The sequence below is a fragment of the Notamacropus eugenii genome, chromosome X (genome assembly GCF_028372415.1).
Source record: "Notamacropus eugenii isolate mMacEug1 chromosome X, mMacEug1.pri_v2, whole genome shotgun sequence".
Classification (NCBI taxonomy): Eukaryota; Metazoa; Chordata; class Mammalia; order Diprotodontia; family Macropodidae; genus Notamacropus; species Notamacropus eugenii.
Window position 1 is genome coordinate 74,027,641 of NC_092879.1, and position 246,252 is coordinate 74,273,892.

Sequence of the window (246,252 nt, forward strand, 5' to 3'; positions counted from 1 at the left end):
GGTCTGGGGGGGGGAGGGGAAAAAAGGGGAGAAAATTTGTAACCCAAAATTGTGTGAAAATAAATGTTAAAAGTTTAATAAAAAAAATAATAATAAATAATATATATCTAAAACCAAGAACTCCCATTATTTGTGCTGGAGATAAACTAGAATCCTCTCAAATAAATTCAGAGATGAAACAAGAATGTCTATCATTACCACTCTATTTGACATAATACTAGAAATACTGGCTATAGCAGTAAGATGAGAAAAAGAAACTGAGGGAATAACCATAGGTAAAGGAGCAAAAGCTGTATGATGATGTACTTAAAGAACTCTAAACAGTCAACTATAAATTCACTTGAAACAGTTAACAACTTCAACAGACTTGAAGTATATAAAATAAATTCATACAAATCATCAGCATTTCTATATAATAGCAATAGAATCCAGCAGGAAGAGATAGAAAGAGAAATTCCATTTAAAATTTCTACAGAACATATATAATACTTGGGAGTCTACCTTCCAGGATACACAAAAGAACTATATAGATACAACTACAAACATCTGTTTACAAAAATAAAGTCAGAACTAATTGGAAAATATTACTCATGGGGAAGATGAGCCAATATAACAAAAATAACAACACTATCTAAACTGATTTGCTTATTTAATGCTATAGCAATCAAGCCATCAAAGTGTTACTTTATGAAACTAGGAAAATAATTAAAAAAAATTCATATGGAGGAAAAAAGGTTAAAAATCTCAAGAGACATAACGAAAAGAAATAGAAACAAAGGGAGACAAGTACTGCCTGATCTCAGACTATGCTACAAAGTAGTAATTATTAAAAACAATCTGGTACTGATTAAAAAATAGAGAGACTTACCAGTGGAACAGATTATTAGGTACACAGCACACAGAAGCAGAATCACCTAGTACTATACTATCAGATAAAGCCAAAGACTGCCACTACTGGGATAAGGACTCACTATTTGACAAAAACTATTGGGAAAATGGACAGCAATATGAAAGAAATCAAGTTTAACCCAACACTTCACACCTTATACAAAGATAAACTCCAAGTGGGTATGTGACTTAGATATCAAAGGTCACATAATTAAAGAACTAGAGAAACATGAAAAAATTACCTATGAGATCTATGTATAGGAAAAAAAGTCATGACCAGAAAAGGAATATAAAGGATCACAAAAAGTACAACAAATACTTTTAATTACATAAAATTTAAATGTTTTTGTACAAATGTAATAAAGCTAAGATTAAAGGGAAACAATTTACTAGAAAAAAATCTTTGAAGCAAGTTTCCCTGATAAAAGTCTCATTTTCAAGGTATATAAGGAAAGGATTCAAATTCATAAGCATAAGATACATTCCCCAGTTGATAATGGTCTAAGGACATGAACAGACAGTTCTCAGGCTATCTATAGTCATATGAAAACAAGAACAAACTGCTCCAAATTAGTTCATATGAGAGAAATACAATTTCCACAGTAAAGATGGCAAAAAAGGAAAATTGTACATTTTGGAGGGGCTGTGAGAAAACATGCACATTGATACACTGTTGGCAAACCTGTCAATGGGTACAAATAACATTCTGTAAAACCATTTGGAAGAATACACAAAATATTACTATATATTATATGTTACTAAAAATTACTGAATTCTATGGAAAACAATCTGATATAGGTTATACTTGAGCAAACATGTGAAACATTTCCATATTAGTCATTTTGTACAGGAAGACAAAAAAGAAAGAAAGGAAGAAAGAAAAGAAACAAAGCAAAAAATAGTATGCTTCAATCTGTATTCGGATAATGTCAGTTCTTTCTCTGGAAGTGTATAGCACTCATTCATCATGAGTCCTTTGGGATTGTCTTGAATCATTGAATTGCTGAGTTATTCACAGTTCTTCATTGTTGTTACTGTGTACAATGTTCTGGTATATATACATTACTAAATATTATTATGTATGTGCCCTTTAGCACATCTATACCAGTGCTAGGCCAATACCCAGAAGAGATCAAAGAAAGAGGAAAAATATTAAAATATTTATAGAAGCTCTTTTTGTGGTGCAAAAAACTGGAAACTAAGGGAATTCCCATCAATTAAGGAATGGCTGAATAAGTTATAGTCCAGCAAAGTGATTGAATATGAAATGAGGAAATAGATGGTTTCAAAAAGATGAAAAGACTTATCTGAACTGATACACAGGGAAATGACCACAACCAGAAGAAACATTTATAAAAATGACCAGTTTTGAAGATTTTTATACATCGATGAAGAATGAAATGGATGTATACAACCAGAACAATTTATACAATAACAATATAAAAACATCTTTGAAAGCTTGTGTGATCTATGATCAATACAATGACCATTCATTATTCCAGAGTACTGATAATGAAACATGCTCTGCATTGCAGAGAGGATGCATATGTGTGTGTATGTGTGTGTTTCCTTATTTTCCTTCACTTTAGGTAATTGACTTATTATTTTTAAAATTATCTATATAAGTGGATTGTTTATCCCAAATTTATTTTTTATTTAAAAATTTAAAAACACATGCATAGACCAGCACAATAAATTCTTGCATTGACTATATCTAAAAACTTATGTTACTTTCTGCATTTTTAGTTCATAGCTTCTGTCAGAGTGAGTGGTATATTTGATTCTCAGTTTATTGGATTCATGGTTCAGACATATATACACATATATATGTATATACACATTTTATATTTTTATGTATTTGTATGTAGTCATTGAGGGAATTTGTTTTACTCAACTATGCATATTTATTATAATAAATTGGTTTTTTCCCCAGTGGGGTGGGGTGAGAAGAAGAAAAACTAAATTTCTGTTAATTTTTTAAATGAGAGGTGGGTAGGGAGGAATTACAAATATAAAATGTTGAATGTACTTTCAAACAAGATCATTGTCTTATCAATTTTACTTAATCTTTTTACTTTGTTACAAGAGACCTCTCACAAAGTGGGAATAAACTGGAAATATTTGTAGTGGAAAAACTAAACACCTAAATAAGACTTTTGAAATCATTTTTAAAAGAGGAAAAGAACTTTTAAATATTTCAGAACTATGATCAATGCAATGATAATCCAATAAATTGAAGATGAAACATGAAAAAAACCCCAAATGACATATATGGTAAGTGGCAGAGTTAGATTAAATGGAATGAGAATTCAGTTCTTACAGCTCCAAAATCCAGTGTTTTTACCATTGTACTACATTGCTTTCAACATAATGACATAGTTGGACCAGTTCACTACTCCACCAACAGTTCATTAGTGTACTTATTTTTTCTTCATTTATCATTTCTGATAGGTGTGAAGTGGCACCTCAGAGTTGTTTTAATTTGTCTTTTTCTAATCAAGTGATTTAGAGCATTTTTATGACTATAGATAGCTTTGATTTCTTCTTCTGAAAGTTGCCTGTTTATATCCTTTGACCATTTATCATTTAGGGAATGGCTCTTACTTTTACAAATTTGACTCAGTTCTATACTGAGTGTATATTTAAGAAATGAGGCCCTTATCAGAGAAACTTGCTGTAAAAATTTCTGATATTACTTCATTATCTATGGTACCTTTTATCAAAATGTAGTTTCCCTGGTTATCCCTTTTAATTAGGGTTATTTTTGCTTTTGTTTTGTCTGAGATCATGATTGCCACCTTTGCCCTTTTTTTAAGTTTAACTAAAGCATATTAGATTCTGCTCCAGCTCTTTAATTTACCTCTGTGTATGTCTTTCTCTTTCAAGTGCGTCTCTTGTAAATAACATATTGTTGGATTCTGGTTTCTATTCCATTCTGCTCTCTGGTTCCATTTTATAGATGAACTGATCCCATTTACTTCCACAATTATGATTACTGTGTTTTCCCTTCCATACCATTTTCTTTCATTTCTTCTTCTTTCTCTCTTTTTCAATCCTGTCCCTCCTCAAAAGTCTATTTTGCTTCTAATCAATGCCTCCTTTAATCTGTCCTCTCTTTTATCATGCTCCCACTTTCTCTTCACCCCTTCCCCTCCTATTTTCCTATTGGATGAGTTACATTTCTATATACACCTGATTATGTATGTACATATATATATTATATATATTATTCCTTCTTTGAACCAATTCTTATGAGAGTGAGGTTTACATATTGCCTATTACCCTCCCATTTTGCCCTCCACTGTAAAAAGCTCTTCCTTGTGTGCCTCTTTTATGTGAGAAACTTCTCCTCATTCTTCTTCTTCCCTCCCCCTTCTCCCAGTACATTCCTCTTTCTTACCCCTTCATTATTTTGAGAGATCATTCCAACATAATCAACTTACACCCATACCCTCTGTCTATGTAATCTCCTTTTAACTGTCCTAATAATGATAAAGTTCGTAGGAATTACATGTATCATCTTCCTATATATGAATGTAAACAATTTAATTTAATTTTTCAATTTAATTTTATTTTTGTTGCATTTTAAGTTTTGAACTGTTTCCCTCCTTTCACACCCTGCACTAGAGAAGGTCATCATTTGACATCGATATACAGATATAGGTATAGAGACAGAGATAGAGATAGATATGTGTAAATCATACTCTTCATATTTCTATTTATCAGTTCTTTCTCTGGATATGGATAGCACATCTGCCTTTGTGGGTGATTTGAATAGTTATAATACTCAGAATAGCTTAGTTGTTCACAGTTATTCTTCAAACAATATTGCTGTTACTATATACAATGTTCTCTTATTTCTGCTCATTTCACTCTTTATTGTTTTATGCAAGTCTTTCCAATGTTTTTCTAAAATCAACTTGCTCACTATTTCTTATGGAACAATAATATTCCATTATATTCATATACCACAACTTGCTCAGCCATTCCCAAATTGATGGGCATTCCCTCAATTTACAGTTCTTTGCCTCCACAAAAAGAACTGCTATAAGTATTTTAGAACATATAGGGATTTTTTTTCTTTTTCCTTGATCCCCTTGGGAAACAGAACTAATAGTGGTATTGCTGGGTCAAAGGGTATATACCAGAGATGGGGGACCCACAGCTTTGAAGCCACATGTGGCTCTCTAGGTCCTCAAGTGCGGCCCTTTGACTGAATCCAAACTTCAAGGAACAAATCCCCTTAATAAAAGGATTTGTTCTGTGAAAGTTGGACTCAGTCAAAAGGCTGTACCCGAGGACCTAGAAGGCCTCCAGGCCATAGACTCCACCTTTGGATACAGTTTTATAACTCTTTGTGCATAATTCCATATTGATCTTCCAATGGTTGAATCAGTTCACAGTTCTACCAACAGTATATTAGTCCTAATTTTCCTCCATCCCCTCCAACATTTGTTATTTTCCCCTTCTGTCATTTTAGCCAATCTGATAGGTATGACATACTATCTCAAAGTTGTTTTAATTAGCATTTCTCTAATCAATCATGATTTAGAGCATTTCATATGACTATATATAGCTTTGATTTCTTCATTCAAAAACTGACTGTTCATATCCTTTGACCATCAATTGGGAAATGATTAATATTTTTAGAAATTTTACAAAGTTCTCTATATATTTGAGATATGGCACCTTTATCCAAGAAACTGTCTATAAAATTTTCCCCCAATTTTCTGCTTTCCTTCTTATCTTGTCTACATTAGTTTTAGTTGTACAAAATCTTTTAATTCAATGTAGTCACAATTATCTATTTTACATCTCACAATGCTTTCTATCTGTTTTATTCATGAATTCTCTCATCTATAAATCTGATAGGTAATAAGTTCCATATTCTTCTAATTTACGTATGATATCTCACTTTACGTCTAGGTCATGTATCCATTTTGACCTTATCTTGGTAAAGGGTGTAAGATATTGGTCTACACCTAGTTTCTGCCTGACTCCTTTCTAGTTTTCCCAACAATTTTTATCAACTAGTGAATTCTTATACCAAAAACTTAACACTTTATATTTGTCAAAAACAAGGTTACTATAATCATTTACTGCTGGGTATTGTCTGTCTGCTCTGTTCCACTGATCCATCTTTCTATTTCTCAGCCATTACCAGATAGTTTTGAAAATTATTGCCTTGTAATATAGTTTAAGGTTTGGTATTACTAAACCTCCTTCTTTTTACAATTTTTCATTAATACTTTTGATATTCTTGACTTTTTGTTCTTCCAAATGAATTTGGTTATTATTTTTCTAGCTCAATAAAATAATTTTTTTGGCAGTTTAATTAGGATGGCATTGAATAAGTAGATTAGGTAGGATTATCATTTTTATTATATTGGCTCTGCCCACCCATGAACAATGAATATTTATCCAATTATTTAAATCTGACTTTATTCATATAAAAAGTGTTTGATAATTATGTTAATTTGGTTCCTGGGTTTGTCTTGGCAGGCATACTCCAAGGTATGTTATGCTGTCTACAATTATTTTAAGTGGAGCATCTCTTATTATCTCCTCTTGCAGGGTTTTGTTGGTAACATATAGAAACACTGATGACTTATTTTATATGCTGCTATTTTGCTAAAATTATTCATTTTAACTAAATTTTTAGTTGAATTTCCAGGATTTTCCAAGTATATTATCTGCAAAAAGAGATAGCTTTATTACCTCATTGCCCATTCATTCTGATTCTTTCAATTTCTTTTTCTTCTCTTATCGCTATTGCAAACATTTCTAATACAATATTGAATAACATTGGTGATAATGGGCATCTGTGTTTCATTTCTGATCTTATGGGAAGGCTTCTAGCTTATCCCCATTACAAATAATGTTTGTTGACAGGAAAGGAAGATGCTTATCAATTTAAGGAAAAATCCATTTAAACTTATGCTTTAAAGTGTTTTTAATAGGAATGAGCGTTGTATTTTGTCCAAAGCTTTTTCTTTACTGATATGATTTTTGTTACTTTTGTTATTGATATAATCAATTATGTTAATGGTTTTCCTTATGTTAAACCATCTCTGTGTTCCTGGCATAAATTCCACTTGGTCCCAAAGTAAAATCTTTGTGATATATTGCTGTAATCTCCTAGCTAGTATTTTATTTAGGATTTTTGTGTCCATTTTCATTAGTGAAATTTGTTTATAATTTTCTTTCTCTGTTTTTGTTCTTCCTCTTTTAGGTATTAGCACTGTATTTCTTTCATAAAAGGAATTTAGTAGGACTCCCTTTGCCTATTATTCCATATAACTTATATGATACTGGATTTAGGTGATTTTTAAATGTTTGGTAGAATTCACTCATAAATACATCTGATCCTGATTTTTTTTTCCTTAGGAAGTTTATTTGAGTCCTATTCAATTTCCTTTTCTGTAATAGGTTCATTTAAATATTCTATTTCCTCTTCTTTTAATCTAGGCAGTTTACATATTTTGTAAGCATTCTTCCATTTTACTTAAATTGCTAAATTTATTGGCATATAATTAGGCAAAATAACTCCTGATAATTGCTTTGATTTCATCTTCATTAGTCATATAGTCACCCTTTTCAATTTTAATACTAGTGATTTGGTTTTCTCTCTCTTTTTAAATCATGTTTACCATTTGTTTATATATTTTATTTTTTTCATAAACCAACTTCTAGTTTTATTTATTAATTCAATAGTTTTCTGAAATTCAATTTTATTAATCTTATTTTTATTTTTTAGAATTTCAATTTGTTGTTTAGTTGGTGATTTAAAATTTGTTATTTTTATATTTTTTAAATTGCATACCCGATTTGTTCATTTGTTCTTTCTCTATTGATATAAGCACTTAAAGTGTAAATTTTCCTCTGATTACTGCTTTTGCTGTGTCCCATAGGTTTTGACATGTTGTTTCATTATTATCATTCTCTTTAATAAAATTATTTGTTTCTATGACTTGTTCTTTAACCAACTCATTCTTTAAGATTAGGTTATTTAGTTTCCAATTAATTTTTAATCTGCTTCCATGGTTCTTTATTAAATATAATTTTATTGCATTATGACATGAAAAGAATACATTTAATATTTATTCTTTTCTGCATTTAACTATAAAGTTTTTGTGCACTAATATCATATCAACTTTTGTAAAGGAACCATGAGAAAAAGGTATATTCCTTTCTATTCCCATTCAATTCTCTCCACATATCTATCATATCTAGCTTATCTAAGATTCTATTCATCTCTTTGACTTCTTTCTTATTTCTATTTTGGTTAATTTATCTATTTCTGACAGGGGAAGATTGAGGTACCCCCATTATAGTTTTGCTACCCATTTCCACCTATAATTCATTTAGCTTTTCCTTTAAAAATTTGGATGCTATAGCATTTGGTGTATATTGGTTTAGTACTGCGATTACTTCATTATCTATGGTACCTTTTAACATAATGTAGTTGCCCTGCTTATCTCTTTTAATTAAATGTATTTTAGCTTTAACTTTGTCTGAGATCATGATTGCTATCCCTGCTTTTTTTTGCATCAGCTGAAGAATAATAAATTCTACTCTATTACTTTATTCTTACTCTATATTTATCTCATATTTTTAAATGGGTTTCTTGTAAACAACATATTGTTGGATTCTGGTTTTTAATCCATTCTGCTATCCATTTCCATGTTATGGGTGAGGACATCCCATTCACATTCAAAGTTATAATTATTAGTTGTATATTTCCTTCCATCCTATTTTTCCTCACTGTTTGTCCTTCTCTTCTTCTCTTTTTACCCTATCCCTCCTCAGATGTCTAATTTACTTCTGACCACTGCCTCCTTAATCTGCACCCCTTCTAAGAATCCTTCCCTTATCTGCTCCCCTTGCCCTCCTATTCCTTAATCTACCCACCCTATCCTATGCCCTGGTCCTCTTATTTCTTAATCTTCATGCCCTTCTAAGAGTCCCTCCCTCATCCTATCCCCTCATCCGCCTATTTTTCTTTAACTTAAGAAAACTTTTATACCTTTCTAGATGTATGTTATTCCCTCCTTAACTCAGTTCTGATAAGAATAAGGTTCTAGCACTACCAGTCCTCCACCCTCTACTGCCCTCCGCTGTAACAGTTCTTCCATTCATGTCTCATTTGTAGGAGATAATTGTTCCATTTTTACCTCTCCCTACCACATTTTATTTTTTAGGATCATCCCATCATACTCAACTCAATTCCAAGCCTTCTATGGATGTATTCTCTTTCAAACTACACTAGCAATGATAATATTCCTAACAGCTACAGATAACATTTTCCCATATAAAAAGTAAGCAATTTGGTCTTATTAAATCCCTTATAATTGACCTTGCATGTTTACCTTGTTATGTTCCTCCTGATTCTTGAAGGTCAAATTTTCTGTCCAGTTCTAGTCTTTTCCTCAAGAATACCTGAAATTCCTTAATCCACTTAATATCCATATTTTTCCTTACACAATTATACTCAACTTTGCTAGGTAAGTTACTCTTGGTGGCAAATGAAGTTCCTTTGCTCTTCGAAATAGTATGTTCCATGCCCTTTAGTCTTTTAATGTAGAAGCTGCTAAATCTTATGTTATCCTGACTGTAGCTCCACAATATTTAAATTCTAGTTGCTTATAGTATTTCCTCCTTGACCTAAGAGCTTTGAAACATAGCTATAATGTTACTGTGAGTTTTCATCTTAGTGTCTCTTGCAGGTGGTGATCGGTGGATTTTTTCAATTTCTATTTTACCCTCTAGTTCTAAAATTTCAGGGCAATTTTCCTTAATTTTTTGCAATATAGTGTCTAGACTTTTTTTTATATCATAACTCTTAGATAGTCCAGTAAGTCTTATATTGTCTCTCCTTAATCTATTTTCTAGGTCAATTGTTTTTTGTAATGAAATATTTCACATTCTCTTTCATTTTTTCATTCTTTTGATTTGTTCTATTATTTCTTGGCCACATCACCTCAAAGGCCCATAGCTGGTATCTCTCATCTACTGCACTGAGCTCCCAGCCAACCCCTGCATCAGTGTCGGAAAACACTCTTTCTGTCTTCAAGTATAATGGTGGAGACAACTTGCAAACAAATATATAAAAAGCAAGTTATAAACAGAATAAACAAGAAATAATGGAGGAAAGGCATCCGAATTGAGAGGTTGGAGAAGGCTTCCTGTAGAAGGTAGGACTTTAGCTGGCACTTAAAGGGAGCCAGGGAAGTCAGTGGTCAGAGAGGACAAGGGAGAGTATTCCAGGTATGAGGGACAGCCAGAGAGAATGCTCAGAGTCGAGAGATGGAATATCTTGTTTGTGGAACAACCAGGAGGCCAGTGGCACTGGATCGAAGGGTATGCGTAGGGAAGTAAGATAATAAGAAGACTGAAAAGGTAGGAAGGAGTTGGGTTATCAAGGGCTTTGAGTGTCAAATAGAGCATTTTGTATTTGCTTCTGTTGTTTGCCCGTGGGGATATTTTCTGTCTCCTCTTTGTTAATGTTTATGCTTTCATGATAATACCTAATATTTATAAAGCATTTTAAGGTTTGCAAAGCACTTGACATGTTACTTATTTGATTCTCACAATAACCCTGTGAGGTAGGTATTATTATTATCCTCATTTTATAGATGAGGAAAATGAGACCAGAGAGGTTAAGTGATTTGCCCAGAACTACACAATTACAAGCATCTGAGGTAGGATATAAACTCAGGTCTCCCTGACTCCAAGTGCTTTATCCACTGTGTGACCTAGCTACTTGCTTTCACTTATCTTACTGTTATCCCCAACAATTCTAATTTTGTTAAATAGTAGAAAAAGGAAATATTTTTGCTTCCTCCCCCATATTTATTTGTAAAGTTTCCAGTGTTTCTCCCTTGCAAATAATGCCAACTTTTGGATTTACTTATGTACTTTTTATCATATTAAAAATGGTCCTTTGAGGCTTCTTATGGTTTTTAGCATAAATCAGTGCTGTACTTTTTCAAAGATTTTTTTAAGTATCTACATTTTTTAAAATTTTTAATGATTAATGGTTTCCCCAAAGATTATATTTTTTAAAGTTTCATTGGAAATAACATTGCCCATTGCATTTAATCTGAATCTTTCCATCCTTTTGTACTTGTTTGCCAGTGGGGCAATCCTCTCTCATTCTGCTAAATCCCCAGATCTCACATAGGGTCCACTTCAGTCTCTCCCAGATATATAGTTTCCCCTGGTTTGGACCTTCCTGGAAGGCAAATTACACTATGGGGCTGCTGATACAGAAACCTTCTTCTCAAACTTGTATGATCTAAATAACTCATAGGCATCAGGTGTTGGTAGTACAAAACTGTAGTTCCAGCTGTGGGACCTTCTGAAGCTAGTGCATTGTTTGGATTAAGTTCTGAGCTGCAGTAGGGCTAAAGCCAATCTTATGTCTGCCCTAAGTCTGGCATTAATATGGTGAGCCCCCAAAATGATGGGGCACCAGACTACCTCAGGAGAATCACTCCCAGCCTGGGTAAGATAGGGAGACCTAAGCTCAAAAAAAAAAAGTGGGTGGGGCAAGAGAGAGAGAGACCAGAGATAGAGAGACAGAAAGTTATGTACTGGAGAATGGTTCGTTGTCTCATATATTTGCATCATTTTTTCATTTATCTTGGATATATTTTTGTCAGATATGTTTGAGGTAAGGATGTTTCCCTACTCGTCTCTTATTCTAGCTGCATTGATCTTGTTCAGGTCACAACTTCACAGTCATATAATTGAAAAATGCAGAAGGCACAATAACCTGTTGCTTACTTTTTGTTGACTATAATAAAACATTTTAACTTGGCATAGTAAAACTCCACCTCAAAAACTCTCCTTCAACAAATCATCTCCCATGTATCTATCAAAATCATCCAAGATTCCTTGAAGGATATAACAGAAATAACTGTTTTTGATGATCTCCTGATTGTTAGTGAAACTGCAGAACCTCCTATCTATGGAGATAGGAGAAAAACAAAAGTCTCTCTGCCTTCGAGGACCTTTCACTCTATTGAGGGTGAATATGTATACAAACATAGATATGATTGATTTATACGTATTTACATGAATTCATTTATATTTCCATATTTATATGACTCACTCATTTATCATATACATGTAGAGTTAATAAAAGATAACTGTTAGGCAAAGGCAATTGTAGCTGGAGTGGAGAATCATCATGTAGGGATGGTGTGAGTTAAGTTTTAAAGGAAGCTGGGGATTTTAAGAGATGGAGAAGAGGGAGTGCATTCCATACCTGAGGGACACCCTATGTGAAGGAATTAATAGAGAAGATAGAATGTTATGTATGGAGGATAACAAGGTGGCCAAATTGATAGAAACAAAGAGTATGAGAAAAGGAGTAAAGTATAAACCTAGAAAGGTCTGTTGTAGTCAGGTTTTGCAGGACTTATGTTAAACATGGAAATTTGTACTTGATTGGAGAAGGAATAAGGAGCCAAAAACATTTCTTGGGCAGAGAAGTGATCACTTTGGCAGCTGAATGAGGATGGCTTAGTGAGGGGGGAAAAGCTTAAGTCAAGCAAATTAGGTCATTTCAGTAGTCCAGGAAAGAGTTAATAAGGATCTGAACTAGGGAAATGGACATGGGAGTGGAGAGGAGAAATATTGTGATGGTAGAATTCATTCATTTTAGTAAGTGGATATGGAAGGAGAGGGAGAAGAAAGACTTCTATGCTTGTGAATGTGCAAAACTGGCAGGAGGCTGGTGCCATCTTCAAAGATTTTAAGAGCTGACATTTGCAAGAGAGATTCAACTTGTTCTGCTGGGCTCAATTTGCTCTGTTTGGGTATAGATTGGATTAAGTGAACTCTGAAGTCCTTTCCAACTGACTTTATTCAACCAAGTTTATACATACATTTCAAAAAACCAAGGCAATAAAACCTTATATGTAGCTTGAAGAGAGATGTAAAGGGGGACACAGAATTATTATTTTGTTAAAGTTTCTATTATTTTAAAAATGTATTCAGATTTTCTGGTTTTACCTGGGGTTCAATTCCATATGGTTTGTATTTATTGAGAGTTTTAAGTTTCTAAGTTGGTTTTTTTAATCACGTCTTAGGGTTTGATTCCCAGGAAGTATCTTGCTCTTCTCCATCTCTCTTGCTGCAGACCCCCTTTCATACATGGGTGGTAAACTTGGGAGTTCTCTGAGTGGGGACCCACAAGAGTAGCTCCTATCTTGCTGCAAATAGGATGGGTCACTGTGGGGTGACTGAAGTAAGGCACGTGAAGGCAGAACTCACCCAGTTGTGTCTGTATCTGATGAGACTAGCCTGGACTAGAAAAACAACAGGGGTTCTAACATTGAGACAATGGAGTCAGCTGGGGAAGATGAAATAGTTTAATTAGCTGGCTGCTGGATAGCTCTTCATTTTATACCAAGTGCTTTCCTCACAAAACCCATGGGAGTTAAGCAGCACAAATGATATTATCCACATTTTATGGATGAGAAAATTAAAGGTCAGAGAAGTGAGGTGTGTTGGTCAAGGTCCCTTAGGTAGCATATGGCAGAGCTGAGATAAAAGCAGGGATGGGGGGTGGCTGGGAGGTGAAGGGAGACGGGACTGGGGGAACTGTATGCAATTGAATGGCCCTTCTGTAACCTTAAAGTGCCAAAGAAATTAGAAGTAAAATATTTGGTAGAGATTTCTTAGAAGATCGCAATTTTAAACCTCTTGTAAATCAGCATCATAAGGAAATCAATAAACCAATCAACAAGTATTTATTAAGCACCTACTACGTGCCAGGCACCGGGGACACAAATACAAAGAACAAAACATTCCTTACTCACAAGAAGCAACAGCTTAGGTGCTTTTGAGGATGAGAGCTGTGCAGGTGAAGGAACTGGAACCCATGTGGACCATCAGACAAGAATTCCACTTGTTCATCTACCAGCCCAAATCCACCAGAATGTGGCAAAATCATCCCCTCTTCCCTACACAGTACTCTGAACAATGAAGTTCTTTACATTCAGGAGATAGAATTTAATGAATTAGAAATGGTTTGATCTCTTCATATATGATCTTAAAACAATATTTTAAACTGTTTTTATTTATTCCATAAACAATATAACAAAACTCAGTAAGTTAACAATATGACATTTTCACCATACAGTCACAAATATTGAAAACCTTTGCAACAAGAACAAGAGAACCAAAATATTACAAGAATAATTTACAAGGAGGTTCTATAAAACAGCAAGTTCACCACTGTTCCAGTTTTCTTTACACAAGTTCACTACACTCGTTCACAACATGTCTCTTATTACAAAATTCCCAACAAAAAGTTTCATTGTTTTTCTTTATAGTTTGGTTTTTAAAACCAGGAACTTTTAAGTATATGTCCTTTTATTCACACCCAGGGGTGTGGAAAAAGGAAACCTCGCACATACAGACACTTCACAGCACTTTCCTAAGAAAAATATACACTTACAAAATATTTTACAAATTGGCACACTTAAAAATATACAAGATTTTGTAGGCGTCTTAGAATGATCCTTAAGAATTATACTTCAATCGACTCTACAGAATATTTATAAAGCTTATTCTAAAAGAAAAAAGGCAAATAATTTTCAGACATGGTAAAATTGCAGTGTCATATGTCAAACAGAAATGTTTATGTTACATTCATAAAAAGGGCCATTAAAGGTTTTTTGTTTTATTTTTTAATTCCTTGAATGCTTAGGGGGTCAGAGCAGGGCTGAAAATCATCGTTTCCTTTCCTTTAGCACCATAAGACATTAACAACTCACTCCAGAGGTGCATTAAGTTCTATGGAAGGAAGTGAACAGCAGGGTGGGTACATTCACAACTGCACAACCAGTGTGCTATAGGCAATTCAAAGAGAGCATCTACCTCCTTCCACCTCCACCCTACTTCCTTCCCTTTATCTTTCCTTCCCACTATGTGACAAAGACCAAAGTGGTTTCCCTCTCTGGGCTGATCTTTCTTATTGGCCTTTCCATTGTGCTTTAGAACTTGACATTTTTCTAGCTATCCAGGGGGAGGGTCATTCAAACAAGACACATTTCTCTTCTCTTTTTAAGCAGAGCATCATTTAAAGCCTAAAGAAAGTCTGACAGCCTCCACTCCATCATCCTGGCCCCCCAGGAGCCATCCTCACCTTCTAGATAGACTTTCTTCCATGGCTGTTTTTTCCATCGCCATTAATGTCACTTGTTTACCTGAGATCCCAATTTTGAAAGCCTTGCCGATACCACAAACTTGGTACGATTTTTGTCCTCCCATGGGCTTTTTCACATCCTCTTACCTCCCCAGTCTTACTCTGTGGACCCCATGCATCTCAAGGGTGAGCGTGTGGTCCCAATGTCAACCCAGGCTCAAGCCAGCCAGTTCCCTTTAGTGATGTCAGGAGCTGCCCAGCTCAGCCAGGAAAGTGCTGTAAAGGGTTTGTGCTTTGGTACTAGGCAGACTGAGCATCATCCCCCAAATGACACCATCCCAGCTAGGGATGAGGTGCCTCCCAAACTGAAGTCAGCTGAAGCCAATGCAAGTTCTTTCTCTTGCCCTTATTTCAGGTCCCTGTTTGAGAAACTCTTCTAAAAGGCCTGGTCTGCTTGTTTGGGGTCCCCATTAATAATTTTTTTCTTTGGGTACCTCTAGGGGTAAGCCACTTTTAATGATGGGATTTATCAAGAAAAACAAAAGAAACAAAACACAGTTCAAACACCTTTTCTTTCTTAAAAAAAAGAAAATAATACTTGCAGTGGAGTATAGCCTTCCCTGCCTCAATGAAGCAATGAATCCAAACCAAAACCAACCCTAACCCTTAAATTGGAGAATTTCTCAAGAAAATGCAGAAGAGCACAAATGTTTCCGCTAGAGCTAGGTGGTACACCATTCTCCTCATGGTGGGCTGGAAAGAGTGCTGATTCTAAAGTCAGAGGACCTAGGTTCAGATCACCGCGGTCCGTTACTACATGATCTCAAAAGCAATTTCCAGCTTGAAATAAATGACCCTATGATCTAAGTAATACAATCGATACTTTTATTTCTGTCTCTCTGCTGAACTGACATTGAAGTCACTGAACACATTCTCCACCCTTGGATTCATCTACACTTTATGCTGTGGGCAACTTCTTAGGAGGAATTCCAAGATATGTCTGTCTTCAAGGACCTAGATGAGAGAACCTAAGACTATTCTAGATTATTGGTGGCTCAAAGCTGCACATACCATGCATATACATGCTACACACACAGAATTACAGGATTGAGAGCTAGGAGCTCTGAGACCATAGGATCATAGATTTGGAGCTGGATGAGCTCGTCCATCCCTCTCACGTTTTATAAATGGGGAACCTGCAGCCCAGAGAGGAAAGAAATTTAGTCAAGGGAATGTAACTGCTAATCAGCAGGGCTAGGATTCTAATCCAGGTCCTTTGACTCCAAACCCAGTGCTTATCCTAATTGGGCTGCACCGCATAGAAAGAGCACTAGATTTCAGATCCAGTCCTGACTGCCACTTACTAGCTGTGTGACTTCTCTGGGCTTCAGCTACCCTCTCTGTAACAATAATGATGACACTTTGAATTCATCTAGCAGGGTACTTTACATGAATTACCTCATCTGATCCTCACAACAACCCTGTGAGGTAGGTGCTATGATTACCCCCATTTTACAGATCAGTTAACTGAGGCTGAGAGAGGGTAAGTGACTTGCCCAGGGTCACGCAGCTAGGAAGTGTCAGAAGCAGGATTTGAACTCAAGTCTTCCCTGACTTCATGTCCAGCACTCTATCCACTATGCCACCTAGCCAGCTGTGCAATAAAGGGGTTGTATTATTACATTATCTCTAAGATCCCTTCCAGCTCTACAGTCTTGTTATCCTCATTTTGTGTTAAATACAGTGTCTTTCCTTAGCAGTCTGAGTCACGGTAATACCTTTGAACATGCAATGGTTTGCAGGCCAATAGAAAGGTGCTTTCAAATGTCAGTGGTTTTGAGAGAGAAAGAGGTATGTTATTCCCTAGACCAAGTCCTTCATTGGTTCCCAGTAGATACCATCGAAATACCCCTTTTCCAAAGGAGTTGGTAACAGCAAGTTGAGACGTGGAAATGTTCTCATCATTTATTGATTTCTTGCTACCCTGGACCCCTACCTTCATCCTCCCCACTTCAAAGTAGAACTGGCAATAACTCTCTGATAATCCCCTCCAACCATCCGCTTTTCTTTTTATCTAACCTTTTCTACTTATGGAACAATTTCCAACACTGTCTCTGGATCCGGCTCAGAATCATGTCAAACCCTCTCCTCCCACCACCCTCCCCTCCCAGATTCCCATCACATCGGACCTCTCTGATCTCCGTGACTCTGTTCGTGCTTTTTGGCTTGGAATATCCTCCCTGCCTCTCTCCACCTGACTACTTCCTACCTATCCTTTGAAGCTCAGTGAAAATGCAGTCTCTTCCAAGAAGCCTCCTTGCTAACCTCCATAGGTCATGATTCCTCTAGCAAAGCTCATACAGCCCCTCGATTATTCTTAACATCCATAACATTGTGCATTTTAGTTATCAGGCTTTGTGTCTATCTTCCTCCCAGATTGTGAGCTCCATGGCGGAAGAGACCGTATCTTAGTGAAACTCTGCGCTCTTCCCTGGGGGAGATACAATGTTCAGAACACAGCAGGTAATTAAAAAAAGTTTGCTAAACCAACCTGAATTGGTCAGCTCTAGGAACCAGCCCCATGCATCCAGCACAGTCAGCACACACTGTGCCTAACAGTGGCAGAATGAGTGTATTCCAGTTTGGTTTTTTCCCTTCTGGACAGCAGTTGTGGAGCAAGGCACCTGCTTCGCTTGGTGTCAAGATTCCATTGTTACCAAGTTACACAGCAGAGTCGTGGTTGGTTGACTGTCAAAGCCTAAATTCTGCCATTGGCCTTTCAAATAGCTCCTTGCCCACTCATCCAGGAAAAGTCAGGTTTGACGTTGAAGGCATGGCTGGCTTTGTTCATTTTGCTACCTGTGTGTTTCCTGGCTGTAGAGCTGTCAACAGAGCAGACTGTAGAAATGAATCATGAACCCAGATCAGGAGTCAGGAAGCTTGGGGTTGAGTCTTGGCCCTGCCAGTTACTCATGGTAACTTTGCTCTGGACCTCAGTTTTTTCACTTGTAAAACGAGGGAGGCATATTCAGCTATCTCTAAGGTTCCTTCCAGTTCTGACATTCTATGCTTCTGAATGACTCTCCTTCCCTATCTATTCTAGAGCCTTTCCAAAGCTCCATGTGAACATGTTAGAAAGCCAACACCTAACTAGTCCCTATCTATAGGTACCCTTGCTCATTCTCCCTTTCAAAATGTAGATTGTCCCTTTCTTGTCTCCTAAGCTTTCTCTCCCCCCAACTTGACCTCTTTCTCACCACCCCCAGCCTTCGGATAAGCAATAATGAGGAAGATAAGAATAATAATAACAATCCCTGTACAGTGCTCAGTAATTTTCATAGTGTTTTTACCCCCAGGATCTCATTTTGGATCTGAATGCATCAGACATGGAGGCTCTCCACTGCAAGTAAGAGAAATAAGCAGTTTTAAACTAGGGCCATGGGTAAGGTGGAGGGGCAAAAAGGGCTGATAGTAGTGGATGTGTGAACTGTGGCACTAAGCAAAGAGACTTTGTTTCTTTTGGGACAGGATTGAGTGGGCAGCATGTGATGCTTGTCCCCCAATTAAGGTTGTTCAGCCCTAATTGGCTCAACACCCCAAGACTCTTCTGTGTTCTGTGACATAAACTCAAAGGGAAATAAATGATAAAACTAAAATACTGAATAAAATCCCAAACACAGGTCACATGACATTAGCATTATGAAATTAAATACTCCAAGAACAGAGAAGCCAGAGAAAACACAAATCAGGATGAAATGTTTTAAGCAACAATCAACGCACTTGGTTCATCATCAGCATGGATTTGATGCTGATATTTAGAATTTTCCCCAGGTTCTTAGAAAAGATATAAAACGGAGATACAAAGGATCAGCAATATAACTTTGCACTTTAAATAATCTTCAGCTACAGAGTTTGCTTTTAGAAAACAGAAACTTTCAAAGCAGCTGTTTCATTTCCTTGAAAAATGTTCTTTTAATGTGTACACTCAAGTTCCTATACTGGACTTACCTGGTGTGTTTTTCTGTATCCTTATAATATAACTCTACTCTTCGGCAAGGAGAGAGTGAACAAAAAGATCTCATCGCCTTGTCGATCTGGTCCCGCTTCTACACGAGACTTTAGTGTTTGTTTAGCAGTTTAGTGTGTGAGTGTGTGTGTGTGTGTGTGTGTGTGTGTGTGTGTGTGTGTGTGTGTAACAGAGAATCCTTTTGATCTGTAAACTGTGGGGGTGCATCTGTGAAAATGAGGTCAGTCAATTTGGCACATTGTTAAACCTTGTCCATAAGTTTTGGTAAATTGGTGTAAATGAACAACCCAGTTTTTCCCTAGAGCTAGAACTATTACTCAAGGAAGTAGGGTTGGTTAATAGCAGACCACTGGAATGTTTCTTGTTAAATCAAAGGGGCGAAATTCCCCAAACACTCATAACCCAATGCTGAGAAAGAAGAAAAAATGTTTCCAGTCCAGTCACTCGTTCATCAGTTTGGCACAATAGTTTTGTGTTTTTGCTGTTGTTTTCCTTTTGGACCATAGTGCATCAACTACTGTACAACTGTCTAACTCATTAAAAGTTTTTCAGAGAGAATTCCAGGTTAGAAGTATTCCCACAAGGTCAAACTCAATTTCAGCACTTACATGTCAACATACCACAAGGCAGATTTGGAAAGAAACAGAAAACAAACATCAAATGTCTTTTTAGAGAAGGATAAGTCTTGTCTTTCAGCACAGGGAAATCCTCAAAACACTGTTTCTGCTTTAAGAAGACCATAGTCTGAATTCCCTGCAGAAAAATCAAACTTTTTATGCTATCCTTGTTAGCTTTCATGGATGCCCCACCACAGGATTATCTATTAACATTAACTCAGCTGTGGTGGGTGCTGAAGGATGCAGGCAAAGGTATAAACAGCAGAGGGGGCCACATGCAGCTCGGTGAGGGATGAGCTTTCAAATGTCCGACTAAAGAGTCTTTCCACTGAAGCCATTTTGGCTTTTGTGTGTGTTCATAAATTTTGAGTTTTTTACAAAAGGTGGTTCCCCCTGAAGTCTTTCCCTTTTCTGAATCATTAATAAGAACACATCTGATTACTGTGGGGTGTTTTCCCCTCACGAAATAAAAAATAAAAACTGAAGCCAAAACTGGAGAGGGAAAAAAAAGGAGCCTTGTTGATGTTTAACACCAGCTGAGTCAAGAAAAAAGAATGTTTTTTGTTTGGTTTTTTAAATTTTTTATTTTTTTTTTGTTGTTTTTTTTTTTGTTGTTTTTTTCCCCATTCTTTCTAGGTAGCTTGCAAGTATGAGTACTTCTGGTGCCCTTTTTCCCTTTCTTTTCCTTTTTAATTTTGCAAAATGTGGGAGGGGGAAAGGGAATGGTCTCTTTCATGCAAACTTGTTTTTGAGGAAGGAAAAAATGTGGGACTGCAGGCTTAGCAGGTAGTAGGAAAGGTAAGGGTGTGTTTGAGCCATTTTGGTGCAGTATTACCTCAGTTTTTCTAAAGCAGATGTCCCAGCTGAATCCTTGAGGGCTGCTTCCCGCTCCTGACGTTTTCCCTTACAATTTTCATCCCTCAGGGTTTTTGAGCTGGATTTGTGACGGTATAACTTTTTGTGTGTTGGTCCGTTATTTCCTAAAGTGCTCAGATTACTATAGTTCTTATCCAAGAAGGGAGAATGAATGTCTGAGTTGTACCCTGCTGTGTTTGCCCGGCCAGGATCACCTCCAACTGCTTTCCCACTGCTTCTGCTTGAGCCCTTGGGTGACCTGTGGTTCTTACTGGTTCCTGGTGAGCCACCACTGGCCTTTTTCTTGGACTCTTGTGGTGTACCAGCTAAGATTTTTAGGGTTTTTAATTTCAGGCTATTAGACTCAGGAGAGCGGTATATATTTGGAACCCCATGATGACCCACTGGACCCCAAAGGGGCTCCATGGAGGCCATCATGAATCTCTGCACATCAGCCATGCCAGAAGCAATGTTGGATAAAATGTTAGAAGGTTCTTCAAATTCTCTCTGGTCATCATCCAGGAGGTTGTTGGCATTGCCCATGCCTACATCAGTCCAGCCTGTGCCATTGTCCTTTCCCATTGCCCACTCCCCAGAGAACTCCTTGTGGCCTGTCATCTTCACAGGGGCTGTGGAGCTTCCATGGTGTACACATCCTGCCAACAACTTTCCTGTGGCAGCACTGTTGAGTTGACCACCTCCTCGCATGATACCAACTTGAATTTTCTCACCATTAGCCACAGCCGCTGCATATTTTCCTTTCCTTGTTGACTTGGGGGTCTGGCGGGAGGCTTTGCTGGGTGACTTTTCTATCCCTTTATTGTTGGCTTTAGAAGTCTTTTTCCTGGTGCCTTTTGGGGAAGAGCTTTGGTTTGTAGCCCCACTCTTGCTGGGTGAACTTTTCTTTTTCGATTTTGACACTTTGCTACTGGTGCTAATTTGACCAGATGGCTCATTAAATGTTGACAGGCAAGGGTTTTTTTGGAGTAGGCCGACAGAGTCCTCATCATTGAACATATGGAACTGAAACTGATGGTTACATAAAGTAAATCCATCACCTGTCTCATCTTGGTGTGGAAGGCTGCCACAGTCCCACTTGACCTTCTCTCCACTGACCAAAGGGCCTGGGGTGCCCTCTGGGAACACTTTAAGCACCCCTAGTGTCTTGCCATTCTCTGAGCCTGTGATTTGTGGGGAAAGGCTAGGAGTGTCTGGTGGGGACATCTCCGAGAGAGATGAGTGGCGGAATTTGTCTGGTGTGAAGTTGGAGATGTCCAGGAGGTCAGTGGACTCTTTCAGGGGGGTGATCTCATCAATGCTCTGCTGGATCACCAGCTTGGGGCTGCAGTGAGCCAAGAAGTCATCACTGATATCCTCGTCACCCTCCTTTTCACAAGACTTCAAGCTCAAGGAGCTGTAATTGCTTGAGCTGACTGACAGCGAGCCCACAGAATCAAAGCTAATGAGCCGACCATTGTCTGTGTTGAGTGTGCCCCGATGGAAAGGAAAGCAGCCCTCTGCATTATTGAAATGGCATGGCTGATAGGCATCATCGGATGGCAGCTGGTTGTCCTGCATATATTTAGTGTGGTATGGGTGCTTGCTGCTCCCCATTGGACTATACATAGCAGCCGAGAGGTTATCCCCTGCTGGAATTGCTTCAGAGCCACCAAACTTGCCTGAGAGGACCCCAGTTGCCTCTCCTGGGGCATCAGTCACAAAATCCTGAGGGCCAGTCATAGCCTTGTTGGGCCACACACTTCCAAAGGGATTTGCATCCATTTTGAGGGGATGGGGTGAGTGCTGCAGCTCAGACTCAGAAGGTGGGGAGAGCACACAGCTCTGGCCAGTTTGGAGAGATGTGAATGCTTTTTCTGGTTGGGCAAGGGCAGCAGAATGCTGTCCTGGGGGATGGTGGGTGAAGTAGGAGATGGCAGTAGCATTTGATAAATCTGATGCATCTAACAATGTCTGCAGATACCCTCCAGGGATAACGGGTACATTCGTGGCAATATTAGCAGATGGCAGAGGCGTGTCAGGCGAGCAGGTGGCTGGTAAGAAGAGAGAATTTTTAGCATTGTTATTTTCCTGACAATCGGATCGATGGGAGCTATCTGGGGCTCTCCGAATGTTCTCATTCTTTAGACTGGAGCTTGCTTCTTGGCTTTCCAGGGCTGGATGAGTGGCTGCCTTACTGCTTTCTTGCACCGCTTTGTTCTTCTTGCATTTTAACCTGGCTTCACTTTTAAATTTGATTCTGTGCAGCACTTTCCTCTCTGGCCCTTTCCGGAACTCTCGGTCTTGTGATCGGCTCTTCACTGAGTCAGGACCAGCTGTGTCATTTAAATGCAGTTCACTGGCACAGCCAGAGGTGGCTCTAGCCCCTGTGTGAGGTGTGCCTTTTGGGCCAGCATCTTCTTTACTGCCACTGGCTTGCTTCTGATCACAGGAGAAGGAGCCCTGTTTGTTCGCTGACTGTTCAATGGCTTGGATTCTCTGGATCCTGTGCCGGTTGGCCAGTTTGCACTTTCTTTTTCGAGGAGGAGGTGGAAATGGGGCCTCGAGGCCATTCAGGTGGAAACTTTGCTTGTGGCAGAGGGTGGATCTAAGGGAATCAAGGCGATTCTGCTGCTTCTCTTGCCAGAAGCCCTTCAGTGGAGCCAGCCTAGCATACTTGTGAAGTAGGTCCTCACTCAATGTTACTGTCATCTCACTGGCATCCACCTTACTCAGCTTCACCAGCATGTGCTTCTCACCCTTGAACCGATTGATAATAATATATTTGATAATGACTGGAGGCTCCTTGCGGGGTACTTTCCGCCTCTTCTTGGGACACCACTCATCATCATCCTCCTCCTTCTGCCCATCTGGCTGCCACTCCTTCTTTTCACACATCCTCTCACTTTCTATGGAGTCAACGTCATATAGGTAGTCTTCACTGTACCGGACTTTCCTTTTAGCCCTCAGTCCATAGTTCTGCTGAATGGTGGTGGAGGAAGAAGAGGAGCCAGAATGAGAATCACGGGTAAGATAGCGGCTACAATCCTTAATCTCCTTCAAGGCATCATAAGAGGATTCAGTGCAGGAGCTGTCATCACTGAACTCCCCAGAGTCCTCTGCAGAGTTGGTAGTGTCAAGAAAGGGATTTCGCTTGGAATTCACATACTTGACCACATCAGTCCCCTTGCATGGTTTACTTAAGGTGGATACCCCTCCCAACTCCTTTTCTTCTTCCTCTACCCCCTTGTTCTCCTGGACTTCAGCTTCCTGGTCTCTCCTTTTCTTCTCCTCTTCCTCCTCATCCTCCTCCCCCCAGATGATGCTCTCTGCAGGGACTTTGAACTGGGAGGAGTCCCCACTCCGCTTCAGGCCCCCACCCTTTGTATCCCGCTTGGAGCAGCTGGTGAAAACACTGGGGAAAAAGTTGAACTGGGCATCATCCTGCAGGACATTGGTCTTGTCTCGCACATTGTCTTGGAAGGATTCATATCGGATCTTCAGGGAGCAGACATCACTGCCCAGAGTTGAGTCATCATCGTCAAACATATAATTGTCTACATCCTCTTCTGAAAACAGGTTGACTGATAGCTCATTTTTTGAGCAGAGGTCAAGGAGCTCAATTTTGCTCTCACTAATGAAAGATTCAAAGTAACCCCATTCCTGATTAGTATTTGAAAGCAGAGTTTCCTCACCATTGCATTTATCTAGTAGCAATCCCTCATAATAATTTTTCTGAGTAGGGTCCTCTGAGTCACTGTCAGATTTCTCTGGGTCTCTTTTGTCTCCTGCCCTAGACTTGTGCAGAGGGAAGCTAAGGAGCTGGTCAGAAAGCAGCTCATCCCCGTATCTCATGGTTTCTCCTGTGTTCATACAATGAATTCCTATATCAGAGACGGAACAGGCATCATAATCCCTATTTATATCACTCGCTTTCAAGCTGATACCTGGTTCTGCATCAATTCCATCCTTGGACTCAATAAAACAGCCCAGGCAAGTCCGACTTGGCTGCATGAGGCAGTCACCAGTAAGGGCCGACATACCTCCAGGTTCCATGATGGTGAGTGGAGCTTTCTCACAGTCTCCTGGCAGGGACCATGTGTTCAGGCCCTTGGTTATACCAGATGTCAGGGCGATGGCGTGAACAGAAGAGTCGTTAGAAGAATGTTCAGGTGCATCGGTCAACCTCAGGGGAGATGGAGGACTGGGTAGGCAGGGCTTCTTAGAAGTTAGAGGCAGAAGGCCCCGGGTAGATGCCAGAGTCTCTTTGGGCGTCAGGGTCAGGGTCTGCAATGTTGTCGCTGCCAGCTTCACCATCAGATCCTGGTCATTTGAGCCTGGGAAGGGGGGGCATAGGAGAATGGAAACAGAAAACAGACACAGTTAATGATTTCAGCTCCTTTTCTTCCCTCTAGAAGATTATCTACTTTTCTATTCCTTGACCTGCAGAAATCCAGTCATTCTCAGCATTTTCATCCCTCAAAGCAGAAACCATAGTCCTAAAGAACAGCTATTCAAATTAGCTTTGAAAACTCCTAATAGTCAAATATGGCCTTTATTGAAGCTCAACTTCATTATCTTCTAGGGGCAGCTAGATGTTCTTGAAAAATTATAATTACAAGTTTCAGGACAGGGAGAGTCAGATGGGCTTCCTTGTTCTTTTGAAATGTCAGCCTCTGTCCCATCAAATTCCCTCCTATGGTATCAGGCTAGTGCATTTCCAAATGTGCTGGACATCATTCCTTTCACGTCCCACCAGCACCTCAATTTTAATGTGTCAAGTAATGGAAACAGTCATCTTTTCCCCAAACCATTTGCCCTCACCCCCTCAAAACTTCTCTACTTCAGTTAAGTACAGGACCTCACAATTGCCTAGGCTCCTGACCACAGAGCCATCTTTGATATTCCCATATTCTCCTTCTCTCTCTCCCCCTCTTTCCCTCCCTTCCCCCATTCCATAGTGGCCAAGTCATGTTGAATTTTATCGCTGTGATACCTCTAATCTCTGTCCTCTTCTTTCTCTTCCTACTGCAACCATCCTAGTTTAGTTCCTTGCTATCTTTGCCCTGGATTATTCTAATGGCCTCTTGACTGGTCTCCCTGACTCCAGTCTCTCCCCTCTCTAATCTGTCCTCTACACACTTGCCAAAAGAATCTTCTCCATGTATAGGCTGGATCAAGCTACTTCCTAGCTCAAAATCCTTAAGTGGTTCCCCATTATCTACTTAATAAAATATAAACTCCTAATTTGTTGAAATCCCTCCCTTCCTTCAAGACCCAGTTCAGGTACCACCACCTCATGGCATAGTAGGCCACCAAATTTGTTCTAGATTGTCAAGTATTAAATATGTGACTGAAGGCAATAATTCAGTTTGACAAGTTCATTAGACATTAAGTATCTTGTACTTGGTACTAGGGATAGAAAGGCAATAAAACAGCTTCTTCCCTCTAACAGGGGTGGCCACATGTGGCCCTCTAGGTCCTCAAGTGGAGCTCTTTGACTGAATCCAAACTTCACAGAACAAATCTTGTTAATAAAAGGATTTGTTCTGTAAAACGTGGACTCAGTCAAAAGGCCGCACCCAAGGACCTAGAAGCCACATGTGGCTTGAGGCTGTAGGTTTCCCACCCCTGCAGGAGCTTCCATTCCATCTGAATAAGAATAGGGGACACAGAGTAGTCCAATCTGACCATTCTGGACAACTGCCATCATTGGAGTTTAGAAGAACAATATCCCTTCTACCAAGAATGGTCTGAGGAGGCAGGGGACAGGACTGAATGACTTTTCCAGCCTGGCTTCTTCAATACTTTTTATCCTTCTAAGAAGAAAGATAGAGTCATAGTTGGAGAAAAATCCAAAGACTACATTTGGCCTCTTTTATTAGAGTCAGAGTAATGCCTAATGAACTAGCCTCAGAAGCACAAAGCCCTGGATTCAAGTCTTGCTTCAGACACCCAGAGGCCCTGTGGCTCTGGACAAGTCACTTCACTTTGAGCAAGCGCTGCCCCTCATTGGTAGGGGAGAAGGGTTTGCCTCATCCAGGAGTTCCTTATACCAATGAAATTCCAGGTCCAATCCCTGTACCTATCTTTATGAATAAACGTGGATTGGTCATTGGCTTAAAATAGATGGCAACTATGAGTAAAAGAAAAGGATGAAAAATGATACCTGTGACATAGTGGAAAAATGACTAGATTTAGAGTCAGAAGAGCAGGTGTGAGTATTTGCTCTGCCACCTAGCTTTTATCTGGGGTCAAGTCGCTGCTTCTCCCATGTCCCTAAGGCATTTCTCAAAAACATTTAGTGACTCTGTGTTGCAAACTCTGATTTTTAGCTTTCAATAACCTCCATAATTTGACTCTAATTTATATGTCTAGACTTATCTTAGACTGCTCTACTTAATGTATTGTATATTCTAGTCAAACTGAGCCACTTTCTCCCCATGCCAAACTCCTGTTTCTCTCTCTTTGCTCGTCTTGCCTCTCCTAGATCATTTCTGACTCCTGAAGTCTTTCCCTCTCTCCAAGGCCTAATTCAGAAACTTGCTTCTTCATATAGCCTTCTCTGCCCCCCTAGATCTCTCAAACAGCACTTTACCTATACTTTTCCTTTGCATTTATCAGACTCACCCTTTTATCAGAGTTATTTGTGTACTTGCCCTCCCAGACAGACTAGAAGTTCCCTCAAAGCAGGGTCTATGTCATATCTATCTTTGAATCTCTAACATCTAGCATTGAGTCTTGCACATATATGTTTGTTGAACTGAACTGGAGTAAGACTTGAAATAGTCCCTGAAGGTTATGGAAGACTTGAATAAATGCAGAGGAGCTAAGAGGGTATCTCAGGTAATGAGAGGTGAATGGAAGGAGAGGGGTGATTTTGCCACTTAGTGGCTATGATCTTGACCTCTTCTAGGCCTTAGATCCCTCATCTGTAAAACAAGGAGGTGGGACTAGATGGTTTCTAAAGTCCATATAGATCTGTGTATCTCTGAATTATAATCATACCTAGACAATTCAATAGGTAGAGTAAGTACACTAGTGAAATGGGAGTCAAGAGACTTGACTTATGTGACCTTGGGCAAATCACTAAACCTATTTGAGTCTTTTCTCTGCAAAAGAGAAAACAAAACCAGCCTCCTAGAGCCTAGAGAGATTAAAGACAGAGATACATATACATGTATTGATATGCATGAAAAGATCTATAGTAGCACTTTTTGTAATAGCAAAATACTGGAAAAACCAAATGCGTGCCCATTGATTGGGGAACTGCTGAAAAAATTGTGGCATATGATTACAACATAAGATCATTGTACTGTAAGAAACAACAACTATGAAGAGCTCAAAGAAACTTGAGAAGACTTGTGTGAACTGATGCAGAGTAAAAGGAGAACTAAGAGAATGATATACATATAACATCACAGTATCGTCTCAAGAAGGAAAATGACACTAAAAATATTAAAACACATATCAAAGCAATGATTATTTTGACTCCAGAATGCTGATAAAACAAACTTTCCTCCTCTTAGCAGGGAGGTAGTGGATTATAAGTGTGTAATGAAGTATGTACTATGAGCTATGGTCAACATATTGGTCTGCTTTGCAAACAAAACCAACACAGCAAACTTGCTTTGCTGGCTGAAACATATTTCCCAGCAACTACACGAAATTCTCAAGGAAAAATTAGCCCTGTTGACAAGGTGGCTATCAATTCTCTTTGAGTACAGTAAATTAGCAAAGGGCAGGACCATCAGGAGATCTTCTGCTACATTACAAATTCTCCTCTATCTCCCACCCCCCAATTACTGAATCCAACTGTCTGCAATGGATCACATGCCAGAATTGGCCACAATTGATGGGGCTGATCCAAATATGTGTTTCTTCCCCTTGTGGCACACCTTTCTCTATGTCTTCTGAGATGCCACTGCTAAGGACTACAGGGACAATGAATAAAAGAAAATTGAGCTGAACCCTACCAATAGGCTGGGCAAATTATGTCAATAGGAAACTTAATGAGGAAGCTCAGCAGGTGGTCACATAGCCTCTGCTTCTCCAAGAAACTGGGGATGCACAAATAGGTTGGGAAGCAGCACATAAGAGATCAGACAACCACAGAAGTGGTTTGGGGTTTTTTTAAGTTAGAAGGGATTTCAAAGCATATCTAGTCCATTTAGGCAAGTAATTTGCCTAAGATCACACAGGTAGTAAGTAAAAGAGTGATTTGGATCAATGAAAATGTGCGAGAAGATACTATCTTCATTTGGGACCAATAAATACCCTTTAGAGGAACCATAATAAACCTTTATTTGAAAGTTGCCTGAGAATGGAGTACAAATAAGGGGATTATCTGCAAATTAGATGTAAATTTACCCATGTTTCTCTCTTCTTGGGAAAATTTTAAGTAAGAGCTCTGTACTACCAAGATGGACCTAGAAGCTCCATGAATTTAGAGAAAAAGAAGTTACAGGGAAGGGGTGACACCATCAGCCTAATAACTACTCACATTTATCTCCATTTTTCAGCTGGGGACACTTAAGCTCAGAGAGACAAGTGATGACTTGCCCATGGTCATACAACTAGTAAATACCAAATCTGGGATTCAAATCCAGCTCCAATGGCTAAATCCCGTTCTCACCATCCTTCCACAAAGCTATCTTGGCTTTCTAGTTCAACTAGCAGTATTGGCCTATCCCCTCTCTCAGTTCTGCAGCCTTACATGATGACAAAAAACCCCTGGAGAATTAAAAGGTGAGAAGTGAAAAAAAAATTTGTCTAGGGAGTGATAGGGATGGGTGGTTCAGAAGGTTCCCTTACCATTTTCTTTCATCCCATTAATCAGCCTGGTTCCTCCGTCCTCTGAGGCAGATTCCTTATCTTGCTGGTCATCCATCAATTTAACCTTTTATTGTTTCAATCCATACCCTGCTGCTTCTGTCCAACCTGCATGTTTCCAAACAAGTAATTAGAGTCATTCAAATTGGCTCTAAGAAGCTCACAAAGCTGAAAAGAAAACATAAGGTTCTATATAAAACCTGGAATTCAACTGGCCTCCAGATCAGGCCTCATTATCACTGTGCTTTCAGATTCCTATACCATGGTGGGTACATCAAATCAAGCTGGTGATTCAATGTCCTTTCCTTCCCACACTCCAGGGCCTGATGCAACCTGCCCAAGTGTGGGCTAGGGCTCAAACTTCTCTCTCATGTTATAGTTGACAAAATGCTTTCTCTCTACCTCTCTCACAGTCCTTGTAAGAGAGGTAGAGAAGGTGTTATTCTCTCTATGAAATGGAGGGGAAGGGACTCATCCAAGGTCAGACACTGAGTTAGTGGCAGAGCCTAGACCCAAAAGGTCCAGTCCATTGGTCTTTCCACCATATCATACCATCTTTCAACTTGTCTCTCTGAATCTAATTCTGCAAAGCTCAATCCTGTGGAGACACTATGCCCTAATCAATGACAACCCCAAGCTCTGATGGGTGTCTACAGAGAGGAAACTTCTTGGGCATGGTTTCTAATGGTCAGGTCTTCACCCTAACCTTGGAGAAACTTCCCAGTTCACCAGGTTCCTAATCAGGAAGGAAGGGATAAGCACTAAGCAGGATCCAGGACAGCCTTTTAACTTTATTGGTTTGAGGTCTTTCCTGAGGGAGAATTAATCAGCTCAAAGGACTTTGGGGCTGAAACACACTGGCCTTACATGTACTTGTTCAATCTCTATCCAATTCAGATGGTCAGAGGTTCAATTAAATGAACTCAACCTCAACAAATATTTAAGTACCTACTGTGTTTTGAGCACTGTTACATATGGGGGAGATACAAAATTTAGGTAAGACATGGTTCCCTGCCCCCATGGATCTAATAGTGTAGGGGAGGAGAGTATAACATCCAAACACAGATAACTAGAATATACAATGCATGGTAAATGCAGCAGAGAGGTGCAAAGCAAGGTCCTATGTCAGGTAGAATGATGGGATTGGAGTGGGAGGTGAAATCGAAGGAGGCTTCCTGGAAAGGATGGCATCTGAGTTAGGTTTGAGAGGATGGGCAGGAATTTAGGGAGTGAAGGGAGGATATCCAAGGCAGAGAAAATAGTATGAGCAAAGGGAAAGAAACTGTGAGAGTTCAGAGAATGCTGGTGTTGGGACAGGCAGAGAACAGCTCAGAATTTTACTGAAGAGTAGAGTGTACGGAAGGGAATAATATCAAAGAAGGCTAGAAAGGTGGGGCACTGTCAAACCAGGGAGAGTCTGTAACAAGTTAAGGAGGGTACACTTTACTTGAGAGGAAATGGGAAGCCACTGAAGGTTTTTGACCCTATGTTTAAGAAAGCAGTGGTGTGAAGTGCAGATTAGAAGTGGGAGAGAGTGAAGATGGGAAGACTTGTGTGGAGACTCTAGAACAGTCAAGGCAGATAGGAATAAGAACAAAGAGAAAGAAATGGCTATATGATAGAATGGACAGGACATGGTAACTTGCATATGATTTTCCAGAATTTGTGGACCAATTCATAGCTCCACCAACAATGCTTTACTGTACCTGTCTTTCCACAGCCCAGCCAACATTGTCTCTATCAGTCTTGTCATCTTTGCCAATTTACTGGGTGTGAGGTGAAACCTCAGAGTTGTTTTAATTTGCTTTTATTTTATAAGTGATTTTGAACAGTCTTTAATGTGGTTATTTTATAGTTTACAATTCTTTTGAAAATTTCATATCCTCTACTTTACCTACTTTGGCTAATTTATCTGTATATCTTGCATATCAGACTTTTTCCAGCAATATTTGATGCAAAGATTTTTACTCAGCTGATAATTTTCCTTCTTATGCTACCTGCAGTTATTTTGTACATACAATAGCTTTTAAACTTTCTGTGGTTGAAATTTCCCCTTTTCTCTGTTATGATCACTATTATCTCTCGTTTGATTAAGAATTCTCCTCCTAGCCATAGTTGGGAAAGGCACCTGCTTCTTTTCCCTGGTTTTGTGTGTGTGTGTGTGTGTGTGTGTGTGTGTGTGTGTGTGTGTGTGATGTGACTTCTTATATTTAGATTACATAATCCATTTAGAATTCATTATGATATATAGTATAAGATGCATTTCTGCTAAGCTGTTTTCCAGTTTCCCTAGAAGTGACTGTCAAATAGGGGAGTCTTTCCCTAAGTCATTTATGTTCATAGGTTAATTAAACATTGGGTGATAGTATTTTTTAGGAATTTTTATCAATGCAGTGGGAGGTTGGAACATTTTCTTTCATTCTTTCACTTTGGTAATTGGAGGAAATGAGGTATGTTACAAGGTCTATATGGTTATGGGTGTAGCTGGCAAAGGGAAGAGAGAGAGAGAGAGAGAGATACTCCCTTAAAGCAACACAGAGCAGGGAGATAAGATAGCACTTTTGGTGGTATCTTTGGTAAAGGACCCCGAATATTTGGGACTTGGTTTCCAAGGAGCGACAGGCATTTGGGGGGGCTGAATCTCTTTTGATTTCCTCTTCTCAGTAAAACTTTCTTTTGGAATACTGTGAACTATGTGTTTACAAATGAATATGGAAGGCCGAATGCCTGGATTGTTCCAGTTTTTTAGGGGGTGGGGGCAGGCCCACAAGCCAATAGAGTTACAAAGGACTCTGCCACATACCTAGGTCCTTTGTGTCATGAAACAATCTCTGATATAAGGATTATGTGATGATTTTTCAAAGAAAGTAATAATGAAGTCAGGAGGAGGAGCAGAATGGGAATAAGGTTCAAAGAAAAAAGGCTCAAGGCACTCTGAGGAGATTCACAGACACTTGCAGAACCAGAATGCTAAGAATGTAAGTGGGAGGCAGAAGCTCCTTTGCTTCTTAGCTTCTCCGTTAGGAATTCTATCTGTGTCCTTGCAAACCCACACTGAGATGGTCAAATCAGTCTTTGGACTTGCCCGATAGCTCCAGCCTTAGTGAGATCTCAAGGCAATAAGAGCTTACTTCTACTCCATAGGCCACAGGCCACTGCACCTGTGGAAGGAGCTGGATTCTGCTGCCTGATGCCTCCGACCATGACACTCAACCAGAGTGGGCCATGGAGACTGGTGGAAGGATGTGGGAGGGAGTAAAGCAGATGACAAGATGACTCAGAGCTGGCCTGCAGCGTGAGAAGGACCATAAGACATAGGGAGAAACAGGAAATGAATGACTAAGCAAGGCAAGAAGGTGGCAATAGTAATGATTCCCACTGATTTAGTGGCTTAAAGCTTACAAAGCATTTTCTTCTCAACAATCCAACAATTATGTGGAAGTAGATTATCTAAGTATTATCCCAATTTTATAGATTAATTTACTCCCAAAACATCATGTTGCAGAGGCAGAATTGAGTTGGAGGTAGGCTAAGAGGTGACCCCAAAGATACATACTTTGTGACCATGGCAGGATTTGAACCTGGGATCTCTGAATCCAATCCAGTACTCTTTCCACTGTACCATGTCACAGGGATTGGGATGGAGGGGAAGGATATGGAGACCTGTCAGAGTCACAACTTGGCATCTGTGCCAAGTCCTTTACAAGTGCCCCTCTGTTCCTAGAAAACAGGTGGGGGTCAGGCCTAAGAGCCTATCCTGCTCTGCCTAGTCATCCAGTGACATCTTCTCTATAAGCCTCCCCTCAAAGAAGCACAGATCTCATCACAGTCAGGCAGCTGGGCTTTAGAGGATCTAATCAGTTAAGTATTTATTATGTACAGTATCCTTAGATAACACATGCTTCCTGCCCTAACAGTCTAGTGTGGGACAGGGAACATATAGAACTCTAACTTTACACGATAGATTAGAGAGGTTCAAACCAAGTACTATACAAAGTCTGAGGGAAAATTTCCAAGTGACTTCTGTAGAACTGTGGGGCGAAGAAGCTACAGTCCTTAAGTCTGAGAAGCCCTTCAGTGACAGGAAACTATTCATCAGGTCATGTTTATGAATTGCTAATTTACTCTGTCAACCTTGGGACAGTACCTCTCTTGGGGCCTCTGTTCTCCTCTACAGAAGGCAGAGATTGGATTAGGTGATCTTTATACCCTATGTATCATCTACCCTTTGCTCCCCAACCTCCTCTACTCCTTTTCTAACCTGGAGAGGTCAAAGATAATAGGATTTAAAGATAGAAGACACCTCAAAGATCATTTTCTCTGACCTGACCAGATTAAAAAACTGAGGTGCAAATAAGTTAAATATTAAATGGTCACACAGATATTAAGATATAGAGCCTGAATTTGAACCTAGAAATTCAACATTCTTTCCATAATACTATGAGGCCTCTGGTCATTGGGTAAATGAAGGACATAAAAATACAGGTTGAAATGAGGAGTTCAGATCATGTGTGGAAATCTGTGATTTTGGTTCTATTATTGGAAGTTGGGTGGATTTCATTTGCCAAAGGGAGAAACTAAGGCATGGAAAGATTGTGAATAATAACAATAAGTCAGATTTATCTATGATCCTAATGAAACTGGGATTTCTGGATCAGGGTTTTGGATTGAGAAACGATGGGCTCTGAACCAAAGATCTGGTAAATTTTGATAGAGAACTGAGAACAAGGGAAGTATTACAAGACAGATGTCTACATTTTTCCAAAAATAGAAAAGAGCAGAATCAGCAACTTTAATTCTTAGGGGAGAAAATCTAAAAGCATAGTGAACATTAAGAAAGGAGAACAGTAAACACTAAAACCCAGCATGACTTCATATAAAACTACCAGAGATCTAGCTTTGGTCTCATCCTCCTCAACATTTTTATCAATGGAGTTGAGGCACAGTGCGGGTAGAATGCCTTTCCACTGAAAGGTAAGCTCCCTGAGGGCAGCAACTGAACAGATTAGACTTTACCTTGGATCATGCCGCTAGCTCCCAGTGTTTTGTACATACTAGAGGCTGAACAAATATCTGACTGACAATTAGAAGAATAGTATGTATGGACTAAATTTCTCCCTCTTCCTCTTCAAGGAGGCAAAATGTACTCTTAGGAGTTATAAAGGAAGAAAACTGCTACCCTCCATCTATGTAATCAATCATTCCACAAGCAGGAGAGGTCTGGTGATCTCTCTACAGAACATAGTCTAGAAGCTTGGGCTCCTCCTCGCCCCCTTCCTCTCTTAGGAAAAGACAAACATGGAAGAAGGCCCCACTTCAGAAAACAAAGGATCCCCTATTAGTGAAAGCGTGGTGCAGTCTGAGCTTGTCCATCAATTTGGGACTGCCAATAGTGGGAAGTCGGCCCGGAGGACAGTACCAGCAGGGTCAACTTCACCTCGGCTGATGGTGAGTATATACAGTTGGGTGTTCTCTGAAATAAGCCACAGAAGAAGACTATTTAAGTAAAATGTGAAGCTTCTGAGCTACACTGAACCATCATTGTAACAGGGGAAAGAGTGCAATAATGCCCTTTCTGAGTCACATATCTTATCTCAACCACAAAAGGCATTTCCCTCTGAAATATATTCACCTTGTTGGAAATATGCTTGGCCTTCTCCCCAGCTCACCAATTGGCTTCTAAATAGAATCTCACAAAATCACAGAATTTCAGAGCTGGAAGGGACATCTGAGGCATTTAGTCCAAACCTTGCCTGAAATGGAAATCTTCACTTATATCCTGTGTGACCTTGTGAAAATCACTTAACTTCTCTGGGACTCAGTTTCCCCATTTCTAAAATGAGAAGGGTTGTACTAGAAGACATTTAAGGGTCATCTATGAGTCTAGTCTTAAATCTCTAAGTCTACGATTCTATGACCCCCCAAAAAGTACAAATCCAACTTCTGCTTGAACACTTCCAATGCTAAGGAACTCACCTTTCTCAATGCCCATAGAGCCTTATATTCCTATGCATTTATCACACATTTCATTAAAATTGAGTAATTTATGGTCACATGGCCACCCCCCAGCTGAGGATTTTATCATCATTCACCTGGACTATTGCAATCGCTTCCTAATGGATTGCCCCCTTTTCCAGGATATCATCGAGACAGATACTACTCCCCTGTTCAAAAAGTGTCAGTGGTTCTCACTGCCTCTAAAATAAAATATGAACTCCCTAGTTGACATTTAGAGCCCTTATCTTACTCCAGCTTATTTTTCCAGACTGATTTAACATTACTCCCCTTCACTCTGGCCAAACTGGCCTATTTACTGTTTTCTACATACACCATCCTATCTCACCTCCATGACTTTGCATAGGCTTGTTCTCCTCTGCCTAGGGTGCACTCCCTTCTCATCTCTACCTCTTGGAATCCTTAGCTCAAGTGGCCCCTTCTAAAAGAAACTTTTTCGGATACTTTTAACTGTTAGAGCTCTCTCAGAAACTATTAGCAGTAGCTTGGTATGGAGGGCAGAGTGCTGAACTTGGAGTCAGAAAGACCTGAATTGGAATCATGCCTCAGACACTAATGAAATATGTGACTCTAAGTAAATCATTGAACCTGTTTGCCACAATTTCCCCATCTATAAAATGAGGATAATAAAAGCACCCAGCTTGGAGTTGTTGTGAGGATCAAATGAAAATAATACACGTAAAGCACTTAGCAAAGTACCATATAATGTTAGCTATCATTGTTTACTTGTATATATTTTTCATTTAATCATCTTTATACATGTTGTTCCTCCCTCTGAGTCAAATGTAAGCTCTTTGAGGGCAGAGCCTATTTTCACTTTTGTCTCTGTATCCCTACCCATGCATAGTGCCTGTAGACACTGTAACAACAACAGTAATAGTAATAGCCAACATTTATATAGTGCTTACTATGTGCCAAACACTGTGTTAAGTGCTTTCTAATTATCACCTCATTTAATCCTCACAACAACCTTGGTAGAGGTAGGTGCTATTATTATCTCCATTTTACAGATGAAGAAACTGAGGTAGACAGAGGTTAAGTGATTTACCTAGGGTCACACAGTGAGTAAGTATCTGAGGCTGCATTTGAACTTCGACCTTCTTGACTCCAAGCCTGATGCCTTATCTACTTCTCCACCTAGCTGCCACATAGTAGGCACTTAATATATGCTTAATGAATTGAATATGTGCCTAGCTCTTAAGCTTTATGTGCTCAGGGGATATGCCTTCTTTAGCTGGGTAATTCACTCAATGTTTAGAATACTAGTTGGCATACAGCTCCCTCTGTCTAACCTTCCCTGAATAGAGACACCTAAAGATACTAAAATCTCCATTTTGCAGATGAGAAAAATGAGGTGAAGGGACTTTCCTAGTGTTATATACAGCCAGGAAGTTTTGGCTTGAACCCAGGTTTTCTGGTTCCAAATCCAGGGTTTTTCAGACTATACCACATGGTGGCAGAATGAGCTCTAGCTGAGGGGTGGCTACCAGCCTGGGAGTTCTAATGTGGTTCTTCCATGGAGACCTGGAGAAGTTCATCACCTCCTCATAGGCATGTTAGGAAACCAGAGCTATGTCACCCCAAGAGAGCAACACTGCCTTTTCATAATCTACTGGGGTCCAGAGAAAACAGGCATGGTTGATTCTACCTCATCTAAAATACTCCTTTGAGTCAGGGGACAGGACCTCTCAGTGCCTCAGTTTCTCCATCAGTGAAATGGGGACAACTGTATCCATTCCTACCTACCTTCCTAGCAAGATAAACTTCAAACTGACTTACTGTTAGCTTCTTAAGGGCATGGACTGTTTTCATGTTTTGTACCCAACACAAATACCAGCTGGAGCAGATCAGAATCTCTGCTGTTGGACTCCAATCTCCCTTTCCGGTCTTATTTCACATTGCTTCTCCCTTCTAGCCACTTTTATCTCCCAGCTGTTCCCTGAACTCCTCTTGGTTTCTCCTGCTTCTGTATACTGACTGAAACAGGCTGCCCCCCATTCTAAGAACAGACTCTCTCCTCATCTCCCCCTGCCTGCTAGAATTCTCCAGGAAACTTTTTTGATACTTGAGAGAATTCTGGCTGGATCTCTTTGCTTCATCAATATTCTGTTTTATATCATACTTATGTGTGTATATGTTGTCCATTTTCCAGGGCAGGGAATTTTTGTTTAAGTCTTAGTATCTTGGTGCCTAGCAGGGGCGCTGGATGTTTGTTTGAAAATGTTTGCTGAATTGAGCTAAATTAATGTGAAACCCTATACCAAAAATATCTGTCCTACAGAAAGCCAATGGGTTAATCCATACCTCCTGAATTCCACTGATAAAGAGTGCTGAGCTATGTACCTCCAAGCTAACATCACTGATTTCATGAGTACAATTAATCATCACATTGTTAATGCCCAAACCAGTAATGTCATCGTCAGGTCATAACTGATAGAATACACTTGCAAAATGGATTTCCTGTCCCACATTAATAAAATGTTAGATAATGAATCCCACACAGGCACAAGAGACTTGCTCAGTGAAGGCCAAGGATCAGGCTGCCTACTCCATATTTTCCCTCTTGTCCATCTCCTGCCATTAGCGAGAGGTGGGATGGTTTCCCTCCTATGGGGCAGGCCATACTGCCTGGGAAGCAGAAGGCAAGGCTCCAGAGACAGAAGGGATATATAAACAGACTATGGAATTGTACCCCAAATAAATTAATAAAACCAAGATATTTACAAAATATTTATATATTTTAGCAAAATAGGAGCAGTAACTAAGGATCCATTGGGCCCCACTGTGATCTCTATGACTTCATGAACTGGCAATTTTTATAAGGCCATAATCAATGCCCAGGCTGGCTTTTTAAGCATCATTTGGTATACATCTTTCTGGGGTTCTCTGCAGCCTTTATATTTCTCCCTTTTAGGAGCACAATTGAATTGCCAGTTTCCTGGCTATCTTCTTGTGTCTCTTACCCATCTCTCTTATTTGCAAAGTTTTCAGACCTGAGAGGTTGGGTACATGGTTCAATATCCTCCCCTCTATGACATTCCTGACAGCTGGCCATTCAGCTTTCCTCTGCCTTCATACCTCCCGGGATGAGAGCTTACTACTTTCTGAGGAAGGATGTTGTCTTTCTAATTTGGGTATTTAAAAAGTTCTTCATACTGAGCTGAAATCTGCATCCTTGTAACCTCCCCTCCATCCATTGATTATAACTCTGCCTTTTGGAACTAGACAGAAAAAGTCTAATGCCAGTCTAAGCATCCCATCCTGTGGTTTGGCATGGCAGCATCTCCCAACATTCCAGTCTTACCTCTCCACTATTCTTTTTCAACCAGACATTACTATTTACTGATTCCTAAATATACCTCATGGTTCCTCACCTCTGGGTCTTTTCTCATACCATACCCTTTTTCTGAAATGCCCTCCCTGTACTTCCTATCTGCCTCTCAAAAATCCTACCCACTCTTCAAAGCCCAACTTAAAGGCTACTTCCCTCATGCAGGCTTCCCAGGTTACCCCAAATGGAAGCAATTTCTCTCTGTCTGTGTCACCCATGTGGCATCATCTCCCCTGCTAGACTAGAAATTTCTACAGGACAGGACCTATAGCTTATTCATTTAAGGGACCCCCCACCCAAGTACACAAGTAGGGGTTTAGATTTGTCCAATGAATGTTTAGTTTTTATACACAGTTTACGGAAATGACTCGTTTATTCTCCTGAATCAGGCAATTTAGCTGCATCCTTTTCAGCCTCTTAACCTGTTCATTTCTGTTCTGCCTAACTTATGGGTAATACGAGACTTAAGGCTGGAAGAGATCTTGGAGATCTCCAACTCTAGCTCCCTCCTTTTAGAGACAAGAAGACTGAGAGTCAGAGAGGGCTAGGAACCTGTCCATGGTCACACACTGATAGACTTCAAAGGGCTTGGAAGCTGTGCCCCAAGGACTCACAGCTGGGCACAGTGATACATTTTCTCTGTGACTCCAAAGTGTCAGTGTAGGTCTCATGATACCATGAAGTCATCTGTGGAGGGCAGAGGCCTGGCTGGGAATAGTCCTTGGGTGTTACTGACAGGGTATGCTAAGAGAGGTTTAAAGTGTATGGAGAATGGGACTTGGAAGGATTTGTGATGGGAGCTAGGGAGAGAGATTAGGTGGTTAGCTCATCACATCTGTGCAAACTGTGCATCTGTGCAAGGGTGAGGAGGGAAGCTGGTGGGGGAAAAGTCCCTAGAAGAAGGCTCTTGTGTCCCAGGATCTTGGAAAGAGTTAGGTCTGAAACTGCTGCCCTCTCTCCACTTTGAACCCTCTAGGAACACTGTGTGCTGCGCTGGGGCCTATGACAACAAGGCCAGACAGGCTTGCTGCCTCAGGTGCCTCAAGCCCCCAGGGTCACATAGCCTATACATATGTGGGGCAAGATTCATCCAATGTGCTAAGCTGCTTTGTGAAGTGCCTACTAGGTACAAAGCACCATGGCTCAGCCAGGTAGGAATGGGAAGAAGCTCAGAAGTTGCCTGGAAGTGCCATCCTAGTACAGAAGCTTAGGGCCTACTTTAGATTTCTCCTGAGCCATGAGCATTTTGGAAAGTAGTGACAGAGTCTTTATCTATTTTGAGCTGAAAGTGATTAGCACTTTTGGAAGAGGGTGCTCTAAATTGCTTTGCTAATCATGGTAAATCTAGCCAGGAATGGCATTAAAATAACATTATCTCAGACATAGGTATGAAGTTATCCATTCAATCAGCAGACACTAATTAAGCACCTACTGTGTGCCAGCTGGGGGTGAAGTGCCCCCTCACTCTAGGGCTCCCAGTCTAGTTAGTGGATCAGCTCCAAACAGCAGACAGCTCCAGTATACACAAGACTAGACTAGACTATAACAGAGACAAACCAAGTACTAAGAGAGCTTAGTTGGGGAAGATGGTGAGCTAAGCAATGAAATGCTCAGTTGTCCCCTGTCCAAGGTGGCCCTGGGGCCCAGCGAGCTGACAGGCAGCTAGCTTTGGTGTTCTGACAGCTTGAAGTTAATGGTGGACTAGAAATGGAGAGAGTCAGAAGAACTGGGGTCTAAGACCTGGCTTTATTATTTCTTAGCTGACTTGCCTTAGATGAATCATGCCAGTTTTCTAGGCCTCAGTTTCCTTATGTGCAAAACAGCCAAAATATTACTCATTGACAGTGGCATGGACAGAGCACTGGGCTGAAGTCTAGAGATCTGGGTTCATATGGCTCTTAATGCCAAGTGTGTGACCCTGGTCAAGTCCCTTCAAGCCTCAGTCTTCCCCTCCAGAAACTGGGGGTGATGTTTATAATACTGTAATAGCATCACAAGATTAGTGTTATATTTAATCTTAATATCATGTAAACTTGTAAAGTGCTTTACAGATATTACCTCATTTGATTCTTCTGACAATACTGGGAAGAAAGTGCCATAAATGTTATCACCATTTTAGGGGAATAGGCTAGGAACCTGATCGTGAAGATGAGGAAAGCGGGGCTGAACGCGGCGTAACGAATGACTTCGGATCTCACAGCAAGGACGGTCTGAAAGGGAATGTGAAGCCCCATTCTCCTGTCTAGAAGGCCAGCGCCCTGCCCACTGCACCGCTGCCCTTCTTGGGGCATGTGGGAGAAAATGCTTTGTAAACCTTAAGTACTAGAGAAAGGTGAGCTCCAATTATTAGGAAGAAAAAATACCTGGGCCAGGCCGAGCGGCAGAAACCTGTGGTCGTGGCCGGTTCCGCGCTGCTTCCTCAGCCCCAGAGAGCCTGAAACTTACTTCTGGTTAATCTAGTTGAAAGAAGATAAGAAAAGAAAAGAAAGGAAAAACCCCGACCTGCCTGTGGGGGCAGCAGAGGCAGAGATCTGTCCCCTCAGCCCCGAGTGGGCGGGGCTTTCAGCCCAGGCCCTGGCAGCGGCTGAGGGGCCCTGGGTACGTGCCGGGGAGGTCCCTGGGCAACAGCAGTAGGGAATGTTGCCAAGGGTGAGGTAAGAGGGGGAAAGGAGGTGGGGGGAGGAAAATGAGGAGGAGGGGGAGAAGGAGAAAGATGAGGAGGAGGGGGAGGAAGAGGAAGATGAGGGGAAGGGGGAGGAAGATGAGGAAGGGGAGAAGGAGGGGGCGGAAGGGAGACTCCAAGTCAGGCCCAGCATCTCAGGGTGAGCAGGAGAAAAGGAGAGCCAACAGACAGTCCCCAGTAGAAGCACATTTCAGGATCCCGGTGAACCTTGCTTTGCGCCTACAACAGGATCACAGCATTTTAGAGCTCTAAGAGGCCACGGACTTGGCTCACCTAGTGTGTTCCCCTTATTTGATGGGGGGAGGGCAGACGGAGGCCCCTAGAAGGGGACCTGACTTGTCCAAGATCACTCAGGTGGTACCAAGTCATATACGAGTGGTGTGTTGTAGAATGAATAGTGGGTTAGAAGTCAGAAATCGGGGCTTAAGGTCCAGCTCTGCACCCGAGTGGCTATGTGACCTTGAGCAAGTCCCGTCCAGCCTGCTTCCTGGTTTTGGTTCCTCTTTGTAGATCACAGAGAATCCCAGAATCTCAGAGGTCGAAGGGACCTTATCCAGAACAGGAATCCCACCTTGAACACCCCCAACAAGTGGTCATCCAGCTTGTCAAACGAGAGGGTGCTTTGACCTCCAGGAGTCCTTCCGACGCTATCATCCATTATTCTAGTTGCAATAGTAGAGGCCCTTCCAGCTCTGACATTTTGTGACTCTGTGATTTTTTATCAATCAAATTCCATTCTAAGTGCACTGAGTATGTATGTTCGTGCCCTTGTGTGTGTGCGTGTGTCTACTTGAAGGAAAGTTTTTCTCTTCGATAGCCCATAAATCAACAACCACAAATTGTTGTTGAAAGGATTTGTATTTTCAGTCTTTACCCCTTTGGCTGCCGGATGCTCCTGAGGTTCACTCTCTCCTGTGCAGAGTGAGCTTTCCACCTTGTTTTCTGAAAAGCACCTTTTCTAAGCTGCCAGGGGGGACACTGAGTTCTATTACACAGAGATTAGGGCCCCAGAGCCTTGCAAATCTCCAAGGTCTGGAGCTTCTGAAGAGGCAAGGGAGTAGAGTGGCAAGAAGACTGGATCTGGAGCTAAAGATCCAGGGTCCAGTCCTGGTTCTGCCCTTTACCTGTGTGACCTTAAGCTGGTCACTTATCCTCAGTCTCTTCATTTGTAAAAAAAAAAAAAAAAAAAGAGGGATTTTGCCTGGATGACCTTTAAGGTCGCTTCCTGCTTGGAATCCATGATCCCAATTGTTTTGTGGTTTGTCCTCTTGTAGCAGACTGCCAGCCTTGATGCCTTGGTAATAATATCACTCAAATTGGCAAAAGCCCGTTCTTTCCCAACTATTCTGGCAGGGGGTATTAAAAGTATTATGGTCCACATTTTACAGATGAGGAAACTGAGGCTCAGAGAGACCATGTGACTTGCCCAGGGTCACAAAGCTAGTATTAGAGACAGCATTTAAATCCTGGTTTCCTAATTCTAACACTCACTGATTCATAGAATGTCAGAGTTGAAAGGGACTTTAGAGATCATCTAGCCCAGGGGATCTTCACCTGGGGGTGGTGAAGTTGTTTTGTTAAAAAATATTCTGACAACTGCACTTCAATAGAATTAGCTTCCTTTGTAATTTAAACATTTTATTTTGTGCATTTAAATGCACAGAATTCTGAGAAGAAGGCCCAGATAGTTCCAAGGGGTCCATGACAAAAAGCGTTTTCTAGATGAGGAAAGAGACCCAGAGAGGGGACATGATTGGCTTGCATTCACAGATTAAATAGGAGAACTGAGATTTAAACCCAGGGTCCCCTGACTGCAAAATCTAATTCAATAAGATGCCCTTCTTTTTGAAAGGCACCCTATTTAGGGGGATTCTCCCTTTGCTTTAGAGATGGAGGAGGGCTATGGAGAGGACAAGTTTGACTCAGCTAAGGCCACCCAGCTGGATCTGGAAAGAGTTGGGACTAGAATCCAGGTCTTTCAAGCCTAATTTCAACTTCTATGAACTTACCCAAAGAATACCCTAGGGGAAAGGTGTTCAGGATGCCAGGAAAGTTCCCTTACTGGAACCAATTGTAATTTCAGTAAATAGCAGGGAGGATTTACTGAATCACTGCAATGCCAAAAGAGAGAGAGGCCTAGATTTGGAGCCAGAAGACCTCAGTTTGAGTTCCAGTTTTGCTCCTTACTACCTAGGCTCCCAGGTTTCTCAGTTTCCTGACTTATTTCTTCATTTCACTCAGTCACCCACAAGGAAGTCATACACTGTTGGTATCACCATCACACACAAGTGTTCCATTTCTACAATTAAAAATTCCAAAATTCCTGTATCTGACTGGTACTTCCTATCATTTTCTCTCTCCCTATGCGTCAATTCCTCCTAAACCTCTTCTTCATCCTCATCATGACTTCCAGTCCTTTCTTCATTACTCAGTGTCCTTCCAGTCCACCACCCTTGCTCTACTTTCACTTTATAGTACACACTAAAGATAACCAATTCAAGATTATACTGTCCTCAACTTTTTAATTCCTTCACCCCTTTTTCTTTTATTGCTCATGGCTTGTCAACCCTCTGTTCCTGCTCCTGTACTGCTCAATGGTGCTGGAGGAAGTCCCCCAACCTTGCAGACTGGCTCTACTACAAATTTATGTTATCTAATTTCAAGTGGTCCATCCCCATAGCAAAGCACTTCTTTTTACTCCTCCCCCATGAATTCTTTGTCATAGTCTCCAAGGAGGCTGTTCCAAACCTCTTCTCTTCTCAAGCTTCTAAACTCCCCTACCCTGAAGACTTCATCATTCACTGAGAAAATAGTGGCCCTTCTCCATGAACTCCCTCTTTTCATCTCCTCTATTTCTCAAAACTTGACGTCATCCCCAATTTGTTCCTTCTTCATTTTGGTCTTAGATGCAAAAGTGGCCCTTCTTGCCAAGGTCAATCCCTGTACTTGTTCCCTTGATTCCCTTCTCTACAGAAGACTGCCCCTATTATCAGCCCCTCATCATCACCATCTTCAGTCTTTCCCCATCTCAAGTCTCCCTTCATCCTTAAAAAATCCTCACTTGACCCTACCATCCCTTCAAGCTACCTTCTTGTATCTCTCTCCCTTTCACAGACAAACTCTTAAGAAAAACTATCTAGACTCATTGCATCTATTTCCTCTCCTCTCATTCATTCCTCAACTCCTTGCAACCTGGTTTTCAACTTCATCACTCAAATGAAATTGCTCTTTCCAAGGTTCCCAAGGATCTCTTAATGGCCAACTCATGGCCTTTTCCCTGTCCTCATTCTTCTAAATCTCTCTACTACATTTAACACTGTAGTCCTCCCTCTCCTCCTGGATATTTTCTCTTCTCAGGGTTTTCTTGTGCTACTGCTCCCTCTTGCTTCTCCTCCAACCCACTCAACTGCCCCTTCTCAGTCTCCTTAGTTGTTCCTGTCCTCAAGTGTGAACATATCCTAAATCTCTAGGCCCTCTTCCCTTTTTACTCTGCCATCCCTTGGTGATCTTATCAGCACTCATGGATGTAATGATCATATCCATATCAGTGACTCCCAGATCTACATATTCTGTCTCTTTCCTGCTCTCTAGTCCATCACCAACTGGTTATTGGAATTTACAACTGGATGTCTTACAAACATCTCAAACTCAATATGTGCACATCTGTACTTGGTATCTTTTCCCCCAAACCCACCCCTCTTCTGAGTCTCGATTCTTTTGAGGGCACTATCATCCTTCTAACCACCCAAGTTTCCCACCTCAGAGTCATACTGTATCACATCAGTTACTAAATCTTGTCAATTCTAATTCCACAACAGCTCTTGTAGTCATTCCCTTCTCCCTGATCACACAGCTACCATACTCACATCCTTATCATCTCTCACCAGATTACTGAAATTGCTTCTTCAGTAGTCTTTCGGCCTCAAGTCTCCCCCCTCTGCAACACATCCTGCACACAGCTGCCAAAGTGATATTGCAAAACAACAGGTCTCGACCGTCTTACTCCCCTTCTCAATAAACTTCTTGAAGATCAAATACAAACTTCTCTGCTTGGTATTTAAAGCCCTTTATAGCCTCATTTCAACCTACCTTTGTGGTCTTATTATGCATTACCCCTCTTTTCGTACTCTGGAGTCTAGCTACCTGTTCATTTTTGCGTTGTTGCTCATGCTCTATTTCCCATCTCTGTGACTTTGCACAGGCTGTCTGTCCCTCATGTCTCTTCTCACCTCTGCCTTTTCAAAGTGGGCTAAGAATTGGACCTGAGATTTCATTGGTATGGGAAATTCCTGGATGAGGAAACTCCCTATACTAATGCAGACTGACACCCTCTCTGCAGCACAGAGTTACAGAAAGTTGCCTAGGGCACTGAGAGGTACAATGACTTGGCAAAGATCACACAGCCAGGATATGTCAGAAGCAGGACTTGAACCCAGGGCTTCCTGGCTCTGAGGTCAGTTCTCTAGTCATTCCTGCCTCTCTTTGAGACTACTTTCAAAGCTCAGTTCAAATGTTACTTCATTTATGGGGCCTCCTGACCTGGCCCTGGAATCTCTACTCCTACCCAAACTTGCTGCTTCTTCTTAGCCCCTTTGTGCTTGGCACTCTGGAGTAGTCCAGGCTTCTTGGCTGCCCAGATAACGAGGTCACAAATAAGAGTGGTCAGTCTGATCTAAGATCTGAATTACAAAGGGCCCTACTCCTCACCACTTCTCCAAACCACCCTGAAAATCAGTCTCCCTTGAAGGTGAGGGCTATGTGTTAGCTAAAGTTAATTGCTCCTCCAGCACAATGTTCTGCACTCACCAAGCACTTAAAAATGAACAAAGGTTTCCTGGATTAAATGTTTCCTTTAAGACCATCAAAGAAAGGGTTTTCCCACCTTCCCTCGGAAACATAATATGGTACACATTGCAACTCTACAAAACAAGAAACTTTTCCCAATGCCTAACCTGAAGTCTCTCATATCTGAAACATGCTGCCCAAGGAGGAAGGACAATCTCCAATCCCCTTTGTGACACTTCCTCTTCCACCTTCAGAATAGTAGCTATATATCATGGTGAGAGCACAGAGCCAAATCCAGAAGCACAGGGTTCTAGAACCAAAATTGACTTTGGAGACCATCTAGAGCAGACCCCTAATTTTACAGATGTGAGGAACTAAGACAGCTACAAAAGCGAAGGGGCTGATAAAGGATGAATTAAGAGAGGCATCATGTCTAAAATAAGGAAAGCAATGGTCTCTACCGTCCTCTGCTCTGCGCAGACAATCTACACTGGTGAGCCTGTGTTCAGTTCTAGGAACTCCGCATTAGGAAAGACACTGATATGGAGAGTAGGCAGAAGAGAGCAACCAGGGCAGGGAAGGGTCTCCATTTCATGTCCTCCTAGGAGGATCAGATGAAGGAATTGGGAATGCTCAGCCTCAAAAGGAAAGGGATGAGGAGGGGTGCCAAGGAGGGATGGAAAGAGGACACAATTGTCTTTCCATTTCACAACACTACTAAGGTGGAGGGCAGGAGCTACAATGCGCACTGTAAGGAATTCACACAGTCTTGAAATCAAAGGCCTTGGAGACATAAAGGGTTTGGGAGAAACTTCCCAGGTGTGTCCTGGCCTACTAGATATTTTGCTAGGCTAGGATGTGATCCACATGGAGTAGACTCATGCTGGCTACTACCTAAGCATGTTTACGGCCTCATCCTCCACCTACTGCATCCCCCCCAAATAAGATTTGGTTTACTCACTCTGGTTAATAGGGTAAGAGAAAACAGGCAGTTAGAATTTAAGGAAACAAATTTGCTTCTCCCTCACAACAAGGTTGTGAAGGTCATAGAATAAGGGGTTCTTAGAGATCACCCTTTTATTTTATAGATGATAAACTGGGACCCAGAAAGGATGACAAGTAGAGGCAAAGCCAGGACCGCTAATCCAGGTACTCTGATTTCAAATCCAATCCAATAGTGCTGGACAAACAGCTTTCCAAAGAGCTATCTGTAGCATTGGAGCTTCTTTATCTTCTAATGCCTGCTTCCCAGGCCTGGATTTTCTGTTCTCTCTACATCCCAGGGGATCATTTGATATGTGAGTCTTCGGTGGGATAGGCTAGATAAGGAAGCAGATGAGGCTGTGGCTTGCTGTTTCCCAGAAAGCTTTACCCTCATTTCCCCCTGTCTTCACATGGATGTTCAGTTAGCATCTGACTCTGGCCTTGGCCTCATTAAACCCACAGCTGTTTTGCCAGGGCCCTAATGAGCAGGGGATAGGGCTGGCTATCTCACACCTTGTCATTATCTTTCTACAAGAATCAGTTCATCTCCAGAAGTCTCCAAGTCCCTGCCCCAGCAGGGAATGGTGATCTGAGGTGACAGGTTGCCTAGTGCCCCAGGCCACATCACAACCAGAGGCCTCACTTGGCAGGGTGCAATTCAATTAAACAAACACTTGCTCGACACCTACTGTGTGCAGGGCATTGTGGTAGGCACTGGGAGATATATAAAGCCAAAAAAGACATGGATTCTGCCCTCATGGAGCTCACAAGGGATCCTGGGATGAACTTTAGAGACTTTAGAGATGTTAGAGATCACCCAGTCCACTCCCCTCATTTTACAGAGGAGGAAACTGAGGCCCAGAGGGTGAGAAATGAAGCAGAAACAAGATTCAAACTCCAAATCTGGTGTTTGCATCTCTTCTAAACAATAGCTAGCAGAAGGACCTGGCACTATCAAAAGCCTTCCAGATCTGGAGTCAAAAGAGCTGGGTCCAAATCCCATATGTCTGCTCCTAACTACCTATGGGACCCTTCCCAAGTCACTTCTAAGTCTGTGAGAGAAATGCAAACAAAGGTTTATTTAGTCACTAGCCAGAAGACTTCTGTCAGGCTGTTTCCCAGTGCTTTCCTCATCAGACACTTAGGCTATTGAGAAAAAATACTTAGGCCAATCTGTCTGACTTTCCTTTCCTTCTTTATTATGAATTCTAAGGTAGAGTGGTCAGTTGCCTTTAAGGTTCCCCATCATTTCTACTTTAACAACTAATTCTTCCCTTTTGGTGAGAATCAGGTCTCACATTGCCTCGACCTTTTAAAGAATCAAATTGTCATTAAGAAAAAATCAAGAATTTATTATCAGCCCCTCTGTTTTGGACAGATGAATAACTTGAATCAATTCCTGGAGAGCTGAAGTCCATCATGAATGCTCCACCATGCCCCTATTTCCCAAACTCCTCGGATAATCCCTTTTTCTGTCCAAGTCCCTGTGGACTCACATCATTATTCCTTTGAGAACAAGAAGCTTACTGACTCTAAGAGGGTCTAGTTCCTCCTTCTGCAAGAAGAGCCTCACCCCTATTACTGAACTGCAAATATCTGTTCTTTCCTTTACCGTGTCACTTTCTTCAACCCTCCAATGGCCTGACAGGTCAGGATTCTTCTATCCCTCTTCAAGTCCTTTTTCTTTTTCCTTCCTGTAGTGCTTCTTTCAGTCTTTTCAGAGAAGACTTCTTTCTCCCTGATAACCCAAAAAGTAGAGAGGTGTTCTGCCAACTCTTTCATCTGAGATCTCTAGGATAGAGACTGACATATCTAACTTGGTATTCACTTGGTATGTATACATAGATGGTACTTGGACTAGTGACCTAGGAAACCAAGCCCTTGTGTATCTGAGTAGGGGAAAATTGCCAGGTACTCAGCCTAAATATAACTCACTCCTCCGTCTCCCCATTAATTCTGGGGATTGTTGGCTGGTGCTACAACAATCCAGACTTTGTGTGGGACTTGAAGAAAGGTCACCTTTCACTCCCAGTACTGCCAGAGCATTGATTAGAACAGCTGTATGTATGTACTCAAAAGTTGGGAGGGACCTCAGAGGCCATCTAGTTCAATTTGACCTGATAAAGAATCTCTTGACAATTAGGGGGACTATAAAGGACCCTAGGGAAAGATAGGACCTGCTGAGCTGAGAGGAGAATTTTATTGTTGATGGGCTACTATGAATCCTTCATGTGTTTTCTGCATATCCTGGGAATGAAAGAAAGGATATCTTGAAACCAATATGCATTATCTCAAGAGCTTATGTCCATGTCTTTACAGTCCAAAAGATAAACTATATTTGAGCTACATCCTTAAATTTCCCAGAGGCAGTTTGGGATCAAGGGAATATGAATCAAAGAGATAGGATTTGGTGGGGGGGAAGCTTTCCTCTGAGATCGAACCTGCTCCATGTAAGCCTGGGGTGCCAGCTTGGTCATGAGTTTACAAAAGTAACCCAGAGAGATGCTCTGGTGAGAGGAAAGGAAGAACATGAGGGTATGGGGCACAGGGCTAGAGGACAGAAGTTTTGGAAGAGCCACTACAGAAGTGTGATACAGAGACAACAAGGAAGAAACGGGGACTGAGAAGCAGCAGTGACGCCTCAGATGAGATTACAGAACATGAACTTGGGAGGTGACCCAGTGGGCCAAACTACATGCCACTCACTCTCCAGGGGCAGGAGTAAGGAAGGTGACTGCTGGAGGGAACCTTGGCTTGGAGTTTGGCAAGGCATGGGCAGCAAGAAGACAAGGGGTGCAGCAAGAGATTCAAGGATAGAAGTTAGTGTAGAGGTGAACTGGTCAACCTTTGGATCAAGAATGTGAATAGAAGAAAGTTGGCATCCATGCGAAGAGAGAGAGAGAGAGAGAGAGAGAGAAGGAGGGAGGGAGAGAGAGAGAGAGAGAGAGAGAGAGAGAGAGAGAGAGAGAGAGAGAGAGAGAGAGAGAGAGAGAGTTGGAAGGGGCTACGGTCAAGGGACCAGGAGCCACAGTGACATCAACAACACTAACAATACCAATGGTATAGCAAGCACTCACAGAGTGCTTTACAAGTGCTAACACATTTGATCTTCACAGCAACCATGGGAGATAAATGCTATTCTCACCATTTTCCAGATAAGGAAACTGAGAATGAGAGAGGTTCAGGGTCACACAACTAGTAAGTACGAAAGGACGATATGAACTCAAGTACTCCTGACTCCAAATCCAGTTCTACCCATTGAGCCACTTAGCTGCCCAGAAGAACAGGGTTAAGAACAGCTAGGCAGAGAGAGATCTGGAATGGCAGGAGGCCCTCACCCTCCCCTGTCTGCCGCCTCTGCTTAACCTATCCCCCATGCCTGGAACACATTCCCTCCTCACTTCTACCTGTTGAAAAGTTTCAATTCAGGTCCCTCTATTCGAGAAGCCTTCTCCAGTCTCCCCGGGTATGTTTTCTCTTTCCTCCAATTTTCCCAGAGTTCTTTGTCTGGATTTGGCCTTTGCTTTCATCACACTCTACTTCGTAATCACACTTATTTGTGGATATGTCATCTCCCTCAGATCAGATTGTGAAGTGATCTCTAAGGTCTCTGGCTGCTCTAAATCCAGCAAGAGTCTGAAAATTCATCAACACTCTACACTTAGCAAGGCCGATTGTTCATTTGAAGGAAGATCTTCAGAATTCACATACAAGTTACAAGTAGGGGGCAGGAGTGGCTAAAACACTGGCTTGGGATCAGGAGACCGGGCTCTGGCATTAACTTTCTATGGCATCTCTGGAGACGCCTCCCTCCTGAGGAATGAGGAGGTAGAACAAGATGCTCTCTAAAACCCTATCAGTTCTCATAAGCTATCCCTCCCAGATCTTAACATTCTCTGTCTTAAAGTCCCTTCTGGCCCTGACATTCTGTGTTCTTAGACCCCTCCCAATTCTGACTCCATATTCTCAATTCCTTTCCAACTCTGACACTCATGTCCTTAGATCCCTTCGAGCTCTGACATTCTCAGTCCTCAGGTTCCTTTCATTTTTGACATTCTCTGCCCTGAAGAACTTCCTAGATCTGTCTTTCTCTGTTCTAGTCACTCCCAGCTCTAACATTCTGTACTCCAAGAGCCCTCTCAGTTCTGACTTTCCATGTTCTAAGTTCTCTTCTAGCTCTAACATTCTCTGTCCAAAGGTCTCCCTCCCACCCCCAACTTTGACAAACATATTTTATGCTAAGAGATGCAAATTTCCCTTGAGGCACTTGTTCTCTTGGACAATGTGGCCCTTGATTTTTACTGTTATTAATTAGGGGCTTGCCATGTGATAAAAAGGTGTGACAGCTTAGGCCAACTGAGGAAGCTCAGGAGCAGAGGTCAGGACACTCTCCAAGAATCCCAACCATCCCCACTCTCACCACAGGCTTCAGCCTGGACCCCTAGGCCTCTCTGTCCTGCTGCTCTGGGTCCCACGCCGCGGATGGGACTTCAGCACGGCTCCGGCTCCAGCTGTTGTTCCAGCTGCTAAGTGACGGCCACAGATGAGCTGACCCCCAACCGGGCTCTGGACACTTACCCATAACATACAATTACAGCCTGCAGAAGGGTAGATCAAGTCAAGGTACCACAACTTCCCCTTCACTAATACCAGGTACAGCCATCTCTCAATTAGCTGTGGTCCCAGGATAATCCATAACCTCATTTGAATGGTCCCAACCTCTTCTACCCAATCCTAACTGACCAGAGCAGCTAACCAGGAAGTAAGTAGCTTAACATAAGTTATCTTTTCTTTCCATTTCCCTGATCCTCTGCTGAGGAGAGGTGGCACTGAGCTGTGTAGGGGGCTCTAAGAGGCAGCAGGAGGGAGAAGAAAAGCAAAGGGGGAAGTAGGCTAGATGATTTCTAATGTCTTGTCCAGCTGGTAGGTACATCCTGTATTCTAAGGTCCCTCCCACCTCTAACATTCTCTGTTCTACAGTCTCTTACAACTCTGACATTCTCTGTCTTAAGGCCCTTTCCAGTTGGGCCATTTTCTGTCCAAGGGTCTCTTCCAGTTCTGCCAATCTCTGTCCCAAGATCCCTTCCAACTCAGACAATCTCTGTTCCAAGATCCCTTCTAGCTCAGACATTATCTGTTCCGAGACACCCTCTACCTCTGACATTCTCTGTTCCAAGATCTCTTCCAGTTCTGATACTCTCTGTTCCAAGATCTCTCCCAACTCTGACATCCTCTGTTCTAAGATCCCTTCCATCAATGACATTTCCTGTTCTGGGACCTCTTCCATCTCTGCTATTCGTTGTTCTAAGGTGCCCCCCAGTGCCAACATTCTCTGTTCTAAGATCTCTCCCAGTGTTGACATTTTCTGTTCAAAGGTCCCTCCCAGCTCTGAAAATGTATTTTCTAAGGTCTCTTCCAGCCCTGACAATTTATGCTCTAAGATATGCTCCAACTCCGTCATTTTCTGTTCTAAGTTCCCTCCCAGCTCTGTCATTCTCTGTTCTAAGATTCCTCCCAGCCCTGACATTCCGTCTTCTAAGGCCCCTCTCAGACCAGACATTCTCTGTTCTAATACTCTTTTCAGGTCTGACATTCTTTGTTCTAAGACCCCTTCCAGTTCTGACAGTTTCTGTTCTAAGGTCTTTCCCAGATCTGACAATCTGGGCCCTAAAATCCCTTCCAGGTATAGCATTCTCTGTCTTAAAAAGCCTTCTAGTTCTGACATTCTTCGTTCTAAAAGTTCTCCCAGCTTGCGAAGACTGTGTTCTAAGGTTCCTTCCAGCTCTGACATTCCCTGTTCTAAGGTCCCTCCCAGTTTTGGTATTCTCTGTTTTAAGGTCTCTTTCAGCTCTGACATTCTCTGTTCTAAAGTCCCTTTCAGCCCTAACAGTTTCCATTCTAAGGTTTTTCCAAGCACAGACATTCCCTGTTCTAAGGCCATTTGTAAATCTGAAAATCTTTGTTCTAAGTTGCCTCTCAACTCTGACATTCTCTGTATGAAAACCCCCTCCAAATATGACATTCTCTGCTCTAAGGCCCCTTCAGCTCTGGATTTCTACGGTCTAATGCTAAGAATCGATGAGTCTATATCTGGAAAATATGGCAATTGACCTTACAAAATTAGGTCCAAGAACCCATATTTCCTTTGACTCCCAATCCTTAGGATTATCCTGTCTCCTGCTGGCAAGTGCTCCGGCAAGAGAAGGGCAGAGGCCAGACCTGGCACAGGAGTAGGTGTTACTCACTCTTCCCCAATGATCCCACCTTCCCGGAGCTGGGGCGATTCTGTGTGCTCTGTCTGCTCTGTTGTCTCTTCCTCGTTTCTTGATTTGGTCTTTAGCTGGGTCAAGGAGAGTGCCGAAAGGCCACAGACAAGTAGAGCAGCTTGAGGAAGGCAACTGTGAAAAGAAGGAGGCTGGTCAACAACCCATATTGGAGCAGCGGGGGATAGTAGGAAGAGCCCTGGGTCTACAGCCACATCCCAGCTCCACTGACTGACTAACCATGCGACACTGATAGAACAGAAATGCCTACAGAAACGCCAACTAAATCTTGAAGTCCCCCAATGTACAAAGATCAAAGGGAACTGGTTATATACCCCTTTTGAAAATACTGGTAGACCCTGGCATCAGGAGGACAAATTCAAATCCAGCCTCAGACACTTATCAGCTGTGTGACCCTGGGCAAGTCACTTTACCTGTCTCAACTTCCTTATCTGTAAAATGGGGATAATAATAGCACCACTCCCAGGGTTGTTGTGAGGGATCAAATGAATGAATGTTTTTATAAGATGCTTTGCAAATTGTAAAACACTACATAAATACCAGCTATCAATTTTATTTTTACATTTGGTCTTTCTTGCCCCATCCTTGTGAGATTAATCAGGGGAGTTCTGTGATCAACTTAAGGAGCTAACAAGATTGGAAATGAGACCCATTCAGGTCTCACTGAGAATGAGGGTCATATGACAAACAAGATGAAAGACTGGACATTTTCTCCAATCCTCACAATCTCTCCAAAAGAGTAATTATACAAAAGCAGTTTCAGCTATTTTTATGGTCAAGGACACCAAGAACCCCAACAGGGTAAAAATCTACTGAACTAACAGCAGAGAATGCTAATCTGTAAACCCTGACTCAGTCATTCAGTGCCCTCTTTCCCATGACCCACAAGGCAGTATCACAGAACCTGTTCAGAAGAGGGAACTCAAAACAGGTACCTTAGAAACTTTGATTCAATGGCTGAACAAATTGTGGTATATGAATGTAATGGAATACTATTGTGCTATAAGAAATGATGAACAGGAAGACTTCAGAGAGGCCTGGAAAGACTTATATGATCTGATGCTGAGTGAAAGGAGCAGAACCAGGAGAACTTTGTACACAGCAACAACCACAGTGTGCAAGGAATTTTTCTGGTAGACTTAATACTTCATTGCAATGCAATGACTTAAAAAATTCCCAATGGACTCTTGAGGCAAAATACCTTTCACATCCAGTGAAAGAAATATGGAATTGGATTGCAGAATGAAACAGACCATTTTCTTTTGTATTTTTTGTATCTTTTGCTTTGTTTTATGGTTTCTCCCATTCATTTTAATTCTTCTATGTAACATGACTAAGGTGAAAATGTATTTAATAGGAATGTATGTGTAAGATTGTATACCATCTCAGGGAGGGAGTGGGGAAGGAAGGGGAAAGAGGGGGAGGAAGGGGAAAAAAAATCTAAGATATAAGGAAATAATTGTAGAACACTGAAAACAAATAAAATAATTTAATGAAAAAAAGAATGAGCAAACAAGAAATACACAGGAAAAACTGGGAAAACCTCTGAAAGAAGGAGGGATAGGAATAGACAAAGTTTGGGAAATGAAAATCAAAAAAAGGATAGTCAGTTATTGTTTTCAGATGTTGCTGTTGTTTTCAGAGAAAGGGGGAATTTCTACCGTAGAATAAAATGAAATATGAAAACTGAAAAAAAAACTTTGATACCATGAAGAATGCAGAGATTAAATCAGGACTAAATAAGTATAATGTCCATGAATCAAAGAATAAAAGTATAGAATAAAGGGGGAAAAGAAATACTGATGAGAATGAAAGAAAGAAAGAATGTTTTGGGGGGAAAAGCACAGAAAATGAAATTTTAAAATGAAAACATGTTAAAAGGAGAGAGTAGGAAGGATTTTACTCAATTACTTAAACTGAGAGGGAAAAACAAGAGGGGAGAAATTAAGAATCAGATACAAGGAAGAAGGGAAAAAGAACTGAGTTAAGCAAAATCCCAGAATTAGAGAGAGGGGAAACAGACAGGTAGGGGTGGGGGATGGCTCACATATGAGAGAACCAATGAGAACAGGGCTGCTTTAAAGGGTAGGCTAGATGGCTCAGTGGATAGAATGCTGGGCCTGGAGTCAGGAAGACCTGAGTTCAAGTCTGACCTCAGACACTCACCAGCTGTGTGACCCTGAGCAAGTCACTTCATCTCTGTTTGCCTTAATCCACTAGAAAAGGAAATAGCAAACCACTCCAGTATCTTTACCAAGAAAACCCCATGGAGAGTAGGGTCCACAGGATCGCGAAGAGTCGGACACAACTGAACAACAACAAATGGGTAAAATTAAGTGAAGAGACAAATTACCTTCTTTACAGAGGAAGCGGGGAAATTCTAATGGGGGGAGAACAATTATGAACCACTATTGGAGACAATTGGAGGAAAATCTAAACCTAACCTTTAAATATACACACACACACACACACACACACACACACACACACACACACACACACACACACACACATATATATATATATATATATATATACCTTTAAATGTGAATGGATTACACAATCCAATAAAACAAAAAAGTGACAGATTGGAAAAGAAAACAAAACCCCACAATCTGTTGCTTGCAAGAAACACACTAAAACTCAAAGATATACATAGAATAAAAATTAGGGGCTGAAACAAAATTTACTGTGAATCAAATGAATCCAAAAAAGCAAGAACTGCAATCATGCTATCAGACAGAGAATAAGTGAAGGGGTCTCAGTGACTGGAGATGCTCATACTGTTTGTGGTCTTTGTACTAGGCTTTAAAAGCATTTTTGACATGAAGTTTACTCTCATCACATTCGACTAAAGGAAGGAATAAAATGCACACTCATTTTGGTATGAAAACCTATGTTACAATACAGGAAAGTGGGGGAGAAGGGGATAAGCAGGGTTGGGGGGAGGATGGAAGGGAGGGCAGTGGGAGGAGGGAGCAATTTGAAGTCAACACCCTTGGGGAGGGACAGGATCCAAAGAGAGAATAGAAGCAATGGGGGGCAGGATAGGATGGAGGGAAATATAGTTAGTCTTACACAACACGACCATTATGGAAGTCATTTGCCAAACTACACAGATATGGCCTATATTGAATTGCTTGCCTTCCAAAGGGAATGGGGTGGGGAGGGAGGGATGAAGAGAAGTTGAAACTCAAAGTTTTAGGAACAACTGTTGAGTATTGTTCTTGCATACAACTAGGAAATAAGAAATACAGGCAATGGGGTACAGAAAGTTACCTGGCCCTACAGGACAAAAGAGAAGGTGGGGACAGGGAAGGGAGGGATGATAGAAGAGAGGGCAGATTGGTGATAGGGGCAATTAGAATGCTCGGTGTTCTGGGGTGGGGGGAAGGGACAAATGGGGTGAAAATTTGGAACCCAAAATTTTGTGAAAATGAATGTTAAAAGTTAAATAAATTAATTAAAAAAAAATAAAAGCATTTTTGTTACAGACTGGGACTTATTTTCCCTTCTCCCCCTTTCTGTGCAGAGTTCAATGTCCAGAGACTTGAATGTAGACTTCGGTGCCTTGGGAGCATCCATATATATTGGCAAAGCCTTGGCCCCAAGAATGGTAACATTTCAGCTCAAGAAATAGCAGCAGCTACAACAGTGATATAAGTGGGATCAACAGTTCCCAGACCCTGAAGAGACAGAGGCACAGGGCAGAGGCATATGTTCTTAAACACATGGACCCATGAGAAGAGAACCACATAGACTCAGCATGGGAGACACTGTCAAATTCCTAGAGAGTTCAGTGACTGAATTTAGAGTGAGAAATTGGAGGGGCAAGGTGGTAGGGAAAAGGACAGTTTCTAGGGAGTGCCAGCCTCTTGGAGAAGAGAAGAAGAAGACTGGGTACAAAGTCCCTTGAAGCTGAAGGCACAGTAAGTGAATGGTGATGGGAGTGGAGAAAGAGACAGAAAAAAATCGAATTTTGTCCTGCCCATAGTACTACTATCAATTATTTGGATGATGTAGGTCTTATGGGAAAAGAGTTGCTTCTTTCAAAATCCCAAATTTGTTTTCCTTACAGGGGAAGTCCAAGCACTCAAGGTAATAGCATAAGGCTAGGTATCTAAATGGGTTTCTAGGGGCAAGAGGAGGCCTTATAAAAATGATGGGAGGTTGCCCCTCTGGCAAAGCTATGAGTCTGGAGAACTACATAGAGATTTGGGGAAGGGAGGAACTCATTAGAGAGATATGAGAATGTTGCTTGCTAATGGCCTACTATGATTCTTTTATGTTGTTTTTGTATTTTTTTTATGGAAAGCAATAAAGTCTGTCCTATACTTAGTATGCACTGGTACCCTGAATGTTTTTAAAGGAACTGAGAAACCTTTTACCCACATTGGTGAAGACCTAGACACAAGCTACAATTTAATTATATTCCAAGATTTCCAAAAGGAACTTAGTAGAAGCAAAATGAGCTAAGATGTGTAATTTCAAAGGTAGGAGGAAGAAAGCTAACATAACCCCCAATACTGAACCCCATTCATGTAAGTTCACAGCTTATGCTGCTGATCCACAGAATAAATTGCTTTTCTTTCCTTCATTCTGGTTCTGTTGATCTTGCTTTGCATCACTTCGTATATGTCTTTCTATATTTCATTATATACTTTATATTTTTATAGCAACATCATACATATTCCATTATGTTACTACATCTTAACTTATTCAGTCATTTTGCAATATTTCTAATTTTTGACTATTACACAAAGAGCATATATGGATATTTCGACACATATAGTTCCTCTTAATGACCTTTTCAGAACAAATTTATAGCATGAGAGTCATTCAATAAAAAGGTAGGATCAGTTCTGTGACTTTCTATTAAATAATGTCATATTGCTCTCCAGAATGCTTGCACCAATCTATAGTTACCACAACACTATATAAGAACAAATGCTTCCCTGAAGCCCTACCAATTTTTGTCATTCTACTGCCAACCCTTCATTTTATAATAAGACTCAATGAGGGGAAATGACTTTCCTGAGATTATGCAGCTGCCAAGTAGCCAAATCAAGTCCTCTGACTCCAAATCCAGGGCTCTTAACATCACACCACACAATCGATATGGTGACATTCACTCAGCTTTGGTTTCACTTTCTTAACACACAAGTCTGTACTCACCTGATCAAGTACAGCCTGACCCCTGTAGGACTTGGTGCTCCTTCATCTGCCCCCAGCTGAACCACCACTGTCTCAATTCTTGGTCCCCTAATTATGCAAAGCCCAAGCACTTTGCCCAGATTCTTTAACTGGTTCCAGTTAAAGACTCCTCTGCCCAACTGGGCACTATATCTTTTGCTTGGTTTTGGCTTCCAGGACTTGCACAACCCTTAATGCTTCAAGTGCAGGCTAAATAATGAATGTTCTATTGGGGCTATTGTAGAGGGCAAAGAAGTGTGGTTTAGTGCTGGACCTAGTGTCAGAAGGCCCAGACTGGAGTACTGGCTTTGTCACTGACTTTGGAATTCTGGGTCAGTCCTTTAATCTCCTTAACCTCCAGTTTCTTCTTCAATATCATCAGAAGGTTGGGGCAAATGATCTCTAAAGTTTCCCTAAAGTTTAACATTTTATGTTCTGCAGTCTTACATCCACTGCATGATAGGTAGCTGTAGATGTCCCTTCCAATTAGAAGATTCTATGGTTCCAAGGATAAACTCTGGCTTACCTTGAGCCCTAACAAGGGCCTAGCTCTTCTAAGTTCTGGTTTTGCTCGGACCAGCTTAGCTGCCTGACCACCTGTTGGAAATGGTCACAGTGCTGTCTTCTTGGCCTAGGCTGCTGGCACTGAAATGTGAGGATAGGCCTGGGGAGGGCGCCTCCTGTCACTGGCAGTGTGTCATGTTTGGGGCCTAAGGTTCTGCCATCTCTGTCAGCTTGACACTCCAGGGAAATAACCCTTTAATCCGGTTCTGTGTGTTTCATTTACTGTAGCGTTAGCCAGTTCAGAGATGTTATGAAAGACATCCCCAGGGAGACTTCAGACTTCAAAAACATCCCGAGTTTGAACTTATTTGACTACTCCATAAGGCTATGGTAACAACGGATGATCTTTTAGACATTTCACATGCCAACAACTGTTAGGCCTGATAATGTCATGCCAAATTAGAATGTTTGCCTCTTGGGAACTTGGGGAGAGGGAGGTAATGTGTGTGTGTGTGTGTGTGTGTGTGTGTGTGTGTGTGTTTCTTTTAATTAAAAGCATCTGTCAATGCTAATGACCCAATATAAAAATCAATAACTTACAAAGGTGCAAAAATAATGGTGACTGCTGGAGGGTCCATGAGGTCACAGAGGAAAGGGAGAGGCAGGGAGATGTGGCTACAAAACTTAAGCCAGTATTGGGCAGAACATCCAACTGAAGGCTATAGGGTTAGATCTGGAAGAAACCTTAGAGATACTTTAGTCTATCATGCTCCAGGGATCCCTGGGGGTCCCTGAAACCTTTTCAAGAAGTTCACAAGGTCAAAATTATTTTCATAATAATGCTAACATGTTTTAATTTCTAATAAAAGAAATATTGATAGAGAGAATCCACATAAACAAAAGCTCTTTGAGGGGTTCTCAATAACTTTTAACAATGAAACCACAAACTTTGAGAAGCGCTCCTCTAGTCCAGTGTCTTCATTCTATAGATGAGAAACGAGGCCTGCAGAGGTCAACTGACCTGTCCAAGGCCACAAAGGCAGAGCTGGGATTTGAAATAGGGCACTCTGACTCAAGCCAATATTCTTTCTACTGCAGTGTTTAGTTTCTCATCTGTAAAATGAGGAGAATCAACCAAATGGTTCTAGCAGGAACACAGAGTGGGGTGGAAGATACCCACAGAGGAGCATGGTGGAAAAGTCCAGAGGTTTAGGAGCAGAGATTCAGAGAAACCTATTTTTGCTAGATATTGGAGTACCCCTTTTGAGTTACCTCCCTAACTTAGCACTCACAAGGTGCTTCTATAGCTACCTGAAATATGCATCTCTAAAATCCACAAGCCCCCACCAATAAACTTACCTTTTATAGTCAGCAAGTAGGAGAAACTAACTAAAGGCACTTCTGGGCCATATAGTAGAATTGGAATCAGGAGACCCTAGTTGGAATCCTGACTTTAACACGTACTAGTTGGGAGATCCTGGGTAATTAATTTCCCTTCTTGATCCTTCAGTATAAAGTTGGAATAAAGGTATTTTTACGCCTTACCTAAAAGGGTTGTTGTAAGGAAAGCACTTGATTCTATCTGATCCAACCAATTTGTATCACGTACCTTCTCTGTGCAATACACAGAGTATAGGCCTTAAACTGCTATAAGAAGGGGAGTTAATATTATTCCCAGTTTTGCCTTCAGCAAAACAATTTCATCATTAATCAGAATTCAGTCAATGCCACTTATAAAAGAGAAGCAGGATAGTGGGATAGATAGAGCCTGCTTCAGAGCCATGAACACTGGGCTTTAAGTTCTACTTCTGACACATTGTGGCTGTGTGACCTTGAGTAAGTCACATCACTTGTCCGTGTTCCAGATATGTCTGGAGGACCATGCGTTATCCAGAAGGTGCTGATTTGCACTGGGGGCATCTCAGTCAATACTCCTCATCTATGAGTTCCCTATGCTAATGAAATCACAAATCCAGTTCCTATCCCTATCAGTTCTAATAATGATGCCTCACACCCATAGGGCTTTAGCCTCTCACTGTCCATTATCTCATGTAAGCCTCACAGCAACTCTATGACAGATGGAGAAAGAAATCTCTTATTAAATGTTTACTATGTGCCATGCACTAGGGATACAAATACAAGCAAGCAAGACAGTCCCTATCCTCAAGGCACTTCCATTCTAATGGCAGATGACAACACACAAGGGAGAATTGGAATGGGGGAAGCCTCAGCGGTGGACTGGCATGGAGATGACTAGGAAAAGTTTTTGAGGGCCTGGTTCTCAGTAGCTGGCAAGATAAATGGAAAGTTCACCTATCAGAGCAGGGCAGTTCACAAGAGGAGCCCAAGGGAAATGAGGCTAGTGGGTGGAGTGTAGGTAGCATTCTAAGGATATGGCCTGGAAAAGGAGGGGAAAGCCCACCTATAGGAGCCAAGGGACGCAGAGCAGAGTCCCTGCTTTAGACAGGTTACTAACCTTATTCATAGATGAGAAAACTGAGGTGTAATAGGATTAACAACAAGAGATCCATTTTAATATTTGTTTGAATAAATGAATATATTTTTAATGTCAGGGATCCCCCCTTTGTGACCTGTAGGGATTTAGTGGTGGACAAATCAAGTTGGAAGTGTTACAGAGAAGTCTGGAAGCCTTAGGTGGCCAGTAACCCATAGGGGGCTGTGATTTTCAAGCCTTAGCTAGGGTTTACAAATACCTGGGTCCCCACTTTGCATTTGAAAGCAGCTGAAACAGTGAGAAGATCTCATTTGATGCCTGGAACAGAAGGCATGATTCTGACTTCAAAGATTTTCTGCTTGGCGAACTCCATGCCAAAGGACTGAATTAAATCCACACAAGGCTAGGGTGAGCAATGATTTAACCATTAAACCACCACAGAAACTCCAGATGGTTGCAAAGCCCTTATGGGCTATAGTCAGGCAAGCTGACAGAAGAAATAATGACAGCGAGTCCTATTTCTACGTTGTTTTCTTCACAAAGAAAGCCATAAAATAGGAGGAGGATGCAAGTACAATCCATCCTGGCTTTTCAGCTTCTTAACCTTCATTGCCCTGGGCAAGTCCCTTCCTCTCAACAGAGAAGGCAAGTTTCCTCTTCTGTCAAATGAAGGCATGGGATTAGAGGCTCTCTAAGGGCCTGTCAAGCAACAAAGTCCATGATCACGTCCATGTTAAAGATGGGGAGACTTTGGCTCAAAGGGCTGGCTCCCAGACATACAGCTATGATGGAGCAGAGCCAGGACTCAAACCCAGAACTTTGAACTAGAAGTCTGGTTTGTCAGCAACACAGCGTCTTCTTTTGTACCATTTGTTTTGATGAAATACTTTGAAGATCTCTCCTGACTTTGGTGTGCTATGTTCTGAGGGCCCTCACTGGCTCTTCCATTAAGCCTGTCATTCTCCATCCTATTATTCTATGACCTTCTATCCACCTTGGCAAGGTTCTTGCCCCACCCTTCCATTTCCTTTGCATTCAAGGTCTAATAACCCAGGTTTGCAGAAAGCAGGCACCAGGAATCAAAACTGCCACTGTGCCAATTAAGCTAAAACCTCCTATGGAAATTAAAATTAAATGCCAACATTCTGAAAAGGAACTAACAGCTTCCTCAGAAACCAAATGGAAAGAAAGCTCTATGCTCTTAGCAGACCTGGAATATAAGAGGACCGTCTTTGTGCACATCTGCAGACTGTGCATCTTCATCAAACTGTATATGTTTTAGCACATTCCTAATCAAGATGTCTTGAAGTTGATTTCATAAATTTCATTAAGTGGGACCCTGCTGCAATTGGTTTCCAAGGTAACAAATGCACTCTGCCCAGTGAATCAAGATTGTTCAGAATCTCAGGTCTCACCCCTTTTGTTTCTGGGACAGAGGCTGTTTTTGGCAGGGGACATCCCAGCATGTGGGTAGGTCAGGGGGAGAGTATATCTAGGTTGGAGACTTTTAAGCACAAATCTGGATTTATGGAACCCAACCATAGGGCTGGTCACTCAGGCTGCCAAGAGAATGGCTACTGGGACGGATTGGGCATTTATTCATTTGATCAACATTTATTAAATATCTATTATGTGCAACATCTCATGCTAAGGGAGATAACAAAAAATATATATAGCCAAGTTCTCAATGAGTGTATGGTCACAAAAAGTTATACATTTAGAGTTGGACGGGACCTCAGAGATCACCAAGTCCAATCCCATCATTTTACAGAGGAAGAAACTCGGGCCTGGAGAGGTCAAGTGAAGCATCTAAGCATGTGGCTGAGCTATAACTCTAACCCAAGTCTCCAAGATCTTTGACTCCAGGGTTCAGGGACTCAGAGAACCTCAGAGTTGAAAGATATTATGGAGCATTCTGTAACCAGCTCCAGCAAGTGGTTATGTGGCCTCTGCTTGAAAACCCCACTGAGTGAGAGGGAAGGTGCTACCAACTGAGTAACTTTGGGATAGTTCTAATTGTAAGGGAGTTTCCCTTGGTAGAACTAAAATCTGTCACTCTGCAACTTCCACCTATTGCTTCTACTTCTTTCCTTGGGGTCAAGCAAAACAAAACCAATCCCTCTTCAAATATGATGGCTCTTCATATAGCTTTAGACAATAATAACATCTTCCTAAGTCTTCCCCTCTCTCAATTTCTTGAATTGATCCTTGTAGGACATGGTTTCCTTTCCCTCATCATCCTGGTCACCCTCTAGTTTGTCAATGTCCTTCCTCCAAAGGGGCACTCAGAACTAAACACAAGAATCCCAGTGCAGCCTAGGATGGCTTTAACTTGGGGGGTTGCCTATATGACATGACTGACTCCTATTGAGCATATAGGCCACTGAAACCCATAGATCCTTTTCCTATGAACTGTTATCCAGTCACACCTTCCTAAAAACTCTGTCTACTTCCTCAAGCTAGTATGAAAGATGGGCCACAAAAATGTACAAATGGGGGAAGGCCAAAGGCACTGACTTAGGAATCAGAAGCTCTGGGTTCTGTCGTATCCTGCTGCCATGTTACTCCAAAGATAACACAACTGGCCCCAGAGGCCCCAGAGGAAAGGGATATTTGCTCAGCTACCAAAATAAAGAACAAGCTGAGAACAGTACAGAGTTTGAGCTGAATAACATAACAACTGACATTTACATAGAACTTTCAGTTATAAAATACTTTTCTTTTACAAAATCTCTCAGAAAGCATCCAAGTCTGACCCCTGCCAGAGCATCTTCTCCTCTAAAGCCTGTCCAGAAAATGGACATCTAACCTCTTCTAGAATCTCCCCAAGCCTGAGAATCCATTGCCTTCCATGGTGGCCCATTCCATTTTGGAACTGTTTTTATCACTAAAAAGGCAAGAAAGAAATAAGGGCCTGATGTAGAGCTGTGGAGAAAGAGGATGATGGATGTTAACAGGTGAGCGGACAATTACCAGCATGTGCTGGGTATAGGAGAGGGAGCAGCCAAAGGTGACTCTGAGGTGACAAGCCTGAGCAACTGGAAGGATGGGCATGCATTCAACCTAACATAGAAGAAAACTGAGGACCACAGGGGGAACAGGACTAACCTAAGTTTACATAACTAGCAAATATCAAAGACAGAATTTGAGCTCAGATGCCTTGAATTCAAATCCAGATTTCTTTCTACTACACTGCTCTGTCACTCTGAGAGAAAGGGGTAAGTACCAGACTGATGATTTCACTGATAGAGGAAACACCTAGAAATGCAGATCAGGACCAGCTTGGCAACCTAAATTCTTTAGGGAGTTAGGGTAGGCGACTTGCCCAGAGTCACACAGCCAGAATATATGAGAGGTGGGGTTTGAACCCAGGGCTTCCTGATGCCAAGACTAGCTCTCCATTATTATAGCATGCTGCCTGCATTGAGGGATATGTATAAATCTAAATGCCAAGCTGGGTCAGTATCAGCGTATCTATATGGTACTGAAATTCAAGGGGCAGAGACAAGCAAGAAAACTACAGACAGAAGGGGAGATTCTACCTAGAAAGGCCATCAAAGAGCAGGGAGAAAATTGCCAGGGGTGCCAGGGAATTGACTGCTTATCTGACTCAACCTATCTTCCTCAAGTTTCGGTCCTTTCATCACAGCTGCTGCATTTTCTGCCAAGATGGAGGAGAAGGGGGGGCCCAGGGAGGTGGGGAGAATCAGTGGATTTCCTCACAATGGTTTGGTAGCCCTGTCAGCTCTTGCAAAGCTTATCTTTCTTAGTTCATATAGTTGGGGTGGGGTGGGGAGAGGAGAGAGGAACATGCGGCACAATGAGGTTTCAAAGTCTGCGAAGAACCTGCCCAGCATGCCTGGGAGCCTGGCATTGGGAGGTCCTCAAAAGGCTGCTGAAGGGAAAAGAGGTCTTTGCATTTATATAACCTTTTTTGACTACATGTAGGAGCAAAGAATTGAAAGCTGGAAGAAACCTCAAAGATCATCGAATCTCATTTTCTAAAGGGGAAGGGGCCTTGCCACTGTTGTATAATGTAGTAAACAGAAAATGCAGGGCTCAAACCTAGGTCTTCTGAAAACACATCCAGTGTGGTTTGTCTTACCCCCACAAAGCCTTTCGTTTGATCCTTACAGTGCTGGGTACTATTGACTCCACTTTCTAGATGAGGAAGTTGAGCCTTAGTGAGATTGAATGACTTTGCCAAGATCACACTGCTACTAAGTGGCAGACTCAGGATTTGAAATCAGTCTCAACTCCAAGTGTGCCTCTGTCAATACCTTTCCCTTTCTCTGCACACAGACTCCAAATAGCCATGAGCACAATTAACCCCTCTAGCAAACCAGTGCTGGGCATCTGGTGGGCAAACTGGGAAAATCTGATGCCAGGAGAGTTAAGGAGCTGGAGAAAGTAGTCACTGCCAAGAGTTCTTACCATCTCTGCCCTCCTGCCTCTCCTTGACTGACAGATTCTAGCTCATTGCATCACATGGTCATAGACTCATAAGAGTGTTAGGGCTGGAAGCGACCTTAGAATAGAGAATGTTCCAGGTGAAAGGGATCCGAAAACGTAGAAAATAGAATGTCACAACCAGAAAGAGCCTTAGAACACAGAATACAGACCATCAAGGGTTGAAAAGGACCTCAGAACAGACAACACAGACTATTAGAAATGTAAAGGATCATGGAACACAGAATATCAGAGGTGGCACAGTGCATAGAGTGCTGGACTTGGGAAGATCACAGTTTGAACCCAGCCTCAGTCATCTACTAACTATATGACCCTGGGTATAACCTCTCTCAGACTCAGTTTTCTCACCTGTAAAATGGGGAATATGATAATAGTTCTTGCTTCCTAGGTCTAGTGAGGATAGAACAAGATAATACATGTAAAATGTTTTGCTAAATTTAAAGTGCTATACAAACATGAACTCTTGCTAGTACAACTGACTGATGGAAAGTACCAATTCTGGTGTAGTAGAAAATACCTTCAACTTGGTGCCAGAGCTCTGGGTCACCTGTGAAATGGATCAGATGAGCTCTAAGTCTTCTTCTTTAGCTCTTATATTTCACGACATCACAAAGACTGTCAGAGCTGAAAGGTAATTTAGCAATTATCTAATCTGATGCTCTAATTTTATACAGGAGGAAATGACTCCCCCAAGGTCATTCAGCTAGTTAGTGGAAGAAATCAGGGACCAAGATACATGTCTACTGACTCCAATTCTAGGTTTCTTTTGACTATTCCTGGCTTCTTCAGTCTACATCGTCTTGTTTACCTCTTCTCTCCAGTGACAGCTTACTCCCCTCAACTCACCCTGAGGTATCCTGCCAAGGGAGGGAGAATTTTAGATTGCTCTCTCAAGGCAAAAGTCAAACCAAGCCAAACAGAGGTTCTGCAGTACCTGCATCAGGAAGAGAAGGAGGAAGTTGGGAAAGGCAGGTGACCCCACATAGATCTCCCCACCACCACACCCAAACTCTCAGCTAACTTTAGGTCTTGACTACATCTAGAGTTATCATAGGATTAAGAGCTAGGAGAGATTACAGATCAATGAATTCAAATTCTTTTATTTTTACAGATGAGAAAACAGAACTTCAGAGAAGGGGAGTAATATTTCCAAAGTGACCTAGCTAGTAAAGAGCAGAGCAAGGCTCCACACCCACCTCTGACTACAATGCCAGTAGTCTGGTCTCATGGCCTTACTCTCCATATGGACTATCTATTCCAGAATAAATCCTGAGTTTCTTTTAGAAAAAAAAAAACAAAGAAAGGGAATGGAGCTAATATCCTGGGAGGATAAGCAAAGAACTGATAGGCCAAAAAAAAACCAAAACCAAAAAAAACTACAATAATGCTTTGTAGCCATGGAAAGTAAATCAGATGGTGCTGAAATCCCAGGAGAAAACATAGATTAATTAAAGTCTGCACTTTCTAAACCTGTTATTCAACTAAACACAGCTGTTAAAAAATGATGTCTTCACTGTATGCATATATATGTATATATAGATATATAATAATGCTGTCACTTGTATACAGAGGTGATGTTATCAGACCCTCCCTCGCCCATTCCACCTCCCAATCAAGTAGTCCCTAAACTCTGAGCTGTGGTTACAGAAGTGGGGCTGGGCTGAGTCATCCACATTCTCTCAGTTAGGGCCATCTTATGACCAATGGTAGCAGTAGTAGTATAATAGTAGTAGTGGTAGTGATGGTGGTGATAGTGATAGCACTCGTAGTGGTGGTGGTAGTAGTAGTAGTAGTAAAAGTAACAACTCCCATTGCTGTAGTGCATAAACTGTTTTTCTCCTAACAGCCCTGCAAGGCAGAAAGTACAACAATTAGGTCCATTTTACTGAAGAGAAAACTGAGGCTCAGAGAGGACTACGACATGCCCAGGGTAATATAATTAGTAACTGTCAGAAATGAGAATGGAATTCAGATCTCCTGTGAGTCAAACAGTAGAACAATTATCACTCCCATTGTACAGATGGGAGTCTCACAGCTTGTAAATATCAGAGGTGGGGCTTGAATTTGGGTCTTCTGACATCGAGTTTTGTGCTTCTGTGAGAAAAATCAGGCCACAGAAATTTTTGGAGGCAGCTGGCTAGGGTCAGCAGTACAGTCTGCAGCCAGCAAACAAAGAGGAAAGAACTGGTCCACTCAGTGATGGAATCCAGGACCTTGGCCTCATTAATGCAATGCTCTAGCTAGCTGAAATAAGTGGCAAAACCCACCAAATTAGGAGCAGTAAGAAGACAAGCTGGTGTGAGTTGTATTCATTGCCCAAAGCAGAGGAAAACTCTGAGATCCGAAGGGTTCAATTGTCTTAGTTTGTTTTTGCAGGGAACCAAAGTTGCCACTGGTAAGACTCCAACATCAGATGCAAGAGCAGATTTATGCACTGCCCAGAAGATTGCATTTATTCACTTCTGCAGCTCTCTAGCTCTTCTAATTAGTGTCAAGAAATTAATAAGAGCCTATAATAAGCCTGGACTACGAATTGGGAATAAAGATTTAAGAACTGAGTGAGCTAATAATGTGGACAGCACTTCAAAGTCTACAAAGTGCATCCACAATCCTGATCTGATTTTACCAAATGTCAGAGCCAGAAGAGACCCTAGGACATGGAGACTATTAAAGAAGAAAGAAACATAAAAAACATAAAATAGGATGTTCATGCTGAAAGGAACCTCAGAAATTTTCTAAACCAACTTCCACCCTCTTTGAAGAACTAGGAACCTGAGGCTCAGGGCTAAATAACTTGTTCAAGGTCAAAAGGTCAAAAAGAAAAATAGCAAAGCAAGATTAGAACCCAGGGTTTATAAATCAGTCTCATTATTTTTATTGCATCCTGTGGTCTTTGCAAACCACAGTGCCTTAGGAGGAGACAGAATGGTTATTGCCTAAACTGGGCTTCATATGGCACAATAGCTGATTACACCTTATATTAGCGACCCATGTGGCTGATGTCCAACATATATACAGGTAGAGATACTTGTAAAGTTCACCATTTCACATCTTTTCCCTCTTTCCTCTAGCTTCTGTTCTCCTAGTTTTATCCCTAAATGCCCTCAGGATGGCTGCTTAATTGTGTCTCTTGCCAAGTTCTTTTGAAACTGGTTTTTCTCTCTACTTCTTCTTGCTATCTTATGAGATGATACTGTTCATAAACTTCCAGTATCAATTTTATAAACAAGTTTATAATCTAAACTAGTGCTGCCCTCAGCCCTTTTATCTCTCCATTTGACAAGTAGGTCAAATGTTTACTCACTAAGGTTGTTGTTATGCTCTTTTGATCTCCTTGCTATGGCAATTGATTTATGTCAGTTATACTTCTGCATAAAATTATTGTAATTGGTGTCAATGTCCTTTCCCTCATCCATTTTCCATTCTTCAGTGTCAACAACTCATTTCAATAGGTCAGATCAAAGTTGTTTAATTGCATGCTGCATTTTGTCTCATTTTTATTCTTCTAGTTTTGCATTCATTTCAATCTTTACTCTAAAATATTAGTGATCTGACTATATATAGACAACTGATGTCAGTAATAATGCCCACCTTGGTAACAAGTAATTTCCTGCTTGTTAAAATACAATAGATTTCATTTTTTGTGATGTTATTTGTTTTTGTTGTGTCCAGTGTCTTCCAGATCTTTTTTAGAAGAACATACTGATGCTATACAGTAATGAGACTTTTGTGTGGTCTAGCAGTCCTTAGTCTCTCTCATTTCTTCCTCCTGAACCATATTCCAAAATATTTTTCACTGCCTTCCCCAATGCCCACCTTTGCACTGAAGTCACTGAGTATCAAAGCATATGTTGATTTTATTTACAAGGTCTTACCAAATTCTTTGTAGAATCTCTCTACTTCTTCAATCCACTAAAGTTCCTAAATATCTCATGTTGGCTTGGGCTCTCAAAGGCTCAGGTAGTAGGACACAATACCTGGAAAGTCCTGAGAAGCTATAAGGTTCTTAATAGGGCCAGCTGAGTTGTGTCTGGAGAAGCTCATCACCAGGTTGGTTGGCTGTGGGCTGTTATATTTTTCAGTCACAATCATTCTGGCAACTGAAGAAGTAGTAAAGTCATTGCAATCTTTAACATGCAGCTTTACGGTCATAGAGTCACAGGACTTGTGGGGGTGGAACTTCAGAGGTGGCACAAAATCCCTCATTTTTATACCTGAGGCCCAGAGAAGTAAATTGAAATCACATTTTTCAAAATTGGGGCTCTCTAATGGTGATCCAGTAAGCAGTCTATCAATCAGTCAACAGCCTGACTCCAGAGCCCATTGTGTATGGAATTCCATAGTGAATGCTGGGAATATCTATATAGTAAAGAAAAGACATAAAATGGCTCCTCCTCATCAAGTGTGTCATCTCACTGGAAAACTGGACACCCACATGTACAAACTCTCATAGAATATTTTCTGAAGCAATTACAAAGAGAAACAAATAAATCTAACGAAAATGGATGAGAGAGGGAATAAACGACAGTGAATAAGATCAGGCAAGAGTTAATCAGGGAAAGCTTCCTTCTAAACGGTGAGCCCTCAATATATTTGGGAAATGGTGGAAGAGAAAACAGGAGAAAAAGAAAGAAAGAGGAGGGGAGAGATTTCTGCATTCACCAATAATAAAAATCAAAGTATCTAGATTATGTCCCTTAAAGAGAGCCTCCTCCCCTCCATCCAAGACCCATCCTGACGTCTTGTTGTGATGAAGCTGGCCATAATAACAGAACAGTCCACTGTTCTCAAGACAAATGTGAAAGAGACACACAATTACAAACCCACTGAGGCCAGGATCAACAGACAAGCAAACAATAGCTGAAAGGAGATGTGGGTTCTGGTAATTATTCTCTTTTCCCCTTCTGGATAATGGCCCAGAGAAGAAGGGCTGAGAATGCTGAAAATAGTCATGTGGAGCAGCGGCCAGAGGTACTGTCTTTACGTGACTTGCTTCTCTGCCTTCCTAGACTTGAGTAGCCCAAGTTCTTTGGGGTCTTAATGAATTTAATTTGACAATAAACATTTATAAAGCACTTACTATGTACGTGTAAGATACTGTCCTTGACAACAGAGACTCAAAGACAATAATTAAAGAGTTCATGAACCTAAGGAGCTTCTATTTCACTGGGACTACAAAGGAGACACCAAAACAAGGTGACTGGAGGAGACAGAAGGCACTAAACAACTGGGCAGAAAGTGGCACATTAGCTTTGCCCTGAAGGATGTTACAGACCCAGGGAACAACTTGTGTGAATGCAGAAAGGCAGAGAGCATCCCAAAATGGAGCAAGAAGAATGAAGGGCCTTGAATCTCCCTAGTCTAAGAAAACTTAGAGGGGCCAAAGTCATTGTTTTCAATGGTATGAAAGACAGTGGCATGGATGTGGCATTAGACTTGTTCTGCCTGAGTTGCATGGGCAGAATTCAGAATAGCCATGGGTGGCAGGTTCAAAGAGGTTTAGGCTTGAGAGAAGGGACAAGTGTAATGTTGACTGAACACGGATTAGACTATCCTCTCCCTCCTCTCCCCAACTGGGTACCTGGGAGAGGGGAATCTGGTCCAATTATGGGGCTGGACTAGTTGGGTTCCAAGGCCTCTTCCAATCCTGTGATTCTGTGAAATGACCAGTTTGCCTGAATATAGACTGGGAAAGTAAAGAGAAGAGAAATACAATTGGAAAGGTTTTATTAACCTGATCTCATTATATGTCCTGGAAAGATGTCCCAGATACACATAAGGTAACCTGCAGACTGATGGTGCTATCTTGATAGGATATATATTGAAACTGTCTGAGAGCAAGAGAACCACTGGCTTTGCCCCAAGTTATCTCTCCGTTACCCCCTCCACCTAATGTTCCTCTCTCATTTCAGCTCTAACCAACAGTTATTGATTGTGAGGGCTAGAAGAGCCCTGAGATATCATCTAATCATACCTTTTCTGATACTCCTAGTTATTAGCACTCCCCCTCCTTTGAAATGACTGCACTTCTTTGCTATAGAGAGTTTTATTTACTTCTCTGTGCCTACAAGTGTCACCATTAGTATGTAAAGTCCTTGAGGGCAGGGGTGGTTTCTTTTTCATCTGTGTATCTCTAGCACCTAAATCAGTGTCTGGCAGATAGTGGAAACTTAAAAATTGTCTACTGAATTGAACTAAATTATCTTCTCCAAACCTGTCATGTAACAGACAGGGAAACTGAGGTTCAAAGAGGGGTGGTGACTTGGCCAAGGTCATGCAATAAAGGAGTGGCAGGGCTGAGACTAGAACCCAGGCCTTCAGATTCTCAGCCTTCTGTTGATGGGAGGGGTGAGAGAGAGGATCTTATGGATCTTTTCCATTTACTGCTTACAAAATAGCAACAAACACCAACATTGCCATGTCCCAGATGGGCTGACAAGAATAACCAATAATTATAAAAAACCTTTGCATCCATAAGCCAGTTTCTATGTTTCGAAAGGTTTTCATATCTTTCAGCTCACTGAAGGTTAAATGATTTGTGCACGGCCACAAACTGGCCAGCATCAAAGGGAGGATGTGAGCAAAGTTCTGCCTTCCGAGGCCAAGGTCAATACTGTCTTCCTCCCATCTGCCAGCTTTCCAAATAATTCACATTTACATTGCTTCTTAAGGTTTCAAATGCCCTAGAAGGGCCCCTACAGAACATGTATCCACCTCCTCCTTCTCGTTTTACAGAGATGGAAACTGAGGCCCAGAGAAAAGAGACATGCCCAAGGTCATACAGGCAGTAAAAGTCACAATGAATTAATGGTGACAGAGTCATAACTAGAAGCCAGGGCTCCTGACTCCCAGGCCTCAGTTCTTGCTCTCAAGCAACAAGAACATAAAGATAGCCTCCAGAATTTATCGAATGCCAGGGTTCCTCTTTTCCCCATTCCACTTCTTGCCACCATGGCACTCTTGCCACCATGGCAGAAGGCTGCCTTCCAAAAGGGGTGGTGTCTGAAAGTCAAATGGAATTCACTGGAATCCAGGTTGTCCCATGGGACAGTTATTTATTCGCCTGATGAGGCCATCTCACAGAAGTCACTTTTCAATTTGTAAGGAAGCACAGAGGGAGAGCGTCCAGGAGCCTGTCATTAGGCCCTGCTCGTTACCCACTGTCTGGTCACGGCAGAAAACAGTTTCCTCATTGAGGGAATGTGCAAGACTGTGATTAAGGAGCCCTAATGGACGAGGGAAGAGGCTCATTTCCCAGCCTCAGCACAGACAGCACTGTGCCAAGGGGGGCTGTCACTTCTGCTGCTGCCCCAAATCAGGGAGGAAACAGGAATCCTGTGACCTTAGGGGGCCAGCAACAGCTGTTACCACTTATAAATCAACTTTCTTCCCCCCAACAGTTGTCAACAGGAGCCCAAGCCCTGCAGGGCAGAGAGACAATGTTGTGATGGGATTCCTTTCAGATGCCATGTCCAAAGCCTGTATTGGGTGCTAAGCGGCTACTGAGAAAAACAGAACACACACTTTCCAGTGATCTCAAAGCACTTAACTTGCAGAAAAGTGGTGCCTTTGGCATGGCTCTTCCTGCTACTTCAAGGTAGCAGGCAGACATGTGGAACTCTATGAGAGAAAGAGCCCTGGGTTTCAGGCACAGTTAGAATACTGCATGACCATGATAATTCCCTAGGAACTCATCTACTAAATCACAGGTCACACTGGTGGACCAAATCTTCCCCCTTCCCTCCCCACCATAAGCTCTTCACATTCACAAAACCTTAGACCCTCATTTTCATGCATCACATTGACAACTACTCTGTTTTACCATGAAGGAATCCTAAGAGTAAGATGCTATCACACTTTGGTATGTCAAAGGATATATGATCTCATCAGTGTGGGGATTTCTTCCAGTGGTGCAAACTAGAACTCATCCTGTGTGACTCTTGTCTGTGTCTTCCCATAAGTCTCCCATAGCTATTCAATCTAACACGTCAACGGTCTTCCTCTGGATCTCTTAACTAATCATGAGGGCACCAAGGTATCATTTGGAAATGTTGAATAGTACCAATCCCTCATTCTTGCCTCATGGTATCATCAGAATAATACTGGCATTTTCATAATGAGCCTTTATCTCAAGGTGAAGGTTGGGGTCATTAAAAGTATGACACAATTTCCCCAATACAATGCAATCCACTCTTCTTCCCTATCAGTGATGGATCCAGTGAGGTAGGACAGTTGCTCTTGCATGTGGAAGCCATTATGCTGATTACATCAAACCCCAGAACAATGGAGACTCTCTTAAATGAGACCTAGAATCTCCTTCTTTAAAAGAGTTTGGCCTAGGATAGGGTCAGTGCACAAAGAAATCAAAACTATCTATAGTCATATGAAAAAATGTTCTAAATCACTATTGATTAGAGAAATGCACATTAAAGACTCTGAGGTACTACCTCATACCTATTAGATTGGTTAATGACAAAAAAAGACAAATGTTGGAGGGAATATGGAAAAACTGGAACACTAATGCATTCTTGGTAGAACAGTGAACTGAATCAACCATTCAGGAGAGTAATTTGGAACTATGCTCAAAGGGTTACGAAACTGTGTATACCCACTGTGTAAACCCACATAAATCATCAGCATTTCTATATATCACCAACAAGACCCTGCAAGAGGAGATAATAAGAGATACCCCACTTAAAATAACTGTAGACTGTATAAAATACTTTGGAGTATACCCGCCAAGCAAACTCAGGAACTACATGAACATAATTATAGAATACTTTTTATACAAATAAAGTCAGATTTAAATAATTGGAGAAATATTAATTGTTCGTGGGTGAGCAGAGCCAATATAATACCTAAACTAATTTACTTATTTGATGCCATCCCAATTAAATCACCAAAAAATTATTTTATTAAACTAGAAAAAAATAATAATAAAATTCATTTGGAAGAACAAAAGATCAAAAATATCAAAGGAATTAACAAAAAAAAAGGAAAGGAAGGTTTAGCAGTACCAGATGTTAAACTATATTATAAGGCAATAATTATTAAATCTAATGCTGACTAAGAAATAGAAAGGTAGATCAGTGGAACAGAGTAGACATATAATACACAATAGTAAATTATTATAGTAACCTTGTATTTGACAGATGTAAAGATTTAAGCTTTTGGTATAAGAATACACTATTTGGGGGGGAAACTTGTTGAGAAAATTGGAAAGCAGTCTGGGAGAAATTAAATATAGATCAATATCTTAAACCAATTGCCAACATAAGGTCAAAATGGATACATGACCTAGACATAAATGGAGATATCATAAGTAAATTAGAAGAACATGGAACACATTACCTATCAGACTTGTGGATAGGAAAAGAATTTATGAATAAACAAGAGAGAGAGAGCATTATGAGATGTAAAGTGGTTAATTTTCATTACTTTAAATTAAAAAGATTTTGTACAGATAAAACCAAAGTAGCCAAGATTAGAAGGAAAGTAGAAAATTGGGCAGGGGTGAAATTATAAACAGCTTCTCAGATAAATATCTCATATTTCAAAAATAAAGAGAACCTTGTCAAATTTATATGAGTCATTACCCAATTGATATATGGTCAAAGGATATAAATAAATAGTCAGTTTTGGATTAAGAAATCAAAGCTATATATAGTCATATGAAAAAATGTTCTAAATCATGATTAATTGGAGAAATACAAATTAAAACAATTTTGAGATACCATCTCACACCTATCAGATTGGCTAAAATGATAGAATGGAAAAATGACAAATGTTGGAGGGAATATGGCAAAATGGGACATTAATACACTGTTGGTGGAACTGTGAACTGATCATTTTTGTAGAGCAACCCGGAATTATGCACAAAGAGTTATAAAACCGTGTATAGAATACCACTATTAGGTCTGTTTCCCAAGGTCATCAGGAAAAAAGGAAAAGAACCTATATGTTCTAAAATATTTATAGCCGTTCTCTTTGTGGTGGCAAAGAACTGGAAACTGAGGGGACACCCATCAATTGGGGAATGGCTAAACAAGTTGTGGTACGTGGTTTTGATAGAATACTACTGTGCTGTAAATAAATACTCAAATTAACTATAAAGGATCTATGAAAGAAGGCGTTATCCATTTCCAGAGAAAGAACTGATAAACAAAAGTACACATAGTTTGGTTTTACATATATTTATAAATCTGTGTTAAATGATGGCCTTCTCTATTGTGGGTGGAGGGAGGGAGACTTAAAATGTAACCAAAAAGTAAATTTAAAATTCAATTTAATTTAGATAGAGAAGAAACTCCTTTAAAAAGTAGAACTGGCCAGATGGAAAAGGAGGTACAAAAGCTCACTGAAGAAAATAATTCCTTAAAAATCAGAATTGGCAAGTGGAAGTTAATGACTCCACGAGACATCAAGAAACAATCAAACAAAATGAAAAGAATAAACAAATAGAAGAAAATGTAAACTATCTCACTGGAAAAACAACTGACCTTGAAAATATATCAAAGAGAGATAACTTAAGAATTATTACTACCTAACTGTTTACTACTACCTAAACTGTTTATACTCCTACATGGGAAAATATTTGTAACTCCTAAGAACTTTATCATTATTAGGGCAGAAGGAGTGTACATAGGCAGAATCATGGGTATAAGTTGACTAGGATGAGATGATATCTAAAAAAGTAAAATTAAAGAGTAAGAAAAATGGATATTCTGAGAGAAGGAGGAAAGGAGAGGTAGAATGGAGTAAATTACCTCACATAACAGGGACACAAAAGAGCATTTACAGTGGAGGGGAAAATAGGAGTGGGGGGGTGGGCAACACTTGATCCTTAATCTCATAGGAATTGGCTCAAAGAGGGAAATCTATCTTAACCTACAAGGAAGCTGGAGGGAGGAGAACAAGAGAAGGAGGAATAAGGGAAGGGAGAGCATATTGGGGGAGGCAGTGGTCAGAAGCAAAACACTTTTGCAGAGAGACAAGTTAAAGGAGAGAGAGAGAAGGATAAATGGTGTGGGGAGGGGAAGCATGATAGAGGGAAATACATAGCTAGTAATCCTGTCAATGTGAATGGGATGGACTCACCTATAACACGGAAGCAGATAGTGGACTGGATTAAAAAACAGAATCCTACAATATGTTGTTTACAAGAAACACACTTGAAGTGGAGAGATGCACAAGCACAGTAAAGATAAAGGGTTGTACCAAAATCTATTATGCTTCAGCTGAAGTAAAAAAAAAAAAAGCAAGGGTAGCAACCATGATCTCAAAGTAAAAACAAAAACAGATCCAATTAAGAAAAATAAGCAGGGAAACTACATTTTGCTAAAAGGTACCATAGACAATGAAGTAATATCAGTACTAAACATATATGCACTAAAAGGCATGGCATACAAATTCTTAAAGGAAAAGTTAAATGAGCTGCAAAAGAAAATAGACAGTAAAACTATTCTACTACGGGACCTCAACTTTCCTTCTCAGAACTAGACAAATCTAACCAAAACAAATAAATAAGTAAATGAGAAAGAAGTTAAGGAGATGAATAGAATTTTAGAAAAGCTGGATTTGATAGATTGCTGGAGAAAGCTGAATGACAATAGAAAGGAATATACCTTTTTCTCAGCAACCATGGCACCTACACAAAAATTGACCATGTATTAGAGGATAAAAACCTCATAACCAAATGTAGAAAAGGAGAAATAATAAATGGATCCTTTTTAGACCATGATGCAATAAAATTACATCTCATAAAGGGCCATGAAAAGATAGATGAAAAAGTAATTGGGAACTAAATAATCTAATCCTAAAGAATGAGTAGATAAAAGAACAAATCAGAAATAATCGGTAACTTCATTAAAGAGGATGACAACAATGAGACAGTATACCAAACTTTATGGTGTACAGCCAAAGGAATACTTGGGAAATTTTACATCTCTAAACGCTTATATTAACAAAATAGAAAAAAGAACATATCAATGAATTGAGCATGCAACTAAAAAAACTAGAAAAAGAACAAATTAAAAATCCCTAAATAAACTTCAAATTGGAAATCCTGAAAATCAAAGGAGAGATTAATAAAACTGAAAGAAAACCACTGAAATAATAAGTAAAACTAGGAGTTGATTATGAAAGAAAAAACAATAAAATGGATAAACCATTAGTCAATACGATTTTTTCATTACCAGTAGCAAAAATTATAAGGGTAAATTCACCACCAATGAAGATGAAAATTAAAGCAATTATTAGGAGCTATTTTGCCCAATTATATGCTAATAAATCTAACAATCTAAGTGGAATGGATGAATATTTACAAAAATATAAATTGCCCAAATTAAGAGCAGAGGAAATTGAATACTTAAATAACCCTATCTCAGAAAAAGAAATTGAACAAGCCATAAGTGAGCTCCCTAAGAAAAAATCCCCAGGGCCAGATGGATTCACAAGTAAATTCTACCAAACATTTAAAAAAAAAATTAATTCCAATACCATATAAACTATTTGAAAAAATAGGCAAAGGAGTCCTACCAAGTTCCTTTTATGACACAAATATGGTGCTGATATGTAAATCAGGGAGAGCAAAAACAGAGAAAGAAAACAATAGAGCAATTTCCCTAATGTATATTAATGCAAAAATTTTAAATAAAATACTTCCAATAAGATTACAACAATATATCATAAAGATCATATACTATGAGCAGGTGGGATTTATACTGAGAATGCACTGCTGGTTCAGTATTAGGAAAACTATCAGCATAATTGACCATATCAATAAGAAAATCAACAAAAATCATATGATTATCTTAATAGCTGAAGAAAAAGATTTTGACAAAATATTATCACTCAGTCCTATTAAAAACACTAGAAAGCACAGGAATAAATGGAACTTTCCTTTAAATGATAAGTAGTATGATTGCACATATGTAACCTATTTAAAATTCTTACCTTTTTAGGGAGAGGGGCAGGAAGGGACAAAAAAAATTTAAAACTGAAAAAAACTTAAAAATGAATGTTAAAAATTGTCTTTACATGTAATTGGAAAAAATGAGAAATAATATCTGTCTAAAACCATGAGCAAGCTAGAAACCTTCCCAATAAGATCGGGGTGAAGCAAGGATACCTGTTATCACAAACGTTATTCAATTTTGTACTAAAAATATTAGCTATGATAAGAGAATAATAATAATCATAAATAAGACATATATACTAAATAAGAGAAGAAAAAGCAATTGAAGGAATTTGAATAGATGAGGAAAGAAAACTCACTCTTTGCAGATATGATGATAGAGAATCCTAAAGAATCAATTTTAAAACTAACTGAAGCAATTAACAACTTCAGCAAAATTGCAGGATATAAAATAAACTTTCATAAATCATCAGCATTGCTATATATTACCAACAAAATCCAGCAGCAAGCGATAGAAAAACAATTCCATTTAAAATAACTGTAGACAATATAAAGTATTTGGAAGTCTACTTGCCAAGAGAAACCCAGGAACTACATGAATGTAAATAAAGACAGATCTAAACAACTGGAAAAATATTAATTGCTTACAGGTAGGCCAAGCCAATATAATAAAAATGACAATTCTACCTAAAATAATTTAATTATCCATTGCCATGCCAATCAAACTACCAAAAATTATTTTACAGAGCTAGAAAAAATAATAAAATTCATCTGGAAGAACAAAAGGTCAAGAATATCAAGGGAATCGATGAAAAAAAACGTGAAGTGACCTAGCAATACCAGATTTCAAACTATACTACAAAGCAGTAAACATCAAAACAATTTGGTACTGGCTAAAAAGCAGAGTGGCAGATCAGTGGAATAGATTAGGTAAACAATACATAGTAGTAAATGATCACAGTAATCTAGTATTTGAAAAACCCAAAGATCCAAGCTTCTGGGATAGGAACACACTATTTGATGCTATTTGATTATCTGGCAGCTAGGTAGCCAAGTGAATACAGCACAAAACCTGGAGTCTTCCTGAGCTCAAATCCAGACTCCGACACTTACAAGCTGTGTGACCTTGGGCAAGTCACTTAATCCTGTTTACCCCAGTTTCTTCATCTGTAAAATGAGCTGGAGAAGGAAATGGCAAACCACTCCAATAGCTTTGCCAAGAACACCCCAAATAAGGTCACAAAGGGTTAGACACAACTAAAAAGTGCTCAACAACAACAAACACAGCAGTAAATGACCACAGTAATCTAGCGTCTGACAAACCCAAAGATCCAAGATTTTTGGACAAGAACTCAGCATTTGACAAAAACTTCTGGGAAAACTGGAAAGCAGTTTGGCAGAAACTAGGTATAGACCAATGTCTCACTCTGTATACCATGATAAAATCAAAATGGGTACATGATTTAGAGATAAAGGGCAATGTCCTGAGCAAATTCAGGGAACATAGAATATTTACCTATCGCCTATGGATAAGGGAAGAATTTATGAGCAAATAAGATGAGAAAGAATGACAAGATATAAAATAGATAATTTTGATTACATTAAATTAAAAAGGGTTTGCAAAAACAAAACCAATATAGTAAAGTTTAGAAGAAAAGCAGAAAACTGGAAGTAGGGGGAGGAATTTACAGCAAGTTTCTCTGATAAAGGCCTCATCTCTCAAATACATAGAGGCCTGAGTCAAATTTATAAGAATACAAGTCATTCCCAAACTAATAAATGGTAATGGAGTTCTATTGCGCCATAAGAAATGATGAACAGGAAGACTTCAGAGAGGCCTGAAAGAACTTATATGATTTGATGCTGAGCGAAAGGAGCAGAACCAGGAAAACTCTGTGCACAGCAACAACCACAGTGTGTGAGAGTTTTTCTGGTAGACTTGGAACTTCGTAATAATGCAAGAACTTAAAAAAAAAATTCTCAATCATTTTCTAAGGCAAAATGCCTTCCACACTCAGAGAAAGAACTATGGAATTCATTCACACAATGTAGCAGATCATGTTTGTGTGTGTGTGTGAGTGTATTATGTTTTGATTTGTTATATGATTTCTTCCATTTATTTTAGTTCATCTACACAGCATGACTATAGTGAAAACGTATTCAATAGGAAAGTATATGTAGATCCTATATAGAATTGTATGCCGTCTTGGGGAGGGGAGGGGGGTAGGTGTGTAAAAATCTAAGTTTTATGGTAGTGATTGTAGAACATTAAAAAAAATAAAATTAAAAAAGAACTATAAAAAACTGATAAATGGTCAAAGGATATGAACAGGAAGTTTTCACATGAAGAAATCAAAGCTCTCTATAGTCATATAAAAATGTTCTAAATCATTATTGATTAGAGAAATGCACATTAAAACAACTCTGAGGTACCACCTCATACATATCTGATTGGCTAATACAACAAAAGGAAAACGACAAAAGGTTGGAAGGGCTATGGAAAAATGAGGACGATAATGCACTATTGGTGGAGTTATGAACTGACCCAACTATTCTGGAGAGCAATTGGGAACTATGCCAAAAGGGTTATAAAACTGTGCATACCCTTTGACCCAGAAATATGCCACTACTAGGTATTTATCCCCCCAAAAAAGAAGGGAAAATGACCACTATTTACAAAAATACTTATAGCAGCTCTTTTTGTGGTGTCAAAGAACTGGAAGTGGAAGTTGATGCCCATCAATTGGGGAATGGCTGAACAAGTTGTGGTATACGATTCTGATGGAATACTATTATGCCATATGAAATGATGAGCAGAATGCTTTCAGAAAAACCTAGAAAGACATGAACTGATTCAAAATGAAGTGAGCAGAACCAGGAAAACATCGTACATAACAACAGCAAAAGTATACGATGATCAATTTGAATGACTTTGGTGAATTCTCAGCAATAGAATAATCTAAGACAATTCTAAAGGACTTTTGATGGAAAATGCTATCCACCTCCAGAGAAAGAACTGATGGAGTCTGAATACAGATTGAAGTATACTTTTTAAAATGTTATTTTTTTTGTTGTTGCTTTTGTGTGTGTGTGTGGGGGGGGTGTTTGTGTTTTCTTTCACAACATGATTAACCCGAAAATTATGTTTTACATAATTGTACATCTATAACATATCAAATTGCTTGTTTTCCCAATGAGGGGGAAGGAGAGGAAGGATGGAAAAGAATCTGGAACTTAAAGTTTTTAAAAGTGAATATTAAAAATTATTTTTATATGTAATTAGAAAAAATAAAAGACTGAAAAAAGAATACCTACATTCAATAGAGATGCAGACCACAGAATAGCAAAGCAGGAAGGGACTTTAGAATGAATGAATGATCATTTATAAAGTGCTTACTATGCACTGGAGACACAAACAGAAAAGCAAGACAGTTGTCACCCTCAAAGAACTGACCTTCAAATAGGGGAGATTTCATCTGGGAGGCAGATGGAAAGGCCCAGGGTTCCTTAGGGCACAGTGGCAAAGCAGATGGGAATGGGATTTTCTCCTTTCCCAGACTATTTGCTTCATCCTATTCCCTACTTCATAAGAGTGTTTAACCTGGGGTTTGTAACCTTGGGTTTTTTTTAATACTTTTATAATTGTATGTCAACATAACTTGGTTTTCTTTGTATTTTATTGTATGCCTTTAAAAACATCGTGGGGCAGCTAGGCGGAGGAGTAGAGTACCAGCCTAGAGTCAATCTGACCTCAGACACTTATTAACTCTGTGACCCCTGGCAAGTCACTTCATCCTGTTTGCCTCAGTTTCTTCATCTGCAAAATTAACTGAAGAAGGAAATGGCAAGCCACTCCAGCATTTTTGCCAAGAAAACCCCAAAATGGGGTCACAAAGAGTCAGACACAACTGAAATGACCGAACAACAAAATACATTATTCTGAGAAAAGGCCGACAAACTTTACCAGTCTGCCCAAAGGGTCCAGGATACAACAAAGGTAAAGAATTCTCTGTTCTAGCATCTGTTATTTCCACTGGCTCTTTCAAACTCAAAATGAGCTAAAGATGACAGTTGCAAGAGGGGTCCAGCAGGTAATCAATCATCTGGCACATACTGGCAGATCTAGGCTCTGATAAGGTGCTGATCCTTTAAGAACTTGAAGCATAGCTACCCCTTTTCCCCAGCCTCAGTAGCCTAAAACTTACCTCTAAATTTACCTACCAAGCTACTTGGGCTAATAGTCCCTAGCCACCCAATGTGGCTGTCTCTGACCGTGTGCCCAGGTCTGTCCCTGACAAGCTCAGGGGCTTCCATATACTCCATTTCCCCATTTGTAAAATGAGGGAGTTGGCTTAGATGATCCTTTCTAGCATATCCCCAAATCCTGGCTTCTGCCTTTCTGTTCACTCTCACCTTGCCAAGCCTGAGTTTCTGTTGCCTAGCGTCTGCCTCACTGATTAGATGCTCCCTGTTAAAGGACTGGTATTGAAGTGCTATGGTCTTGCCCATCCCTATTGACCAGCTAGCATCCCTCAACTGGTAGTCATGAGTGAGAGGGGTCAGCCAGCCAGGTCACTATTGTCCTCTGTTGGTCCCAGGTCGCTGACTAATTCTCAGGATTCAGCGCAGCTCTGCTTGTTGGCTCAGAGTCTAGGACCCTAACTCAGCCCAGTACCTATGCAGAGATGATGTTGGCCACAAAGGAACCTGAGCTAGAGTAAGAATGGCTGAGGGGTGGTCATCCCTGCAGCTGAAGACACGTAGGCATCCTAGTGAAGGGCAGGAGTATGTTAGGATCCTAAAGGCCTTTGGAAATCATCTAGACCAGTTCAAAAAAAAAAAGGAAAACCCAAGGAGAGGTGACTTGGTCCAGGTCCCATGGATCACTCATGGACCAATAAAGGTGACCTTTATTTGTAGAAGACAGCTCATTTTGAGTCACTCACTGTGATGACAAACAACCTGAGGCTTAATTTTTATGTCAAGGAAGAAGAGAAGGGCTCAGACATGGCTGAGAAAGGAGGCCAGGAGCACGTGAGGTACTCTCTTTAGAAAGAAAACTAGAAATAACTGATTCTAGCAGAATTTTTCAGATGAGGAAAGTGGGGCTCAAGGAGGTAGCAGAAGTTAGAATCCTAACCGCCATCCTCTCACCCCAAATACAAAGATGTTGGTGTCCTTCCCTCCATATTTTCCAAGATATTGACAATGGTTGTGTCTGTGCTCTGGACTCTGGGAAGCCTGGCCCAGCTGCACATGGCCATCATTTGAATAGGGAATATTGATGTGTCTCTCTAGATATGTGGAGCTCATTCTGACAAATGGTCAATGCAATTAAATTCCAGCACAAAGAAAATAATTTGGCCTTAAGTTTTGGTGCTCCTTGTGTCTGAAGAAGCCATAGGCTAGTCCCATTGTAACACGATTTGTTGCTATGAAGACCTAGCCAAGCAAGATGGTTCAAATCCTGCCTAAGCTACTGATTGGCCACACTCGCTTGGCCAAGTTACTTCCCTGCTCTTGACTTCCCTCCATTTTCTGTTTTCTCTGCAAAGTAGGACAGTTGCAATAAGGGCCCTTCTTCCTGAAAATCCTATTCGATAATCCAAGAATCCAGAAACTGGAAGAGATCTTGGAAGCCCGGAGGGACCTCAGTAGCCACCAAGGATATTCTCCCTTGGTCAAGTCACTTTTCCACTCTGGATATTAGTTTCCTCACTTGTAAAATGAGGGAGGTAGCCCTGCGAGATCCCTTGCAAGTCCAGGCCTATAATCCAGCCCAAATCTTAGCAACCATCATGTCTTCAGTCATTCACTGTACTTCACTGGACTTTAAGTGGTATCTTCCTCCCACCATTCCTGCTCAAGATCCTGCCTACAGCCTTCTTTTCATTCTCTATACCCCCAACACATATCCCCATACCTGGCCTCCCTCATCCTCATCTCCACCTTTAAAAGGGAGATCTAAGATTTTAAAATCTCCAGCTCCCATAAGGCTCAGCTCATGGGCCATCCCAGTGGGATGAGGCCTGTCCTGATTCCCCCTCACATCTCAACTGGTTGTTAGTGTTCTAACTTGCAGGCAGTTATCTACTTACCTGTTGTCATGGAAGCTTCTGGAGATTAGGAATAGGTTTCTGGATTGTTTTTGTATTCCCAGTGCCTACCACAGGGTTGTGCCCAGAGTGGGTACATAACAGACCAAATTGGAGGGAGGGATTGTCAGTAGAATTACCTCCATTTTGCGGATGAAGAGCCTGAGACCCACAGAGTTATGGTGACCTGCCCTCAATCACATAGCTACTAATTTTCAGGCCCATCTGAACCCAGGCTCTCAATTTCAGTGAGAAAATGGCTGAATTCTTCAAAGCCAAAGCTGAATCTTTTCCACTCCAGGGTCAGGGCCATATTTAGAAAGTTACATCTGGGGGGAGGGAAGAACAGGGAGAGAGTGATTTTTTCCAACAATATATAGCTTCTGGTGTCTCTAAGCAGCCCAAAGCAGACCGCTACTTCAATACTCTTCTCTGGCCTGTCTCCTTGCAATTTCCTTTTCATTTGTAGTCTTTTTGTGCCAATTCTTTTGTTGAGTCTGACCCCTGACTCTTCCTTAATTGCTTTTCAGAGACACCTGAAGCCTCCATGTTAACCTGATGGCACTTCCACAAATGCTAGAGCCCTCTAGCCCAGACCAAGCCTGCATGAGAGAGCCAGCAGACCAATCTCTGCTGGAGATGACTCATGCAGCTACCTCAGTTTCCGGTTTTTCAGCTCGGGCTCCAGGCTGGCTTTTGTGGCACTAGAAATAGAGTGCTGAAGGTTAAAAATGTCTTTTCAAAAGCTGAGGTTGGTTTCTCCCCAGGGCAGATCAACACCTGGGCCATCTGGAACATGAGAAGGTAGGATTAGATGTGATAGAAGCGAGAATGTCTGGGCTGAAAGGGCCCCTAGACTCCCTCTAGTGCAACTGTCTCATTTCAGAAAAGGAAACTGAGGCTGAGAGACAGGGAGTGACTTCCTAGGGTCATACAATATGGCAGTGGCAGAGTCCAGACTGGAGCCCAGGTTTCAATCAGACAATCAGTATTTGACATTCACTAGACACCAGGTTTGTCCTGACTTCAACCAAGGCCAGGGTTCCTCCCAAGAACCATGCTACTACTTGCCTCACTCCATCTTCCCTGCCAGAAGTGTGCAGCTGGCCCCCTTGCCACCGATCTAAGTCCTACCAGCCATTAAAGTATAACTGGAGTATGTAATGACTCGGGCCTCAGAGACCTTTAACACTTTCAGACCATCCTCACACATATTGTCCTGTGTTAATATTGCTCTGTTCCATATACAGACTTTGTCTCTCCCACTACACTGTGCACTCCTCAAGGGCAGGGACTGAGGCTTCCCCGTGGCTCCACAAGTACTGGGGATAGCACAGCACTGGCCTGGTGAACTGAACTGAACTGATGCTGAATGGCGCCCCAGGTTGAGGTTGCCATAACATGAAAGCAGGAGGTCTCAGACTACATTTAGCTGGGGTTTTCCTTCCTTTCTCTGACTCCTAGAAAGAACAATGGATAGAAATGAATAAATGAAAAGGCCCATTTTCTTGTATGTCACCAAAGGACCAGGAAAGCCCTGGAGAGTTCATGTGGTTCATCATTCTGCCTCTGGGCAAAATGCATCTAAACCACCAAATGAGGAACAATGGACAGCTGATTCATTTATCTAGGCAAATGAGAGCAAAAAAAAGAAGAAGAAGAAAGAAAGAAAAAAAGAACAGCTGGGCAAAGGTAGAGAGAGTCCCAAGATTTAGGAAATGCCTCACTTTTGCCTTTGTAGTCCCAACACCTAGCAGGACACACATACCATTGTTTGTGGAATTGAACTGAAGGGACTTAGGGACCATCTATTCCAAGTCCCCTATTGTATGCATAGGAAACTGAGGCCCACGAAGGGAAAGTGACTTTCCCAATCATCTCCACTGAATTATCCAGATGGGTTGTCTACTTTGATCAAATTCACCAAAAACCTGCTCAACTCTGTTACAGATGGCTGGAGCAGAGCCACAGCTATATTGCCACAGGGTGATGGACAGCCAAGCCAGGGGAGCATCTTTTGAGGAATGTATCATATTGAGAAACCTGTCTGGAGGAGAGACATTGGGGAGCCAAGAGGGGGAGGCTGGGATGGAGAGGCAGACACAAACAAGGGCAAGAACTAAGGAAAATCCAGAATCCCATTGAAGCTCAGGGGGCCAGGTTGCAGATGATATAGGGAGGACTTAAGGCAGAAAGGGACCTTAGAGAGCATCATTTACAGAAATCCAGAGAGAGGAAATGACCTTCCTAAGGTCACTAAGACTTTAAGTAGCAGGATCAAGATTGGAACTCAAGTCTTTAATCCCAGCTGGAGAGCTCTTTGAACTGCACCAAGCCTGTGCTATCCAGTTCCATCCCGAGCTGCAGCAAGTTAGGAGCGCAGGTGCTATCTCCTGCTGTGCAGGAGAACCAGCCCTCCAAATGCTCCTCAGGCTGGCACAACCAGCTGATCAAGCTCATTTCAACAGCACTCCCACTTCTACTTCTACTGCAGCATTCAAGGGAGGTGGATTCTGGGAAGCCTGGAGGCCTGTTTCATAGATCTGATCAGCCTATGCTTGATGGGGGTGGGGGAAAGGGGGGTAGGGCATGGGGTATTTGGTAAGGCAATAGAGGGTTCACTGCAACAGACCAGGTAAAACTGGGAGTTGGGTTGCAGCTGGGGTGCCTGGGGCATTTGGTTCTGGGCCTTCCTCCTCCCTGGACAACATTCTAATAGGATGAATTCACTGGGGGTCTCAGTTAGTTGCAGGTCATGGTTCACACTGCTTCAGACCCAGCCTTGAGCTGCCTATCTGAATGGTGCCAGCTGAGGTTACCCTTGAAATCCCATCCCTAAATAAGGGGGCCAAGAGAAAACTGGAACGGAAGGCCAGAATTTATGACATCGGAGAATCACTTACACAGACCAATCCAGAAGAAGGACCCTGGTAATGCTGGAGATCTAAACGTGTCAGGGTGGAAAGAACATGGGTTTTGGATGAAATCCTGGCTCCAACACTTAGCAGCTGTGTGGCCCTGGGCAAGTCACTTAAATTTACTGAACTTGTTTCCTTAGCTGTAAAACAGGGCTAGCCTTCATGTGCCAGTGCACAAGAGAGTCACTGAAGCCTGACTGTGTCTTCCCCCCTGACACATTTCACTTTCTGCCTATCCATCATGAGAACTGTCATTTCTATTTACCAGACAGGGTCAGGATTGGCTACCAGCTGCCCAGCAAGTTGGAGTGATGAGAATTTGAGACTCCCACCCACCAACACAGCAAAGTCTCCAATCTGGAGTGCCCATCTCTTTGGCCAGCTTCTTTGCTGATGTTCGCCCTGCCTGTGGTGGTAGCAGCAGCAGCCCCAGCCTCAGGAGCTAGCAGTGGAGAAGCTTGCCAACCCCTTCCTGCCTCTCTGCTGTCAGCACAACAAAGTAGTGGGGGCTGCTTCCGGCGCCCAGCACGCCCCCTTGCCAGCCCGTGTTCCCTTGTGCGCCTCTTCTCTCTCTCCTCAAACCTCGCCAGCTGTTCCACTTTGTTCCCTCAGAAAACCAATCTGCCCATTCTGCTTTGCTTTCCTCGGTGCGTGTGTTTGTGTGCGACAGAGTGGGGGGGGGGCGGGGTTGGAGAGAAAGAAAGACAGCCAGGGCTTGGGAGCTCCCGTTGGCTGCACCTCTGTGTCACAGTGCAGATGGCAAGGGAATGAGGGACAGAAGGAGACAGACAGACAAGCCAACGCAGAGCCAGAGAAAGGGAGAGGCCTGCTCTTTACCAAGATCATCAACATGTGGCAGGGTTTTGCAGGGCTGAGGGAGCCATGGCTATCTGTACTGTATTCCTCTCCTCCTCTGCAATCTCTCTCCTATCAGTCCCATCTCCCCTCTGACCCATCTGGCACACCCTGGCCAGATGGAGTTTCCTCAACCACCACGATGTCATTCTCCTGCTCTTTACTGACTCTACCATCTCTCCTTGGCCCATCAAAATCAAACCCATCCTCAAAGGCCCAACTCAAATCCTACCTCCTCCAGGAAGCTTGCCCTGACTACTCCTCCCCTTATGTAGCATCTTTCCTTTTCTTGAAATTCCCTTGCCTTTGCGGTTAATACTCTACAAGCTGGGAAAGGATATAATAATGTCTTCTGTTCTTTGCTCTGATTTATGGCAGGGTCAGCAAACTAGAGCGGGGCCAAATCCTGCCTGCCAGCTTGTTTGTGTACTGCCCCCAATACAGTAAAACTTTATTCACAAATGTAAAAACTATTTGTAGCTGGTAGCTGTACAAAAACAGACTGCAGGCCATAGTTTGACCTGATTTATAGGCTCACCAAGTTTGAAGTGATCCTAGAGATTGAGTCCAACCCTCTCCAATACACACACACACACACACCACAATTTAGAGAGGAAAACTGAGACTCAGAGAGGGAAAGTGACTTGTAACAACAAGGTCACACAGTTTAAAGGATGGACCTGGGGTTCACAGAATCTCAAGAGTTGGAAGAGATCTCAGAGACCATACACTCTATACCGTACCTGAACAAGAAAGGCCATGCAACATACTTCACAAGTGATCATCCAGTTTCTATTTGACTATCTCCAGTGATGGGAAACTCACTACCTAATGAGTTGGTCCATTCCACCTTGGGACAGCTCAAATTGTCGGTAAATTGTTTCTTACACAGAACCTAAATCAACCTCTCTGCAGCTTCTATCCAGTACTCATTCTGACCTTTTTGGGTCAAGCAGAATAAATAATCCCTTTCATATAATGGCTCTGAAAATACTTGAAAATAGCGGCCAAGTCCACTGCTCAATCCCTTCTTTTCTAAGCTAAACCTAGGTCTTTATACTTGAAATCCAGGGTTCTTTTCACTACATTATCCTGCCTCTGTTGGATTATGAGCATTCTGAGGACAGGGACTGTAATGCCTAATCCTTTGTACCTCCTGCAAAGTGCCTACCACAGTGTTCCTTATCCCTGGAGGTGCTCAATCAGGGTTGGGTGACTTTTTATCAGTGACCCTAGACAAGCTTTCAGCTTCAGGGAGATTAGATGACCTTGAAAGTCTGTCCCTTTCAATTTGGAGATTCCCGGTTTCTAATACTTGTTGATGTCCTTGCAAAACAATTCCCCTGTGTCCCCTGCCATGGATTGGGGGCCAGGTTCTGGGACTGATTTCCTTTGGGGAATGTGGAACACAGATTACCCAGTTTATACTTGGAAATGCTGGGGGATGTAGACTTGATTTCCATCTACATTTGTTACATTTTTGCTAATTGCCTCAAACACTCTTCCGCCACCAGCCAGCCTGCCTTAATTACTCCTGGGCATTCTTGCGGGAGCTTCACGGAGGAAAATGGATTCTAACTACATTCAAGTGATGTAATTGCAATTGGCCTTTGTAGCCAACGCAGGAGAAGGTTGGTTTTGTCTTTCCCACTGTTATCTTTAATCACAGTTTCCAAATCAACTGAGCCCAGGGAAAGTGAGGTGGCACCATATAAATACCCAGACGCATCAAAGCTGGCGCTCCTCACTGACAGGCCCAGGCCCCCACTGGGAGCCCAGCCACACCTTCCAGATGGTGACTGGGGCAGAGTGGGGGCTGGGCTGTCACTGCTGCCAGGCTTGGCCCCCCTTCCCTGGGCAGTATTGGGGGAATCCAAAGAGCATCCCTGAAGACCAGCACTAAGCTGAACCACCCTACCCATGCAATTGGCCCTTCAGTGTCAAGCACATTATTGGGTGCTGGACAGCATGAGGCTGATCCCAGAGTATCTTCTCAGGGCTAAGGGCTGGCTTTGCCCGAGCACTATGGAACAGTGGAAAGAGCACTGCCTCTTAAGTCAGAGGACCTGGGTTCAAATTTTGCCTCTGATGCTTTCTGTCCATGCAACTGTTCCTCATTGGTAAAAGAAGAGAATTGGAAGGGGCTTCTGAGGTCCATCCTTTCCAGCTCTACATCTATTATGCCATATGTGACCTTGGACAAGTCACTTTACCACCATGGGATCTGTTCCCACCTCTGTAAAACAGGATTGTTTGTACTAGATAACCTCAGAGGTTCCTTCCAGATCTGGACCTATGAACTTTGAACTATGTAGGCAGAGGAAGCAGCTGCCCATACAGAGATGCTGACAGGATCATGGGCCCATCAGATTTAGGAACTTTAGACATCGTCTTGGTCCAGCTTCCTCATTTTAAAGAGCAGGAAATAAAACTGAGAGAAGGAAAGTGATATGTCCAAGGCTACAGAGATCAAGATCAGTATTCAAATCCATTTCTGCTGGAAAATCCAGGACTCTTTGTGCTATATCATAATTCCTTTCATGCAGGGGAAGGGAATCTTTGGGAAAGCCATAGGTCTATAGGTTAAAAATATCAACAGCCACCAAAGTAAAAAATAACTGAGAATTTTTTTTTTAAGAGGGAGAGAGAAATGTAAAACAAACAAAATTAAGAACACGTAACACCAGCCTCTATTCAATAACTACTCCCTGGTAGCCAAAGCACACCCTCAATGTTTGCCTAAGGACAACAGCTGAAAATAGCAATTAAGCACCGTCTGTGTACAGAACAGCTGTCTTGGCTGCTGGAGGAGACCCACAGCTTAGATGAGGCCTGGAAGGAAGGGGCTGAAGATACCAACACCCATTAACTTTGTTTTTATTCTAATTGTTTAGTCATTTTCCATTATGTCCCACTCTTCATGATGCCTTCTTTTGGGGGGGGGGGGGCACATGCAAGTGGCTCTTGTCAAAGATCTTGGAGTAGTTTGCCATTCCCTTCTCCAGCTCATTTCACACATGAGGAAACTGAGCAAACAGAGTGAAGTGACTTGCCTGAGGTCATATAGCTACTAAGTGTCTGACGCCAGATTTGAACTCAGGAAGAGGAATTTTCCTGACTCCAGGCCCAGTGCTGTATCCACTGCAGCACCACCTAGCTGCAACGTTAACTATTATATCCTACATGACTAGGATAAATGCTTTGAAGAGGAACAAAGAAAGTCTAGCCTGAGAGAAAAGGAAGGTCATTAAAGATAAGGGGGAAGGGAAGCTCTCTGCAGGGAGTGGGAATTCTAGAAACCTCAGGAGAAACCTGAGAGATGTTGAGAAGGTAGAATTGTCAGGACATGGTCACTACCTGGGTCTTCAAGGTAAGAGTCAAAGAAGATCCTGGGAGACATGAGAGACCAGGTGACTGCCTGATGAAAGGTAAATATCTACCTCATTTCCTCATCTTCGCCTTTTTAAATTTCCTTTAACAACCAGAGATTCTTAACCTGGGATCCATGGGTAGATTTCCAAGGTTTGAGAACTTGAATGGGAAAAAAATGACATCTTTAGTTCAATATAATTGATTTCCTTTGTAATCTTGTGCACACTATTTTCTGCATTCACAAATGTGATTCTGAGAAGGCTTCACCAGATGGGAGCCCATGACAAAACAAAGGTGAAGAGCCTCTGGTCTAGTCTTGAAAAAAAAAGATGAATAAACACTGCTCACATTTTTTATGAGAAGTTGTGGTGATTCTACCTAACATTTGCAAGCAAAATGCTTCAAAATTCATTTTCAAAGAAGAAAAATCCAGCTCGGCAAAGTTGAAAGGGTTGCATCAGATCCTATACAGGAGATAAGCCAGTCTGCTCTCACAAAGTATCATCCCTGTGTGGGGCCCTCCTATGGTATCATCACTGAAGACTTGAAAAGTTGGGTTGCTGTCACAACAGGTACTTGCCCTTTGGGTTTGAGGAGATTAAGTCAAGGAGCAGATATAGCCCATAGGCCACAAATTCCCTATCCCTGGTTTAAGGCTCTGAATGACCTTATTAAAATGCAAATTTTATGTGGAAGGGGACTTGTTCAAAGATTTTTCAAATCTAGTGAGCCTTTCGCTTGAATTAGTCTATCTCCTAGACTAGGAGGGCCCTGATGAAAGGAGAGAAAGGGCAGATACATCTGGACAGGGAAAGGGGAAGATCCAAAGTATGAGGTGCAGTTGAGTCAGCCCAAATACTAAGGGAAGCTCAGAACACCCACCAAGAAAAGGGCTTTTTATTGGAAAAGGGTGACTGGAAAGGAGACTTAGAGCTGAAGCCAATCTTCCCAATTTCACAACCAATCTTGCCTTCCCACCCTCCCTTCCTGCCCATGGGTCTCAGGAAGCACTCTGCAGAGTGGCAGCCAAGGGGACAGAGGAAAGCAGGAGTCCTTGCCCAGGTTTTCGTGTTGCTAGCATGTGACAATAGACCATCAAGGCTGTGTATGAGTGAGACTGCAAGAAAGGAGAGGGGAGGGAGACAGGTAAGAGAGAGAGCAAAAGATGGAAAGAGGTAGGCTGTGTATGACTGAGTTTTTCTTCTTTAGGTCAGCTCTGTTGCTACCTCCAGACAAAAAGAGCTTTGACAGGATCCTTGGCAGAGAGAGATGCAGAGATTAAACTTCGGTGAACCCTCTTGCTTATCCTATTTACTGGACGGACAGACTGGATACAGGCTGCATTTGGAGAGAGCCCAGGGCAGTGGTGAGAACCCAGATCTAGCATCAGAGGAACTGGGCTTGAATTCTGGCTCGTCTCTGATGGTGGCAGGTCATTTTCCTCCTCTGGACCTCGGGGAGTTTCCATATCTATAAAATGAGGGCATTCGACTAGATGGCCTCTAAGTTCCCTGCCACCTCTCAGTTCTGTGATTCTACGTTGCACCAACTAATGTTCCTTTTCAACAGCTTCACTGGAACAACCAAAGCTCAGCCTACAAGCCCAATGTCCTGCCGGAGCATCTTTTGGCCAATGGCCTGAGATGCATATCTGAGCCAGGACTTGAACCAGAGCAGCATTAACTCCCCAGAGCATCAGGCAGCTCACTGTTGCTGTGTTGCTTAGCTCATCAGTATAAACACTGTTGCTATGGAACTAACTGCCCCCCTCTAACATTGTTTCACCTAACACTGTTTTCTCAGAATCCAATTAGTGAAGGTAGGCGGGATATGCCTGTACAGAAAGGTCTTCATCTCAAGTAATATCCAAAGAGAACCTACGGTGGGCTGAGGGCAGCTGAACCAAACACTGAGAGAAACAGCCGTGGATTTTTCTTTGTGTGAATGTTTATTTTCTTTGTTCCCTGGGGGAAGGTGTTGAGACAAGAAATCTTAGTGTAAAAAAGGGAAAAAAAGGAAACCAGAAGATAACAGCCCACTGGAAGTATAGTGTCCAGAATGAGAAAAGTATTCACTATGTAATCTTGAACAAATCATTTAACCTCTGCCTCAGTTTCCTCATCAATAAAATGAGAGGGTTGATACAAAGTAAAACAATACCCATGAAGAAGAAATTGGAGAGCTGTCTGAAGAGTCTGATGTGGATGCACAGGGAATTCATCAAACAATTTCCATTTTTCAAAGACATGCACAGAGGATGGAAGCAAGGCCAAGCAGTACAAAATGAACATGAGTATGGCACAATCATGTCAGAAGAGTGCAATAAAACTTAAAATGAGCAGAGGCTGGCAACAAAAGCAAAGAATAAGAAAAAGCTGATTTTTCAAAACTACATTGAGGGGAGAGGGGAATTTTTAATAGGAACAGGACGGTTGCTCAGATTGAATGGGACAATGAAAACAGATGCTACTAAGAAGGTAAAACTACTCAATTCTTACACTGCTTACATTTCCTATGCCAGGAAGAATGATCTGGAGACTGGAAAAGTCTGAACAAAAGCTGCTAGTAAGGAAGTGAAACCCAAGACAAATAAAGAGATTATAGGAGAGTGAAATCCAGTTGCACTGGACAAGTTCAAGGTGTTAGGCCTAGACAAAGTATGGCCCAGCGAACGCTGAGCCCCTGTTCATGATTTCTAAAAGATAATGGAGAATTGAAGGGAAGTCATGGGATAGTCCTGATTTGCAAAGAAAGGAGAGAACAGCACCTGCCAATGAGCTTGACTTTGATTTCTGGCAAAATTCTAGAAAGCATTATTAAAAGGATGGTTAGTGGACATGTAGAAGAAGAAACAGAGGTCACAAGGAAGCTGTGCAGCTTCAAGAACAGGTTCTCTCAGACTAATTTCACCTCCTTCTGTGACAGTAGCCTGGCAGGTCTAGAGAATGCTGTGGATCAAATTTACTTGAGTTTCAACAAAGCACCTGACAAAGTTACCTACTATTCCTCCAAAAGGATAGAGTGATGTAGGCTAGATGACAATACAATAAAGGGAGACTTGGAACTGGTTAAATAGCTGAACCCAATATCTAGTCAGTAAAGGATCTTCCACTCTTGACCCTGTGTCATCGAAAATTTTTATCAATAACTTGGAGAAAGACAAGCATGGTGTACTCACCAGATTTGTAGATAAGAAAAAGGTAAGGGGGAACAGTTAACACAATGAATGACAGTCAGGATCCCAAGAGATCTCAATATGATAAAACACTGGCCCAAATCTAATAAGATGAAATTTAATAGGAATAAATGCAATATTCTCCATTTAAGTTCAAAGAATCAACTTCAAGAGGCAATTTGCCTGAAAAAAGTCTGAGGATTTGAGTAGCCTACAAGTCAACAATGATGTGACATACAATCAAAGAAGTTAATTCTCATCCTAGGTTGCATCGTGAGAGGAATACTATCCAGGACCAAGGAGGCAATAAATGATTAGTCCTGTACTATTCCCTCCCCTGAGAAGATCTCACCTAGAGTACCTAGGTTTGGTTCTGGGCACCATGTTTTAGGATGAACAAATCTGAAGCGAGTCCAGAGGAGAGGGACCAGGATGGATGGAAGACTTGAAACTATTTATGAAGATTTGTTGAAAAAAGTGGCAAAATTTAAACTGGAGAGCAAACCAAGGAGAGGGGAGATCGAGGTATCATGGATCATGTTATCATGTATCTGAAGGGCTTTTAAAAGGGAGACCTGTTTTGCTTGACTCCAGAAGGAGTGGAAGCTACAGAGAGACAGATTCGGGCTGGGTTTAATGAGCATCTTTCAGACAGAAGTCTAACAATGGAAGAGGCTGCACCTCGTGACCCTTGTCACTGCAGTTCAGGTAAAGTAAATGTCCTCCCTAACCACACTGGGGAGGACATTCTAGAGGGAAGTTGAGCCTGGTAGACGGCTAGCCTAGCTAGCTGCCTTTGAGAGTCTATCCAGCTCTGAGATGCCTTGAGTTGCTAAGATAACAGGGCAGTAAGGCTCAAGATGAAGGATGCAATACTGCAGGGCTCCAAATGTACAGCTAGGATTAGGGGGTTAAGAAGGAAAGGGTTGGAATGGGGGTGGATGTGCGGGTGGGAAAGGTGTGACTGAGTGTGAGTTTGCCCATAAAAGTAAGGGGAGTATTCCCCCAAAGACTCCAGTGGAGAGGTGATTACACCACCTCCCTCCCAGGCTCCCTGTCTGCCTTCTCCACCCCAACCCACCCAGTCTTTTCTCAGAATCCCAGGAACACAAAGAAAACCTAAGTCATGCTAGGTGCTGAAGGAGATACCAATTTGAAATAAAATATAATCCCTGCCTTCATGGAATTTGTAATCTAGTAGGGAGATGAAACACCAATAACTATAATATCTGTAAAATGGGGATAATAGCATTGACTGCCCAGGGTTGTCATAAGAATCAAATTTAAGTAAAACACTTTGCAAACCTTAATGTGCTATCCAAATAGGTCCTATCATTATCGTCATCATATGCAATAACCCATAAGTGCATTAGAGAGAAAGAAACCAAACTGCTGTGTGAAGTCTGAAGGGGAAGGAAATCACTAAATTGGGGAAGAGGAGGCATTTCAGGAGGCCCCTAGATAAGGAGAGAAAGAGAGGCCATGCCAAGTGTAGGGAATATCTTGAACCAAGGTAGAAGATCTCATGAGGTACTAGGGGCAGAAAAGAAGATCATGGGACTAGAGTGCAGGAGCAACCTGAAATAAGGACGAAGGAGAATGGGGCCAGACTATGGCTCAGGAGCCATAAGGAGCCACGGACAATCTTTGAGCAGTGGAGTGAAAGGAGAATGGAGAAGTATGGGGAAGGCTGAAGATTTTGAAAGCTATGTAACAGTGAAGAGACTCATGACAAAAAGATCAATTGGGAGACTACTTCAGAAGTCCAGGAAGATGCTAATGAGGAATTGTACTGGAATGGTGGCAGGAGGAAAAGAGGGGATGGAAAGGAGAAGAGAGATACTGTGGAGGTCCAAGTATGTTTGGGAGAGTTATGGGGAATTCGAGTCCCCACGCTCCTCTAGTCAGGCCCACTTGCCAATTCCCTCCTGTGCATTTCTCTTGTCTTCCATGGCCAGCCAACCCTCCTACGTTGCTGGGAATTAAGGCCTTCTGGACCACTCTAGCACTCCAGTTCATGCTGACCAAGGTTCAACGTTCTTCTCCTGCCAGCCCCTCAACTCCTTCCTAAGGATCAATGGGGGCCTCCAGATAGGGCATGCCAGCACTAAAGAAAGAAGGCAAAATACAACTCGACAGAACAGGAAGTTATTGTGCTCAGATTCCAGGGGCCTTCTTGGAGATTCCTGATCTGGGATAGAGAACAACCTCCATTTCCATAGCACTTCAAAGTCTCCAAAGTGTTTTCTTTCTCTGTTACACTGTGAGGCAGGGAATGAAACTATTAACAACACATCTTATAGATGAGAAAACCTAATCTAAGGGAGTGTGAAATGACCTTTCTAGGGTCATACAGGAAATAAAGTGTTTAAAGCCAGGATTTAGGACTCAACCCTTCTGACCCCAGGATCAGAGCTCTTTCCATTGTGTCTTGAATAAGAACTTAAGAATCCAGCCAATCTAGCCTTGTTCAGATCCAAAGATGTGTCTTGGGCTCAGGTCATTCTTGGCATGCCCTCATTCAGCTGGTAGAATTTTGCCTCATCTTTGAAAGCCCTGCAGAAAGTGTTTCCTGATCTAGTCAGTAGATCAGGAGAACTTTTCTCCTTGGTCCTCACTTATGACCTGGCTATGAATGCCCTTGCTGTACTTATCAGGTGACGTATGTGACAGTTGTTTATGTTTTGGTTCCAGCTTCCTCTTGGCCTGTAAGCTCCATGAGTGCTGGGACCATGACTTACCAAAACTTTGTGGCTCCCCCATTGTCCATCATGGGGCTCTACACACAACAGGTAAGCAATAAAGGCTGGCATTGACGAATTCTTCATCTCAATTCTGTTCATAAAGCCACTAATGATTCATTATTGTCAGGCTAATTAAGATCCTCTTTCCCCATCATTAGCTCTACTCTTTCCCAGGGATCATAGGCTCATGATGTACAGTTGGAAAGGACATTAGAGGCCACTAATGCCAATCCCTCTCATTTTACATGTGAGGAAACTGAGGCACAACAGGGTCATAGAGCTAGTAAATGTCTGGATCAGGAAGTCCCAGGATCCCATGCTGCCCCTCTACAGTGACCCTTGTGTTATATAAAGGGAAGTGACTTGTTGAAGCTAGTGGCTGAGCTAGGATTAGAACCCAGGCCCATTTCTCTTAGCAGTATTCTCTGCCAAAGCACACTATTGCCTCAGGCTCTGAAATATGGGAGCCACAGCAAAAGGACTTTCTCTAGTTAACTGGTTCAATTGGGGATGCCTCCTTCACTGTGTGGTGATATGTGCTCACACGTTGCTGGTAACCTTCTCAAAAAGAGATTATCACGGTAAATACCCTACAAATGTCTATACATGGTTTGCAAAGAGCTTTCCTCACAACCATTCAGGAATTATTCTCGTTTGACCAATGAGAAAACTGAGTGTTGAAGAGGGTGACTATTTGCCCCCAGTCAAACACTTATCTGAGCTTGGGGACTGGGCAAGCTACTGCTTCCCTTCATGTACACAGACAGAAAGGAGCTCTGCATGGGGGTGAATGTGTGTGTCATACACATACACGTGAGTGAGCACACACACACACAATTTCTGAGAAACAATCTTCAAAAAGTCCAATGGCTGACCCAAATCCTATTTGGCCACAAAACTTTCATTCCTTCTGCCCACAAAACATAGAACTTCATTGTGAACACGTCCAAGAATGGTGAGAAGAATCTGAAAAGAAAATGAAAAGGCCTAGATGGCAGCTCTAATGTTTGACAGTGCCCGTTTTAAGGCCTCCCAGCTCAGAGAGATTCTGTTCTAAACTGCACCCCCAGCACCGAACACAAAATGTACTAAACCCCTCGGCTCTCTCAGCTCTGAAATACTCTGATCAGAGATCTCTGCCAGCTCTGTCACTTTTTGTTTCAACATTTTATAGTCTAAGATCCTTCCTAGCTCAAAAATCCAATGTTCTAAAAAGCTCCCCATCTTTGACATTCCATGCTCTAAGGTCCCTTTCAATCCTAACATTCGAGTTCGACACTATAGCTCAACATTCTATGTACTAAGGAAGGTCCCTTCTTGCTTTGATGATGAATGTTGTAAACATAAACACCTCCCCAGCTCTTATATTCCATATTCTAAAGGACCCCTCCCCAGTTGTGATATTATGTGGTCTAAGGTCCCTCCCAGCTCTGCCACTGTTTGTTCTAAGATCCTTTCCAGCCCTAACATTCTCTGTGCTAAGGTTCTCCCAGATCCAACACTCTATGATTTAATATTCTATGTTCTAGTTTCCTCTAGAAAGCATCTTCCAAGCTCTTATATTCCATGTTTTAAAGTCTCTCCAAATTTTGACATTCAACATTCTAAGCACCTCTCAAGATCTGCTGTTTCTTATTCTAAGGCACTCCTCAGTTCTGATATTCTGTGATCCAAGGTCCATCCCAACTCCAACATTCTTTGTTCTAAGGTCTCTCTCAGGCCTGAAATCACCTGTCCTAAGTTCGTTCTCAGCTCTGACACTATATGCTTCAACATTCTATATTCTAGGGTCCCCTCTAACTCTGACAATCAATGTTCTTAGCTCCTCCCCAACTGCGACATTACACATCCTAAGGTATCCTTGATCTCTGACATTCTGTGTTTTACGGTGCACCCAAGCTCTGAAATTCTTTATCTGAAGGTTCTTTCCAGGCCTGAATATTCTCTGTAAGCTCTGACATTCTTTGTCTAAAACTTCTATGTACCAAGGGCCCTTCTAGATCTGATATCTGATGAGGAGAACGATGATGACGACAATGATGTTCAGTCATGTCCTACTTTTGGTGACCCTGTGGACCACAGCATCCTCCACTATCTCACAAACACTGTCCAAAATAATAACAGCTAAGAATAATGGTAATAATAATAGAAGGCGACTAGGTGGCCCAGTGGCTAGAGCACCAGGCCTGGAGTCAGGAAGACCTGAGTTCAAATTCAGCCTCAGACACTCACTAGCTGTGTGACCCTGGGCAAGTCACTGCACCCTATTGACCTCAACTTTTTCACCTGTATAATGAGCTGGAGAAGGAAATGACCAACCATTACAATATCTTTGCCAAGAAAACCCCAAAAAGGGGCCATAAAGAGTCAGACATGACTGAAAATGACTGAATGACAACAAAATAATAACAGCTAAAATTTATATAGCACATACCAAGTACCAGGCAATGACCCAAGGGCTTTACAATTATTATCTAATTTCATCTTCACAATAACCCTGTGATGCAGGTGCTATCGTTACTCTCATTTTGCAGATGATAAAACTGAGGCAAACAGAGTTGTTAAAGGGCCTCTAAGGGGAATAAAGCTACTGAGGGTCTGAGGCAGCATTAGAATTCAGGTCTTCCTGACTCTGCGTACGCAAACTCTACTGACCAGGCCCCAGAGTTTCCTCAATGTCCTCAGCACATCCTCATCTCTGACATTCCGTGTTCTGGGTTGTTCCTCAGCTGCGATACTCTCTGTATTCTAAGCTCTCCTCTAGCACTGACATTAAGTGTTCTAAAGCACTTTTGAAGTTCTGACACTCTTTGTACTGAGATCCCTTGTGGTCCTGACATTCTATGATCTATGGGCTTCCCAGTTCTGACACCTTATGGTTCAACATTCTCTATTCTAAGGACCCTTCTAACTCTGCCAATCAGTGTTCTAAGGAGCTCCTCCTAAGCTCTGACATTCTATGTTCATTTCTCCCATTCTGTGTTCTAAGGGCACTCTTTGTTCTAAAGTCCCCTCCAGTTCTGACACTCTATATTCTAGCTCTGACATCAAATGATGGTGATGCTGCTACTGCTAATAATAACTCACAATTACATAGCCCTTACTAAGTGACAAGCACTGAGCTAATAAGGGCTTTACAATGACTGTCTCATTTCATCCTCACAATAACCCTGTGAGGCAGGTACTAATGTTATTCCCATTTTGCAGATGATGAAACTGAGGCAAACTGAGTTAAATGACTTCCCTAGGGTCTCACAGCTGCTAAGGGTCTGAGGCTGGAATGGAATTCAAGTCTTCCTGACTTCATCCCTGATAGCTATTCCGAAGTTCTATGCACCTCCCCAGTTTAGATATTCCATGTTCTAAGGCTCTCCCCCAGTTCTGAGATGCTGTTTTCCCATTCTATATTCTAAGCTTCCCTTTAGCACCACTATTAAGCGTTCTCAAGCATTTTCTGTTCTAAGATCCCTTCTGGCCCCCATAGCCAATATTTATTTATACGGTGCTTACCACATGCCACACAAAGACATAAATGTTTTATAATTAAGATCTCATTTTATCCTGAAAATAACCCTATCAGGTGGTTGCTATTATTCCCCTTATTTTGCAGATGAAGAAACCGAGGCAGACAGAAGTTAAAGGACTTCCCCATGGTCATACAGCTACAAAGAGCCTGAGGATGCAGCAGAATTCAAGTGTTCCTGATTCCGGGCCTGCAAAGTCTATTGAGGTGGTCATAGAGCCCTCAATGTCCTAGGCAGCCCCCCAGAGCTGACATCTCAGTTCTCCCACTCCCAGATCTGACACTCTAGGGTACAGCATTCTCCAATCTAATATCCGCTCTAGTGCTGACATTCCACAGTCCATGTTTAATGATTCCATTCCCATGGAAGTAAAAAGTCATTCAGAACACATCGTAAGAAGTTCTGTCAAGGTCTCATGAAACTGGGGAGAGAGCAAAGATGTGACAAAGATGATTCCTTCGGAACGTTGGGCCTTTCTCTTAAGGGACCACCTTGGGATAGGGCATCCAAAGGGCCCATTTGCCAACGATGCTTTTGTGAGAACATGTACATGAGTTCGAATTTGATAACATACACAGTTAGGGGCTCACAGTGCTGGACTTAAAATCAGGAAGACCTGAGTTCAAATCCAGCCTCAGTCATCAGCTATCTGTGTGACACTGAGCAAGTCACTCAGTTTTCCTCAGCCTCAGTTTTCCCATTTGTAAAACAGGGATAATAATAGCTCCTACCTCCCAGGGTTTTTTTTATCAGACTCAAATGGGGTGATGGATAGAGCAGTGGACTAGAGTCAGGAAAACCCAAGTTCAAATCCCACTTCAGACATTCACTAGCTGTGAGACCCTGGGCAAGTCACTTAACCTCTGTCAACCTCAGTTTCCTCATCTGTAACATGAGAATAATAAGAGTACTTTCCCTCCCAAATGGTTGTGAAGGTAAAATGAGATAATATTTACACAGTGCTTTGCAAACCTTAAAGCATTCGATAAATGTTAGTGATTATAGTTGTTGTTTTGTACATTTTTAAAAATAAGATAGAAAACCAGGCTGGGGTCTCTAGTCAAGTTCACAGCTATTTTCAGTAATAGGGAATTGGGAATTCTCAAGCAATCTGGGGGGGCCGCTGGGTAAGAGTGCCTGTCATCCTCCCAGGGTGGTTCGGAGTCCCAAATGAAGTAATGTAGCCCTTAGCATGCTCTAGAAATGTAAGCAATTTTCAAAAACAATCCAAACACCCCATTTTAGCTGCCCCCCTTCCAAGAAATCTGACCCAAACTGCTTAACTTACAGGCCGTGAGAGCTTAGTTAGGCAAGTCAGTGCCAGGCCTCAGTCCCCTCCGCCACAATGGCTTGAGTCTTGCGACCTGGTGCAAATCGGGCTAGAAGTTCGTTGCTGATGTCTCGGCCAACTCCAGAGATGCTAAGATTCTGTAAAACAAAGAGTTTGAATCAAATGACCTCCAGGGTCCCTTCCAACACAATCATCTTATGTCCTAAGAGTACATATGGGGCAGGGAAAGCAGTACCTGGGTGAAATCACCTCACCTCTCTGGGTAGGCCTCGGTTTCCTCATCTGTTAAATAGCAAGAATTGGAAGACCTCTAAGGTCCCTTCCAGCTCTAAATCTATTATCCTATGGTCCCTCCAATCTTAAATATTCTGTGATACAGTGTGTTCTCAGGTCTCTACCAACCCAGCCATTCTGTGTCTTCAGGTCCCTTCTAACTCTTTATGTTCTAATGTTCTGTGCTCTAAGGTTCCCCCAAGCTCTGATGTTCTGTGCTTTAAGTCCCTGCCCAGCTCAGCCATTCTAAGCTCACGTGTAATAAGGCTGCAAAGGTGGCTGGAGCCTCAGACATCTGGCTAAGGCTTTGTCTTTGATCCTGGAGTCAGGAGGGAGCCACTGGAGGTTATAGAAGGAGTGCCATGGTCACATCTGTACTGCAGTTATGAAAGAGAACCTTCAAGTCCCACAGGAATGGAGCCATAAAGACTAGGATAAGGGCAGTGGGTTCAGTAGGTTCTTTACTGGGCAGAGTCCCAGAAGACTCTTCAGGCTCTTGGGATATCATGAGTTTGAAGACATCCTTCAGTTAAGAACCATTCAAGATTCTCAGGGGGAGGCCAAATCCAAAGTCTGCTAAAGGGCTGGGGGTGAGGAAGGTGGGGGAAGGGCAGGTTTATCTACGAGAGTCACAGACTTTAAGGGGTGAGAGAGGCATCTAGTCCAATCTCCTCATTTACAAAGGAAGAAACTGAGGCCCAGAAAGGCAGGGGAAGTGGCTTAGAAGTAGCAGGACACTAGCACCAAAGGCTCCCAACTCCAATGTCCTCACCTTTCACCTATCTCTGAGGATTTAGAGCTGGAGAGGCCCTTAGCAATCAACTAATTCAGACGCCTCCTTTCACAGTTGGGGAAGTTGAGGCTCAGAGAGGGGAAGGGACTAACCAAAGGTCACACAGCTAACAAGCAGGGCAAAGGCAGGACTCAAATCCAGGCCTTCTGGGGAAGGGTTTAATTTTTCATTTTTCAAAAATCCTGAACCTAACAAACATTAAATACCAAATCCAGGTCTTCTGCGGCCTCATCTAGCCCTCTTGTCACCACCCCTTCCCTGCTCCCTCCACCCCAGGCCCAACCTCTTCCCCCCTCCCTGTTTTCCTCTGGGCAGCCTCGGTCTGGGCCCCAGAGAGATCTTGTGGCTGCTGCTGCTGCCTGCAGCCATCCACACGCTGGAAATCCCAAGCCTCTGGGCCAAAGCACATGGAGCACTTAGAGCTACAGAAAGACAAAGGGGCTGGCGGCAGCAGAGATGTGTGCCGGGAGAGACAAAGTCCCCTGGAGGCCATCTCCGCCAGCCCAGCATGCACCCCTTTGCGGTTCTGCTGCAGAGTGTGCCTGAAAATCCTGGAGCGTGCTGCAGCCCAGACACATCCCAGAGGTACCCGGGAGGGCCAGATGCACTGGGCAGACTGGTGGGAATCATTCTCAGAACTCCATTTGATACAGCTCTTCACAGTTTACCAAACACTGTCCTCACAACATATGAAGGAAAAGGATGCTGCCTAGCAGACAACATGGTCCCTGCCATGACGGCGGTAGGGAACTCCCAGTCCAGGATAGGAGAAAGAAGACCGGCCTTGGTGTCGGCAGATCCCTCCTGGCATGCCCTTGGCCAAGCTGGACTAATGATAATAGCTTTGATTTCTCTAGCTCTTTAGGGAATACAAAGCACTTTCCTCACAATGAGCCTGTGAGGAAGGCAGTGCAAGTACTATTGTCCCCATTTTACAGTGAGGGAAACTGAGACTCAAAGAAGTAAAATGCTATAAATATATGGCTATGGCTACAGCTATTTAAGTGTTGGAACTGGGAATTCTCACCCTGGTCTCTGGGCTACCAAGTTTCCCAGTGCTCTTGCTACCACCCTAAACAAGGTTTCTTCAGAGCTAATATTCTATGAGCCTCTAAGTTGCTAAGATTAGGACTCCCTATGAGTACCAGTTCCACTGAAATCCAGTCACTTGGTAATGACTCAACTCCAGGTCTTGACAGAAGCCATGCTAATCATAACTCTCTGCAGGATCCTATCCATACAGCCAGTGATTTCCTGCCTTCACTCCAGAAGCACTAGCAAGAATGCCTGAGAACACATCACCCTTCGTCCTAGCCCATGCTGGCAGAGAGGGAAGTTTCCCAGAAGCCTCTGCTCCAGCTGAGACTCAGATATGGCGCTTAATAAACACTCGATGACAGCTCAAGATAACCCATTGGTTGAAAATTCCAACACTGTCAAACATACCCAGGTTTCAAAGCTAATAAATCAGGCAACCTCTGTGTGAGTCTGTCACCTGTCAAGGGGAAAGGATTAATTGAGGCACAAGGGAATGTCTGTGCTATGTATCACTTACCCTAGGGCCTACAAAGCTAAGGTCAATTCAATGGGGACATGATTACCGACCTGGGCGTCAATAAATGTTGCTTTGGCAAATCCTCCAAAGGGAGGTGCTGGGACTGTCATGTGGACAACCTAGTGAGAAAACCACCCCAATCTACTGTAATGTTTCACAATGCTGGCACCTCAGCCTCTTCATCAGTTAGCTTTCCTACCCCATCCCAAGGGGCCCAGTCCAAGTGCCAGCTCCTCCAGGAAGGCTTCAGTGACTATTCCAATAGTCAAGGATCTTGACCACTTTGATTACCACTCATCTGTCACTTGTATCAGTCGCTGTTGTGTATGTGTGTATGGAAGACCTGAAGTCAGATCAGGGAGGGATTTTAGGGCATAAAATGTCAGAGTGAGCAGGGACCTCAGAATAGAAAGCGGCAGAGCTGAGAGAAGCCACAGAACATAGAATATAGAATTTAAAGCCAGAGGGAACTTTAAAGGATAAAGCACAGAATATAGTCCAAACTCATTTTAAAGGAGAAAACTGAGGTTCATAGAGGGAAATGTCTTTCATAAGCCACAGCTGATAAGTCACAGAGCAAGGATTCCAACCCAGTGCTCTTCCCAGTACCCACAGGTCTTCCCTGAATTCAGTATCCACCATGTAGAAAAAGCAACCAGGGAGAACACCAGACCACTATCAGCATCCTTAGCTCTACATGTATTTTACAGAGAAGCCAGGAAATGACACACAACTACCACCTTCTCTATCCATTAATAATGCGGGCTTCTGCCAGACAAAAGAGGTAGACCATGTGCTCTAATTAGAAAAGCTTGGAACAGCCCAAGGCCAGCAAAGAAACACACACACACAGATGCACATGTTTGCATGCATGTACACACATACATACATACTCACACACATACTCACACACGCACACACATACACTCACAGCATTCCCGAGAGGAGGGCCCCTCATCAGCACCAATCTCGATTTACAAACCCATTACCAGAGTCCTTATTTCCTAAATGCCTCTGACAGGAGGAGGGGTCTGAATTCACAACTCCGAGGCAACACAGCAGCCAGCTGAACATGGAGCACAAGCCTGTTTTTCCCCCCCTCTACAGCAGAGCAGCTGTTTCCACTTAAGCTGAGCACATTTCACTGGATGAGGAGAAGAGTAAACCATGTGATCATTACATTCCCCCCCCACACACACTCCGAAGCTCCAGTTTCTGACTGCCTGAGCAATCTAATCTCTCCTACAGGTTTCCTTCAAATGCTATTCTCTTACCTGATGTATGTGACCTACCTGACTGATCATGGGATATCATTTTGGGCATCAGGCCTCAGTTTCCTCATCCGTCATGTGAGGGCACTGGACTAGATGATCCCTACGGTCCCTTCCGATTGTAAAAATTCTACATTCTAAAGCCTATTCCAGTTCCAACATTCTAGGATTCTAGGATGTCAATGGGTAGAGCTCCCTGACTACATGCTGGACAGCTCCCAGTGCTAGCTAGCTAGCTCAATACAACATAGCAGTCTGCCTTCGCTCTTCTCTCCCCATGGGCAAGAGTTAAAATTTTACCTACTCAGAAATAGAGCTGAGAAACACAAGGTCTGATTCTTCTCTGCAACATAAGAAAAGCTAGCAGGAGAATCAGGGCTGGATTTGCCCGCAGTCTGGAACAGGGGGACAGCATTCCCCTTCCCTTGTAGCTGAACCTCCTTTGAAACCTCTTAACAAATTAGTCAACCCTCAGTGCTTCCCCCACACACACACACCTTCCTTGTGCACCACAAGATGGGGAATAACTGGGCCCAGGAAAACACAAAAGTTCCAAGCTCTCAGCAAGGAGAAGGGAACTAGGACCCTGGGCCTAGAAATAATAACTCACATGTCTACAGTATTCAAGGCTTGCCAAATGCTTTTCCTTACAACAATCCTGCAAAGTAGAGAATACAAGTTATCCCCCATTTTTCAGATGAGGAAACTAAATTGTATAAAAGGGAAGGGAATTACCCACCATCACATAGGTATTTAGCATCAGAGCCCAGGTTCCACGATTTCAAACCTACAAGTACAAGAAGAAGTCTGAAGGGTAGCTGCTTCAATTTCTTCCAGTCCAGGAGTTCTTAAACTTTCTCAAGTGCTGGACATTTTGAACAGACTGATGGATCCTAAGGGGACCCCTCTCAGAATAATAGTTTTACAACTCTGTGGTATCACATCATATCTATCAGATTGACTAATATGACAAAACAGGAAGATGATAAATGTTGGAGAAGATGTGGGAGAGTTGGAATACTAATTCATTGTTGGTGGAGCTGTGAGCTGATCCAACCATTCTGGAGAGCAATTTGGAACTAAACCCAAAAGGCTACAAAAATGTGCATACTCTTTGACCCAGAAATACCACTTCTAGGACTGTATCCCAAAGAGATCATAAAAATGGGGAAAGGACCCACATGTACAAAAATATTTATAGCAGCTCTCTTTGTGGTGGCCAAAAACTGGAAGTCAAGGGGATGCCCATCAGTTGGGGAATGTCTGTGCAAATTGTGGTATATGAATGTAATGGAATACTATTGTGCTATAAGAAATGATGAACAGGAAGACTTCAGAGAGGCCTGGAAAGACTTATATGATCTGATGCTGAGTGAAAGGAGCAGAACCAGGAGAACATTATATATAGTAACAGCCACAGTGTGCGAGGACTGTTTCTGATAGACTTAGCCCTTCACAGCAATGCAAGGTCCTAAAACATTCCTAAATCACTCATGAGGCAAAATGCCATCCACATCCAGAGAAAGAACTATGGAACTGGAATGCAGAATGATGCAGACTATTTTCTCTTGTGTTGTTTTGTTTTAATTTGATTTTTCTCATGGTTTCTCCCTTTTGTTTTAATTCTTCTATGCAACATGAAAATATATTTAATAAGAATGTTATGTCCAGAACTCATTTAAGATTGCATGCCATACCAGGGAGGGAGGGGAGAAAATTTAAAGCTTATGGAAGTGGTTGGTGAAAACTGAAAACAAATTAATTCAATAAAAAAAGAATAATGGTTTTAAGTGTGGAAAAGAAAAGAAAAAGAAACTATATTAAAATAAAAATGTGATTTTTTTTTTTTGACATCACAGACTTCCTGAAGTCTAATCCAGGTCAAGACCTCTTGTTTTAAGAACTTCGAGAAACCAGAGAAATGAGTCCATAGAAGCAGTGTGGATAATGGTAAGATCCTTACTCTGCTACTTGTTAGCTGCATGATGATGGGTTAGGAAAGTCATTTCCCCTCTCTGGGCCTCAGTTTTCTCCTCTGTAAAATGGGTTTGGACTAGACGACCTCTCTGAGATCCTTTCTGAAAGCTCTGACATTGTGATTCAAACCACCACCTCCTCAAGCAGCCCATTTCAACTCTGGACAGCTCCAGTGGTTAAGAAATATCTGCTCATATTGAGGCAAAATCTGCCTTTCTTTACCTTCCCCACCTTGGGCCCTCTGGGGCCAAGTAGAACGAGGCTAATCCCTCTTCCCCATGACAGCCTTTCAAATGCTTGATGATGACAGTAATAGAATAAACCCCATTCATTTACTGCGCCCCAAACCAAAACCAACTCAAATTTTAATTTTTTTAACAAAACATAAAGCTATGAAAGGAAAAGAAAATAGATAGTAACGTCAAAATAGTCTCCAAATGGATCCAATATTTCCTTCCACTGAAGTCCTTGTGACGACATACCCACCAAATGTGCACAGCTTTCTCTTCTGTCTATTACACTGTTTCAAATAAAGCAGGAGTTTCCGGCAAGAACTGACATTTTTTTTCCCAAGGAGCAAAATTATTGTTGTAATTACCATTCAATTCTGAATTATTAATAACCACTAACAATGAAGACACTGTAGCTAGAACGCATCTGCCTCACTTCCTGACTTCTTCCTTCAGCTCCAGGGGGCAAGGCAAACCTCTGCTGGACTCCAGAGGACTGGCCGAACAACTTCAAGATAGCGTCATACTGAAATCTGCTGATCGACAGGCCACCGTAGTTCATTGCGTCTTTCAGTAGGAAATCAGGGCCCCTGAGGAGGTCCAAGGCAAGTGCTCAAGGTGGGCATGGACAAGCTATCAGCAGGGATATACTGTATATCTCCTATGTGCTCAGCACAGCTCTAGGCCCAGAGAAGGGCAAAAGACATGACAAAGGATGTGGAAGTTGGAAAGGGGCTTAGAACAGGGAATAGAAGGGCTAGGAGGAACCTTAGAATAAGGAATGTCAGAACTGGGAGGGGTCTTAAAACACAGACTGTCGGGGTTGGGAGGGGCCTTAGAACCCGGAATGTCAGAGCTGGAAAAGGACCTCGTAAAACAAAATGTCAGGGCTAGGGGTAGAGAGCCCAAGAGGGTAGCAATGGATTTGCTCCCCATTCTGAGCAAGCTCCCCTCAGAACCCAGTCAGAGAAAGCAGCACGAGCAGCAGCTTCCTCAGGATCTCTGGCCCACCCCTGTTACAGCTTATCTTGCTGCCAGGCCTGGGGAGAGCAAGACAATATCCCAGGCAAAGCCAAAAACCACTCTCCTGACCACGAGCTCACCAGAGGTCACCACTGGAATAACATAAAATAGATAAGGCTCACAGAGGCCTTGCGGGATGGGACAAAGAGCTTGCCACTTGAAGTCAGAGGACACGAGTCCCAGTTTGCCGCTGTCCTAGTATGGGCCTATGAACAAGACACCTCACCTCTCACATCTTCCATTTTCTCACCTCCACAACAACCCCTGTACCTGGTCCCTTTTCTCAATTCACATGGCCAATGCCCTAATTCAGGACCTCCTCACCTCCCTCCTGGACTACTGCAATCACCACCTAACTGGGCTGCCTGACACCAGTCTTTTCCTTCTCTAACCCACCCTGCACACAGCTACCAAATTCATCCTCCTAAGAATCTGATCTGATCACTGGGGCACCCCTACTCAAACATCTTCTCAAAAAAAACACAAGCTCCTCAGTCTGGCATTTCAGATCCTGCTCAGCCAGGCTTCTTTCCAATAGAATTTCATATTCTTCTCCTTCATTCAACTCTCCATTCCAACCCCAGAGGGCCCAAGTTGGGGAAGGTAAAGAAAGACAGATTTTGCCTCAATATGAGCAGATATTTCTTAACCACTGGAGCTGTTGGAATGGACTGCTTGAGGAGGTGGTGGTTTGAATCATAATAGAGCTTTCGAAAGGGATCTACTCCAAATCCATTTTACAGAGGAGAAAACTGAGGCCCAGAGAGCAAGGATTCAAATCTGACTCCAGATCCAATTCTCTCATCATTGCTCATAGGCTTCCATGGACTCATTTCTTTGATTTTTCTAAATTCACTAAATTTGACATCCCATCTCCTACCTCCATGCCTTTGCAAAGGTTCTTCCCAATTTCTGGAACGTATTCCCTCCTCAACTCTATCTCTTAGCATCATTCTTTGCCTTCAAGGTTCAGCTCAGCTGTCACATCCTATGGGAAGTTTTTGTTATCCCTCTGGTTTTTAATGGTCCTCCTCAAATACATAACACTGTATTGACCCATTTATGTAGCTGGCACACTCCCCCACTAATGTCCTCAGGCTAGGGACTGTTTCATTTTTTTGTCTCTGTATACCCATCACCTGGCACAGTGCCACCCTGCCCACAGTAGGTTTAGGTAGCTGGTGAACAAAGTGACTTCCTGATCAAGTCATTTCACCTGTGGCCTCATTTTCCTCACTTCAATGAAGGAGTTGTCCTCGATGGCCTGTGAGGTCCCTTCCAGCTTTAAATCTATAATCTACTGTAGATTTCTCATCATCTGGAGGCTCCTCACCAATAAGTCAGACACTTGATGCTGAATTCTTTGACCACAGCAACCCAGGAGACAAAGACAAATACAAAATGGCCCTCAGTCCTGTGTGGCCCCCTTCTGTTTCTGCAGTGCTGACGTTAGAAGGGAAGGGGGCAGAGGGTGGGAGAAATCAGTCTTTCGGCTGTATCTAAACATCAGTCTAGCTCTTGGTACTCTAAATGCAAGATCTGTGTCTAATGACCTCAGTGGATGTACTACTGGAAGAAATGAGTCATATCAATCTTGGCATTCCAGCTACAAATGAAACCAGAAAATAAAAGGAATTTGCAGCTACATAGAAGGTTGCTAACAGGTTCTCCTTGGAAATGCAAATAAAGGCACTGGTTTTATCATGTGTCCAAAGGCAACAAGAAATATCTCATGGGACACGTGGTCATCTCATAATGCAGGGCTTATGATGAGCTTTTGCAAAAAGACCACCAGGAAGATAATTACAACTTATGTGCCAACATCTGTTGCAGAGGAGGGGGTGGTAGAGAAATTCTATGAAGACCTTGAGAAGACATTCTAAATTAAATCAATATATACTTTGCTGCTAGGTGACCTCCATGCAAAGGTGAGCATAAGAGAGGATGGCAAAAAAAAAAATATGGTTCAGGAGTAAGAAACAGCAAAATTTAAAGGCTTTTACACCAACCAACACCGGCCATCACACACCCCTCCCCACACATCTATCATGTGTGTCTTTCATTGCTGAAGAAGACCATGCCATCAGAGAAATGATGACATGACTTGTACTTGACTTTGTTTTGAGTGAGGGAGAGCTGGGCAGGTCACCAGCCTCACTTCTCCTCCAGACCCATCTTAATCCAGTGACCAGATATTCATCAGGATGACTGGAGATGACCCAGGATGAGGCAATTGGGGTTAAGTGACTTACCCAAGGTCACACAGCTAGTGAGTGTCAAATGTCTGAGGTGAGATTTGAACTCAGGTCCTCCTGACTCCTGCACTGGTGCTCTATCCACTGCACCACCTAGCTGCCCCACACATCTATCATGAATACTTTCTTTAAGAAGAGTCAGGAGATGTTAGACAAGATGAGCACTGAAAAAAAAAGGAAACTGATTATATTTTCACAGGAAGTGTTGGTAATGGAAATGAGAGCCATCTCCAAAACAGTAATCTATAGATAGTCATACCACCAACCTTCTCTGAACAAAGATCAAAAGTAAAAACAAACAAGAAGCAATGCAACTGAGGCAATTCCAATTCAACCTATTTGAACAAGCAGTTGACACTGAAAATGGTAAAGTGATAAAGAAACAGACATTGACATAGATTACAATCATTTTTGTAAGTAATTTAATTGATGTAAAACAATCACCATAATGATAACCAAACATCTCAGCCAAGGAACACCTGATCTCCTTTACCAATGAACCTGTTTGCAAAATCCTAAGGAAAAGAATGGAGGAGGATTATGATCAGTTTCATCTCCTAAAGCAGGGCAAAACAAGTATATGAAAAACTTGGTAAAAGATCAATTGAGTCAGATCATCCTGAAAGCGTTTAAAGATGAAATTAGAAAGAGGTTAATAAGCAGAAGAAAATGAAAAATATTTGTCAATGTTGCTATAAGAAAGCATTTTTTTTCATCAATGACACCACATTTGCACTCTTAACATCATGGTTCCCAAGGTGCTACATCAAGAGGAGGGGGACAAGCATTTATTAAGAGCTTGCTATGTGCCAGGCATTGTGCTAAGTGTTTCACAAATCTTATCTCATTTGATCCTCACAACAACTGTGAGAGGTGGGTGCTGTCATTATGCTCATTTTACAGTTAAGGAAACTGAGGCAGACAGCAATTAAGTGCTTTGCCCAGGGTCACATAACATGCAAGCATCTCATACAAGATTTGAACTCAGGTCTTCTTGACTCTAGGCCCACTGCACTGACCCTTGTGTGAAAAAAGATCTAGCTGTCTTATAAGACCTCAAGTTAAATCACCAAATGGTGTGATGTAGCAGCTAAGAAAGTCAATGAGACCTTTGGCTGCATTAAGAGAGACATAGCTGTACTCTGCCCTGGCCACACCACATCTCGATTAGTGTGATGAGGCTAGGGGCCAGACTGTAGGAAAGGCACTGACAAACTGAAGCACATGCACCAACTGAAGCCTCCAGGAGGGCAACCAGAATGACAAAGGGCCTGGAGACCACACCCTACACAGACCTTAAACAAGAAATTGGGGATGGTTGCTTGGGAGAAAAAAAAGACTAGGGGGAAGGGAGAACATAATAGCACTGGAGGGGCTGTCACAAGGGTTAAGCTTGTTCTGCTTGGACTCAGAGGGCAGAATCAGAAGTAACTGGGGAGGGTGGGGGACAGAATTTTGGCTACATGCCCCCTGAGATGCCCAAATGTGAGACTGAGATGGAGTAAGCTCCCTGCCACTAGATCTACCTGAGCATAGAATGGACAACTTCTAGGCAGAAATACCGTAAAAGGGATTGTTATTAATGTTTTGGTTGGACTCTCTGCTACCTGAGGACCACCTCTAAGACTCTAAAATTTTGTCATTCTGAAACTTGTCCAAGGTAAGTAGCTCAGTGATAGAACCAGAATTCAGATCTCTGGTCACCTAGACTGGTAATGCATCCATTATGGCAGGGGGATCAGAAGAGAGGCTGCTGTACCCATTCCTCACAGCAAGTTATCTTGTTCACCCCAAAGGTGACTAGAACAAAACATTACCTGCTGGGCAGTCTATCAAAACAAAAAAGCCAGGTTTTATTGCCAAGATGAAGCACCAAGCTAGAAGCCAGAAATTTTGGATTCCATGGGGACTGGGGTGGCTAAGGAGACTCATCTTCGTGAGTTCAAACCCAGCTTCAGACACTTACTATCTGTGTGACCCTGGGCAAGTCACTTAACTCTATTTGCCTCAGTTTTCTCATCTGTAAAATGAGCTAGAGAAGGAAATGGCAAACCGCTCTAGCATCTTTGCCAAGAAAATCCCACATGGGGTTGCAAAGAGTTGGACACAACTAACTGACTAAACACCACCACCACCATCACATGGGGTCTGCCCTCTTGTCCCACATAAACAAACAAACAAACAAATAAATAAATAAGTGGGAGGGGGTTCTGGAAAAATCCCAAGGTTGAGAGGTCAAAAATAGAGGAGAGGCTGGGTTGCGGACAAGGTCATCCCGCCCCCTTGTGGCTGCACTTGGGAACTGTGACTTATCCACAGTCCTGGGCAGAGGAGCCTTACACAGAGGGCCAGTTCTTGCAGGCTGGCAGTTACCAAGCCTAAGGAGGATACTTTCCCACCACAACCCTCATGAAACTGTAGCGTCTAAAGCTGTAAGTGCGCTTAGAGATCATCTATCCCAGGCCCCTCCATTTTACAGAGGAGGAAACTGAGCAAGTAACAGAGTCAATGCATTAAGTTGCCTTGTGCTCAAAGTTGGGGGATTTGAGGCTGTGTGGTGCAACGGTCAGAGCGCTGAAGCGGGAGCCCAGAAGACGTGCTTTCCGTTCCTGTCTCTGATACTCAATAGTATATATGGTACTCAATAGCAGATAAATGGCACTGTATACTACTTGGGGCAGCTAGGTGGCGCTGCAGTGGACAGAGGGCAGGACCTGAAGTCAAGAAGACTCATTCATCTTCCTCAGTTCAAATCCTACCTCAGACACTTACTAGTTAGGTAACCCTGGGCCAGTCACTTCATCCTATTTGCCTCAGTTTCCTCATTTGACAAATGAGCTGGCAAAGGACATAGCAAACTACTCCAGTATCTTTGCCAAGAAAATCCTAAACGGGGTCATGAAGAGTCGGACACAACTGAAAAATAACTAAGCAACAAAAACCACCTGTCCCCAACTCTGGATTCAAGCAATTCATAAGCATTTATTAAGTGCTTACTTAAGCATGGCAGGGGATACAAAGAAAGGGAAATACACAGCCTCCATCCTCAAGAAGTATGCATCTTAATGGGCGAGACGATATGCCAAAAACTAAGCAGATACAAGGAATATATCCAGTAACCTCAGAGGAAGACACTAGCATGAAGGAAATATAATTAATCTTGGGGGCTGCCTTGAAGGAAGAAAGAACACATGGCAGCCTGCGGGAGGAGGAAGCAAAAGGAGGGAACAGTCCTGCCTTTTTACCCTGAGGGGGTGGGGGGGATAACAGCATTATACAGCAATTTTAGGTCTAGTTTCTCTAATGGCTATAGAGCTGCCTTCTTCCCCACTTCTGTCCCTCTCTAAATCAGGGGTTCTTAACCTCTGACCCAGGTAAGAAAGGCATAAAAAGTGTGGTAAAGGAGGCACCTCTGGCTGACCTTGTGACCCTCAGTTCACTGAGTAGCCCTCTGGTGTTCGGCTGTGCCAAAGACCTCAGGTCCGTGAAGCACGACCCAAAGCAGGAGACTTTCCCCTGGGACATGTTCAAAGATGTGGCAGGAGAAAAAAAGCCCAGAAGCCTTCTCCAGGATAGTACTGTTCTGCCACACAAGCCCACGGGAACCTACAGCCTTGAGACCACACGTGGTCCTCTGGGTCCTCAGATATGGCCTTTTGACTGAGATCAATCTTTGAGAATAAATCCTTTAATTGAGGGGATTTGTTCTGTGAAGTTTTGACTCAGTCAGAGGGCCACACTTGAGGACCTAGAGGGCCACACATGGCCTCAAGGCTCTAGGTTTCCCACCCACTCACCCTGAATGGTTCAGGGAAACAGGCCTTGGATTTGGATCCTCAAGGTCTGATTTCAAATTCCTGCCACTTTCCTATTTTGGGGACTGTGGACAAATTACTCAGTATCTTTAAACCTCTTCCTCATCTGTGATGTGAGCAGGATTGCTCTATCTACCTACTCACCTGTCTATCCTGTCTATCTTGTCTGCCTCTATCTATCTGTCCATCTACCTTGTCTATCTATCCTATGTGTTCTGTCTGTCCATCTCTCTATCTTGTCTGTCTAGCCTATCTAGCAATCTTTCCTATCTGTCCGTCTTGTCCATCTGTCTCTATCTATCTATCCTGCCTGTTTGTCCCTCTCGTCTTTCCATATCTATCTTGTCTATCTGCCCTATTTATCTGTGTTGTTTGTCTGTCTATATTTATCTCTCCTATCTATCTATCCATCCACCCATTAGTGTGATGTGCAAAGTCTAATACACACACACACACGCACACACACACACAGAATTTTCTTTTCTCTGAGGTCCCTTTCAGCTCTAATTGTTATGACTGTCCTTTCAGCATGGTCAGCTACACAGTCACTATGTAGTCACAGTCAGCTACATGGTCCAAGATGCACCTCAGAGACTGTCAACAGTGAGGCCCCCCCGTCAAGCCCTGTTCCTTTGGCTTTGCTACGCCACCACTCAGCAGTGGTAGAGTGGGTTTAGAGAGCTCAGGCAAGCTCGAGCTTTCATAAGGACTCCTGGCAGCAGCCACTGCCTTCCTGTGCTCCTGTTCTGTCTGAGTCACTGCCCAGCTGTCTGCAGCTGCACAGAGGGCCCCCCAAAGCTCTGCCATCCCCTCAGGGCAGCCCAGCAGTCTCCAGCCCTTTTCTTGGAACCCTGGGCACTGCAGATTGAAGAGCTTGTGTAGGACTGAGAGCTGGGGACTGGGGGTGGGGGGGAGAGGGGAGTCTAGATGAATGGAATCCAATCCTCCAAAATCTGCAGGCAAAGAAAAATAAGGCCCAAGGTGGTGGAGGTTCAGAGAAGGGAACCTCCCCAGGATCCCATGGCTATCGATGCCAAATCAATCGATGCCAATTCACATTAGCACACTGTTCCCCCCACACACTAGGCCCCTTCTAGTGAAAGCCAGCAATAAGGGTAAGCTGGTCAGTTGGGGGGGGGGGGCAGTAAAGATGCAGAAGCAAGGGTGGGGCTGACAAAAGCCTCATCCTCATGTTCCTTCCAACTCTGACATTGTATGAATCCCTGAATCTGCACATATAAAACGTCTTATCACACACACACATACACACGCGAACTCACTCTTCTCTGAGCTTTGCTCATTCTGGCTCCAAAACAAGGTCTGCCCTGGGGGGAAACAATCCTAACGTCCCTCCGTCCACATGCCCAGGAAAGTGAACTCCTCATCCTTCCGTTCCCTGCCAGCTCCGACCTGTGCGGGAGGGGCCCGAAGCATGGAGACAGTGAGACACAAGAAAGGCCAGAGGACCTCACACCCAATTCTGCCACTAGGTGGCGCAGCAGAGTCAGGAAGACCCGAGGCCAATCCTAGCCTCAGAGAGGGCTAGCTGTTTCTACACAAATCTGCCTCAGCTTATTCGTCTGTAAAATAGGAGTGATAAGAGCAGCTACCTCACAGAATCGTTAAGAGAGCAAATCAGATAACACATGTGAAGCGCTTTACGAAGCTTCAAACATCTCTAACCTTAGGTATTATTAGTACTGCCGTTACCGTGAGCGTCACTACTGTTCTCAATCACTTTCTCCTCCCCGGGAGCTCGGTGTCCACGACATCGTCCTGCGTTACAAAGCATGGTATCGACCGGCACTAGATTTGGAGAGGGGCTCTACTTGCAGCTGCATAACCTTGGGCCAGTCACTTCCTCTGTGAGCCTCAATTCCCTCATCTAGAAAACGAAGGCGTAGCTCCAAATTGCCTCTCGAACCCCCATCCAGCTTGAAAATGAAAGGGGTTTGCCTGGCTCACTGATTTTAGGCAGTAGGTGGTATAATGGGGAGAAAGCTGGACCTGGAGTCAAAAAGCTGACAATATTATGGGAAAAGCGTCCCTGGCACACAGTAGGTGCTTTAAAAATGCTCCCCCTCCCTCCAGCTGAGTGAATCACGTAAGCTCCCTCAGCCTCAGTTCCGAGGAATAATAATAGCGCCTCCCTCCCTGGGTGGTAGTAAGGAGCAACCTTTAAGAGCTATAGAAATGCTAGCTATTGTTATTATTACCCAGCTTGGAATGTGAAGACCCCCTCTTTTTAACATCAAAATATTTCACCGGCTGCTACCGGTAGTCAGACCATCAATAGCCATCAATACAGAGAAAATGCTGGGTGGCCACAAGGATTCCAGGGGCCCTTTGCAACCATTACTTGTGTGTTCGTCCCATCTCCCCCTACCCATTCCACCCCACCCCGCCCCTGCCTCACTTTGACCCAGAGAACTGGAACCCAGCACAAGAGCAAAAAAAAAAAAAAAAATCCACCCTCTAAGTGAGGTAAGCCTGTGGGAATGGGTGACTGCAAACCCTAAGGAAGGAACTCTTCAGCACCCGGGAGGCAGGCAGCAATGTACCACCGATTTGCACTTCGCGATCCAATGGGCCCAGATGTCTATCGCTGGTGGCTAGCTTTTTCCCAAAGGGGGAGCACAGGAAATCCAGAAAGATCTTGAGCGGAATGATCCATCTGTGAGCTTACTGTCATTCAATTTGAGAATGCAGAAGAAAAGGACCTCCAAGATCATTTAACCCACCTCCTCCCACCTTATTTTACAGATGGAGAAACTGAGGCTCAGGTAAGGAAGTGATATATTCAAGGTTACAGAGCTGCTAAGTGATAGAATCCCTTCCTCAGGTCTCCTGCCTCCAATCTCAGCAATGGTTCCACCAAACAGCACCATTCAACAAGATTTCACTGGATTTCACTGTCAGTCTGACCAAGGCTATCTTCCTAAAGCAGAGGTTCTCTTAACCCTTTTTGTACCATAGATCCCCTTAAGAGGTCTAGACTCCTCAGAATCTTGTTATTAAATGCATAAAATATATAGAATTACAAATAAAACCAATTATATTATCATTTTTTAAACCCAAGTTCACAGACTTGTTAAGGCAGGTTAAGAATCCCTGTTCTAATGAGAGCTAGAGAGACTGGGAGAGTGGGAGGAGGCAGAGCAGAATGATCCTTGGGACCCTTGGGTCAAGCCCTGCAGCACCTAGGCTGTCTTTCCCCCTCCTCTCCAGCTAGCCAGAGCAAGCTGAGACTTCGGTGGCCCGCATCCCCCCAAGAAGTCTCCCGGGAGCTCTCCCCTTCCCTCAGGCATACAACACTGATTTTTCAGTCCCGTACCGCTAAGTCAAAGAATCGTCCTCTCTCCAAGGGGGGGCGGGGGAGCCCAGGGACCAGCCGAGCCAACCAGTACCCAAACCCACCCAATGGAGCAGCCGGCCAGCCTAGGCGTGGGCACCTCCGGTGCCAAAAGCAGCCCATTCTACTCTGGGACGATTATTGGCAAGTTCCTCCTTTCACGCAGGCTTGATTTACCTTTCTGCAATGTCCAGTTCTCCCCTCAGGGACCAGACAGAACAAGTCTTAACCCTCTTCCACAGAAGAATCCTTCAGATCCTTGAAACCAGGTCTCATTCTGCAGCTGACGCCACTACCCCCCCTCCACCACCACCACCCCCCCCCTCCCCAGCCGCCGGTCGCCAGTCTTTGCTTGTCCAGTCTATCTCTCTAATTCAATTCAATTCCGCCAACGACTGCCTCCAGTGTACAGAGAGCCCTGCACCAGGTGCTGGGAGAGACACCGAAGAAGGCAGCCCTTCGGCTGGCTCACAGAGCTGGCGTTCTAACAGCGGGGAGCGGTACAGACATAGATAACTGGAATACTCACAGTTCGCGGATGAGAGAGAGGCAGAACCAAGTGCTCGGGCAGGTCCGAGGGCCGAGGCTGCCACTGCCAAACGCATCAGCGCCATCCGCTTCTGGGGCTGGAGCCCGAGCTGGGCACCGGTGGGGACTCAGGAAATGCCTGGTGACTGATTCATAGCCTGATCACCCGAAACTGAGAAAGTCTGTGCCAGAGGGTCCCTGATGTGCAGAGCGAAGCCCCGCCTCCTCCCAGCCTCCGCCCCCACAAGGTAAGCTTGTTTATGGCTCGCTACCACACAAAGCCACCGCCGCTGCCGCAGCCAGCCGGCTCGAAGGGCTCCAGGAGCCCCTGGGAGAGAAGTGGGGCCTCCTGCGCCCTGCTGGGGGCCAAGCACCGTGTCATTTCACCAGGGGTTCCAAGAGAGTCACTGGCACACTCGAAGCTGGCTTTTTCTGGCTGGCATCATACAATTTCCCCCACATAAATGACAAAGTACGTTTCAACATCACTTCTAAACGCAAGCTTGTCGCTGACCCCCTTGGCCAAAGGGTTGCAAAGTAAAAAGCATTTAATCCCTTCCGCCAAGCTCCTTGAGAGGGCCCACCATTAGCACAGCTGGCCTCTCAGGCTGCCTGCTGACTTGTGGTCCCAATCTTTTGAACTGCAACTAAAAGGTTCCACTATGAACACCAAGGGTCACTTAGGAGAGTTCTGGTGCACAGATTACTGAGAGGAAGAGGAGAGACCTGGGATTCGAGGCTCCCCTACCATTTGGCCCCAGCCTCCTATGCCAGCCTCAGTCCCCAACATTCCCCCGTACACATCTGATGGTAGAGTCCAATGGGACTTCTTGACAGTCACAAACATGCTCCCACTTTGGTGTTTGGAATCTTACAGAGAAACAGGATGTTGGAGTTGGAAGGGCCCATCGTGCATAGCTGGTCTAACCCCACTAATTTCACAAAGGCAGACACCAAGGCCCAGACGAGGACATGGACCTGGAATTAGACTTTAGTCACAGGATCATAGATTTAAAGCTGAAAGAGCCCCTTAGAAAGCATCCAGACTAACTACTGTCATGTAACAAATAAGGTACCTGAGGCCCAGCTCAATGCTGGGGAGCATATGATTTCAGAATTGGAAGAGACCGCCAAGGTCAACCAGGTCCAACTCCTGCCTGAACCACGAATCCCCTCTACAATATGTTGGATAAGTGACCATCCAATTGTCCCTAAGCCATCCTTTCTGTATCCACCAAAATAATATTCCTAAAGCACAAATCTGACCCTCAGGGCCTCTCTGCTGAACAACCTTCAGCAGCATCCAGGCTAAGTTCAAATGTCTCCACTATGTATCTAAAGGTCTGCATGTTCTGGCTCTGGCCTGCATTTCCAGACCCGGCTGCACAAATGATCTGTTCCAGCAACTCCCTGAAATCAGCATGCCAAGTCCCACCTCTGGGCCTTTGTAGCGACTGCTCCACATGCTTGGAATGTCCTTCCCAATTCTGCCTCTTAAATCCTTTTGCTTCATTCATTTAAGGTCAGCAAAAGAAGCTCACCTACTCTTGGCTATATGGTAACCATGAAGAGGATTTCCTGGGAAGCAGGATTCTGGAACCCAGCCTTCTAGCCCAATGAGGGTGAGTTATCTGCTTGGTAACCCCAGGTTTGAGTTTGGGGACTTGGTCTTTGATTGAAAGAAGAGAGGTGGTTTGTTTTTTTACTCTGGGGGAGTATAGGAGAGTGGGTCATGACAGAAAGAAAGAAGAGATCCTCAATAAAGCATATAAAAATGCCCAGAAAAAAAAAAAACAAAAGGAAAATTTAGAAGAAAATAAAAAGGGAGATAACTTTTAGTGATAACATGTCAAATTGAGGATATACTTTTATAAAAAGCTCTATGTAGTAAGATGTGTAGTCCCATCTTTTTCTGTTCTTGGTATATGGAAATGGTCCATATCTTTGGTCCAAATCTTTGTTGGTGTTTGTCGATTTCAGAGTAACAAAAATACAAATAAAAAAAAAACTGGATTGGTCTCCCCACTAAACATTCTTTCTTCAGAACTGTAGGGGGAGCCATAGGCCAAGGTGGGAGTGGTCATGGGCCTTCTAAAAGGCAAGGCTCAGCTTGGAGCCATGGGATTCAGTGGAATGCCCACTGGCTCTGGAATCAGAAGACCTGGTTCAAACCCTACCTCTGCCCCTTACTGTGGTCAAGGTCCTTCCACATCCTGGGCCTTGGTTTCCTTCTCTTTAAAATGAGGGGGCTGGACTTGACTGATCTCTAGGATTCTTTCCAGCTCTGCCCTAGCACTATAATCTATGATCTGAGACTGTATCATGATGTCTACAGACTGACTGCTTCCTGTCCCCACCCCCGGCTCCTAAGGATTCTGGTCAAGTGGGCCTGCCTGCCTGCCTAGGGCACAGGTCAGAGGATATTCAGCTTTTTGTGTTCATCATGGACCCCTATGGAAGTCTGGTGAAGCCAATTGTTACCTTCTCAGAATCATGTTTTAAATACAAACGATAAAATCTGTAAGATTACAAAGCAACCAATTATACTGAAATACAGTTATCAAAATAGGTTAAAAAAACAAGTACACAGACCCCATATGAAGAACCCCTGGTATAGGGGAAGAATAGAGGAGAAAAAATGAGGAGAGAGAAAAGAATGGAGGCCCGCAGCTGGCAAAAGCTTCCCAGCCAACAGGCAGCCCTGAGCCCCTGGGAAAGGTCAGTTCTCCACCCTTCATCAGCACCTCTCCCCAACCTCCTCCCACACCAGCAGCCACGCTACCTTCACTTACTTCACAAGACTTCAAGGATCTGTGGTTTCTCCAGTGTTGGCCCTCCCTCCCCTGTGGAAGATCAAAAGCCCTCTCTGCTGTAACTGAAAAATCCCTCAATCTGGTGCTCAGCCTTTCATATTTTCTGGGCTAGGCTGGGCCTTGGGCAGTAGGCCTGCATAGCCATGTGTCAGCAGCCACTGGGCCTCAATGGCTTCCCAGCCTGCTCCAGCCTGACCCAGCTTGGCCTCACCTTCCCACAGCTCCAGTGCCCTGGGTGACAAGCAGAGAGGGAGTGGCCTTACAGGCTGGTCTCCAGCCTGACAGGTCAAGGCCTCTTTGGACTCAAAGGGACAGCTGGGCCTGGTTGCAGTCACTTTCCATGGGGCATCCTCACATTTAGACAATTTTCCTTAAAAGTAAAGGCAGTCATTTGGGCCTGATTACCATGAACTCCCTGCTTGCCCTTCCGTCAGGGTATTTTCTATCAGTAGCTTCAAGCAGGTGTGTGCTCTGTAAACCAAGAAACAAACTGGAATTTATGGTTTTTTGTAAAGTGACTGAGTGGTCCTTCAAGGTTTAGTCTCATTTCCAAAGGGTGCAGATAAGGGGTGAGAGGCTATGGATGAGAAGAAGAAAAGAAAGCAGAGAGGAGAAGGAGGGAAGGAAGAGAGAGGGGAAAGAGAGAGAAGGAGGAGAGGAAAAAAGAAAAAGATGGAGAAGCAGTGAGGGGGGAAGGGAAAGGAGAAACACCGAGAAGGTCAAGAGGGAGAGAAGTGGAGGGGGAGGAGAAGAAAAAGGGAGAAGATGAGAAAATAGAGAGGAGAGATGGGGAACAGAGGAAGGGGAAGATGAGGGGGAAGGGAGAAACAAAAGGAGAAAGGGGAAAGAGAAAGGGAAAAGAGAAAAGAAGCAGGGGAGAGACAGGAGAAGGAAAAAGAAGGGGAAAAAATGGTGGTCAGGGGAGAAGGTAAAAGGGACTGTGGCAGACAGAAAAAGAGAGAGGTGTATATCATGCTGGGGGAGGGAGAACTGATAAGGGAAGAGAAAGAAAAAAGGAGGAGGAGAGAGAGAAGGGGAGAAGTGAGGAAAGGAAGAGATAGAGAAGGGAAAGAGAAAAAGGAGAAAAGGGAAGGTCAGAGATAAGGGAAGGGGAAGAGAAAGAAAAGAGGCAAGGAGAAGGGATACAGAAAAGAAGGGAAGGGGAAAGGAAGAGAGAGATGAAAAAAGAGCAGGAAACGACAAAAGAGACAGAGAAGAGAGGCGGGAGAGGGAGATAGGTTAAGGGCAGAGACAGGAAAAAAGCCAGAGAAGGGAAAGATTACAAGACTAAGACAAGGAAAGAAAAGAAAAGGAACAAGGAGGGGAAGGGAAGAGAGAGGAAGAAGAGGGAGCAGTGGATTTGAGGTCAATAAAGAGAACCCTGCAACTACATTTGGATTACCTTGATGAGCACTGTGTTTGCCTAAGAAGATTTACTGGCCCAAAGGGAATGTGCTGGATTCCAACAGTGATCTGTAGAGAGAGGGATGCTGGGATGGCACAAAGGCCTGAGGGCAGGCTGGGCTCCCTCTCCCAAGGGGTCCAAGGCCCAGCTTTGCATCCTCATCGGTGGCAGGGCTGCCAATAAAGCATCTCTGACCTCCCACAGGAGCCCCAGCCATTGGCCCAAAGGGGAGGAGAAGCGCCAATCATGAAATGACTTAGTGGTGTTTGGTGGAAGAAGGCCAACGAGGAGAGACTCCCACCCGCTTGGACCCACATTGTGCTACAATTAATGAAGAGGGCACTAGACAGGAACACTGAGGTCTATCCATCTTGGAGACCACTTCCCATCTTGGAGCCTCAGTGCCTTTATCTATAAAATAAGGAGGGGGAAGACTGGATAAAGGGTTTCTTCACCTCTCTTGTGTCAATGAACCCCTGGAGCAGTCTGGTGAAGTCTTCTCTGCATCATGTTTTTAAAGGCATAAAATAAATTATAAGAAGTTGCAAAAAAAGCCAATTATATTGAAATTCAGGGATCAGAACACAACACATATATGACAAAGGTCCCAGGCCCCAGGTCAAGATCCACTGGACTATAGGATTCTGTGCTAGGCAGGATAGCACAATGAGGAATACAAGGAGATAGGCCAGGGCTGCAATTTCTTATCGACCACTTTCTAGCCATGTGACGGTGATTCAAGGCCCTTAATCCCCCTGATTCTCGGGTTCCTCATGTAGGAAGAAAGGGAGAGAAAGGAAAGGAGAGAAGAGGAAAGAGAGGAGAGGGAAGAGGGAAAAGGGGGGGGAGGGGCAGAGGAGGACCACTTCTAAGACCTAGCTCCAAGCATCATTGTAATGATCCAATGAGAATACATGTCAAGTGGTTTGTAAGCCAACCTTAATGCTATGTAAGCACCGTGGCTGTTGGTGTTCCTAGGATCCAAGCTGCAGGTGCCACACTATACCCGTTTTCCTCTTCTATTAAATGAGGCCAGTTCTAGTGATCCAGTCCATCCTACAGAACCGGGAAGCAGTCAGGGCTCTGCCAATCTTTGTCTGGCTGGCACTCAAATGGGAGTAGTCATCCTGACTGTGCCAAGGGCCCCTTTAGCCAGGGCAGCCAAGGACTCTAATTCTAGGACTCTGAACAGCAGTGGGATAAAGGAGATGAGGGAGTTGTACATGTACAAATGAGGGTGTGTGAGTGCAATTTGAGAATGACACCCTGCCAAAACCTTAGTAGGAAATCCAAACAGTGAGAAGTCTGGAAGAGAAGTTTGTCTCATTTTTTCATTCATTCATTCTGAGGCATCATTGAATTTAGAGCTGGAAGGGAATCTTAGGTCATCTGATCCAACCTTCTTCGCATCAGGCCAAAGGAGTAAAATGAGTTGGCCAAGGTCACACAACCTGAAAGTGGAAGAGTCGGGATTTGGGGGGTTTGGGGTTTTTTTTTACAATTGCAAAATATTTAATAAAGACTAAAACAGCTTTTAAAAATAAAGAATCAGGTAGTTAAGTAGTAGCATCCTCTGTTCTCCATATGCAAATATGTACAAGCAATATATTAGAGGCTCCAGGGACATGGTTGGATAAAAGCTCTCTCCCAAACTCTAGCTGCACGTCACAACCAACCACTGAATGTCCTTAACTGGATGGCCCACTGGCAGCTCAAAGTCAAAAAGGAAATGTTCTTTTTCCATAAACCTATTCCTCCAAATTTCCCTATTTCTGTTAAGAGGCAGGATTTGAACTCAGTTCTTGTGACCACAATGCTAGTACTCCAGTACAGAAGCACCTAACTGAGCCAGCAGTAGAAAAAGAATCCAGCTTGGTCTACCTGACCCCAAAAGGCAGACCTAGGAGAAATGTTGGTGAGGGTAAGGGAGGACCTGAAAGAGACACAGACTGAGGAAAGCCCCCTTGACCACCCCAGGAATCTCCAAGTCAGGAGATTATGGAGATGCTCACTCTTTACTATGTCCCAGAGGGGACTCAAAGGCCTAGGAGGCCCCTTCCACTTCTCATGTTGTCAAATAGCAAAGATGTTAGATGGGAGGAAGGGGGAGTGCACTGGAGGTGCAGAAGAAAGTGTGTGCAAAGACAGGGTGGCTAGAAAGTAGGAACATTTCTTCAGTTCTCTAACTGTTGGGATACCACTCTGACAACTCCAAATAGTATCAGAGTTCAGAGAGTCCTAGATTTAGGAAGGAGCCTTTAGAAGGGGGCCTTAGAAATCACGTAGTCCTTCTGGATGACTTCATATATAAAACAGATAACAAATTTCCTGCTTTCTCAATGGGTGAGGAGGGGTGAAGGGAGAGAATTTGGAACTGAAAACAAGTATGTAATTTCCAAGAAAAGAAAGAAATCGTGTAGTTCAGCCCCCTCATTCTATCAAAAGAAAAACTGAGGCTCAGAGAGGAACAGGGGCTTGAACCCAGGACCTAACTCCAAAGTCACAGGTTCGAAAACCAACACACTGCCTAAAGCAAATGGTTCCATGCCTCTTCTAAAGCAACCCTTCTCAGGAAGCAGGAGAAGAGGGAAACACCGTGCCTGGGAGTTGGAAGCCCTGAGAACAAAGCCTGGCTCTGCTCACTTACTTGCTGTGTGACCTTGGCCCAGTCCAATCCATCAATGAAGAATGAACTAGGCACTGTGCTAAATGCTGGAGGGTCCCTCCCCTCCCCTCCCCTGGATTGTCTCCTCATACATAATGTAAAGGGCCTAGTTCAAATCACTCTGGGATTCCTTACTCTCCCCTCCCACCCACCCCCACCCCTCCACCCCCTGCCCAGACTAGTTAGTTCCCCTTGTCTGTCCATTCATCCCCCTCAAATTTAAACAATGTCAGACCGAGAAAAGCCCATGGAGCTCATGTCATCCAAGCCCCTTAATTTACAGAGAAGGAAACTGAGGTCTAGAGAACACAAGACCTTACTCACTAGTCCTGTGCCAGAATTTCACATAACCAGGAAGCAGTCAAGGTAGGGCTTGAGCTACCCAGAGACCAGAGGACCTTACAGACTTCATAAGCCATTCTTTTCCAGAGAGGAAGGCCCCAGAAGGACTGTGACTTGTCCAAGGTCACAAGGAAGTGGCAGAGGCAGTCTTGCTAACACAGTACTCATCTCTTTCTCCCACAGCCTTCTCCAAGAGGAATCCAAGGTCAGGGGCAAAAGCAGGCAGCTCCCATGGGAGGGCCAAGCTGGCCTTTGGGGCAAAGGCGGGGCATTATAGTGGGCTTCCTGGTGAAGTCAACCACTCCGGCACATTTCAAATGAAATCATCCCTGCTACATTCTTGAAAGCTGCAATCCTGCAGTAACAAGGACTTGGGAGAAAATGACAGTTACAGAAAGCTTGTCTCAAGGAGAAGAGGCCTTTTTGTTTAGTTAGTTTAATTTTTAATAATGCCAGCCTGGCAGAACAAAAAAGGGAGAGGGAGAGGGAGCAGGAGAGAGAGAAAGAGTGGGAGCTGGCCTCCTAGCAGGGCTGGATCAGAAACCACATTAAGATGCAAACTACTGCTCTGGCTCTCCTTCCAGACATTCACGTGGGCCCTCGGCCACTTGAACAGCACTCACCCGGGAGCCAGCTCGGAGAGACAAAAGAAACCAATCCCAAGTCAAGTTGACTTTGGGCAAGTCACTATCATTCTCTGGGCCTCAGTTCTCTCTTCCGTAAAATGACAGGTTGGACTAGGCCAACACTTCCTAGTGAGGTAATCCTAGGTAAGACACTTCAGCCTCTCTGAGCCTGCTTCCTCAAACGTGAAATGGGACTAATCCACATCTTACAAGGCTATTGGGAGGAAAGCACCTTCACGGGCCTGGCCTCCCCTTGGCTCTGAGCCCAGCCACGTACGAAAACAGAGGTGGATCTTTTCATCTGGGTCAGATATGGAGGTGCTGTGGAGAACACGGGGGGCTAAGAAAACCCTCTGAGCCCGGGAGTCTTGGGCTGGGTAGGGCCCAAAGAGCTCATCCAGTCTATCCCCTGACTCTGGGCAGGACTGTTCCTAAGGCTGTCAAACCACTGGCCTGGGAGGCTAGGAGTTGAGATGGGAGGTGCAGTGACGGACAGACTTCAAACCTCCCCACCCTCCTCTCTCCATCTCTCCCTGCACACACCCACTGCCACTCTGACCTTCATCTGGGGAGAAGGCCGGATTAGGAGTCAATAAATCTGAGTTTGAACCATGACTCTGACACCCCTTTCTGGGCTTCAGTATCCTCACCTATAAAAAGGAGGGAGTTCAAAGAGACCACAGAAAAGAGAAAAAGAAGCCAGCTGCACCAAAAATATGTGCGGCAGCTCTGTCAGGGGTAGCCAAAAAAAAGGAAATTATGGCAGCAGGAAAGGGCAGAAGAGTGCCAATCAAATGGGGAATGTCTGAACAAATTATGGCATATGGATATAATGATATCTACTGGGCCATAAATTGACAATTTCAGAGAAACCTGGAAGACTGGTATGAGCTGATACAGAGTGAAGTGATCAGAACCAGGAGAACAGTGTATACAGAAACAATAATGAGTCAAAACAACTTTGAAAGACTTGAGAAATCTGATCAGCACAATGACCCACCACATCTCCAGCGGCTCCAAGAGGAATGCTGCTGCCCACCTCCTAACAGAGGTGGGGGATTCAGGGTGCAGAGTGCAGGCACACATTTTGGGGCACAGCCAAAGTGAAAGTTTATTTTGCCTGACTATGTACATTTGTTACAAAAGCTTTGTTTTTCTTCTTAATTCCTGGAAATGGGGTGAGAGATGAGAGACAGAAATATAAATGCTAGCTAATTAATAATAAAAATAAAATTATTACCATCCCAAAACTGAATTAAAAGGGGGGAATTGGAGGGAATGACTTCTAAGGTCCTGTCTGCCTTTCAGATGTCTGATACCAGCCCGAAGGGGGAAGGGGCATCAGGGTTACTTACATCCAATCTCTCTATTTGCCTTTAATAACAGAGCCGGATCTGTCCTAGGCTTAGAGGCAGCCTTGAGCACAGTTCAGTACATTGGACAATGAGATCTTCTAGTACCACCTGGCCTTTAAGCTAAGGGCTTATAAACAACCCTTACCCTTTCCTCTTTCAGCTCCAGGCTCTCCACCAGTTCCAAGAGACAAGTGTGGGACAAGTCCAGGAACAAGTAGAGTATGTATGTCCTCAGTGGACAATGCAACTAATTACAGAGGAGGAGCCTGGTAGCCTGACTGGGGAGGAGGTCAGGGGCTGATTCACAAAGCCTTCTCATTCCTTTCCAAGTAATGGGACTTATTTATTGTACTTTCTATAGAAGGTCAGAATATCTAGATGGGCCCCTTGTACAATCACCCCAGCTCCAGCTGAAAGAGCAAGAGATGTCACCAAGACAGAAAGATTTCTCACATTTATCAAGTGCTACGCCCACTGCCACTTAAGAGTAGCCCTACTGCACTGGTGAGAAAAGGTTTGGAAAGGTCAACTGAACTGAAAGCCCAAGATCATCCAACTAAATAAAGAGCAGACAGGACCTGGGGGCCAAGGAGGCCTTACTCCACATCTAGCACTACGTCTGCTGTACCACAGTGGCCCCACTTCCAAACCGGGCCTATCCATCAGATGACTTCCAAGCCACGTGCTCAGGCTGTGACCTGGCAGCTCCCCTCCAGCTCCACAGGGCAGCTCCATTGTAACGACCCAACCTCACATTCCACTGCCCCCCAGAAGGCAGCCCACCCTTGGTTCTAGCCAGGTGAGTCTCCTCCCTGCTCCTCACACAAGACATGCACCTCTGTACCTTGGTTCATGCAGCAATCTTCTTGGCAGAAAGGCCCACCTTCTGCCCCATCCTAATCCTCCCCATCCTTCCTCCTGACAGCATCCCATTTCCCATCCCCATGCCTCTGCACCGGCTGGGCCCAATGCTCCCTTTCTTCATCTCTTCCTTTTGAAATCCCCAGCTTCCCTGGAGGGCCCAGCTCAGGTGCTACCTTCTCTGTTACCTATTCCTAGTCTGTTGGTCTTCCACTGCAGCTGCTAGCACCCTCCCCCCCATCACCTTGTATCTGTTTTGTATATAGTACATGTTGTCTCCCCTCAGTGGACTGGAAGCTCCTGGAGGGCGGGGACTGTTTCCCTTTTGCCTGTGTAGTCCCCTTGCCTGGTACACAGTAGGCACATATCCTTCAGTACCCAGTTCAAGTCATCTCTCTGACTTCATGAAGCCTCCCTAAACCACATAATCAGAGTTGGAAGGGCCATAAGAGCTTTCTAGGCCAACCCTCCAGGAATCCCCTCAACATTCTCACTGACAAGCAATTAACCAGCCTCCACCTGAATACCTCCAGTGCTGAAAGGCTCATTACCTTTGCCCAGCAGCCCATCCCACTTTGATGCAGTTCTCTTTGGAACAATTAGACCTTTTTTCTCTACTTCTCTGTGGCATCTACCCAGTGTTCCTTGTTCTGCCCTCTGAGGCCAAGGAGAATGAGTCTAATCCTTCTTCCATGACAGGCCTTCAAATAGTTCACATCTCCCCCTTCCCCTAAGTCTTCTCTCCAGCAAGGTACAAGGCTACCCAAGCACATGAGTCATCCATGAGGCTGCTGCCCTTCCTGGGGGGGATGAAGAGGCATAGCTTGAACCACAGCTGAACCCAGGGCTGACTGAGTCTCCCCCTCCCCCCCTCCAGACCAGAGCTGTCCCCCAGTCAGCATTCCCCATTGCCCTGGCTCCCTGCACATCTCTGCAATGGGATTCCTTCCTCGCCTGCTGGACCCAGGGAGTGTCATTCTTGGCCTGTCCCTGAGAGTGAGAAGCCTTCCGTGTCCTTTGCCTTGACTTTGCAGACAAGGATACGAGGACATCAGGAAGGAACAAGAGGGAACAGTCTGAATCTTGACTCTGCTATGGGAATCTTGACTCTACTAGCTATGGGAATTCTTCAGGGCCTCAGTTTCCCCTTTTTTTGAAAAAAGAGGGGTTGGACTCTCTGTCCTCCAAGGCTGGCAATGTAGGTGATCACTTCCCATCTGAACAGAGGAGAAGCAAATATTCAGATGTAACAAAAACATGTATGTGGTTTAACTAATCCTTCCCTCCCCAACAAGTACCTAAATCATGATTTGTTGAAAAATATGCGATTATTTCTTGAAGATTAGATAGAAAGCAGAATTGGACCCTGGGAGTAATTAGGAGGTAGACTTTCATGCTGTCATTATTTCTAGTGCTCAGCCTTGGTAAATAATAACTAACACATCGCCGAAGCAATTTGATTCATTATTAATCACCAGCAACAACTTGTCTGGTGTTTGCAATTTGTGACTCTGATCCAAGTATTTTCTAAACTTAATTTTTAAAATATATTTATTTCTGCTCCCTGCTCCCACCTCCCCCAAAGCTGCTGGTTTGGGAGAAGCTGCCTCCCCCCCACACACAAATAGTCCATTTCCACGTAAGAATTAAATTGTACACCAAACATTATGAAAATTGATTTTTAACCAATTTGGCCTCGTTAATCTTCATCACGTTTAGTATTTCACATTCCTTTGACAAATAATCAATCACGGGCCTAGGCGTCCTAGCTTCTGAAAAGCTGTCAGAGTTCCAGATGAAAAGAGAAACTTATCTGTTGGTGACTTAAAGCATTACAATATGTCAGCAGGAAGAGACAGAAACTGGAGAAGGGATGGCCAGAGACACAGAGGGAAGAGAGAAGGAAAGGAAGCAAGGAGGAGAGGATTATGGAAATGACAGAGAAGATAAGAGGGAAGAAGCTTGGAGAGAGATTGGAAGATCATAAGGTCCAAGATTTGGGGCTGGGGGGATCTTATGGAGACCACATCATTCAAGGCCCAGCCACTGGACCTGGCATTATCTAGAGAAGACCAAAGGCTTGGAGGGGAACAAGATCACCGTCTTCAAAGTTTTTGAAGGGTTGTCACGTGTGGAGACTGTTCTCCTTAGCGCTAGAGAGAAAATCAAAATGTAGTAATGTAGAAGGTACAGAGAGGACGACCCCAGTTTGATGTAAGGAAAAGCTTTCTAACCAGCAGAGCAGTCCCCAAGTGGAACGGGCTGCCTTGAGAGGTATTGCATTCTCCTGGATGAAAGTGGTCACAAGCCCAGGGCCTGACACCGTAGAGCTGAGCCTTACTGAAGTAGCAACTGGGCTGAATGGCTTCTGAGGTCCCTTCTAGCTCAGAAGTCACAGGATTGAGGACTCCTAGAGCTCGTGCCTTTGGCCAGACTGATGCCAGGGCCTGGAGTGAAGCCTGGCAGAGAGTGCTCCTAGAAGACTGGAAAACCCTGGCTCTGTGTCTATCTTGAAAACATCAGAAAAGAACCAGAGAAGGAGTTTGAACTGGGCAGACTGCTACAAGAACTGACCTTTGATGAAAATCAGCCCCAGCCTAATCTAAGGAAGTTTGTATTTGGGGATTGTGAAGGTTTTGTGAAGTTTTTTTTGCTTTCTCCCTCAGAAGGGCCATCCCAGAATTCAGTGCCTGCTGTATGCAACACACCATGTTAAGGCTAGGGGAGATGCCACGATAAAAAAAAGACACTGTTCCTGCCTGCAGGAAGCTTCTTCTTGTTGGAGGAATCAAGTGTGTCTACAGAGAAAAAAAATACAAATTGCAACTGTTTTTTTAAAAATCAGACTTGTGATTGTAAGACTACAAAGAGCTAACAGTGAGGATATTCCTTTACGGAGGCAGATGCTCAGCAACTCAGAGGCTTAGAGAGTTGCCTGGGCTACTAAGAAGGCCCAGGGTCACTGTCAGGACTTAAACCTGAGTCTGAGGATAGCTCTTTATTCGATATGCTATGTTGTACCTCCATACAAATGAGAATAGAAATTCATGATGGCATGAAGTGCTTTGAGATCAAAAAATGGAAAAAATCTTTTCTAGCTGGAGGAATCAAAGAAAGCTTCACACAAGAGGAAGCACTAGATCTAGGCCTTGAGAGTCAGAAATGGGACTGAGGGCTAAGACCATCCTGGGGGAGGTAAGTGTGGACACTAGGGATGGGTGTGGTGGGAGGAATGACATGTTCACAAGATCCCAGGTCCTGCTGGCTTTAGTATCTGGGCCACAAGAGTACTGACTGGAGTTGAATTCTGAAGACCAGTCTCTATTACTTAGAATCTATATTTCCTTTGATGGGATGCCCATCAATTGGGGAATCGCTGAACAATTTGTGGTATGTGAATGTAATGGAATACTATTGTGCTATAAGAAATGATGAACAGGCAGATTTCAGAAAAACCTGCAAAGACTTACATGAACTGATGCTGAGTGAAGCAGCAGAACCAGGAGAACATTGTACACAGTAAGAGCCACAGAGTGCCAGGACTGTTCGATAGATTTAGCTCTTCTCAGCAATGCAAGGACCTAAAACTTTCCCAAAGGACTCTTGATGCAAAACGTCATCCACATCCAGAGAAAGAACTATGGACTCTGAACACAGAATGAAGCAGACTATTCTCTCCTTTGTCTTGTTTTTCCCCCATGGTTTCTCCCATTTGTTTTAATTCTTCTATGAAACATGACTAATGTGAAAATGCGTTTAATAGGAATGTATGTGTAGAACTCATATAAGATTACATGCTGTCTTGGGGAGGGAGGGGAGAGGGAGGAGGAGAAAATGTGGAACTCACGGAAGTGGGTGTTGAAAACTGAAAACAAAAAAAAATTATAAATTTGGAAAAAAAGAATCTGCATTTCCTTCTCTGTACCTCAGTTTCCCCATCTGTAAAATGAGAGCCCAGGACTAAATTAGGGGCTCATAACTTTTGGTGTGTCATGGACCCCTTTAGCAGTCTGGGGAAGCCTGTGGGCATTTTCTCAGAATCATGTTTTCAAATCATTGAAGGCAATGCTAAATTTCATTTAGAGATGAGTGAAAATAGAGATGTAACTGTGTTCCCATCCAAGTTTACAGACTTCCTGAATTCTATCCCTGGACTCCTTGGGTATCCATGGACCCCAAGTGAAGAACTCCTAGACAAAATGATCTTTCAGATCGCTTCTGGTCCTGGCTCCTACCACGTAAGGGGGACTCATGAAAGAGAAAATTGGAAAGACAGGCTAGAATCATAATTTTACTCTTCCCCTGAAGACCTCTACCTCTGGCTATCAGAGGTGAGGAACCTGCAGCCTTGAGGCCACTTGTGGCCCTCTAGGTCCTCAAATTGGGCCCTTTGATTGAATCCAAACTTCACAAAACAAATCTCCTTAATAAGAAGATTTGTTCTGCAAAATAATAGGATTTTTGTTCTATAGAACTTGAACTCAGTCAAAGGGCCCCACTTGAGGACCTAGGAGGCCACATGTGGCCTTGAGGCCGCAGGTTCCCCACCCCTTTCTAGGGTTGTTACTGAGTTGTTTCGGTTATTGTATCCAACTCTCTATGACCCCATTTGGTACTAGATACTGGATACTGGAGTGGTTTGCCATTCTTTCCCCAGCTCATTTTATAGATGAAAAACTGATGCAAACAGAGTTAAGTGACTTGCCCAGAGCCACACAGCTAGTGTCTGAGGCCAGATTTGTACTCAGGTCCTCCCAACTGCATAGTTGGTACTCAGTCACCTAGCTCCCCCTAGGCATTAAGTACACATCATATATTAGATGGGGCAGGACTTTTAGTAATAGTGAGACTGATTGTTCACTTTTTTTGGAATTAGACCTATGATTTTGTTGGTGTATAGGATTCTTGATGGGAAATATACTCTACCAATGCAAGTCAGAACTCACAGGCTTAGAGAGTTGGTGGGGGGGAGGAGGGGGGGAGAGAACCAAAAGGTTAAATGACTTGCCCAGAGTCATATAGCCAGCCTTTGTCAGAAGGAAGATGAAGTCAGATCTTCCTGACTCAGAGGCTGGCTCTTTAACTACTAACCCATGCTGTCTCTGACGCAGATAATGGAGAAAAAATAACATGACACAGAGCTGGGGAGACAGCCCAGTAAGAACCTGGGAGCCCTCAATCAACTGAGTCTTTAGTGAAGCTCTGCCTGTGTGCTTAGCCCTATCTGTGGGAGACATCACAGGGGAGGCAAGAGAAGACATGGACCCCACTCTCAGGGGGCTTACAGCTGAGTCTGGAGAGAAGCTGGGAAACACAGGTGACATCAGAGAAGGACCCAGGACAGCGCATAATTGATTTCCTGTTTTCCAGCTCCATGCGGCTTCCTGAACGAGGCTTCATACATTTCATGGTTTTAAGGGAGTCAAAAGCAGCTTTCCATTGGCTCTCATTTGGAACCAATGGGAAGATCCAGGGTTCGGGCTTGGCATTGCTCCACTCTTCAGTGCCCCAGCGGATGCCTGTCTCCCCCAGACAGAGCCCCCATGGGGCAGCTCTGGCACTTGGCTCTCATAGTAATGGAATAAATCACATGGATTTACATCACTACTCAGGGAGAATTGATTTAATCAATTTCCTTTCGAAGGGCTCCTTCTTGTTGTTGGACAAAACCTTAATACATATTCTTCCCCACTCAGAGCCAGATGCAGACTTCATTTCCAGACATAAAACACATACACGCATTATCTTCGAGCAATCATTTACTTCTACATCTCTTTCCCATTAATTTTGCATCTCCATCAGGAAACTGAATGATAGCTTGGTTATTTTATTTATCAAAGCTAATTGAGGCAAATAGATGTAAGGGGTCATTGAGAGGTGTCTAAATCACAGAATCATAAATCTCAGAACCATTGCCAAAAGGAATTTAGACCTGGGGGATGACAGGGGGCGGGGAACAGAAGATCATAGGATTGATAGCTGGAAGGGGCCTTAGAACATAGATTGTCACAGTTAGAAGGACTCTAGAATTCAGAACAAAGGATGTTCAAACTAAAAGGGACCTTAGAAATACCTAGTCCAACCCCCTTACTTTATGTTGGAAGAAACTGAGGCCCACTCACCCTCCATCAATCTACCCATGCCTTCCTATTTTTTTCAGTAGCCACATTACCTTCCATCTTCCCATGAATCTTTTTTTAATTGAGAGAAGGGACATTTCCCTGTTATTTGACAACTCCAAAGTTCTCCTCATCTTGCCACTGGATACTGGGTGGGAACAGCCACTTCATCACCTTAGGAGAGAAACTTAATAGGACAAGCCTGAGGTCTAGTTAACAGAACCATGCCAAAGCAAAACTTTTCTCCACACAAATCCTAAGGTGGTGACTGAACTCTTAGGCTGGATGAGAATTTCCTGATTTCCAAAATGGAAACAAAATCTACAAGACCTGCTATGTAACTAGGTGGAGGGAACAGAGGGAGAAGAAAAAGGAGAGGATGATTCCTCCAAGATAACTCCAAGAAGGATGGTAGGTTACTCAGGTGAAACAGGGAAATTAGGATAATGGCAGAGAAGATAGAATGGCCAGGGACAACATCCTGTGTTATATCTAGATGGAGGAGGCTGTGTGCGGTTAGGGTTTACCCTACAAAGGAGACTAGAAAGGAGTAACCAGACTTGAACTTCTGAGAGCCAAGATGGCAGAGTGATCTGTAAATGCTATTCCCCTTCCTCTTGGTGACCTTGAAAAACCCAGAGAATATTTCCCCAGGAAAAATCCTGGAATAGTGGGATCAGCCAAAGGGGTAAACAATCTCTTAGCCCATGAGGCTAGGAAAATCACAAGGGGGGGGGGGTCCCTCTTGCTGTGGATGAAGGGGACCTCCGCAAACCAGGAGATCTGGAGTCCCAGGGGGTAGAGCCCATAAACACCAACACCAGGACCTTAGGCATGCCTCAGCACAGCCAGGAGAATCGGGAAGAGATTATCACAGACAGGGTTCACCAACCACTGAGCCTACCTGTGCTCTAGCTCAGGAGAGGAGACCTGCAGTGGCAAAACCACCCCTCACCCCACACTTTGAGCTCCAGGATAACACTGGGGAAACTCAGAAAGACTTCATCTGGCCTCTGCTTTGGCACACCAACCAGCTCAGCACCAGGTAAACTGCAGCATTTTAGCTTCTAGCTGAAAGAACCAGAGGCCACAATACACAAAGTCTCAAGTTCCAAGCACAAGAACTGCGAGACAGAGCCCCCTGTGCCCCAGAAGCAGAGGTTCACATTAAAAGCCACACGAATACCAAAGAGGTCAGCATTGAGACTGTACTCCCATCTGAAACTTCAGAAGGGAACATGAACTGGACTCAAGCTCAAAGAGAATTCTTGGAAGAGCTCAAGAAGGATTTTAAAAGCCAAATTAGAGAAGTAGAAGAAAAACTGGCCAATGATGTTAAAAATATGAAAAAAGAATTCACTGAAGAGAATAGCTCCTTAAAAAGAAAAATTGGACAAATGGAAATGGAAGTATAAAACCTAACTGGAGAATATAACTCCTTTAAAGGAACAATTGGGCAAATGGGAAAAGAGATGCAAAATTTAACTGAAGAAAACAATATATTAAAAATTAAAATTGGGCAAGTAGAAGTTAATGACTGTATGAGACATCAAGAATTAGTAAAACAGAATCTAAAGAATGAAAAAAATAGAAGAAAATGTAAAATATCTCATTGGAAAAACAACTGACCTGGAAAATAGATCCAGGAGAAAAACAACTAAGAATTATTGGTCTACCAGAAAGTCAAGATGAAAAAAAGAGCCTGGACAATATCTTCCAAGAAATCATCAAGGAAAAGTGCCCAGAGGTCCTAGATTCAGAGAACAAAATCACTATCAAAAGAATGCACCCATCAACTCCTGAAAGAGATCCCAAACTGAAAACACTAAGGAAAATTGCTGCAAGAAAATACTGCAAGCAGCCAGAAAGAAACTATCCAGATCTTGAGGAACTACAGTCAAGATCACACAGGACCTTGCAGCTTCTACATTAAAAGACCAGAGGGTTTGGAATATGATATTCCATAAGACAAAGGAGCTGGGACTACAACCAAGGATCAATTACCCAGCAAAATTGAGCATAATATTTCAGGCAAGGAAATGGACATTCAATGAAATAAGGGACTTACAGGACAGAGCTCAAGAGAAAATTCGATCTTCAAACACAAGTCTCAAGAGAGGTGTAAAAAGGTAAACAGGAGGGAAAAAAACTTGTCATTCAAAATCAGAAAACAATTTACATCCCTGTAAGAGAATACGATACTTGTTAATCTTGAGAACTGTATATTTATTATGATATTTAAAAGGGACATACAAAGGAGGGAGTGGGTATAAATTAAATGATGTGTTGATAACAAATGTGATTTAAGAGTGAGAAGGGATTGTAACAGGAGATGTGAAAATGAGGAGGCAGAACAAGGTAAATTACATCACAGGAAGAGGCACAAAAACATTACAACAGAGGTAAAGAGGGGAGGGAGATAAGCATTATTTGAGATTTACAACAAACTCACTTAAGTATAGAAATCTAACTAGTTCTATAAGCAGTAGGAGGGGAAAGAGTAAAGAAAATGGAGAAGAGGCTAAAAGGGAGGGAAGAAGTAGTAAGGGAAAAGGGTGTAAAAGGGAGGGGGGCTGAAAGAAGGGAGGGAAGACTGAGGATGGCAGTGGTCAAAAATTAAAACTCTATTGGGGAGAGGAAGGGAGAAGGGAGAACTACAAGCATAAATGGGGAGAAACAGGATGAACTCTCCCATAAAATGGAGGCAGATAGCAGAACGAATTGTAAACAACAATATGTTGTTTACAAGAAGCACATTTGAAACAGGGGGTATATACACAGGGTAAAGTTAAAAGGTTGGATCAGAATATATTGTGCTTCAGCTGATGTAACAAAGAAGGGGTAGCAATCCTAACCTCAGACAAAGCTAATGCAGAAATAGGTCTAATCAAAAGAGATAAGGAAGGGAACTATATTCTGCTAAAAGGCACCATAGACAACAAAGCAATATCATTACTAAACATATATGCACCAAGTAGTATAGCATCCAAATTCTTAGAGAAGTTAAGGGAGTTACAGGAAGAAATAGACAGCAAAACTATACTAGTGGGGGGACCTCAACCTCCTCCCTCTGCACTTGATAAATCTAACCTCAAAATAAACAAGAAATAAGTTAAGGAGGTGAATAAAACTCTGGATAAGGTAGACATGATAGATATCTGGAGAAAAATGAAAGGGGAAAGAAAGAAATATACCTTTTTCTCAGAGGTACATAGCACACATACAAAAACTGACCATGTACTAGGGCATAAAAATCTCACAATCCAGTGCAGAAAGGTCGAGATAGTCAATGCATCCTTCTCAGATCATAATGCAACAAAAATTATATGTAATATAAGGCCATGGAAAGACAGACCAAAAATTAATTGGAAACTAAATAATCTAATCCTAAAGAATGAGTGGTCCAAACAACAAATCATAGAAACAATCAACAACTTCATTCAAGAGAACGACAATGAGACAACGTACTAAAACTTATGGGATACTGCAAAAGCAGTTCTAATGGCAAGTTTTATATCATCGAATGCCTACATGAATAAAATAGAGAAAGAGGAGATCAATGAATTGGGCATGCAGCTGAAAGAGCTAGAAAAAGAACAAACTGAAAATCCCCAAGTAAATACCAAATTAGAAATACCAAAATCAAAAGGAGAGATTAATAAAATTGAAATTAAGAAAACTATTGAACTAATAAATAAAACTGAGAGTTGGTTTTTTGAAAAAAACCAATAAAATTGATAAACCTTTGGTCAATTTGATTTATAAAAAGAAAGAAGAAAGCCAAATTACCAATATCAAAATGAAAAGAGTGAATTCTCCTCCAACAAGGAGGAAATTAAAACAATAATTAGAAATTACTTTGCCCAATTGTATGCCCATAAATTTGACATGTGAGATGGATGAATATTTAAAAAATATAAATTGCCCAGATTAACAGAAGAGGAAGTTGAATACTTAAATAACCTCATCCCAGAAAAAGAAATTGAACAAGCCATCAGTGAACTCCCTAGGAAAAAGTCTCCAGGGCCAGATGGATTTACAAGTGAATTCTATCAAACATTTAAAGAACAGTTAATTCCAATACTATATAAACTATTTGGGAAAATTGGTGAAGAGGAGTGCTACCAAATTCTTTTGATGATGCAAATATGGTTCTGATACCTAAACCAGGAAGAGCCAAAACAGAGAAAGAAAATTATAGGCCAATTTCTCTAATGAACATGGATGCAAAAATTTAAATAAGATATTAGCAAAAAGAATACAGTAACTTATCATGAGAATAATAAATTATGATCAGGTAGGATTTATACCAGGAATGCAGGGCTGGTTCAATATTAGGAAAAATCTAAGATATATGGATGTGATTGTAGAAAACTGAATATAAATGAAATAATTTTTTAAAAAAAGAAATGATGAACAGGAAGACTTTAGAGAGGACTGGACGGACTTATATGAACTAATGCTGAATGAAAGGAGCAGAATCAGGGGAATTTTGTACACAGTAACAACCACAGTGTGTGAGGAATTTTTCTGGTAGACTTAGACCTTCACAGCAATGCAACGACCTAAAAAATTTCCGGTGGATTCTTAAGGCCAAATGTCTTCCATATCCAGAAAAAGAACTATGGAATTGGATTGCAGAATGAAGCAGACTATTTTCTTTTGTGTTATGTTTTGTTTAGATTTTGTTTTCTTCATGGTTTCTCCCATTCATTCTAATTCATCTATACAACATGACTGAAGTGAAAATATATTTAGTAAGAATGCGTGTGTGGAACCCATATAAGATTGGATTGCATGCCATCTCAGGGAGGGAGGGGGGAAAGAAGGGGGAAGGAGAGAAAAATCTAAGATTTATGGAAGTGATTGTAGAAAACTGAAAACAAATAAATCAATTTAAAAAAAAAAGAAAGGAGTAGCCATCCAGGAATGAGGAGAACCAAGGTGGGTAGAGTAGAAGAAAGGGGATAGCAGACAGTGTCAAAGGCTGCAGACAGCCATTAAATAAACAACCAAATCAATAAGCTTATCTGTTTTTCACTGGGGGTTCCCCCCAACAATCCATAGATAATCATTTGACAAAGCAAATGGAGATTTTTAAATCTTTATTTTAATTATAAATCTAAAAGTGACTTGTGTTTTAAGAAATCACAACAGTCTACTTTAGTCACGTCAATGTCAGAAACTAAAACACTGCATTAGCTGCTGATTTGGTCTTCTCCTTCCTCTTCCTTATTATTCATAGACTGGTAAAGAAAAGGGCACTTTTCTCTGTTTCTCAAATCCCAAATGATTTACCAGTTGAGAACAAATTGATTCCAAAATTAACATCATTTCAATACCTACTGAAGAAGCAACTACTGGTTCAAAGTCTGACCAACAAGTCATTTGCATCCACTGAAGCAAGGTACTTAACTTGCTCTTAAGTAAAGCAATCAGGAAGTATTAAGGCCTACTAAGTGCCAAGCTCAGGATTAAGCACTGGAGATACAAGTACAAATACAAATAATAAAAAGACTTACAATATGGAGCTTCCATGGGGGTGGGGGTGGGGTGAGGAAAGAGACTCTGGGCCTCAGTTTCCTCAGCCAAAGATGATCACTAAGCTCTCCCCAGTTCGTAGGATGCCAGCAGTGTAGCCTCCTGTACCGTGCATAGAATTCAAATCCCATGTCATACAATTACTGAGCTGTGGAACCCTGGGGAGATCACTTAACCACTCTGAGCAACAGTTTCCTGGCTTGTAAAATGGGGGTGATAATAGCCACTACTTGACAGGGTTGTTGTGAAGCTTTCAAAGGTTGAATTGTTCTTAATGCTAGCTATACATATCCAATCTTCCTCAGGGCCTGTCGAGCACAATATCTGCCCCTCCCCCCACCACACAAACATGTTGGTACAAAATCCCCCTACTACCACTGCCACTCCAGAAGAGGCCACTCCAGGGAGAAGCCACAGACCTCTGCCAAGGGTGCTGAGCCCGAGGTTCTGGCCTCCCCACCCCACCTCAGAGTTCACCCATAATGCCCACCATTTGGCCAACTCTGATGCCTACCAAATATGTACTTGGCTTGGCAGTCAAAAGACCTGGGTTCAAGTACCAGCACTGCACTCTTTATAAGCTGGATGACCCTGGCCAAGTCCCCTCCCCTCTCGGGTCTCAGTTTCCTCATCAGGAAAACAAAGGGGTTGGTCCAGTCAAGCCCTAAAACAGCTCTAAATACTGTAATCCTATGCTCCTAGGAATAAGGAAAGGTCCACAGCAATGCCTTCTGAGCACCCCTATACATGTGAGGAGTAACTGCCAGCGCCTCAAACAGCTCAGAGGAGGGAAGAAGGGAGGGAGCCACCAGAACCCACCTAACTGGCAAAAGTCTTTGCATTATGTCCTTTGAGTCACACAAAGATCTGGAGAGGTTAAGTACCTCAGGTGTTTTCATCCCATTTTGATGATAGCTGTACATATCTAATCTTCCTCAGGGCCTCTCTAGCACAAGATCTGCCCCGCCCTCCAGGAAATATTGAGTAGGCCAAGGGTCACATAGCTAGTAAGTGTGAGAGGCAGGATTTGAACTTGAGTCTTCAGGGTCCAGCATTATATTCAGTACAGCAAACTGCCTGGCTGGTAGTCTAGTATAACAAGAAAGGCCCTCCCCATGGAGTCAGAGGCCCTGGATTGGGCCCTGTCCCTTACTACTGGCCAAATGACCTTGGGTCAGTTACCTTAATCTCTATTGGCCCATATTTTCACCTTTTTTAAGTGAAAAGCAACAAGACATAAAGTGGAAACAGAACATTAGGGGTGGGGTCAGGAGGATTTGGATTCAAGGCCCTTCCTCCCACAATTCCCTGAACCACTAGAGAAGCCAAAGTTCTGCAGGGGGAGAGGGAGATTCCTCACGAAGAGCTCCGGAGCCAGGTACGGACAATCAGGCCTGGGCTGTGGCCCCAAGGGGTGGAGGGCAAATTCAACTGGGCTGATCCTTGTGAATGCCTACAGCAGAGCCAGCTACTATTACTGCTGCTGAGGAGAAGCCCAAGTGGCCCCAAAGCGCAGCCTATGGGGCCCCAAAGCCTCCTGGGAACAGCTTGCAAATGGAACTATTCATTAAGGAATGACAGCCGAAATCCGAGAAGCCCGCAGATGGCAAAAGAGCAGCGGGGGCCCCGGAGCAAAGCCATGGTCAGTGTCACGATTTGTTTCAAGTTCAGAGAGGGATATGCCTGTTTCGACAGAGTACAGTTTGCAGTTGCTGGTTTTAGGCGTGACTATATTCCTAATTGTGCTAGATTGTTTTTTCCTTTGAGATGGTTATTTGGATGGTAGCACCACATTTTTCAAACGTCTCATTTCCACTGGGCCACCTCCCCCTACACACACACACACACACACACACACACACACACACACCCATTTCCACTACACATTGGACGTGTACATACCAACACAGACTTCCACAGTGCCCAAGACCATTCTACCCTCCCTGATCTCCCTTCTCGGAATACCCTGCACAGGCCCTAGTCCCTCCCCACCAAGCCTGCCCCACATTCTGTAGTTTATTATATACAGTCTAATATGGAAACACAGAATGGGGGGGTGGGGGGGGTGGAATGTTGTTTCAGATGTTTCTGAGCTGTGATACTAGTAAATCACTTGACCTCTCTTGCCTCAGTTTCCTCATCTCTAAAATGAGGATAATAATCCTTCCACCATCTACTTCCAGGAGCTGTTGTGAGGAAAACACTGTAGAGAAGGGAGTAACATACTGTTTCGTTTTTGTTTTTATAAATAGTATTTTATTTTTCCAATTACATGTAAAGATCGTTTTCGACGTTCATTTTTTATAAGATTTTGGGTTTCAAATTTTTTCCTTTCCTCCTTCCCTCTCCCTGCCCCCCAAGACAGCAAGCAATCTGAGATAGATCACACATACAATGTATCACTTTAAGAAATGTATCACTTTACTCTATTGCAGAGGTGAGAGACACAGGAGTGGAATAGTACACATATACTATCAGACAAGGTCAACATGCTGGTTGGTTCTGCAGAACTGTTTTTTTTTTTTTCCTTTTTAAATCTTTGTTAAAAGGGAATGCACACTGGGTGAGTGAGGAAGGGAGGGATATATTCAGAAAGGAAAATTATGTAAAGACAAAGCACATCAAGAAAAAAATGTAAGGGGAAAAAATGTTTTCTTTTGTGTTAGCTTTCCCTCAGGATTGGGGGTCCCCTCTCCCAATCCCTGGCGGAATCACCCACTGATTAAATTTAAGGGGGAACTGTCTGAACTAAGCCTTGGTCTGGAGAGTTCAAGCGTAGTCCAGGATGAGCTTCAGATCCTAACCTCTAAGGCACCAAGCACAGAACACTGTACACAGTAACAGCCACACTTGTGGTGATGGACTTTGTCAGACTTAGCTCTTCTCAGCAATGCAAGGTTCTAAGACAACTCCAAAAGACTCATGGAAAACGCCATCCACATTCAGAGAAAGAATTCCAGAGTCTGAATGCAGATGGAAGCATACTAATTTGCTCTTTTTTGTCTGTTTTTTCTTTCTCATAGTTTTTCCCTTTTGTTCTGATTCTTTTTTCACAACATGACTAATGTGGAAATATGTTCAATATGGTCATACATGTATAGCCCATATCAGATTGTTTGCTGTCTTGGGGAAGGGGGGGGCAGGAAGAAAAAAGCTTGGAACTCAAAATCTTATAAAAGTGAATGCTAAAAACTATCTTTACGTGTAATTGGAAAAAATGAAGTACCATTAAGTAGGAATAAAAAGATTTGGAGTTCAGAAGTGGAAAAATCAGGCTCCTTTTGGTCTTCTGCAAGTGAAATTCAGGGGGGAGGTCTCAGGCCCCTTGGGCAGTAAAAATGGTGGGGAGAATGAACCAATGCTACTGGTGCCTAAGCCAGTGGCCCCTTCCCTCTAAAACCTGGCCCCCTTGGGCAGAAGTCACCACCAAGCTTTTGAGCGCACTGGGCTTCTCAACCTGGGAATCATCTCTTGCATTCGTCCCTCATCCTCACACGCGCCACCCCATCCCAGGCAACCCACCAATATCTCCCAAACCTGAGCCCTTCTCCCCCTTGCCCAGCTGCCATTTTGATTCAAGCTCCTATGACCTCTTACATAGGCTACGGCACTAACATTCCAACTGGTATTCCTGCCTCGAGTCTCTCCTTGCTACACAAAGGCCAAAATCATCTTCCCAAAGCACAGGTCTGGCCATGTCCCTCCCTTACTCCCAAGCCTTCGGTGGCTCCCTCTGAGCCCCCAGATAAACAACCCTTTGGCCTGTCTGCCTTACTCGTATTACCCCGTTTCTCGAACTCTGTCTCTGCTCCAGCTTACTCGGCCTCCTCGACTGAACCAAACTCGCTGTTCCAACTCTCAGCCAAATCATTCTGCCCCCGCCAGCCCCCACTCCTCGAACTCTCCCACCTCCTCCTCACCTCGGTCTCTTCAAATCCCTCGGCTTCTAGGGTAGGAGCAGAGTCCTCGAGGCTCACTGGGCCGTGTGGTGCTAGGCTAATTTTCCCCTAAAACAGAAGAAATTGGTCCTGATTGGTTTAGGAGGCTAATACTCAGTCTCTAACGTAGCTTCCTAGTATCCCAAGAGAGGTCAGCCCACGTGGAATCAGTTCCTTTCAACTTGGTGGATGACTCTCTGGGTTGAGATTGTGCTTGGGACCTCCCAGCTTGGGGGCCTCCCAGCTTGGGGGTGGGCAGATTTGCCAGGAGGTGGGTGGGAACTGGCCCAAGGTCTTTACTGCCCTCGGGGAGGCCCCAAGGATTTCCTAATCCCACTTCTATTTCCCACTCTTAAATGAAGGTCATTAAAGGCATTTGCTCCGGGGGATAAAGCAGCCTCCCCAGAAAATCTTTCCCAAAAGGCCTGCTTGTGTTTGTGTAACCCCGAGTCTTCCTGGCACACCCAAAGGCAGACAATCTGTCACCCAGAAGACACAGACTGAAAAGGGTTGACTGGGCCCTTCCCTGCCCACCCTGGCCCCCAACTCCTAAGACTAAAGCTTCTTATGCAGTTGGGGGGGAGGGGGAGGAAGTAGCCACAGACTCAGTTTTTCCAAAGCTGGAGGAGAAATGGGTGTGGATCCAGCCTTTGAAGACTTCCAAATAAACTGAGAAGATATGAGAACCAGAAGAGAGGCCTGAAAAACAGTCAACAAGCACCGACACCATCTCCCACCATGGTGGATATGGAGGATACATCTCCAAAAAACTAGGGAGACCTTGCCCTCAAGGAGTTCCCTTACTACTGGCTATTTACAGATTGTGAAGGAAGGGAGAGATAGAAAATGGACAGTGAAGGCAGCGATTTCTTGGGGAGGAGAGGAGGGAGAAGACAAATGGCAACCTGGGGGACATCAGGACAGGCCTCTTGAAGGAGGTGACCTTGGAATATCAGAGCTAAAAGGGACCTCAGAATATGGTATGGCTGAACTGGAAGTGCCCACAAAAGAGAGAACAGACTATCAGAGCTAAAGTGACCCTAGGACATAAAATATAAAATGTTCCAGCTGGAAGGGTCCCTAAGAACAGAGAGCACAGATTGTTAAAGTAAGGAAGACCTTTAAACAAACAAACAAAAAAGGCAAAATAGAATTCTTAGGAACCTCTGAAATTAAATAGTGCAACACTCTCATTTAGTGGCTGAGGAAACTGAGGCCCAAAGGGAGGAAATGACTTGGCCAAGATGGAGCCAGAACTCAAAAGGCATCCAAGGGGGTGAAGGGTAGAGAGGGACTTTCCGTTCTCCCAGACTGCCTCTAGTCAGTAGGCAGAAGCAGGTATTCTCACTCCCATGTCCTAAATGGGGAAACCCACTCAGGAAGTGAAGCGGTGGGGGAGATGGGAGAGAAAGAAGTAGAGTTGCTTTCATACAGGCTGCAGCCAGCTGGCCCTTCCACCACTCCAATGGACTGGATTTTTATCAGTATTAGCCAGTGGGTACTTACGCCCCTTTTCATGGTTCCATTTCTCAGAAGCATGTGATTAGAGTAGGTACTATATTAGCCAAGCAAGTAATAGGAGCCAGGGCTGTCTCAGGCCCAGTCCAGGAATCCAAAGGTTCGTCTCTACACGGACCTAGAAACATGTTCACAAGACTACAAATGTCCCACTATGGCACAGAGAGGCCAGAGATCTAAAACCATTGGAGCTCCACATATTCACCACTGAGTCAGCTCACTTCAAAGAATTCTCTCATCTTCACTTCCCTAGACAACATTTTCCTTCTGTCCATCCATCCTCTAATGCTCCCAAGACAGCCAAGCCTCTTCCTCCCTTGACCTTGAAAAGCTTTCATTCTCCTTACCTTAGAGTTTGGCTCATTATGGACATGGGAAAGGACCTGAGGCACCTAGAACCAAAGGGAACTTCGCATTCAGAACAGGGAAATATCAGAGCTGGGCAGGTCCTTAGCACACTAGATGACAAGGCAAGACCCCAGGACACTCAGAAACGAAAGCATCCTTCTCCCCCAGCACTACTAGTACAACTCAAACGTGAGTTCGATACTTTCTGGATGTTTTAGCGGCTTGGACGGTGGCCTGAGAAAATGGCCCTGCCCTCCATTTGAGGTTCTACTCTCTTGTGGCATGACAGGGAAAATGCTGGGCCAGGAGCTCAGGCATTAACTGGCTGGGCTTAAGAGTGTGACAAGGTGATAGAGATGAGGTAGAAATGCAAGAGAGGGGTCAGTTGGTGGGAAAAACAAATGTAGCATAGTGAAAAGAACCCTAGATTTCAAATCTGAAGTTCTGGGTTTGAATCCTGGCTCTATGCACCTATCACCTGTGTCACCTTGGACCCAGCCCCCAGCCTCACTTTTCTTATCTATAAAATGGGGAGAGGGAAGAGGAAGTAGGTCTATATCTGGGTTCCATTAACTTTTTTTTAATATTTTGATAACTGTATTTCAATACAATTAGTTTGCATTGTAATTTACACATCTGACATTACTGTTTGGAGAAGGAAAGTCCATAGGCCTCCCCAGGCTGCTGAAGGGGTCCAAGACACAAAAAAGGTTAAGAACCCTGGGACTAGATGGTCTCCAAGGTCCATTCTATCTCTAAATCCCCCAAGGATGAAGTAACTCTAGGTTTTTCTGAAAGCTGTTCATTTTTACTTTGGCCCAGGGCCTGGGTTTGGGGCCTTCCCTTCCCCTCCTGACTTCTCTTTCTCCTCCCCCCTCGACCAAGTAATTAGACTCCTAGAGGAGAGCAGAGCAGGGAGGGGAGTGGGCCCCTTCTCACTACCCGCCCACACAGCCAGCTGCAGAGCTGGGTAACAAGGCTGCCATTTAGGACCCAAGGAGACAGGGCAGAGGGAAGGGGTGCACTGATGGGACACCACTGTGGGGATTAATGTACAATACAAGGTGCCTCAGATGCCAGCACATTAGACCAAGGCACCAAGTATCCCAAGAAGGCCTCAAGCCCAAGGTCCAGCAAAGAAAGCCATCACTTTTTATGGACCCAAGCCAGTACTGGCTCTGCACACTCACCACACACACACACGCCCATCTCCAGGGGCTGGCACAGAGGCTGAAGGTGGGAAATATAAAGTTAAAAAGAAACCCAAAGGCAGAACGGATGACGCTGGGCCCTGGGAAGAGGCACGGTGCCCCTAGGAGCTCCCACCCACCTCACTGGACCACTGCGCTGGAACCAGGGAGTCTTAGCTCAGCCCTCCTTTGGCTGTGGGACCCTGAGCAGATCCAGCCCCTTCTTTGGGCCACACTCTCACCACCTTTAAAATGAGGGGAGGGGTATCTGGATGATGTCCAAAGTCTCTTCCAGCTCTCACGTCCTCCCCGGATCCAGTATCCTCTTTCCCCTTGGCCCCAGTGCAGCAGAGATTAGTAGCACCTGCCCGGCGTGTCAAAGGGGCCAGACAGGGCGGAAATGCCATTTCTCGGAGCGCCTCCTCTAGCTACATGGTTAAATGCAAGAGCTGGCTTTCTGGAGCTCCCTCATGCCGGCCGCTTCACACTCGGTCTACCTGGTGGGGAGCTAAATATGAATTACCTCCCCACAGGCACAGATGGGATAATTACATTTTACTGTTTCTTGGGTTTGCTGCCTCCCACCAACCACTCAGGAACTCCAAAGGGAGAGCGGGGACATAAGCAGCAAAGTCTTCCCCCCTCCCCCCAAATCTCCTCATTTCCACTGAGGCTACCATCAGCTTCCCAACTCAATTCAATTCAACTCACATTTGTTAGGCAACGAGTAGCATCCAAGCTCAAAAAACTCCTCTTTTCCCTTCCCTGGGGCCATCAAGGCTGGATAATTCTGCACACAGGGCAAAGCGTATTCTTCCCCAACCATCGACTCCTCCAAGCTACCACCCTAAGTCCAATCCTCATCACCTCTGGACAATAGCCTCCTAACTGGTCCCAGCCTCACAGTCTCTCCCCAAGTCACTCATCATCCAATAGCAGCTAAAAAAAAGTGTCTAACACATGGACCTAACCAGGTCACTCCCCAGCTCAAGAAACTTCTTTTGCTCCCAATTGCCCTTAGAAGCAAACACGAACTGCTCAGTTGGGCAAGAAAAGCCCTTGGCAGTTGGACTCAATCCTATCTTTCTGGTCTAATTGCACTTTCAACCCCCCCTCATGGCCTCCACATTCCCAGTCCAGCAGGGGTGTTTGCTTTGTCCTGCTCATATCATCCCATCTCTATCATAGGCTGCCCCCATGCCTGGAATGCTTTTACTCCTCACCTTGACCTTAAAGACTCAGCTGAAATACAGGAGACCTTCCCCATGCTCCCCATGATTAGGATTCTCCACCTCACCAAAATTACTTCAGGATTTGTGGACTGACTTTTCCTCATATAAATTGCTGAACCCTCATGGATTATAAACTCCCTAAAGGCAGGACTGTTTTTTTGTTTGTTTGTTTTTGTCACTGTATCTCCAGCACCCAAAAGTGTTAGATTGAATGAGGAGAAAGGCTTTATTTAAAGCCAGGCTACCTCCAAATCCCGTCGCTGTGTCCTCAATATCACTCTGCTTCCGAGGCAGCTAGAGCGAGCCAGTGGAGAGCCTCGAATAACACCAGGCCAGGGAATGCGGCCTTCCTCCAGTGAGCCATGGGGCTCACCACCTCAGAGCTGAGCAGAAGGAAAATTCTGACTCAGACTCACACCTTAGGTTTGGAAGGGACCTTAGGGAATCATCTGGGCCGGCCTCTCCCCCTTGGAAGGCTAGCTCTAACTTTGATTTGTCTTCCACAGCCATGCCCAAGTCTTCTGCTCTGAGAATAGGCCCTGTGGCCTTTTTCTGATTCCCCAACGCTCCCTCTAAGGGGGAGCAGGTGAGGTGGGGGCTACAAACATGCTCCCTGCAAATGGCTCAGGAAGGTCCCCTCTGCCCACATTTCTTTCTCAACAGTTTTCTGGCCCCAGCCCCCATCATTCCTCAGAGTCACATCTCGAAAGGTGGTGCCTCAGATCTCAGCACAGGGAAGATGAGACCCCCTGTGAGGAAAGAGGAAGGCCGGGGTCCCGCCGCAGGGTCCAGAGATTAAAGGCGTAGGTTATGAGAAAGCAGCCATCCATGGGGCATAATTAGTCTGAAATAACAGCTCATGTTCCAGGACAAGCAGCACAACGAGATATTCTAGCCACAGGAAAGAAATGAGAAACTGGAGGACAGCAATGAGATGTCTCTCCCAGAGAGATGGTCACCCAAACTCTTTGCATGCATTCCCTCCTTGGTTCTGGCTACCACCTCGTGCCATAGAAGAGCAAGGGTTATTACCCCATTCTATAGAAGGGAAAACCGAAACACAGAGGTTATTTACCTTGTCTCAGGGCACTTAATGTTAGGGCTGAGATTCAAACTCAGGAATTCTGATTTCAAATAAAGCTCTCACTCTTCCCATGAAAGCCTCCCCACCTCCAAACACATTTGCTGAACAAGGGAGCTGGGGCTCACCTGGATCTGCAGCAGCAGCAGGAAGTGGATGGTGGGGGGGGGGGAGGCGGGGGCTGGGGTCTGGAGGCACTGGAGAAGTAAATCAAGGGGCCTCAGCAGCTTGGCTCTCTTGGGGGCCTCTGTTCCACCAAGTTTCTCCATCCCTTTCTGGAACCTCAGGGAATGCTCGGCTTTGGTCACAAGTCATTCCCCTTTGCCTGAGGCCTCGGCCTCCCTCACATGCATAGAATGTCAGAACTTCCATGGAAAGGGCTCTAGAGCAGGGCTGAAAAGAGCATTAGAACAAATGGGGAATGCTCCAGCTGGGAGGGACTTTCACAAGGGAGAATGGCAAAGCTGGCACCCTCCATATTTGCCCCGGGTCCATTCCCTTACCTGACAGACCTAGTTAATCCACTCACTAATATAATATCAAAGATAACTTCTTCCCTCAGTCAGAGCCAAACATCAAAAGCATTCTCTTGTTGAACAAGCTGATAGCTGGTGAGCTTGGGAGACCAGAAGGCAGACGGGCAAATCCTATCTATAGCGTGCTATCTGTGCGATCCTAGGCAACTAAGGGAATAAATGAAGAAGGAACTCCAGATGTGCCTAGGAGGGAGGGAGGGAACACGAGTTTCCACAGCACCTACTAGTTGTCAGGCATTGTGCTAAGTGCTTTTTACAAATGTTATCTCATTTGATTCTCTCAACCACCCTACAAGATAGATATCTCCATTGTACAGTTGAGGAAACTGAGGCAATGGAAGTTAAGTGACTTTCCCAGGGTCACACAGCTAATAAGTATCTGAGACCACATTTGAATTCAGGTCTTCCTGACTCCAGACACAACAGAGGCATAGTTTCCATACTGACAAATTGTCACAACAATGAAATGATAGGTCTGGCCCCCCCCCTACCCCATTCCCACCCTGCAAAAAAAGGGAAATCAGCCCAACTTCACTTAATAGTCTGTTTTTCTTGGTTTTTGATTCCTGGCCTTCATGTCTACATAAGATTGGGAGCTAGAAGGAGCTGTGGCGGTACCTTGGACCCCAATAGTTGATGTCACTTTTCCAAGGTCACATGGGTCCTCTGCCATCAAATTGACCAGATTTCTGATCCTTTTAAAGAAGCAGCCTGATTTCTGTTAGGCTTATTCCTTTTGTCACCTAAGCAGAGCTTATGCTCATGTAGGTTAAATCATAACAAAGCTTGACCTTCCTTTGCTGTGGTTCACATAACAGCCCAGAAATATCTCTGAGGAAAAATTGTGGAGTCAGGACTTTGGGGGCCCTCAGGACACTTGCCAAAGAAGACTCTCTCAGCCCCACCATTTTTTCAGCCAAACCTGTTCCACTACTTCCCTCTCCCCCTCCCCATTCCCCTTCACCATCCCCTTTCTGACCCCAGTTTTGTTGCTATCTGATTGGCTAATGGCTACAAGTGACTGACAGATGGAAGGGAGCCAAGGCCGTGCAACCCCCAACAAAGTGGCCCTTTGTAAGGGGAAATAGTGATGAGGGAAGTTGTAGGAACTACTAAGGGAAGAAAAAAAGGCCTGGCCTTGGAGTGAAGGGGCCTAGGTTCAAATCACAGCTGTAACCTTGGGCAAGTCACTTCTACTCTGCTGCTCTAAAATGAAGGGGCTAGGCTAGATGCTTTTAAGGTCCCTTCCAACCCTATGCCTAATGATTTATGACATTTCCAAGAATCCCCAGAGGTGATGCACTCTGGGAAGGTTCATCTGCCCCCAAAAACCTTTTTGGTGGCACCTCCCAAACATGTAGATTGGAATTTAAATTGTTCTTGGACAGGCTGAAGGCAGAAAAGATTTAGGAGAGAGAATTAATAACTGTCTTCAAGGCTCTAAAGGCCTGATAAATAGAAAAGGGGATAGATTTATCCTGGCCAGCTCCAGAGGGAGGAACAAGGAGCAACAGAGGGAAGGTATAAAGAGGCAGATCAACACTTTAGAAAGAAAAGCCTCCTCCTAATCAGACTTGTCCCACCATGGAACTGGCTGCCCAGGGAGGTAGAAAGAGCCCTATCGATGGAGGTCTCCAAGCAGAGACTCGTCGGAAGGACTGGACTAGCTGCCCTATGCCATCCCTGGCAGCATTGAAACCCTGGACTCGAAAATCGAGGGGGCTCAAGTTTGGAAGATAGGACATCCATAGTACTCATACAGCTCATTCATACAGCTCCTCCAAGAAGCCCCCGAGAATGCTGACAACTTTCTGAGGCATAATGCGACAGAGGGAAGGAGCAATAAAATGCCAAGTGAGGAGTCCTGGCTTTCAGTCCCAAACACCCCTCCACAGGCACATGAACCTCGGCCAAGTCATTTCCTTTCCCCATTCCCTCATCAGTAGGGAAAGACCACAGGGTTAGATGGGCTCCAGGAGCCCTGCATTCTGTCTTGTAGGGTTTGGCCAACTGAGTGTCTGAACATCTGAGGCCTTTGTCAACACTCCTATCAACCAACCCCAACTACACTATCCTGAGATTTCTGTGAAACCAAGTGGATCTCATGGAGTGACTCAACTGTCCGAGGTACGAAGATTAAGTAATTAGCACATCAATGAGTTCTCTTTGGGTTGATCTTCATAGAGTGATGTACTTCTAGCTAATCTATTAAAAGGGGCAGGTGTGGGGGGAGGAAGCGGGGTTTACTTACTAGTCTTTAGAAAAGAGCAGATGGAATAGTGAAGATGTAAGCCATGCTACCCAAGAGCACTTCAGACGCAATGATTCATTGATTGATTGATTCATTCATTCAGGAGCACTTAGCATACCTGTGTGCAGCCCTTAGCGATGACAAATAAAAATAGAGGAAATAGTTCCTGCCTTCAAGGAGGTTCCAATCAAAATTGAGAAAATCGAGAAGTGGACAGTGTACAGACAACTTATTCCACAGTAAACATTTGAGAATGAGATAGTGTTACGACACCAAAGGGTTCAGAATTGGAACAGATATTAAGAGGTGATTCAGGCTTACCCCTTCCTGTTACGTATGAAGAAAATGAGGCTCAAAGAAGAGGTCACACAGACAGGAAGGGGGAGGGCTGGCCCTCAGTTCCCTGGCTCTCCGTCCAACACTCCTGTCACTGTCCCCAGCACTATCTAAGCCACACATAGCATAAAGTCAGGGTGAGAGGGGACTGCTCTCTTCTCCACAAGCTATTCTCTGAGCGATGCTAGTGGAGGAGGAGGAAAAAAGCCAAGAAAGGAGACTCACAGAATATTAGAAGGGACCTTAGAAATTGCCTGGTCCAGCCTTCTCATTCTGTATAGGTAAGGAAACTAAGATCCAGAAATGCAAAGTACCCTGTCCAAAATCACACGGCAAATTCATGTGATACATCTCCTAACAAGACCTGGGTCCCCTGTGCTTCCTGAAAGGTAAAGGCACTTTCACATTTTTGTCCTGCTTTACCCTATAATGCTGCTCCTGTCCCAATATCCCTCAGTACTCATGTTTGATTTCTATGGGACTGGCAAGGGGCCATCTAAGGGTAGATCTGAAGGCAGAGGCCATGGGTTGGAGCCTCAGATTCCAACTCTAACACTTACTCTCTGTGTGACCTTGACTTCATATTCTCTGCATTCATCTAGAAAGTTCTTGAACTGGTTTATCCAGATTGTAGAGAGGATTCAAAGTCTGGCTTCAGCTTGGCTCTGACATTAATTAGTTGTGCAGCCTTGGACAAGTCACTGCCCTTCTTCAAGTCAGTTCCTCCATCTCAAAAGTAAGAGGGTTGACCTAGATATACTCACAGATCCCTTTAGGTATGTCATTCCATGCTCCATGTTCTAATGTCCCATATTCTAAGGTTCCTCCCAGCTCCTGTATTCACTGTTCTCAAATCTTTTCCAACTCTCACACTCTCTGATCTAAGATCCTTTCTAGCTCTAATGTTCCATATTCTAAGGCTCCTTTCAGCTTTTTTTTTTTAAAAAGCCTGACTAGATGAAAATGTTGCTTTCTAGTCTTTGACTGGCAAAGCACCAGATAATAAGCCTAACTCTGACAGTTGGAAGGTCCCTTCAAAGTTCCAATGCAGGAAATTGCCTTAACCACCTTCCTAAGAGATAGTCATCCACCAATCTTTCATTTATCCTCAAACAGTGGGAAAGACCTGAGCTCAGAGTGTCATGGCCTAGTCAGCATTCCCAGGGACTGGAGTAACTTTGAGGAAGAGTCTGGCAGCTTCCTTCTCTAGCATCTGGCTGAGAGCTTGAAGACAGTGTCCACAACATGCCCAACTTCTCCATAATTGCCTGCCCTGGCACTCTCATCCATGAATTTCTTTGAACTTTTCTTGAATTTGTTTCTATTTCTGGCTTCAGCACCTTGAGGGTAATCTGATTCTCTCAGCCCTGGCACGGCCCAGAGCGCTTGATGTGGGCCTTTCTAAAACACTCCTCATGCAACATTTTATGTTAGAGGTATTTGTGGTTGGGTCTCATCCCCTGTTGGACTGTGAGCTCTAGAGGGGAGGACCTCTGCCTTTTCCAAACGGGGTCTCCTCCAGGGCCCAGTGCTGTGCTCTGTACACAGCAGGGCTTTCAGAAAAGTCTGTTGGTCATGACCTTCTCCCTCGTCCCCAAATGTCCCCTCGTCCCCTTTCTCAGGTTTCTCAGGCCACAGGGCAAACATCTGACTCCCCAAAGGGTTCCCAACCTAGTCCTCAGGTAAAATTAAGCCATGGACAAAACATGGCATCAGATCCTTTAAACATCAAAGGGACAGCTAGAATGGCAGGCTGTGGAGCTGGAAGGTGCCTTAGAAATCATCTAGTCTCTAAGACTATGGGGCAGATAGGTGGTGCCATACCTAGAGTCAGGAAGACCTGAGTTCAAATCTGACCTCAGACACTTACTAACTGTGTGACCCTGGGCAAACCACTTCACTCTGTTTGCCTCAGTTTCCTCATCTGTAGAAATGAACTGGAGAAGGATATGACAAACCACTCCAGCATCTTTGCCAAGAAAACCCCAAATGGGTCATGAAGAGTCAGACATATCTGAAACGACTGAACAACTAGGACCATGACTGGGATATCCAATCAGCTGCCTGGTCTTTTAGATTATACCTCCATAACACCTCTCTCCTGTTCTCTCCACTCACACAGACACCATCCTCATACAGGCCATCATCACCTCTTACCTGAACTATCGCAGTAACCTCCTAATCGGGCTCCTGCAGGCTCCCTCCTCCCCAGTCAATCGTTTCTTCAGCTACCCAACTGATATTCCTGAAGCACAGGTCTAATCATGTGACTCCCCTACTAAAGAACCCTGCTGGCCAAATTACAGTACTCCTATTTCAGCCCAACTGGCCCATTTGCTGCTTCCTATATATGACATTCCATCTACTTCCATATTTTGGCATGGAAACTACTCCCTGATCCTATCCCTGAAATGCTCTCCCTCCTCATCACCACCTCTCTTGGAATCCTTTTCAAAGGTCAGCTGATTTCACCAAGTGTCACCAAAAAGCCTTAGTGTCCATTTGGTATTTCCTTGTCCGTATACATACATACATATATACATAGTGTTTCCTCCCCCTAGAATATAAGCTCCAAGAGGGCATGGATCATTTCACTTTTGTCTTTGTATCTACAATAACTGACAAATTAAATTGAATCTAATTCAGTCATGTCTGGCTCTTCATGATCCCATTTGGGGTTTTCTTGGCAAAGATGCTGGAGTGATTTGTCATTTCCTTTTCCAGCTCATTTTATAAATGAAGAAACTGAAGCAAACAGGGTGAAATGACTTGTCCAGGGTTATGCAGCTAGTAAGTGTCTGAGGCCAGATTTGAACTCAGGTCTTCCTGACCAGGGGTAGAGAACCTGTGACCTAGAGGTCACATGTTCTGTGAAGTTTGGGTTCAGTCAAAGGGCTGCACTTGATGACCTAGAGGGTCACGTGTGGGCCCCAAGTCTGCAGGTTTCACATCCCTGTTCCTGACTCTAGGCTTGGTGCTCTATCCAGTATACCACCCAAGCTGCCCACTGGCTTGGTCATCTTCCTCTAATTCCAGTGCTCCCTAACCCTAACCCTAAATGCAATCCATCATTCTAGATCTAGTATCAAAATATAATCACTGAATGTTTTGAGCTGGAAGCAATCTGGTTTGAGAAATAAGGTTTACAGAGAAAGAAACTGAGACCTGGAGAAGCCTCTGCCCAAAGCAGTAGATAGTAAGTGTCCTCAATGGAACAAGACCCTAGCTCTGCTGGCTCTTAACCACACCCATTCAGGCTCTCATTTCGTCCTGCCTGTCTATTAGGCAATAGGCTCCTAACTCATCCTCCTGCCTCCAGCCTCTCTTTTATTACTATTTCTCTAGAAGTAAGCTTCCCAAATTGACCTGATCTTTACCATTTGGCCACAGGTCACTTTCCTTTTCGAAACTCTTCAGTGTTCCCCATTTTCTCTAGGACTAAAGCCAAATGTGGCATTAAATGCTTTTCAACATTTGATTCCAGCCTACCTTTCCAGCTTTCTCTCCTACTACTTCCAATCACACAAACTGGATCAATTTGCATTTTGTCCTCTCCTGGCTTTATATTCACTTAGGCCATTTCTCATACCTGACATGGACCACCCCACCCTCAGATATAAAAGAGACCTGTACAGAAAATGGAGGAAAGGGAAAGGTAAAGAGGATGAACACAAAGGCACAGCATGGAACTTTAAGAATAATGTCAGGACAGAAGAAGAAATGCAACCTATCACCACCACGTGAAAGATCACTGCCAATCATTAGCCATAAGTGAAATGCAAGTTAATCCCATCTCTGGGCAGTTGCCTCACACCCTTCAAAACAGTAAAGATGATAAAATATAGGAATAGTTGTTGGAGGGGACTGTGAGAAAACAGCACATTAATATACTGCTGGCAGAGGTATGAATTGATCCAAGTTCTGGAAAATTATTTGAAGTTCCTGGAACTAAATGAGAAAAGTCACTAAGCTGTTCACACCCTTTGACCCAGTAATCCCATTTCAGGATCTCTACCCCAAATAGGTCAAAGGCCCCCACAGACACCAAAATGTAGAAGCGTTTTGAGGGTAGCAAAAGATTGGAAATCAATTAGGTGTCTATTGATTGGGGAATGGCTAAACAAATATTGGTAAATGCATGAAATGGAGTAGGTATGATTTTAACCAAGTCATAAAGTACCATAAGAAATGCTGAATATTAAACAATTCAAATAAAGGAGACTTGTATAAATAGATACAAAATAAAGAAAGCAGAACCAAGGAGAACAGTGTAAACAAAGATAGTGATAATGTCAGGGAAAAAACAACACTAAGAGACGTTATCATTTTGATTAACGTAATAACCAAGTTTGATTCCAGGTTTTTATAGTAGAACTTACTTCCCTCTTCTCCTTAGAGAGGTGGGGGGACTACAAGTACAGAATGCTATATCCACTGCCCAATATTATGGTTTCAATTAACCAACAAGCATTTATGAAGTACAATTATATGACAAGCTCTAGGCTAAGCTCTGAGGATACAAATACAAAAGCGAAATAGTCCCTGCCTCCAAGGAACCTCTATTCTACTGGGAGAGGGGAGGATACAACTTTGTTCACAAATAAGTAAATAATCTAAATACATAAAATAAATACAGAGTGAGAGGGGTGAGGGAAGGGAAGAAAGAGGAATCTGCCTAGGCCTCTAGAAGGAGGCAGAATTTAAGCCGAGCCTAGAAGGGAACTAGGGATTTCAAAGAGTAGGGAGAAAAGGGCCTAGACTGCATGAGCTAAAGCATTGTTGCAGTCTGGAGAGATAGCTTGGAGCCAGATTGGGAAGTGCTTTTAATACCAAATGGAGAAATCTGCATTTTACCCTAGGAGGAGGAGGAATAGTAATAGTAGTAGTAGTAGTAGTAGTAGTAGTAGTAGTAGTAGTAGTAGTAGTAGTAGTAGTAGTAGTAGTGGTAGTAGTAGTAGTAGTAGTAGTAGTAGTAGTAGTAGTAGTAGTAGTATGAAATCCAGGGAGAGGCAGGGTATTGTTTGCTTAACTAGTTTTCTTAGTTATCTGGGAGAGTTCTATGGGTATATTGGGTATTATATATTGGGGAGTAGCAGTGATGGACAAATAAAGCAAAAACACCAAAAAATCTTTTTGATAAGAACAAAGTCAGGAATGCTAAAGCTTGGAATGATCTGAGGCTAAGGATCAAAGAAGGCTGAGAATCTGCTCTTTAGAGCAGGTGAACCAAAGAGCCAGAGGTGATGGAAAGGAGATGGAACCATCCTTGTGATTGTCATTTTACTGCTCTTTTCTTGGCCAAGGACAATAATCTTTGGGATGGAAATGACATAATGCAAATGATTAATGGGGGGCTGATACCCAAGGTGAGTAAGAAGCTTGGAGGACAGCACCTCACTGGTGTGGAAGATTTGGAGTCACTTAGGCAACATGAATGACATCCTCAGGTACTAAGAGAACTGACAAAACAATCTATTTAGGAAGTAGGGAAGAAAGGGAGGAAGGGAGAAAAGAAGGGAGAAAGGAAGAAAAGAAGGAAGGGAAGGAAGAAGGGAGGGAAGGAAGGAAGGGAGAGAGGGAGGGAGGAAGGAAAGGAGGGAGGAAAGTATAATTTTTGCTCACTCTCAGTGATTTTTTCAAATGGAAAAAGTCTGACCCAAAGAACAAAAGTCTGATTTTTAAAAGGGGCGGGGGGGTGGAGATGAAAGAGTAGAGTGCTAAAGCTTGAAACTTATCAAGGAACTCGATATTGACTGTGTCAAAATTCTAGAATGTATTATTAAATAAAAACACAATAAAATTTTTAAAAGGAAAATACCTTAATAAGGGAGGGGCATGTAGGCCCATGGAAAAGGACAAGAATTATGTTATACCAGACTCATTTCATTTTCTGATTTTTTACAGACTAGTGAGCTGGTCAGGGAAATGCTCTGGTTATACTGAACCAAGATTTCAGCAAAGTATTTGGCAAACCATCTCACACTGCCTGTGTGGGACAGGACTAGATTCAGAACATGGCTCTATGGGAAGCCCAAAGAGGGGTCCAGCACAGCTTAATGCTAATCTTGAGGGTGCTTTCCAGGAAAGGGGTCTCTGGGTGCTCTTGGTCCTGTGCAAATCCACACTTTTGGTGATTTGGTCAAAGGCATGGGATGGTGTGCTTCTCAAATTTATACATGACACAAAGTTAGGAAAGGTAGCTAGTATGTGAGATGCCAAAGTCAGGATCCCAAAAGCCCTTGACAGGCTAGGACACTGGGCCAAATCTAATAAGATGAAATTTAACAGGAATATGTATATGTATGTCAATGTATATATGTATACATGTGTGTGTGCAGGTGTGTATATGTATGTGCATTTGGATTCCAAAAATTGCCCTCACAAGCACAAGGTGAGGGAGACCTGACCAGATGGCAGTTTCTCCCAAAATGATCTGGGATGTGAGTGGCCTGAAAGCTCCATTTGAGTAGGCAATGGGATGTGGAAGTCAAAAAGTTAAGGGGTCTTTATGATCCTGATACATGAAAATCCACTGAACAACCTGGGGATGTTTAGCCTGTAAAACAGAAGGCTCAAAGAGGCCGAGAAAGCTCTTTGGAGTATTTAAAGGGCTGTAATATGGAAAGATTAGTCTTGTTTTGCTTGGTCCCAAGAGATAAGAGCAGAAACCAGGAGGCCAATCCTGACCCCTTTAATATAGGAGTTTATTACATGACTAAGTTGGTGTGACTGAAGAAGAATGAAGATCTCTCCTTTTAAAATATTAACCAAGTCAGGTCTTTCCATCCACTTTCCTGAACCACCAAACTGAATTCTGTCATGGAAAGCAGCCTCCAGGCCTAGCAGTCAAGATTCCTATACAGCAAGACCTCAAGGCCCTGTCCTGGTCACCTAAGACTATCTTAGCTATTTTGGCTGCCAAGTCACAGTGCGGACTTATATTGAGCTTGTGGCCCACTAAAAACCCCAGATCATTTTCTGAGAAACTGCTATCTAGTCAGTGGGAAATGAAAAAGCTCAAGGCTCTTCATGGGAAGTTGACTCCTGAACTGACTATCACACCTGTCCTCATCTCAGTTAACTGCTATGTACCCAGATAACTGATCAAAGCCTGTCTTCAAGGTAATTCAAGGATCCAAGTGGACCCACCCCCCAAATAAAGTTGAGAGGCTGGTGTGTGTTTTTAAAAACATGATAAAAACATATTCCTTCCTTCTAAAAATGAGTCATAATTTGCCTTAAAATAAACACCAAAAATCTGAAAGAGAAAAAAAATCCACATCCCCAAACCCCCCTAAACCCTAATTATAACCTTCTCCCTCAAAAGCCGTCCAATTATCAGCTCCCAGGAACAATATAATAGCTGAGGAGACACCAATACTCATTTCCTCCTGAAACAAGTCTTCCTCCCTTCCATGCATATGCAGAAGGGGAGATGTTCTCCCAGCACGTAAGCTGCCCAGCTAATGCGTAGTTAATGTAAGTGTTTGCAGAAAAACACTACGAGAATTTTCAAATAGAAGCAATTAGCATTCATGGTCATTTGCATCTACTTTATCAAGCTGGAGGTTATGCACTGCCATCAACCTCCTGATTTTCTCCCAGTCTGGCTCAGATGTCCCTCAATTCAGTTCAATCCGACAGCATCTATTAAAAGCCTACTATGAGCTGGGCGCTGGGGAGACAAAGACAAAAGTGGACCAGTTCCTGCCTTCAGGGAGCCTCCTCTCTACCATGCCAGCTGCTGGCCAAAGGGCCTGGCGGGAGTGTTCCAGAGAATGTTAGTAGTCCCCGTGACTATCAGCCTACTTTTCTAAGGGTCCTTTTTGATCTCCCAATTTGCTAGTAAGTCAAACTGTGGCTGAGCCCTAGAAAACTCTGAAGGGGCATTTCCTCACTGTTTAATAGCCCCTCATAACTCCCTTCTTGGGCATCTGGAGTTCCCAGAGTTCTCCCAGGTCTCCATCTCCAAATGTCCCTATTTATATTGAAGGCCGCACCATCTCTCCAGTTACCCAAATTTAATAACTTCAGAGTCATCCTGGCGCCTTCTCTCTTCCCTCAGTCACTATATCTTGTTGTTGTTTGTCCTTTGTACTCAAAGAGGACCAATGACATCATGAGGTCGGGGTCAAGGACCACTGTGTCCGACTGTGGCTGAACAGACCAAGAGAAGATTGAAAGGCTCTACCACAGGTTGGGCACCAATAGTCCCTATGAACACTGCGAGTGGAGACAGCTCTGGATATCGCCAGTCTATCTAATGAAAGCTCATCAGTCCTGCCTCTGCCCAGTTTCTCACATCTGTCTCCTTCCAGTTTCTCTTCACCTGGCCACCACCTTAGTTCAGGACCTCAACACTTCTTGCCTGGACTACTAACTGGTATCCGTGCCTTAAGTTTCTCCATCCTCAATTTATCCGTCACACAGCTGTCAAAATCAATCAATCAATCAATCAATCAATCTTCCTAAGGTACCTCCTCCACTCCAAAATCTTCAGTGTCTCCCCACCGTTTCTAGGATAAAATAATAAAATAAAATAATCTGTCTATTAGAACCCTCAACAGCCTGGCCTGATTTCACATTGCTTCCTTTTCATGTACTCTTCATTTGAGTCAGATGGACTGCAGATTGTTCCCTCATTTCAACAAGTCATCTCCAGAGGCGGGGGAGGGGGGGAAGGAAATTAAAGCGAGTTAATTAACCCTACCCCTCCTCCCTCCACCTCTCAGATTTTTTAACTTCCTTCAAGGCTCAGCCTCCAATTTAAAGTTTTCCTTTGTCTTTCCAGAGGTTCCGGCTAGCTCAATCCTCAACATCTTGTATTTGCTTAGCTGTTTACACATTAGTAGAGTATAAGATCCCTGAGGGCAGGAACTATTTTTAATTCAAGGCTTTAGATTCTTTAGTGCCTAGCCTATTTTCTTAACTAGAATAAGCCCTTAGTTAATATTTGCCCACCGGGAAAGTGAACAGATGGAGGCGCACATTTATAGATTCATTCGCTCACCTACTATGTTGGGGAGTGGGGTCTGTGGCGCACCCTGTGGATAAGCCAAGGATTCGGAGAGATAGGGCCCTGACTTGAGTCCAAGGTAAGGCAGGTTCCCAAGTAATTACAGGGTTCAAGAGTGATGTGAACAAAGGAGGTCAGAGAACAGAGGTGCCATTTTGCTACCACAGAAAGCTTCTAGGAGGAGGTGGTCTGGAAAGGGGGCCACGGTTTCAGAAGGCGGAGACTGGGGGGAGCCATAATCCATGTACTTCAAATGTCCTGGAGGCAAGCTCAAACCAGCTCACAAGAGCCACTAGCTACATTTTTGGTATATTTCCAACTTTTAGAAGTCAGCAAAGCTACAAATTGGGGCTTGATTTATTGGTTTGTTGATTGTCGAGACTTAAGAAAGTTACAGAGAAAATGTTAATAATGCAGATTAAATGTAAAAGTGTGTTGAAGGTACATTTTTGCCTCTGGAGAGCTGGTTGTTAATCATTTATCAGCGTACCGCTAATTCCCATTCTACAAATGAGAAAACTGAGGTTACAGAGGTTGCCCATACTCACAGGACCCTAACCCTTTCCCCTACCCCTCCAAGACTCCAGCTAGGGACTCTTTGCTCAATGCCATGTGCCTGGAAGGTGTATTCTGGAATCAAGAGTAGGTGGAAGATGCTAAAATCCCACCCAACTCCTCACACCTCAAAGGGAGAGCTAAAGAGCTAACGTAATTTAAAAAACAAACAAAGGATTTAAATAACAATGCATCTCTTTAACGCTTCACCAAGCATTTTCCTTCCTTCCTCAAGGGAAGGTAGCTATAATCTCTATTTTACAGATAAGGACAGTGAAGGTGAGAAAGGATCAATTGCTTTACAAATCACAGAATCTAGGTTGGAGCTGACCTCTTAGCCCAACTTATCCAACCCATATCTGTATAGGATTGGACTCTCCCATACCTTCACTTGGTCAGCTAGCCTTTGCTTCGAGACCTCCAGTGGAGAGAAGGCCATTCCACCTTGGAGCAGGTCTAAGTATTGGGAAGACGGGATTTACATCAAGCCAATCAGTCAGTTTATAATTTCCTTTCCTCCACTACACCTAATCCTGCCCTCTGGGGTCAAACAGAACCATCCAAATCCCATTTTCTCTAGACAATCCTTGAAAAACCCCAAGTCAGCTAGAGTGTTTCCTTTTCTTCTCTAAGAATCCCCAGTCCTTCAAACCATGCTCATGAGCATAATCTCACAGCCACTTCTGGGCGTTCTTTGAGTTATCAATGTCCTTGGGAAAATGCAGCATTTGGAACTCAAATCAATATTATGGATATAGTCTGACCAGCCAGAGTATAGGAGCATTTATTTGCCTTCCTAGTCCAGGACACCATGCCATGCTGATTCCGAAGTCTAGACCATATTGGCTTTCTTAGCTGCCATATCATGCTATTGACTCACATTGAGCTTGCAGTCCACTAAAATTTTCAGATCAGTTTCAGGCAAATTGCTGTTTAATCAGAACTTCCCCAGATTGTACTTGTGGAACTGATTCCTTAAACCCAGGTGTAAGACTTTAAATTTATCCCAATTAAATGTCACCTTTTTAGAGTCTGTCTAATATTCTAGCCTGTTGTATTTCTGGATCTCATATATCATACATTGTGTCCCACCTAGCTCCATCCAAGTCATTGATTTAAAAAAAAAAAAGTTAAATAACCAAGCACACCTCCATGAGACACTCCACTGCAGATCTTCTTCCAAACTGACAGAACTATTAATGATATTATTGGAGCACAGCTACTCACCAGGTCAGGAAAGAGAAGTAAAGCTATCTTCAGTGACAGATGAGGGTAGGTGACCAGCCCTGCCACTAGACCCTCTCAGGAACTGGGTTCGGTGCCCTCCTCACCCAGGCTCCTGTCCTAGCGCCTCTGAATCCATTTTATGTCACAGGACCCCAGAGGGTGGAACTCCAGACTTGGTCCCTCTGAAAGAATGGATTTGGAGGTCTCTTCCCTCACAACCTACTGCCACCTGTGAAGGCCATGCCTACTCCACCTGATTTCACTGAAGCATCTGAGAGGCTATGAAAAGTCTTCAAAAGAATAGATTTTTTAAAAACCATCTGACAACATGTTTAAAATCATTAATGAGAAGTTACGTGCAAATGAAAACATCCAGCCAACTAACAAAGATGCCGAAAGATAGTAAAATTCGTTGGTGGGGCTGTGAGAAAACAAGCATGCTAATTCATTACTGACAGAATTGGGAATTGGATTGACCTTTCTGGAAAACAATTTGGAATTACACACACACACACACAAAAGTCACTAAAATGTTTAGGCCCTTTGAATCACAAAGTTCACTACTACCCCAATGAGGTCGCTGATGGCAAAAAGAAACTCCTATGTGCAAAGATGCTCATAGCAGCACTGTTTGTGTGGAAAATCTGAAAACAAAATGTGTGTTCAAGGATTGGGGAATGACTGAACAAATTAAGGTTTGTGAATGGAATGAAAAATTGCTGTGTCACAAATAATGGCAAATACCAGAATCTGGAGAAACACAGGAAGACTAATGCGCGGTGACCTCTGGTCAAAGACCAATAACGCCAATGGTGTTAATGGGAAAAAGTCAGCGTGGAGAGGCCGCAAAACCATCCAAACATAATGGCCGATGCTAGTACCCCACTGTCAAAGTTAAAGGACATATTGCTCCTTTCTATTTAAAATCCAGAAACTAATTTTTGCATGTCCTTCATTCTTTAAAACAAACAAACAAACAACCTTCACTCATTCCTTCAAACCTTTGTCTACGCTCCCTTTTACAGATAATAACTGGGCAGCTGGGTGGTGCTGCAGCGGATAGATAACTGGGCCTGGAGTCAGGAAGACCTGAGTTCAAATACGATGCATAACTCTGGGCAAATCACTGAACTTCTGCTTTCCTCAACTGTAAAATGGGAATATTCATAGCACCTACCTCCCAGAGATGTTGTGCGAATCAAATAAGAGAATATTTTAAAGCACTAAACACAGTGCCTGGTACACAGTAGGTATTTAAGAAATGCTTTAAAAAATATATATTAAAAAAAAAAGCACCTGTTGCCTCCCCTTTCTTACTCCTCAAGCAATCTCTCTTCTGACCCTACCACTCAACTCGAATTGCTCTCTTTGAGGTCACAAAAGATGGCATCTTTATCCCTTACCTAGTAAGACATTAATAACAAACAAAAAGATGGGGAAAAGGGAGGGTTAAAAAAAAAGGAAAGGAATGGGTTGGCATTTCTGAATCCAAAAAGCTTGTCTACAACAGGATGGTGGTCCTAGCCTCATTTGGGTAACTAGACAGAGGTCTGGATTTAGGGTCAGAATCCCTGAGTTGGGAACTTTGCTGTAATAATGATAATAAAAATAATGTATATATGTATATAATAATAATATTATTATTTTGCTGTACTTCTTAGTTGTGTGACCTTGTTGGGCAGTTCACAGAACCTCAGTTTTCTCATCTGCACAATAAAGGGGATTAGATTAGATGACCTTTAATCGATGATCCTAGATGAAATAAATGTTCTTTTAAGATTAAAAATAAAAAGATGGCATTTTTAATGGCATCTCCTCCTTCTTTGACCTCAGCAGCTTTTAACACTGGTAGCCATCCCCTGCTCCTTGATACTGGCTCTTGAATGAATACATGAATGAAAAGGCATTTCTTAAATGCTTATTATGTCCAAAGCATTGTTCTAAGTGCTGGAGTTACCAGAGAAAGCACTCTTATGGGAAGCAGGCAACACATACGAGTTTCAGTTGCAAGTCACTTTGAAAGGACCAGTGGTCCTTAGGACACAGCAGCAAAGCAGATGGTAAGGCATCTTCTTTAATGTCATGTCCACTGATAGAATCGTCTCCATTTTGGGTCTGAACCACTTGACAAGGTCAAGGTCAGTGACGGGGGTTTCTGAGGAACTGGGGGTTGCAGCCTCTGCAGCAGCAGTTGCTCCCTGGGATGAGCCAAGATGGCTCAGGGACCTGTTTCCATTGGGATTTTAAGGGAGGTGGTGGTTGAGGTGTTGGTGGTAGTTTGACAACCCCCCCCCCCCCCCCGCCCCCGGCAGAGCAAAGAAGTAAAAAATGGTCAATTTTTTGGCCCAAGCTTCTGCCTCCTGTCTCTCCCCTCAGGGTTCCTTGCTGCTTCAGGCAGTTGGTTCTAAGTCGGTGGAGAGGGCTTGTCCCGTTTCCATAGGAGTCATTTCCCTGGCTTATGGGGAGGTGGTGGCAGGGAGGATCTGGGTTTGAAGCAGAGCCAGTGGCCTAGGGATGCTGCTATTCCTAGGGCTTTTGGGCTGCCCATAGATAACAGTTGGTCAGCGGTTGGGGCTGGTGATATTGAGAAATCTGGGCCCCTTCTCCACAGAGATTGCTCCTTTTAATGATGCCTTACAGGGCCTGGGCTATTTCCATCTATCTTCTCCTGGCTTCCATGACATTCCATTCTCCTGTCATGCTGCCCTCACCCCTGCAGCCTGGTGCACACCCTCTCCTCCCTCTAAAACTGGGCTTCTTGAGGCGAGCTCCCACCATCTAGGCAGCCTCAGCCACCTAAACTCGTCCTTCCATCATGCCGCTCTTCATGTCCCTTGGGGGAGCCCATCGTGGGCGATCAGCACCGCCTCCCCCACACCTCTCCAAGGCAATAATAAGACCATAGCTTCTGGACAGGACATATCAATTGTCCTTTGGCTTCACTCAGCATCCTTGGGACTTCACCCTTGCCAGGCCACTACCCCGTTTATATGTATGTAGTCTCTCCCTACTAGAATAGAAACTTCTTGAGGGTAGGAACTATGTCTCTTTCATCTTTGTCTCTCCACTGCCTATCACAGTGCCTAGCGCATAATAGGCACTTAAATGCTTTTTTCATTCCTGCATGGGTCTTCTCCTCCCTCTCTGTGCCTCAGTTTCCTTCCCAGGACCATCAGCCTACCTGACTGCACTTGTTTTGGATTTGACTTCTCCACTAGGCCCCTCTCCCTTTTCAGCTTTCATTTGTATGCTGCCTTCCTTCTCCCATTAGACTGGAAGCACCTCAAGGAAAAGGACTGTCTTTCTTGTTCCTTTTTCTATCCCTAATGCTTAGCGCGGCACCTGGCACATAGTAGGTGTTTAATAAATGTTCACTGACTGTCAACCATACACATTCTCACTCCCTACCTGTGAGAATTGCTCAGCCCTACCATGACTCTGGCTTGGGATCTTCCCTCTCTGTACCCAGGGGGTCTTAATCTGGAGGCTTAATCTCTGGGACTTCAGGGAGTTCATAAACTTGGATGGAAAAAAATTCATCATTGTTTTTATTAATCTCTAACTGATACTTTACATTTCCTTCCCTTATTTAAAAACATTATTCTCAGAAGGGTTTCACTAACCTTCTACAAAGGCTACACACAGAAAGGTAAAGAATCCCCACTTTACACGTTCCCTTGTTTATTCTCATCTTCTCTCAAGAATCTGTTATCATATCAACGCAGGTGACTTTCAAATCTGGACCCAGTCTCTCTTTCGCGGACACTGGTCCCACATCACAAACTGCCTGCTGGCATCTCCACCTGGATGCCCCATTCGGCTCTGAAATTCAACATTTCTCACTCCTCCAAACTTCCCTATTTCTTTTGAGGGCACCATTATCCTGCCAATCACCCAGGTTTGGAGCCGTTTTTTTTTTTTTTTTACTCATTTCTCTTTCTCATGCCCCATATAGAATCAGGTGTAATTTTTATGAATTCTCCTTCCACAACATCCCATTCTCTCTACTAATTCATTCTCTACCTTAGCTCAGGCTCTCATCATCTCTCACCTAGGCTATTTACAATAGCCTCCTAATTGGCCTTCCTGCCTCCAATCCAATCCTCTGATCCAGAATCTCCAGTAGGGAACCTGAGGCCTTGATGCCACTTCACTTAGTCTGGATTCAGTCAAAGGGCCAAACTTAAGGACCTAGCAGGCCACATGTGGCCTCGAGATCGAAGGTTCCCCATTCCTGGCTTAAGGGATAAAACAAATTCCTCAGGCTGTCATTCTTAGGTCTCCACAATATGCCAACCTTTGCAAACTTATTTCCTGTTACTCCTATCCTCACACATCCTACCTTCCTGTCAAATTGGCCTACTCGCTATTTCCTGAACTCAGAGTTCCATCTTCCATCTCCATGCCTTCAAGGGTACTATCTCACATAACTCACCACTGCCTCCTCCCATGTAAAGCCTTTCCTGATTCCCCCCCCCCCCCCCGCCATTGTTTGTGTTCTCTCCCTCACCCCTCAAAATGTCTTCTACTTACTTATCTGTGTGGATATGTTGTATCTCCCCAGGAGAGTGTAAGCTTCTTGAGGGCAATGGTCAGCTTTGTATTTGGCAGCATGACGCATAGTGAGTTTTTAATGAATATTTGTTGAATTTAATTAACTATCCTTTGGATCCAGTTCCAAGTTCCGGAATCACCTAACTGTTATCTAGCTCAGGTCTTCCTATGCCATCCACAAGAACAGCAGAAAATACGTTATTAAATGCTTTACCATGATTTCAGTAAAGTATAGCATTCCTCTGATCTCCCTGTAATCCCATTAACAATAACAACCAAAAAGGAAATTTGATTAGCTCTTAATGAAGACAGGTTATCTGTTTTCAGATCACTGTTTCCTTTTCTAAATGTTCACAAACCCTCTCTTTAATAATACATTGTAGAATTTTGTCAAGAATCAAAGTCAAGTTCACCAGCCTATAGTTTGCAGACTCTACTCTTTTCCCCTTTTTCTAAAATTAAGGCATTTTTCTTTCTCTAGTCCAACAAAGATTCTCTCTTTCTCCATACCCTTTCAAAGCTCACTGACAGAGGGAGATTCAATATTCCCACTTGTCAGTTCTTTCTGAATCCAAAGAGGTAATTCACTAGGCCTAGCAACTATATGTCAAGGCCACCTAGGGTGCTCTCTGCCTGATCTCAGGTATCAACTTCTATTAACCATCTCTGGCCCTTTCCAGTACAAAGAATATTCTCCTAGTTAGAGAAAACCAAAACAAATTAAGAGCTGAGTAGTTCTGCCTTCTCCTCATTACATGTTTTTACCATTCCAGCCGGAGTAGCAGTCCTCTCTCCATTCTAGGAGCCCTCTCTTTCCCCCAATGTAGCTAAAAACCAACATGCCACGAACAAACCCTTCTTCTCCTCAGCTTTCCTCATGAGCCTTGGCAACTTGTGAGCCTTAGCACTCCAGACTATACTCCTAAAGAACCATGCCATGCTTCTGTAGTCATCCTCTGTTACCTGCCCTGGCTTCCAACCCCTTTTGTACATGTCTTCTTAAAACAAGATGGCATTAAAGTCTTTGCTTTGGAAACCAACAGAATTCAAGAAGTAACTCTGGCAGGGGAAGGGCAGAAACAGTATCTTGCCCCTTTACTATACTGAGGTGTAAAGACTTCTGTATTATGGCAGCTTTTTGCTTTTTTTTCAGGAAAGCTATCACACATTCATAACACTAATTGATTTTCATAGCGAAGTGCACAGATGAGGTCTCTTTGGGAACTGCCTGCTACATCGGGGCTGGAGAGTTTCACTGGTGTGCCTTGGCTCCTTCATAAAAAATTTAATTAGCAGGGTCTCCGAGAATGAAAGCACAGTGAGGTCCCCAGCTATTGTGTGACGCCCCTCACTCTGATACACCGTGACAAATTAAACTGAGGCAAATTATGCCTGTCACACTGTGGGCACCAGAGGGATGCCAACCAAGGAGGGCGGGAGGCGGCTTTAAGAAGCATTAGCAGGGAGACCAGAGAAAAGTCAAAACCAGAGGGCCTCCCAAGGATGAGGGAGATGAAGGGGGCTGCTTACCCCACCCCCCATCTGTCAACCTGGATGGCTCTACTGGATGGAGGGGAAGAAAGAAGGGAGAGGCCAGTTCCTGAGCCACCACCCTCTCAGTGGCTCTCTGGAAAAACATCTATCTCGTGATACTTCAATGATCCTATCAAAGTGGGGGTACTTCTTCCACTGGCACAGATTGCAAACCGGCCCCATCTGCCTATACTGTGCGATTCTTTGCCACGTCTCCCTGCAAATCATCAAAGAGTTGGCCATCAACCACTCATCTATTATTATTCGGTTCCTGAACTGTCTGGCTGTGATTGCTCCCCCTACATGACCAGCCAGTCATATGTGACTTTCTATTTGGGCTTTTGTACTGACTGGCCCTCCTACCTGGCAAGCTTCTGTCCTCACCTCTGCCTCTCGGAATCCCTGGTTTCCTCCATTGCTCAGATCAAATACCACCTTCTTCAGGCAGCTTTCCCTCTTCCCTGCAGCGGCTAATGCATCTCCTCTTCAAACTGCGATGCATTCCTTTTGTACCCATTCGGCAGATACTCATCTATGCAGGTGGCGTCTCCCTCTGTGGAAGGTAAACTTCTTGAGGGTAGAGACTGTCTTCCTATACCCCAGGGCCTATGTAGCACACAGGACCTGGCACACCATAGGTGTGCTTCCTAATGCTTGTGGATTGATTGATCTAAATACTGAATAAACAGGACAGAGCTTATGTGCTGCTTGGAGCCCAAGCAAAGAGAGCTGGTTGTGGGAGGATACCAGAGTCCAGAAGAAAACAAATCTACCAGTGGAGAGGAAATGGAGCCACGTTATTTTCAAGGACTGTGGCTAAGAAAAGGAGAAGAAATATAGAGGGAAGAAATTAATCCGATGTTGGTTTAAGTCTATGGACTGTATTTGCAGAATAATAGAACTGCAGGGGACTCCAAAGTCTACATGATGGACCTCCTTCATTTTGTGGAGGGGGCAGCTAGATGGAGCTGCGGTGGATAGAGAGTCGGGTCTAGTCAGGAAGACCCATCTTCCTGAGTTCAAAACTAACCTCAGACACTCACTAGCTGTGTGACCCAGGGCAAGTCACTTCATCCTGTTTGCCTCAGTTTCCTCATCTGCAAAATGAGCTGGAGAAGGAAATGGCAAACCACTTCAGGATCTTTACCAAGAAAATTCCAATAGGGTCACAAAAAGTCAGACACAACAGAAAATGACTGAATACCACAAACTTTTGCAGACAGTGAAAATGAGGCCCAGAGAGGAAAAGGAACTTGCTTGAGGGCAAGTGGGCTCTTGAGCTAGAGATGTGAGAGAGGGCATTTGTGAACATGTCACCCTTGAGGTGGGAACTCTTTGGTGCTCAGGGTCTGCTAAATTAAGCTGAGGATCTGAGAGTTTACAAAGCTTGTCCATGATCACACAGCTCCCTGACTCCAAGTCAATTGCTTTAACTCCTAGGTCTCACTGAATGTTAGCCCCAAGGGTTAATAATGGCTGACATTACTGGAAGACATTAGTACAGACACACAGAGCCAAGTCTCAATTCTATACATGGAGATTAATCCCTCTGGTCATTATCCAAAGAAACAGTGGCTTCCCCAACCCCTTCCCCTGCCATCAATTTGGGGTGTGCTAAGAGAACAAAATGTCCAAGAAAAATCAACATGGATGCATCTAACATTCACTCCATTTCACAGGAGCTTCCTCATCTAAAAAGCGGGAATAATACTTGTTTTGTTTACATCACAAGGTTGTCATATAATAGGAATAATAATTCACAAACAGTTTAATAAACTGGATCCACAGTCATGATTTTTCAATGCTCTGTTTGGAATAAGCCATAAGATCATAGCATATGAGCTTCATAAGGGATCTCAAAGTCCACTTTTCTTCTTCTCTGGTCCATCATCATGCCATGCTCTCAAAGGCCATACTAGTGAAGGGTAGACTCTGTGATAAGTCATAGCCCCAGCAGGTAAGGTGCTAATAGCAGGCTGAGATACAAGTCTCAAGTCTGCCATCAAAAACCAACCTCTCATTCAATTAAGAGAGATCTATCATCGGACAACTGGGGATGGATTTTTTTTCCTTTGGCCACAGTAACTTATGACCCTGTCTCCTTGGCCGTTCTGTGAACAAGACCCTCCATCCGTCAGCTTTGGGCATTCTCTCTGGCTGTCCCCTCTACCTGGAATGCTCTCCCTCCTCCTTTCTGCCTACTGACCTCCCTGCCTTCCTTTAGGTCCCAACTCAAATGCCATCTTATACTGGAAGCTTTCTCCTACCCCTCTTAATTCTAGTGCCTCCTCTCTGTTAATTATTTCCTACTTATCCTATATATAACTTGCTTTGTCTATGCAGGCATATCTTGTTTTATTGTGCTTTGCTTTATTACGCTTCACAGATACCACATTTCTCACAAATGGAAAGCTTGCAGTAACCCAGTGTCCAGGAAGCCTATTGGCGCCATTTTTCCAAAAGCATGTGCTCACATCATGTCTCTGTGTCTCAGAATTGTAATTCTCGGGATATTTCAAACTTTTTCATTATGATTATATCTGCTATGGTGATCTGTGATCAGTGATCTTGGATGTTACTACTGTAATTGCTTTGGTGCTTCAGAGACCACGCCCATATAAAACGGCAAACTTAATTGTGTGTTCTGACCACTCCACTCACTGGCAGCTCCCATCTCTCTCCCTCTCCTCTGGCCTCCTTATTCCCTGAGACACAACAATATTGAAATTAGGCCAATGAATAACCCTACACTGGCCTCTAAGTATTCTAGCATAAGGAAGAGTCAATTCATGTGGCAAACTTCATTGTTGTCTTATTATAAGAAATTGCCAAATTTTAAGAAATTGCCAAACTTCATTGTTGTCTTATTTTAAGAAATTCCCAACCTTTAGGAAACTACAAAATGTGTGTGACACTTTACAGAAATATTCGCTTTATTGCGGTGGTCTAGAACCAAACCCACATTGTCTCCATGTACTTGTTTCCATGTTGTCTCCCCCATTAGATTATAAGCTCCTTGAGGGCAAGGGTTATCATTTGCCTATTTGTATCCCCGTGTTTGGCACGTGATAGACGTTTAGTAGATATTTACTGAATTAAGACAAAGGTGCAATCTGTATTGGTCAAAAAGATACACAAAAGGGTGAAATCAGGAATTCCTGAAGTACATAAGTAAGAGGCCTTCGAGCTCACCTAGGCCTAACTCTCCTTCCTAGGATAGGAATTCCCTAACAAGTGGCCATCTAACTTCTGCCTCACCAACTCCAGTGACTGGGGAGCTCGTTATGGTACAAGGTAGTTCATTCCATTACAGGACAGCTGAAATAGTTAGTGACAACTAATTGATATTGGCCCCAAACCAGCTTTCCTTTAACTCCTGTAACTCCCACGGGCAACTAGATGGCATAGTGGACAGATCGCTCACCGTGGAGTCAGGAGGACCTGAGTTCAAATCCAGCCTTCAGACACTTATTAGCTGTGTGACCCTAGGCAAGTCACTTAAGCCTGTCTGCCTCAGTTTCTTCATCCATAAAATGAGCTGGAGAAGAAAATGGAAACCACTTCAGTATCTCTGCCAAGAAAACCCCAGATGGGGTCATAGAGGTTTGGACATGACTGACATGAGTCAACAACATAACTCCTATGCATTTCTCCGACCTTTATCCATTCTATCCTGAAAGCTGATATGACACAACTAGGTCCTGATTAGTGCGAATAATGAATCCCTCGAAGTGGTTGCACTATTCAGAGTTAATGATTCTATAAAATATAGTCATTAGTTCCAGCCCAATGGAAATATGTAGTTTGAATTCAAATAATTTCACCAAGGGGAAGGAGGGTAGAGGGAGGAAGCAGACATTCATTATTCAGATAGGACCTCACTATATAATGCAGAATACTGGAGAGAAGAAAGGAAGGAGAGAGAGAGGTAGGCAAGGTCTCCAAGGCATTTCTGGGGGCCTTTGGACACCTGCTTCCCATTCCTAGCTCCACCATCTCCCAGCATGGATAAGAGAAAAATGACTGTGTATTGTTGGTTTAAAGATACAAGGGCCCTTGGAAATCATGTGGCCCAATCATTTCCTCCTCAGAGGAGGAAAATGAAGTGATTTACCTCAGTTCAGACAGCTAGTAGGGAGCAGGGCTGGCATTCAAATCCAAGTGCTCTGATCACAACAAGGCACTACTGCCCACTGCCTTTCTAATCCATACCCCAAAGGCCAACCTTAGCATCTTGCATGTGGCTGTGCAGCTACACATGTACTTATGTACCTGTCTCTTAATGGCCCTTACTAAATGCTTATACCACCACATAAGGCACAATATTGGGAACCCCACCAGGTACCATGCTTGTCCTTCATGTCTGCTTTAAATAGCTGTTTCTAGGGGAAAGAAACGCAGGTTATCGATAGCTCCTCATTTCTTGCCTCACTCATGCATACCTAACATTAATACATACACCTACATTAATCCATGGATCCTTCTCCTCCCCCTCTTTCCCTGGCAGTACAACACACACAAGCCCCCAGGGGATGGCAAGGGAGGGGTGGGGCCCATGCAGCCTCCAGGATAGACACCAGACTAAACATGGCCAGAAATAGAACTCTGCACTGTGCCTGTCCTGACATTCCATCTGGTAGAACATGGAGGACTGTCGCGGGGGAAGGAGGGAAGGAGGGAGGGAGAAGTAAGAGCCCGAAGGCAGCTTTTTGGGATTCGACAATTCAAGTCAACAAATGCTTATTAAGTGCTTACTATGTACCAGGCCCTGTGCTCTGGGCTGGGGATTGAGAGAGGAAAAATGACATGGCACCCTGCCTTCAGTGAACTTACCATCTACCAGGCAAGATGAGATGGGTACACAAGTATAACGCCAGGCAGTCAGGGATGATGGGCCAAAGTGTTCTAGGAAAAGTGAAGGAGGACTGGATCACTTCTGGCTGGCTGCAAAGGAGCCTCACACCTGACCTGGGCCTTAAAACTAAAGAGGGGCTTCCATAAGCAGACATGGGCAGGGGAGGCAGGCCACATAAATGCACAAAGATGGGAGGGGATCGGATGAGATAGTCCAATTTGGCTGGAACATGAAGAGCATGAGGAGGAGAGATGTGAAATCATACTGGAAAAGGCAGCTGGAGCCAGATGGGGGAGAGAAGGCGTTTGTAGCTTATCCAAAAGGCCAGAGCTTTAACCCCTGCTTTCCAAGGCCATGGGCCAAATTCAATAACTGAGCAGATCCAAACTGTCCAGGGCCATGTTGAGCATCTTTTGTTTGGTGCTAAAGAAGGGCCATGGATCCCAGTGACCCACATCTGAGGCATTGTGCTCAGTACTGGGCACCACGTTTTCAGAAGGGCTTTGACAAGCTACAAGTTATCAACAGGATCATTTGTAAGCATTTGGAAAGGAAAATGGGAAATTATTGTGCTAGACTAACTGCATTTCCTTTTCTTCTTTTAACAGGATTACTAGAGGCTCTACACCTGATTGGCTCCTGGCTGATAAATTCTGGAGTCCTAACTGTCAAAGACTACCTGCTAAATTATGTAGAGAATGACTTTTGCATTGGTGAAGGGAAAACCCACAAAGCCAAAATGGCAGCTCCTTAACACAATTCTTGATTCAGGGAATGCTTATAGGCATATTATACCTGGGTTTCAACAAAGCATTTGACAAAGGGGTCAACTCTGAGTAAAAGGCTCAAACCAGATTAAAATGTTTTGGAATAGATTTAACAAAAAAATACAAATATAATACAATCTCATCTTAATTTATAGTTTTCTAAATCAATAAGTCAGAGAGATCTGATTCTATTTGAGTTTGTCACCACTGTCTTACACTATCCTTATGGGCAAGATGTAGAGATATGGGCTAAATGATAGGACAGTTAGGTAGCCTCTGCATGGGTTAAAGAACCATTAATGGGTTCCTATCAACCTGGAATGAGGTTCCTATTAGAATCTCCCAAGGCTCTATTCCTTGGCTTGATATACTCAACAGAGCATCGAGGGACAGATGAGAGTGACCACAGAACTCTGATTCCCTTTTTTACAGATGAGGAAAAGGAAGAACAAAGAGGTTAGGTGGCTTGTCTGAGGTCACACATGTAGTCAATAGTAGAATTCAGATTTGAAGCCAGATCCTATAACTCCAGATCCAATGCTCTATCCATTACACCAATACATTACTCCAACACTACTGGTTAAGTCATAGAAGGCATCCTTGTCAACATCACTGAGAACCCAAAGAGGAGAGAGATTACTAACCTGATAGATGACACAGTTAGGATTCCAAAAGATATCACTAGGCCAGAAAGCAGGGCCAGACCTAAAAACAGATAAATATAAAGGCTTACAGTTAGGTTCAAATAATCAATTGCACAAGTACAAAATGGGGAAGCATGGCTAGATATCAGGTCACATGAGAAGGACTTCTGGGTCTTAGTGGACAGGAAGGGAACAAGCAACTATTAAGCATTTACTATGTACCAGATACCATGCTAAGCACTTTCTAAATCTTATCGCATTAGCTCAATTGGAGTCCACAGTGTGGCCTGGCAACAACAAAAATCCAATTTGATCTTTGGCTGTATTGAAAGGCATGATGCCCAGCATTAGGGAAGGCAGAATTCAGCTGTCCTCAGCCCTGATCAGACAACATGTGAAGTACTGTATTCCAGTTTGTGGCACTTCATCTTAGAAAGAATGACAAGTGAAAGGGCCCTCAGAGGAAGGCTACTCTTTTTCTTTTGAGATCAGGTGACCAGGAGAAAAAGAGGAGGAGGAATTATGAAGGAGGAGATTCAGAGAGTTTGGGAATTGTTCATTAAGTCCAAGAGTGAGATCTGGGGGTGGGAAATTCAAAAGAACCAGAGAAGAAAGTGAAGGAGGAAGAGGAGGAGGAGGAGGACTTGAGCTGCAGGTGAAGGAGAAGGAAGAGACCCAAAAGGAAAAGGAAGTTGCATGTGATCATCAAGGTGCTAATGAAGGGACATGAGAAATGACAGCTCCAGGGTAGAAGTCCCCAGAAGGCATTGCAAAAACAGGAAGGTGGCCACATGAGTTACCAGAGAACGGCAAAGGACTAAGGATCCTAACTGAGGAAAGAGCAAGGGAACTTGACCATGGCCTGTATGGAGTACATGATGGGTGCAGACATACAAATATCTATGCTGAAAAGGCAAGTTCAACTTTATCCTAAAGCAAGAGATAAAAGAGCTCAAAGAAAATCTCCCCACTATCCAGAAAAAAATGAAATGATTCCTTAAAAATGGAACAGCATCACAGGCAACATGAAGGAAAAGGACCTTAGGAGCAGCGAGGAATCAGGAGCTTAGAGCAGAAAAAATGTGCCAGGGAGGAGAAAAGGAGGAAGGACCACTGAATACTTCCAGGTAAACAACAGATATGAAGTTTTTCTTGAAAAAATAAAGCTTTATATATTAAGACATTATTCACGTGAAGAAATCCAGGGGGAGTAGTAGGAAAAGCATGAGAGAGACTATTTGTTGTCAACAGAGACAGACATAGAAGTGATACTGTCATCAAAGCATACTATAGACCACCTAATCAGACAGAAGACATGAATGAGGTTTGAGAAAAAGATCAGAATCCTGGCACTGAGGCATGATACAGTAGGGATGAGAAGACTTAGCTATGAAGACATCTACTGGATCTCACTCTCTGCCAAAAAGCAGAGAAGCTACTAAGTTCTTGGTTTGCATTAATAACAATTTCATCCTACAAAAGTTAGAGGAACCAAAGAAGGAAACCTCTATTCTGGACCTGACTCATATGAACAATGAACATCTGATTGCCAAAGTGGAAGTCATGGGAAGTTGGGGGTCGGGGGGAGGACAGGAATGACAAGTCCATCTTAGAATTTGGTAAAGAAAAGGAAAAGAAAACCAAGCAGAACATTGACATGATATCTTGATTTTTTTAAAAGAGGAAAAAGAGGAATCTGGAAGTTATAGGCCATTACAGTTGACTTTGATTCTTAGAAAGAGGCAACACAGCACAGTGGATAAAGAATAGGCCTTGGAGTCTGTAAGGCCTGGGTTCAAGCTTTGCCTCTGCCACATACTAGCTACGTGACTGTGAGTAAGTCACTCAGCCGCTTAGTCCTAAGTAAGATATATCTAATCACTAGCGTCCAGTTTTCTCTGGCATGGACCTGTCTCCTCCCTCCCTAACACCTTCTCCCTCTGCCCTTTTTCTGGAAACTTCCCAATCCCCCCCTCCACATACACATTCACACTCTCCTTTTCACTATTTCCCTCACTGGACAATCTCTAGCATCTTCCTGTCTGTGTTGTTAAAGATGGGAAATCAAGTAGATGTACCCATGTCCCCCTCTTGAAAGTGAGCTGCTGTGGCTTGGGGGAGACAGACGCCCAACCATCTCACATGGTTGTGAGATTGGGGAGAATGACAATGGGCTGGCAAAGCTCTGAGTGCCAACTCCTAGCTGAGCCTCTCTCCTCCTCCTAGGGCTCCAAAACCTTTGCCATAATAAAGATTTATTGCTTTATCCATTACTGGCCCCACTGACTCTTATGGAAAACTTTTTGAAGTCTCCAAACTGCTGGAAGGGAGTGGGACAGTAGCATTAAAGGTAGAACAGTGATTCCAAAGAGCCAGATAAGGCTTCATCAAGAACAGGTCATGCAGACTCATCCCCTCTCCTTTTCTGACCAGGTTACCAGCCCTGTAGACAAGATACTCTAAATCTCAGCAAAGCATTTGCCCAAGGCTCTCATGCCATTCTTGCAGACAAGATGGAGAGATGCAGACTAGATGTGAACACGGTTATAAGAATTCTTAGTTGGCAGAATGGCCAAACCAGAGAGTAGTCACTGGTGATCCAATGTCAGCTTGGAAGGAGGTCTCCGGTGGAGTGCCCTCAGGATCTGTGCTTGACCTAAGCCATTTACCATCTTCATCAGAGATTTCGATGCAGGTACAGATGGTATATCCACCAAATTTAGAGATGACACAAGGCTGAGAGGGTCAGCTAACAAGGGAGATGAGAGGTAGGATCCAAAAAGAGCTGTTTGAACTGAATCTAATAAGATGGAATAGGGATTGAATAGGGATGAAAACAGAGACTGGGATATATATATGTATATGTATTATATATGTGTGTGTGTGTATGTATGTAGAGGGATAAATATAAAGCCTGACCAATGCAATGGAGCTTTAAAAAATCACCCTCTCAAGTATAAGATGGGGAAGGTATAACTAGACAGCACTCAATGCTGAAAATGACTAGGGGGTTTTAGTAGACTCCAAGTAGCATCCAAAGCTAATGCAATCCTAGGTTGAATCAATGTGTCCAGGACTCAGGTCTGATTCTGCATGGAATGCTGGATTTAGTTCTGGATATTGTGTTGCATTATCAAGGCAACAGTAACGGGCAAGAGTATCCAGAGGTCAAAGGCCTCAAATTCATGTCATAGGAGGATCGGATGAATGACAGAACTGAGTTTGTTTAGTCTGAAGAAGAAATGACTTGGGGGCGGGACATGTATAATTTGTCTCTAAGTACTCATGTAAGAGGGGTCAGCCTTGTTCTGCTTGGTATTCCTGCTCAGGCCCACGTGGGACTAGATTCCTCGTGGGACCCTTTTTGCCTCTGAGGTTCTAGTTGGATGCAGATGGCGATACTGGCGATGCTAAGGCATCTTCTCCAGGGCCTTAGGCTCTTCTGAGATGGCAGCAGGAGGGTGGCCACAGGCTGGGCTGGTGAGGATGCTCACTGTTCTCTGACCCTTACTGATCAGGCAAGAGCAGCAGTACCTGCCGGTCCCAGAGAAGCCCAAACAGCAGGCTGTTCCCACGATGCCAGGGATCTCTCCTGCTGTGCACACAGCCCACTGCCAAGCAAACCCCATAGCTTGCTGGCTCACTGGCTGGCTCTCTCCTCTCCCTCCTCCCTCCTTCTTTCCTTCCCTCTCTTCTTCCCTTCCTCCCTCCCTCCCTTCGCCAGCCTGCCTGCTCAGCACAGACCTAGAGTGGGTGTGGGGCCTCTCTGACAAGCTCCTGCTTCCCCCCACTGCTTCTGGGGAGGAGGGAAGAAGGGAGAGGCGGAGGTGAGAGAGAAAACACACAGCCATTTTGGCAATTAAATTTCCGAACCTTTTCATTATGCAATTTCAATTCATTAAAAGGTTTTTCCTTCTCCCCCCCCCCCCCCATGCCCCAAACTCCCTTTTAAATGTAAAACCCCACCAAGTTCCCCTGGATGGGAATCAAGGCTGCGGAGCCCCCAGGCCTGCCTTGTGGCCTAGACAGGAGGGGCTTTTAGCCTTGGGCAGAAGCGCACAATAACAGCGCTGTTCCCCTCCTCAGCCAAGGCAGCTGCACAGAAACCAAAGGGTTTCATAGGTACAGACGGCAGCTCCTGGGCTTCGGCACCAAGAAAGGGCCAGATGCCAAATGGGAAGAGGCCACGTGGCAGCAGGGGGGTGGTGGATGAGGCGGCTTCCCTCCGGTAAGCTGCCAGTGCCAGCCTTTGGGTCCTGCTGACCCCTGCTTTCCTCGAAGCTAGCATTTGGACTGGGCCTTAACGCTTACAAAGCGCTTTCCGAATATTAGCTCATCTGGTCCTTGCAGCCACCCTGGGAGGGAGGTGCCACTATTATCAACATTTAACAGAAGAGAAAACTGAGGTCCAGAGAAATAAGTTGACTTGCTCATGATCTCAAAGCTAGTCTGAAGCAGGAATCAAACACCTGCCTCCAAATCTTAGCCCACCCTTATCTAAGAGCTTCATATTTTAAGTCTGGGGGATGGAGGAGAGTTGGAAATAGACAAGTGGGCAGCCCCACCTTTGTCTGAGATGACATCCAGTTGTCTCCTGGAAAGAAGCAACCATTTGGACCCTATTGCTAGAGTCCCAGCCAAGCCAAGAACCCAAGGGAAGCCAGGCCTTCAATTGGCAGATGACCTAGTTGGAGACGCAGATGTGTTCACTGGACACCTGGGCATAGCTGGCAATTCCAGAAGACTCAGGTCTATCTTTCCAAAAGGGGCTGCATCATCTCAAGCCTGGCCTTCTCCATGAAACCTGTCCTCACTCTCCTAAGCTCAAAGGAGCAAAGCCTGGAAGGGAACTCTTAGGAGTCATTTTAGAGATGAGGAAAAGAGGTGAGATGACTTGCCCAGGGTGACACAGCTAGTTTCTGAGATGGGATTGGAACCCAGGTCTTCCTGACACCAGGTCAAACTCTTTGCTATTCCACATTTCAGTTAAGTTCAACTGGTTCCTTTAACAGATGAGAAAACTGAGGTTCAGAAAAGAGCGACATCAAGTTTGAGGTGCTGGAAGGACCCCGTAGCATGGTCACAAAGCTCCAAAAGGGGTAGAGCTGGGTCTCCAAGTCAGATCTCCTGCCCCCAAAATCCTATCTGGAATCCTTAGCAAAGAGTTGAGTGGGCCCCAGCCAGCCTGTGCCTGACAAATACTTCCACCAGGTCAACTTGACTTGGCTGACCTTAACAGGCTTCAGTTGGTAGCTTGAGCAAAATTCTTGCCAAGATCTAAATACATATTTTTCTCTTCTTCCCGCCCCCCCCCCCCCCCCCCACCCCCCCCAGCTTTTCTCCCAACCAGAATTAGTCAACTTGGCCACAGGCCATGAAACCTAATTATTTCTGTGAGAGTGTTTAAGTGTGTAAGTACAACCACTGATGAGCAGGCAAGCCAGCCTGGGAACACCATGTGGTTCCTTGGACTTGGGGCCCCGCTGGAGAGAAGCAAAAGCTGGAGAGAAGAACAGAAGGGCTGGATGGCTCTTGGAACATGGCCTGAGGAAAGCAAACCCTCAAGGAGAGAGAGAGAAAAATCAACCACAGAGAACTCAGAAAGGGTAAAGGAGCCAAGGTTGCTGCAGCTGGAAATCGAGGGGACACTACAGCCTAATGTCAGGAGGCCAAACCTGCCTTTGCCATATAATGCAAGTCCCTTCCCCTCTCTGGGTCTCCATATTCCAAATCCCTTTCGGCTATCTCAAGACTACCGTGAGGTAGCATGGCACCTTTCAGCCCACGAGGTGCAAATTGCTGTACTATATTTGAGGCAGCTTGGTGGTCCAGTGGATAGAATGCTAGGTTTAGAGCAAGTAAATCCTGCCTCAAGCATTTGCTAGCTGTGTAACCCTGAGCAAATCACTTCACCACTGTCTGCCTCAGTATTCCCAGCTATAAAATGGGTATAAGAACATAACAACAAAATAACACCTACCTCCCAGGGTTATTGTGAGAATCAAATGAGATCCCAGACTGAGCACAGTGGGCACATAGTAAGTGCATAATAAAATGCTTACTGACTAACAGATCATATATGTAAGGAGCTTTGCAAACCATATGGTGCTATATGGACGCTACTTATTATTTTTAAAATTATTATTCTTATTATCATTAGATAGACCTGGCACAGGTCTTTGAATCCTCAATACTTTAACAGACTCAAGGAGTTATCTAGTTACCGACTCAGGAAAGCAGGGTTCTGGGTCTGCCACTGACTTGTTCTGTGACCTTGGGCGTGTGACTTAACCCACTCAGATGGGTCCAGTTTAAAATGAGAGCTGGCCACTTATCCTGGAAGATTCCTTCTGCTGTTATAACTCCTGGAGTTCTAGGATCAGATGCTGTCCGAGGCCCCCTCTAGTTCTGGTTTCTAAGAACTAGGCCTAGTTGGAGGCAGGGCAGATCCAACCTGGCTTCCCCACTTAAGACACTATCTTAAGATCATAGATTTCCAGCAAGAAGAGGTCTTTTAGACAATTTAGCCCAACCCCCTCATTTTCCAAGGACAAACCAGATGAGATTATAATTAGTTCTCAATTATCTCCAGGAGGTTGACAGTGGGGGTGGGGAATAGAGTTAGCATACATTAATGATATCCAAAGGTCCTCAGGCCTCTTCTCCCACTCAAACCAGTATCAAAGGTTGGCCTAAGTAGTTCCCTGCTTCGGGCTTCTTCTCCTGGGCCCCCCACACCCTCAGGATTAGGTGCTGGGCAGCCCACAGGTTAAACCATGACAATCAGGGGCAGTTGCTTTGGTAAAGAGAGGCTGGCCTTGTCATCAGAACACTTGTTTCATAGCACAGCTCAGCCTAATTTCACACAGCACGCTAGTAGGCTGTGTGAACTTAGGTAAATCATTTCCCCTCCCTGAGCCTTATAAGGTCAGGGGATCTTAACTTTTTCTGGGTCATGAACACCTCAGGCAGGCAGTCTGCTGAAGCCATGAGCCCCTCTTTGCAGAATCATGTGTTTTAAAGGCAAAAAATAGACAGGATTACAAAGGAAACCAATTCTATTGAAATAGTTATGGAATTATTATTTTTTTTAAAGTTCACAGATCCCAAGCTAAGAATGTGCACACACCCCTACTAGATAATGTCTCAGGTCTCTTACATCTCTGACATTTAGCATTTTAAGTTCTAATATCCCTTCAGCTCTAACATTCTGTGTTCTAAGGTTCTTCCAGTTTTGACATTATGTTCTGAGATCCCTTCCAACTCTAACAGACTATGTTCTAGGACCCTCCCAGCTCTGACACTCTGTTCCAAAGTCCTAGCTCTGACATTCTATGTTCTAAGGCTCTGCCCAGCTCTGACATTATGTTCTAAAGTCCTGACATTCTGTATTTTAAGGCCCCAGTGTGTTCTTAAGGTCTCCTAGTTCTGGCATTCTCTGTTCTAAGAACCCACCCAGCTCTGCCATTCACTGTTCTGAGGCGAGTCTATGAAACCAGATCAAAAGGAGAAAAAAGAGCCTCATTTGCCCTTTTAGGGAAGAACTGAAACCTGACCGTTCCTATTTCTATTCAGGACAACAAAGCAAAGAGGTTTGAGGACTTACCTGTCTTGCCCCCCCCCCCCAATTTAGAATAAATCTTTATCCTGTTTTAGGGCTCCAATTGTAAAGACCTTGGCACTCTAGACCAGAGACCCAGGATCTTTTCTGCCTTCCACCCTCAAGGTGACCAAAGCTCCACATGGTATTGGCTGAAGACCAGCTAAAAACCACATGGAGCTTTTTGTATCTGACTGGAAAGGGACCTTGAGAACTTGAAGGCCCAGTCTGATGAATTGTTTTTGTGGACAGGAGCAGAACATTTATTCCTTATCTGAGGAAGTCAATGAACATATGACAGGAAAAAAAACTGGAAGAATGAGGTTACTTTGCTCTTAGCGTGGTATCAAGGAATAATCCTTCAACTTTAATAAATGTTTGTTGACTGACTGACTGTCAGAGGACCAGAGTTCAAATTCTATCTCTGCTGTTTACTACCAGTGTGACTTTGCCTCTGGCCTCACTTGTCAAGAGACTCTATGACCTCTGAGGTCTCTTCTGGCTCAGAATCTCTGTTTTTTCTCCACCTCTAAGTGCTCTTTGGTCTCCTTTGCTGCCTGTTCTTCTCCTGTTGCTGCCCCCCAGGAGTCAGTCCCTAGCCCTCTTCTCATCTCACCAGATGGCCTTTTCTTTTGGGATCTCATCTACTCCTCTACTTCAACCATTGTCTCTATGGAAAATGCAGCGCTTCCAGGGCAGTCTGGTCTACTTTGGGGGAGCTAGAATCTCTTCAACAGATTTTCCTTTATCTCAAGCCTAAGTCTATCCTTCTGCAGTCTCTACCCTGGCTTCCTTGGTTCCACCTTCGGGGGCCACACAGAGAAAGCCAAATCCTATTTCCAATACCTCAAGATAACAATCTTGTTTCCTAGCCCTTTCCCATCTCTACTCCGCTTTCTTCAACTGACCTTTACCTTTTTGGCTGCCTTCTCTAGATACTCCATGGGTTTGTAAGGTTTCCCCCCAAAAAATACAATTCCCTAAAGTGATCATGATATTCCAAATGGAAGTCTGTATGTCCCCCAGAGAACTCAACATGGGGGCTTGCACATAGTAGGGACTCAGCTGTTTGCTGAATAAATGGAGACAAAGAGGGAAACAGAACCATTCTTGATTTATAAAGATAGTAGGTCTTGTAATAATCAACACAGGGCCTGCAAGTGTTTTTTTTCCCCAAAGTGCCACCAGGCTTCAGCAGATCTCATATCACCAACCTCTTTCTTCACAAACCTAGGAGAATGTGTTCCATCCAGTGGGTTAGACAGGTTTGAGTGACTATGAGCTGGGGACAGAGGGAATAGACAGGAAGTTGGTCAGGTACTGACTGTACCACCCCACTTCGATGGCCCATACTGGAAAATGAGGATGCTAAGCATAGAATGGAGCAGCCCAAGCCTTTGAGGCTGCATCACCTGGAGGTGAGGAACCCATGAGGACATGTGACCAGTGGGGATCAGCTCTGATGGCTGTATCCTGGCAGCCTGCAGAATCCCCTACTCAGAGCTAGGTTACAGCTAGTGCAGGAAGGCTGGGGATATAAAGGCCTTAGGTGCAGGGCTCAACCTTGGGGGAGGAGGTGAAGGGGCTCCCATTTCTCCATCCCTTCACAGCTCTTTGTACTCATTCTCTCATTTACTCCTTATGCCATTGCTACAAGGCAGAGGAGGCAGGAGGGGCAAGAACAGACAGCACTCAGTTGGGCCACAGGATAGCTGGTTGTCTAGGCCTGACTCTCCCACGAACAAATGAGTCCCTTCCCCTCTCTGGGCCTATTACTGCCTCTGTAAAATGAAGGCGTTGGAATCCATTATTTCAAAGATTCCCCTCTAGCCCTAATGTTCCCTAGCATCTTTCACTATCTCTGCTTTATAGAGGAGAAACTGGAAACTCAAAAACGAAGTGACTCGCTCAAGGTCACATAGCTAGCTAAGGGTCAGAGCTGCAAACAGACTAGGCCCTTGGCTGCTAGGAGACCTAATCTAGTGCTTTTCCTACCAGGCAGTTTCTTTTGCTCCAAGGAAGCTTGAGCACCTGGAGATGCTGCAGAAAAGCTTGACCCTTACAGTGCCTGGGAGCCAAATGCTGAGCTGCTGAAAGGACCCAGGCCTGACAGGCTCTGCAGGCAGGAGGCTCAAATTCCCATTCTCCACTACACACTAATGTAGGTTGACATCAATAACTCTCCTGTATTTTATTCATACACCAAGCACTGACTGAGCACCTGCTGCATGTCTGAAAGGTAGGTAGAGGGTGATACTGAGATGAATGTTGTAGGTCCACTCCCCAAACAGCTTGCAACAGAATTGGGAAAAAACAAGCTTCATCTTCATCTGGTAACCTCTGTAATGTAGATTGAAGAGTCCAGAGGCAGGGAAATCCATTAGTTCAGGTGAGAAGTGGTATGGGCCTAAACTGGGAGAGACAGATGGCTAGGAGGGCAGACAGAAAAGGACAGACGAAAGACAGAGTTGCTAGGGCTTGAGGACCATCTGTGTAACCCTTGGAAGCTCATCTGACCTTTCCACCAGAGGCCCAGAGAGAGAGGGATTATCTTCAGAAGCTTCTTCCTGCCCTGGATTCTAACTAGATGAAGGGCAAGAGAGAAGCACTGAGGTTTCAAACTTGGGCAGCTGGGAGGATGGCAGGGCCATGAATAGAAATAGAGAACTTGGGAGGAAGGATTGGTCAAGGGCTGAGGGGAGATGTTGAACTTGATGTGCTAATGGGACACCCTTTCTGCCTGGCAGGTCTCACCCAAGCTCTAAGGGCCTTGAGCTGAGCACAGACTCAGAGCTGGCCCATGTATCTCTAGGCAGACTAAGCTGGCTAAATGCAGAATGCTGCCAGGCATGGGTCTTTCAGGTCCATGCAGCTGACAAACGAATGGAGGAGCTCCCAATCTGCCTGCACTGGTAAAGGGGGTACCTACGCCCACGGAAGCTTAGATGCTTTAAGTAGCCAAGAACATTTGTGAAGCACTCTGTGAAGTCATCAGGTGTTATGGAAATGTCAACTACGAGGATGTGGGTGATTACAGGTAGGCTCGACCTCCCCCAGCTCTTACCACCAGCAGCAATAATTGGCATCAACAGGTTTGTTTGGCTTGTATGCACACCCTCAAGTCCCTAGGAAGCCCGAGCTACAAAGGGCACATTTGCACTTTCACTAACTGGCACAGCAGGCTTCTTCCTTAGTGCCTGCCACAGGCTCCAATGCCAAGGTGGGTCCGGGCCTCTCTGCCCACGTGTGAGGCACTCAGCTCGGCCAAATGCTTGCTGCCTGCCTGATTACTAATCGGGTACAAGTGCCCTATTACGCAACTGAGTACAGTCGACAAGCTTCCATCTGCCCACTCTCTGGTCTGCTGCCATGGTGAAGGGGGCAAACTCAGAACAGACACACCAGAAGACCTTAGAGAGGGACTCCTGAGCCTCTTTAGGCCTGAAGGAGGGTAGCTTTGGTACCACTGTACCGAACCCTTCCTCCTTGAATCATAGTGGCTTCAATAGCATGAGAAGGTCAATTCAAGTCACAACTTTGCCATGCACATTTGACCCTCTGCACAAGTGGCTTTCCCTCTCAGACTCAGTATCCTCCTCTGTAAAATGACCTCTAAGGCCCCTTCCAGCTCTGACATTTCCATGCTTTAGGTCATTTCCAAAAATGGCTCTTCTCATTTTACATTCTATATTTTGAAGTCCCTTCCAGTTCTGACATTCCATGTTAAATGCTCTATGTACTGAGGTCCTTCCTAACTCTGACATTCCATGTTACATGTTTTAGATTCTAAGGTCTCATTCCAATTCTGCCATTTTATACTGCATGTTCTAAGATCCCCTCCCAGCCCTAACATTCTGTGCTCTATGTTCTGAGGTCCTTTCCAACTCTGATATTCCATGTTACATATTCCAGGGTCTCCTTCCATCTCTGACATTCTGGGTGGGGATCCCTTATTATAGGGACCTGGATGCCCTGGACCATGCAGAAAATTACCTTACTTCCCGACTCCCACTGCCAAGGCTGGCTGTCAGCAAGGGACTTCTTTTGGATTTAGGGACTTAGAAAAATTAGCTGCCTTCCCACTATGGAAGGATAACACAGAGACTCCAAAGACTCACTTTAAGAGCATTTTCACAGAGCCAAAGAAGATGGTTGCAAGATCTGGGAAAAGTGTGGAAGAGCCTCCCAGCAGCTAAATCACCAACTTGGAAGCAATGTCCCAACTTGTTCCAATACCAATTTCTGGAACCTGAAAACCAGAAATCCTTCTGTTCAGGCTTGACTTATAGCCAAAGCCACCTATCTTGACCACTTCCCAATTTCAATCAATGTTCAAAATAAGATGACATCAAAATGAAGACTCTTGGGGCTCCTGGCCTCATTTCTATTCTAAAAACTATGCTTATCTATTTGGATCTCAAATCTTGGATCTGCCCAGACCTTAGTAACAGATTTATTTATTTCTCCCACACACATTCCCAATAATGTCTGGCACCATGGCAGCTCCCCAGCCTCAGTATCCTTGACATTCCAGTCAAACCTACCTGCCTTCCATTGACCTCAACCCAACATCCCACTCCTCACTCCATCTCATGCCCTGTGTGGCCTTGTTCATACTGACCCTTGTGCTTGCAAAGGCCCCCTCTCCCTCTGTTTCTGTTTAATTTCTTATCTAAGTTTCCTCGCAGGCTTTCCCAAGCCTGACATTCTCCGTTCTCTAAGCTCTCTTCCTGTCCCGTGAGTCTCTGACTTTCTATAGTTCTGTGATTTTATGGGCAGATGTAGTGGTTTGACCTCTCCAGAGTCTTAGGGCAAGGGAGGCCAGAGCTAGCGGGGCCAGCGATTGGCTGTGACAGACCCAAAGGGCAGACAACGAGCCAGAGTAAACTCTTCCTTTGCACTCACGTTAAACCTTAACAACATTTAATTTAAAAAGTAATTTTGAAAATTTCTCGTGCGATGAATCAAAAAGGTGTTTGAGGCTGCTGTGTTGATCCCTGGAGTTTGGCAGCCTGGAGTTTAATAACCTGGAGTTTGCTTCCTAAAGCAAACGGAGCCCCAAGCTGCTTCCACTGGAGGTGAATACTCCCTGCTCCTTCCATGTCACACTCAGGGCAAAGAGGCACTCTTCCTGCTCCTTCATCCAATCAGTCTGCCCATTCTATGCCCACAACATCTTTCCCATCCCTCCCCCTCCTCTGCTCCTAGGTCCTTATCGCTACCCTAGGTCCTTATCATCTCTGACCTGGATTACTTCATCTCCCTGCCTCCTGCTTCCAGTCTCCAATCTCTCCAATGTCCAATCTCTCCCTTTACATAGCAACCAAAAGAATCATCATAAAGCCCAGGTCTGGTCTTATTACTTCCCTGGACAAAAATCTTCAATGGCTCCCTATCACCTCTAGAAGAAAACAGAACCTCCTGAGCTTACCACTGAAGGCCCCATTGCTAACTCAACCTCATTCTGTTCCCTTGCCTCCAGTGGCTTCGTGGCTCAGCCAAACTGGATGACTGTTCCCCAACACTGACCTGCTTTTTCTCACCTCTATATAGTCACCCAAGCGATCCCTCATACTGGGAATGCACTCGCTTGTCATCTCATAGCGTTAATGTAAATGTAAACTCCTATTAACCTCTACAACAATCTTTCTCCAATGACTCACCAGGACATAGAAATGATCCTGGGCTCCCCAGGGCTCTGCTTCAGAGTCACCTTTGATAGGACCTGCACCAAGTTAGAAAGACATCAAGTACAGGCCCAATAATGGATCGGTTACATCAGGAGAGCCTCCTCAGCAGAGTGGTCACAGGGTGACCCAGCCCCACGATGCCACAGTACTTTAAGACTTACAGAACCAGACCTTCAGGGTGAATTGGAGGCCACAAATGAATCTAAGGACCTCCAAACTGAAAGGTGATCTTTTTCATGATCTGTCAGGTCTCTGTGACATCAATGGCCCTGCAAGCTTTCTAGTGGAAGTTTGCTGTCTAAATGACAAAGCACAGAAGACTGTCTCAGTCCTATGAACCCATGACGAGAGAGAGCGAGACAGACAGAGAGAGAGACAGAGAGAGAGAGAGAGAGAGACAGAGAGAGAGGGAGAGAGGGAGAGGGAGAGAGAGAGAGTGACAGAGAGAGAGAAAGAGAGAGACAGAGACAGAGAGAGACAGCAAGAGACAGAGAGAGGGAGAGAGAGAGAGGGAGAGAGAGAGGGAGAGACAGAGAGACAGAGAAAGACAGAGAGAGAGAGAGAGAGAGGGAGAGAGGGAGAGGGAGAGAGAGAGAGAGGGAGAGAGGGAGAGGGAGAGACAGAGACAGAGAGAGACAGCGAGAGACAGAGAGAGAGAGAGACAGAGAGAGAGAGAGGGAGAGAGAGTGACAGAGAGAGAGAAAGAGAGAGACAGAGACAGAGAGAGACAGAGAGAGACAGCGAGAGAGAGAGGGAGAGAGAGAGAGGGAGAGAGAGAGAGAGGGAGAGAGAGAGAGAGAGAGGGAGAGAGAGAGAGTGACAGAGAGAGAGAAAGAGAGAGACAGAGACAGAGAGAGACAGCGACAGAGAGAGACAGCGAGAGAGAGAGGGAGAGAGAGAGGGAGAGAGAGAGAGAGAGAGGGAGAGAGGGAGAGGGAGAGAGAGAGAGTGACAGAGAGAGAGAAAGAGAGAGACAGAGAGAGACAGCGAGAGAGACAGAGACAGAGAGAGACAGAGAGAGAGACAGAGACAGAAAGAGACAACGAGAGAGACAGCAAGAGAGAGAGAGAGGAAAGGAAGAGAGAGAAAGAGCTCATAGTGTCAGATCTAAAAGGGTCTTTGATGAACAAGTCCAACCTCTTCATTTTAAGGTCCAGAGGTGAAACTGAGGTGAGGAGGGAAAAGGACCTGCCCAAGGTCATACAGCAGGTAAGCATCAACAGAATCCAGACTAAATTTCAAGTCTTCTCTCTCCTAGCCCAATTCTCTTTCCACTGCCCCGAACTGCCATACAATGCAAAGTATTCTGTGATTGTGTAACAACTGAAGGGTTACCATCTTCCAGTGTGAGATGTGGGTCTTGGGACATCTAGTCTTTCAAGCCAGATTCAAACCATGTTTCCCCCCTTATAAGTTTATATCATATCACCAATTAATCTATTGGGAAAATGTTTTAATAATGTTAACCTCAACTTTCTAAATGGGGAAAACAAGGCAGAAATGGAGGTTCTCTAATAACAGCAAGAGACTTCGAATGGACACTTGGTAAATAATAGAATCCTAGGGTCAGAAGAAACCGGAAACCAGTAGAAGGTAAGCAGGGACTGGTCTTTGCTTTGTCTGTTGTACCCCCAGGCACCTGGCATAAAGCTTTGTACAGAGTAGGCACTTAATAAATGCTGAATTGTTGAGATAACTGATCTCTCAGGGGTCACCAAGTACATTTCCCTGTCCCCAGCTTGCAGATAGTGCTTCTTGGGGAGTGGGGGGAATACACCTTAGAGAGAATGTTGTACAGAAAGCAGTGGATTTGGAGTCAGAAGACTAGGTCAGATCCTGGGTGTCTGTAATTTGCTAGCTGTGTGACCTTAGGCAAGTAACTTTCCCTCTCTGGGTCTCAGTTTCTTCATTTGTTAAATGAGGGGTATAGCCTACCTAGGTCAGGGATTCTTAACCTGGGGCCATGAAATTATTTATTTTGTTTTTCACTATTTCAATAACTATAATTCAGTATAATTGGTTTCCTTTATAATTGCATATTTTATTTTATGCATTTAAAAACTGGTACCTAGCTCTCTTCATAGTCAGGAAGTTCTTGCAGATAGTTAACCTAAATCCCTCGTGCTGCAGCAAGACTGTTTTCAGTGTGCATGAGTTAGAACTGATTCTTACTGTCGGTCTGGATATCTCAGAATAGGTAAAGAAGGAGGTCAAAGGACTTCCAACCCATGGACAACCCCTATACTCACCAAGGATTAGCTTGTCTCTGCATCCGTTCATCCATTTAAAGACTAAAACAGTGAAAAAAAGGAATTCCCATTGACTTAGCTCTGGTCTGTTCACTAAATTGGAAATAGGCTCGTGTGTCCATATGGCACATCCCTGTCCAGGGAGACAAGGTTCAGCTCAGATACTACAGGCATGACTGAAGCCAGATATTGGCCCTAAGGCTCCTGGAAAGGCAGGATCTGCGTTCCCAATGATGAGCCGTCCACCAGTGGTAATAAATAACAAGTTAGGATGACGGGGATTGGGTTACTGCAGAGAAGATTCAATTCATTAATCAGAAGTCAATAATTCCACACTCTGGTCTTGAGGCGCTGATCAACATGTCAGTCACAAGTTAATGCCATTTGCTGCTGCACTGTGCTGATAGCAACCTCTCTCCCAGCAGCAAAGGCCCCAGAATAGCAGGGGAGGGAGCACAGTCATCCCCATTAAAGAGCTGGACAGGGAAGAGGGAGAGGGGAGAAGGGGGGCTGGGAATCAATGGCAAAAGAGCATTTGCAGCATCTCTCTGCCCAGCCAAGGACATGGCAGCATCTCTGTTGGCCAACAGACCAACTGGGATAACGAAGTTGAAGCCTCCCCCTCCACCACCCCACTCATCTCTACCTAATGACATCCTCTAGGAGACTTAGCTTGAATTCTCCTGGCTACAAGGAATTTCTCCCTCATCCCTTGATTCCACTTATGTACTTCCCATATTTTCATTTGAGTTATAGTGATATATATGTCCTAAGCTCACAAGAAACAGAGGTAGAGGTGGAGGAGATCTTGGAGATTGAAGCAGGTTGGTGAGAGTCTGACCCTCTCTTTTTTGCAGGTGGGGAAAGGGAAGCCCAGAAATAGGAAGTGACTTGCCCAGGGTCATACCCTTAGTAAGTGGATAAGTATACTTGGACATCTTCAGGCTAAGGATGGATGCAATGGGAAGGAGTTCCTTCCAACTCCAAGACTGCATGATTCTGGGCAATAACAGAACCAGATTTCGAGGCCAGGTTCTCTGACTTCCAATCCAGTGTTCTTTTCACATTATACCATGCTGCCTCTTTTACCTCCCCTACCAGATTGTAAAAGCAACTGGAAGGTAGGGCCCAGAAATTTGCATCTCCTCCTATGCCAAGCCAGATACAGGCACAAAATAGGCACTTAGTAAATGTTTCTTGAATGAATGAAAAACTGCTGAATTTTGAAAGGGAAAAAACCAAACAATCAAAGAGACGAAGATAAGCAACCAAAAGCCAAAAAATATTCCTCTCTAGCACATGAGATTGTAAGTGTACCAGCTTGGGAGGTAGGGAAAGTGGGTTTAAAATCTGGGCTAGCTTTGTTACTTACTAGATGTAGAACTCTCAGCAAATTACTTAACATCTCTGAGGCCCAAATAAAGGAGTCAGCTCAGGTGATCTCAAAGGCCCCTTCTTAGCTCTCCATTCCATGATCCTATGTAAGAACAAGTGGGTCTAAGGGCAGGTGTGGATTATTCCTCAGGAGCACTCCTAGCCTAAGGACTCGATGGACTCCTTAACTTCATGAGTGCTAAAGTTTGAAAATCGGGAACTAAGAAAACATCAACCATCAGTTATCTAGAGATCTGCCCACTTCTGCCTCTAGAAGCTCCAGACGCAGACCAGGTATTCTGTAGCCTTCGGGGGTTGAGGGGGTGTCGTCAAATGGCAACTTAGTGCTCTAGAAGCAGCCCTAGTCCCAAAGGAGCCCAGGGAGGGAGATCTGCTCAATCCATCTATCTATTCTCATTACACCTGCCATCAAGGACAAGATAAAAATGTGAGGATCCCTGCCCAAAATCGACTTCCCTAGCACAGGAAAGGGGAGGCATGTTTAGGTGAGTTATCTGAAAAAGGTCTGGTGATTTTAGGGAGTTGCAAGCTCAACACAAACCAGTCAACTTGGGCTGGCTGCATTGAGAGAGGCCAAGCCTCCAGAGAGAAGGGCAATCCTTCTATACTCTAACTCAGTTGGACCTCTTCTGGATTATCATAGTCAGTTCTGGGAAGGACAAAGGCATAGGCAAACCAAGGTGCATCTGGAAGAAGATGGGGCATGACTGGCAGAAACCATGGTGAGAACATGGTGACCAAAGTGCAGGTGTTTAGTTTGGAAAAAAGGAAACATCTTTAAGTACCTGAAGGGTTGTTCAGTAGAAAAGGCCCTCCTCACATGTGGCCCCATAGGGAAGAGTTAGGAGCAAAGAGAGGGAGGAGGAGGGAGGTTCCACAGAAGGGAAAATATTTTGCCAGTTCAAGCTGCCTGCCCTTGCATGCAACGGGCTGCTTTGATGAGCTCAGGTCTTTCTCTTCACTGGAGGTGGACAAACAGAAGCTGGATGACCACCTGGCTGGGCCAGTATCAAAGAGACTGCTGCATGGGCCACAGTTGGCCTAAACGCCCTCTGAGATGCTGAGTGCTTTGTTTTGATAGCCACCAACAGTGCAAAATGGGAGTTTGGAAGCAATCGATGCTTCTTGAAGATATTCGGAGCAGGGGGTCAGAGGGCAGGAGCAGAGCAGCGAACAGACACAAAGCAAGAATAAACAAGGGGCAGGGAAACTGAAGTGGAGGAGCCGAAAGCCTGAGAGGCGAGTACTGAGGAAAATTGATCTAGCCACAGTGGAGCTGATGGACTCAATGGTGACCCAGGAAGGAAATATGCAGCAAATGGTTTGGAGAGAGAAAAAGCAACTTGCTGGATGTCAGCACCAGTTAACAGGCCCAGAGAGAGCAACATGAAGGAACACCATGAGATGGATGTGGAGAAGGGGCAGGGGGCCTGTATAGGTCTCTGGGGCCCTTCTAACTCTGAGGGTCTGGAGGCACTGAAGAGGAACAATGGGTCAAGTGACGTACTCTGAGTCAGAGAGGCCTGGGTTGAAATCCTGCCTCAGACACTAACTTGTTGTGTGGTCCTGGTCAAATCACTTACCTTCTCTGGGTCTCGGTTTCCTCATCCGTAAAATGAGGAAGGTGGACCTGATGATCTATTAAGTCCCTTCCAACTCTACATCTCAGGTCCTTGAGGTTTTGTATTTCTGTGTTGCAATTAGCAACTCTCTCAGCTCTGGCAACCTATGCTCCATGTGTCAAGGTCCCATCCAGCTCTGGCATGCTATGTTCTATGTTCCAAGACCCTTCCCAGCTCTGATATGTTATGTTCCATGTTCTAAAGTCCCACCTAGCTCTGGCACTGTGATCTAAGTTTCCTTCCAACTCTAAAGTCGACGATCCTCTGGTTACAAGAAACTAACATGTTTGTAGAGATTCAGTTGATTTATCGGGTGGTGAGGAGGGATCAGTAGATTATACTTTTTCAGATCGATTCTATAATGCCCATAAAGTAATACAAGCAGCAAGAGCAGACACTTGTATAGCACTTTACACTCCAAAGCACTGTGGATACATCGGTTCATTCACAAAGCTTGAAGTTATGGAACAGTGGCATCTGAGCCAAAAGGCCTGGGTTCAAGGCCCAGTTCCAGTACTTTGCTGGTTATCTCAGCCTTCACGTGCTAGCTAAATGTGAGCGGCTCTGACTATTCCCACATATGCTCAGGGAGTGGCGACATCTCAGGAATTTGTCCCAGTTATTCAGCAACTAAAGGCAGGAGGAGACATCTGGTTCAGACCCAGGTAAGCCAGAGACTGTGTCCCTGGGCTAAGGCCCTGCAGGCTAATTAATCACAAGCAAGTTGAGAAGAAAATAGCAGCTGTGAGAAAGTGAAAAAGCTTCATGAAAGAACTTTCTTCTCCCCTAAGAACAGTAGATATAGACCAATGGGTCAGGTTCCAAAAATCCTTATTCTCCCAGAATTACAGACACAACAAAACTCCCAGCTTCCTAGACACAGACCTTAATTTGCAGGTTCCAAGAGAGACACATCTACTCTTAAAGACAACTGTGGATGAGATCCTAACACCCGGCACAAGGAGGTGCCCAGGCTGTCAAAACTGTGGAACCCATATGTTGATTCAACATTAGCTGGTATCAGGATACGGCTGGTACTGATTCTTCCAAGTTAATACCTATGTGGGAAGAATTGGCTTATGAAACCCTGTCCCATTTGTCTTGCTTTGATTTCCCCACCTCCCAGTCCCAATTCATCACCCGTGTGCTTGCACATCTTAAGCATGGTGTGCCTGACAGCTTCCTCTGACAGTGATATTTCCTGGAAGAGAATAGCAGTGTCAGCGAATATCTAAGACCAAGACATTCAGGTTACTGCACCACACACCTGCAGAAAGACATGCTCAAGTTTCCATTTTTAAACAGCAATCTTCAGTTATTCATGTGTCGATATCAGTGGTATGGAATGACCCCCGAGAAAAATATTTAAGACTAACTTACATCTCCCACCCAGCAAACGCAGGGACCATCTCTTTTCTTCCCAATGGTAGCAGGTGAAGCCTGAGGAAATGTAAACTCCTTATACTATCAAACCAAACGTAATTAGGAAGGCAAATTGGGGTAGGGGTGTAGGAGCAGAAGTTTTTCTAATCTGAAAAGAAAAAGTCATTTGAATTCTTTTGGATTTTATCAGTTCTTTTCCGTAGTACCAGAACAAGGGAGAAAAAGGTTACGAGGACCTCAGGTAGAGTGGAAAGGACAAGGGTTTAGAGTCAAAGGGCCTGAACTCAAACCCCAGCCCTGTTGCTTATATGACCCTGGAGAACTCACTATCAGTCTCTGTGTAGTAGTTTCCCCAATTGTCAAACGTCATGGTTATTCGTCCTTGGTTTTCAAAGATGTCTTTGACAATGATGTCTTGAGTCTCGAGTAAATGGGATTTAAGTGAGGCAGAGTTGCTATACTAGATAATTCAAGGTTCCTTTCAATTCTAACATTCTATGAATAAAACGTTAGAAAACATAAGCTTAGGGTGGAGAGGGGGAGCAGAAAGAAATGAAAAAGAACCCAACTGTTGGTCGTGTGGGGACCCTCCTGAATGAACCAGATGTCCTGATGCCAGCCAACAGACCTCCTAGAGGGCAGAGGTCCCTTGCCCTTCCCCTCCAACAAGCAGGAGGAGTCTAACAAATGGAGGCTGACCTGGAGTTGGACCAACCTTCACTTAAAAGAGACAGCAAAACCTTTGGCATTTTCTGAGTTTGACCCTGGGTGCTTGGACCACACTGTCCACACACTGTAGATGGATAAAGACTGTTTCCAAAATCCTAGGAACTCATTTGTAATACTGGTTGGTGACTGAATATGGCCTAGCTACCTCAGTTTCCATACCTATAAAATAAGGGTATATAGATATACCTATAAAATAGATGATCTCCAAGGTCCCTTACAGGTCTAACATTGGGTGATTCTGTGACTAGAAAGTACATTGAGAGGTCATTTTGTCCATCCCTCTCCCTCCAAGCAGGGTTATATACCAAACAGTTCTGCCTTTTTTGCTACAAGTCCAGAGAAGGAGCTCATTCACCTATCTCTAGAATCGATTCTGGTACTTCACAATCACAAGATTCAGGAAAGCCTCAGTTTTCTCATATGTAAAATGGAGATAATAATATCCACACTATATAATTCAGAGGACTTTGTGAGGAAAGCACTATGAAAACCTAAAAAAGAAATCTAGAAATTGGAATGATTACTATCACTACCCTCATATCCCAGTGGAAATATAAACACTTGTTTCCCCTTCATTCCATCCAGTCCTTCCCCTTCTGTCTCTATCCCTCAACACTGAGGAGACAGTGAGTTCATAAAGTCATAGCTTTAGAAGGCCCCTCTGAGAGATCAGTTACTCCAATTCCTCATTTAAGAAATGGGGAATCTGAAGCATAGATAACAAAAATGGCTTTCCTAAGGTAGCTCCCATGAGAAGTAAATCATATAGGATTTGAAGCCATAAGGTGGAATTCCCAAATCTGGTGCTCCTCCCACCAAACTATGAACCTTGTAGCTAGTGAATCAATGCCTGAGCCATTTCCCAACCCCCAAGAGCATTTCTGATCTTGCTTTGCTCTGTATGACAACTTGGCCACAAACGGTGAGACCCCACTGGGGTGTCCTCCTCTCCCCAGTTCTGCAATCCTAATAGAAGTACCTCCACACAAGTCCCACAAGAGAAAACACTGGGCTGGATTTAAAGTTGCCTTCCAGAGGTCCAAGGAATGGCAGAAAAATAAGGGCAGTCACTGGGCAGATCCTGCCAACTGTGCTCCCTGTGTTGACTGGCCTTTGTCATGAAGGAGGGGTCTGTGGGGAGGGAGCCGCTGGAAAGTGACAACAGCACAATAAAGGAAAAAACATAGTCCAAACATTCTTACCATGAAACAAAAAAGTTCTCTTAAATGTGTGACCTCTAACCACCTTCACTTAACCACTGGCTTCCGAGAGGCTTGAAACATTTGAAGAATTACAGGATCATGGATTTTTAGCTAGAAGGGACCTCAAAGGTCATTTAATCCAACCGCCTCAGTTTGCAGATGAGGAGACTGAGGCCTGGGGAGGGGAACGGACTTAGCCCTGGTCACAGAGGTAGCAAGTGGCAGGAGTGGTATTTGAACCCAGGTTCTCTGAGTCCAAATCCACAGGTCATTCCATGGTAAAAAACCTCCAACGGAGGCAATAACATCATGTCCAAGGCATATGTAAGTAAAGGGTAGAAAACTGCCCAGAGCCGGTGAGGAAGGAACCTGACTCAAGGCTGAGGGACGGAGCAGATGACCTCTAGGCCTGTTTCTTCAGCAGGAAAATGGAGTCAACAGTTGTATGGGAAGAAAAATATTACACAAACTTTACGATGCTATGGAAATGTGATGTACTTCTTGTCATCGCCACTTTTTGTGTTCTGCATCCATTTCCTCACCGGTAAAACGGGAACAATCATTCTTGCATTCTTGTCAGGAGGGAAATCAATTTGAAAACCTCCATTATGACAGAGGTGAGTATTGCCATGGCTATAACTTCAAACACTAAGTTTTTGTAGTGCCAACACAAGGTAAAGGGGAAAAGAAAAGGGAGCTTGGTACTTACTTGGTCCCAAACACTTCAGTGCCTTCTCCAGTGGAAAGAGAGAAAGATGGCAGGTCAGAGCTCTGGGCTACAGAAAAGAGACACCAAAGGAAGAGCAAGGTTACTACTGAGGCAAGGGTCCAAACTGTGGGCAGGTAATAGGAAAGAAAGAGAATATGCTGCAGAAGTATGGCCAAAGGGACCCTCCTCACCTGCAGGTAGGCTCCTTGAAGGCCACAGAGAGACCACTCAGAGCACAAGTGGGGCTTGGGCCTTTGGTATCAAGAACTCTTCTCTTCACAGTCACAAGTCCTAGGTTGGAGTCCTGCTTCTTCCACCTCCTGGTTGTGTGACCTTGGGCAAGTCACTTCCTCTCCCTGAGATTCAGGTGCCTTGCCTGTAAAATGAGGGAATCAGACAGCAATATGTTGGAGTGGAAAGAGGACTAAATTTGGGATCAGAGGTTCTGGGCTCGAAGCCTAGCTATGCTACACTGTGAGACCTGGGATAAATTAGGGCCTATCTCTACTCCTTAGCTCCCACATCTGTAAAATGAAGAAAGCGAGTTAGATGACATAAGGTTCCTTCCTATGACCTATGACTTTAAGAGTAAAGTCACATGGGTTTTAATGCTAGGGGGTGGGGGGAGGTGGCGGCAGTGCTCAGGGAAGGGGGCTCAGAAAAACATTATCTTCTGCCTAAAAAGAACAAGAAAGAGGGGCCTGGGCAGGGTGGCAGGGCAAGTCCAGGATGCAGGAACCAGCTTGATTGGAAAGCACCCCCCATCCCCTACCTCCACCCCCACAACGGCAGATCTCCAAGCATTGAGCTGTTGGGCAAATTTTCAGAGAGGACCAAAAAAAAAAAAAAAAAAGGGACAAAAATGGGCAGGGCCCACATTTCTGAATATCTGAAGCTTCAGGGAATAAGGCAAACTGGTGCAGTGAGGCAGCCCTGTCTTCCCCTTCCCCACCCCAGGCCCTAATTCAGCCCTGCTGTGACTGTCTTTGCCTGAAGCTGGGTATGAGAGGTGAACAAGACTGTATCAGAGTCCAGGGCCAACCAGGACCTACTCCCTCTCCTCCGTTGGGGAAAAATCGTTATCTCCCAGCCCTACCATAATACAGGACCACTATCATACAGCAAATCCTCCCACCAGACCTAATGTCACTTAATTAATTCATGGAAAACAAAAGAGATCAGGGGCTTTTCGGGCTGGAAGGGAAGGCAATTGTGAGATTATCTACTCCAACTCCGTCATTTTACAGAAGGGGAAACTAAGGACCAGAGGGAGAAGTGACCCGCGCAAGACCCCATAGCTAGTAAACTGTAGAGCTGGGATTTGAAAGCAGGGACCAAGAGTTCGAGATTGGGAGTCAAAAAACTAGAGTAGGAGTCCCAGTTTTGACACTGTGACACCTTTAGGCTCAGTTTCCTTCTCTGAAAAACAAGGGCTTGGACTAGATGTTCTCTAGGGGTGTCCAGCTCTAAACTTGTTTCTTTGGGGGGGGGCGCGATTCTTTGCACCATCCCGGAGTACCTCTTGGTGTTAGTATTATTAATAGTTTTATTTCATAATGTTTTATTTTATTTTATAATGTTTCACACAATTATTTCATAATGTTTTAATCTAAAATAAAATAATGCATCATCAGCCCGAGGAGCCCACTAATGACCCTCTCTTGAAGCCTCTCGATGGTTTGGAGGGGACCCTGGGCTCTTGAAAGTGAAGCCAGGCAAGTACTAACAGGTTCACTAAGACTGTCTGCCAGGCGAGGCTGGGCTGAGCTCAGTGAGGACAGAGGCTTAGCAACAGAAGGTCAGCCACAGGGTGATAAATGTTTTCAGCTGCAGCAACTCCCAAGTGCGAAGGGGCTTAGATGTGTGTATCAGTGGAGGGAGCACCTAGGGCAGGGAAACCGTGGGCCCTGGAAGCCTTGAAATATCAGCCCCAAGAGGTGACATTCCTATCTAACCTTAACCTCCATGGTCACATTTGGCACCCACGACTGCCCTGGAAGTGCAAGCAGTAGTATTCCGCTTTTTTACAGATGGGGAAACTGAGGTTCAGAACGGGGAAATGCCTTGCCCAAGGTAACGTGGCTACTAAGTGGCAAAGCCTGTCCTTGGGGACTTGAATCCAGATGTCCTGGCTCCAGACCCGTTAGTCCCCAAGAGGCTTTCCACCCTTATCAGTTTTATGATCTCGCCACCATCCCCACAATACAGGCTTCCTTCCGACTTCACGACTATATGAGTCGAGGGAATTTCGAATCATTAGACTGGGCGCGACACAGAAGCAGAGAGAAAGCTCCCAGTGTTCGGGGTTTGTCTGGCTTTGACGCGAGTCCTGAGCTGGTGAGCATGCTTTTTTTCTCTTTTTTTAATAAAGCGTGGCTGCACCCCAGATTTCTTCAACCGAGCAGGTTGATTTATTTAACAGACTTGATGTATGTCAAAATCCGCCACGTGCTTACATAATTGTTACCCATCTATCAAGGCTCGTTATTTAGTCAAACGTTTGTTTTAAAAGTGTGCTTTTAAATGGCTTTCTCTAGCCGGCTGCACAGTCGTTCTGTGGTTCATTTTAATTATATTCTGACAATGGATATTAGGAGAAGTTCACTTAAATCATTTCCTCCTGGTGCCGTCTCTTCCCCGATCCAAATCGGTCCCTTTTTCTCTATAGTAATATTTCCTGGTTTAATTTTAGCAGGCAAAAAAAATAAAGATCGAGGGAGAAACGGGGAGATCTGCGGACAATGCCCTTTCTCGCACATTTTAACATCCTGGTCTCAGCCGAACAGCAGGTACCCAATACACAGCTAAACCCACACATCAGAATATTGACAGCTGCAAGATAACCTGACAAAATGACCAGAAAAGAGGAGTCGGGGGGAGGGGGAGAAAGAAGCGCTAGGGGGGCTAAAGTCAGACAGACCTAGAATGTCACGGTTGGAAAGGACCGTAGACATCATCTCTCCCGACTCCCTCGTTTTACAAATAAGCAGGAAGGCAGAAGAAGTAGGTCCGATTCAACGATTTCAGATATTTGGTAGATTCCTACCCCACTCCCTCCTCTCCCCCATTCCCTCCCCGCCCCCCACTGCTGCTTAATCTGAACTGGTGGGAAAAGGAATGTCTATCCCACCGCTAGTATTCATGCAATCAATCTCCTTCCTCTGGGAGGTCAGACTGCAGATCTCACTTTCAAGACGCCAGACTGTGGAACCTGTAGCCCGGTCTAACCAGTTAAGCCATTGCGAACATTGCAATTGCTAAGCAAGAGGGATCGGTTCTCAACCCGGTCGGCTTGGGGGGCCAAGTCTGGGGGCCAAGAAGAGGATGGGGTGTGAGGAGAGGGAAGTGAAGGAAAAACGCATACACAGGTCAAACCTCAAACTTAGTCAGCAAATCCTTTTTTTTGTTATCACTGTTGGGTAAATGTCCAAGGTTTCCAAAAAATCGGACATTGTAATACAGATGTCCGGGCCCAAATTTAAATTGCTCAGTAGACAGATGGCTAATTATATTCCCAGCCGCATTTTTCTCTGGGATAGAGTTTCAGACAGTCAGCCAGTTTTATTTGATTAGCCAGTTTCCCAGTTAATATGTAAAATGACAGTTCATTAGGACTTTTCTGTTCCCTTCTAAAAATACCTTTTAAAGAAGGGAAAATTCTTCCCAAGCCATGAAACGTCATGGCGGTAAATAAAACCCCAGGCATATGTTCGCCAGCGTGGAAAGCAGGGACGAGAGAGAGAGAGAGAGAGAGAGAGAGAGAGAGAGAGAGAGAGAGAGAGAGAGAGAGAGAGAGAGAGAGAGATGAGTGGGGTGAGAGCTGGGTGCAAGGGCGTCGGGCCGCCGGGCGGTCCGGATGCAGAAGCCGCCCCCGCTGCCACCGCCCTGGCCCAGTGTGTGCCTGCAGCCCCCCTCGGCTAGCTCCTCCTGTACCCTCCACCAAAGAACAGCAAGAGAAATCCAAGTTCCGAGTCAAAGTGCAGGGAACGCCATATTTATAACACCCCCCACCCCCACCAGACCACGCAAGAAAAAAAAAATAGTGTCTCAGCACAGACGCCCCGCAACGAACACTAAGCAAGAGGCCTGAGAGCTAAAGATGCGGCGGGGAGGGGGGATCCAAATACCCCTTAAAGCAGCCGACGCTGCAATCGGACCAATGGGTGGGTGGTGGGTTGTTGGTGTTGTTTGCGGGGGGGGGAGGGGAAGGGATGGAGGGGGGTTCTGGGATCCCGGGCAGCTTCCCGGGGGGACCGGCAGCCCACAAGCAGGCAGATGCAGTCACGCTGCAAGCGCTGGATTCCACAGCACAGCGGCGGCAGCAAGCGGCCAGCCCTGCGCGCCCGCCCGCCCACCATACCCGCACTCACGGGCAGCGGCCCCCCGGGGCTGTGCGGGGCGGCGCCGGACCGCAAGCCTGGCTCAGCTTGCGCGGAACCGGACCCCTGCCAATTGTCACGACGGATGGCCGATGCCGGAGGGGAGGGCGGCTGGGGATGGGGGGGGCGGGGGAAGGAACTGCCGGGCCCCCTCCCCCAGCTCCAGCCCGGACCGAGAGGGATGCGAAAGGCGCGCGCGGCGACGCCGGGCTTCGGGAGCCAGCCTGGTGCCCGCAGCGCAGCAGGCGCGCGCGCGTGTCCGGGTGTCTGTATGTGTGCCTGCGTGTGCGTGGCCGTGTGGATGTGCCGGCCCGTGTGGCCGTGGCCGTGTATCCGGGGGAGTGTGTGTGAGTGTGTGTGAGTGTGAGTGAGTGTGTGCGTGCGCGCGCGCGCGGCTCCTGCGGCCCCCAGCCCTTCCCCTCCCCCTCCCGGGCCAGGCAGGCGGCTGAAAGCGAACGGGGCCTTTCCGAGATCGCAACGCCTGGGAGGGCGAGCGCGGGGCTCGGTGCCCGCGGCGGCCGGGCTGGGGCTCCGGCTTCGACTCCGGCGCCCGCGCCCGCGCCCGCTCCCGCGCCCGCGCCCGCCCTCGCTCCCGCTCCCACACGCCCTGCTGCCAGCCTTCGCCGCCTGCCTCCTCCAGCTGCATGCAGCAGCGGCGGTGGCACCCGCACCCCCCGCCCCCGCCGCCGCCGCCCGGGGCCGGGCAGGGCAGGGCAGGGCCCCGGCATTGGATGGCATCCAGGCCACTTACCTCTCAGGCTGGTTCCGGAGGCCGAGGGAGGCGCGGCGCGGCGAGGCGAGCCGAGCTCTGGGGCCCAGCGGGGCTGCAGGCGCCGACTGCAGTCAGGGGGCTGCCGCCGCCGCCGCCGCTACTGCTGCTCCATGCGCCTGGACCGCCAGGTGGACGCGCCTCCTCTCCTCCCCTCGCTCCCCCCTCCCTCCTGCTCTGGGGGGTGGTGCCGGTGCCGCCGCTGCGGACCCAGTCCGCGCCGCCGCCGCCGCCGCCGCCGCCGCTGCTGCTGCCGCCGCCGCTGCTGCTGCTACTGTTGCGGCTGCTGCTGCTACTGTTGCCGCTGCCGCCGCTACTGTTGCCGCTGCCGCCGCCGCCGCGAGTCCTGCGGTCCGTGCCCCGCACGCGCCACCGCCCCGAACCCCGGGCGCCTAGCACGCGGACAGCGCGCGCGGCGCAGAGAGCCCGCTCGGGGCGGCGACGGCCCTCCGAGGGGGGGAAGGAGGGAGGGAGGGAGGACCACAACGACAACGAGCAGGAGCTGGAGGAGGAGGGCGGCTGCCGCTGCTGCTGCTGCTGCTGCTGCCGCTGCTGCTGCTGCCGCCGCTGCTGCTGCCGCCGCTGCTCCTGCCGCCGCTGCTCCTGCTCCTGTTGCCGTCGCTGCCGCTGCTGCTGCTGCTGCCGCCTTCCCCTCCCGGGTTCTCCCTTTGGCTTTCTCCTCCTCCCTCCTCCCTCTCCTCCTCCTCCTTCTCTCCTTGCCTTGCTCCTCCTTCTCTTCCTCTCCCTCCTCCTCCTCCTCACCCCGCTGCTGCTACTGTGGCTGCCCCTGAGCCTCTGCTGCTGCTGCCTCCCCTCCTTCCCCAGGGTTGCTTTTTCCCATTCAAAAAGGTGCCCAGACCTGGGTGCTTATTGCCCCTGCCATTGTTTGCTCCATTGACACCACCAGGGCCGGACTTACTGCCCCCACCCTTCCCCCCTGCACTCCCCCCCCACCCCGTCTCTCTCTGTTTCTCTGTTTCTCTCTCAGCTTCCCCTACAACCACCTTTTCTTCCCACCCCACCCCCCTTTTGGGCGCCCGGGAGCGCGCACCGCGCGGCCACCTGTCATAAAAGGCGCGCACCCCCCAAAAAACTGTCCTCCCCCCGCCTTGAGTTTGCTCCTGGTCTCGTCCCCTTTCCCTGGCAGGTGTGTGCCCACGTTCCGGGTTGCAGAAAGGAGCTTCTCTGAAGTTTGGGAAGGAATAAGACCGCCATAGCTAGTTCCCCTCAGCACCTTCCCACCCATGCCTTCACCTTTTGGCCACCCAGCCACTTACCCTCCCTAACAGAGTTCAGAACTCAGGGGGTTGAGAAGTTAGAAACAAGGGTTGGGTGAAGGGAGCGTTATCCTGCAAAAAGGGGAGAAGAGAGTGGTGGGAGCTTACAGATGATGGCATTCAGGACTACAAAGGTCCTAGGAGCATAAGGTTTGACAGCTCAAGTCCAAACCCCTCTTTCTACAGAAGAGGAAACTGAGGCCCAGAGAGGTAAGGTCAACACAAGTCATCAATAGGCCCACGATTCCAACACAGGTTATTGGACTCCAAATTAATGGTACTTTCCTCTGTGCCAACCGCCTCTATGTAGAAGGACTTTTAAATACACCCTAGCTACATTTTTCAGGGGTCTTTGTGCCGAGGTCTTACCCTGTGTAGCACCATTCCATACCCTACCCTACCCCCTGTCTTAGGGCCAATTCCCAGAAAGTTTCTTGGAGAGTTGAGCTGATAAGAAACTAAATTTAGAGTTTCTGGGTTCCTAGGTGTTAAGCTGCTGCCTGCCTCCACCACTGCCCCTTCCCAACAAATCAGACCTAGTGCCCGCAGCAGCAGCTTACCTAAGAGAGGAAGGAAAACAAACGAGCAAAAAGAGTGTCTCCCACCCTCATAAGAGACAGTTTTTCTTCTGTCCCTCAACTCTGCCATTGCAATCACAGCCCCATTCTCCAACTGGGGGTCCTCAAGTACTGGACTCCAGGGAGTCCAGAAGACCTGAGTTCTAATTGGGACTCTTAGGAACTGTGCCATCTTGAACAAGTGTCTTCCTCCCCTGAGCCTCAATTTCCCCATTTATAAACTGAGGGGGATTGGTTGAATTAAATAACTTTGAAGGTCCCTTTGAATTCTAACATTCTATGTTCTAATATCCCTTTCCACCTCAGCATTCTGTATATGTACAGCTCTCTGGTCTTCCAGGCGCTGCTACACACACACCCCCTACCCCACCCTTTGTCAACAGGCCATGCTTGGAACAGAGGGTCACTTTATGTCCTGCTACCCCCTGGCCAGCCAACCACTCACACCTTTGCCACACAGTCTGGGAGGCAAAAGTTTGAGACAGAGGTCTGCTGTACTTTGCTCACAGTCCAAATGCTCTTTGCATTTGTCTCTGCCCTCCACAACCAAGAGAGTCTTGTCTGCTTGCACCATAGACCCTTCTGTGAACCCTTGGGTAGGGCTTGGATAATAACAACTCTACATTTCTACTCCAACTCACATTTGTACAAGGCTTGTACAACTCTACAAGGGCTTTCTTCACAATAGCCCTGTAGAGACCACAGAGGCCATCTATTCCAACTTGCTCATTTTACAGATGAGGAAACTGAGACCCAGGGAAGTTCGTGGCTTGCCCAAGGTCACACAGTAAGTGGCAGAGCTAGGATTTGAACCTGAGTCCTCTGACTCCAAATAGAACCTCATCCAATCCAGGGCTTCTTAAACGTTTTCCATTCCCCACCCCTTTAGCGCTTCTTAAACTGTACATCCACCCCACGTGGGTTTAAGAAGTGCTGATTTTAGCCCACCCTCTCATTTTTGAGGCCTAAAGAGATTCCATGGCTTGCGACTGACACAATAGAACCAGAACATGACTCCAGCTCCACTGAGTTTTCCACTACCCCAGCATTACCTTCCTGGGGGAGCTGTTCATCCCCCATTTTATCGATGAGGAAACAAATGCTATAAGTGACTTGCCCAAGGCCACACAGTAAATATTGCCTGAGTCACGATGTAAAGCCAGTCCTTCTAACTCCAGATCCATGCACCAAGCTCCCTTGGATGAACTAATCTCTGGTATGGAAACTTCATTATAACACCCTTTGCCCTAGCTTAGAATTGGGTATAAGGCAAGTCTTCCTCGGCTGGTACTCACTGAGGGCAAGTAACTCTTTCTTGAGTGGCTGTCTCACCCCCAGGACAGCAGTCCATCAAACTTCAGTGTATAAAAGGGTCACGTTGGGGAAACTGGCCCCAACTGGCTACGAAATGACCAGAGCAACACTAACCACTCCAATTCTCTAGGGCTCTGAGGTTAGTGACACATCTGGAGGCGGGAGGGATCTAAGGGTAAGTCTGAAGGGCAGTACGAAGACTCTCTAGGTTCTAGTCCCAGTTCTTCCAACAACATACCAAGTGATAATCACAGAAACTCCTTGAAATCAATTTCCCCATCTAGAAAATAATTTCCTCTTCCCCAGTGTGCTTTACACAGAATATGAGAGGACTAAAGAGTTTGTGTTTATAACACATTGGTATAGCACAAAGACCACAGGGCTGGGAATCTGACGGCCTGGGTTCAAATCCTGACTGTGGCTGCTTGTTAGGTCTCTCTTTACTCCTATAAAATGAAAAGATTATATTAAATGATCCAAATCCCATTCCGGATCTAATGCCTAGTAATTCTCTGGGAAGGGCAGTACCTGGTCAATGAACCCTGATCCCTTTCCCTGCACCTGCCTTTACATCTCCTCTACTCAACAGAATATTAGTAAGCTCACTCCTCTGTTGACTGACACATGTAATTTCCATTCAATTCAACAATTGCTTACTATGCCCTGGGCACTGTTCTAGATGCTCTGGATAGAAAGACGAAAGTGATGACAGTCCCTGGCATCACGGAGCTTATATTCATTCAACTAAGGGGAGACAATTTGGTCGTAGATAAGTAAACATAAGATGTGTACACAGGAAGCGCTCTGTGATCTGGGATTTCGATGATTCCCAATTCAGTACTTTTTCTGCTAAAGAAAATGTGATACAAACAACATCTTTTCTTTCTCCCCCCCATCCCAACCCAAGCTCTTTCCACTTACCCGTGCTCTGAGCCCCTTGTTGCCCGTTGGCTTCTGGGTTCATGCTCCACCTGACTCCAAGATGGAGAAAGGAAGGGAAATAAAAAATATCATTATTGCAGGGTCATGCACACCAGTCTTACAATGTATGATATTGCCATATTATTATGCATATAATGCACCATTATACAATTGTGCCTGTAGAATATAGAACAATGCTAATACCTGGCTCAGGTTTGAAGGCCCTTTTTTCTGAATAATGAAGCAGAATAGTCCAAAGAAAGTCATGGGGGCTGTGATGGAGAGGCCAATGGATGGAATCCCCATGTGCCAATCTTTCTTTGTTTGGGGTCAGTAGCCAGCATGGTGGTGGTGGGGGTGCTATTAAAGAGCAGGGCAAGAGAGAACCTTGGGCCAAGTTCAACTGTTTTGCAGAGCCGAGAGAGAGGTAGTTTCATTTCTTCTCTCCCTTCTCTCCTGCTCCCCCTTCCTCCACACACAGCAGCAACCCTAAGAGAGCCAAGAATTCTTCATTCAGCAAATATTTACTGAGCACCAGCAATGTGTGTAACCCCAAGCTGGGCTACATTTGGGGGATGTAAGGAAAGCTCCTTGCCCTCCGGGAGCTCACAAGCTAGTTGGGGAATCAGGACACTTGTGAAAAAAGACCTAATAATACAGGAGAGCACATACCAAGGCCAAAATACACAGTGGCAGCGTAGAAAAGAATTGATTTGGGGTCCCAGAATCCCAGATTTGAAAGGGACCTTAGTGGCCATCTAGTTCAACCATTTCTAAACCCTCCTTCCCAACCCTTGCTTCTAGTTCTGCCCTCCAGGGACAAGAAGAATGAATCAAATCCCTCTTTCCACAAGACAGCTCTTCAAAGATTTAGAGTTATTAAATCCCTCCCAAGTCTTCTCCAGGTTCAATGCCCCAAGTTTCTTCAACTAATCCCCATGTGCACAAACTTGAGACCCTTCCCCTTCTTGGTTACCCTCCTTAGGATGTTCTCTCCAGCTTATCAATGTACCTCCTAAGATGAACAGAGCACATTATTCTAGCTGGGGCTCTAAATCCCATAATCTGGAGGACAGAGAAGTAAAAGATCACTGGACTCTGGTGGTCCAGGAAGTTTCTCGAAGGACTTTTTTATGATTCATTTGTTTTTAAGTGTTTTTTCTTACTTGCTATTGATGGCTTCATTTCTGAATATATCCTTCGCCCTGCCTTATCCAGCAAGCCTTTACTTCTCAAAAAGATTTAAAAAGAAAAAATGCAGTTCGGCAAAACTAACCAACTGGGTCTCGTAGTATATGCAATGTTCCTTTCCTTATGCATCAGTTGAGCATGTCTTGTGTGCAAATCACAGTTCTGGGCACAGAGGGAGACACACAGCTTAGAAGACACAGTCTCTGACAATGAGCTTATACAACAGTAGGTGAAAAGTCCAGTAAAGAGGTGGAGAATGTTCTGTGAGATCCAAGGAGGAAGGTCATTGTAGCAAAGGGAGAAGGGGAGGCAGGAAGGGGTGGGTTCTGACATGGGTGTTGAAGGATGGGGGGAGGGGGAGGGCATTGAACAAAGGATTGGAGGCATGATGGCATAGAGCATGTCTTGAGGCAGGACAGAGAACTGTCCATTTTGGTTGGAACATAGCATAGGTGGAGTAATATGAGTCAAGGCTGGAAAGGTAGGTGATGGCCAGATTGTGATGGGCAAAGAAATTTCAACTTTACTAGGTGGGCAATAGGTAGGCACTGAAACTTTTTGAGCAGAGGGGTGGCATATGCCTAAGAAAGATTATTCTGGAAGCAACATACCGGACAGATTGAGGGGGGAGCTGGAAATGGAAAGACATGTTAGGAAGCTGACACAATAGTCCAAGGGGGTGAAAATGAAGTTCTGGACTAGGAGGGTGGCAACGGGAAGGGAGAAGAGGAGAGTGGATTTGAGAGAAAATGCAGGGATGGAATTGCCAGAGCCTGGGAACTGATTATACATTTGAGGTGCAGAAGATGAAATAATCACAGTCACCTCAAGTCTTCAATTACGGGGGCAGTGAGTGGTGGTGCCACCTACAGAAACAATAGCATCAGAAGGAGAAAAGATAGAAAGAAAAAAGATGGGTCTTGGATGTGTTGAAATTGATCCAGCAGTGGAGCACCAAATTAGAGATGTCCAGTAGGCAGCTGGACATGTGGATATGGTATTCAGAAGGGAATGTTCAGAACAGAGCTTTGATTCTCACATGCACAGAGGTAAGTAACATTTAGGGTTGGGGGGATAGAGGGAAATTGCCAAAAGAAAGATTGTGGAGAGGGAAAAGAAGCCAGTCAAGGACAGAACCCAAAAGAGCACCCACAGCAAGGAGCTAGGAAGAGGGAGGGCCTGTGAAGAAACCACAAATGGGGTAAGGAATAGCTATAGAAAACTGTGAGCCATTTTCAGTTACTGAGGACCAAAAATGGAGTTTGCAGTGTATGTGAAGCCCACAAGCAAGAAGGTCCAGTCATGAGTGCACACACACGCGCGCGCGCGCACACACACACACACACACACACACACACACACACACACACACACACCACCACCACCACCACCACCACCACCACCACCACCACCATTTCCATCCTGCCTCTACGGCCAGGGCAGAAGAAGGAGGGGCTAGATTTCTTCCCCAATCACTAAAGATCGGTACCATGGACAGAGATGAATAGCCGTTCAAACACTAAGCCCTCAGCCACATCTGGCTGGGTAATAGGACCTCAGATATCTAGTGCCCATCATTTTCATCCTAGTAATAGCTCACATCTATATAGCACATTTAGGTTTGCAAAGTGTTTTCCTGCATGCATATTTGTACAGTGTTGCTACAATATAGTGGAAAAAGCATTAGATTTGTAGTTAGTCTAAATCCTGGCTCTGACTCAATTTTCTTATCTATGAAATGGGAAGGTGATAATACCTACAGACAGGAATAATACAGTCAGGTGAATAGGGTAGGAAGCCTGATGACAAACCCTGATAGACTCAGTCCAACTTTTTCATGACTTGTTAAAGTAAGGCAGCCTAATATGATGGAAAGAGTAGAGGGCTGTGAGTCAGGAGAGCTATGAAAAGTAATGACTTTGGGATCAGAAGTCTGGGATTCAAATGCTGTCTCCACTACTTCCTTACTCTGTGTGATCTTATACAAGTTACTTCACTCCTCAATTTTTTCATCTGCAAAATGATGAGATTGGAGTAGATGACTTCTGAGGTCCCTTCCAACTCTAAATCCATGAGGCTATGATCCAAGTCCTAGTCCATAACTCACTATGTGACCTTGAGCAAGTCATTTTCTCTGTCTGAGCCACCATTTCTTCTTCATTTGTAAATAATAATAATAATAATAATAATATTGGAACTCTACTACCATATTGGAGACTTCACAGAATCTCACAGTAGGAAGGCACCTCAGAGGACATCCAGTTGATCTCTGACAAATGCTTATCTGTTTTCCACAGAAAGACTTCCAATGAGGGGGAAGCCCACAACTTCCTAAGCAGTTCATTCCACTGTGGAATACCTCAGTTGGTTAGTACTGTGGAATATAAAGGAAGGAAGGAGACACTGTCTCTGGTCTCAGTAAAATTATATACCTACATGGGAATAGTGTAAGTGGAAAACACTGGCTTTGGAGTTCGAGGACTTGGGTTCAAATACTGGGTCTGCCACTTGTGTGTCACAGTCATACACTGTTAGCTGTGAAACCTTAGGTAGGTCACTTCACCTCCATGGGAGTCAACTTCCCCCTCATTAAAATAATAGGGTAATCTCTAAGGATGCTTCCAGTCTAGCCACTTTCAGGTTCTATGAACATGTCCCTCTCCCCATGCACCTGTGGGGAAATGGCCATTATCACAATGCTAATGGAAAGTGACATTTCTCTAGCACCTAATAGCTTACAAAGCACTTGCCCCACAACACTCATAAGAGGTAGGAAGGGGGCAAAGATTATGATCCTTATTTTACAGATGAGGAGCTGAGACCTAGAGAAGGGAAGTCACTTACCCAAGATCACATAGCTAGTAAGGAAGTGGCCAATTCAACACTCAAACCCAGGGTTTTTTCCCACTTCACCATACTGCCTCTAGGGGGCAGGAGAGGAGTCTTCCCATGGGGAGGACCTTTGGAGTTGAAGCTGACTCTAAATGCCCTTGGCCACCCATCTGCCACTTCTCCCTGCAAGAGCTAAGGATCTTATCTATATTATCACAATTGCCAGGGGCCCATGGATGAGTGCTCCTAATGGGTGTCTCCAAAGAACAGTGGGTTCTCTTTATGCCTGGCTCAATCAACACATTCATCAAAGGTTTGATGATGCTGGGAAGCCTGCCAGTCTATCCAGGCATCTCTAGGTCACCCTGGCAGGGGCCAATCTCTCTACGTAAGCTACCATTCCAGGGTTGGTATGAACCTACAGAGGACCATCCCCAGAAGAAAAAAAATCACCATTCAAGAAGCATACACTATACATCTCCATAGAAGAATTCAGATAGTCTTAAAGGGGGGAATAAGAAGAGGAGAGGAGAGGGAAAGGAATGAGAGGAAAATGGAAGTCAGTGATATGAGAGAGAGAGAGAGAGAGAGAGAGAGAGAGAGAGAGAGAGAGAGAGAGAGAGAGCGCTGTATCTCCTGAAGCCAGGCTGTGGCTGTCACAGAGGATGGAAAATGACACCCAGTGATCACCATTCCCCTCAATAAATAGGATATATGAGATGCTCACAGGCGTATGCAACTGAAGCTGCACAGGAAAGCACCTAGTCCAACCCCCTCATTTTACAGAAGAGGAAACTGAGACCCAGAGAGAGGAAGGGACTTGTCTAAGGTCACACAGCCAATCAGTAGAAGAGTCAGGGTGGGAACCCAGGTATTCTGACTTCCCTGTTCCACTTCAGATATAGTCTGGGCACACAAGTCACAACTATTAACCTGGAACCTCATTTCCCACCTCTGTGAGAACAATTCCCAAGATAAACATGACATGGGAGCAGAGGATTTTAGAGGTAAAAAGGACCTTAGAAATCATAGACTGGGAGCTATGAGGGATTTTAGAGACCATCAAGTCCAATCCCCTCATTTTACAGAAGAAGACCTGACACCCAAAGAAGCTAACTGACTTACTTAGGGTCACCTAGATAGTTACTAGCAGAACTTGAATTTGAACCTACCTCATCCTAATCCCAGGGGCAGCTAAGTGGAGCTGCAATGGATAAGGCACCAGGCCTGGAGTCAGAAAGACCTGAGTTCAAATTTAGTCTCAGATACTTACTAGCCATATGAGCTTGGGCAAGTCACTTAACTGTTTGCCTCAGTTTCCTCATCTGTAAAATGAACTGGAGAAGGAAATGGCAGATCACAAAGAGTCAGACACAACTGAAAAACGACTGAGCAGCAACATCCTACTCCCAATCGAGTATTCTTTTCATAATTACTCCTCTAAGATTCTCTTTCTCCTTTGAGCACCATTACTACCTACCCTCCAAATAGCTCTTAAATGCCCCACTAGGATCTCAAAGCAAGTATCTCCAAAATGGAACTCATCACCTTTCTGCCCCACTCTCCCGACTCCATTAATTCTACTGAGGACACTGCTGTCCCGTTAATCATCCAGGCTCATTGCCTTAAAGTTATCTCTGATTTTTCCCTCTCCCTCAAATCTAATCAGTTGTCAAGTCCTGTTGGCTCTAACTCCACAATAGCTATCCTTCCTTTCCACTCAAAGAACCACCACTTTAGTTCAAGGGCTCATTGCCTCTTGACTGAACTTTTTTTTTTTACCAGCCTCTTACCTGGTCCCCCCAGCCTCCAGTCTCTCCCCTTGCCCAATTCATCCTTCACACAGCTGCCAAGTTAATTATCCTAATGCACAGATCTGGTCATGTCATAGCCTTCATCAAAAATGTTTAATCCCTCCCTATAGCTTATAAGATAAAATATGAGCTCCTTATCCAGCAGTTTTAAGACCTCTCTTCCTAATCTGACACCAATCTACCTTTCTGACCTCTCTCACCACCCGACTTCCACACTCTGTTCCAGCTGAGCTAAACTAGTTGGTCCTTGCCATTCTCAACCCTCTCACCTCCATCCCCAGGATCTGCAAAAATCCTGGAATAGATTTTCCCCCAAGAATGAATGCAAAAGCATTTATTAAACACTTACTACTTGCCACGAACAGAGAATACAAATACAAAAGTGAGGTAGCCCTTGCCCTCAGAGCACTCAGGAAGACCAGTGGCTGGATGAAAGACATGTGGTGATAGTAGAAATGGCAAAATTTGGAAACTGATTGGCCATGTGGGATGAAGGAGAATGCAGAATGGAGGTTGACACTGAGATTGAGAACTTAGGTGAAGAGAAATAAGGAATATGATAAGTCGATATGAGTTCTGTTTTGACTGTTGAGTTGAAGGTGTCTACAGGCCATCCAATGGGAAATGTCCAACAAACAACTGGTAATTTAAGCCTGGAGCTCAGGAGAGAAACAAGTTTGGAAGTCATCTTCATAGGGATAGGGGCTGGAGATGTGATTTCATTCATAGAGGAAACTCCCTCGATCGATGCAAGTTAATACCATCTCTACAACTTAAAATCTCAGTTTCCTAGAGAACTTTGAAGTGAAGTGACATGCCCAGAGTCAGTATGTGTCGGGGGGCACTTGATCCCAGGTCTTCCCTGGCTTTGAAGTCAATTCTCTATCTATTCTAAGCTGCCTTTCTGCATAGAGATTTTAATTAAGGCCATAGAAGCTGGTGAAGTCACCAAGAGAGAGGAATATAGCAAGAGAAGAGGGTTAAGGACAGAATTGTGGGGGTACAGCCACAACTTGGAGGCATGATTTGCTTGATGAGCCATAAAAGGAGCCAGGTGGGAGGAGAACCAGGAGAGAACAGTGTCACCCCAAAAAAAAAAAGCCAGAAAGGAGACAGTATCCAGGAGGAGAGATCATTTATAACTTTGGAAAGAGCAATTTCGGTTGAGTGATGAGGTTGGAAGCCAGAGTGCAGAGGGTTGAGGAGTGAATGAGAGGAGAGAAAATGAAGACAATGAGCAGACGGCCTCTCCTAGGAGTTTGGTTAAGAAAGGGAGGAGAGATAAGAGATAATAGCTTTAGGGAATGCTAGGGTCTAGTGAAGGTTCACTTCTCTCATTTTACAGAAAAAGAAATCGAGACCCAAGGACTGGGAGGGGCCTGGCCAAAACTACCCAGGGAGTTGTTTTGTGTGTCTGTGATCTGCGTCTTCAATTAGATTGCTTGCTTTGAAGGGGAGAAGGGAATATCCTCCCCCTTCTCTTGTCATTGCCATCTTTTCCCCAGGTCACAGAAATATTATTACCCCCAACCTGGCTCCCCAATCACTTGAGTAACATCCATCAGTACTGTATGTGGATTACTAGGCTCAAGTTTATTTTCCTGTGTATATTTTCATTTCTTATTCTCATCTTCCCCATTAGATTCCAAACTCTCTGAAGGTGGGGATCATGTGGAAATCACAAAACCCAATGAGAGAATAGTAGTTATAGAACCAGAAAACCTGGGTTCCTGGTCCTGACTACCACTTCCAAATTTTGTGACCTTTCATGTCACCCAAGAAACTGAACCTGCGTGGAATAGTGGGATGAGTGCTGGCTTTGGAGTCAGAAGACCTAAGTTCAAATTCCAGATCTGACACTCTTTGGGCAAGTCATTCTGGACTCCAGTTTCCTTATCTCTAAAGGCTCAGGTTAGATGGATTTGAACATCACTTCCAGCTCTAAATCTAGGATCTTATGAACTTATGTGTATAAGGACAGTAATATGTAGAGCCTTGACAAGTAATTCTGGCACCTGGAAAAGATTCAGTCGTAGGGGCAGGCATGGGAAGGACTGAAGAGAAAAGCAGCAAGGTCAGGTGCAGCCACACTGGGTGAAGGTGGTTCTGTCCCTCAGAGTCCAACCTGTGCCTCTATATCACAGCTAATGATCCATGACACACATAGGAGGAAGGAGAGAGGGAGTACAGAGAGCAAGTGGGTTGGCAGGTGGGTCCCAGAGCATGGGCATCATGTTATGGAAGCTGAGTGCCATGGCATTGGTGGAAGGGTGCTAGGAATGATACCCTCAGGCAATCAGCACCCAAGGACAAAATCCAATGACCTCACCCTAGTAACAGCTCTGATAATATGAGAGTCAGCATAGTATAGTGGACCGGACCAAGGTTCTAAGGCCACCTTGACACTAATTTAATGTGAGACCGTAGAAAAGTCACACATAGGATTATAGAACTGTTTAGAGCTAGACCGGAGAACTTAGAAGCCATAGAATCCAACTCCCTCATTTTATAGATGAGAAAAATGAAGCCAAGAGAGGTTACATGACTTGCTCAGAGTCAAACAATGAGTAATTTGAATTTGGATCTTCCTCACTCTAAGCCCAGGGCTCTTCCCACTGTGCTGTCTACCTGCCTTCTCTGGTCCTCAGTTTCCCTATTTGTCAAATATCCCATAATTTCTAAGTCTCTTCCAGCTGTAAATCCTATGAAAAATTTTCTAATTGCTTTCTTTCTTTTTAATTCACTTCTTTCAGGACCTAACAGAATTACAACATTTAACAAAATTGATGCATTTCTGAAAGCTGGGCTCCAAGAAGGGTGAAAAATGAGTATTAAGATTAAATCAATGGCTTAAGATGGATTGTTTTTTAAAAAAAAATTAGTTTTCATTAAGTGCCTTTCTTTTCCAAAAAACATACATGACTACTCCAAGGATCTGTGGTTTGGGTAGTATAGGGAACTCCCACTGTTGAAACTCCCTCCACCAACACTGGACTGCAACTTGTTCATCACCAGAGGATCATCAAGTTAGAGCTTAAAGGATTTTAGAGGTCATGTAGTCCAACCCCTTCATTTACAAATGAGTAAACCAAGAGTCAGAGAGGTTCAGTGACTTGCTCAAGGTCACTGAGGTTGCAAGAAACATTATTCTAATGAGATAATGGTTATTTGGTATTGCAGTACTGAGTTCAGCATTTGAAAACAGACCACTGTGGAGAGAGCTGTAGCTTATGTACCAACATCAGTTGCCATTCCTTGCTCTCCTAGCTCAGTTCCAACTCTCTAGACTTTGTCACCACACCTCATCTCCTTCCTGCCCTTCCCCTTTTTCAGTTTCCCTTTCTGTGTTGTCTTCCCCCTTTAGAATGGAAGCTCCTTGAAGAACAGAACTACCCTTTTTTTGCTTGCACTTGTATTCCTAGAGCCTAGCCCAATGCCTGGTACTTAGTGAGAGCTTAATAAATGCTTATTACCTTGCTGAGGATGAAGAAACAAAAGGCTCTCCAAACTAAATCAATACACACTCTGGTACTCAGTGACGTCAACAGAAAGGTGGGAAAAAGTGAGGGTGACAGTAAATATGAGAGAGTCTGCTTCAAGAAAGAGGAATCAGTAGCCAAAGACCTGCAGACTATACAACAGAGAGTACATCAGGATCACTTCCTCCCCGAATGAAACTGATAGACCCTAGACATAGTGAGCAACAAATAACACCCTGAAGAGTGAATATGTTACTTTTTAAGAATGTTTTTATCTTGGTTTTCTCAATTATATGCAAAAACAAATTTTAACATTCGTTCTTTTTTTTTTTTTTTATCATTTTTGAGTTCCAGATTCCTTCACTCCCTCCCCTCTTCCCTCCTTGAGAAGGCAAGCACTTTGATAAAGATTATAAATGTACAATTACATTACATTTGAATGGATAGGAAAAGTTTGTGACTAAAGTGGGAGTTATCCCTGAACAGCCATCCACGACAGTCAGACCACTGATTTGTCGGGACAAAGATCAGATCAAATACAAAGCACTATCGAGGATGGTGGAACCTCTCCCCCCCCTTGGACCTTTATATCATAGTCCCAGATGGCAGAAGTAGAAAGAATACCAAAGAGAAGAGAAATGGGAAAAGCAGCTGGATTGAACCATGTGACTAGAGAACTCAGTGCTTGGGGCAGGACACAATTGTGAGGGCGGTAAAGGACCAACAGGCAAGGTGTCTGAAGGAGTAGAGGATCACAAAGGTGGGGGAACAATCTCAGACCTTATTAATGTCAAACAAAATATAACCACAGAAACAATAACAACCTTTTGTGAGGACGTACTCAATGCCAGTGTTATTAGTAGGGAACAAGCAGGCTTTCACAATCAGCATCCAACAATGGACCATATCTCTGCCATTTTGCATTGACGAAAAGATGTAACAAATGTAAGGTTACAATATGCTTATTGTTTATTGATTTTTTTTAAAAAAGTATTTAATTTGGTAGAATAAAAATATGCCTTAAAAACCAATTTTCCATGAAGGCATTTTCCATCAGTCAAGAGTCCTTGAAAAGTATAATGGCAGAAATAACATTGCTCTGATTGTAAATATCACTCAAGGCGTAAAAGAGGAAGCCGTATGCTCACCAAAGGTGTTAGTCACTCTGATAGAAGAAATCCAGTGCGCAGTCCAAGTGCAAGAGAGATCCCTTGTGGATGGTAAGGTCCATCAGACCCTCCCGTTGGTGATGATTGCATCCAGCCCTAGAACACTGCAGAGCTTACTGGAAGAGTTCCATGATCACTCCAAAAGACTTTTATCTGATCATCTTCACAGGAGAGACCAAGTGGATTTAAGTATTTATTGCCCAGATTATAACATGAATTCTGATGGGCACCATTTAGAACTTGTCTACTCATATGAATATCTAGGACAGATAGCACAAATGGACAAATTGGGTCTAGAGATAACAGGTGGAAGAGAGTGGACTGGATTGTATTGGAGAAATTGCAGAGTTCCTTTAATGACCCCATTTCTCTTGGACACAAAGGACCATGTCTTTAATACCCACATTCTGCCTATATTGCTATTCTCAAGATGTCAGGAGAAAATGAGGATGGCTTCCAGCACCTTGGGTGGACTCCCTCTGGAAAACTTATAAAGTCATCTGAGCTTGACCATACTGGGTTCCGGGATGGTCAGGCTCAGATGGCTTTATTGGCACTCAGGTGACATAATGGATGGAGTGCTAGACCTGGAGTCAGGAAGACTTGAGTTTGAATCTTGCCTCAGACACTTCCTAGCTGTGTGAACCTGGTTAAGGCATGATTTGCCTTCATTTCCTTATCTGTAAAATGGAGGGATTGAGCTTCCCTAACCTCTTTCATTCAGTTCTAAATCTATATTCTTGTGATCCAATGGCTACAACCTCTATTCCTGGAGGAAATTTCCAACAGAAGCTAATAGCTCCATTGGAGTATTCCAAATGAGGAAACTGCCTTTATTTCCTCACCTGTAAAATGGAAATATAACTACACTGAATTTAAAAGATAGGAAAGTTCAAAGGTGTCATCATGGAATGAGAGTTATAGTTTCTAAATACTTCAGGTGTGAGACAGTAATCACTTAAAATTTTTGTCTCTTTCTTGACAAAATTTTACTCATCTTTTTATATTTCACTCGATCTTCCTTTCCGAATTTGCCCCTGCCTGCTCCCTTCCCCAGCGAGCCATCCCTTGAGATAAATCACATACCCCTTTCAGAAAAGTTGGAAAAAATCTATTGACAAGCTGAACATGTGGTTAGATTAAATCTTGAGGGTCCCCTCTGCTGTGACTAAGACCTGTTCAAGAAAAAGTCAGACTGGCTCCTCAAACCACACATTTTGAGGTCTATGTCTGGGATTCAGATTCCGAAGTTTGATTTTTTCCATGCTCCCAGAAATTCACAGACTTTGGGGAACTGACTGTGGTGAACCAAACTCCACAGCAGACAATGATTTATGAGCGAAAATGCCAATTTGTTTCCTTACAGTAGAAGTGCTCCCTGACACTGTAGGTCCACTTAGATCAAATTACAGATCTGAAGGTTGCAATACTCTATGTTTATTTTCAGTGTTTGCAGGGAAATCATATCAGGCAATTGCTGGGAGTCACACACCTGAATTCAGAGATCATAGAAGTGACAATCTAACTTTTAATAGAAGCTTCCTTGGTAGCCATACCAAAAAAAATCCCAAATCTGCTTCCTTTGGAGCACATCATTCTTAATTGAGAAATCTGAGCAGATACAGCTCCCAGGCTTTTCTGAATTGCATTTTCCTAGCTCAGTGCCTAACACTTAGTAGGCACTTAATAAATGCCTGTTGATGGATTGATTCCAGCAGCTGGATTGATTCCCAAACAGCTTTCATGACCATGGGTCACAGAATTGGTCTACCTGGTTTGGACAGACCAATGTTCAAAAATGGAGAAGAAACCTCCAGGTTAAGACAGAGCAGGAAAAGGAGACAAGTGGAAAAAAGATGAATGGCTGTCAAGGCAGGGTACTCTGCAATCCATGCCCTGAACTGCCAGGAAGTTGAAATTATTGATCTTTTCCCATTCCTGCCAACGAAGGATTTGAGAGCTGATTCAGTAACATGACTGCAAACTATCTACTAGTTGACTCTACCTCATAGGACTTCACGTGTCTGCACTGGAGACCTTGCCCTTCACCAGGGACCCTGAGTCTGTAAATCTCACCCATCTGCAAGGAGTTGGGCAAGCACTGAAGCACCAGAGCCCTTGGTTCTCTTTAAGGCCATATTTCCACCCTGTCTGCTCTCTAGTGTGTGGTAAGGCAGCCCTGGAAGAGGAAGGAAGGAAAGGACTCATGGCCTTAGGTACCCATAGGCCCGGAGGCAGGAGGAAGAAATGGCTTGGAACAAGCAGCCACATTCAATTTATTTTCTGCTATTTGCTCTTTGATGCTCTCTTGATATTACACTGCTTTTTATTTTAGGTAAATTGCTCTTCTTTTCACTGTTATGAGGTCATGTGATAAATGCTGGCAGTTGCAGAGGGAGGAGATTCAGTGGGCAGCGGCTGGCCATGCTGCAGCCTTGGCAGAATGGTGATGTTAGCTACATAGATGACTGATGGGAAGCAACACTCCAGCCTCCTTTTGAAGACCTCTAGCCTTCAAGCTCTTGTTTTCATCTAAAGAAGTTAATTTACCCAGGGTTTTAATTCAAACTTAGGGCTTAGAGTCATTGAAAGGGTATTTGAGTTGTTAGGAGAGGGAGAAGGGCATGGGGACTGCAGAACTGGCCTCAAAAAAATCCCACCTCCACCATGCTGTAGGCATGTAACCATAGGTAAGCCACTCAACCTCTTGGTGCCCTAGATAATTAACTAAGATACTAAGTCAGAGAGAAGATTAGTGAATGGTACTGTCAGAGGAAGTCCCTTTACCAAAGAAACCACAAATTCAGTCCCTATTGCCCATCACTTAAAAAAGTCAGTGCATATTGAAAGCATAAGGATCCCTTTGGGAATTTCCAATTTCTCTAATGCTGATTCCTGTCCCACTCTCCCGCACACCCGCCCTCTCTGTACTTAGCCTCCTGCAAGGTATTTCCCTTGAGTGGCCAAGACGTTGGCTTCGCTTTCTCATTATGCAGAACTTTGTCTGCTTTTTACTAGGCTGTTATTTCCTAACTCTCCAAATGGCTTTAGATCATTGTTATTACTGAAAACAGCTTTTAAGGCGCGGATGAGAAGGTCGGTTGGCCATTGAGGGTTACCATGGATGTTAGCTGCTGACTCACAGACTAATAGACACAATTTCTTCTCTTGCAGGTGTGTAGTTGTTCTTCCTTCCCTGAAAGTATAAGATTGAATGCTAATAAATGAAGGGATTCACTCAAACATTTATAGCAGATCTACTGGAAGAACCTCCAGCTAGGTGTTGCGCAGGAGGGGGGAAGGGGTGGGCTTCTAAGGTGCAGCAGAGAGAAGTCTTTTCTCAGCAGAAGAATCCTCGGACTGGGGAAAGGCCTAGTACACAAATAGCTATAACATGAGGGAGAACATGAGTGGAGCTATGAGAGGTACAAAGCTTCGTCAATTTGTCCTGATGTTATTTTTAAACACACTTATTTGTTCATCTGATTGTGCAAAAGCTTTCAACTCATTTTAGATAGGAACACAACTTAGGAGTCTGCCTTGTTGATGTTGGAGAAACAGTGCTACTCAGCTTGCAATAAGGCGAACACAATCTGAGGGCTGGGAAGGCCCTTGGAACAGACTGAGTTAGAGTGGGGAGGGACCTTAGAATAAAGCATGCCAGAGCAGGAAGGGGTTTAGAAACATCGGAATGGCAGAGTTGATAATGTTATTAGAACAGACAATGTCAGAGCTAAAAAGTACTTTGAAACATAGAACAACAGAGCTAGGTGGGATGCTGGAACAAATGATGTTAGGGCTCATAGGGCCCTTAGAACTGAAGATGGCAGAGCCGAGGAAACCAAACAGAGGCCGTGTGGTGTTGGAGCAGGAACACTTTCTGAATCAAAGAATCCTGAATCTACTTCCTCCAGTCTCACTTTAGCCAAGTCTCTTCTCCTCTGGAGGCCCCAATCCCTAGTTTTAAAATGAGGCCTTGCTGGCCTCATCCTCTTTATTACTCTGTGTTCTTCCTCTAACTCACCAGAATCAGAAGTGACCCCACTCTTCACCATAAGAGAGGGATCAAACACATTTGGCCCTAGGAATAATTGTAGTGGAGGGGAGGGGGACCTCATAAAAGCAAATCTGAGATAAAGAAAAACACTTTTAACAATTGGTATTATTTCTTTTTATTTGTACAATATTTTTGTTTTGCATTTAGCCTTTAAAAATTTTTAAAACATTTTTATTTGTTTAACATTTTTTTCCTTTTAGCTTTTGAGTTCCAAATCCTCTCCCTCCCTCCTACCTTTTCCCCACCCACCAAGAAGGCAAGCAATATGATGTCAATTATATATGTGAAATCATGCAAAACATATTTCCATATTTGCCATATTTCAGAAAAAAAGCAAGAAAAATAAAGAAAGTGAGAAAATTATCCTTCAATCTGTACTCAGAGTTCAACAGTTCTCTCTCTCTGGAAGTGGATAGCATTTTTTTGTCATGAGTTCTTCTGAATTGTCTTGGATCATTGTATCTATCAGAAAAGCCGAGCCACGATTCATTCATGGTTGATCATCATTCTGACCAATTGGTGTTTTTTCGTTTTGTTTTGTTTTCAAAATAGAATGGGCTGCCTCGGGAGGTGATAATAGGAGTTTTTCTTGGCTTGCTCATTTCCTCAATCTCTTCCCTAGTTCCCTGATGCCCCTCTTCCCATGTTGACAACTCTTGACCTTCCCCAATAAGGGGCAGAAGTGTTCTACATCGAACACAGTGGAGGAGAAGCTCTGCTACCAGTGACTGATACAGGCATTTGGTGAGGTAGGACCTAGATAGTTCCATGTTTAACAGTCAGGAACTGGTTGAATAGCCAGATCCAGAGAGTAATCGTTAATTCAGCACCCCATGTGCCCCCGGGGATCTATGTTTGACCCTGTGCTACTTAACACCTTTATCAGTGAGTTAGATCATGCTTATCAGTTTTGCAGATCACACACAGATGGGACAAATTACCAATACACTGAAAACCAAAGCCAGGATTCAAAAACACCACTGGGATGTTGGACAAAGTCTAATAAGATAAAATTGGCTCATGCCGAATATAAAGTCTTAAGCCTGGGTTCAAAAAATTAATTTCACAAGTAAAAGATGAGGGGAGACCTAGCTAGGCAGAAGTCGGTTTGGAAAAGATCTCGGGGTTTTCATTTAATGTTTTTAATTCTGACAACATGCCACAATTTGTAGGCATGCCCTACAAATCTGAAGCAGCCCTTAATCTATGATCTGGGCCCAGGATGAGCAAAAACAAACAAAAGAAAAAACCAAAGTAGAGCCAAACCACCAGGCTCTTACTGCTTATACCTTATCTATAGCAATATGGGTCAATTGCCCTCAAACACTAAGATAAGGGTGGAGAACCTTCGGCCTCCTGGCCTCGAGGCCACAAGTGGCCTTCTAGGTCCTGGGTGCAGTCTTTTGACTGAGTCCAAGTTTTACGGAAGAAATCCTTTAATTAAGGGGATTTGTTCTGTGAAGTTTGGATTCAGTCAAAGGGCCACACTTGAGGACCTAGAAAGCCACACGTGACCTCAGGATCTGCACCCCAGTAAAGAGATTGTTACTTACCCATGGTCACAGGGTCAATATGGGTCAGAAACAAGATTTGAAGCCAGTTGTCAATCTACTAAACTATATTACCTCTCTTTAGAGAGAGAGAGAGAGAGAGAGAGAGAGAGAGAGAGAGAGAGAGAGAAAGGGAGAGAGAGAGAAAAGCCAAGTAATCAAAATCAAAAGTTAAAGTAAGAATTCATAATAAATGAAGAGCAAAGAAAATTATCAGACACTATTATACCCAATTATATGCCAAGAAAACCGCAAACTTATATGAAAGAGATGAATATTTACAAAAATAGAGGGCATCCCAAAAGTCAGTGGGGTTTTAAGCTACTAAAGATTTGAATTAACAACATTAAGACTTTTGAGGTAATCTGTATAAAATATCCAGGTTAACAGAACAGAAAATAGAAAATCTCATCAACCTGAGTTCAGAAAGAAAAATTAACCAAGCCATAAATGAACTCTCTAAGAAAAGAAAGAAAAAAACAGATCCAGATGGATTAGCAAGTGAATTCTATAAAATATTTAAAGAACAATTAACTCCTATTCTATATAAAGTTCACAAAAATTGAGAATTCACCTTACCAAACACTTCCTCTGAGACAAATATGTGTAAGATATTCAAATCGGAAGAGAGAAAGCAGAGGGGAAATAATTGTGTCCCATACCACTAATGAATGTTGATGCAAAAATAATAAACTAAATATTACCAAAGAGACTATCACAATATATTTTCGAAACTATTCACTATGGTTACATTAGGTTTTACTAGGAATGCCAGTGTGGTTCAACGTTAGGAAAACGACACGTATAACAAGTAATATTAATCAAAAAAACCCTCTCATGATTACACCAAAAAAGCCTTTGACCACATACAACACCCCTTTTATGTCAAAAATACTAAGAGCATATGAACGCAAGGACTTTGCTTTAATATGATCAACTGCCAGAATAATTTGTAATGGAGAAATCCCAGAAAGTTTCCTTATAAGAACGGGGCAACAGAATGGTGCCCATCATTTTCACTATCATTTGATATAGTATTAGAAATGCTAATTGTAGCAATTAAATTTTTAAAAATCTGGGGAACAAACATAGTCAAGAAGGAGGGAAAATATCTCTATTTGTAGACAATATGTTGATCCACTTAGAGAATCCCCAAGATTCGATGCGGAAAATACCAAATCAAAAGAACTGAGACCTTCAGTAAAGTATCAGGATGCAAAACAAACTCCCAGAAATCATTAACCTCACTGTAGATTATTGACAAAACCCAGGACAAAGAGAGAGACAAATTTCATTCCGTTACAAAAAGGCGTAAAACTTTTGGGCGTTAACCTACTAAGCCAGAGGAAGGACTGCAAAAAACCAAAAAACCAAACCAACCCTCTTCACAGAAATAAAATAATACTGAAAGAGTTGGAAAAGGAGATATGTTGCTTATGGTTCTGTGACACCAACTTAATGAAAATACTGTTACTTCCTAAATGAACTTACAGACTTAAGGCTACATTAATAAAATGACCACAGGCAGCTTTGTAGAACTAGACAAAATAATAACGGAATTCACTTGAAGGAACAAAAGGTCAAGAACTTTGAGGAAAATAATGAAAAAAAAATGTAAGAATGAAAGGGGCCTAACATTACCAGATCTCAAGCTATAATATAAGCCAGCAGTTGTCAAAATTATTTTGTACTCATTAAAAAATAGACAAGTAAAATGCAGAAACAATTAAAGACAAAGGTCCAAGGTTCGATAAGCCCAAGAACACAAATTACTGGAGGAAGATCTCCCTATTTAATAATTACTGATAGGGAAACGGGAAGAGAGCACAGCTAAAAATAGATTTAGACCAACATTCTAAAATCATGTATCACAATAAACTCCAAATGGTTATACAAGTTATACAAGTATAAAAAGTAACATAATAAAAAACGAATAGAGGAGCGTGGAAGAAAGTATCTTTTGTAACTTTTGCAAGGCGGGAAATTTGTAACCAAACAAGGGATACAAGGGAGTCACAAAAGACAAAGTTGCCAATTTGAGTTGTAGAAAGATAAGGATGCACAAAACAAGTGTGGCTAGAATAAAAAGCGAAACCTTTGAGTGAGAAAAAAAATCTTTGCATCAAACATACGATAAAATCTGAAATTCAAAATGTTTAGGAAATTGACCCAAACTACGAGATTAAGGTTCATTCCCCAGCGGTTAAGTAACCAATTGTCTTAAGAGAATTATTGTAAACTATAAACAGCCAAATGAAACATTATTCCAAATTATTAACAATAAAAGAAACGTAAATCACAACAGTTCCAAGGTCTCACCTCACATCTAGTAAATTGGTAAAAACAACAAAAAATGAGAATAGTCAATTTTCGAAGGCATTGCAGAAAGACAGACACACTAATAGAATATTGGTAGAGATATAATACCGTTACTATTCTGGAAAACAATTGGGAAAAACGGTTTTTAGAAAGTGATTAAATTATTTGTTTCCTTTTACCTAGAGATCCCATTGCTAGGCATATAACCCAAGGAGGTCACAGACAGAAAGGTCCCATAGATACCAACACATATATTTATGGCATCACTTTTTGAGTAGTAACAAGAAACGAGAAACAAATAGATTCCCATCGATTGGGGAATGGCTAAACAAATTTTGGTGCCTAAATATGAGGGAATATTTTTTGAAACTTACAAATGTGAAGACAAATGTGGGAAGATTTATATGAACTAATACCGAGTAAGGTGAACAGAGCAAGAAAAGCAATCTGTGTCATGATCAAAATAATATAAATGTAAGAAATAATAAAAGAAAAATGAGTGTGGTGTAACTGAGCTTAGACCTGGAGAAAGGCTAAGAAAAAATACCTCCCTTTCTTTATCGCAAAGGTCAAGGACTTCACATGTGCAATTTTGTATATAGTTAGACATGGCCGATGCGCTGGTTGGTGAATTGTGTTTTTCCCCTATTAGTTTTTATTTGAAATCTGCATTACAAGGGAAGGCTAAGTAATGGAGAAGGGAGAAAATATATTTAGAAATGAATGTGACAGGGAGCAGCTAGCTGGCACAGTGGATAGAGCATTGGCCCTGGAATCTGGAGGACCTGAGTTCAAATGTGACCTTTTGGACACTTAGTAGCTGTATGACCCTGGGTAAATCACTTAATCCCAATTGCCTTTAAAAAAGAGAGAGAAATGAACTGTGATACTCTGGAGCATCCATATGAAGCATGTTAATCGCTTAGAGGAGTCATGACGTCCAGGTGCTGAGACATACATTTGTGCACATGGCAAAGGTTTTAAGCTTCTTTATTTACAAGGATTGTGTCTTCCTTTTTTCACTGGGGGCAGAATATTGGTGGTGTTGAGAATAAGGAAGGAAAAGAGAGGAAGAAGGAGGAGGAGAAGAAAAAGAAGAAGAGGAGAAGGAGAAAGGAAATTCGTTGGAGTAATTTTGTTAAATGCACAGAAGAGAACAGAAATTCAGAAAGAAATACAAGCAAGCAGGACAGCTTTGAAAATAACATGACAAATCTAATGCATGTGTTCATGCATGCGTGCACACACACATTTTTTAAGTAAACCATATATAATGGGGATTTGGGGTTCAACAAATAACCCTCTTTCTCTGTTCTGTCCTATATTTGGAAATATTCTTTTTTTTTAGTGCTCATTAGGTTCAGAATAATTTTTTAAAAAAGAAATGCGTGTGATGCAAAAACAAGAGGCATCAATAAACCAACTTTGAAACCAAAAATAAGATCTATAAACTGCCTACAATACGAAAAAATATCCTAAATAGCCAATAATAAAAGAAATAGAAAATACGAACTGCTGAGGTTTTCCCTCTCACCCATCAAATTGGCAAAGACGGAAACAGTCCATGCTGGAGGGTCTATGGGAAAACAGACACTCTAATACACTGTTTTTAATAGCTTTGAATTGGTCCAACACTTCTGGCAAGCAATCTGGCAATTATGTGAGAACAGTTATGGAATGCTTCACATCCTTTGAACCAGTGATCTCCCTTCTGGGTAGATATCCTAGGGAGGTCAAACAGAAAAGAAAGGTTCCCCTCTACACCAAAATATTCATAGCAGCACTTCTGTGCTACAAAAAATTTGGAAACAAGGGGAGTGCCCATCGATTAGGGAATGGATGAACAAACTGTGATACGTAAATGTGAGAAACGAGTACTCAGGAAAACATGGGAAGGCTCGTATGAACTGATGAAGAAAAGATGGAAGAAACAAGAGAACAACGAAACGTGCTGCCGACTGGGGAGACGAGAACAAAAACAAGAAAATTTCTGACCTCAAGAAGGCTACATTCGAAGACGAGACCACACATATAGGCAACAATGTATACAAAGTCTCAATCGTTAACAACTCATCTATGTGGTTCGGTGTTAGCACCAGACTTGTAGTGGGGAAGACCTGAGTTCTGCCTTTGACATGTATTAGTTGTGTGACCCTGGGCAAGTCAAAGTCACTTTAATGATAATAATGACACCAGTGCTGTTGAGGATCCAAAATACGTAAAGTGCAATGTAAACTAGGCATTAGCATTATTTTATTAACACAAAAAAATCACAATTGAGATTAAAGGCAATGAGCAGTGTGGATTCCAGGTAGGCAGCGAGGGGGCTCAGTGGGTTGCTTTAATTTCCTCATCTTCTTGAGTTCAATTCTGGCCTCAAACTCTTCCTAGCTTTGTGACGCTGGGAAAATCACTGCACCCTGTCTGCCTTAGTTCCTCCTCTGCAAAATGAGCTAAAGAAGGAAATGGCAAACCACTCCAGTATCTTTGCCAAGAAAACCCCAAATGGGATCACAAAGTATCAAACACAACTGAAAATGACAGAAAAACAACAACAAAAATCTTCATTCCAAAAGACTGATGATGAAGTACATTTCCTTCCTCTCAGAGGGATAGAGAACTACTGTATATAGACTGTTATATGTGCCATCAGATATAGTTGTGACTGCAGTGTGTTTTGTTTAACTCTTTGTACATTCCAAGGAAAGAGTTTTGTAAGAGAAGGGTTATGGGAAAGCAAAAAGGGATGAATTAAGAAAAAAATCAATAAAACTTAAAAAAAAGGATAAAGAGAAAAGTTGTATGGAGAGAAGCATGAAAGGAACAAAGAGGAGGAGTAACAGGAGGGGAATAAAGGAGAAAAGGAGCAGGTAGCAGAGCTCTCTGGGCCCTGGACAATGTCTATTTCTCATTGTAGGACAGCCATCTGGATTCTCATGAAGATGTTCCTCAAAATCCAACTTCCAGCCTGGGCCAGCCCAACCTGACAAAGCAAAGGAAGGGAGCAAAGGCTGAGGCTGACATGTATTTTGATATTAAAGGAAAAATATGTAGGCAAAGCACCAAATAACCTGCAAATGAGTAGGTGTCGTCTTGGAAACATAAGCCTTGGTCCTTGAACATAGTAAACACTTACCAACTTGAGTCGTTACAAATTGACAGCCAGCCAGATCCCACATCAATCCTCAGCAGTAAAGGCCCAAATCTCTGCACCTTACTCTCTTCTGGAAATCTTTGAAAATTAGCCTGGGATGATTTGCCCACTCTCCCACCAGCTGCTCTGGAGAAAGAACAGAGATGGAAGAGCTAAATGGGGAGAAAGAAAGAGGGCTACTTCAAACACCAAAAGACTCAGTGGCATGGGCCAATGGGAGCAGGAGGCATGTCACACAGATCCTGGAGGAAGAAGGTAAACAGGAGGGATTTACCTTGAACCTACTCAGAGATTAATCATGGTCACATTAAGAGACCCACTGTGTTTCACGTGAAGCCGTGGGACCCAGCTGTAAAACAACAGGTTTCCAAAGATTGTAGCCACTCTGGACCCAGAGGCATGAAAGAGTGTAACACCACTGGCCATGGCTACATGGTTATCACTCCTTGGGTGGACTGCCCAAGAGCTAATTCCTTAGAGAAGAGGAGGTTAGCACAATGTACTAGAAGAAAGCTAAACAGCCAAAAGAAACAACCCAGAATCAAGAGGCACCATAACACTCATCAGGAGCAAATGACGGTCATGACAGACAGGTTGAGGTCTCTCTAGGGAACTGCTGCCAAAAGAAAGCTCCCAGTGAAAGAACTAGGGCAGACACAGGGAGCTTTGGGGAGGAGCACTGACATGAAGGGGCATCCTTTGGCAACTCCCCCCAATGCTGGCTCAGTACTAGAAAGTGGGGGTATGCTGGAGCCAGCTCAAACTGGCTCATGAGAGCCAATTTTTCAATTTCCAGTGTAATCACTTACATCTAATCAATCGACAACCACCACAAATCAAGACTTGATTTGTTTCCTTGGTGGCCTAGACGTCAGAAAAGTAATGGAGAAAATGTTAGCGACGCAGATTAAACTTTTAAAATGTGTCATGATTTTCATAGATTCGATCGTTGAACATTTACCAGCACACCTCTATAAACCATGAAGACTAAACAGGCACCTGAGAGAGGGAAGGTGTTTCACTGGAGGAGCCATGGGTGTCTTTTTACTCTTTATGTGCTTGGATTCTAATCCTTTTTGTGTAATTTACTGTGTAAATAAAACTAATGTTTTGAAGTAACAGACCTAGATTAATTTTTTTCAAAGCCTTGAAAGCCTGGAAATGCTAGAGCAAAACTGGTTAACAGGGGGTTGATGTTTAAGATCAATGAGGACATAGTGAGAGTACCTGGTTACCCTTGGTAAATTCAAGTCGCCTGGCCCAGAAGTAGAGAACAGATAGTGAACAAACGGACAGATATGATTGCTAAGCTCCTGTCAATGCTATCTGAGAGTTCATGGGAGAGGTGTCATGAGATCAGAGAAGAGCAAATGATTTTTCTAAAAAGGGAAGCAAGTCTGTCAACTCCAAGCCCGTGAGCTTGCTTTTGATTCCAGGGGAAATTTGAGAATGAATCAATAAAGAGATGTTATTGGAAAGGAAACAGTGATTACAAAGGTGTCACCAAGGGCAGGTCATGCCAGCCTAACCTTATTTCTTTTTTTGGAAGGGTTATTAAACTAGTTTATCAGAGAAAGGCTGTAGATACAGTTTACCTAGACTTCAGCAAATCATTTCATCAAGTACCTCAAGGAACAGCTGGAGAGATGTGAACTATATAATATATGTTATATTATATATAATATATACATATTATATAGATGATATATGATATATTTTATGTATATATTATATACATAATATATGTATATATAATACATAATCTATGTATATATTATATATAATAACTATATAATAATATATATTATTATATAGTTCACATCTCTCCAGCTGTTCCTTGAGGTACTTGATGAATGTATTGTTGAAATGAGAGTAATCGTTCACAGTTCAATGTCAACTTGGAGGGAGGTCTCCAGGGGAGTGCCCTAGGGATCTATGCTTGGCCCAGTGCTGCTGAACATTTGTTGTCAGTGACTTAGATAAAAGCTAGAATGACATGCTTGTCAAATTTCATATGACACAAAGCTGGTAGGGATACCTAATACACTGGATGGCAGGATCAGGATCCACAAGATCTCGATAGGCTACAATACTGAACTGAATTGAAGAAGATACAGTTCAGTAGAGATATACATAAAGCCTTGCATTTGGGATCAAGAAAATCATCTTCCCAAGGACAGTATGAGAGAGGCCTGGCTAGACAGCAATTTGTCAGAAAATAATCTGGGGGTTTTAGTGGACTGCAAGTTTAGGATGAGTCAACAGTGGGATGTGACGGGCAAAAAAAGCAAATGTGACCAGAAGGTGGTAGTGGTCCCTCTGTCCTCAGTTCTCCACAGACCACATCTGGAATCTTGTGCTCAGGTCTGGGTGCCACAGCTGAGAAAGGATGCTGATAAACTAGAAAACTTCCAGAGAAGGGCAACCATTATGATGAAGGGTCTTGAGTCCAGGTCCTGTGAGAATAGCTTGAAAGACCTGGGGATGGTTAGCCTTCTGATGAGAAGACTTAGGGGCGGGAGTAGAAGTGAAAGCCCTTTTCAAGTTTGTGAAGGGAGAGTTTTGACTTTGTTTGGACCGAAGAGCAATGAATGGAAGTCACAAAAGGGGAATATCCAGACTTGATCCAAGAAAAATATCCAAAAAAATAAAAGGGAGGAAGAGGCTGCCTTGGGAGGTGGTGGGCTCTCCTTCATTGGAGGTCTTCAAGCAGAGTGGGAATGAGCACTTGTTGAGTTTGCTGTAGTGGCAATTCCCTTTTAGGTTAGGCATGGGCTGAACTCGATGGCCACTGGCATCCTATCCGACTCACAAGTACCACTTTTCTGAGACAGTGATCCTTCTACTACCTGCCTCAGGGCAGTAAGTGGCACTGCAGCAGATAGAGCGCTGGGCCTGGAGTCAGGAAGACAGCACTAACTAGCTGTGTGACCCTGGGTAGATCACTTCACCCTATTTGCCTCAGTTTCCTCATCTGCAAAATGAGCTGGAGAAGGAAATGGCAAACCATTCCAGGATCTCTGCCAAGAAAACCTCAAATGGGGTCACAAAGACTCGGACACAACTGAAAGGACTGAATAGCTGCCTGCCTCACAGGGTTGTCATGGACACATGGAGAACCTTAAGGTGCTGTAGACAAAGGAACTGGTATTTCCCTTGCCCCCCTTGTTTTTTGAGTGAGTAATGCTACTGCCGAAGTAGCCAGGTAGTTGCTGAACACTTGAACCTGAAACATCCTCATTTGTGGTTCACCACCAAGAGTCCACTGGAAACCTGCAGCATCTGGGCTAAAGCTTGTCAATAAAATTAGTCTGAGGTTTAATTTCCTCAAGTAGTTTTAAGAGGCAAATGTTAATCACCACTTCTTAGAGCATTAACTATAATTTCAAACACCAAATTAGAAGGGTTGCACAAATGGATAGCAAATTGTTTTGTTCCTTGCAGCAGGGGCTTAAAAATACATGAATGTACTATGTGTTCTTCCCCAAATATCCAGAGAAGCAGCAACCCTAAGCCTCTGCAGACAGCATGACTCTGCAGAGGTTTCACATAAAGGTTAGACATGAATATTACTCTCCAGTTTTTTGAAACCAGAGAAGCCCACAAAGGGGCTTTGCAAGGCCACAGGTGAAACAGGGTTCCTGCTGTGAGTATCAAATGCTGCATTCAGTTCTAAGCAGAGGCTGTGATTCTTTTTAGTCTCTTAGTTCCCAGACTCTGTATGCCACGTCAGCAGGTACCACACAACCTCAGGGATGGAAGGAAGCTCAGAGGCCACTTAGTCCAGCCCCTGTCTGAGGGAGAATCCCCTCAATGACATCACAGACAATGGGTCATCCTGACTCTGCTTGGAGACCTCTAGGGCCCCTCTTTAGCTTAGGGATAGCTCCGTTAGGAAAGAAGCATGTATTAAGTGTTTACTATGTGCCAGGCTCTGGAGATACAAAGAGAAAACCCAGGAACAAGTGTCATTGCTCCTCACTCTACTCTGGGGCCGAGCAGAACAGGCCAGATCCCTGTTCCGTGTGAAGGCCTTTCAAATACTTGGAAACTCGTTATGCAGTTGCCCATTCCCCCTCAGTCTTCTCCAAACGAAACATCCTTGTGAGAGACAGCAAAAGTTAAGTTTCCACGGTAAGTTATTGTTAATTGATGAAGTCACTGAGAATAAGAAGGCCAGCAGACTGCAGGTAGACTCAACCAATCAAAAGACAGATTGTGGCCTTCAGAAAATTACAAAGCTTTTGATAAAGGAACTAAATCTACAGCTAGCTGGAATTAGTCAAGAAAAATGACTTAGCGTTACCTGGAGAAGGCTTCTCTTCACTGCGTTTGCCTAATGAACCTCATGCATATAAGCAGATACACCCTGCATAAAATCATCTCTCCATTTTCGAATCATGGGTCCTATATTAGAGCATGTTTGGGAGGGCGGATCGCAATAAGGAGGGTTATGTAATGGGCATATAGAGAAGATGGTGACCTAATGGAAGATGGGCCAGTACATCTCCTGGGGGCAGGATCTGTCTTGAATCTTGCCTCTGTATTCAGTGCTCCCTCCTCCCGAAAAGAGGGTAGAGGTCCCCTTTGGCCAAAGTGTTCAGTTCCTCTGAACTCTGCCGTAACACATTTTCTTTGATACCTTTTTAGTATCAAGAGTGTTTCTAACATCCTTACATGGCAGCTAGGCGGCACAGTGATTAGAGCTCCAGGCCTAGAGTCAGGAAGGCCTGAACTCAAATCCAGGCTCAGATAATAATTAGCTGTGTGACCCTGGGTAAGCCACTTAACCTGTTTGCCTCAGGTTCCTTAACTGTAAAATGAGGATGATAATAACAGCGCCTACCTCCTAGGGCTGTTGTGAAGAACAAATGAGATAATTATTATAAAGCACTTGGCACAGTGCCTGGCACATAGTTAAGTGCTATGTAAACGTTAGCTGTTATTATCATCACATCTTCACCAAATATCTCTCTTAAAATGCACTGGCTGAACTGAACCCAGTACTCTAGATATGGACGGACTAGGGCAGAGGACAAGATTACCACCTCCCAAGTCCTAGGCATCTAGTAAAGAAAAGACAAACTCATTATTTTCAATTAACAAAAATTTATTTTCTCTCCCTCTCATCTCCACTCCATCACAAAAAGAAAAATAAAACTCCTGTAACAGATATACACATTCAAGCAAAAATAATTTCCCACATTGGCCATGTCCAAAGATATGTCTCATTCCTTGTCTTGAATCCATCAATTCCCTTTCAGGAGGTAGGCAGCACACTTCACCATCAATTCTTTGGAATCGTGGTTGGTCACTGCGTTGATCAGAGTTGTTAAATTTTTCAAAGCTGTTTGTGCCTACAGTGTTGTTGTACCAAGTGTTCTCCTGGTTCAGCGCCCTTCACTCTACAGTTTACATCTTCCCAGGTTTCTCTGAAACCAGTTTTGTCATCATTTCTTACAGCAAACTCATATTCCATTACATTCATATACTATAATTTGTTCAACCACTCCTCAACTGATGGGCATTCCCCTGGTTTCTAGTTCTTTGCCACAACATGTGGGTCCTTTTCCTCTTTTTTTGATCTATTTGGGATAAAGGCCTAGTTGTGGTATTGCTGAACGTATATATTAGCAACTTTTGCAAAGTTTCAAATTGTTTTCCAAAATAGCTAGGCCAGTTCATAGCCCCACCAGCCAAGTGCATTAATGTACCCATTTTTCTACAGCCCCTCCAACATGCCATTTTCCTCTTTTATCAACTTTGCCAACTCGATGGATGTGAGGTGGAACTTCAGAGTTGCTTTCATTTGAATTTCATTAATTATCAGCAATTTGGAATATTTTTTCCTTATGGCTGTTGATACCTTAGATTTCCTTCTTTGAAAGCTATCTGTTCATAATTTTTGACCATTTGTCAAATTGGAACATGGCTCTGGTTCTTATACATTTGAATCAGCTCCTTGTATGTAATGAAAATGAGGTCTTTGTTAGAGAAACTTGTAGCAAGTATTTTTTCCCCACTCAGCTGTTTCCCTTCTAATTTTAGCTACATTGGGTTTGTCTTTGTAAAACCTTTTTAAGTTAAGTTATCCATTTTATCTTTTCTGATCTTTCTAATATCTTGTTTCATCATGAACGCTTCCCCTAGCCACAGATTAAAAACACTGGAAAGGTAAGAGGGGGCAAAAGGCTTTAAATGTGAAAAAGAACACTTTGAATTTGCTCCTCTAGTTTGTTTATGAAGTGTAAGTCATATATCTATTTGGAACTTATCTTAATATATAGTGTGCAATGTTGGTCTAGGCTTAGTTTCCACAAGACTGCTTCCCGGTTTTCCTAGTAGTGTCAGTTAATGGAACTAGGCCTCTTAAATGCAGCCATCCTCTGAATTCATTTTCTTGGCTGCCATATCACACTACTGTCTCATATTGGGCTTTCAGATTGCAAAAACCCCAAGACCTTTTTTCAGATGAATTGCTGGCTAGCCATGCCTCTCTTATTTTAGATCTGCAAGATTGATTTTTTAAACCCAAGTGTAGGACTTTTCATTTATCCCTATTATATTGTCTCTTGTCAGGACCTTTTGAATCCTTGCGTCTAGCTGCATCCCCTGCAAATCTGACACAAGATACCATCTATGCCAGAGGTGGGGAAACTGTGACCATAAGGCCCCACATGGCTCTCTAGGTCCTTGGGTGCTGCCTTGACTGAATCTAAACTTCACAGAACAAATCCTCTTAATAAAAGGATTTGTTCTGTAAAATTTGGACTCGGTCAAAGGCAGCATTCAAGGACCTAGAGGGCCACGTGTGGCCTCCAGGCTGCAGGTTCTCAACCCTGATCTATGCCTTCATCCATCTCTCAAAGGTGTCCCAATTTTGTCAGTGTGTGGAATTCCTGATGTGGGACCTCCCTCTCGAGATGGAGATGACCACAAGCCTCTGATAGCAGACCAATTCCAGAGTAGGGCCTGAGGCCCGCAGAGGTTGGAACCTTCCATATTGCTAATATGTGTCAGAAGCAAAATCTGAACCTAGGCCTTCTTGAGTCCAAGCTGAAAACTGCATGCATTATGTCAGCTTGCCTCCATCTTTTTTCTGCTCATTGGATGTAATCACAGAGCCCTTCTCCTCCTTCAAGATGCAGCCGCTGCACAACCTTCTACGTGAAGCCTTTCATGAGTCCTCTCCACCCCCCCCCACCCCCCCCCCCTGCCAACTGCTAGGGCCCTCCATCCTTTCCAATTGCATTTCATTTCTTTAAATTTCATTTTTATTCTGAACACATGTTACATTTTGCTTTCTCCTTAGGACAGAAAAAGAGGACTGTACACGAAACCGCAGACTATCATGTATGGCTCACCTTTCTTTTAAAAATAAATTAAGTTCAACCTGCAGCTTTCGAAGCTGTCCCGCTGGTCTATGTTTCTTTCTGGCCTTCCTTCATTTCTCTGCATTTTAACAAAAGATGCCCCAATGATTCTTTTTCCTCTTTCCTGGGACGGGAATAAGAATTTATATACCATGTACTAAGCATTTTGCTAAGTGCGTTACAAATATCCTCCTATTTGAGCCTCACAACAACCCTGAAAATCCTTCCTTTTCGTTGCCCTATTCATATCCCCTCCTTTCACTCATTGTAACCTCCTCCCCTCTTGGAAAAAAGAAACACAAAGCCTTTGTTAAAAAAATCTGCCTAATTAAACAAATTCACCCATTGGTCATGTCCAGCAATCGTGCCCTATTCCTCATCCTTATATTAACCTGCTTTATACTCCAATCAATCAATCACTCGACCAGGAATTATTAAGTTCCCGCACAAGCACTGTGTTAAGCATTGGGGATACAAGTACAAAGGATGAAAAACAAATCCCAACTCACAAGGACCTTTTAGTGGGGGAGATGAGTATATAGAAAAATACGTACAGCATAAATAGAAAGTATACATATACATGTATATATATATATATATATATATATATATATATATATATATATATATATATATATATATATATATATATATATATATGCACATATACATATACAAAATAGTTAAATCAAAGGTGGCTGCTAGGGAGGGCACTCATCCTCAGGAAAGGGTTTCATGCAGAAGATGGTGCCTGACCCGCAGCTTAAAGGAAGAAAGGCACTCTTTAAGGTAGAGATTAAGAGGGAAGGCATGCTAGGCATAGAACAGCCAGTGCAAAGGCATGGAGATAGGAGATGGAGTGTTAGGTGTGAGGAACAGAGAGAAGGCCAGTTTGACTTATTTCACATAGTGTAGGAGGAGAGACTAATGCACAATAAGGCTGGAAGGTAAGTTGAGGCCAGGTTGTATAGGGCTATGAAAACTACACAGAGGATTTTTAGTTTATTCTAGAGATAACAAGCAGCCCCTAGAGTTTGTTGAGTGGTCTGACCACATGGCAGACCAGCACATAAGGAAAATGACTGGTAGCAGTGAGCAAGACGACCTGGAGAAGGGAGAGACTTGATGCAAGGAGATCAATTAGGAAGCTGTTGCAATAATCTAGGTAGGAGGTGATGAGGGCCTGACCTGACCAGGCAGCTGTCTGAGGAGAAAGGAGTCAGAAGCAAGAGATGGCATGAAAGGAGAAATAGTAAGATTTGGCAAATGGGCATGTGGGTTGGGGGAGAGTGAGAAGTCAAGGATAATATGAGGAATATAAACTTGAGACATGGGAAGCATGGTGGTGGCTTCAACATAAATGGATGCGTTTGGGAAAGGGGAGGGTTTAGCAGAAAGAACCATGGATTCAGTCTTAGACATGCTGACTGAAGCTGGGGAGGAGGGGAAGGAAAGGGGGGCCTAGCTGAGTGGGGCTAGACAAAGATGGAAGAAAGGAACATTTACTAAGCCCCTACTATGTGCCAGGCACTATGTGAAGCACTTTACAAATATGATCTCATTTGATCCTCAGAACAATCCTGAGGCAAGCACTATTATTAGCGCCACGCTATAGTTAAGGAAACTAAGGCAAATGGAGATTAACTGACTTGTCCAGGGTCACACAACGAGTAAGTGTTGAGCTCTTCCTCAGTCCCAACCCAGTATACTCCCCCTCACACCACCTAGCTGTCTCTAGGCTCCTATGAATCAGGGAGTCACCTGCATAGAGAGATGATTGTTAAATCCATAGGAGCTGATGAAGAGTGAGGATAGAAGAAAAAGAGAAGATGGTCGAGAAAAGAACACTGGGGAATAAGTGCACGAATTTATTATAAATATTCTGCATATACTTATGTATGTACTTGTCTCCCTTTATAATCCCCTAGAAGGCAGGGATTGTTCCATTTGTTAGATTTGTGCCCCAGGGCCTAGCTCAGCACTTGGCACACCGTATGCACTGCACAAATGCCTGCTTCATCGATCAAAATGTGCAGTAGCAAGTCCAGCGCAGATCCCTGGAACGCTGCAGTGCAGACTATCCTCCAAACTGGCATTGACCCATTAATAGCTTCTCTTTGGGTACAGCAGTTCAATGGTCCTTTTTTCGTCAGTTTAGCTCATGTTTCCTCATCTACTCCACAAGAATAACATGAGTCTCAGTCAATACTTTGTATGGTGAGGCATGCAGTAAGGCTGGCTACTGACTAGCTCTGACAGAAGAACAAAAGGGGAGGGCAGGAGCAACCGAGCTGTAGAGGCTTCAAGTACGCATCGTGCAGAGAGAGGGCTGGCTGTCAAGCGATGATCGCTTTTGGCCTCGGCAATTCACAAAGACATCTATGAAGTTATACAGGGGTCTGTGATCAGATTCCTTAAATATTCCCTATGTGAGGTTCAATACTTTAGGGAAATATTCACTCTGAGTGCTCATAGAAGCTGGAAAGGATCTGAGAGTGAGTTCAACTCTTTTCTCGCACAGATGAGGAAACTGAGACCCAGAGATGTATCTTGCCCAAAGCCACACGCATTTTTTCCCACTGATCACATGTATTTGACTCCTGGGCAAGAAATGGACTGCCCACATCAGCACCTGGTGCCTGATGCGTCTTCCTATTAGGACTGTTTTTCCTCTAGCCTCTCAACGGTCTTAAGCATTACCACCTCTCCATGCATTCTCATTCGGTGTGATTCTTACCCATGTCTTTTCCTTAAGAAAAAATATGGAAAAATGTTGTAGAGACAGATTGAATTCAGTGTAAGGAAAGTTCCTCAACAATCGAGAAGGGAGTTTTGCATCACAGAAGTCTTCCAGCAAAGGCTGATCGGATACTGTACAGATTCCCCTTGAGGATATGGGTTTGAACTCGACTCCAGACAATCCCTCCAAAATGTTGGAATCCTTCCTCTGTTTTAATATCTCATGGGTACCAAAACAGCAAGAAGGCTGTCCGTCTTGGAGCCCTCACTCTTGCTGCATGTCTGGCCCATCTTGCTTTCCAGGCATACATATTCTTAAGGCCTTTCCATTGACATTTGCTGCAGTTGTGATCATTAGCATCACATCACAAGTATTCATAAACTTATGCAGACCTTGGCAGGAAGGTCAGAATGTAACTTAGACCAACAGGTTCATTCTCGTCTTGTCCTGAGCTCTTTACCTTAGGCATTCTCTCCAAACTGGAGCAAAATGGCTGGAGGTGTTTGAGAAAGACTGAGCACCAAAGTTCTATCAGATGGGTGTCACCCTCCTCTCATGGAGGGGAGGCTTCATTGTTGTCTAACATGTACCAGACACTAAATAGCTGTTAAACAGGGTGACTGACAAACATGGGCAAAAGTGAGGATATGAATAAGAAAGATGGCACTGGGCTCCACTATGTTCACAAGTGTTATCCTGCTAGATTTCCTACAGAAAGGAGAAGTGGGAGGATATTCTAAGATGTTCTAAGAATGAAGCGTGGGTAGAAGCTAGCAGTAACTCCACCTTCAGAGACCAAATTCAATCTGAAACTTGAGGCGGAGACAAGAATCAAGGCTGCCTACACTTTTACAATATGTTACAGATCCTCTGCTTTGCCAGAATTACATTTGATTGGATTAAACAGGTTTGTGTACAATAAATTAAAGGGAATCAACTAGGTCACTGAAGCTGCTGGGGTGGGCCAAGGTTTTCCAAGGGTCACAGGATGGCCCACAATCCCTTGGAGTACATTCTAGATATGGGGGACAGTCTGTGGCAAAGGCAGAGGCAGGAGACAGAAAGCCAGGACTGGGTAAATAGCTAATAGGTCAGTTTGGCTGGAATGTTGAGTATATGAAGGGAGTGATATAAACTAAGTCTGGAAAGGTAAGTTGTAGCTAAATGGAGAGCCCGAAATGACAGGTTGAATTTGTATTTTATCCTATAAGCCTCTATGGAGGCGCCATAGAGGGTCAGATCTGGGCTTTAGGAATGTCATTTTGGCAACTGGGGAGGATGCACTGAAGAAGGGTTCCTAAAAACAAGGTAGCCAACGGTAACAGTTCAGGTAAGAAGCAATGAAGGGCAGTGTGAGTGAAGAGATCCAAAAGATAGGAAGAAACAGGCAAGGGAGAGAAAGTCAAGGATAATAACTCCAAAGTTTCCAACCTGGGTGACTAGGGTGGTGAGACCCTCCCAGAAAAAAAGGGGGTTTGGAAAAGGAGCAGGCTCAGGGGGAAGATCATGAGCTGCAATGTGGACATGTTGAGTATGAGTTGCCTATATGTCATCCAGGCAAAGTACAGCATGCAACTGATCATGCAGGACTGGCAAGAATCATTAGGACTGGACATGTTGATTTGGGAATCATCTGCACAGAGATGGTAACTGAACCCACGAGAGTTGATGAAATCAACAAGATAGGACTGAGGAAGAGAATCGAGTACAGAACTGTGGATGAGACACGGATGATTTAGCAAAGGAGACCAAAGAGTGGTTAGGCAGGTAGAATAATGAGCAAGCAAGGTGACAGAAGCAAAGGAGAGTATCCAGAAGGTGGGAGCTCATGGGGGTGGGCAGTGGGTAGGGAGGGCCTGGCAAAATTGCATAGATCAAGCAGAATGAGAATTGAGAAAAAGTCAACAAACTTTGCACTTAAGAGATCATTGGCTCTCTTGGGAGAGGAAGGGAGAGATGTATTTGGAAATGAATGTGATGTAAAAACAGAAATATTAGTGAAAATGTTTTTTAAGAGTTCCTTGGTGACATCAGTTTCAGGAGAGTAATAGGACTGCCAAGGGGTTGAAAAACGATAAAACAAAGGCAAGAAAATGCGAAGATGGAAGAAATGAGTTGGGAACGTAGATGAATTGGGAGGCGAAGGTTTCCTCCTCTCTAGATCTGACAAAAAGCAGCGTATACACAGATTATGGTGGTACAGTGGACAGAATGTTGCAACATTCAAATTCAAATTCTAGCTTTACCACTAGCTTTACCACCATGGGCAAGTCTCTACCTCAGTCTCAGTTTCCCCATCCCTTGTAGTACTGACCTCACAGGGTAGTTGTTTGGTTCAGATTTGTAAGTGCTTTGCAAGCTTTAAAGTATGATAAAGGCATCAGTAATTATAATACAGAGGTAGTCTAGGAAGAAACTAAAGTTGATGTTGGAAAGGCAGTGTCAGTCCCTGAATTTTGTGTGAAAAGAGTGACTTGGAGTGACTATAACCAGGATCTGGCCTGGGTAATATAGAAGAATGGAGAGACCCTGAAAAGACGAAAGGTCACTGAGTGATGGCAGCATGGAGAGGGCCTAGAAGTGACGAGGAATAACATAGAACAGGCCTACTGCCTCCTGACGGCCAGGGAGAATGAAAAAAGCAAGCAACAAACCGCGTTGCAGGGGGTTACCATGCATCTAGGAGAAGCAGGAAAAAGATGTCAGGCCCAGGTCTAGAAGGGAAGTTAATTAATACAGAGGCTTCTGAGGGTATATGGAAGACAAAAGCAGCATCGATTGGGAAGAGGCCACTTACTACTTGTGCCAATTGACACCCCCCCCCCCCTCCCCCGCCATGGCTTGTTCTGACTGGATGATATCTCTTTTTCAACATAAAACCTGAAGATTGGTATGTTTTGTGCTCCGGTGGCAGCTGAACATCACTACCAATCGGCTGTAGAAAGAAAATATTATTAGGTGATTGAGCTCATTTAGTGGCTGAAAACTGCTCATAGGGATCCCACTGACATGGGCAGTCTTTACTCCGGTAAATGTGGTGAGTCCATCGTGCCTTTTCTAATTGTGAGGATCTTGTTTGCATCTTTCCATAAATCTTTCATGTTGATGTTGCTTTCATAGGCTGTGCTACAGTGGAGCACGCTAAACATGGTAGATCCAGGCCTGAAGTTCAAATCCTAACTCTAACACTTAGTAACTGTACGGCCTGGGGCAGGTCACCTAACCTTTCTTGGCTCGTCTCAGGTCTAGATCTCTAAGCCTTCGATCTTCCTAAGGCACATTTGATACTCTGGGCCAGGTTGTTATATCCTGTTCTCACTACATGCCAGTCCATGGATTTTTCCAGTCATACCTGGTTTTGACAACATTTTTCACAGCAAGTCCTCACTAGTAATACGCTACAATCTACTTCTACCCAGCGGGTCCAAATAATGCCTGACATTCAACATGAGAAACGCAAGCAGATTAGTGGGGGTTAGGACATAATCAGAAACACAACCAAGTGCACCTTTTAACTGTTTAAACAAAACTGAATCATGTGCCCTGTCTCAGTACAATTCCATGCTGAAAGTAGTCCCTTGCGTACAACCCTGTATGTAGCTCACCATCTTCTGTTATGGGTCTGTATTTGCAGATAACCTAACCTCCAGTATTTGTTAACTCATTTTCTTTTATTTTCTACAGTTAAGGGCAGCATCTGTAGAGCTTCTTTGTATCATTATCATTAAAAAGATTTTAAATGTGGTAAATGAACCTTTGGAAATAACAGTTGGAGGCTCCTATAATCAGAGTCAGAAGAGAAACTGCTCCAGGACATAATTCCCTCTTACTCCAAAGGCATGACTTTCTTTGGAAGGCATCTCAGAACACAAGTGAAATACCAGTGACAGAAAACATGGCTCAAGGATGGGTACCCTGGACTACTAAGGTGACAGTACAGGCTATAGGCGATGCATGAATCACAGAACCAGTGGTTACACTGAAAAGTATATTAAAAATCAGGAAAAACAAGAGGAAAAGACCTGAAACTGGTTGGGTGTGAACCATGAAAATAATCTACCCTTTTTTAAACAGCCAAAAGAAAATCTCAAACCAGTTTTTAATTAGAGTATGCACGCCCTTCCAACTACCTAGCTAATCAAAATGTTGCTCTGATGCTTGATTTGCAGCCAAGATTTTACCCCCCCCCCCCAATCTCATTGCCTGTCACCCCCCCCCCCCCCAATCATTAGGAATGAGAAACTGGGGGCAATCGCAACTTCCCTTCCACTGATTGGTCATCAAAAATGTGATTGCCTAATACTAACTGAAAGCACTATAATTTGCTATCACTTTACCCACATTACTGAGCACTGCAAACAATTACTTTCTCTCTGAAACAATTCCAAGTTCTCTCCTTTTGCATGGAGCTGTAAGGCCATACTCCCAGAGTGTCTATTTCATTATCTGTATTCTTATTCTGAGTGTGTCACTGACAAAATATCAGCTTTCCCTGTGAATTGCAGAAAGAGTTGTTTCAATAGGACACCCATTTCTATTCAGAAAGATATGTCATTTATTTAGTAATGATTATCTACACAGATTATCATAAACAATAAAACTGTAATAAAGGGTTTCCCTAGGTTTTTTTTTTAAACCAACCAGTTTTAGCCAGCTTCTTTGGCTTAATACTGTTATTTACTGTACAGTTTACATTCAAGTCTCCATACTGGAATTGGAAAGAAGGAAAGGGATCTTTTAAAAAAATCATGGAACTTTCACATACATGTGAAACCTTACAATTATGAATTCATAATACATAATCCTGAGATAAAAGATGTGAAAAAAACAGAATTAAGAAACAAGTATTGCAAAAATTGCTGCTCAGTGATCCATTGAACAATCAGGAAAACAAGGAGAAAAACATACAAATGTTGGCAGTGACATGGGCAAAATTTGGGCAAGTTGTCCCCAAGACACAGGAACTGTAGGCCCTTTGGATACCCTTGCCTTTTAAAGCATGGTCTGCTTTGAGGATGGTCATCTCCAAAAGTTGGGTTCTGTCAACAGCTGGAGAGAGAAAGAAAAAACAAAAACTTTATCTGAACATATAGAAAAAAATGTGAATTCCTCCAGAGGAAAAGAATCTATCTGCATATTTTAAATTCCTGTCTTTGGGGTACAGATGCCAAAGCCGGCTTTTGCAACTCTGAGCTGGTTTTCACAGGGGACTCTTACATTTGAGCTGTTCAAGTTTTTCCAAATGAGCTCACTGACTCACCCATCATCAGGAAGATGTCCAGACCATTCCTTACAATGCAGATCTCTTCCAGGGTCAGTCCAATTATAAAGCAGGACTCCCAGGGATAGAAGCGGATTGTCCTGGCGCATACTGACATAATCTCAAGCGAAACTTCCTCATTTCAA

At 43.6% G+C, this 246,252-nt stretch overlaps 1 protein-coding gene across 3 annotated transcripts; it reads right to left on the reverse strand.

Moving 5' to 3' along the window:
- Positions 1–13,632: 13,632 nt before the first annotated feature.
- On the reverse strand, positions 13,633–205,237 carry NEXMIF (neurite extension and migration factor). Of its 3 annotated transcripts, none has more exons than XM_072626965.1 (9): positions 205,061–205,237; positions 200,122–200,306; positions 199,931–199,997; positions 177,352–177,412; positions 145,691–145,777; positions 102,969–103,108; positions 53,440–53,573; positions 29,360–29,485; positions 13,633–24,882 (listed from the first exon to the last, which is right to left on the reverse strand). In XM_072626965.1, exons 8-9 carry the CDS (start codon positions 29,433–29,435, stop codon positions 20,525–20,527), a joined length of 4,434 nt encoding a protein of 1,477 aa, XP_072483066.1. In that variant the 5' UTR covers positions 29,436–29,485; positions 53,440–53,573; positions 102,969–103,108; positions 145,691–145,777; positions 177,352–177,412; positions 199,931–199,997; positions 200,122–200,306; positions 205,061–205,237; the 3' UTR covers positions 13,633–20,524. The 3 variants fall into 3 exon arrangements, with proteins under 3 accessions (XP_072483066.1, XP_072483065.1, XP_072483067.1); XM_072626964.1 differs by having other exon boundaries at positions 53,421–53,573; XM_072626966.1 differs by lacking the exon at positions 145,691–145,777 and having other exon boundaries at positions 53,421–53,573.
- Positions 205,238–246,252: the final 41,015 nt, after the last annotated feature.

Excerpts from the sequence above, each read along its gene's own strand:
- NEXMIF (XM_072626966.1), bottom strand. The coding sequence starts at position 29,435 with ATGGATGACCAGCAAGATAAGGAATCTGCCTCAGAGGACGGAGGAACC. Across the intron at positions 24,883-29,359 it reads TAATGGGATGAAAGAAAATG|GCTCAAATGACCAGGATCTG; the intron begins GTAAGGGAACCT and ends CCCCCTTCCCAG.